Genomic DNA, 236,198 nt, shown 5'->3' with positions numbered 1-236,198 from the left:
AGCTTATTTTTCTCTTTTATTCATCTCTTACAAACTTCCTTCTTTTCTTGTCTTCTTTTCTTTCTCCTTTGTTCTTTCACTCGTTTTATAGAAATTTTAGTTTGTAAATATGGATATATTGTAATCTTATGAAGGTATATGTTGTTTGTTGATGGTAGGAGTAGTCTCTTCCTCCTGTAGGATCAGTTTACAAGAGGCTTTGTGAAATACTTGCCATGTCAAGTTCAACTACTCTAGTACATTGAACATTATGTTCGCTCAATGTCTATTATGTGTTTGTGAGTCCCTGTGAATAACCACAGGATTAACTACTGCACTACACTGAACAGTGTGTTCACCCAATGCCTATTATGTGATATTGAGTTTTTTCTCATTTTATGTCATTTAAAGTACATTTGAAGAAGTATTAATGTATGGACTTTGAAAGCTTCAAACTAGGTTTTGGTCCAGCAAATTGGTCTTATACTCTGGAGGCATAAGATGTACTCTTAGAGGCTTGAATGTAGGAACATTCGAGCCTTTCGATGGTTCTTTTATTGGTAAAATCATTGTCATTTAATATGAGCAGCATCAAAATCAAAATTATGTGGGTCAGATACTGTTTCTTGACTTCATAGCCACATCTACCCATCACCTGCTGGTCATTTTCATTTTTTGAGCACGCTTAATCTGAGTGAGATTGGTTTGAGGACCCAACAATAATGTAAACAAGGTCTCTAGGATTAGGACGTGCATGAGCTCCATTTCTTTCCCTTCTACCAAAATTGTAGTGCATGTTATATATCCGGATGCCCCCTCTTAAACTGTACATCATAAGTAGGGGGTAGATATTTAAACTTCGGATTTTGAAGTTTTGGAATGAAAATTAAAATGTTGTAAATTTAAAATCAAAGTTCTTGATATTTGCGAAGGTGAAAATTGTGGACGATTGAGAATACAGCTTAACCATACTCTGCATCTCAAGTTGTAATTACTTGGTGAATGCCAAGTTGTTTAAAGTATGAAAGCTCGTGGAGAGTAGTGGTTTGGTGAAGATCTCAAGAACTTGCTCTTGTCAAACAGCAATTTGATTTTTTTTTAATGAAGTATTGAAAGGGAGGAAGCATACCATGTTGTGTTGAGCCCATTCTTTGCTAGCCACATTTGGATGACTCTAGTGCCAGTCTCGATAGTCTCTAGTGAAGTAAGGCCCAAAATTTGTGGAGAAAAGTCACTATCTAAAAGATAGAATCAATTTGAAGTGTTGTCATCCCGAACTCTACATGTACTGCCTAGTGAGGGATTGATGGCTTACTCCGAATCATCCTAGACTCCATTATTGTTTGTACTTGCTCAAATCTCCTCCAGTCTATAGCTGAGAGATCACAATCACAAAATGGTATTGCATACATGGTAGTTGGTCTCACAAGGCTATTAAAAAGCTAGCCCTTGGTCAGTTGATCCTAAAAGTGTGCCTGAAATTACTGCCTCTCTAGTCAAGCAAACCTCCCTGTCCTCATGTGAGTCATGCCCTGACTAATGAAATACCTTGAAAATTGGCCTTGTGAAGATTGCCCCCAAGTATGTGTAGGAGTGCACTATCTCCACTGGCTCCCCTCGTTAAGTAGAGCTATGTTGGTACGACACAACGTGTGAGGTGTTGAATATTATAACCTTGGTCTTCCCAAGGTTAAATATCAACTCTCTCTCTCTCTCTCTCTCTCTCAATGTCCATGGGAGGCCAAATATGACCTAGGGAACCATGCAAGCTAGTACACTCAAAGGATAGAGTATGTAAGGCCAAAATAGTGTATTGGGTAGTGAGGGATCGTCTTCAGAACTCCATCCGCACAACCAGCATTTGTCGTTTACCCACATCTGCTCCAGTTAAGGTCGTTGGACAGACCCTTGTGAGCCATCATCAAGAAAAGTTGGAATTCTTGTGTGGCTCAACCAAAGACAAGGTCGGAAAGGGACTATGACCTTTCTCGGGACATCTTGCTCTAGCCAGTGGCATTTCCTCCAAGGGGGACCATGCTACTGCCTCACGCTGTGAACAGCGCTTGATACAAGTTGTGTAGGAATAAGAAGGAGATCTCCTCAATCCGGTCCGATTGCTTGGCCAAGATCCATAAGGGCCAGCTCTTCCAAATCTAGAGGCGCCAAACTAAACCCTCTGGAGTCAATAAGGCTATGGTAGGATCAATGTACCACATCCTACCCAAGTGACCTGCTACCTTGACTCTTGCCACTCTGCCTCATCCTCCACCTCTCGGGTATATCTAGCCTCTACTCAAGGAATGTGGAAGGGGTCCAGAGTCGAAGATCTCCTGGTAGGTTAATCTAAAGGGGGTGGATACATACTCTCAGAAGTAATGAACAAAGCTTAGAGGCAAGTCATCCTCCACAAGGGACTTCTAGGCTGGAAGAGCCTGCAAGACCTCTCAAGGCTCCTCATCAATGAAGGGCCCTGCAAAAGTCTGCTAAGGCTCTGTGTAACCACTGTTGGAACCTGCTCCCATACCATCTCCCTAGTCAGAAGAGTGGCGATCGAAGTCTCCCTAGACTGAAAGAGCTGACGGTAGAAACGAATGGTCATCTCAAGGATCTCCTACGGGCCCGTGTGCATGTGTCCCTCTAAGTCCTTGAATCACTAAAGCTGGATCCCTGCCAACCGTGGACCTGTGGTCTGGAAGAACTGTCTAGTCATCCTATCACCCCACCGATTTGGCCTTGAAAGAGTGGTAGGAGAACTCTACTCTACGGATCTCCCAAGTCCTGTAACTCTAGTCGTGCACACTCCAAGCTTTGAGCCACTAAGACCACGGGTTCTACTCTCTGATAGATGCCAGGTCATGACGGAGTGCTCTCTCACTCCTATGAGTAGCTCTGCATCTAAGAGCCTGACCTTGGAGCTCCTAACTACTCTGCTAGATCCTCTCAGCTACCCGAACTGCCCACCTCTCGTTAGGTCTGTCCTCAGGCGCTCTCTCCAAAGCTCTACTATCGCCTCCTGAACCTCTACCTCTTGAAGGAGATCATTTGAAATATGGATCCTCTTTTGGGGAAGTCCTCAATGGGGCTGTTCCAAATGTAGAATCGTCAAAGGGTGGTCCGCCATCATGGTTTCTACTAGGATGCCAGTGGAGCCACCTTGAAGTAAAGCCAAATCCCATATATAAGATCTGTCTAAGCACTCCACAAGCCCATCATGACGCCTCTGTCCAAAGGAGATCTGTAGATTGCCCGAAACCCTGGTAAACTCAGCTCTCAATAGGGATCCGTGCCGTCATCGATCGCAAAAATGAACTGCTCCCAAGTGCTCCTCTCCCCAGCTGGCATCGCTGCGAAAGAGGCTCCTCCTTGCTTATCCTTCTTGAACTCTAGGTTGTTGAAGTCAGCTCCAACAATCCATGAGTCCAATTCTGTCTAGCAAGGCGTTGCCAAAAGGCCAAACGATGGTGTCTGCAAGTGGGAGCATACACATTCAGAATACCAATCCGAGCCTCGCCTACCTGAAGGCCCATTCATATTGCGCGACCTTGTATGAGTTGGCTCTGTGCAAATATCTCTGGGGCCACCGCTTGAGACACCGAAATGCATACCCCTCCACTCCTACCAACTGCGACGGACCAAACCTTTGGCCCCTCCCAGGGAAGAGATGGTGTGTGTGTGTGTGATGTCTGCTACTGCGAACATGTGCTCCTGAATCAAGAGGAAGTCAACTTGTCTACCTACCAAGCCCATTGCAAATCTTGACGGATAATCAAATACTGCGGCTGACTACATGCACAATCGTTGAAGCCCATGCACATTACCAACTCACTACGAGGCTCGCCTATGCATGAGAGCCTGCAGGAGGAAACCAGACTTCAACGAAGACTTCAATGGGTGTTTGGAGGGAGAGTAATCTATATCAGTGCATTGATGAACCAAGGTCGCCCTTGGCTCAATCCCTACCTTCCATGCTGAATACTGCATGAAGGAAACATCCACGTCAAAGAGCTCAGTGTACTGCTGGAGTGTCTAGTAGTGTGGCTATGTGAGGACAGCCTGGGAGGCAAGCGGATCACTACGACGGCCAATTGGCTTTGCTAGAGAGAAGCCCAGCTAAAAATACATGGAGGCACCATGAGCGAGCCATAAGTCCATGCTCGGTGGTCCCATTGACTTGTCCATTATCTGGTAAACCTGATTCTCCATCATCACGTCAGAAAGATCTCAAGTACACTTCTCCACTCCTGTGGAGGCAAAATGGAGGATCTGAACCAAGTGAGTGCGGGACCCTACCACTCTAATACCCCCTTTTCAAGGTTGCAAGATCAGAATGGTCAACTCCAAGGGCATGGGGTACGAATCTCGGATCTCCAAGAAGTTCCAAGCCCCAACCACCAGAACTCTCTCGGTAGAGGCCTACCCGCACACATGTGGGGGCCTGAGGAGTGAGCATCTGCACACCCCCCTCTGGAGGTATTATTAGAAGAGGCTGAACCCTGCGTGCCCGCGGAGTTGACCTGCTGCGGAGCAGCTTTTGCCTTGCCCTTGCTCACAGACGCGAGGTCGGTAGCAAAACCAGGGGAGGTGAGCGAGGAAGAGGCTCTAGGTGAGGCTGCTGCTTGTTGAGGAGGAGCAGGGGGTGGAGGGATGGGTAGTGAGGGTAATCACTGAAGGAGGGGAAGAAAGGGGAGATGAGGGGAGGGAAGGCACAGAGGGGAGAAGCAGGTCATGGGGGTTGGGGGTGAAGAATCAAGAGGAGGCTGAGTGGTATTTGTCACTGCTGGAGTCGAAGGACGCTATGGTGGGGACCGCTGGGCCCTCTGAGCCTCGTCTTCCACGAGGGAGGATAAGATAGGGGGGTTGGGGGCCCTAAAGCTCTAAAATCTTTTGGTGGTTGTTCCTATTGGCGGTGGAGGATCCTATTGGCCTAAAGAATCATCTGCAGAGGGCCTGGAGAATGTCCTGAGGTCAAAGGACCTCTCTCTAGATCACGTGATACACCTTCCTAGGGGCCTCCAACTTGATCTCTCTATGATTGCGTTGCTTCTTGTGCTCTACTCTTACTGTTGGCCCATTGTCGTTGGTTCTTCCTGGCCTATTCACTCCGCTTCTTCTTCCCCACCTTGGTCTACCTTCCCTCAAAAGGCTCGACCCTTAGAGTGTGGGACTCTAGCAATTGTTGTTAAGACCACTGTTGAGTTTGTCTGGGAGGTCATCGAGTCTCAGTCTCATGTGTGTCACCATGTTGTCCCTGTATCCGAGAAGCGTAGTGTCATCGAGATTGGTGGGTCGAGTCCATGTCTTTTGCCGTGAATCCGTGGTACTAATGGATGAGATACACTAAATGAGGGGCTAGGAGAATAGGGCTTCTCTCCGCGAGAGCCAGAGTAGTATCCAATATGGGATATCTTTGCAACACATTGAAGAGGCACCAGGGCACTGAGTTTTTATTTATGAGTTTTAGCTTCTAGCTTTCAAGCTTCAGCTTCTCAGTTTTGAGTTTTGAGGTTAATCTTTTTAGCTTAGCATAGCACTAAGCAAGAGCCCTAGTGCGCCCTTTGCTTCAGCCCACAGAGGCTTGTATGAGTTTCTTCTATTGATGTACTTAGTCCCATAGGCCCGTGGGGCCTCACGAGGACGTTACTTTGTGTGTGTGTGTCCCCCCCCCCCCCAAAGCCCCCTCCATCTTCTAAAAAATTCAAAGTCGAATAAGTACATAATCTAACAAAAGGGAAAGTGGAGCATGTGAAAGTGCTACAGGTTGTATTTGCAAAATATCTAGAAAGTTCAACTTGTCAACTTGAAACGTCATTGAGAAACAAGAAAGAGCTTAAAAGATGGACATACAAAAGTAATGGAGTTCAATGATGAGTCCACCTCACTTACAAAGAGATCATGGATAAAGGGTCTCATGCCGACATGAAAAAACAAATATTTTTACTACCATAAGAGAAGAAACCTATTGGAAGTAAATATAAATTTGAAGAGTCAAGTTAATGGATTGGTTTGACAAATACAAGGTATATTTTTGCCAAAGAATATGTTCAAGAATATGCCATAGATTATGAAACAAAAATGGCACATGCTGCAAAAATTATAGCATCAAAATAATTATAGCATTGGTAGTAGAATTTGATTGGATCTTATATTAGGTGAATGTAAAAAATAGAATTTAAAATGGTTATCTGGATGAAGATATCTACATGACACAACCCAATAAAGGTTCCCACTCCAACTTTAGTGTGTATCTTAAGCTCTTAGATTATTGCACAGCAATAGACATGACCTCATTAGCATATATAGCTCCTCGGTAGCTTAATTTATTTAACAATCACAAGGTCAAACACAACATATGCAAATTGGTGTTCTCAATTGGTTCATTAAAACCAAGAATCCACATCATTATGCAATAAAAAAGTTTTACATACTCTTGAGGAACTTAGATTAGTATAAAGATATGATTGATCAATAAATCTACATTACTTTGGCTACATATAGTAGAATTACACAACAAAAGAATGAAAAATTATTTAGTATTAGATGATCAACCCTTTCACGCAAGAAATGACAAAAAACCTTATCAATAGGAGCAATCAAGAACCTATTGTGATGTACTCAGACACCTTGAGCAATATGCAACTAGCAAAGCATCCAAACTCACTAAACTAATGCATTTTACTTTGGCTACATATAGTAGAATTACACAACAAAAGAGTGAAAAATCATTTAGTATTAGACGATCAACCTTTCACGCAAGAAATGACAAAAACCTTATCAATAGGAGCAATCAAGAACCTATTGTGATGTACTCAGACACCTTGAGCAATATGCAACTAGCAAAGCATCCAAACTCACTAAACTAATGCATGTAAACGTGCATTACCACTTCATTAAAAAAAATTCAAATGGAGAAACAGACCTAGTTCATTGTTACAGGTTCTTGAGATCTTCACCAAACCACTTATTCCCCACAAGTTTTCATACTTTAAACATATACTTGGCATTCCCCAAGTAATTACAACTTGAAATGCAGGGTATGGTTAAGTTGTATGCTCGTTCGTCGACAATTTTCACCTTCGCAAATATTAAGAACTTTGATTTTAAATTTATAATATTTTTACTTTTCATTCCATAACTTCAAAATCAAATGTTATAATATCTACCCCCCCCCCCCCTCCTACTTATGATGTATAGTTTAAGAGGGGGCATCTGGATATATAACGTACACTACAGTTGTGGTTTGAAGGGAAAGAAATGGAGCTCATGCATGTCCAAATCCTAAAGACCTTGTTTACATTATTGTTGGGTCCTCAAGCCAATCTCACTCAGATTATGCATCCTCAAAACATGAAAATGACTAGAAGGTGATGGGTAGATGTGGCTAGGAAGTCAAGAAACAACATCTCACCCACATAACTTTAACTTCAATGCTGCTCATATTAAATGACAATGATTTTACTGATTAAAGAACCATTGAAAGCTCTAATGTTCCTACATTTGAGTCTCTAAGAGTACATTTTTTGCCTCCCCAACAAAGTATAATACCAATTTGCAGGACCAAAACCTAGTTTGAAGCTTTCAAAGTCCTTAAATTAATAATTCTTAAAATGTACTTATCATTACATAAAATGAGAAAAAACTCAATATCACATAAATAGCCATTGGGTGCACACATTGTTCAATGTAGTGCAGTAGTTAATGATATGGTTATTTAAAATGAGAAAAAGGGCCTCACAAACACATAATAGACATTGAGCAAACACAATGTTTGATGTACTAGAGTAGTTGAACTTTACATGGCAAGTATTTCACAAAGTCTCTTGTAAACTCATCCTATAGGAGAAAGAGACTAGTCCTACCATCAACAAACAACATATACCTTCATAAGATTACAATATATCCAGATTTACAAATTAAAATTTCAATTAAACGAGTGAAAGAACAAAGGAGAAAGAAAAAAAGACAAGAAAAGAAGGGAATTTGTAAGAGATGAATAACGGAGAAAAATAAACTTAGTAAGCAAAGGTATGCTTATGTTCTCATGAGTACCAAGCATAAGCTACCATCTGAGTTTCAGATTCCAGAATCCCTTGGGTAAACTCAATGCTTACTAAGCTATAAAATCCAACCCAAAAATAAAAACTTTGACAGTGAAAGGGAAGATAATAAAGAAGAAAAAAAGAAAAGAGAGAGCGAGAGAGAGAGAGAGAGAGAGAGAGAGAGAGAGAGAGAAAGAGAGAGAGAGAATTTTATGTTAGGTTATTTATTAGATACAAAAGTACTAAATGACATGGCTTTCCTGCAATTGAGCCAGACAAGTAGCACGACAATCAGATTTGCACCATGCACCACCCAAAACATTGTGGGGCGAATCTAGATGGTTTGAAGTTCACAAATTAGATGACCATGACAAGTTTACAAATTCCTTCAGTCCTGTCATGTTTTGGCCTTGTGATGTAACAATCAAGGAGGACAAGCAACCAGTAGGAAGGTCCAATTGATTTGTAACAACAAGCTCACAAAACGAGATATGCAGTGATGGAGCGCAACTCGGGGAGGGCGAGATGTGTTGGGAACCTGCACTTGGGGAATATTGGTGGTGGCCCAATTGCAGCCACAATGCAGAGAGTGTGCTTGTTATAATGCACGTACACCATGCTCGTGGGCAACATGGAGGAAGAATTGAAGGCTATAGATGATTATATTGTGACACAGCAAATCGGTGCAGGCGCCTTCGTAGTGGTTTGGAAGGCAATCCATAAACTGGATGGAAGTGAAGTGGCAATCAAAGAGATTTCTGCTCAAAACCTTAATAAGAAAGCACGTGAGAATGTGTTTCGGAGGTGGGGACTTGTGAACCCATTTCTAGGATTAACACATTAGCATTAGAAGTAAAAGATAGCTTGGACCTACGAGTTGCACCCGCTCCCATCTCCTCCTTTCTCAACCCCCTGCGCTTCTTCTTCACCTCTGTGCTGATGCCTTGAGCCCCAGTCGGGCCTATCTTGCTTTCACCCCCCTGAGGCTGTTTGCGGTAGCTCTGCCTTGTTCCAAGAGGGCGCTTCATTCGCAACCCCCCTACCTCTCCTTTAGTAACACCTCCAACTCGCTCCCATCGTTAGCTACCTTCTAGTCGAGCCTGCCTAGTATAAGAGTATTCGAAAGTTAAGGCCTTGCCCACCAAACAGGCTTGCGTTTTCTCCTTTCTAAGCTCTACATGAGAGCGCGATAGGCAACACCCTTCTCTCTTCATTGGTGCCCCACCTCAAGTTAGCAGCCCTCTTTGCCCTTCGGCTTCGACTAAGGAGGTGTTGAGGGCTTCTTGGATGACAAGTTGATCTTCACAGTGAGACCCTAGGCACCTCGAGGCTAGCATTGGGTGTTCAGCCAACCTCCATCTTACGTAGTGGTTGTGTTTGTTGCCTTCAAGGGCTGCTCATTTTTCTGGAAGTACTTGGGGTTGTCCTTTCACTCAGCTTTATCCTCTCCCCTCTGGATCACAACTCTATTGACTCACCTTACAAGGATTCAACAGTGCTTCTTATCAACTTTGGCAGGCGATAGGTGGTTCTCTTCTATCCGAGGGAGCTTTCCTCTTGCTCCTACTAGGCACCGACGCCAATGCTTGGGCCTTCTTTGTCCTCTTCCTCCCTGAGTTTCCTCTTTTTCTCAATGGGCAATGCATCTTTTTTGCTTTCCTTGGTGATAGGATTTGTGGTGGCAACCCTAGCTCTAGCCAGAGGGCTCCATGGCAGCGCCCTTGACTCCCCCAACTGCCATAAAAATTCTCATCTCACCTACTGATAAGCAACAGGTACAACAAGCAATGAACTTATTATAGGACATTGCAGTTATTGGCAGGATAGTTGGCCTTACTCCCGCGAGCTCCTCCTTGTCCCCATGGGCCGAGCTCACAGAATCCCTCCAATTCTATAGTGCACCCCAGTATCAAACCATGGAAAACTATAGCCCATGTCAGCCGAGCAACTCTCCCACACTCATCATATGGAGCTCCAACTGCTATGATTGGATGCGATGGCCCAGCTCCCATAGGTGGCACTAACCATTTTTGAAAGGAGGCAAGATCACACTTCCTAGCTATCCTCCACTCTCCTCTACGCACAACTCAATGCTTGCGATGGCCACACACTTATGGTTACCACGCAAGCTACAAGGCAAACCGCCCTCAACTGAGCAGAGGAGTATCAATGCCCAAGAGCTGGATGTCTCCATCACCAAGACGTTGAGGGATTTTGATGCAGCTATTGCATAGAGTGAGCAAAAGGTGGACGAGATGAAGGAGAACATCCGTAGCCTTAGGATGAGGGAGGAATCAAGAAGAAACTTTGTCATATACAGAGCAAGACTGTGGTATTGACGGCCACAATAGTTAAATCAGATGCCTATCCTACTATGCAATAGGGTCCAAAATGCATGGTCTGCCGTACCCCCATCATAGATTACTGTTGTATCAGATGGCCTGCATGCTACCACCCTGTGCACGTTTTTTGCTTTGGAGTGTGGGTGCACACAAAATTGCTATATAGAGAATGCCATTTGCCATTGCCTAGTGATCAAATGTACCTGCCTGCTATAGCTATCTACGACGAGAAAGTAGATGCTGCATCTCAATTTATTGAGTTGTCTCTCATTGTGGCGGAGGACATGGTAAACTTGACTTTTGTATCCTATGGGCTATGTCAATATTGATGCCTCATCTTTGGCGGTCTCCTCTAAGGAGAGCTAAGATAGAGTGAATATTGATCATGCGTGCTTTGGTCACTCTTCCCGTCATGTTTGGTCTCTGTGTCTCTAACTCGATACCATCGCATCATCTCTCCCTGCCCCTCTGAACCATACTACCCTCATGTCAACTAGCTCCACTATGCTGACTCAAGTGCATAGAAATCTGTAACATGTCATCATGATTGGTCTACCTCAGCCTCCTGTGGTGCACCCACCTTCCACTACCTCATGTTGTTTGATCCATCTCAATAGTGCCTCTCTATGTCATCACATTTCAATCAAGCCCAACAGAAACCTACTTGTGGAAGTAGATCAACCGTGAGAGTGGTGCCAAAGGCATGCCCTTCTTGAAAGAGGTAGTGATATCGTCCCCAGACTTCATAGTAGACTGGGCAGGTGCACAAGAAGTGCTCCTCTTTCTCAACCTCCCCCAGCGTGCATAGCATGTAGGTCTGCCACTCATTGGGTGTGCCTACCACTCTCCTTGCTGCAATCTACAGCCGATGAGATGAGACCCGCATCTACCCAATGGCTATCCTTAGTGCATCTGAGACTCCTTTGTCCTCTAAGTACCAGCGTGGGTCCTCTAATACTCTCAAGAACTAGTCACAATAGAACTGGATCTTGGTAGGAAACTCAAGTCCCCTCCCTAAATTCAAGGCATATAGAGCTGAAGGAGAGCCAATTGAGTGATATGGTTAAAATCATCTCATGGGAGGAACCGGGTCCATTTGAATATCCTGATCAACAAACCATGTGGACACGCATGCATACGATGTTGCGTTGAGCCCATTCTTTGCTAGCCATCTGGATGACTCTAGTGCCAGTCTCAGTAGCCTCTAGTGAGGTAAGACTTGAAATATATGGAGGAAAGTCACCGTCTGAAAGATAGCATTGATTTGAAGTCTTGTCATGGGTGAACTCTACCTGTACTGTTTAGTGGGGGACTAAGATCTTACTCCAAATCATCCTAGCATTGATTTGAAGTCTTGTCAATGTGAACTCTACCATCTTACTCCAAATCATCCTAGACTCCATGATCACCTGTAGTCACTCAAATCTCCTCCAGTCTATTGCTGAGAGATCACAGCCCCAAAAGGGTACTGTATACATAGTATTCGGCCTCTCTAGGGTGTCAAAAAGTCAGCCCTTGGTCGGTGGATCCTGAAAGTACTGCCTCTCTAGTTGGGCAAAGCTCCCTGTCCTCATGTAAGTCATGCCCTAGTTGCATGAAGCATCTTAAAAACTGGCCTTGCGAAGACTGCCCCCAAGTATGTATAGGAGTGCACTATCTCCACTGGCTCCCCTCGGTAAGTGGAGCTATGTCAGTGCAACTCAACTCTTGAGGTGTTGAACATCATAACCTTGGTCTTTCCAAGGTTAAATATCAAGTCTCTCTCTCTCTATAAAACACCTCTAGGGCCTCAAGATGTCTCTGTAGTCCCTGTGTTGAGGATGGTATGAGGACTATGTCATCCATATATAGCGGTATCTGTATCATCAAGTCAGCCACCAATAGTGATCCCTCACCTCCTAGGCAGTCATTTAAGGCTGTGATCTCATCAATGTATAGCCCAAAGAGAGTGAGAGAGATGTGATGAGATTAGATGAGAGGATGCTATTAATGTCCATGGGAGGCCAAATATGACCTATGGGACCATGCACGCTAGTACACTCACAAAGGACTAAGAGTATATAAGGCCAAAATAGTCTATTGGGTTACATCAGCTAGAGATTGTGGGTCTTTCGGTTTAAACAAAATTCTATATGAGAGCCTTGTTGTCTTGATAGATGACCCACTTGACTTCCCTTTTGGTTTTTTCCTCCATTGAGCTCTAGTGAGGTATTACACATTGATGTACCTTTTAGATTGTGATTTTGTTTTAGAAGGAACACTTTCAGTCCTTGTACGAGGGTGAGGATTGTGTGGGTACCAATTGGCATTATGTTCACGTCTAAGTTAGGATAGTCCAATACTTGGCAATGACTTTTAAATTTCATTTAAGTTTTCATTACTTGAATCCCTAAAGCAATCATCTGGGAAGCCCTCATACTCAAACCTTCATTGCATTTACTGCTCTTTCTGTGCCCTTTTTTATTTTGAGTTTAGTTGTTCCTCTAACTTAGTTTGACCTCCTAAAAGCTCCAATTATTGAGCTTAGAAATGGCATGTGAAGGAGGATCATTTATGAATTAGTGCACCACTTCTTGCATGAGCTCAAGGCTAAGTTTTTTTCCCACTCGAGTCTTTATTGAGCCTAGGTGCTTTGGTACCTATTCCCTCTGCTTTTTGAGACTCATGTTGGAGGACCTTGAGTTGATCTTGAGCTGTTGTTGTAGAGTGGATGTATATTCAATTGGTCTTGTTTGAGGCATGAAGGCCACTGCAATTGACTAGATCTTCCTTGTAGCCATGAGGTGATGCTATCATTTATTTTTGTTCAACAAAAAATAGAAAGGTTAAAATTAACAATGGCATTCACAACTTTGTTAAAGCACTAATTTGCACTATCCTAGTGCATGTCCTACATGGAGCAGGTGGTACAAGGAACCTAACCCTTATCTACTCCTTGTATACATATCTACCTCTAACTAGACCTTTCTTGTATGCAGTATGTTCTAGATTCTTGATTATATATGTCAATAAACATATTGCATTTTTAAAAATCATCCTTTTTCCCTTCAAGAAGAGAGTAGTAAACTTCTATTAAGTATGAATGAATTAATGGAAGTAAGATAAAATTAATTATGTAAAATCATAGATGAAATCGTGCATAAAAGAAATGAGCTTATAATTGATCCAATTAGTGGAAGTGCTATGAAGGTATATGTTAATTATAAAGCATGATCCCACCCTTCTTGAACCCTACCCTAAATAGTGTGTATAGTATCTTACTAGATCATTAAGAGTGAGTCTCCCCATCTAGAGCCTTCGTGCATCTTGATCTACAAATCTGCCATGCAATAATATTAGCATGAGCCAATTCTATGGAAGGAGAATGAGGTCTTGCAAAGAGTCAAGCACTACATCTAGAGTAATAAGTTGAGGGACTCTTTTGATGATGAGAATGGACCTACCTGAATCTAGTACCATATAGATAGATAGATAGATAGATAGATAGATATTAACGTCTCTAAAAGGCCAAACGGCCTATGAGACTAAAACAGTTGATACATCTGCTACTGTTGTCTCATCAAAGAGAACAACAAAACAAATAAGCTGAAGGCTGAGAGCTACTAAAGGTACTTATAGTCAGAGGGACTGCAAGTGACCCAAAACTAATGAAATACCAAGCAAGTATTTACTAAAAGTACCAATTGATCAGCATAGGCAAAAGCTAATCAATAAAAAGGTGTGAGGACCTCATAGTGTGACCTAGGCCATAGATCCATAGAATGATGTAACAAGCACATCTCTTATCCTATCAAGCAAGTGTACACTGCCTTATAGATGCTCTCGGCCTCTCCACAACCTCGAATGCAATTCTAAATGGACTCTAAAGCTATGAAGCATCGAGCGCACAATTGAATTCCATCATGTTGGAAGTGCCATCAATCTACCTCCTTCGGTGGGATCTCTATAGTCGTCTCCAAAACCAAGTTTGCATGAGTAGACTAATACCACATATTTGTTTAAATTGAGAAAAAACTTAATCCTCGCTAAAACTTTCACTTTGATATTAATGGTTTCATTGGCTTGTGGGCATTTTTTGGGACCCCTAAGTATTTGGAATTTCGAATATTGTTTTAATGTCAACAAGGGCCCCTAAGCAATTAAGGCATGGATGTCTTGATGGGAAAAGGGGGGAGGAGGTTGCAACACATTTGAATGTCTTATGCCAACGAATTGGCATAAGCCTTCAAATACCTCTAAGCCTCCACCCCTATCTTCCCCACATAAATGCCCCATATAAAGTTTTAGGAGCTCAAAAGGGCCTAGAAATGGAAGAAGGGACCAAGGCAAAACAAACCTATCAATGAAGTCATCAACAATGTGAGGTTTGAAAAAAAAACGAGGAGGGGGGGGGGGGATTATTTTTTCAAATCTTGATCCCTTTTCTAAAATTTGTCCCCTCCCCTCTTTTTTAAACTCTTTTCTAAATTTTAATGCCTCAAAAGGGGCATACATATTTATGAGGGGGAGGGGTCACTTATGAGGGGGATACATGGCTAGTATTTGAAGGTGTTGGTATAAGGTCTCAACATAAGGCCTTCAAATGGTCTTTGTTCATGTGTCCACATTCCGCCTTTGCCCCCACTTAAATGCCCCCCCTCCTAGAATTATTTATGGAGAGGAAAGAGGAAAGAGGGGAAAGGGGGCCCTAGAAGTATTTATGGAGAGGAAAGAGGGGAAGGGGGACCTAAAGCATTTAAAGTCCTTATGCTAAGGCCTTGCGTTGGGGTGAAAGGCATGGTGGGTGGGTGAATGGGGTCATTTATGAGGGTCATAGAGGTCAATGAGGCATTATGCAAAAGCCTTATTTAGCAAGGAAAAAGGGGGAATGGGGGGGGAGGGGGGGTGCCATAGTTTGGGTTCCATAGTATGGACCTTTGATCGCTAGTGGCCTGAACCTAGGTACAAGTTGATGAAGTCTTCAATAGGTTTCATTGTTAGTTGAAACTCTCATATCATAAGTTTAATATGATGTGAAAGTAATCAAGCACAAAAGATGGTGGTGTAAAAGACACATACGATGGGAGGCAAGTTGGAAAAGACATGCATGGTATTAAAGGCACTATAAACCAAGACCTATCATAAAATGAGAAGAGATACTGTGGGCGTATATTTTGGAAGTGATAAGAAGCAGAGGTTGAATGTCCTAGACAAGGCAGCAACACTAGTTCTGACCGTTGAGTTAGGTGTTCACGTTGTTTCCAACTTGGATGATGTGGCTACTGATGTAGACATGGTTGCGAAAGAGGAGGGGATGTACTCTTGAGCTTTCTCCTTGGGTTTGTACCTCTTTACTTCCTTCTTGACTTGTTCTTCTCCCCTTTTGTGAGTCTAACAACATTAACCAAGCTTCATGCCTCTTGTCTTCCTCCTTGACTTGTTGTTTTCTCTTCTACACCTCTTCCTCTAAGTCACAACTTTGGTTTGACCATTGTTGCTCTTTTTGGTCCAAGTCCATCAAGATGTCGATTAAATTGGTGACTTTTGCCACTCCTTGAATTGGTTAACTTTGTAATTTGCTACAGGACTTTTCAAAAGTTTTAATACCTCATTTGATCTCCAATCTCCTCGTTTTCTCTATAACTTCTATATCATTTGGTCTATAGGGAGTCTCTTTTGCAATCTCCTCAAGTACTTCATTTGGTTTGTAGGGAGTCTCTTCTCCAATCTCCTCAAGTACCTTCAAGCTCTCTCACTACCTCCCTCAAAATTGTGAGAATGGTTTGGCATAAGCTCTCTCACTTCCTCCCTCGAAATTGTAAGAATGGTTTGGCATAAGCTGCCTCCCTCAAACATGAGATCTAGATTCAGGAACACCTATGGTGGATTCTTTTCTCCAAAAGCATGCAAGCATAGCAACTCCTTTGCGTCCTATTGGCTCATCAAGTTCAGCATATAATTTTCTACATCATTAATGTTCGTAGGTTGGATGGAAGTAGCTAGGTGTACACATCCTTTTATCATAATTTATTCCCAGGCCTCATTATTCACCTTCAAATTATTGGAGTTTAACACATTGCTGCTATAGATGAAGTAGGCTACTTGGTCATGGTTTGTGCTAGTCGTTGATGCCTTACTATTGTTGCATTAAATATTCCATGCCTATCAATCATAGTCTTTTACAAGGAAAAGATATTCTCTTTTCTTGGGCTCTTCCCCAATACAACATAGCAATGGTCCTTCCCGATGAAGGAAATGCCCCCCTGGTAGATTTTGTTTATGAGACTATAGATGTCCTGATCTTGCCAATTGCTACCACTATCTTTTTCTTATATCTTTAGTTCCTTTCACTTGCTCTTCCACTCATTCCTATCATTTGTTCCTTATTTTAAATATTTTTGTAAATCATTGTGTGCTTGTCTAGAACAAACATGAGTATAAACAAACAAACTAAAGAGAATACAAAAAGGTGAAGATTGACAAATATGATCGATCACACACAACTTTAAAATTGGGAGAGAATGAGTGATGACATCTACAATACAAAAAGGTAAAGATTGACAAATATGATAGATCACATGCTTGCAACCTTGAAATTGGGAGAGAATGAGTGATTACATCTACATAAAAGCATTGTTTGCATTGGTTAATGTGGCTATGGAGCTGATTGGTGATATGTATAGGATAATGGGCAGGTAGGCGAAATTTCCAACCTTAAGAGATGTTGGAATAATGAACATGAAAAGTTTCATTTGAAAGCATTACCTATAGGATTTGGCGAAGGGATTATTGGCTAACTACATTCATTAGGTCAATTGTGAAGCCTACATTCATTGCACCATTTGAAGGCCATGCACAAGAAGGGAAACTTGTTTAAAAAGAAAAAGAGAACCTTTTTTGTGAATCTAGGTTTAACATCAATGTTTACTTTTCATGCCCAAATGGAAACCTATTTTGATATCATGGATGGGTTGGAAGTGCCTGTCGAGAGATTGCTCTAAAGAGGTAGGCTTTACATAGGGTTGCAGAGGTCACAAGTAAGGCAAATCTTTTAAGAGAGCATTAAAAATTTTTTAACAAACAGAATTGGACTTCTTTAGAGGCTATGAACATGAAAGAAGTCTTCTGTAGGTGTTTTAGAAGGCCAAAAGGTGTGCTAGCCCATCATCAAGCAACAAATTTTATATAAGTAAGTACAATGCAATAGGATTTCTCGCCATTGCTAGTAAACCTTTGGCACCCCAAGTAAGTCCTCACAAAAACATTTCTTGTTCTTTGGTCGTTGTGCTCATGATCGTCTTTGGCCTACCATCCAAACTTCACTTAAATCTACTTAGCCTAATCACACAATATTTATGAGGACAGAGGCCTTAATCCACATTTGTAGTTGGAAATCGCTAATGACATGATTGTGTAGGTTTAGTTTATAAAAAGAAACTTAAAATGTGTAGATTTATATTCTTATCATTCATTTTTTGGGACTTGTATCTACCATTAAAGCTACTTTAGAGTTCTTTAAGCATGTTAAACGAGGAGATACTACCATAGGTGCTCAAGGAGGTGATGTCTATCATATAATATAATTTATTTTATTTTTTAATTTAATTTATTTTAAAAAAATTATTTTATTAGCAAGGTCAAGGGCGCAATGAGATTCAAAGCCGACACGAGAGCTCGAGCTTTCAAAATAACTTACTTTGGTAGTAACATTACCCAAGGTCAACCTTCAATTTATCATTATGACACTTGAACAATGAGCTATGATACTTTCAAATGCAATACCTTTCTGAAGCAAAGTCTCAAACATTAGGGTGACCGTCTCATGTGTCATAATTTAGCTAATTGCTCATTTTTTTGGATGGAAATTTTGCCTCACTATCCATGTAATTCAATCAACAACTTCCAACAACATGATTTCTTACAATTTTAGTCTTGGCACACCCAATGTCTGGCTGGTTGTTTCATGGTTTATAGATACCAACCTTTGTATATATTCCACACATGACCTCTCTCTCTCTCTCTCTCTCACTGCCCGTCAGCTCATCTCGTCTCTCATCCTTTCAGCTCATCAACTCATCTTAGCCACTTGCTCGCTTATAGCCTTTGCTCGTAGTAGTGCATACTTTTTCATTATTTTTCTTGGATTAGACCTCCTTTGTATTAGTAAAGTAATCGAATTACTAATTGAGTGATAAAAGACTCCTTAATTGTACAAAGGCGAAAACATCTATGAAATTGGAAAGAAATAACTCCATATTTTACCAAATCAAAAATATTTCTGAGTCAATTTGAGGCATTTTTATAATGTGTAAACCACTTATCAACCTCTAATCCTACAGTAGATTGAGAAAGTCCGAGATCTAAGAAAACACAAGTTCACAACAATCACGAGAATAGATTCCTTCTCCAAAACCACAAGCATCTTTGTACATTAATTCTTTAAAATCAATAACACCTCGTACAAATAAATCATCTATAAAATGACTAACTTGGCTAAGCTTATGTAAAATGATAGGGCAAGTATTGATATAAGTAAGACGTCGCATAAACTCGGTGAAAATATAAAAGTTTGATAAAAAGATAGCACAATTAGTTAGTGCCCATAGGGGATTCCTATAATGTTGAAACAAAGAATCACCTATTGTGATGTGAAGATTATCTAAAAGAAAATATATCCAAGAGCAAACATCTTGAACACTTACTACCTTTGTGTATCTTTTCTTTGTCATGATCTTTATTATTTAGCCACCATAAGTCAAAACATAAAGCTATTTTCTCAAATTTTAGCACTTTGCATCTATCTTCTTTTTTTTTTGTGAGAACACTTTGCATCTATCTTTATCAAAAACTAGCTTAAAAACTTCAACCATTAGCTTTTTGATTCTAAACTCAGATCTTTCAACTCGATCTTTGCATAAAGCCTAGTAAAATCATAGGTTAGAAGGAGAATAGGAGACTCTTTTTTATGAATGCTTCGAGAGGTATTTAAAATTGTACAATAGAAATCACTCATCTAAAATCCAGCTTGAATGCAAGGGGACATCTGCCTCCTTCCATAAGTCCCTCCAAAGTTCATGGATACTAGGCAACATGACTTTGAAGCAATAGCTTAGCCATTTAGAGACATCTATCAAAGTAGTCTCACAAGCACCTGCAATAAATCTTGGTTTTTGGGGAGTTTTGTGACTGATAAGAGGCTATATTTTGCACCCGCACTCAAATGTCAAATATTGAAAAATAGGGAAGATAAGTTTATGGACACTGGGCAACATGACTTTGAAGCAGTAGCTTAGCCATTTGGAGGCATCTGTCAAAGTAGTCTCACAAGCAGCTGCAATAAATCTTGGTTTTTTTGGAGTTTTGTGACTGATAAGAGGCTATATTTTGCACCCGCATTCAATTGTCAAATATTGAAAAATAGGGAACAACAGACAGAGACAGCTGATTCTACACTTGAAAAAACATACGAATCCAATATATTAACAGACAATGAATCTCATGAGGGTTTGTCTCATAGATAGAAACCTCTGGTACCACGAAGCCCGCTGAGAGCTTGGGTATATTACTTCGAGAAGAGATAATTACACAGATAGAAAGATGATTACAGATAAAGAAGAACAACACACCAAACACAATATGGTAAACCTCAAAACTAGAGAGCAGACAAGAACCAGCAAAAGTACTAGTTAGATTTAATATGGTCACGACTTGAATTTCATAACAAGAAAGGAACCACAAAGAAGGTAAATACATGAGTACTGTCTCACTGCAGAAACTTCTAGTCTTGATTATAACACAGACATAACTAAACAGCTCATTCACAAGGTTGCTGCACGGAGTTATGAGAACATAGATATCTACACTGCCATAAATGTTGATGGTCCAGCTGCATATGTTAGCAGATAGTGAACCAATGGCCTACTGCACAACAACCATAGTAAGCTGACAAGAAAATATCATTTGCTTAAATTGCTGAGATTACACCAAAATTTCATCCAAATAAAATCCTGCAAAAGGAGTAGAGAACAATCAATACTTTCAAGAAAAGGATTGTCATTAGAATTTTGAAAAGTGTACACAACAAAGAGGCAGTCCTCTTACATCACAATAGAAAATTGGAGCTACAAATGCTGCACAAAAAAATGATATACCTCAAATACTGCCTTTTGGAGACAGTAGGTTTTTTCCAAAAGATACCATGGAGAAACCAATGATGCACATGACTCCAATGCTCTTCAGGACAAAACCTTCCGATCCACTAACTAGGCTGCCCGGCAAGTTTTTTCAGATGTTGAAATGCTCTCTGCTTGATCCACTGCCGATCATAAGGGAGATATGCCTGAATAGCAGGATCAAATCTGACACCCCACAAGGATCAGGCTCAATTCAAAGAACAGAAAATGCACAGCCTACGTCAATTTAATCCCAAAAAACCTGCTTTCATCCACCCCTAAAGAAAACAGCAAAAGAGTGTCTATTTCAAAAATTGAAGAGAGACGTACACCAGGGCACTCATGTCCACCTGCCCATCAATAAATTTGTACAAATCTGATATGTCATAACTGATGTTGCGAACATGCGGGTTCAGATCTTTCAACTTTCTCTCAAACAATGCACAAATGCCTGCACACAGAGCAGAAGGTTCTAAACTTTTTTTATATGTAAGATACGTTTACAGGAAAAATGGGGGACAATGTGATCAGATATTTTGCTTTTTGCATTCAGACTTGACAATATCTTCGCAAAAACACCAGTACCGAAGGATGGAAGTGCTATCCAGATCACAGGAAAACCAAGATATATCAGAAAGAAACCACAGGATGGAATTGTGAACATGAGTTTAGTTATTAGCACTGTTACATGTGCCAGAATCTAATATTAAGAGACTGACGAATTAAAACTTTATCCACTTAGTCAGACAAGCAATGGTGTGCAGGAACACCAATTGCACACATTGTGTGCATGTGTCTGAGATATTTTCTAAGAATAGAAGAAAAACATACAGCAAGCAAATCCCAATACTGTAAGTCAATTGTCTCAAATGCGAATATGCAACAAGTTATGGCCTAAGGGCCATGTGCCTTACAGGGTGATACATAGGGAAGAGAGCATCGCAACCCTCATCCAAATATAAAGCCATGCAAATTGCATCTGTAATCAGGCTTATTTCAAGGAGATATCCTATTATCCATTCTGCAAACAAACTTACCATCTATTGCCTGTGCAACAGTTTCGAAGTCCATGAATGTTCGAGTTGCTCTGCTTGGATTGGGCTGAATTAGAATGATAGTGTGCTTGTTCGCCTAGCATCCACCCAGACACAGAATTTGTATCAGCCTATGCTAGAATACATCTAAAACTGTAGTATTTGAAAAGGGGGCAATTTAGTCCCAAACTTCGCATCCAAAGAAAAAAAAGCAGTCTTCACTCCATGAGCTCATTCACCAAGATCCAAACCACAGATTTCACAATTTACCTGCTATGACTGTTGACATCCCATACTGCGTCACCAGTTCCCAAAAGTAGGTGCTGTTGGAATATAAGGGTCAATGCCCCACCTCTGCGCCCCCAAATGAGAATTGCAACCAGGTTGGACACTTTTCTGTTTAAGGATGTAGATGGTGTCACATAGTACACATAGTACATCAGCAACTGTACAGGGATTGAGAGGATGCCATGTAGGCAGCAGACAGGCAGCAACAGTACATCCTTCTTAACTTAGTTTTAGGGCAGCCACATGGGCCACCCAACCCACTTGAGGTGGTGGTCCTACAACCCTGGATTAAGGCTGACATACAGCCCACTGTCCGGGCAGTGTTTGGGGCTGCATATCGCCCAGCCAAGTGCTCATGGAGAGATAAATGGGCTGGACAGGACACCACAGAGGTACAGCAGGTACAGTACTGGTTGGCAGTACAGCAGCAACAGCAATAGGTACAGTCAACTACAAAAGCTGGAGCAGGGACTGCAGAGACAGCCTGTTGCTAGGCCAATAGGCTGGGCAAACAGCCAGCAAGGCACCTGCAAAGGAGGCCTTGAATAGGCCAGGAAACAGGAGCAGCAGCAGGCCAGCTGACCCAGGCTGACTGATAGAATGCCACATATGCCAGTCTGCAGGGAGGGCTTCAACCCTATAAAGGGGCTTGGGAGGCACAAATCAGTTCGCAGCCGTACCTCATCCACTTGGGGCAGCCCTTGGTGCTTATCTTCAGCAGGTAGAAGAGCACAAGTCTGCAGGAGGGAGCAGACTGAACAGCTCACCCTAGAGCAGCTACTGAAACCACCGTGATGTAGGAGTCATCTACAGCAGGAAGTTCAGCAAACAGAGCCTGAGTTTGCTTCCCTACCTCAGCTTATGTTTGCTGCAGGTGTTGATACAAGTGCAGGTTTGTTTTCCAACAGGTGCTGGTAAGTACGCACGAAAATATATCCAGTAATTTATCAAAACAGAGTTTCTAACAATTCTCGGATGTGACAAGCAGAACCATCCAGGTTGTCTACAAAAGATCCTGTGCTAAAACCGACCTAATAATTGAATTATATACCTCTAATAACGAAATCCAGCTTAATGAGGTCAAGCATAAGATCAGCTCCCAAAACTTACTTCCTGTAGCCATCAAATTCTTTGTATGGAAAAAGGTAATAACGGATTGTGGCTGGGAATGGTCAAGTCAGTTGTGGTGACCCAGAACGAAAAAGGGTGTGGAGGGGATGTTGATGCGGGGTTGGGGTCTCCGGTGAGTTAATATATGGTGAGACCTCTCCTTCCTCCAAGTCTTCAATCTTCATCATTTGTTTCAAATGTGGGTGCCTTGAGTTCCACAAAGCACTCAAGGACTTCAGTCAGAGCTATGGGTCTGATGACTTTCATGAACGGACAAGGCAAACTCTGAAATAACACGTTATATACCTTTGTAAGACTAGAATATATCCAATCATACAAATTCAGATGTTGTTGTTCTAAATCTTTACAATTTTTTTCTGTCGGGGCTTCTGCTTAAGATATTTCAATATAATTGAGCAGCTGATCATGACTTGGACCAAAAATTTGCATATCCTCTAATGTGATAGAACAATATACCTTTGTAAGACTACAATATATCCAGTCGTACAAACTCAGATATTGTTGTTCTAAATGTGGAGTTTAGTTGTTGGGGCTTTTGCACCCGTGTAAGATATTTCGATGTAGTTGAACAATTGATCACCACTCCGACAAAAATTCAAAGAATTTGCATGTCCGCTAATGTGATAGAACAAGCTGAACAAAGTTCAAGTGGCCTGCCTTGGAGATCCAAAATGAAAAAAAAGGCGTAGCAAAGAAAAGAGGCCGCGGGGGGGAGAGAGAGAGAGAGAGAGAAATAACTCACCAGAACGAAAAAGGAATGATACTAACTAAAAGTGACAACAAATTATCCAGGATTCAGAAAAATACAGGAAATCCCAATTTTCGTTTCTACTGCAAAGCCTTTACTAAGACCTGCACCTATGGCAGGCCAAAAATATACCTTTGTAACACTAGAATATATCCAATCGTACAAATTCAGGTTTTGTTGTTCTAAATCTTGAGAGTTTTTAGCTGTTGGGGCTTCTACAACGGTGTAAGACATTTCAATATAGTTGAACAGTTGATCACCACTTCAACGAAAATTCAAAGAATCTGCATGTCCACTAATGTGATAGAAAAATATACCTTTGTAAGACTAAATATTATCCAATCGTACAAATTCAGATTTTAATGTTCTAAATCTTGAGAATTTTAGCTATTGGGGCTTCTAAACCCACGTAAGATATTTCCATATAACATGTTGTCCACAAGGGGGAGAATATAGTGGGCCTCCGAAGAGGAATAGATACAAGTGAATGACAAATGCCCAAAGGGCTGAATACAACTGTATGGAGGGGCTGAAACCCTCACTGCAAAACTGTCCTAGACTAGATACTGAGGAGAGGAGGTGAATCCTCACTAGAGATCCCTGAAGAGGCTAATCCCACTTGCATTCAATGCATATCAGGCATGAATGCCTCAAGCAATTCCCATGCTGGGAATTGTCATATCATGATTCTAATAGGCATCCAAATCTGTTTCACAACGCTTGTTCTCAGCCTAGGACTGTTCCTAGCAACCAATACTTGGTCACACAATCCCTCAGAGCTGCCTCAAGTATCCATTTAGTCACCTACTCGCTTAGGGCAATGTTAGAAAGCATGAATATACAACCAGCATCAACAAGAGTGAAAAACTATCCTCTGTGATGCCCCCTGAGTGCCATATGCCCCAATAGAGCTAGCCATGCCTTCTCCAGGAAGTTCGCAAAGAGGAAAAGCTCTTTATGATCAAACAAGCTCCCAGAGTCCCATGGCAAACTCACAATCTGAATTTTAGACCCTGTGATCTAGCCAGGACCTCTCCTCCAAATCACTATGAGATAGTTGTTACAGTGCATATGGATTGCTATCCTATGCTCTGAACAATCCTATATGATATGTCAGTTTGTAATACATGCTTCTATGATGGTATATTCACATGTATTTCAGTTGCTGCATATCCTTGTAACATGCAGATGCAATCAAGGTTGCTTGCCATTTCTCAAGGGAGGGTACCGCAGATGGTGTGAGCTCTTGGGCTGGGCAGAAGCATTCTGTATGAGAGCTAAGGCACAAGCTATTGGTCATCACACGAGGGTGGAGGCAAGCTGGTTTGCTGGCTGTGTAAGGGCGACAAGTAAAGCTTGTGTACGGGATTGCACGTACGAACAGTATGCCCGTATAGGTCTGGGAAGGTGGGCTTAAGACTAAGAGTACGAACTGTGCTTGCAGTTGGTACGGCTATTGTACGTACAGATTCGTATGGGCTCATAACTGCTTGTACGGACTGCTCATAGGCTGAGTACAGTCTTTGCACGGACTGCTCACAAGCTGAGTATGGCCTGAGCACAGGCTATGGATGCACGAACTGCTTCGGCGGTTACTATTCCATGTTCAGCCGCTTTCTGGGAAGCCACGCTGGACACCTTGATCTCCACTATGCTTATGCGTTGGGGCAGCAAGTCGGTGGCAAGACAGGGTACGTCTCTGCTAGTAGTGGCGCAGTATCTACGAGCTGCTGTTGAAAATGTCCCTATGAAGACCTGACACGCAGGCTGGTTGCCTTGGATTCTTGGAGCACGGGCTGCTCTTCAATAGAAGCTTTGACAATGAACTTTGGACGAGAGATTCTAGCACATCACAGAGTCCTAAATTCAGATTGTGAGTTCGCCATGGAACCTTGATATAAAGAGATTTTCCTCTTTGCGAATTGCCTTGGAGAAGGAATGGCTAGCCATATTGGGGCCTATGGTACTAAAGGGGCTTCACAGAGGATAGTTTCGACTTTTGTTCAAGCTCTTGTAGATGCGGTTTTGTATATTCATGCTTTCTAACACTACCCTGGGCGAGTAGGTGACTAAAGGGATACTTCAGGCAGCTCTAGGGGATTGTGTGACCAAGTATTGGTTGCAGTCCTAGGCTGACAACAAGTGTTGTGAAACAAATTTGGATGCCTATTAGAATCATGATGTGAACAGAGCCCAGCATGGGAATTGCTTGAGGCATTGATGCCTACATGGAGTTTGATATGCATTGGATGCAAGTGATATTGAATCCACTCTGTACCTCTTTGGCAAGGATCACCAAATAATAAAGAAATACCGAAAGGGGACGCCAAGGGTTTGGGGCCAATCTGTGTCCTTGTTCTTGAGCAGTAGCGCTCTAGCTCCCAATTTGTCTTTGAGTTATTTGCTGAATATTTTAATGAGAAAGCTTGGCTGGTTAGCTCTCTAATATTGCCGACTCAATACCTTTTTTTTGTTGGAGATAAGTGCACACTAAGTGTACTATTTCCTAATCTACATTTGTCTAAGTCTAAGTCTAAGTCTAGTCTTTATGTCTTGAGTGTGTGCCATGTGGCACTTCTACAATTATCCCATAAGCACTCTTGCTTTATGTCTTGTACTTTGGCCCATATATTCAATGGGTCACATCATTGTAATCTATCAGTCTAGCTTGTGTCTTGTCTACACTCCTCTCAAGGTATTTCTAGTCTTTTCAGTCTTGTCATTTCATTTCTAGTTTCTAGTTCTAGTTCTCGCTTCCATATTCCAACATGGTATCAGAGCTAGATTGATCCCTCTTCTCCCTCTTCTCTCTTCTCAAATCTGCCCCCCCCCCGCTCAGATCTGCCTCCAAATCTCTGAGCCAGATCTGCGCTTCAGATCTGCGCAGCTCAGCCAGATCTGAGCGCCAGATCTGCCGTCACGTCAGATCTGCGCAGCACCTGCTGTCACCGACAGATCTGCGCAGTCTAGCATCCACCTCTGCTCTCCGTATGCCGCCGTACAACGTCCGTAGGCCGCTGCCCGTACTCTGCGCCACCGCCCGTCGTCCGTACTCTGCGCCGTCGTCCGTACGTCCGTACAATCCGTACATGCAAAGACTGACTTCTCCAGCTCCATCTTCACAGAGATCTGCATCCTTTTGCACCTCTACCTCTGCCCGGGTTTAAGGTACTACACTTTGCCTCTTTCAGTTTGCTGAACAGTCTCTCCTTTTTTGCTGCTTCCTCCTGCTTCGATGGGCTGTCATATGCTATGGCCCTGACAAAGTGGTGAGAGAACTGGCTTCTGGGATCTCTTCCTCTCATTTATTTCTGCAATATTGTAAGGGAATAGACACTGCCCTTGCATCCTAGCAAGAGGTAAGACCTTCCCACATGGCATCCTCCTCTCATTCTCTCATATCTATCGACAAATTCAATGGGTCCAACTTTCATACTTGGCAGATCAAAATCAAGTGCCATCTTATGAAAGAAGGCCTTTGGGACATTGTTCACCGTGATGTTCCCGAAGGTCCATCTGAGCAAGTTGTTGCTGCCAAGAACGACAAAGCCTATGCTATCATATTGCGGCCTTGGAGATGATTACATTCATCACATCTCCGACATACAATCTGCTCCTCAAGCATGGATCACTCTGGATACTCTTTTTGGAGCCCGATCTAAAAACTCTAAAATTGCACTTATGATCTCATTCTTTGATCTACATATGCAGGAAGGAGCTACTATAGCCTCTCATGTCAATTATCTTCGCAGTCTTATGGTTCAGCTTGCGTCAGTTAAGTCTCCCATCTCCAAAGATATTGCTATTGCTGTGCTTCTCAAAAGCTTACCTGACTCCTATGATACTCTTGTCACTACCTTCAAGTATCATAATAATCCTTCTCTTGAGGGTATCATCAATGCTCTCCAAGAGGAAGAAAGAACTCAACAACGAAAGGTAACTAACACTGCATTTTTAGCAAAGAAAGGAAGTTCTAAGGTAAGAAAGCCTTGCACCCATTGTGGCAAAACTAATCATGTGGAGAAGGACTGTTTCAAGGCTCATCCATGCACCATTTGTGGCCGTGATAATCACCGGAAGAGGGACTGCTACTCCAAAACCTCTACATCAGCTCCTGCATCTACCTCAGCCCATGTTGCTGCAACATCTCCATCAGTTGATCCTGCTGTTCCTTCCTCACATGATGAGAAGTGGGCTTTCTAATTACTTCTATGTCTTGTCTACCACCTTGACCACCAATGATGTAGGTCAAGGGGTTCTAGTGTTTTGGTCTTTCTATTTGTCTACAGTCAGTCTTCTATCTATCTAGTCTTGTCTGTCTGTCTATTTGTCTATCAATCTGACTGTGCTTTAGATCCATCTTGTCCCTACCCTTGTGGACCCATATGAGGATATCACTTGAGGAGGGGTGTCTCAGGATCTTATTGTTCTGTCATGTCTTCTATCTTGTCTCTCAGTCTATCAGTCTTTATGTCTGTCTTCTAGTCTTGTCTTTTTGTCTTACTCCTAGTGTCCACTTAAGGAGGGTGTTGGAGATAAGTGCACACTAAGTGTACTATTTCCTAATCTACATTTGTCTAAGTCTAAGTCTAAGTCTAAGTCTAAGTCTAGTCTTTATGTCTTGAATGTGTGCCATGTGGCACTTCTACAATTATCCCATAAGCACTCTTGCTTTATGTCTTGTACTTTGGCCCATATATTCAATGGGTCACATCATTGTAATCTATCAGTCTAGCTTGTGTCTTGTCTACACTCCTCTCAAGGTATTTCTAGTCTTTTCAGTCTTGTCATTTCATTTCTAGTTTCTAGTTCTGGTTCTCGCTTCCATATTCCAACATTTTCCCTTCCTCCTATCCACGCCTTGCCTTACGTGATTTTCCATCTCAAGTGCTTCCCCAGACAACCTTGGCAAATGCATCCAAATAATGGGGAAACGCCACGTGGCATCCCCTCTTGCCCCCTCTAGTGGGGCAATTTTAAAGAGCAAACCAATGCCCAACTTGCGAACCTTAGGACCTTTTCACCCCCTCTTTGGACCTATTCATTAATTCACCCCAAAGGCACCAATCCCTAGGGGAATTCTTGCACACACACATCTCAAGGCCTTGCCCCTTAGTTTTCCAGGGTCCTGCCCACATGTAACTGCAAAACTCGCCCCTAACTGCAAAACTCGCCCCCTCGTGACATGAAGAAATGATTTTCGAGCCTGCTCACTATCTTTAGTTTCATGATGTTCAAGAATGTTGCTGTTGCAAGTATTTTTTTTTTAGGTTCTTATAGTTGTCTCTTCGATGCTGTGATATTTTGCAACTTTCCCTTGAAAGAGTGATGCAACAATGGGTACTAGTGGAGGGCCTCGAAGCCCTGTGACATCGTTGTTGCCCTACTAGACAACAAGTGCATGTTCAAGAATGCTATTGGGTGATGCCTCAATTCTCACTTGCTCTACTATGAAAAACTGGTTACCAGCAAGATTGTTCATGCAAAACATTTTCAAATATCTGGGACACTACAATCTATCGTGAGTGACAAAGATCCACGCATGACGAGTCTCTTTTGGAGAGGTCTCTTTGAGAATATGGGCACTACATTGAAGTTTTTATCTTCTTTTCATCCTCAAACAAATGGGCAATCCGAAAAGGCTAATTCTACTATACTTGACTTGCTGAAATGTTATGTCTATGACCATAAGCCACAGTGGGAGTAGTACTTGCCCTTAGTGAAGTTTGCTTACAACAACATTGTGGATACTTCCATCAGGAAAGCTCCATGTGAAATAGTGGAAGGAGGGAGGAAAGTCTCGCCTATCTTGCAAACTAAGGATAAGATTTTTGAGGCTGATAAGTATGTTGAGAACATGGATGTGGCATATCTGAACGTGAATCAAGCTCTCCAGAAGACTCAAGCAAAGCAAAAGAAGGCAGCTGATCGTCACCGCCGTGAACTAGTATTTCAAGAAGGTGATTGGGTTCGTTTGCGTTTTGAAAAGGCAAGGCTGAAAAAGAAGAGGGGCAAAGACCGGTTGTTCCCCAAGCTCAGTATGAGATACTATGGGCCTTTTCAAATTTCAGAAAAGATCAGCGATGTAGCTTACAGGCTGAAGCTACCAGAGCATTGGAGGATTCACAATGCCTTCCATGTGAGTCTCCTTAAGCCTTTCAAGGGGGATGTGCCAGAGGATATGCCTTTGGAGATACAACCAGAGGTTGAGGAACTGGATGAGATCCTAGTGTTAGAAAAGTCACTGCCCCACCTGTGAGCCCCCGTTTTGAGGGGACAAGGGGGCAAGGGACTGTCAGGGGGTTAGGGGACAAAGGACCTACCAGGCTGGAAACCCGTGCAGCAAAGGAGACGGCACGGCCCTTCTACGCAGCTCATGGAGCAGGAAACGGCACGGCAGCAGCAACCCATGTGCTGGGCACACGGGCCCTTTTATAGGGCTGGGCCAAGCCAACCAACCAGGTCGGTGGAGGCCAGCCTACAGGTTGGTGCTGCAAGCAGGGGGCCGACCCCCCGCTGGACGGTTTTTACAGCCCCAAGCAGGGCCTATATAAAGCCCCCTCTCCCCCCCTCATTTCTCATCACCTGCACTTACAGCCTTGCACACAGGCAAGCGCATAGAGGGAGAGGAATAGGCCCAGCAGTTGACAGCATCACGGAGCTGTTTGTACACACTCATCCTTTGAGCTTTCGTCTGCACATGATTGTGGAAGAATATATCTGAGTTTTGGCTATCTCTTTCTCCGTCTCTCTGAGTGTTGTATGAGCTAGATCGGGAGTGAGGTGTGAGTGATTCTATCCTCTACTTCCAACATGGTACCAGAGCTAGGTTCACAGCTCCAGATCGGAGTACCTCAGCAAGTAGGCGACTCCAATCGACACTCAGGTTTGCTGCGTGGTCAAGTTCTCCGCTGTAAATACAGTTTACTGTTCTTTATTACAGCAAGGATGGAGGACAAAGATTCTACAGTTGCCTCTTCATCCCCTTCTCTTCCTTCCTCCTCCTCCAGATTCCTCTCATTCACCATCCCGAACTTCGGAGAGTCATGGAAGCTAGACAGGTCGAACTACCCGATTTGGAAGATGAAAATCTGGTGCCATCTAGTGGCCCGGAAGTTGTGGAAGCTAACAACGGGGGTGGAGGCAAAACCAGAAGACTTGAATCAGCGAGGGGAAGATTGTCATTCCAGTGGATGGTGAAGAGCTTGAGAATTGGGAAGAGAGAGATGCCCACTCCCTAGCATTAATCATTGGGACCACGGCGAACTATGTTCTTCTGCACATCCAGATAGCCGAGACCTCTGTAGAGGCATGGGCTATCCTGAAGGATTTGTATGAAACTGACAATACATCTCGAATTTTGATGCTCCAACATCAACTGTACAATCTGGACATGACTAAGGCGAACAATGTTCATAAACATCTAACAAAAGTCAAGGTATTAAGCGACCAGCCAGAGGACCAAGCCTCTCACCTTCGAAGAGCTTGGGCCTTTACTATTGCAAGAAGAGGCTCGGGAAAATTTGTTTACTCAATCCGACAAGAAGGCTCTCATGGCAAGGGACAAGCCCGGCAAGGATAAGTTCAAAGACTCCAAGAACAAAAGGAAGACCGAGGATGCAGAGAAAAAGAGGCAGATGAAGTGCTTCTACTGTGAGAAGCCTGGTCATTCTGCTAAAGAGTGCCGCAAGAAGAAGGCGGACCTCAAGAAGAAGGATATACCTAGATGAATCCAGAAACATTCCCAAACTCATCCTCTAAAAACACAACATAGTGTAGTTTCAATCTCACGAGAGTCACTCATAAGATTGAAAACCATAAACTCCATCACGCATAGCAGGGACTAGCTACTATGACATCCCCATTGATGTCATCAACGCCCAACAGTGGGTGTAGACCATAGTATAAAAGTAAGCTCTCACAAATACAAATCCACACACCCACACATACTTGAGCATCCATTTATACAAAGTCTTCGTACTGAGTTTCTATCGGCACTCCAGAGGTGAAGGGCAAACTCAGCCATGACGAAGGCTAGCACTAGAGGAGAAGGCTAATCAAAAAGTAGTCCAAATCTCTTCATTCAAGCTACAACTGCTTGTGAAGTCTAAACGATTTCATTTTAGTCTCTCCCAAACGAGCATCTAAATCTAAATCTAGCTGATAGGGCAACGAACCATTTAAGATAGAAAGAATTATCGCAATACCAACAGGCCGGAACTTAGACGAAAACTTCACAAGGTGAAATTTGCATGTCCGCTAATACGGCAGAAGCATATACCTAGATGAATCCACGAACATTCCCAAACTCATTCTCAAGGAGTCGTCCAAGTCCAAGGAGGAGCCAAAGACCTAATCGGCAAACGTCACGACTGACGCTCTCTTCATCATCATTGAGTATTGCTCCGCTTATGCAGTCAGTGAAGGAGAGGAAGGTTGGTATGTGGACAATGGAGTTTCAAAGCACATGTCCGACAAGGAGTGGTTCGAAACCATGGAAGGTACACATTTCGATTCCAAGGTCACTGTGGGGGATAACCGATCATGCCCTGTGAAGGGTGTCAGTAGTATTCCATTCATCATGACTGCAGGAAACGAGGAGTTGATTTCCGGTGTACTGTATGTACAGAATTTGTGCAAGAACCTATTGTCTGTCAGTTAAACGGACAAGCACAATATGTCGGTCTTATTCGACAACCGCAAGATCACTGTCACATCCAAGGCAAACAGACAAGTCACCGGTGGCTCAAGGTGTCAAGGAGCATGGGCTATATCGGCTCAACGCTCTGTTGGTGCACGGGAACCATGGCAAATCTAGATTATGGCATGAGCGGTTCGGTCACGTCAACTACGGCACTCTCCCCGAAATGCAGAGGACAAAGATGGTGGATGGACTTCCACCAATTGGGTCCTATGCTTCCTCTCAGCAACTCCATTCTGCTGAGATGTGCGAGCTGTCTCTTAATCCCATGCTTCCATGCTTCTTGCAGAATCCATTGAACTCGGTAGAAGTGAACTCTGCCCCTCTGTTGGTGCGGAAGGCTTTGATTATCTCCCCGCTCTCCTTCTCTAGTTGGGCCTTCTAGTCTTTGAATTTCTCAAAAACCTGAGATTTCTTTGCGAGGCAGAATACCCACGTCATGCGACTGAAATCATCCACTAATAAGAGAGAATACCGCGAATCTGTGAATGAATTTGTTGACATTGGGCCGTAGATGTCGGCGTGAACCAAATCGAGCGGCTTCTTGGCCTGCGATGAGGCCTCCTGTGGGAACTTTTCCTTGTGTTGCTTGCCTTCCATGCAACCTCTGCTGACACGATGACCATGTTGCGAGGGAGGACATCTCGAAAGCCTACTGGGGTGAAGCCGTGAACACTGCCGTTCACATCCTCAACAAAACCAAGACCAAGGCTATTGATGACAAGACTCCATATGAAGCTTATTATGGTAGGAAGCCCATCATATCTCATTTAAGGGTTTTCAGTTCTAAAGCATTTGTGCATGTACATAAAGATGGGCGGACAAAGCTCGATTCCCATAGCCGGAGCTGTATCTTTGTGGGATACAGCGAAGAGTCCGAGGCCTATCGCCTATTCGACCCGGACAAGAAGAAGATCCTTATCAGCAAGGATGTTATCTTTGAGGAGACCTAGCCACAGCCTGCAGAAGAGGTTCCATAACTTCCAGCATTACCCCCACCAAAGGTCACCATCCAAGAGGTGGACCTGACTGAAGACCCCAAGCAAGAGGAGGAGGAGGAGCATGCCATTCCAAAGCCAGCTCCCAAGTCAACTGCATCAAAAGCACCTCCATCAAAGAAGAAGCTACCTCAATGGTATTTAAAGACGTTAGCAAACTCACAGGTCACAGAGATTCTCGAGAGCACTTCCGGAGCGCGGCAATCTCAACGAAACATGAAGACTCCCTCCGTGAACTACGCTGTGGTAGCTTAGCTTGCAGAGCCCCGTTCCTTCCAAGAGGCGGAGGATATTCTAGGAATGGCAAGAAGCCATGCAGGCAGAGATGGATGCCATCTTGAAAAATGGCACCTAGGATTTAGTGCCCAAACCAACCAAGCGGAAGGTCATCAGGACTAAATGGTTGTACAAGCTTAAGTTCAAGTCAGATGGGAGCTTGGAGAAGTACAAAGCAAGATTGGTGGTAAAAGGCTATGCACAGTCAGAAGGACTTGACTTCGACGAGACCTTCGCCCCAACAACTAGGATGGTGACTATTCGGACAGTCATTGCCTTAAGGGGCAGGGGACTGTAAGGGGGGTAGGGGACAGAGGACCTACCAAGCTGGAAACCCCCGCAGCAAAGGAGAGGGACGCGGCCCTTCTACGCAACTCATGGAGCAAGAAACGGCACGGCAGCAGCAACCCATGTGCTAAGCACATGGGCCCTTTTATAGGGCTGGGCCAAGCCAACCAACCAAGTCGGTGGAGGCCAGCCTACAAGTCGGTGCTGCAAGCAGGGGGCCGACCCCCAGCTGGTCGGTTTTTACAGCCCCAAGCAGGGCCTATATAAAGCCCCCTCTTCCCCCCTCATTTCTCATCACCTGCACTTACAGCCTTGCACACATGCAAGCGCACAAAGGGAGAGGAAGAGGCTCAGCAGTTGACAGCATCACGGAGCTGTTTGTACATGCTCATCCTTTGAGCTTTTGTCTGCCCACGATTGTGGAACAATATATCTGAGTTTTGGCTCTCTCTTTCTCCGTCTCTCTGAGTGTTGTATGAGCTAGATCAGGAGTGAGGTGTGAGTGATTCTATCCTCTATTTCCAACACCTAGTTCTAGAGCGTTGCAATTGCCATTTATCTAAATCATCTTGTAAATTTTTCTTTTAGTCCTTTTAGAAAACCTTTTGTTTTCTCTTTTGCATCCAAGAGACCTTGCTTTACCATTGAAAAATATCAGCATGTGTTAATGAAGATTTTGGCACATAAGGAAAGGAAGATCAACGGTAAAGTATCCTAATGCAACTTGGTGAAATTTAGGAACTATTCATCATTGCATGCAAAGTGGCTAGGAGAGGATGATCTGGCAGATGCACCTCATTTGTTACAGCTCTAACTGGAAGCTTTTAAGCTTGAGCCAACTTCCTTTGTGGCTCCTTCAGGCTCAACAGAGCATAGGTCTAGAGCATTGCATGATGCTCAAGAGAGGGGTAGTACCTCTATTGCTTTTCACTTGGTGACATTGTATGTTCACCTGAGATACTGCTTGTTGACAGTATATCTACCTTCGGAATTCTATGATAAGTGTACTAGTCACTATCAGATAGTTTGTTGCAATGTATATGGTTTGCTATCCTAGGCTCTTGCAGCATTGGTTTTGTATTATATGGATGCAATGGAGGTCGCTTGCCATGTCTCAATAGAGGGGCATGTCACGAGGGCATGAGTTTTTGACTTTGCATGCAGCTTGCATATAGGCAAGACCTTGGGAAAATAAGGGGCAAGACCTTCGGTGAATTGAACTCCTTAGACCACTTGAGAGAGTGACAATGCCTTTTGCCATGGCCAATATTCAAATTCGAATGTCAAGAAAGAGGCAGCAGCTCCAATCAAGGATTAGCTCAGTGCTACTCCCTCAGATCAAATGAATGAGCAACTAGAATAGGTCTAGGGAAACACACCCTATCAATCCTTACATATATCCAAGGTGAGACATGGTCCGGTGTGCCATATGTCGACAAAATCATGCAACAACCAAATGCCCTCAGCTTCAACCTAGACACAAAATCACACAACCACCAAAGGCCCTCAGCTTCGTCCTAGACCATCATTACATTGTGCACATTGCATAAGGCTAGAAACCATTAGACTTCCCAATGCAGATATCCCGAACCTCATTGCACCAAGGCAACAATTGGCCATGCTAGCACCCCCAAATACTTCTACCAACAAGAGGCATGTGTTGATACAAGATGCACCATTGCCTCCATTAGTCTTGCCACCACAACGCCCGCTTTCATGCCACTTGTAATAAAAAACAGCCAAGACAGCCGCGCGGAGGGGGGGGCGGGGGGGGGGCAAGAGAGAGAGGGGGGGTGGGGGGGTCCAAGTTAGGATTGAAGGATATCATCTCATACTAGCATGCCTGAAGTAACCCTGGTCTTAAATAATGCTAGAGCTAGGCATAAATGCACAAATAAAAGAATCCAAGACATGCCTGAACTCATCCTTTAAACACGAGCCAACCCTGCATTTTTAACCTCATAACAGTCACCCACAACCTTGAAAACCATGAGCTCCAGCCTCCATCACACACAGCAGGAACTAGCTATATGACATCTCCACAAATGTCATCAGCATAGCATAAACATATACTCTCACACATACATACCCACACACCTACACACATTTGAGCAGCCATTTGTCAAAGGCCCTCGTGCTGCGTTTCTGCCAAACCCTCAGGCAACATGTCCATGCTGTCTGTCTACTTATTGCATATTCGTGCATACCTTTTCTTTCATCTTCTCTTTCTGTAAAGTGTCCATTCTGTCAATTTGTTGCAATATAAGCATGGCCATATAGCTCCTTGTCTTGGAGTAATTTTTAGAGCCTTGTCGATCTATGAAGAGCTAGAGCAAAATATGCACAGCCATTGCAACCTTGTGAAAAATGCACCAAGCCAACAAACATTTGCCAACAAGACTACTCACAAGTAGTTGCACATGCTACGTAAACGTTATAAGCGATGGGGAGGGTGAGAATTGAATGCAAATGTTTGAACATCACATGATAGACGAAGTTTATAAAAGCGGTGTACGTCCTACGAGCACCTTGTTAAGGAATTTTACTTTTGGTTGAGTTCATGGATACTTTGGAGAAAGAAGAAGTGACAGGATGGATGAAGGAGCTGCAAAGAAATACAATCATGTCGCAGGATGTGCAACCTATATATCGTTACTAAGCTTACGTTCAACTGACCATGGAATATAACCCGTCGATTGTCCATGCATTAATAGCCCTTCCTTGTGCAAGCACTCACACAACAAGGCCTGCAATCCAGACTCTGTAACAAACTGTAAACAAGAGAATTCGAGAGAGGTTTAGCTAGTATGGTCCATGATTGTCTTTCCTCCCACGGTATAAAGGATCAGGCCTTGGTATCAGGTTCCTCATTCTTGTACATTATTGCACATAATAGAAAATCTAGAGCAGGCACCCACAGTCGCAGCCAAACGCCTTATAAGGAGGAAACCGCCCTCCAGCCTGAACTGAAGCAGCGTTGGAGCACGTCGACTCCATCACTTGGCAAGGAACGCAGTGAGGTTACTTCCCGCAAGAATAGAATCAACAAAGCGAAATTTGCATTCCAGGGTTCGCAACACCAAAAAAAAAAGAGCTTTTCATATATTCTGCATCTGAACGTGCGGCTAAGTCGTGAGAAAGTAAAATCGTAAAAGCCCTCGACATTACAGAGATCTCTTTTCCAATCATCTCGAAAGGTATTACCCGCTGTGACAACCCGGGGCAAAAATAATAAATGGACTAGTTGACAATCGAGGAGTTCTGCGATGGTAGATGTTTATTACAGCGAGAACAAGATATGCGCGTCAAAAAGTGCTAATGAGGCACCCTAACTATGGTGAAGGAGCACATCGATAATCTGAAAACGGCATCATTCCAGGGCTCAATGTTTTTCTTCCGGCCCTAAAGAGGTCGAGCAGAGAAGAGGACTCCAATTTCAGAGAAAAGAGCAGAATCAGAAGGAAAAAGAAGGGCAGGAGCGCACCATGTCCGTATATGCTGCTGCTGCTGATGATGATGATGATGATGATGCTGCTGCTGATACTGCTGATGCCGATGCCGATGCCCTGGAGCTTGGTCTTCTTCCTCAGAGCAATCGTGGTCTTCTTCGAAATGGGGCGAACTAAGCAGTTAAAGAAGACGAGGTGAAGTTTAAGGAGGATTGCCTTGGTTTAGCAAGAGTCTCCTCCAAGGCTCAGTTCACATGGCCCCCATCGAGGAGGGAATATCGCCCAAACACCACTTGACGACCATTAGGCTACTAATTTATGTCACCAACTTGTGAGGAGATGGAATGGCCCAATCATGTAGCGGTAGTTAGAGGAGTTCACCATGGAGTGCGGGCGGCCTTCATGGATCGGACACAAATCTTTCGTGTCAATTTCTTGGCCCATTCCCATCCCTCCTATTGAGCCAACTAGGATGGCAACCCTTCACACCACCTATGGAAAGCGAGTAGTGGTTTGGGCATTGGGCTTCCAATGCTCAGGTCACGGGTTTGAATCTTAGAGGCATGGGGGTCTACCATCCTAGCTCAATGATTGAGTGCGTGTGTGATGTGCATGAGTTTGACCCCAGCTGTGGACCCTGTGCCCACCAATCAAGGGTGATGTGCCCCTGGATAGGACCACGTGTAGGTGAGCGCTAGGTAGGTGCATTTAATAAATTAAATAAAAGGTTAAAAAAAGAGGTGGTGCCTCCAATCACACCTTAGAGGTACCAACCAGCCATCAAAGGCCTAGCTCTTCTCAATTTGAGTTCAAGGTCCATAGTCTTGATTCGCAAACATGTCCATTTACACATGTAATGTAATGATTATGTACGTAATTTGAGGTGGCATGACATTATCCATGCCTCTCCAAGCATTCGAGGGTGGGAAAATGACTATTGTCATGCTTTACATGCTCGAAAAAAGGCTCACAATTCACCCTTTTTCCTCACAATAAAGCTGTCTCACAACCATTTCTCCAATCCTTCAATGCTTCCATAGTAGTTCTAGTAAGAGCCTATGGTTGCCCTTGGGGTCTCGTATGTGGTTGGGGGGGCGTGTTTTCTATAATTTTGAAAGTGAAGGGGTTGCTTTCTTTAACATGCTATTAGAACTACCCTTAAGATAGGTGGTAACGGAAATGTTTGAGCTTCATATGCATCAGCATGTTAGAGGGAGTTTAACGTTTGGCAACAAGTATACCTTTTAAACGTTTTGAATTATTGACTGACCCTTTGCATCCAAATAAGTGGGGGACATTCTGCACCATGCATACAACATTTTATACATCACCACAAAAAAGAGTAAAAAGAAAAACTAGCTTTCTTTTTTTAATTGATAAAAACTACCAAATATTGTACATATAAATTTTCTAATAAAATGTGCACATAAATAAAAGCTACTCCTTACCTCTTAGGATGTGACATTTTGTCCTGGGTAGAAAATGACTTCAATTAATATTATGCAACTCTAATAATAAGATACTACATAATAAAATAGGAGTTGACGAACCATAATAGCTATATAAAAACTACTTATGATAATGATTTATTGGTATGAGAAGTGTATATACATATTGAAGAAAAGTATGAATATTAAATAAAAGTAGAAGTTGTCTTGAAACAAAAGCCACATATCACATTATCTTCTTTATAATTAAATAAATGATAACAAATATATCAAATTTTGCATCAAGAAAAAGGATTATGAGATTTCTAAATGAGTGTATGATCATCAATTCAACACCCCAATTGCACTGTATCATCTAAATTTTGCAAATTTACATGTTTTAAGGGGCTAGGCAAGAACATATGCAACTTTTATACGGTGCAACTCTTTGCTTTCTAATTTCCTCTATTAAATGGTAATTAAGATATACATGTTTGGTCCTTCCTACCGAATCTATCTATGTTTGTATAACGCTTATAAAAACAAAGTAATGTACATAAATACTAATATCAAATTCTTTATTGTCATGTTTGTTTTCAGTATCTAACCTTCTTTTGTTTTCTCACAAATGGCATTTACTCAAATAATTTATAAATTGACTCAATACTCTCATTGCATGTGATATGGCTTCTACTTTCTTTGGATTTTTTTGTCATTTTCTAAAATCATGAGGGTCTGCATTCAGCAAGTTTTCACAATCTAACAACTATACATTGCATTTGAGTGAAACAAACAATGGATTTTAGTTTTGCACATGATATTCCCTAGTGAGCCAAATTTCTCCAACATTTTGTGACAATGAAAATAGTGTACCGTTTCATGTCAATCTCTAAAGTCAACATGATTTGGCTTGGGCAATTAATTGATCACTTGGGCCCATAAAATAATTAATCAACAAATAGAACCACAATAGAAATATGTTTATTTCTTCGAGATGTAAAATAAGGGATTGCTTGATATGGTCCCTATCCAATGTTATGCAATGTTAACGTTCCAAGTTGTACACATCGTGGACACAAAATAGCAACTAGTCTTAGTGCATGTGTACATGATACAAAGGACTTTTGCTAATTGCATGCTTTACCTTGTCCACACAACCTTCACATTGTTCTTACAACATTTTTGTACATGGCTTTAAACGTTGGAAGTTTGTCTTAGATGTCAACATACATGGCTATGAAGGAGGAATCATGTTTTAGTATGAGACCCAATTTAGTATAAATCAATCTAGTGCCTTCAATTTTTTACCAAGGGGCCTACTAAATTCTTAATGCAAATGAGATAGCCTAGGTCTATGCATCAAATATTATAGCATCCTGTGGGAGAGGCTTAACATAAACCTTAAAGGCAAGCATGCAATTTTTGGTGAAGGGGATTGCACCTCCTCATTTTTCATTGTAGATACCCCATACAAAAAACTAAGGGAGCACATTTGAGTGATCGTTGATGATAAAGGTAATCAAATTGTTGGTGACTGTAATATCATTGAGATCTTTATTGATCACTTAGCAAGCATTGCAGGCTCCAAGCCAATACATCCCACAATCTATAAGGATCAACTGGAGTCCTTATTTTTTAATCTACAAAGGTGTGTAATGCCTCATGAGGCCCTTTAGCTCCAACATTCCTTTTCTGAGGAGGAAATCAAGTACATAGTCCTAACGATGGTAAAAGGTAAAAGCACAAGACGAGATGGCTTTCTTATAGAGTTTTACTAACATTTCTGGAGCACTTGTGGTGCTAATATGATAGAACTTATTAATTATTATTGTTAAAAAGGTTCACTTCATCGCAAGTTCAACACAAGGATTATTAAATGGATCCCTAAGAATCACAATCACTTATTGCCAAATCATTGGAAACCTCTCTCTTTAATAAATTATGTTTACAAGGTGTTAGCTAAAGCAATGGTGAACAGAGTGAAGTTCATATTGGGAAGGATTATCCATGCTAGGCAATACAAATTTGTACAAGGAATATTTAGGATGCCATATTAAATATATTGTTGGTTATTGAGTATGCAGTTACTCAAAATCAAAGGTTGGTTATGCTTAATCTTGACTTGGAAAAAGCTTATGACAAGATCACTTGGGATTTTGTGTTGAAGACAATGCAAAGATTAGGATTGGGGAAGGTTTTTGCAGGATGACCAAAAGGTTGTTCCAGGGAGACTCCCATCCCTATCGGACATCCCAAATATCTCAAGGTCTAACCATTTAAAGTCAATGTTATTCTACCCAATCAGGAATACCATCCCAGCTGAGACTTAAAGCTATAGTCTTGGATTGATTTTATCTTAGAATCTAAAATAATAGCAAACTCTTCAAAAAACTATGAGGAGATTCCTATATTTTCCTTTGAACTCAACAATGGACTCATGTTGTTGTTAGTAAAAAATTGGGAGCAAGAGCAGCCACCAAGTAAGGGTATGAAACCAATGCTTTGCCAGCTGACAAAGCAGGGGCTTGGTAGCAATAGCAAATAACAAGGGAGCCATGGGACATCCGTAAGAAATAGGATGAAAAGTTGCGAAATAGATAGGCATTTAGCAAAAGTCTGGCAAACGCAAAGATAGATTTGATTGGCGTGTTCAAAAAATTGTGGTGAATTTTGAGAAGTGGAAAAGGAAAAAGCTTTATTTTGTAGGAAAAAGCACATTATGTCATCATTCGATGTCTATGTTTTGTCTATCTTCCCCTTTTTAGGTAATTCTATGAAAAAGTTGTATGGATGCATGAGAGAGTTTTTTTGGAAAAACTAGTGGCATGCATTTTCCTAGGACTTAGTGGTTACGTCGAAAGCTAACGAAGGTCTGGGGCTCAAAACCATGAAGGATAAATGTGATTCTCTATGCTCTAAATGGTCTCGTCTTGTTTTATCTATCTTTGAAAATACCTCAGTATGAACTTCTGTCAAGATTGCTGACAATTTGAAAAGAAATGCCAATAGGATTTATTGGACAAGTCTAAGACCCCTCTATGGACATGGGTCATTCGGGAGATCTCTGTGGCTTTCCACATGGGCTTTGAGAGGGGGAAATCCCTTTCTTCAGGCCCATCCAAGAATGGTTAAAAGGATTTTTAAGAAAGGTCTTAAAACTTTTCATGGTATCTGGGGATTAATAAGTGGAAGTCGATTAATGACATTGTAACATTATTTTAGCTCTTAGAAGGGGAGAAAAGAGTGGTGCACCTACTATTGGATAGAATCAAGGATGACTAGCCTACCAGCAGGAATCTAAGGGCAACACATTACTTAAAGGGATACACAATCATCCTTGGTAATCCCTTGCATTGGTGTTCTTTAAAAGACTTTAAGAATCCCTTTACACAGTGAGCGCAACAATCGATGAAAGCCCTTTGCCCCACATGATAGTATCGTGGGGTTTGGAGGCATAGACTAAAACGCGTGTGGAAAGTGGCATTTCCCTTCAAGCTTAATCTATTATTATGGAGATTAATTGTATGTAAACTACCTATCGTAGATAAACTTGGTAAATGGAATCCAAAGGTTTCTCCTATGTGTCCTTTATGTAAATGCATATTTTTTGGGATTGTGTAGCTACAGAAGGTGCTTGGTGGAAGATAAGTGGATGGTTGGAGAGGCACTTCATCTACATTTATCCTACCTATAAATGCTTTGCTAGAACAAAGCATTTGGATCAACCCACAATGGAAAACCAAAGGCCATGAAGAAGGCCCATTGAGCAAGATGCAACTAAAAGTCACCCCAATCGTTTCAGCAAGAATTCGTCTCTAAAGAAGCCTTTAATTGTAGTTGGGCTTCAACAAAGGCAAAATTCTTAACATGGAGTACATGCCTAGCATTACATGTTTTTTGGATTTTGTTGAGTAACTTGTTAGTCTATTAGTTCTGGTAATTCTATGAGTTCTAATGATTGGTACAATGATGATTGTTGAGTGAAATATTGAGGCACATGCATTATATTGAGCTGGTGATGTGGGAATAGTTGTGTGAGAGTGCAAGTACAAACAAGGATGTGGGTGTGTGAGTATGGCAATGCTAGTTGTAGTTGCCTTGTGTGGATGGTGAAGCAATAATTTGAATGCCTCTTTTGTCCAAACATTTCCACATACTTTAAACGATTTATGCTCTCATTATGGATGCATTCATTTGCTAGTGGTCTACATATGAAAGAGCATTCTACACAAGGGGGATGCATGCCAAACCCAACCTTCAAACAATGAGATATTCTACATGTTAGCACTATGCTTCATAGCTAATAATCTCAGTGATCCTATTGGAAATTGTATATGCTAGATGTGCCAATAAAGAAAGATGTTGGTATGGAGCCTAAAATACTGGTAAAGAACCCTAACATTAATGGAGGAGCACCATGGGAAGAAATAAGGCAGAGCTATCTATCTAAAATATATGCCAAGGTCCAAGGGGTGGTGAAAGTAAAGCTAGTGTGGAAGTTTCATTAGCAAAAACCCATTTATGTCTATGAAGTCACATGGCCCCAAGTGGCTTTTGAACCAAAAAAGTGACCATTATTATTCTCTCACTGCACCCTGCATCCTAAAAAGATTGAGTTCTTGGTTTGTGTCTGACTATGGAAGGGAAGCCACTTAAATTCCAATGAATTCATTGATTTGGCAATGATGCAAGTGCCAAGAGATTATATATTGGTCAAGTACATGAAGCATACACATTGGTAGCATGTATACTTAATGAAGAGTGCAGAAGGGTAGAAAGAAAGCAATGCAAATGAATGCAAAACGAATGCCATAGCATCAGATTAGGACCCAAAAGGAGGATCAAGGTGGATGATTACGTTCAAAAAGTTTATTCAATGTGTACAACAAGGAAACTTTGGATTGATGTAAAGAGGTAGCCAAGGTTATAAAGTAGGTTTACATCTTTTGAATTGTTATGTTAAGGCAACCTCGTTTAATGCATGATTCGAGACTCTAGATCACTAATTCCAAGTACCTACTCAAATGATTAGGTGATCGGGTGGTTTATTAAGGAGGATCTCACTCCCATTTTGCCCTTTGCATTTGTGTACTCTCCCACAATGACGACATGGTATCTTTCTCTATTGATATTCTTATCTCAGACATCAACCTTTGATGTGAAACCTCACTTTAGACCCTTCAGATTTTATTTTTTAGGTCTCATAGACCCTATGGTCTATGATGTTTTGAAGTCTCGTAGACCCTATGGTCTTTTGAAGATCTCTCTCTCTCTCTCTCTCTCTCTCTCTCTCTCTCTCTCTCTCTCTCTCTCTCTCTCTCTCTCTCTCTCTCTCTCTCTGTGCACGCGCGCACGCATGTGTGTCTATCTCTCTCTGAGCGCATGCACGTGTGTGTGTGTGTGCATGTGTGCATGCACATGCTTGTGTGTGTGTGTCCACATGTGCATGTGCATGTGTGAAGACTTGACAAACCCTGTTTCATAGTGAAATGAAAACAATTTTGGTAATGGACACAAAAGAGAAAATTGCAATGACATATTACAAAAAAAACAAGAGGTGCGCAAATTGCAAAAGGTTCATAGAAAGCATGAATGTGCAAATAAGTTTTTATTTGATAAGTTGTAGCAGGGATCATTGTTATTGAAGAGAAGAGTTTGCATACCTGTGCCACCACCCAATAAGAAAAATGTGGTGAGAACCTGCTTAAACCTTAGTTGGGAAGACATGTGCCATGAACACCCCTCCCTTGTTATCGGTGTCACAATAAAAATAAGAACTTAACCATAAACTTAACAAGCTTGATGTAGACTTTGGAATGAGAGATTGCTTGGGGTAATTGTGAGTTTTAGGGGGAGAGTTTAGGGAAAGAAGATGCATGCAAGGAAAAAGGGGGGTTAATGAAGTCAGTAAGAAAGTATGTGCAAAATTATGAAAAAGAAGGGGTATACAAAATTAAGAATTTAGCGTTACAAATAAAAGTAAAAAATAAAAGGACAAGAACAAAAAATGAGTGCAAGGTGGGATTTTTTAACACTATGGATGGAGTGTGGAAAAGAAATTGATTAGTCATTAGAGAAGTTGGGGTCAACAAATTAGAAGGGTTAGGAGAATGAAACATTAGTAAGGGGAGGGAGGATAGTCAAGAAAATGATATTAATAAATAGACGAATAAGAAGGACTAATTTAGAGTTTCTAAATAAAGGGTTAGGGAGGTTAGGAGTGTTTATAAAGAAATAGGAAGAAGTAATAAATGGTAATAATAGTGTGTGTAGTAGTGTAATGGAGTAGTAAGTTAGTGGACTTTTAGAGCAACGGATTGGGTTAAAATAGTGAGAGCCACATGTACTAGATTAATAGGTACAATTTTAATTATTAAAAAGAGATTAGAAAGTAAAGAAAATCAAAAAAAGGAGTTAAGGATGGTTAGAAGGGGGATAACAATAAAATTTGAGGGGGGGAGGAATAAAAGTCGAGAGGCGGAAAAGGATTAATCTTATAAAAAAACCATAGTCTTAAAAATAAAGGGGTAAAAAAGTTAGAGCAAAGAAAGGAAAAAGAAAAGAGGAGAGACGAAATTTAATGAATTTAAGTATCAGAGGGGGAGAGGGGGGGGGGGATGAAATGAAAGATGACTTGCATGATGATGTGGCAAGTGAAGGAAAAGAACATGTGTATGCGTGTATGTGTTTACAATACATGTGCAAACCAATTTTCCATACTGTTGAACTTTAATTCAACATATTGAGTCAATACAAATCAAATTCTAAGCATTACTTTGTAAAATAATATAATGCTTCAAATTGTCATGCGATAATTCAATCAATTGGTAAATTTCTTTTACTAGTATTGTCTTTACAAAAATTTCCAAAAATCTAAATATCAATCGAAATAATGTTGTTGATATAAATACCCCGATACAATCATTGAGCTTTGTGAAATTTGTCGTCATTTAGTGAAGGAGAGATACTAACCTGCCACCATCCAACCTAACATTTTGTTAGAACAAGATATGTTACATTGGGAAGGAAGGTTTCGAACATGTCTCCCTAGTTGTTATCCATGTCACAATTAAGTAAAACAAAAATCACAATTGGTGATGCTATGTCTAGTGTACATCTATTTTGTTTTTTGCCTTTGTCATGTGATTTGACATTGCAATGACATATCACTGGAAGTGCCCAATTCTATGATGCATTGAATGTACCTTGTCCAATGCCATTTTGTTGCTTAATTTGATGTAGAAGTTGTTGATGTCTATAATGTCCTCACTGGATAAGATGTATTTTCCAATGTGACCAAACATATTTTGTTTAATAGGTGTTTGCGTATCCAATAAGTTAAATAGTCATCTTTAATCATTTTTATGGTCATCAATCAAACGATTTTGGTTGATCCTAACACACTAATAGGTATTCAATTACGAAACCTAATATCTTACAAAAATTTATATAAATATATATCTATGTAAATCTACACGCACACACACACACACACCATCAAACATCTAATCTATGTATTAATTTAATTAAATAATTATATTACATAAGAACCATATCAACAAAAGAAGAAGTAAACATGTAAAGCAAAAGGACCTTTCAATCACATGTATATTTATGGTATCTTAGTCACAAATTCTTTTTACCATGCAACTTCCAAAAACATTACTACTCCTACTTTAATTCAAGACATGACTCTAGAACCAATGCCTATAGGACCACACAAATAAGCTATGAAATCAAGCACACAATAGCATAGCATGACTAACAAATCATACGCTTAAATTGATAGATTCGAATAAACAAAAGATACTTGAAGCCTAGCTATAAAACTTAACATATTCGAAGCCTACTCCGGTAAAATGTCTCTCTCTCTCTCTCTCTCTCTCTCTCTCTCTCTCTATATATATATATATATATATATATAGATATAGATATATATATAGCTTTATAAGAAAAAAATTATTTATTTACATAAATAAAGCCCACTTAAAAAACCAATAAAGACGCTTATATATATGCAGTATAAAAAGAAGCCAATCAAACAAAAATTTGAGATTCTTCTAATTGCAAAATTTCAAAATGACTAGTAAAGCAATGAAATACATAGGAGAAACCACAATTGGAACATATATCACCACATTATAACCAACAATATATATATATATATATATATAACTTTTATTTTAATATATAAATAGGTAAGGTAATGGCCAAATGAAGAAAGATAGAGGAGTTAACGACAGAGCAAATAAGGAGCACCTTATCAAATTAAATGTAGGAAGCACTCAATTCAATCAAGATGAAAAAGTGCACAGAGATAATCGACACCAGCAAAGGATCTATCATGCAACACCAACCCAAGAAAATGAAACTATAGAATAGTAACTAGAAAGGTATGCAAAGAGAATAGTGGAATGCATGGAAAGTAAACGTATAAATCAAGAGGAGAACTTATAGTAACAAAGCACACAAAACTCAAGATAAAATGTCGAGGTTGAACGACTTGCCTAAGAAGTAATAAGTGAATTACTTAGAAAAAGAGTACAAACTTACCACAGGCTCTGCAACATGGAGAAGCTAGTTTATAGATTAGTGAAGAAGAGACTAGACTGGACAAATATGCCCATGTTCCTCCTATCTGGGCAGCTAGATGAGACAAATGAACACGAACAAGCAATAGGAAACTTCACGAGTGATTTGAGGTTTCCAGTTGGGTATAGGTCATGAAGTAGAAGCCACGAGCCTTGGAATGCCAGTATGAGCGGGCAAGAGAACCATCAATGCACTTTGCGAGATAGTCATAGCAAGAGATATGCTACCCGAGCACCCAAGCTAGAAGTGAGAACCACCTTCCAAATGCATTAACTATTCCAACAATCTCTAGAACGCTCGGCACGTAAACCATGAGAGAGCCTCTAAATTGCAGTGGCACCAGCAACACGAACTAGGAGAAGTCGAAGTAGTGAAACTCAGAGCAGCTTCTATGGAACTAAGGCCATGGCAACAGGTCGAAGAGGACAAAATAGACAGGACGATGAGAATCATCTCAAGCTTATTGCATGCCTTATAGAAAACCTCTGGAAAACATGAACGGATACAAGCCATAAGAACCTGACCTTTCTTACCAACCACTTTCCAAGATGATTCTTTTGGATCTTCTGTGGATTTGGATTGAGACTGTTCGCTAACACCTTTTCGTGGCATGCTCTCCTCTTGCATGTCACATGCATGACCCTTACTCATACTCCTCATCAGCACTTGCCGAGCATCCTACGAACCTTGAGGCTTCTCATCTTTTGCATCATCATATCTTTGGAGCCTAAAATGGCAGTCCTTGCAAAATGAGTAGTTTGCTTACAAATATAACATGAGTCCTAAAAAGGACCAAGTCAAACTTTGATTAGAATTGCATGCCCACCTCGAAGACAAATTTTCAAAAGTCTAGCATATCCTAGCTTTGATCCCATAGAATCCATGCCTACTTGTACCCAGAATCCATGCACGCTTGTACCCAAACTTAGACTTAGCCGAAGTATGCAAAACACGACCCATAGATGCAACAATCCTTTCAAAACCAAGCTAGATAATTATGAAAATCCACCCAAGGGGCAATCTGTTAAGATAATTCATCAATAGGACTACTACACCCGCAAACGATAGCACTCTAACATCCAACTCGCCTCCGAAACACAACAGATGAGTCCTTAGGTGGAAATTTATATGCTTGTGTGATTCTCTAGCTTATGAATTTATATTAGCCTAAGAGTATGGTAGCTTGTATTATGTTAAAGTTTGCTTCCGTCCATTTACTTAAATTACAAATTTCTACTAGTTCATATGTTAAATGTTAGTTGGAATTTGCTAGATCAGTCTAAACAAAGAGGATGTGTTAGTAGCTTTATTATAGTACTAAATTAGTGGTATCATATTCTATAAAGTTAATATTTTAGTGGTACGTATTGTATAAAGGGCAAATGCTTAATTTTCAAGTCTAATTTAATTAAAGTAGTCAATGATCAAGTGCCTTAAAATAGTTTTTTTTAGTTTGTATTACTAGTTGACGCTCATGAGTTATGAGTATCGTCCTTGACTTTACATAACCAATTAAATATTGAAGGTCTCCTTACAATTTGTCAAGATTTGATTTGTTGGTTATGCTCTCTACATTTTGGCCATTCACAGTTATGTGAATTGTGAAGGTGGCTGTAATCAAGATGGAAAACTTGAGCTAGTTTATTCTTCACGTTTTGGATTTTCTCATGGACTGAGTATTGTTCATGTCTACTTCCTTTGCTTAGTAGTCTTCCTTTCTGTTGCTCCATCTTTTGCCATCAACTTTTACATGGCGTGCTACAATCGAGCTTAAATGAGTTTGAGAGCTGCTGCATGTCCTTGTCAAGGTGCCTATGGGTTCTTGTTTGATCACTCTGATTTGGACGAGATAAGTATTAAGGTCACCTTTGAGTTGCTCCCAAATGCTTCCGCTTCACTTACTTCTGAGCATGGTGCTAGCTCCTAAGTTGTCTTCAGCTTCTCATTTTATCAATGTCCTTGGATATGCTCAAGACTCTCTTGTTCCGTGCTACAAGCTAGTTCTAAAGCATGGCTTGGCTCTTTCACATGGCCTGGTTGCAGTTCCTGTGTTTGTAGAGGAGGAGCAAAAGTCATACCATCTCCTAGCTATTCATTTGCCTCTCTTGGTGCTATTAAGTCTAATAGTCCTTTGCTATCCTTCTCATCGGCAGGTGCTTCTAGTGTGGGGGTCATCTCCTCAGCATTCTGCTTGGTCTTAATTCTCTCAAGAGACTAGTTAGACTTATATTCTTCTTCCAAAAGCCTTGACTATCTCAAAGTGTCTTGAGCTCTCTCAAGCTCTTCTTGGCAGTGCTCGAATCAGTTTCTAGATGTCCCTAACAATGGCTGGAGACATTCGACTAGCAATCTTATTTTGGATCCTTCAAGTTCGCGCACATAGGTGTGCATTCATCGACTGAGTGGGGTGGTCTCAGCCCTGGTAGTCGTTGGAGCCTGCATTCGACTATATCTTTTCTTCACATGCTTCCCAGAGAGGATCGACTGACACATGTGGATGTTGGTTTCCTAGTAAGTATCTGTCACTTTCCTTTGGTTTAGTAGTTCCATTGTTTGAAGTGCTCGTCATCATGACCAAGAGGTGTTGTGATTAAAGTAGGTTTTTAGTTAAATCATTGTGTCATCGAGCCCAAGCAGCAAGTCTATGTCTTCTCGCATGGTGCATACATTCCCTCCATAGTCGCTCTAAAGTTTGCAGTTGATAAACTTAAGTGACAAATTCTACATTATGATATTTCTTTCTTCATTTAGTATGTCTCATAGTAATTGAGATAATAAGTGAGCATTTATGGGTATGTTAGATTAAGATGGGACATGATCGAGTCTTTATCCATGAAAAGGGTCAGCCTATGTGAGGACGAGGTGTGATCTCGATTGGTTGTTTATATCTTGGTCTCTCGCATCATGAATTCAAGCTCTTTGATCGGCATTTTCTTTCTAGATGTAGTTGCTAGCTAAGTTGGTGGTTATAGATCAGGCCTTGGTCATTTGAGCAGCTTGCTTTATCCTTAGTTTTCAATTCTTACATGGATGAATTTTCTTACTTGTCTCTATTATTCGTGTCGTTTAAGGTCAGTTTTAGGAGGTTGCTCAAAGTAGCCTTCTTGCTTCCATTTTCAATCTTGTGTTGATGCATCTCCACATGCACGCGCACACGCACACACCCCCCTTCCTGACAATTAATGTCAAATATGAATATACTCTATAGCCAATACGGATGAAATGATTCTTTACTTGGCACTCATGAGTCAAATAGCTTTGGACCTATATTATAAATTGAGAAAAAATAGGGTAAAAGCATATAATTATCCCCTTGTTTCTAGAAGGAAGAAGTGATTTTTGCATTTTCTCACATGATCTATGGGTAAAAAATAAGCAAAAAAAAATTTTGGGCGTATGATTAACAAATGTCCCAAAGGGCAACGAAAATACCAAAGGACCCTTCATTTTCCAAGCACTTAAAGAGAAAATTTGAAATTATCTTTTTCATGGTGAGAGCTTTTACACATAAATAAACATGGTGTATAATTTGGCTCTATAAACATGGTATATTATTCAACATGGTGTATAATTCGGCTCTATGAAGAATCCCAACTTACACATTAAAAAGTGAATGATATACATCAAGGAGTAGTGGGAAAAATAAATAGATCTCTTGGATATGGACAATTAAGTATATGTGTAATGACTTGCATAATCATAACTATCTCATTATCATTAGGAAGTTGGATAGAAGCTCTTTAGAATTCCAATTGTTACCATGACAAATAGTTATGGAAGGGGAAAAGCCGTGAAAACATAGAACCACACCAACCCACAATAACGTCAAGCCCTATAAAAGACAAAGGCCATAATCAATTAGTCTCATCATAAGGTGGAAAATCTTGTAGTGCCAGACAAAGTGTGGAGATTCAGAGAGAGTCAATCAATTAGCTGCAAATTCAAAGAGATCGATCAACACCGCTTTGTCGTGAAAGGTAGGAACATTTCATCACGAATGATGTTCTCCTTCATAACATGGCACACAAATTGTAGCCTCTTCTCATAGCATATCTTGTCTATTATTTTGTGCACTAAGGCCATGTAGCTACAAAGTCTACAGTATATGATCAGCACGTATGCGGTAACATAAAAAGCCATGCCATGAACATTAGGTATATACAATGTGTTGGCATTCTTGGTCAATCGCCATGCAAGGTAAAATGCACGAAAATGTATTAACACTAGACTAATGCTTCAGGCCGTCACATATCAGCCATACTTCTATGCCCAGGTTGACATAAAGTATGCATGTTCTCTTGATGCATTATCTGGTGATATTTGCCTAAGCAACAAAGCAATAAGTTTAGATAAGACTTATACAAGTCTCCTTAGACACGGACACCTTGCACTCACATAAAAGCTACATGAATTCTGAATGATACATTTTCATGCGTATGCCTTTTAGTCTATGGATAGGATATAAGTGGCTGAACCAAGAACATGAGTATCTACAATATATAATATACAGTTGCACCAACACTATATATAAAATCCCATACGAGTAACTCGCATAGGATCTATGGAGTAGACATGTATCAAATTGGTGTTGCCTTTACTATATGGATGAGTATGGGTGTCTAGGCATCCACCACGTGGCCATGCACTCACAAGAGTTCCTTGACTTGTCCTAAAAGCTCTCCATGCATGGGTGGAAAAGTATTTATTGCATATTAGGCATACACGGCCTCAAGAAAACATACACTTATATGCTCCTTAGAACTATGGTAAGCATATTACATGTGCTTGCATACTAAGGTGCCACACGAGTTCACCTAAGGGCCATTCTCTTTTGGGCATTCCCATATTCTCCTTTATACATGGCCATTCATATGATCTCCCAAGACACCACACTAGATGGCCATTCCTTTCTAGATAGCTATTTTCATATGCTCCATAAAATCTCGTATGGCACTCTTTAAGACCATTCTCTTATAGTCACTTTACATGGTCACTTTTTCTCTCACTTTATATACATTAATATTACACTCTACTATTCCTCTATTTACATGCTTTCAAAAAGGTGGATAATAATAGAGAATGGTATTCTTAACAAAATGTGTGGATGTGTGTAGGGATTAGGAAAATTTTCCAATTCATAAGTTTTTTCATGAATTAATTTTGTACTTTGCTTTGGACATTGATAGCAAGTCCATCAATGCTATGACACGTCTTCCCTTTGGGTTTAAGCTAGATTCCTAACTTAAGCATCTTGGATGGTGGCAGGTATCAGTGTTGCTGGTTGAAATTTTGTGCAAAGGTTCTTCCATGGAAAAATTCTTTTTCAATCCTAAAAATATTTTCTTTTTGGGATTCAACCACATCTAGTCTTTCTAAATACCTTTTCTTATATATCATTTGATGTTAAAGTGTTGTTCATAGATTCTTGGACCTTCTTGAGGGGTTCTAATCTAATCTTCACACACACACACACTCTTAACCATCCCTTTTTTCCTTTTGACCATACCAGTTACTTTTTCTTCCCTTTATAATCCTTCAAAAACCCTTCTAAACTACCTCTCCCCAGAATTGTTCCCTCACTCTCTCTCTACCCTTCTCTCCCCCCTTCTCTTTCTCCTAAAAGTCCCTGTTCACCATCATTTTCCTATTCTCTCTCTCTCTCTCTCTCTCTCTCTCTCTCTCTTTCTCTCTCTCTCTCTCTCCCCCCTACTTTTCCAAATTCTTCTAAATTTTCCTCTTTCCCTCAATTTTTACCTCCTTTTCTCCCCCTATTTTCCCTTTAAATTCCCCTTTAGTTCCCCTTAAAATTTCCCTTAAATTCCCCCTTTTTTCCTTAATTTCCCCCTGATTGCACTTGGTTTTTTCCCCATAATGTTTCCCTAAACACCATATATTCCATTTTCTCCTTATTTCCTGGGACCCTGCTCATACTGCTCTCCCCCTTTTTAAATTTTTTTTCGTTTACTTCTCTTTATTTTATTTTCCTCAAATTTTCTCTTTAGATGATCTCCTTAACTTCTAAAACTCCCTTGTTAATCTTCTCCATCCTTCTCCTTCATTGTTAATTTTTTCCTTTTTTAAAATTTTAATGATCTCATCTCTTCTATTATCCAAGTTTTTTTTGGGGGGGGGGGATTTTTTTGATTCCCTTTTTTAATTCCTTTCTAAATTCCTCTAATATTCTTTATTATGTTTCCTTCCTTACTTTTTCCCTTTTCTAATTAAAATTTTTAAATTCCCCTTCTCCTTGTTTTCCTCATTTTAAGTTTTAAAGTTCCCTTCGACTTAACTTTTTCCCAATGCCAAAACTACCTTCCTTCCTAGCCTTAATTTTCCTCTCTTTCACGTAATTTATCACCTTATTTTTCTATTTTCTTATTGATCACCTAATTTTTTATCTACCTTTTCTACCCCCCCCCCTCTCTCTCTCTCTCTCTCTCTCTCTCTCTCTCTCTCTCTCTCTCTCTCCCTCTCTCTTCTTTCCCCTCTCTCTTTGTTTCTCTCTCTAACTCTCCCTAAATTCTCTAACTCTTCCTTAATTGTTCCCTAATTTCAGTTTATGATAATTTACCCCCCTTTTAAATGTTCTCTAATCTTTCCTTATTTCATCTTTGTTTAAAATTTTAGCTAATCTCTAATCCAACTACCTCTAAAAACTATATTCAAGCTCTGAGCTACACTATTGACTTCCCCTCCCAAACTCGTAAACTAAACCCCCCAAACTACCCCAACCTTCCTTTTACCTAATGAGTCTACCCTTCCTCAACTATCTCTAACGTCAACTCCCTAATGCGTGTCAACCCCCCAACTATTCATCTCTCGACAAATAGTTTCTCGACTTCCCTGACTACTTTGTCCCCAACTTTTTTCAAACTACACAACTTCTCAATTGCTATTTAAACAGTCCTACTTCCTTCACCTATATGCTCAATTGCTAATATGGCTTCTTCTCACCACTTACGTATTGCCTAGCCCATTATGTTCGTCATCGTGCGGGGAAGCTGCTCACTGTGCCCGTCATTGCCTCACCTTCAAACATCATAGCCATGATCTTTTACTCTCAATATCTGAAATTGCTCTTTGTGGCGCTATCCCTGTATGTAGCCTGTTGTGGTGTTGTCCCTCTACCGTAGCTCCTACCCTCCCGGTCTAGCCTAACCTCTAGGTCTTTTTGCACCCTCAGTCCTAATCACTCTTGAGTACTCAGTGCACTTCTTTACTCGCCTCTACATTCCGTTTCAGGCTTTGAGCCTCGTCCCCTCTCGACCTTTTCATCGAAATAGACTCTTAGGCCTTTATTCTCCTTTAATTATTTTCTTCCCTCCCCCCCTCTCTATTTACTTATATTACCCCTTTTATAAGGTTTTTCTTCCTCTCCCTTTCGATATATTTTTATCTATTTTCACCACCCTTCCCCCCCCTACATATCCATATTCCCCCCCCTCTCTATATATATAACCCCCCTTTTTTCCTATTTATTTAATTTCATCTTTCCTAATCTTATTGTAATTAATCACTCACATATACTTGTTTTTCCTCATTACTCTACTTGTCGTAAAGATTATTTTTCTTTTCGTTATATTAGTCTCTCCTTTATTTGATAAGATTAATCCCTCATTATTTTTTCATTACTCTACATGTCCCAAAAAAAATTTTTCATTAATGATTAATCTCTCTTTTAGTTTGATTGATAAGATTACTTCTTCCATCCCTTATCCTTTTGAAGACTTCCCCCCCCTTTTTTTTCATTTCCTTCACCTAATTATTTTAAACCGCTCTTCTATTCCCAAGTTTATCCATCATTATTAACTTTTTTTCAGCCTTACACTCATAGGTTTACATCCAGCTTGATAAGTTTATGGGGTTAAGTTATTGTTTTTATTGTGACCCCAATAACAAGGGAGGGGTGTTTATGACACCTGTCTTCCCAACTAAGTTTGAAGCTGGTTCTTACCATGTTTTCTTGTTGGATGGTGGCAGGTAAGCAGACTCCCCTCTTCAATAAATGTGATGCTTGCCAAAACTTATCCAAGCTCAAATTCTATACAGTTTCCACAAAGTCATTGTTGGTTTCCTTTATAAACAGGGATTCATCGACTTGTACAAACTTTTCTGTTAATATAATTAGTCTTATTCCTTTGTCTTGCTTCACTCTTTTGTCTTTTCACTATGCAAAGGGGTGTTGTCAAATTTTCCACACACAGAGTTATATAGCTATATTTAGCTATATATATATATATAAAACTATATATAGTTATATATAAGTATATATAAGAAACACGGAATTAGAATGTTTTGCTGCGATATTTTGTCTCGATAAAAGGAGGACTAGTGTTTTTCTTTAAATTATTGTCATGGATTTTGCCTCTTTTAGGATCTTAGGACTAAGATAGATTGCTTAAGTATAGTAATTTGGCTGTGGCTACCTTATTTATACAAATTTATACTTATTTTTTACTTTTTTATATGCTTAACTTTTTTAGTGAAGTCTACCTCTTCATTTACAGTTTTTGTTCTCTCTATGTATATAAATTTTGAAATAAATAGATCTCCGTTCCTTGGTAAATTTGTACCTGCTAACTTGTTATGAGTATCCAAGTTTGATTGACTGATGGCCATAGCCATGATTAAACTTGACTATGTAACTTATTTGACACACAAGCAACTACTAAACAAAATATGTATGGTCACTTTGTAAAATACGTCGTATCACTGGTGACGAAATTACATACATCAACTTAAACAACAAAATGGCATTGGACAAGGTACATGCGATGACTCATAGAAGTGGGCAATTCTAGTAATATTTTATTACAATGTCAAATCACATGACAAAGGCAAAAGGCAAAGTAGATGTACACTAGACATAACGTCATAAATGGTGATCTTTGTTTTACTTAATTGTGACATGGATAACAACTGGGGAAATGCATTTTAAACCTTCCTTCTCAATGTAACATATATTGTTCTAACAAAATGTTATGTTGGATGGTGGCAAGTTAGTATCTCTCCTTTAATTAAATAGGACAAACTTCATAAAGTTCGACAATTATATTGGGGTATTTATATTAGCAAAATTATTTTGATTGATAATTAGATTTTTGGAAATTTCTTTAAAAGACACTTTGAGAAAAAGAAATTTACCATTAGATTGCAATAGCGCAAGAAAATTTGAAGCCTTGTATTATTATACAAAGTAATGCTTAGAATTTGATTTGTAATGAATCAATAAGTTGAATTAAAGTTCAACAGGGTATGGAATTGATTTGTATATGTTTTGTCTCACACACACACACACACACACACACACACACACAAATTAGAATACATACCAAGAAGAGGGCCCTTTTCCACTTGGATCAATCAATCAAAAAGGGGACCCTTCAAAGCTTGCATAATGGAGAAGACTTCCATTCACATTGAGGATCAACATCACATTCCTTTCCAGTTCACAAAGATCCATTAATTGCCATGAAGGAAATCTTAAATACTTTGATTTGCATCCTTGTTGAGCTATCTTGATCTTCAAGCGTATACTAATTCTCGAGTTAATAGATATATGTCTTTTCCCCATATTGGATGGTTTGCTTAAAATAGTTGTCGATTGTAGTTTTGCTACATTACTTGCTTGACTAGTCAACCAAGGCCTCAAGTTCCTCCAAATCTGTGCATCAAAGTCACCATATCAGAAAGCTAAACATCTGCAATTATATAATATGGTCGATTGAATCGGAGATGCTTTTGTCAAAGTGACCTTTGGGGGTATGTCAACGCCAACATCCTGAAACCTGCACCTATCAATCGAGTGAGGCTAGATAAATGGGTCCATCTTGATGCAAAATCCTATTCAGAGATAATTTTGAATTGCAGTGATCAACAACTTCAATTGTTTTGAAGCTTGAAAACCTCCAAATAGAGCCACACATGAGGATCCTGACGTAGCTTCCCAAGTTTTAGTCCCATTCAACAAGTAACGATGCTATTCGCTTCTCTTCCACCTTCATGGTGTTCTTTTGTAACCACTCAAAGCAGGATCCAAGGTATGGCCCCTTCAACATTGCCTTCAAAGATTCTAATAAAATACCATGAGAACCTCTCGTGACTCTCTCGAATTGGGTTCAATCGCCAATAATACCTCACTACCTTTGTGATTGTTAATTGATTTAAGACCTATTGATCAAGTCTCTTTTCAATCAGATAACCAAGGTCATCAAAATGGATAGATTTTTTAGTGATCCAATAAACAATGGGGGAGGCGACAACCTGCATCATGCAAACCATGGCTAAAAAAGAGTTAAGCAAATAGTCACATGACCTCCTAACAAAATGAGCAAGAAGTAGACATTCTTCTATAAGAGTCTCTCTCGAATTCTTCATAGGCGTCATGGCATCATAATGAAGATATACGGACGTTTCATACATTGATATTGACGAGCCTGAAATCAGGCTTGTCAGTGCCTAGACAAAACTATGAAAGTTTTTATGGGTGATGACAATGTGCTCCATGCCATTAGCACAGTCACTATGTAGATGCCATTATCTTTGTTAACATTCTTTTCCAATTGACACCTCAAGGGTACATTCTTTGAGCATCATAAAACAAATTCACAAAGCATCGATTTTCATCATTTGCCTTAGCAATTTATTGTTGAAGTAATGATTTACCAGTTTCAAATCAAGGCATAATTTGCAAACCCTCGTAGTAGCAATTGCAAATCTGTGTCCTTGTGAATCATCGATGGTTGCTCAACAATCCCAATTTCATGAGCAAAAAGTGCCATTGCAGGCTATTAGTGTTTGCACAATTATTCTCTCGAACATCACCATGACTTTACAACAATGTTGAAATTCCCACTGAGGGCAAACCTCAAATTGAAATGGTGGAAGGAGACAGTAGGGGTGATGGGATAAGTGACAAGAAGGCTGAACAAATTGCCACGAACATCGAATTGAAACAGAATTGCAATCTTTGAGCAACATCAAACAATGTTGCAAAGCATCGATTCTCCTCATTTGCCTTAGTAAATTGTTGTCGAAGCAACAATTCACATGACTAAACAACGATTTCTTTGTTTCAATTTCAGGCACAACTCTCAAATCATCATAGTAGCTGCAAATCCATGCCCCTTTCAATCACTCAAGGTTGCTCCACAATCCCATACTCTGCTTGTAGATCGCCTTCGTAGGCATTTACAAAACGAATAATATCCATACAGGAATTGCCTTCACGTTCCTTGTGTGCGAGTAGATGGAATTCATTTTGCTAACATCACCAACTTTACAACAAAGTTAAAATGTAGAGATCCTAGAGTTGGAATTCATCTCAGGGAGTGGAAGGCTGCAGCGAAGGTTTGTCGGATCTGCTATTGAGAATGGGAGGAGTGAATGATAGATGGGTGCGAGGTCAAAGAGATTGGGCATTAATACTAGAAACAACTAAGTAATCAAAGGGCACGGAATGAGTGTTTTGGATCCAATGTATAGTATTTCTCCAATCATCCTCCCAAAATCCCTTGTTGATAGATATAATATATATATATATATGTGTGTGTGTGTGTGTGTGTGTGTGTACAACACACACACAAAACACACACACACACACACACACACACACACGTATGCACATATGTATACACATATATGTGTATACACACACACACACACACACACACACATACATAAATATGGGTGCATGCATGCATGCATGTATGTATATATGTGTGTGTGTTTGTTTGTATGTATGTGCTACTGTTGCTTCTCTAGTGAGCAAACGAGCCTTGCAGTTACCGGATCTCACCCGAGTGCGAGGAAGAGCGTTGTTTTGTGCAAGCATGGTCCAAGGTGAAGTTAAGGGGAGAGGGTGTGTTGACTTAGGCCGAGTCGTGGAGAAAAATCAACAACAACAAAAAGCCGTGTGTTCCAAGTCCATAGAACTTTTTGATTATTTGTGTATGCAACAATTCGATGCTCCATCTATGGTGCCTCCGTCCTCAACTCTCTATCCCTTTTCCAATTTGACTTCCCTGCGAGATCGCCATAGCTCTCGCAGCTCGCCATCTTTCTCTCATGGCTTCCCCTTCCCTTCAGCCTCCTCCCGATATCGCCGAAGACTTCGGCCAAAGCGTCGACTTGACTCGCAGAATCAAAGAAATCCTAGCTAATTACCCCGAGGGTACTACTGTCCTCAAGGAACTCATCCAGAACGCCGACGATGCCGGCGCAACCAAGGTTTGCTTTTGCCTGGATCGTCGGAGGCATGGAGTGGATGCATTGCTCTACAAGGAGCTGGCAGCCTGGCAGGGGCCTGCGCTTTTGGCATACAATGACGCCCAATTTTCTGCCGATGATTTCGAGAGTATCTCGAAGCTGGGCGGTAGCAAGAAACAAGGGGAGCCCTGGAAGACAGGGCGCTTCGGGTAAGCCGCAATTTTCATTGGAGCGACATGACAAATTTGATGCTATAATGAATCGGCTTTTCCAGTTTCGGCGTCATTCGTTTCACACTTGAAAATGACGCTTGGAACGATCCACTGATTACGCGCCTGGCAGCTGCTATCACTGCCATTGGAGTTGTTCAGTGCCTTTTAATTTGCGTTTATATGATTGACAAAGTAATTACAGTACAACCACCGTCACAAAATTACCACCGTCACAAAATTAAGGTGTCTTGGAATAACACTTGCGATGCTCAATCAATAATATTAGACTCCGGTTAATGACATTTTGCAATACCAGGTTTCCAAATAAGCCACGTTGGCCTCTCTATTCTTCCATACTCCTTCAGTTAGTAGGTATCACTTTTTCCCCAACACCTCACCTGATGCAAGCGACTGTTTAAACCAATGCATGATTGGATTTCTAGCAAGAGTAAGAAAGAGTCTGTCCCTTTTATCCTCTCAACCGTTGAAAATAACAATGCAAAAGTAAGTCACTTTTATTACCTCACAAAATTGCTCCTAATGCAATACTACTGCATAACTAGTGGTGAGTAATGTTTGAGTTACTAGCCTAATTTAAATGTATAGTACATGAAGGTATCACAAAGGCCATACTCTCTTAATACAGTATCTTTCAACTTCGCTGCCTTCTTTCTGTCTCCCTGGGACGTTAGGTGTGGTTATGGTAAAATAAAAACAAACTGTTTTGTTGCTGAAATTTGCTTACAAGTTTGCATGTCACTTGCATGCTTAACTTGGGTGATTTGGCTGCTTTTTGTCATATTTCAATCCAATGCAATGACATCGTAATAGAAATTATATAAAACAAGGGGGGCTATAACTTACAAAGACGGCATCCAGAATTAAAAGCATTAACTTGCTGGTAGCATGAAATTTTCTAACGTCCAAAATTTTCAAGTCCATCTGAAATTTGCATGAATCCGTGCAATAGAAGACAGGAGCTGGTCAGACGTTTCGCCTTGCAAAGAGGATATGGGTAAGGAAGCACCATAGTCTAATGTGGAGCCAGACCCATACTAATAGAGGGCAGTAAAAGGATTTGAGGTCAAAACCGGAGCTGCAGCCCTGCAACAATCAAAATCAAAGGAGCTGTCATCTTGCTTGCTAGCATGAAAACCACCAGATTTCTTTGTTAATGTGGTACCCTCCAAGGCTATGGGCAAACATAGGGCTGGTTATGCCACTGCAGAACCTTGTTCGAACCATTTCTAAAGAGCAGTAAAGGGCCAAGGTAATGCAACAACCATGAGCCTCCCAAGTATCCATTTCATAACAAGATCTGCCCCGTAGAAGCTCTATAAAGTATTGATTGAAAGACCATAGCCAAGCAAAGATTACTTTTACACATTGCCCTGCAACTTGCCATAACTGATGTCCCACCCTGCCATCTGCCCAGTTGTCGCCTTACAACAAAAATTATAAAGAGGTGATTAAGACAAATGATCGACTACCTCCTGTAGGAACGATTGCAACTCCAAACCTTGCATCTACACCCCAGAAAAGGGAACCCCCAAGATAATGCTGCATGCAGACTGGGAAGCAACCTTTGAACTGGTCCCACACAAAAAAAGGCCAAGCCAGATGCGCCCACTTGTCAGCAAGAAAAGCCCAAAAATTCTGTAACAATAGTGGATTTTAGTTTAATTTATTTGATAGTGGACCCCATCTAGCTTGTAAAAGGGGCCACAATAACGAGGAAAGTAATTGTAGTCTCTTAAGTACCTTTGTATTTGAGTATTTTTAGTGGACTTTTATGAGGGCGTGCCATGTGGCACCCTTGTTCATTAATCCCATATACAATTAGTACTGGCACCCTTCCCTAGCCAATACAAACGGGCTTCAGCTGTACTTTCAAGCAGTCCGCCACATTCCTTCATTAATATCATTCACTGCTGTTTGGTACTATCAAGCACATGCCCATTTTGTTGCTGTGTATGCAAGGATGACTATTTAGCTACCATGTGTGCTGTTCTGCAACACATGCAAGCCACATGAGAGCTACTTGGATCACATGTCCTCTTACCCTTCCCTTATCTTTACATTCAGTATTGCTTTTTCTACTGCTATTTTGGTGCTGGTTATCTGCTAGTAGAGGCAGTTTTATCTAAAATACGTGCCTGCCAAAAAATATTGTTGGATGTAGATGGTGGCCAACTCATTAGCTGAAATCTCGCAGCATATAGAATGGATCCTCAATCATCGGACAGGATAATTAGTTACCTTCTTGTGGTGATGCCATCTTTTCATGGTGATGGTACATCATCTTATGAAGGTGTAGATAGTGGGCTGGCGTATGTCAGGGATTCCATATCATGAATCCTTGGGACATGAATTTTTAGTACAGGATCACCCTCATATGACATATAGGTTGCTCCACCTATTAGGGGACATACGCATTGATATGACGTGTGCTGATTTGGACCAACACACCACTAATGCACCTTAAAATAAATGATTTAGATCCAGGGCCATTTAGGTACTGGGTAAGCATAGGGGATATGTCCCTCAAAACTGATTAAGCGTGACAATTACTTAGACTAGAAATGGACTCTAGGTGCACATACGTAGGTTATGTGCACAATGTTTTGGTTTAATCCGAGATACTTGTCTTTGTTCCAGGTCAATTACCTTTTTCATCAATGTGTATGGGTTGAGGGCACATGGGGCGACTTTTAAAGGTAGATTTAAAACTAATTCGAGAGTTAGTTCTATGATTAGTCATTAGATTTTTCAAGATCAAGCAAATTTAATCATGGGCGCTCAAGATCTAGATTAATCTGTGGATTAGCTCTATCTCTAATTTAATGGGATTTCAAGAATCAGCAAGGTTTAGATTAGTTCACATTGTGCTTTATCTCTAATTTTACAGGATTTCAAGAATCAGCAAGATTTAGATTAGTCCTTCCTGGATCTGACCATAAAGTACCGTTGCAGTTCCAGAGACTGCAACTGAGGGTCTCAGTGTTCTGAATCCCACAGACCCCGCCCCTTATGTAAGAGGGCCACCTGATAATTTGAGAGAGAGAGAGAGAGAGAGAGATTAACGTCCGCAGGAGGCCTCACGGGCCTATGGGACAAAGTACGGAATCAAGTAACTCATACAGACCACTGTGGGCCGGGGCAAAGGGCTCACTAAGGCCCTTGCTGAGTACTAAAATGCTATACTAGTACAAAATAGCAAAAAAAGTAGCAAAATATCATGAGGGTGGCATGAAAATATCACGTGCTCAGAGCTAGAGTCCCAAGTGCATGAACCGGCTCCACGTATCCAGGCTCCATGGTGGCTCTCTGATGAGATGCAAAGAGCTCACGTATCTGCATCTGTCGGGATGTCTCCCGTGGTGGTGGAGGGCATGGTCTCCTCGATCTCTGGATCCGATGGGCTATGTCAAGGGTGACGCCTTGCCTTGGTCAATCTCCCCTAAGGAGAGCTGAAATAGGTCGAACCTCGATCGTGTGTGCTCTAGTCGCCTGTCGTGCCGTGTACGGTCTTTGTGTCCCTCGCCTAGTAGTGCTGTGTCGGCTCTCTCCACCGATCCATATATCTCTCATGTCGGCTAGCTCCTCCTCCTCTATCCCAGAATGCCCTGGAGCTGAGTCAAATGCATAGAAATCCATGACCTGTCTCTGCGCTCGGTCTACCTCAATACCCTATGGTGCGGTGGTCCCATCTAGCTGCTCTCTGATATGTCGTAGTAGTGTCTCCTTGTGTTGTCGCATCTCCATCAGATAGAGCCCAATACAGACCTGGTCTTGGAAGTGGATTAGTCGTGCGAGTGGCAAAGCCGTGCCCCTCCTGAAAAAGGCAATGGTAGCGCCCTCGGATCTCATAGTAGGCTGGGTAGACACATAGAAAGTGCTCCTCTGTCTCGACCGCCCCCATTGTGCACAAAACTTGCAAGTCCACTGCTCTCTGGGTATGCGTGCAGCTCTCTCTGCCTCGATCCTCAGGTGATGGGACAAGACCCGCATCTGTCCGATGGCAATCCTCAATGCGTGTGAGACTCCTCTGTCCTCGAGATACTGAGGTCTGATGATGAGCCCATCTTCGGATACTCTTAGAAAGTGGTCATAGTAGAGCTGGGTCTGGGTGGGGAACTCCTGGTCCTCCCCAAGTGCGAGATGTGTGGAGCTGGAGGAGATCTAACCATATGATGGGGTTAATCTCATTGCGTGGGATCAACTCGGGCGGTGCATCCATGCTATACTGAAACGGGGGAAGCCGATCCATCTGGATGCTGTGACTGGCAAACCATGCTGTACCTACCCCACTCTTTGTGATCTTCTCAGAGGACCCCCTTCCCAGGGAAGGGGTGACCCGATCAAGGAGGATTTTGCATAGGGTTTGGCACTATTTGTCTAGGGGACTCATTTGAGCCAGCCCTCATTGTCAAGAGGAATTTGAGTACCAGTCCTTTTTCTCGCATTTGAAGGTCTATGATCAGGATGGATAAATGTAGGGGCAAGGAAAGCACATTGGATAGAAACAGTGAGTGGGATAGTAAACTAGCTAGTTCCTTTGGCGCATGGAATCGGCTTCGCCGAGTGACCGAGGCACATGTGAGAGCACTCTCTCCCAAAGAGAGGAGGCTACGGGGATGTTGGAGATAGAGGCCGTCATCGTATGGAGGACTCTAGTGCCAGCCTCGAAAGTCTCTCGCGAGGTAGGTCCCAAACTCTGTGGAGGAAAGTCACTGTCTGAAAAATGGCATCAACCTGGAGAGGGGTCATGGCAAACTTTGCGTGTATTATCTGATGGGGGACCGAGGGCTTACTCCGAATCATTTGAGAGCCCATAATCACCTGTAGCACTCAAATCTCCTCCATTCTGCTGCTGAAATATCACACCCCCAAAAAGGTGCCGCATACATGGCATTTGGCCTCACTAGAGTGTCGAAAAGCCAATACTTCGCCGGTGGATCTTGAAAGTGCTCCTGAAAGCACTGTCGCTCTAGTCGGGCCAAAGCACCGTGCCCTCGTGTGAGTCGTGCTCTGATTGCATGGGTCATTGTGAGAATTGGCTCTGTGAAAACTGCACCCAAGTTTGTGTAGGATTGCACGATCTCCACTAGCTGACTCTGGTATGTAAAGCTATGTCGGTGAAGCACTGTGTAAGAGGTGTTGAAGATCATGACCTTGGTCTTCCCAAGGTTAACCATCAGGTCTCTCTCTTTGCAGAACACCTCTAGGGCATCTAGATAGTAGAATCTGTATCATTAAGTCTGCTAGTGGTGCTCCCTCGCCTCCTAGACGTCTATGAAAGATGTAATCTCATCCATGTAGAGCCCGAAGAGAGTCGGTGAGAGAGGGCATCCCTGCTTTACTCCGATCGTGCTCTGAACCCAGTTTGATAGGCCTCCTGGGACACGAACTCTCCCTCTGACGGACTTGTATAGGCTCACAACTCCCCAGATCAGAACCTTTGGAATCTGCATATCCTGTAGTCTCCTAATCATGCGGGATCGCGGGACAGTGTCGAAGGCCTTCCGAAAGTCTACAAAACAAGCGTAGACTTTTGGGCGTCTCGACCTCGCCTCCTTAATGATAGTCCTCAAGGTGAAGATGTGGTAGAGAGTGGAGTGGTGTGTCCGAAAACCTGCCTTCCCGAGAGCACGCTGCCCATGTGCCTCTGTATGGCTGCTGATCTCCCTCTCCAATATCGATCCATAGATCTTGGCCAGCATGTGGCCAATCATGAGGGTGCGATAGTTCCTAGTATCCATGGGGTCACCTGCCTTGTGTATTGGTACTATGGTGGTACTCCATGAGGGTGGGAAGCCGTGATATGGCGTGGTTGAACATTTGTGCTAGTACCAGAGCCAAAACCTCATGTCCATGATCGAAATGCTCAGTCTGTAGCCCCTCATGGTCGTGTGCTCTCCGGTTATGAAGCCGGCTGAGTGCAGCCCGCACATTCTGTGTAGTGAACTAGTGGCAAGTGGTGGGCCTAGGCATAGTGGACATATGAGAGAGAGAGAGAGATGTATTAACATCTTCTGGAGGCCTCACGAGCCTATGAGACAGAGTACAAACACATAAGTAACCCATACAAGCCATTGTGGGCTGAAGCAAAGGTTCGCTAAGGCCCTTTGCGGAGTACTAAGCTAAAAACAGATACAACAAAACTAGTACTCAAAACTCAAGGTTGAAATACATAGCCTGGTGCCAGGGTGGCTCTCCTATGAGCTGCGAAAATATCTCATATCTGTGTCTGCAGGGTTGTCTCTCTCGGCGGTTGGGGGGCGTGGGCTCTGTGTAGCATGCCATGTCAAGAGTGCCCCCTTTTGTGATTTTTGCAAGCTGCTATGTGAGTGCGTCAATGGGATGAGATGATGACGTGGAGAGACATAGCCGGAGGTGACGGACCAGGGCATGCACGATGGAGGTCCTGCCCATCTCAACCATATTCAAAGGTGATCGCGCGACTACATATATAGGTCGGGACATAGCCTTTTACACATAGACACACTAGAGTCCAGAGCACCCTTTGCCAATATACATGGGAGACAGCATGACACTGTATGTTTCATCCGAGAATGTCACGGGGGCGTGAAATTCTAAGTACTTTAATGTACTACAAGACCGTGACAACTTTGGTTTTAAAAGTCCAAGCGTGCGCTTAATAATGTGTAATTAAACGCGGCATGGTGCCTAGCACATAAGCGTAATTAATCCCTAGGCCCAAAGGCATTCCAAGGAATTAAAAGAGTGGTTGTTGGGAAATGATGATGTGGCATTTTTAATGGGCCCCCTAGAGGGCCATGTACCTTCAGTGGCCCCCCTAGAGTTCCAGGTGGCTCTAGTGCCTTCTACATGCTCCTTTGCCATTCCTGGACCTTCCTGGGCCTTCTAAACTTCACATGTGTGGTTTTCTCTCTCATCTTCTTCCTTTGTTGAGATTTTGGACTGGTTTTTCAGCCTCCTCCAGCTGAATTCCGTTTTTCTTCATAACTCCTCACCCGTTTGGATTCCTCGACTTCCGTTTGGCCCGATGGCTTCCCCTCTGCCTCCCCTTCGTAGTGATATGCTTTTCCCTCCGTGCGTTTGGTAGAACGGGCAGAGCTGAGCACTTCTTTTGCTGGTCGAATTTGCAAAAGTGGCTTTTTCTGGACCTTTTTTCTTCTACCGCCTCCTGGGCCTCTCCTCTTGCAAAGCTACAGCTTTCTGTTGAATTTCGAGTGGTCCGACGCGCTGGTTGACTGGTTTTTCTCAGTTTTGGAGGACTTTCCGGCGATGAAACTTCTCCAAAACCTTCTCAATGCATTCCTCTCTAAAGCACGCTTCTTTTGAGCCCAAGAACTCCCACTTCTTCACGACAGAAGTGCTTCTTTTCGCATTTTTCAGTGGAATTCTTGCTGGTCGGCTCTTGTAAATGCTCTTTCTTCATGCCTTTGCACTCCTCTTTGGCTGAGAATGCAATTGGGCATTGGCTACTATGTCCTCTTGGCGATTGAGGACTTGGTTCGAGTCTTCAGGGCTTGGTGAGTTGTGATTTTGCTACTGCAATTTCTTTTTGCCATAAGCTATTGGTTGGCCTCGTGTGCCGCCTCTTTCTTGGCTCACAGGTGCCCAGGCAGTGCTACATGAGTCATTCCTTGGTTGGGTACTTTGCTGATTTTATTTTGGAGCTTTGAAAAGCTTTGTGAATGCCATCTGGAAACCACTCAAAGAGAGTGCAGCTGGGGTGCAGTGTGTGATTGCATCTGGACAGCCAATGGAATTGCACTCGGAAAAGAGAATGCCTTTGAAAAGCTTTGTGAATGCCATCTGGAAACCACTCAAAGAGAGTGCAGCTGGGGTGCAGTGTGTGATTGCATCTGGACAGCCAATGGAATTGCACTCGGAAAAGAGAATGCCTTTGGGTTGAGCCTATGGGTTAAGTGCACTTATGTGATGGTGTTCTATGCTTGAAAGCCTTGCGAAGGCTTAGTGAATTGGGGCTGTGTGCTCAGTTGCAGGGAAGGTCTCCCAGATGCAACTTGTAATCATTTCACTGTGAAATATAAAGAAATACCGAAAGGGGCGCCACGGTGTTTGGGGCCAATCGGGTGCACTTGTCTATGTCTGTTGAGCAGGGGCATTCTAGCCTCCATCCCTTTTTCAGTGGTTTTGTTTGTGAACAAATGGGTAAATGCCAAATGGTGATCATGCAATGGTTAATGGTTGTGATATATGCTTTGTGAGCTGTAAATAAGTGCTGAAGTGATTAAAGGTTTAGTTCCACTGCCCTCTGAGTGATTAGAGGCTGGTTTCACAGCATATCCCGAGAGACAGGAGGAGTCCAAGGGCCGGTGGGAGTGGGAGTCTTCTATCGATCATGTGTACCAGTGTGCTACCAAGCCTAGCGTGTCTTTCACTTTGGCTCAGGTCCCCACGGCCGGTGTCTCCATGAGTCCTGCTGGTCAGTACTGTGTGGCTGGAAAAACTCAATGATCATGCTCTGAGAAGAGTCTAGATGTGTTCTCCCCTAGATTCCCTGAGCAACCAGTCCCTGTGTCGTATGGCCTCATGAATGAAGGCTGCCAAGTATCTCTAGTCTAGGTAGGATAGCAAACTAGAAAAGGAGCCAAAGCCATCTCTGAAAAGGCAGTGGTACCGACCTCTGATCTCGTAGCACCCCGGGCACTTGATCTCTCTGTGCCCGCCCCCCCTCTTGGTGCTGACCATACATACTTGGCCTTCAGCATCTCGGTCACCATGCTAGTTGTTGAGAGAGCTCCTCCTGCACCTACCTATGTCCAGATCCACTTTGACCACACGCTCGACCCCGTCTATGTGAGCCACCTGGCCTCTGAGCTCCCAACCCTACTTAGAGGTGACATGGACCTCACCCATGCCTCAGATACCTTGGTTACTATGGTATAGGCTGCAACGATTATATCTTTCCCCACGACTTGGTCCTCGAAGGTCCCAGATGGGAAGATGCCCCAGAATTGCTGGTTTGATGAGGAGTGCAGAGAGACGAGAGCTCACCTCATACGTGAGCGAGTTTTGGGACACATGACACCACTCGAGGCACAGCGGGTCTCACGTCGTATGACGCGACGGAAGAAGCGGACTTTTCTCACATGCAAGATGGATGAGGTGATCAGATCCTTTCGAGGAGGTGATCCCACTATCGGCTGGGGGCTCCTCACAGAAGGAAAGGCGCCTAATCCTATCACAGATCCGGGTGTCTGGCACACATATGCATGCTCTCTTTATGATGCCCCAGGCCAGGCACTCCCAGATATGTCAGACATACCCAGACCCACCACATGTTATCTGTTCACTACACAGAACATACGCGAGGCGCTCTTGCGACTCCATAACCGGAGAGCACCGGATCATGAGGGACTACGCACTGAGCACTTTGCACATGGGCAGGAGGTCCTAGCCGCAGTCCTAGCACAGATGTTCAACCATGCCGTATGCCATGGATTCCCATCTACTTGGCGCACCACCACCATTGTACCGATACATAAGGCAGGGGACCCCATGGATACTGGGAATTACCGCACTCTTATGATTGGCCACACTTTGGCTAAGATTTATGGATCGGTATTGGAGAAGGCGATCAGTAGCCATACAGAGGATCATGGATAGCGGGCCCTTGGGCAGGCAGGCTTCGGAGACAACACTCCACACTGGATCATATTTTTACCTGAGAGCCATCATCGAGGAAGCGAAGTGAAGGCGCCAGGAGGTCTACACTTGCTTCGTGGACTTTCGGAAGGCTTTTGACATAGTCCCTCACTCTCGCCTGATTAGGCAACTACAAGAGTTGCATCTCCCAGAGGTCATGATCTGGGGAGTGATGAGTCTATATGAGTCCGTCAGAGGGCTAGTCCGCGCTTCTGGGGGGCTATTAGATTGGGTTGAGAGCACCATAAGGGTGAAGCACGGTTGCCCCCTCTCATTGGCTCTCTTCGGGCTATACATTGATGAGATCACATTCTTTCTTGATCGCCTAGGAGGAGAGGGCTCCCTATTGGCTGATCTGATGGTACATATACTACTATACGCAGATGACAAAGTCCTCATTTTGACCTCAGTCGAGGGATTGCAAAAACACTTGGAGGCCTTGGAGATGTTCTGCAGAGAGAGGGACTTGACAGTCAATCTTGGGAAAACCAAGGTTATGATCTTCAACACATCCCAAGCAATGCTTCATCAACATTGACGTCGACATAGTTTCACTTACTGAGGGGAGCCAGTGGAGATAGTGCAGTACTACACATACCTAGGGGTAGTATTCACGGGACCAAGCTTCACGATGACCTATGCCGCCAGAGCACGACTCATGTGCGAAGGGTGCCCTGGCCCGATTAGAGAGATAGTGTTTCCAGGCGCATTTCCAGGATCCACCGACGAAGGGCTGGCTCTTTGACACTCTCGTGAGACTGACTGCCATGTATGCAGTACCTTTTTGGGGGAGTGACCTTTCAGCTACTGACTGGAAGGGATTTGAGAAGCTACAGGTGATCATGGGATCTAGGATGATTCGGAGTAAGCCTTCAGTTCCCCATCAAATCATACAGGCAGAGTTCGCCATGACACCTCTCCAGGTGGACGCCCTCTTCCAGACCGTGACCTTTCTCCACAGAGTTTGGGCCCTACCTTAGTGGAGATTACCGAGATTGGCACTAGAGTCATCCCAACGACTGGCAGAGAGAGGCTTTGATACAGCATGGTATGCACGGGTGTCCACATGGTTTGATAGCCACGGTATCCAGATGGATAGGCTCCCTCCCTTTCAATACAGCATGGATGCACCACCGGAACTCCTTCCACATGATGAGATTAATCGTATCATACGGTTAGACCTTCTCCAACTCCACACATCTCGGGTTGGGGGGGGGATCAGGAGTTCCCCACCAAGACCCAGTTCTACCATGACCACTTTCTATGGATAGCGGAGTAGGGCTTCATCACCAGGCCCCAGTACCTCGAGGATAGGAGAGTCTCACATGCCTCGCGGATTGCTATCGGATAGATACGAGTCTCGTCTCACCAGTTGCGGATTGAGGCCGGGAGAGCGGCTGGCATACGTAGAGAGCAGCGGGTCTGTAGACTATGCACAATGGGGGAGGTCGAGATAGAGGAGCATTTTCTATGTGTCTGTTCGGCCTATTATGAGATTCAAGGACGATACCATTGTCTCTTTCAGGAGGGGCTCGGCTTTGGACCACTCACATGACTGATACATTTCCATTGGTGATTGAGATGCAGAGACATAGGGATTCCCTTGTGTGGCAGGCCAGAGATCAGCTACAGTTGATGCCTCAGGACACCGAGCTAGACCGAGCACAGACACACGTCATTGATTTTTACACATCCAAGCCAATGCCAGATGAGATCGAGAGGGAGGAGCTCGAGGAGACGAGAGCACTATGGATCAGCAGTGAGATTCGTCACCAGGATACGGCTGGACGAGAGACGCGGAGACCACACATGACACGTGGGGTGACTAGAGCATGCACCATTGAGGTCTGACCTATCTGAGCCCTCCTCAGAGGGGACCGCTAGAGACGAGGCATTACTCTCGATGTAGTCCACCAGATACAGAGATTTAGGAGAGCGCGCCCCCCGGCCACCGCGGGAGTTAGCCCGAAAGACACAGATACGTGAGCTCTTTGCATCACATCAGAGAGCCATCAGGGAGCCGGGTTATTGTTTTGGGCACAGTGGTCTCATGTTTTTCTTAAGAGATAAGAGAATGGAGGGTGAAAGTATTCTTGGCAGACATAGGGGGAAGGAGGCCATCGAAGCGTGCTTTATGACTTCTATGAGAGTTAGTGATGACTGCTTCGAGGAGCTGGAGTTGCTGACATGTACAGGTGTTATGGAGGCTTCTTCAAGGCTCAGTTGCATGATGCTGAAGAAATTTGGTGAGTTTGCTGTTACTAGTGTGTTACTCAGGAAGGAGCTTATTTGGAGCTCGTGATTGGAGATTGCTAGAGAGTGATCTGGGATTTTTGGAAGGACACTCGGTGATGGGGATCTGTGTGGAGTAGGCACAGGGATCTCATTACTCAATTGTGTTTCTCTCTTGCGGAAGGTGCTAGGGTTGTGACAGGTTGGTACAGCCTAGATCCTGTGCTTGGCAGGATCTAGGCTGTCATTGGTCCATGAGGGGACAGCTGGATCAAAGGAGGGTAGTACAAGTCCATTTCCAAAGACCATGCTTGGCAGGATCTAGGCTGTCCTTGGTCCATGAGGGGACAGCTGGATCAAAGGAGGGTAGTACAAGTCCATTTCCAAAGTCACCGTCCCGTGCACTGCATAGATGATTGCGCCATCCTAGAAGTGCCAGATGACAATCCAACAGTGCCCCTCATAACTAGGAGCCACCTAGGTCCTGACAACACTAAGTGTTTGTTTCAACCCATTGATTATCTGGCTCCATATACAACATCTGTCGTATACACTGTGTAGATAGATTTCTATTGCTGCTCCACGTGGATCTCCTCCATCAGGAATCCTGCCAGCTGATCTTTGCCTTTCAAATCAGGTAATTGGTCCTGTCTAGTTTGCTGAATTCATCAGATCTGAAGAAATTGAAAGGACAATGCCCTCACTTGACATGAACATGGATATATATATGAAATGATTTTGTAATTTTGCAATGTGTTGGCAAACAGAACAGCTCGATCAAGTATGATGAGTCAAGCAAAGATCCTTTCTAATGGATTACTTGGCCTAGTTTCATTTTGTTTTGTTGAAATCCTTATTATGTGTGATTTTTCAGGGTGGGCTTCAACTCAGTATACCATCTTTCAGATCTGCCATCATTTGTTAGTGGCAGGCATATTGTAATTTTTGATCCTCATTGCAAATTTCTTCCAAACATATCAACAGTCAATCCTGGCAAGCGCATTGATTTTGTTCACTCAGCTGCTCTAAGGCATTACAGAGATCAATTTCTCCCTTACTGTGCCTTTGGTTGTGATATGGAGACAGTATATCCAGGTACTATTTTTCGTCTTCCTCTGAGGACAGCCAGTCAGGCAGCTGTAAGCCAACTTTCAAAGCAATATTACTCTGAAGAGGAAATGTTGCGGCTGTTGCATGAACTTCATCTTGAAGCGAGTATGGCCATGCTTTTTTTAAAGAATGTTGAGATGATTGATATCTATGATTGGCAGCCTGGTACAGACAACCCTTGCCTTCTATATTCTTGCTTTTTAAAGTCCCCAACAACTCAAATTCGCTGGTATCGGCATGCGTTGCTAAGGCTTTCTAAGGCCTGGGCTTCAGCGTGGGGAAATGATTCTTCTATCCCAAGGCAAATCGATGCCTTTTCATTAAACTTTGTGACCAAAAGATACGCCGGAACTCAAGATGTTGAGACAAAAATGGAGTCTTTTCTAGTCGTGCAGTGTTTGGAGGAATCTACAAGCAGGATTGGAGAGATGTCTTCAATTGTTGCCAAAAAACATGGAGTCTGCCTGCTACCATGGGCAGCTGTTGCTGCGAACATCTCAGAATGTGCGGAAAAGGTACAAAGAGTATCTACTCACATAGTTGCCTTCTTTGCGCACAAAAAGGATCATTGAACTGGCATACAGAGCTAAGAATTTGCACTTGATTTGTTCACATGTGAAACGCTTTCCATATCTGTGGTTCTTGGACTTTTTTGTTGCTGTTTAACTTTTTCAATAAGGTCACTGGCTTAATTTTGAGTCATTGTCATCTCGAACATTTTCTTGGGTGATCTCTCTGTTTCTTTTATTGTTTCATGTGTGGTAGTTTCCTTATCTTATGAGTGTATAATACATTTTTAGAACTGATCATGTGTTATAGGAAAAAGATCATAAGGTCTCCTTTTTGCTTAATTGCCGTGATTGTTATGGAAGGTTACTGATCTGATGACTTCATCTTACGGCATATTGATCAGCAGCTTCTATGCATGAAATCTGAAGCTTAATTGCTTCTGTATACTGTACAGAACGAATGTCTTATTTTATTCATGTTAGATATGCAATAGTTTCTGTTCCATTTTTTGGAGTTTGATTGCAAAGTGAGTAGTTTTTTTAAATTTGTAAGTGAGACAGGTTGAACAAGCAACACCAATAAAAAGAAAGCAAGCTAGACGACCACGTGGTCATCTAACCTGGAAATCCCCACAAATTGGTCATATGGTCACCATCGCTCCCTCCTTACTCCATAACTGACACGTACATCGTAGCGCATCTCTGCAATCCCTTCCTGCTCTCTACTTGGGTGCTACTTGAAGGATTTCCTGAGCCCCAGATGTGTGACCAAGCCAAGTTTTTTAAAAGTAGTAGGAAGACTCGTCATCCATCCAGCAAATCTGACTAGATTAGTTGGTGATGCTCCAAAGCATCCCTCCTGCACTCCTTGCACCATTGTCCTTCTGCCTTCATTTGTTGGAAAGGTCGCCTCCCCATCTGTACGCCCCCATATGGGGAGAGCGTGGGGGAGGGAGACCTAGGGCATGTGCCCATGAGAAAAGGAGAGGGGGCTGCCCATGAGAAAAGGAGAGGGGGCTGCCACATGGGCAGCACCTCACAAGGTCAGGACAGCCAAAGGGGCTGCCATATGGGCAGCAAAAAGGCTGCCATGTGGGCAGCACACAGCAGACTGACAGAGGAGCATCATGGCAGGCCAAAAGGCGCCGGCAAAGGGCAGGTCATGGGCTTGCAAAGGAGGCGCACACGTGGCGGCATGAACAGGCTGGAGGCGCCTGCGTGACAGGCTATCTGGCAGAGAAGATGGCGCAGAAGGGCAGGGCAGATCAGCAATGGGGTCGGCCACATGGAGGCCAGGTGGAGCAGCAAAGGGGGCTGCTAGTGGGCAGTGGCATGCCTTATATAGGGCTGGTCCCTTGCCTTGATTGGAGGGCCAAGGCCCTAGAAGTGTGGGCCAAAAGGCCCCGGTTTGAGAGCCCTTAAAGGGCTGGACCAGCAGCAGACTGGTCGGCCAGAATGAAGCTGACTGAGTCGGTCTTTGCAGCAGGCCCTGGGCCTATAAAAGGAGGGTCTCCAGGCCCTCATGACCCAAGGGTCTATGAGACTGAAAAAACCCTGATACAATGAGCTGAAAGGATGGAGCCTCTAGGCTCTAATCGGGCATTATCACCTACAATGAGTCCAGCATAATCAAATCATATCAGATCTAATATGTGAGAGAAATCTGGATCTGTGGAAAGGGTGGTAGCTCAAGGCTGACCCGGCGATGAACGAGGCCATGATGACAAGAATTCTGTGATAGAGAATTGATAGTGGTCTGTGTGTGTGACCCATTGTGGTCTCCTAGCGGCAGCCCTACCTCTGAAAAGAGCCATTGCCTCGTCGGTCGTGTCCTCGATCTAGTGAACATTGAGGGAAGATCCCCAAGCATGATCCGTGTGTCGTCCTACCATCGAGCTTGTTGTGTCTTTGGCTTTGGATCTCGGCCTCGTTGACTACCTGTGCTCTGCTTGTCCGTTTGACTAGCTAGTGATTATGCTCTGGGTAGAGTCTAGCTGTGTACCCTAACCCGCTTGTGTATCCCGTGCAAGTGCTCTCTGTGTTTGACGATCTCATGGATGAAGGTGGCAAGGCATCTTTGATCTGGGAGTCCAAAACACATCTCTAAATAGACCTCGAATTTCATAGTACACAAGACACGTGAAAGAGAGAAGCTGCGCCAAGAATGGTATTTGTGAGACACTGCTTGTGCTTGCTCTATGGTGTAGTTTTTATTGAGGATTTTTCGAGAAGTCTCTTGGTCACTCTACATCTGAAATAGGAATACACAAGCGGTTCTGATCTGATGCTCGTCCTCAATTGTTGTCCTCAATGAGTTTAGGTGGCCCGTTTTTCTTGACCTTATGCATGATCCAGTCGTTGTCGCAATTGGACATACTTACAATGGCTCATCCATTGCGAAATGGCAATAGGACCACATTATCTGCGTATAGCAGGATTTGGAGTAGGGATCCGGCGAGAGAGCAGCCAGCTCCCCCTAGAGTCCCAATAAAAGTCTCGAGCTTGTCCATATAGAGGCCAAACAAGGTTGGTAATAATGGACAACCTTGTTTGACCCCAAGAGTGCTCATAATTTCCTCTCTCCACCCTGCACCTGTTTCGAACCCTGCTTGAGAGACTCTCATAAAGTGCCATGACTGCCTAGATGATCTCTTTTATCATACTCTAGCTCCTTTAAACATTTGATGAGGCGAGCTCTTGGCACTGTGTCAAAAGCTTTGCGGAAATCCACAAAGCAATAATAAACCCTCTATCTTTGTGCTCTGGCCTTGTCAATGACACCTTTGAGTGTGAGTATGTGATATGGAGTCCCATGATCAGTCCGGAATCCCGCCTGCCCCACGGCTCAGAGTCCTTGAAGCTCTGTGAAATGGCTAATGTCTGTGTTGAGCACTAATGTGTAGACCTTGGACATGACATGTGTAATCATAGTAGTCCTGTAGTTTTTGGGGCTCATTGGATCCACTGCCTTGTGAAATGGGAGTGATGGTGTTAAGGGTAAAGGTGTGAGGAAAACTGATGCAAACCTCTTCTTTGAAAACTTTGTTAATGTCGGGGCCAAAGTATTTATTCCATATGCAATGAACTTGGTACGTAGGCCCTCATGATCTTTTGCTCGGCCGTTGTGAAGCTTCAGGGCTGCAAGTTGGATACCATTGGTTGTGAAAAGTGTCCAGGACGTCAGGACATGGCGAGTGCGAGAGATTGGGGTGCTGGCTGGTTAGGGAATCATATAGCGTGCGTTCGTAGGAGTGCCAAAGTTTGGTGTTTGTTAGAAGAGATGGGGCTCGGCTCAAGAAACTTTCTCCATAAGTCCTTTAGAGTTTTTTTTGGGGTATTGCGGTGCCTTTAGGGGCCTATCTAGTGGTCGAACTGACGCACACTCACCACCCACCCGCCTCAACCACCAGGCTAGAACCCCATTGGCAAAGTCGTGAGAGTTGTTACTAAGCAAAATGTTTATTAACTCCTCCTCGTTTTGACAAGGAAAGCCTGCTTCTTCCAGCATACTAGATGACGATACTCGCGTAGCGTTTTTGACCCACTAAAAAGATGATGCTTAGTCTTGAATCTGAGCTGTCGGTGTAAAGCCTTACACTCATCATCGTACTAGTTGTTATAGGCACTAAGGCAAGAGGCCGTGGGTGAATGGAACGGGTGGTGTGTGTGAAAGTGTGTAAGGCAGCTTCATGAAGAGAGTAGGTGATCATGGCGACTCAATGCTCTAGGAGCAGTATGTAATTGCTGTGAGTGCGTAAAGTGGAAAGGCGTGCATAGTATTTAGGTGAAAGGCTTTGATCAAAGTGTATGTCATGATATGTAGAGTGTGTGAGTGGTCTCGTGGTGTGCGTCAGGGGACGTGGGTTGGATATATTAAAAAATAGATAGGTGTGGTGAGAAATCCATGGATATGCGAGGTGGAGGCAAGGGATCCCATGAGATGGTCAACCACACTGGAAGCGCCCCCCCGCCCCCCTACCCCCCATGTGGCAAACTACTGAAACAACTTGAGGAGGGCCAGTGATCCAGGCCATTATAAAGATAAGATCGTGTATCCTGACCATGTCTAATAGTGCATGCATACAATGTGATTAGGGCTTGTCTGTCTGCGGAGACTCGGGACATCCTTGTTAGAAATCACAACAGAGGCTATACAAACAGCAGAAGACTGATAGCTCAAGAGCTCACACAGTGGGGTTGGGGGGGAATCACAAACTTCTTTACTTTGTGTGCTCATCAAACATGTGCAAGCCAGTAAATAGACACTGCTTGAACAGAGATATAGAACCAACGAAATAATTACTGTTCGAAAGGATATAATACAAAAGGAGTCCAGCATCCCACCAAATTGTGGACCTATGTCGTTATCAAAAGGAATCCGTCCTAGTACGTCTGTCGCACTTCTAGATTCCTAAGCCGTGTGCTCCTCGCCGAGCTTCAGTAGACTTTGTTCCCATGCCTTGATCTTTACTCTTTGCTGCCCTGGAAGACAAGCCAAGGGTGAAGCCCCTTCCTGAGCTATGTCTGCAGCTCTTCAGCCCCACTATCCCCTGGATGGTGGTCCAGATATATGCTGCTCTGCTGCTGGATTGCTGCCTCAGTGGATGAGTGATGACTTCCCTTTTATAGGCCCTGACGGGCTCCAAAATAGGCCGATCCAGCAGGCCCTACCAGCCGACTGACGCTGGTCTGTAAACTGATCCACCAGCCCATATATGGGACTGTGGGGACCTTATGTGGGTCTGTGTGCTGGCTGACGTGGTTGGTCAGCCAACTAGCCAGTTTGGGCCCTATGTAAGGGAAAGGGGTCTGCCCATTGCAGCCTCTGCTGTACCTGGCCCACAGACTTCCCCGTGTCTTTCCCCTGCTGGCCGACCTGATCTATAGGGCCTTTGCAGCACCCTGATCTTCTCCAAACAGTCCGCCACCTGTTCACCTTTTGTCCCGGGACCTGCTCCTGCCTTTGGATACTTTTCCTAGGCCCGTACCACAGACTTCTCTGCTCCGTACTGTTGCTGCAGGCCTCCAAACAGCCGCGTGTCTTGGGCCTTCAAAAAGACCCCGCCTTGCCAAGTAGGACCTGAGGTGTGCTGCCCACATGGCAGCCTATGCGCTGCCTTGTGGCAGCCCCCTCTTCTTGGTTTTCCCTGTGAGTTTGCCACCCACATGGCAGCCCATATGCTGCCCATGTGGTAGCCCTAACCTTAAGTCTACCTGCCCTCATATGGGGCCTTATAGATGGGGAGGTGACTTTTCCAACCACCCCTCTCACCGACACATGCAGGCCCGATGCAAACTCGTCGATGAAGATGCTCTAGTAGCTCCCGTGTTGTAGCCCTCTGGAACAGTGCTATGTCGATGTAGATTCCTGGCTTTTCAACCAGTGGCTCCTGCTCCACTAGGCCTCGTCCCGCAATCCTGGTACATGGTGATAGGACAAAACTTGTATCAAGTGTTTGAGCACTGTATATAGCTGTGGGTAGGCACATAGCTGTACACATCTAGGGTAGGTGTGGGCTTTTGGCATTTGTGGATTTTTCTTTCACAAGCATGATGGACTGATGTATAGTTTTTTGAGACAATAAAGTATGTTTTGGAGGGACTTCATGGGAAATGATGAAATGCAATGTGGTTGTACCAGACTTCCAGAGCAAGGGTGTCCAGTGTGTGATCAAGCGAAATGTTTTTGGGGTCATGTAAAGTCAAGTCATGAAGGGTTTTTTTATATTTTCCTGTGTCAATGTGCACTTGCATGTTGCAGGAATTTGATATGTTATGGTGTCCATGTCAAAGGGCTTTTCATGTGTGTGTACGGGGTTGCATGCAAGCTTTAATGTGCATGCTAATGTGTGTGGGAATTGTGTGACTAAAGGTCCAAAATGTGCATTTAATGTGATTTGGGGGAAATGTCTTGAGAGTGGTAAAATGTCACTGATGAGGTGGCAAATTAGGCTGAGGTGGCTGGACTGATTGGGAAGGCATCCTGCTCATGCAAAGGTGGCTATGTGATGGATGAAGGGGAGCTTCTAGGCTGTGAGCTGGAGCTACGTGGCGATGGCGGCTGGAGCTGATTCAGTTTTACGCTGGAAGGATCTACGATGCAAGGGGGGCTCCGAGAAGAGGATGCTGAACGACGAAAAATGAAGGGGGCTCTCGTAGATGAAAGAGGGTGTGCGCGCTGAGAAGACCTTGGCGCTGGGGATCTCCAGAGATTATGAGCCGTTGTTTGTTGGCTGAGCATAGCTACTACGTAGGTAGGACAGTCGTTGTTTGCACGTGAGCTGATGCAAAGAATCGTGGTCTGGCTGATATCATATGGAAGGGCTCTGTATTTTTCTGATTGAGGAAGCTACGTGGCTGTGCGGGTGACGCTATAAATGTGAGCTAGTCTCTCCGTGAGAAATGAAGGCAGCAGGGCTATTGCTGGAAGTGTCTTCCGTTGGGTTTGTGCATAGTTGGTGATGATCTATGGATTAACACAGCTTAAGGCATAGCTGTGTATTGTTGTCTGCTAGCTGAAGGGGTTTGGGCGAGAGACTCCATGAACTCCGTATGCAAAGAGATAGAGGGACCAAGGAATTGCAGGCTAAGGCGCAATGGATTGTGACCTGCATCGATGATGGTTGTCCTCAAGGAGTTAGGCAATTGATGCTTGCTGCAGATGTTCGTCAATCACTGATCTTCTGCTTTGTGAGGGAAGAGAAGTTATCCTAAAGGAATCGAAAGCCTCTTTGGATCTTATGTTGATTTGATCACGGGAGATTTCTGAATACTGATAGAGAGGGAGAGGAGGAGGCGCTGTTGCAGCTTTGCAGGAATTATGAGCTGTTGTTCTTGATGGAAGCTTAGGAGTGTGGGCTGTGGGTTCATAGTATTCTGAGGCTGACTGTTTTCTGAGTTTTGGGGGGAAGTTCAGTTCTAAGTTTAGTCTGTTTCGGGCTGTGTAGTCTTTTGTCTCTCTTTGAGTTTGTGTGATCCAAGTTCAGTCAGTTTTTTTTTTGGTGGGGGTTTGTCTCGGTGCCTATTACAAAGACACATACTCTGGAATCTCGTTCATAAGCTCATCATCTACGAGCCCACATTGCAGCTGATCCCTATGAAGTCTCAGCTATCTGACGTGGTGAAGTACATAATTCCTGGTTGTCTTCCCTTTTTTTTTTCCTTATCATCTTTTTTGGCGATCCTGCTGGGGACAGGAGGAGTTTTGAATTGAGATTGGGTACTCAAGACAACACGGCCCATAAGATTGGCTGGGGGATGTTGCTTAAATTTCTGTGTGGTTAGGGATTGAAACTATGAAGACAAAGCCTCGCATGAGAGTGATTCATTGTGAGTTATGTGGGGAGTGTGGACACAGGAGAGATAGATACCTTGATGTTGAACTTCGGGTGATACGTCTCCATGCTAAGGTTCAAAAGGCTTTGAAAGTGATTGCTCCTAGGAAGAAGAATGCCAGTCAGATGCAAGGTAAGTTTTCTTCAATACAGTGATTATTTTTGTTTTCTTCCCAGAAGAGGTTGGGTGGTATTTCTGGTTGGAAGTGTGTTTGAGATAAGTTAGTCAAGAGGAGAGATGGCTCATGAATTTCCTCGATTTCACGGGTTGCCCAATGAAGACCCAGAGAGGTTTTTAGAGTGCTTGGAGTTCACAGCTCTTATTAAAGACATGAATGTTCCAGAAGTCCTTCTTCAGATTCTATCCTTTTGTCTGTTGGGAGAAGCGAGAACTTGGCTGCAGACTTTCTCTGCAAGGATGCGTGATGATCAGGGTGCTCACAGAAACCCGACTTATCCAGAGGTGAGGACAGCTTTCCTGGACAGGTTTATGTGTGTTAGAGATCCTGATGGCATTTGGAGAGCTATGTTTATTGCAGCAATAGCCAACTCAGTTAGTGGATGAGTATGTTGGTAAGTTCACTGTGTTGTGGAATAAATGGCAGGTGGCCTTATTACCTGAAGTTCCTCCCAGAGTCATAAAAAAGGATAGGTTTGTTGCTGGTCTGAAGCCGGAGATTAGGATAAAGATTGAATGTAAAGAGCTGGTCACTTACGAGGATGCTCTCAGTGTAGCAAAAGAGAAGGAGAGGAAGCAGATAAGATTGTCACAAATGATGCAAGAGATGCCAATGGTTCAACATGTGCCTGAAATTCTCTCTCATGTGAAGCCAGAAATACAAAAGCCTGAAGTCAAGAGGGAGGAGAATATAAAAGAAGAAATTCATGAAATGTTGGAGCTTATGAAGAGTTTGAGTTTAAATTTGATGAATGGTAGGGGAAGAGGTAGATCATTGGGTGGTTATGGCAGAGGCATCATGCCTTCTTCAAATAATTCAGGCCCGTGGCAAGCAGGACGAGATCAAGGGTCATTTGCACCTTGTGTCCAGTGCTTTAATTGTGGAGAGTGGGGACATTACAGCACACACTGTGATAAGCCTCCTCGTGCTGGAGGTGATGTTTATCCATTGCCAACAGGGTTAAATAATAGGGTGAATGATCATAGTGTAGAAGTAAAAGATGCAGGTCAGCCTAGTACCTCTGGAATCCATAAAGCCACTGCAGAAGAGAAAGGGAAAGGTAAGGCAGTTACATTTGGCTTGTTGGAGTTGGAGGAAGTTAAAGATGTCATGCCATTAGGGAAGAGAGATAGAGAAGCTTAGGTTGGTCCGAGTGCAAAGAAGGGGAAGCAGTCTGAGGAGATGATGACCTACCAAAAGAAGAAGAGCAGGAAGCCCAGAAGGAAGTATAGAACTGCAGATTATCCCATGGGGAAGGAGCAGGGAGATTATGATTTGGTGGAAGATCTTTCAGCGAGGAAACTGGACATTACATTTCCCAAATGATTGGTCTATGCCCAAAGCTTAAAAAAGAATGGAGGCGGGCTGTAAATCCAGCAAAGAAGAACTCTCATAAAGGTACAATTAAGCTGATGTCTGTCTCAGAGTTGCCGGATCTTTTACCTGCTATAGAAGCCTGGCATAAAGGAAAGGGTTTTGGAGAGGCCTATATAGATGGGGTGCACAGATTCGTGTGATTACTCAGGCTTGTGTGGAGAGATTAGGACTGAAGATATCCCGCTCCTCTAGTTATCGCATCAGAATGGGAAACCACTCCAAGGTGAAGATTTTAGGGATAGTACCTGCTCTGGAGGTTGAGGCATTCAGTGTTTCATGTCGAGTGGATTGTCATGTGATGCCTCTGGGGTTGGGAGCCTATCCTTTGATTCTTGGATGGCCGTGGTTGAGGAAGGTAGGTGCAATTCAGAATTGGTAGAGAGGAATCTTTTCTGTATATACGAATGGGAAGAAATTGAATTTCGATATGGTAAGCAGGGCTGAAGTTTCAGATTCAGCAAGTGAAGAGGAAGAGAGAAGTGAAACCAGCAGTGAGGATGAGAGTTCGGTGACTTCAGAAAGTGATGAAGGAACAATAGCATTGGTGGATTTGGTAGATGAGGATTCACAGGTAGATTTTGTGGGGGCAGCAGGGTTCGGTGAGGAAGAGGTGGATAGGTTTGAGGTTATCGAGGATTTAATGCAGCCCAAATGTTCTCAAGAATCAACCCAGGTGTTGATTGAGCAATCATTGAATCCTGATCTCAATGTTGAGGAGAAAGAAGAATATTTGAAGATGTTGCAGAAATACCCCAATTTGTTTATCACCTCTTATGAGGAGATCAGGGGATTTAAAGGGAAGCCTCTAAGGATTGAGCTGAAGGAAGGTGCCAAAGCTGTTTTTCAGAAAATAAGGAGATTAAGCCCGGAACAGAGAGATGTGCTGAAGGAAGAGGTAGATAAGCTTCTCAAGGCAGGAATAATTTATCATGTAGTTCACTCTGATTGGATAAGTCTTGTGGTCATAGTGCCAAAAGGTGTAGACAAATGGAGAGTCTGTGTTGATTACAAACCTCTCAATGCAGTGACAAAGAGAAACCACTATCCTCTGCCTTTTCTGGATGATATTCTTGATAAAGTGGCGGGTCATGAAATGTACAGCTTGTGTGACGGATATGTGACGGATATTAAGGGTACTTCCAGATAGCCATAGCCCAGGAAGATCAAATCAAGACTACTTTCATTACCCCCTGGCGCTGTTTTTGTTATAGGAAAATGCCTTTTGGAGTTACCAACGGCCCCTCGCACTATCAGGAGAATTCAGATCTGATTTTATCACCTTTCCTGGATAAATTTTGTAAAGTGTTTATTGATGACATCTGTGTGTACAGTGGAAGAAGGGAGCACTATGGAAAGCTGGATCAGGTATTCTATGAGATTGATAATAATGGTGGTCAATTAAATCCTAAGAAGGCTCAGTTAGCTCAGACCAGCATTATACGTGGGCAGCTACAACTTAGCTTCGTGGGGCACCAATTGGAGCAGAAAAAGATGGAGGTGGAGATCAAGATAGTGAGAGTGGGCTGGAAACTATCATCCCGTGAACTCAAGAACAAAATCCGCACGCAGAAAACTCGGATTGCAATGATGTAAAAACTAAAATTGTAGTACTCAAGGTCCTCTACAACTTTTCTGAAGACACAAAGTCGTGATTCTGCTTCCAGATCCAGATAGAAGCGTCACATTGTCCGCAGGTCACAGAGAGAGCAACATAAACAACACCACTCTAGGACATCTTTGTAGCTGAAGGAAGGAGAAGAGCTCACCAAGGAAAGGTAAGAGAGGTGGCAGAAGCTCAAGTTGGAGAAGACAACGTTGGAGGAGAATCCCAATGTTGATGAAGCCTTCAATGGAGAGGAGTAGGGAAGGGGAGCTCCTCCAAGAGAAGAGAGGGCAGCTTCTCTTTCCGGCCACCCTCTACCTCATGGAGAAGCAAGGAGGAAGGAAAGGGCTAGGAAGGAAGGCTCTAATACCATATGAAGAGACATGAAAGCTAGCTAGGAATATGGAAAGCATAATGAAAGGCAGAATGGAAAGGAAAGAAAGGACAAGTGCAAGGCAATAATCAAAATACTCACCTCGCCGCCAAGGCCAAGGCCACCGGCGACGCCAGCGCCAAGGCCATTGGCGATGCCAGCGCCAAGGCCACCGGCGCCAGCCAGGGCTTCGGCGCCAGCCAGGGCCAAGGCCACCAGCGACGCCATCGGCGCCACCAGCAGCAAGCTAGGCGGCGCTAGCCAGGGCCAAGGCCACCAGCACCGCCATTAGCGCCACAAGTGGCCACAGGTGCATGTCCTTGCCATCTCCATCGCCGGAGAGCTCGGAGACGTTCACGATCGTAGAGCAGCCCGCTTCACCCGTTTTTTTTTTTTTTTTTGGTTCCTTCAGTTGTCAGTGAGGTAGATCTGCAGATCTATGCCTCCTATGTGAGAGAAATTCTCATTTTTTGAATTGTGGAATCAAGGGGCTTTTGTAGCCACAGCCAAGCATTGGCTTATACACGCACTTATTTGCGTATATCCTCCTGATTGGAGTTGATTTGTGCAAGGATTTGATGCATTTTATGACTTACGGGACAGTGGCAGATGCGTATGAATTGGGGCTTTTGACATTGTTATGCATATCAGTGTTGGGGGAAACACCTAGATGCTTTATGTGATTAGTGGAGCTTTGGGAAAGCGGTGTATGCACTAAAATCTTCAAAATTGGCTTCTAGTTAAGGGGCTTTTGCCTCATTCAAGTTCTAAACTGTGTAACACAGTTATAGAGGCAAGAGAAAGTCTAATTCTGACAGTTTTGGACAGATATACAGTCAATTTCTGTTGTTGTACTAGAAAGTACAGTCGGGTACTGTCCGGAGTCAATTTTTTGGACTGTAAACAGTCATTTTACTGAAGTTTAAAGTGCATAAAACAGTGCTGTTTTCACTGTTACAGCAGGGACATACATTGTGTCAAATCAAGGTACTGCTGTACTGTACTACAGAGCATCAATTAATGCATTAAGTATTGCTTTTCTGGATCTGCAGCCGGCAGGAAACAGACAGTATTTACTGTTAAGTGGGAGAAAATTGCAGGAATTAACTTTTGAGCACAACTACAAGTGCATCTGTGCACTTAGTTTGCAGGGAGTCAGGCACCCAAGTGTGGGTTATATTTCTTGCTGATTGTAATGGCTTCATCCTCAGAATCTTCTCTTCTCAATATTAAAAAATTGCAGGGTGCTGCTAACTACCCAATGTGGAAAAAGATGGTCCTGAATGTGCTAATTCTCAGGCAGTTTCATGCTCCTATTATACACAAAGGTGTGAAGCCCACTGGCACATCTGATGATGCTTGGGCACTAGCTGATCTGTCAGCAAAGTCCATAATTGAATTGTCACTCCATGAGAGTGTTGTTTGGAATGTGGATGGTGAAAAAACAGCTTGGGGTGTGTGGAAAAAGCTACAGGACACATATGAGCAGCAGAGTGTAGCCACAAAGATATATTGGCTGCGCAAGTTCTTCAATCTGAAGATGAAGGAAGGGACCTCCATGGATGCACATCTCAATGAGTTTAATTCAATTGTCACTCAACTTGCAAATCAAAAATATGTGGTGGATGAGGAAACCAAGGGTATGGCACTCTTGATTTCTCTTCCTGAAAGTTGGGATACATTCACGATAGCTGTAACAAATGCAAACACTTTCATAAGTTTTTCAGATATCATAGGGCTGATTTTGCAAGAAGAGCAGAAGCTGAAGCTCAAGATGCAGTAAAGCCTAACAATGCCTTAAATGCAAGGGGGAGAAGTCAGCAAAGAGGCAAATCTCAGGAAAGGGGAAAAGGGAGGAGCAAGTCCCGCTCCAACAAAGATGTTGAGTGCTACTACTGTGGCAAAAAGGGACATACTAAAAAGCAGTGCTTTAAACTGAAAAATGATAAGAGAGACAAAGCCAAAAACACTGATGCGTCAGATGCAAAAGCAATTGTACCAGTAAGCAATGGCAAGAGCAGTGTGAAGATTGAAGAGCTTCATTCTACACACGGTTATGACAGTGAGGGAGAGGTTCTATTTCTCTCTACTTTGGATGCTCATTCTCTCCATGCAGGAGATTTTGCAGACATGCACTCTTGGATCATTGACTCAGGTGCCTCATTCCATGTTACACCTTACAAAGAATTGTTTGTAAGATATGCAGCAGGCAGTAATGGAGTCGTTTTTCTAGGGGATAATCATGCATGCAGTATTGTTGGTATTGGAGATGTCAGGCTTGTATTTGCTGATGGTACTCAGCTTATGCTTCACAATGTTAGGCATGTACCCGAAGTCAAGAAAAATCTGATTTCTACTGGCATGTTGGATGACGAAGGTTTTGTGACCAGCTTTGGTCATGGTTTCTGGAAGGTCACCAAAGGTGCCCTGGTTGTTGCCAGAGGCTCTAAGGTTGACACAATGTATACTCTTCATGCTAAAGTATGTAATCATGCTGATATTCATGCCACCGAGCTGCCGAATATTTCTATGTGGCATAGCCGGATGGGACATATGAGCATAAGTGGAATGGAGCAATTGGCTCGCCTTGGCTACTTACCGTCTCTTAAATTTTCTGATTTAAAGTTTTGTGAGCACTGCATATATGGTAGACAGTTACAGTGTCCTCATAAAAGGAGATTAGGACATAAAGATGCTCAACTTGAGCTTGTGCATACAGACGTGTGTGAGATGCCTAGTCCTTCACTTGGAGGTGCACGGTACTTTGTCACATTTATAGATGATTCCACAAGGAAGGTGTGGGTGTATCCTCTTCGATTGAAGAGTGATGTCTTTCCAGTGTTCCAGAAATGGCTTGCTATGGTTGAGAACCAAACAGGCAGAACACTGAAGGCTTTGCGGTCAGATAACGGTGGGGAGTATATGTCTAATGCATTCAATGCATTTTGTGATGCTAGAGGTATTAAAAGAGAACTCACTGCTCCTTACAGTCCAGCGCAAAATGGCACTGCAGAGCGTATGAATAGAACCATACAGGAAAAGTCTCGCTCTATGATGTCACATGCTGCTTTACCTCATGGATTTTGGGCTGAAGCTGTAAAAACAGCAGTACACCTCATCAATAGGTCACCAAATAAAAGACTAGATGGCAGAGTGCCAGAGGAGCTTTGGACAGGAAAACCTCCTTCCTATAAGCACTTGAGGGTCTTTGGCTGCACTGCGTATGTGCATATACGCAGAGAAAATCGCAGCAAGCTTGATCCTAAGTCTCTTAAATGCATTTTTCTTGGATATGGTGACAGTGGTGAGATGGGTTACCGCCTATGGGATCCTGTGAATAAGAAGCTAATACGCAGCAATGATGTCTTATTTGATGAGTCATGTATGTTTAAGGCAGCAGATAAGCCTTCTGATGCTTCAGAGGTTGACATTGATGACTCGGGACATCCTGTATAATTCAGGCAGGCTGCAAATCAGCCACAACAGCAGCGTAATCAGCCAATGCATGATGCTGCAGCAGGTCCAAATGGACAGCCCGCAGTGGCGGAAGATGTACTACGGGACATGCCACCTTTGGAAGACCTCCCAGGCATAATTCTGCAGCCTGATCTACTAGAATAGCAACCTGTTTTAGGTGAGCAGCAAGTTGGACAGCAAGACCAATGGGTCCGAAGGTCCACTAGACAAATGAAACCGCCAGACAGATTTGTTCCAGGAGCAGATTTTATTATGCTTACAGATTGTGGAGAACCTTCCTGTTACAAGGAAGCCGTGCAAATGCATGATAAAAGGCTATGGGAACTAGCCATGAAGTCTGAAATGGACAGTCTCCATAAAAATGGTACTTGGGAATTGGTGCAGTTGCCTAAGGGCATGAAAGTACTGCCATGCAAGTGGGTGTATAGATTGAAAGTCACACTTGGAGCTAAGCCAAGGTATAAAGCCAGGTTGGTTGCCAAGGGCTTTAAGCAGGAGTATGGTGTTGATTTTGATGAGATCTTTTCTCCAGTGGTTAAGATGACCACACTCAGGATTGTACTTGCTTTGGTTGCATGTGAGAATTTGGAATTATGCCAAATGGATGTGAAGACAGCCTTTCTTCACAGTGATCTTCATGAGGAGATCTACATGCAGCAGCCAGAAGGATTTGCAGTCAAGGGCAAGGAGTCACTTGTATGCAAGCTTAAAAAGAGCCTTTACGGGCCGAAACAACAGGCACCAAGGGAATGGTATAAGAAATTTGATACCTTCATGAAGTCCCAAGGTTTCAGGAGAAGTGATGACGATCACTGCTTACATACCAAAAGGGCTGCCAATGGCAGCTTAATCATTCTCATTTTATATGTGGATGACATGCTTATTGCTGGTAGAGCTCGTAAGGAGCTTGATGACCTTAAGAAAAGATTGCATGAGGCCTTTGATATGAAGGACCTTGGTGATGCAAATAGATTCCGTATGCTTCAGCTTGTGGCAGTCTCATGTATGCCATGGTTGCTACCAGACCTGATATTGCGTTTGCAGTGGGAGTGGTTAGCAGGTATATGGCAAATCCAGGCAAGAAGCATTGGAATGCAGTGAAAGGTATCATGAGATACCTGAAGGGCACACAGGAGTTGTGCATATGCTTTGGCAAGCGAGATGCAAAGGTGTATGGTTATGTGGATTCAGATTTTGCTGGTCATCCCGATAACCGGAAGTCTACTACCGGTTATGTTTATACATTCACTGGATGTGCAGTGTCATGGATGTCAAGGATGCAGCAGTGCATAGCCTTGTCTACTACGGAAGCTGAATATATTGCAGCCACAGAGGCATGCAAGGAGGCCTTATGGTTATCTCGGCTAGTGGGAGATTTGGGCATTACAGGTGATATTCCACTGTTGCATTGTGATAGTCAGAGTGCTATTCAGTTGGCACACAATCCTGTCTTTCATGCAAAGACAAAGCACATTGATGTGAAGTATCACTTCATCAGGGAGGTGATAGATGATAAGCTGATTCAGCTTGTCAAGATTCACACAGATCATAATCCAGCAGATCTGTTGACAAAAGGCTTGCCTGCAGAGCGGTTTGCACATTGCCGACAGTTGATGGGTATAGGTTGAGCCTCATTTACTTTTACTTGAGGGCATATTGCCTTTAAGTGGGAGGTTGTTGGGGTAAAGGCTCTATGGCCAGTTAGTACACTTAGTACTTTCTTTGTTAAGTACACTAAGTACACCGTACTTAGTGTTGTAACCTTATCCTTTCATATAAAAGCTTCACTGTGTGCTAGGGGAGGTACACACATACGTTTTATCCCCACACTTCTTGTGTCTTATCCTGCTTGTGTGTGTCGGTGTGATCACACTCTCCCCTTCCACATCAACTCTGGTGAGCAAACTGCCGTACACTGAGGGAGGGGTCCCTATATATATAGGGTCATCCCCTGCCAAAACCAACTAACTAAGGGAGGGCATAGTGGCTGACTAGGGGTGCCGATCCTAGTTCGGGTCGTAGGAAAGGATCTGGTGGCAGCATCTTGTATCACTATGACATGGGTGTCTGAAGCGTGGGCGAGGTCTAAATCACCCTCCAGTAGGGCCGGAAGCTCTCTGGCTAAACTGACAGGATACACTTGGGAGTCAGCTCATAGGAGAGAACTGAGTAGAGATAGTGGAGTGAGGCTTTGGAGGCGTAGCTGTCCTTTTCAAGACACACGTGAGACCACTTATATCTGTGGTACAAAGAGAGGAACATGCATGTCATATGTGGATACGAGTCCAGCTGCTAGATGTCCGACTGATCTTCATTGCAGTATGCTACTTCCCTCCAGACACATCATCATATGCTCATGAGGTCACTACAGAGGGACACATCCCTTATGAGATGATACATGATGGTATCATAGAGTTCTCCAGACAGGGAGACACCCTCCTTCTGGGGGATTTCAATGCAAGGACAAGGGATAAGCAAGTGGGCTTACTTGACTTCACATATGAGAGAGACCCCCACATCATGCCGGAGTTTGATGCAGCAGAGCTTGGGATTCGGAGACATTCTGCAGATACCTCACATGACGGCACACAGGTGACACCTGCTTGAGCTGGGAGCTGTCCACAATCTCATCATCTACAATGGCCTTCAAAAATGGCCATCATCTAGGGGATTCACATGGAGGCGGGACTAGCACAGTGGACTACCTACTAGGCCCATTGGCTTTTGTCTCACGGATACATGACCTTATTGAACCCCCCCCTCATTCGGAGCCAACCACTCATATCTGGCCTTCTGTGTTCTTGCTACTACGCCAATCATAGGGAGAGTTCCTACCGCAGCCCATACCTAGATCCACTTTGACCGTGCCCTTGATCCAGTGGGTTCTCATGTGTCTCAGTGTAGAAGATGATGTCTCTGTCTGTGTATGTCTCCGAGAAGCCACTTGGGTCGGACCAAAGGGTACCATTATAGCTCCATACAGTCATACTTAGCTTGTTTTGTGCACTCCCCTTTTGGATTTGACACCGTCATAGTTCCCTTCTTCCTTCTCCCCTTCTCCCTTCTCCCCTCTGTCAACTCTTTCCCGATAATCACTTTGCCATCCCTATAGGCAGCCCATTTCCCTGCTTCCCTTGCTGCCATTACATGTGTCATGCCTTCCCTTCTAGGTTTTGCTGTAGAAGGGTGAGGTCATCATCCAAGTAGATTTTCGTCCCCTTGAAGGATGCTCGCATGCTCATGAGGTTGGACCTATCTATTGCAGTCTGGAGTTTCAGCACTAAGGGTCTTGTTGGTATCTCCGTCTTCCCTGCTCTCCAAGCTGCCTCGCATGCAATGTTGACTCCCATCTTGGCAAATAAGGCTTGAGCATCTGCCATTGGGATGTCTCCCACTATGAAGCCTCTAACTAGGACATTCATTGCTTTACCGGCCAGTCTTTTCTCTTCCTCTAGTGTCTCAGAAATGAGCTGTTTTTTGGGAGCGGCTGATCCCTTTTTAACAACTTCTGTCGATTCAGGCATCACTTCTTTTCCCTTGTTGAGCTGTTGTGCGAACTCGGCATGTTTACCAGTCATGGTAGTCTGCATGGCCTCCATCTCTTTCTTAAAACTGCATTTTCTGCTTTGAGCTGATCCATAACTTTGTTGCCTCCATTTGATGTTATTTGCTTGCCCTTCATTTGTTGTAAACTCAGTCCCCAATGTGTGTACTTTGTCTTGTAGCTTGGTCTTCTTATTTTCCCATTCTGCTCTCTGCTTCTCCCATTCTTCTTTCTTGGCCTTCTCCTTCCTCCATTCTTCTTGTATCTTCCCACCTTGTTTCCTAATCTCAGCTAGTATTTTGTCCACATGCGCTGTCTCAGTCAATAGGGCCACATTGGTGGCCTCCAAGCTGTCTATTTTTTCCATCAGCACGAGGCAGATTTTGTTGAGGCATGTGACTACCTTTGTAGTGCCTTTGTGAGTGGTTCCTGTAGAGGGGGCTGCCAAGGCTGTCTCCAAAGCTAGTTTGCCCCATGTTTCTTCTACTCCCGCTCTTGTAAACATGGTGTTTCAGCCAATGGAATGATAGTGCAGTAAATTTGTTGGCTTACATGGATGGCTGATCTCCAAGCATGTTGGTAGTCCTTCTCTACCCTTCCTTCACGTTTCCTCTTTCATAGGTGCATTGTAATGTTGCTGAAGCTTTCTTTTTTGAACCTTTTCCTGTTTCTTCCAGCTCGAGGCACTTTCTTGGAGCAGCCAAGGACAGCCAGGTACTCTTGGAGCAGCCAAGGACAGCCAGCCCGGCCGGAGAGAGAGAGAGAGAGAGAGAGAGAGATTAACGTCCGCAGGAGGCCTCGCGGGCCTATGGGACAAAGTACGGAATCAAGTAACTCATACAGATCACTGTGGCTGGGGCAAAGGGCTCACTAAGGCCCTTGCTGAGTACTAAAATACTAAAATGCTATACTAGTACAAAATAGCAAAAAAGTACCAAAAATAGCATGAGGGTGGTATGAAAATATCAAGTGCTGAGAGCTAGAGTCCCAAGTGCATGAACCAGCTCCACGTATCCAGGCTCCATGGTGGCTCTCTGATGAGATGCAAAGAGCTTACCTATCTGCATCTATCGCGATGTCTCCCGTGGTGGTGGAGGGCGTGGTCTCCTCGATCTTTGGATCCGATGGGCTATGTCAAGGGTGATGCCTCGCCTCGGTTGATCTCCCCTAAGGAGAGCTGAAATAGGTCGAATCTCGATAGTGTGGGCTTTGGTCGACTGTCGCGCCTTGTACAGGCTCTGTGTCCCTCGCCTGGCAGTGCTGTGTCGGCTCTCTCCACTGATCCATATATCTCTCATGTCAGCTAGCTTATCCTCCTCTATCCCAAAGTGCCCTGGTGCTAAGTCAAATGCATAGAAATCTGTGACTTGTCTCTGCGCTGGTCTACCTCAGTACCCTGTGGGGCGGTGGTCCCATCCTCCTGCTCTATGATATGTCGTAGTAGTGTCTTCCTGTGTCGTCGCATCTCCATCAGGTAGATCCCAATACAGACCTGGTCCTGGAAGTGGATCAGTCGTGAGAGTGGGCCAAAGTCGTACCACTCCTGAAAAAGGCAGTGGTAGCGCCCTCGGATCTCACAGTAGGCTGGGCAGACACATAGAAAGTGCTCCTCTGTCTCGACCACCCCCATCGTGCACAACCTGCAAGTCTGCTGCTCTTTGGGTATATGCGTGTAGCTCTCCCTGTCTCGATCCTTAGCGGATGGGATGAGACCCGCATCTGTCCGATGGCAATCCTCAGTGCGTGTGAGACTCCTCTGTCCTAGAGATACTGAGGTCTGATGATGAGCCCATCTTCCGATACTCTCAGAAAGTGGTCATAGTAGAGCTAGGTCTTGGTGGGGAACCCCTGGTCTCCCCCCCAAGTGCAAGATGTGTGGAGCTGGAGGAGATCTAACCGTATGATGCGGTTAATCTCATCCCGCGGGATCAACTCGGGCGGTGCATCCATGCTGTACTGAAACGGGGGAAGCTGATCCATCTGAATCCCGTGACTAGCAAACCATGCGATGATGCGTGCAAACCATGTTGTACCTAGTACCTACCCCACTCTTTGCTAGTCGTATGGAGGACTCTAGTGCTAGCCTCATAAGTCTCTTGCGAGGTAGGTCCCAAACTCTGTGGAGGAAGAAGTCGTCGTTTGAAAAATGGCATCAACGTGGAGAGGGGTCATGGCAAACTCTGCCTGTACTATCTGATGGGGGACAGAGGGCTTACTCCGAATCATCCTAGAGCCCATAATCACTTGTAGCTGCTCAAATCTTTTCCATTCTGCTGCTGAAATATCACACCCCCAAAAAGGTGCCGCATACATGGGAGTCGGCCGCACTAGAGTGTCGAAAAGCGAACACTTTGTTGGTGGATCTTGGAAGTGTGCATGGAAGCATTGTCGCTTTAGTCGGGCCAAGGTGCCATGCCCTCGTGTGAGTCGTGCTCTAGCTGCATCGTGAAAACTGGCCCTGTGAAAATTGCAACCAAGTATGTGTAGGACTGCACAATCTCCACTGGCTGACTCTGGTATGTAAAGCTATGTCGGTGAATCACTGTGTAAGAGGTGTTGAAGATCATGTCTTCCCAAGGTTGACCATCAGGTCTCTCTCTCTGCACAACAGCACTAGGGCATCTAGATGTCTCTGTAGTCCCACTGCCGAAGATGACAGGAGGACTATGTCATCCGCGTAGAGTAGAATCTGTATCATCAAGTCTGCTAGTGGTGCTTCCTTGCCTCCTAGGCGGTCTATGAAAGATGTAATCTCATCAATGTAGAGCCCGAAGAGAGTCGGTGAGAGAGGGCATTCATGCTTTACTCTGATCGTGCTCTGAACCCAGTCGGATAGGCCTCCTGGGACACGAACTCTCCCTTTCCTGTGACGGACTCGTATAGGCTCACCATTCCCAGATCAGAACCTCTGGAATCTGCATATCCTGTAGTCTCCTGATCATGCGGGATCGTAGGATAGTGTCGAAGGCCTTTCGAAAGTCTACAAAACAAGCGTAGACTTTTCGGCGTCTCGACCTCGCCTCCTCAATGATAGTCCTCAGGGTGAAGATGTGGTCTAGAGTGGAGTGCTGTCTCCAGAAACCTGCCTGCCCTAGAGCATGCTGCCTATGTTCCTCTGTATGGCTGCTGATCTCCCTCTTCAGTATCGATCCATAGATCTTGGCCAGCGTGTGGCCAATCATGAGGGTGCGATATTTCCCTGTGTATCGGTACTATGGTGGTGGTACTCCATGAGGGTTGGAAGCCGTGACATATGGCGTGGTTGAACATCTGTGCTAGTACCGGAGCCAAAACCTCCTGTCCATGATCGAAATGCTTAGTCCATAGCCCCTCATGGTCCTGTGCTCTCCGGTTATGAAGCTGTGGCTAAGTGCAGCCGGAACATTCTGTGCGGTGAATAAGTTGCAAGTGGTGGGCCTGGGCATAGTGGACATATCAGGTGGTGCCTGCATCGGGACATCATAAAGAGAGCATGCATAAGTGTGCCAAATACTTGGGTCTGTGATGGGTATAGGTGGCTTCCCCTCCGATAGAAACCACCAACCAATGGTGGGATCCCCCGCTATGAACTGATCACCTTGTCCATTCTGTGGGTGAGGAAGGCCCGCCACTTACGACGTGTCAGTCGCCGTGAGATCAAGTGGCCAAGTGCTCGCTCGCGTGTGAGGTAAGCTCTCATCTCTCTGCACTCATCATCATACCAAGGATTTTGTGGTATCTTCCCTAGTGAGGCACATGCAGATCGAGTCGTAGGGAAAGACATGATGGCTGCGTCCATGACTACTGTGGCAAGGGTGTCTGAGGCATTGGCGAGGTCTACAACATCTCCAAGTAGTAGGGCTGGAAGTTCCTTTGCCATGTTGCTCACATAGATGGGGTGCAGGGCACGATCAAAGTGAACCTGTACACGAGTGGGCGTGGGGGGGACCCTCCTTGTGACTGGCATAGTGGTAGAGATACAAAAGGCTAAGTATGAGTGATCAGCACCAAGTGGGGGAGGGGGCACAATAAAGTCGTATATCCGTGAGGTAAAGGCCAAGGGACCCAATAGGTAGTCCACTGTGCTAGTCCCTCCGCCATGTGGGAAACAAGTGAGGCCACCGGATGATGGCCATCTCTGTAGACCATTGTAAATGATCAAATCATGAACAGCCCCTAGCTCAAGTAGATGTCATCCATACTCTTTCACCTGTGGTGCATCTGCAGAGTCTCTCACTATCCTAAGCTCAGCTACATCTAGTTCTGGTACTATGAGGGAATCCGATGCAAAGTCCATTAGGCCCACCTGCCTATTCCCTGTGCGTGCATTGACGTCACCAAGGAGAATGTCCCCCTGCTTGGAGAATTTAGTGATATCATCTTGAATTGACTCATATGGGCTGTGCCCTTCTGTGGCGACCTCACGTGCATAGGATGAAGTATCTGGAGGGAAATAACACACTGCTATGAGAATTGGTCGTGCGTCTGGTAGCTGGACTCATATCCACATGTATCATGCATGCTTCTCTCTCCGTGCCACTGATATGAGAGGTCTCATGTGTGATCTAAAGAGGATAGCCACTCCCCCCGAACCCCGCACACCAGTGTCTCTCCTCGTCTCCTTCCTATGAGATGACTCCCATGTATATCCTGTCATGGTGGGCAGTCCTCTCTCAGGGCTCTCATGTGTCTCAGTGTAGAAGACCATGCCTTTGTCAGTGTGTCTCCGAGAAACCACCTAGATCAGACCAAAGTGTGCCATTGCAATTCCACACTACAATTCTCAGTCCACTTTGTGTCCCCTTGGCCTGACACCGTCATAATTCACCCTCTTCTTTCTCTTCCTTTTCTTCCTTCTCCCCCTGGTCCTGATCTCCTCTCTCTTGGATGATCACCCTACCATCTCTGTATGCAGCCCATTACCCTGCTTCTCTCGTTGTTATGACGTGTACCATACCTTCCCTCCGGTGTTCTTGCTGTAGGAGGGTGAGGTCATTGTCCAGGGAGGCAGTCAATAGAGCGAGCGAGAAAAAGCGAGCAAGCCCAAAAAAGCGAGCGACAATTAGTTGAAGTGATTGGAAAATCAAGCAAGCAAAGAAAGAATCTAAGTTTTTTATAAAATAATTGCTTGAAGTATAAAGTATTCAAAAGAGTGGTTATGTGTCATATTTCTTGAAATTGAGTAGTCTAAAGTTAAGGACTATTGTAACATGACCCCATTTGGGTTTGGCAATTATCGTGGGGGGTCACTCATAAACATGTAACATACCACTTTTGTGCATTGAGAGGTTTTTTTCCGTGGGGGGACTTACATGTTGTTTGTGTGCATGAGGGGATTTATAAAATAGCAACTTAATGTAATTTATATATGTAGATATTTTAAAATGTAAACACATACATGGGTTCAACCATTTACATGACAAAATGTAAATTGCAAGAATAGGGGTAATTTTTAATACATGCTTGCTTGCACATGCTTTATGGGTTTATGAAGAGTGATCCCCAGAGTGCAATTAAAAGGTAGAGGATGTTAAGTTTGGGGTTTTTTTTTTGCCAAAATAGACAGTGTCTTCTCGCTCCCCATTATGGGAAACCTTGCTTTAAACTTGATGCAAAAAATTGGACAGAATCTCACAAAATTCATATTCTGACGCACACAATTTTTTTAGATGGTGCAAAAAGGCATGATATTGATCTAAATCATGCCTTGTCATTTGATTTGATATGTAACATTATGCCATTTATATTTGACAATAAAAAGATGTAGGGATGTTAAAAACTCATCTTTTGGGCTAGAAAAATGATATGTTGACTTCTTGCAAATTTACAGGATGTGAAAATGCCCTCTTTTGGGCCAAAACAGGGAGCGGGTTAGTTTTGGCCCAAAAGAAGTTAACGCGCTCCCTGTTTTGGCCCAAAAGAGGGCATTTTCACATCCTTGTATCTTTTGATTTACAAGTCCAAACAGGGTCATGTTACATATCAAATCAAATGGCAAGGCGTACTTTAGATGATTATTATGTCTTTGTGCACCATCTAGTAAAATTTAATGCACCAAAATATGAATTTGTGGTTAATTTGTTGCATTGGTTAGATTAGTGGGAGCTAAGAATAAATCATTAGGGAAGGATATTTTTCCAGTAACAAAGAAACATGGGTTTCATTCCAAGAGTGAACAGAGTTAAAAAAGCTAAGCATTTACATATGCATGGAATCTAGACTAATCCATGCAAGGAGTCCTTGGAAACACCCCACTTGTGTGGAAGGTTGCATTGATGATCTCAATTACTCTAGTGGAAAGAGAGAACTTGATTGTAGTTACTATAGGATTTGTCTTTAATACAAACAATGAATTGGAAATTGAACATATAAACTATCTCATGGATGATGTGAAATTAGTGTTAGTGGCTCAGAAAGTTATATGCATATTTAACATTCTAGCATTGAGAAAACATATGGACTTTTGAATAAGTTATTATTTTTTGCTACTGAAATGGGGGATTTATAAATTTTTTATTGCTCGCTTTTTTTGGCTCGCTCGCTTTTTGTCACTCGCCTTTTGGTAATCCTCTCGTCCAGGTAGATCCGGGTTCCTTTCAAGGTCACCCTTGTGCTCATGAGGGTCTTCCTATCCATGGCTGTTCGGAGCTTCATCACAAGTGGCCTTGTGGGTGCATCGGGCTTGCCGACTCTCCAAGCTGTCTCACATGTCAGCTTCACACCCATTTTGGTGAACAAAGCATTTGCATCTACCATAGGAGTATCTCCTACTGTGAGGCCTCGGACTAAGACATTTAGGGCTTTACTGTTTATTCTCCTCTAGAGCATTTGAAATGAACTCTTTCTTGGGGACAGCAGTACCTTTCTTGACCACATCGCTCCATTCCAAGATTGCAGCCTCTCCTTTCTTGATTTTCTAGGTGAATTCAGCATGTTTGCCCTTCATAGTGTCTTGCAAGAATGCCAAGTCTTTTCTGAGTTTTTCATTCTCAGATTTCAGTTCATCTATGATCTTGCATCCTTCTTCTGAAGTCCCCTTTGCCCCTTTGAGCTGCTTCATTTGTTCCCTAATGATGTCCAGCTCCTCGTGTAGGGATGGCTGAAGCTCCCCTTCATCTCCGTGTGTATTTGCCAATTTCGTCTTGAAGACTAATCACTTGAGCTTCCAAGCTCTCTATCTTGGATGTTAGAAGACTGTTTTTCACGTCCATATCTCGCATCATATCCATCTGCATTTTCCCAATTTGTTTTGCCCATTTTGCATGCATTTCTTCTTGCCATCCCTTCATGTCTTCATTCATTTGAGCACGTATGTTTGAAAGCTCATCCTTCTTGTATTCTTCCAGTTTCTTTTGTAAGCATTCAATTTCAGCATCTTGTAGCTTACATACCTCCTTGATAGTGGATAGGCATGCTTTGGCATTCCCATCCTCTACTTTCTGCCCTTTGGTCCAAATTATGCTGTATTTTCTGTCTTTGTCCCCTTTGGTTTTCTGATTGGGTGAGCTTTCCATGGCCTCTCTTTTTTCTCTGATTTTTACTGATTTTCTTGCTCTTTGGACTGCCCACCACCTAAGGGCTGCCCATAGTAAGTCTTTCTTGATTTTTGCAGGTCAGGAGCTGGTTGGAGCAGAGGTATAGGTATAGAGGTATAGGGCTGGAGTCGAGGCATGAGGGCTGTAAGGGCTGTGAACCTTGTCCTGGTCAGAGGCCTTGTCTGGTGGCAGCCCCTTGATGTTGGCGGGCCTAGAGCAGCCTTGAGCTAGAACACTAGGTATGGGGGGGGCCTAGTAGCCCGTGCGGCCTGCGCAGGTCCTTGTGGCCTACATTGCTGCAGCTAACAGATGGCGGGGGTGGCACGGTAGAGCGGTGTAGCAAATGGCGGGGGTGGCGCAACAGGTGGCGGGTGGTGGCATAGCAGATGGCGCAGCAGCTTCAGGTGGCCCGATGGCCTGCTACCAGCTGCACAACAGTAGGGAGCCCACGCGGGGGCAAGGAGGCAGCCCATGGGGGCCGAGATTGATCACGCGGGGGCTAGGAGGCAGCCCATGGGGGCCTAGAGGGGCTGGGAGGGAGGGGGCTGGGAGGGAGGGGCTGAGAGAGAGAGAGAGAGAGAGAGAGAGAGAGAGAGAGAGAGAGAGAGGGCAAGGAGGCAGCCCACGGGGGCCGAGATTGATCACGTGGGGGCAAGGAGGCAGCCCACGGGGGCCGAGATTGATCACGTGGGGGCTAGGAGGCAGCCCATGGGGGCCTAGAGGGGCTGGGAGGGAGAGGCTGAGAGAGAGAGAGAGAGAGAGAGAGAGAGAGAGAGAGTCTATTAACGTCCACTGGAGACCAAAAGGTCTATGGGATAGCAAGAGTTCCTCTAGTACATCTGCTTTAGGGAGGGCGCATGGCAGCTCCCAAGGAGTGCAAAAGCAACCCCAATTTATTTAGAGTACCTACACAATAGTCTGAAAGAGTAATCAGCCATACATCAGTTTAAGACTGAGAGTCTTTTGGTTTTGATTTAAACTCTTTGATTAGGGCTACGCCTTCACGGTAAACTGCCCATTTTCCATCCTTTCTAGCAGCCTTGACTTTAGCTAATTCAGTTGCCTTATTCTTGAGTTGAGCTTGTGTAAGCTACTCAGCTATCCATACTTTGGTACCCTTCAGCTTGTAAGATTGAAGAAGCTTGATTCGTCTATCTTTTGACCTCAGTGTAAGGATTGCATGACCTTTGTAGTGCATAATAGAAGCGGGCCTGGAGTCGTCATCATCCTGCTCATCATCATCCGTCCATTCAATGTTGGGCAAGCCTGCTTTGATCTTGGTCAATATTTCACTATAAGTGTCCTCTTTGTACCAATCTTCTGGGAGTCCCCCTATTCTAATCTTTAGTGCATTTTAACATCTAGCTTCTGTTCTTTAATCTCTACTTGAATATAAGACTTACTTGCTTTGGCGTCCACTTCCACAATCACTTCCTTCTTAGCAGTTTGTACTTCAATGTGAACAAGATCTTTGACTGTAGAGACTAGCTGTGGGGTAGGGGGGGAATCCTTACAAGATTCTACAGCCTCATCAATTACTGCCTGCTTACTAGGGCCTTCTAGAATGTGAAGTCGAGCCTTTACTTCTGCCAGTTCCAATCCTGGCTCTCTCACTGCTTGCTGTAGGTAAAAAATTTGATCCTGTTGCCCAAGGATGGGTCGTTTTGAGACTTCTTGTTGATAATTGCGTGCATATGGAGAGGGTGTCATGGCTGCAATTGTAGAGTATCCAGTCCTGATGGAGGTTGAAGGAGTTGAAGGGGAGGGGCTTGGAGGAAAGGGTAGGCGAGCGGCTCATAGGTTGGGTAGTGACTTTCTAACACCCCCTCTCAATGACACAATTGTGGGCCGATCCCCATGTGTCAAATGTGTTATTCCATCTGCTCCCTTGGAAGCGCCTTCGTGAAGACATCCAAGATGTCGTCGTCGGTCGGGCAGTACATCAACTCTATGATTGCTTCGTCGATGAGTTCACGAACAAAGTGGTAGTGGACCTCGATGTGCTTCGTTTGTGCGTGAAGGGTTTTTGGCGATTGCTATGCAACTCTGGTTGTCGCACATAACCACCGTCGCGTCTTCTTGGGCCACACTTATGTCCTCCAAGATCCACCTGAGCCACAAAGCTTCGCATGCTGCTGTACAAGCAGCCCTGTTCTCCGTCTCTCTAGATGAAAGGGTGACAATAGGTTGTTTCTTACTAAAACCATGACACAGCTCCTGATGAGAGTAAGAAATAGTATCCAGAAGTTGATCTCCGGGTATCAATATCACCTGCCCAATCACTATCGCAGAAACCTCCCAACTCAATGCCTCTCATATAAGTGATGCCGTAGGTGCAGGTACCTTTCAAGTACCTTAGCACCCTCATACCTGCGTCCCAATGGGTCTTCTTGGGTGTGGTGGAGAATTGACAGAGCAATCCAACTGCATAGGAAATATCCGGTTTGGTATTGGTGAGGTAAAGCAAACTCCCCACCATGCGTCGATATAGTGATGAATCAACCGGCTGAGATGGATCACACACACTTAGCTTCAGACCAGTTTCCATGGGAGTTTGGTATTGGTGAGGTAAAGCAAACTCCCCACCATGCGTCGATATAGTGATGAATCAACCGGCTGAGATGGATCACACACACTTAGCTTCAGACCAGTTTCCATGGGAGTCACTGCTGCTTTGCAATTTTCCATCTGAAAGTGTTTGAGCAACTCCCTGTAATATTTCTCCTGTGAAATAAAGATATAGCTCTTTCCCTACTTCGCCTCAATCCCAAGAAAGTAGTGAAGTATGCCTAAGTCAGTCATCTTGAACTCCTCCATGAGAAGTCTCTTGACTTGAGCAATCTTCTTCGTATGATCCGCTGTAATGATGAGGTCATCCACATATAGAATCAATACCAGCCGCAAATCCCCCTCTGTGTCAAGATAAAGATTTGCTTCTGATGGACTCCATTGAAGCCCGATCTTCTAAAAGAAAACATCTCTCTGCTAGTACCAAGCTCTGAGGCCTTGTTTCAGCCCGTATAAGGCCTTCTTCAATTTGCAGACTTTTGATGGGGATCCTAGAATTTGAAATCGTGGTGGCTGTGCCACATATACCTCCTCCTCCAGGATTCCTTAAAAAAATGCAGACTTGACGTCCAGCTGAAAAATAGGCCAACTGTGATGAGTAGCTAAGGCAATGACTGTTCGAATGGTCACCATCTTGGCTGTGGGGGCGAAGGTCTCGTTGAAGTCAAGTCCTTCTGACTGTGCATAGCCTTTCACCACCAATCTCGCTTTGTACTTGTCCAAGCTCCCATCTGACTTGAACTTAAGCTTGTACACCTATTTAGTCTCAATGACCTTCTGCTTGGTTGGTTTGGGCACTAAATCCTAGGTGTCATTTTTCGAAATGGCTTCCATCTCTGCCTACATGGCTGCCTTATCCTTTGCTTCTTGGAAGGAACGGGGATCCTCAAGTTGAGCCACCATAGCGTAGTTCATGGAGGGAGTCTTCATGTTGCATTGAGACCGCTGCACTTCGGAACTGCTCTCGGGACTGCTGTCCATGACCCGTGGGTCTACTAAAGTCTTCAAATACCACTGAGGTAGCTTCTTCTTTGATGGAGGTGCCTTTGCTGGAGTCGCCTTGGGAGCCCGTTCTGGAATAGCCTGCTGCTGCTGCTCCTTCTCCTCCTCCTCGGGATCTTCAGTTGTCTCCACCTCTTGGATGGTGACCTTGGGTGGGGGTAATGATGGAAGTTCAGGAACCTCTTCTACAGGTTGTGGCTCTGACTCCTCAAAAATCACGTCCCTGCTGATAAGGATCTTCTTCTTTTCTGGGTCGAAAAGACGATAGGCTTTGGATTCTTCACTGTATCCCACAAAGATACATCTTCGGCTATGGGAATCAAGCTTCGTCTGCTCATCTTTATGCACATGAACAAATGCATTAGAACCCAAAATCCGTTAATGAAATCTCGTGGGCTTCTTACCATAGTAAGCTTCATATGGAGTCTTGTCATCAACAGCCTTGGTCTTGGTTTTGTTGAGGATGTGAACGGCAGTGTTCACGGCTTCACCGCAGTAAGCTTTCGAGAGATTCCTCCCTCACAACATGGTCAAACCTGTCGCTGTGACGGTCTTGTGCTTCCTCTCAGCAACTCCATTCTGCTGAGATGTGCGAGCTGTCTCTTGATCCCGTGCTTCTTGCAAAATCGATTGAACTCGGTAGAAGTGAACTCTTCCCCTCTGTCTGTGTGGAAGGCTTTGATTACCTCCCCGCTCTCCTTCTCTACCTGGGCCTTCCAGTCTTTGAATTTCTCATAAGCCTGGGACTACTTGGCCTGGCAGAATACCCACGTCATGCGACTGAAATCATCCACAAATAAAAGAGAATACCGTGAACTTGCAAATGAATTTGTTGACATTGGGCCACAGATGTCGGAATGAACCAACTCAAGTGACTTCTTGGCCCGTGATGAGGCCTCATGTGGGAACTTGTCCCTGTGTTGCTTGCCCTCCAAGCAAGCCCTGCAAACACGACCATTGCCTGCAATCGGTGGAAGTCCATCCACCATCTTTGGCTTTTGCATCTCGGCAAGAGTGCCCTAATTGACGTGACCGAACTGCTCATGCCACAATTTGGATCTACCATGGTCCCTGTGCACCAACAGAGCGTTGGGCCAATATAGCCCATGCTCCTCGACTCCTTGCATTTGCTTGGATGTGACAGTGACTTTGCCGTTGTCAAATAAGATCGACATGTTGTGCTTGTCCATCTGACTAACTGACAACAAGTTCTTGCACAAATTCGGTACATACAATACACCGGAAATCAGCTCCTCGTTTCCTATAGTTGTGATAAATAGAATACTACCAACACCCTTCATAGGGCATGACCGTTTACCCCCCATAGTGACCTTGGAATCGAAATGCGTACCTTCCATGGATTTGAACCACTCCTTGTTGGACATGTGTTTTGAAGTACTGGGTCATCCAGTGCCTCTCCCTCGAGGGGGTCCAGCTTGACGAGTCCATCTGAAGTCTCTGCCAATCTGTGTGGTGTAGGAAAAGAAGGGCACCTCATCCACCTGCTCGGCTAGGCTACCCTTGGAAGGCCAGAACCACTCTCTCGGATCCCAGTGGACCTCCTTCAAGGGTCTACCCTCCCACAGCCAAAGGCGCCATCTAGGGGCGTCCTGCTCTGAGATATTGGGAGGGTCAATGTGCCACTCCTTTCCCAGACGTCCCACCACTCTGATCATCTGCCAGTGAATCCCATCAAGACTCCCATCCATCTTTGGGTCTCTCTCAGTGAGTGGTTGAAGTAGGCCTCCAGGTCTTACACGGAAGAAGCTGGGGTGCATGCTACCTCGCTGCATCAACATCCTCAAGGGGACACCAATCCGAGAAAACTGTCCCAACCATCTGCTGTCCCTCCATACGTGAAGTCCCTCCCACTAGGATTGAGGAATGGCTAGGTCAATCTCTCTCATCCGTTGCCCTGCCCCTCGTAAATGCGCCATGGTGCCAAGCCTCGCCTCTGCGTCCATGGGTAATCTGCTCCATCGGCCAAAAGACCCGACCGGACCACTGTCCCACTACGCCCAACCAATGTGAGTCCGCTCTCCAAGCATACATCCCTCCTGATCTCTGATTTCTGGGTGCCACATAAGGGGCTGACGCTCAAACTCCTCTCTGCATCTTGGCGGAGCACGAATGAGACCCCCTGCCAGTCTCTGCCAGACCCTGTGGAGGCTCCTCATTAAGGGGGAACCCTTCCCTGTAAGGGGGGCCTCTGAGAAGATCCATCTGTGTGAAGGCTGCCACTGTCCCCCAGTGTGTGGGGTGTTCCTTAGAAGCCCTCGCTGTAAGAGGAGCTTCCAAGGCTCTGCAGCTGGGGTGAGGCTACGAACAACCAACTTGCCAAGGAGGGCTCTGCTTTGCATCTCCGGATCAATGATACCCAAGCCTCCGAGTGCCTGCGGCATGATCAACCGTCCGAACCTGCCCAAAGGAAGTTCCGAACCAACCGTCGGAGCTGCCCAATGCATCCTTTGTGAAAGGCGGACTGAGCGAGAGAGAGGAAAGGCCTCGCCCGTGTGTCCGATCTTGTATGCAGTATTAAAAAAATCCACCCCCTGCTCAAGGACTGAGGGAGGGAGCCTGTGTCAAATATCTCCTGGCAAGCTAACTGGAAAGGGGTGGAGATAATCTCCATGAAGTTCTGGAAGAAGGCCGGAGTCAAGCCATCCTCGCCCGGACACTTCTGGGTTGGAGTGCCTTGAGGGCTTCCCAAAGCTCCTCATCTGTGAAAGGCTCCTCCAGTTTGCTGCATAAATCCCGCGAGACTATTGTCGGAACGTCATCTCAAACTACCTCTCGGGCCACAAGACCAGCTGGAGTCATCCTCTTCGTCTGAAAGAGCTAGCTGTAAAAACCTGTGGTCAGGTCTAAAATCTCCTGCAGGTCAGTGTGCATGATGCCCTGCGAATCTCGGAGACGTTGCTGCTGTGTGCCTACCGATTGGGCCGCTCCGTCCTACTGCGGGGGACCACTCCTCTGGACACCTCCTTGGGAGAAGGTGGTGTTGTCGTCTGATGTGTGATGTTGAAAACATGTGCTCCTGAATCAAAAGGATGTCCACTGTCCGCCCTACCACTGCCCTCTGTAACTCTTGCCGGAGTATCAGGTATTGCGTCTGGCTATGCGCACGGTCGTGGAGCCCGTGCATGTTCCAACTCACTATGGTCCAGCTCATGAGGACGGGGGTGCTGGGAACAAGGCTCTCTTGTGGGTGGGTGCCTGTTCCAGAAAGAATGCCTTATGTGACTTTGCTGGGGGTTTGGAGGGCGAATAGTCCGTGTTTGTGCGACGACATACTAGGGTGGATACTGGCTCAATGCCGATCTTCCGTGCCCACTTCATCATGAAGGAGACTTCTGCCCTGAACAGCTCTGCACACTTTTAAAGGGGCCAGTAGCATGCCTGCTCCACCTTTGCCTCCAGCGGCAATTTGATAACTCCTAATGCCAAACCACACATCGGCTCCTCTCGCGTGAAGCTCAGCTGAAAATTCACCTCCATACCATGGGCGTGCCAAAAGTCCAGTCCCTGTGGCCCCATCCACTCGTCCATCATGCGTGAAATCTGATCTTCCATAATAGCATCAAACACCTCTGGGAACCACTTCTCCAACCCTGTGGAGGCAAACTGGAATCTCCAAACGGGGTGTGTTTGAGAGCCCACTGCGCTGATCAAACCTCCCTTCTGGGGTTGTAGTACCACGAGCGTTACCTCCAGTGGTAGAGGATAAGAGCCGAGAATCTCCAGATAGTTCCAGGGTCCTAACCTCCAGAAGTCCCGTGGTAAGGGATGCCCAGGCTAGAGGTTGGTAGTTGCTGACCGGGAAGATGAGCCCCGTCTTGTGGATCCCTCCCCGGATGGGCCGGCTGCTGCGATGAGGAATCAAAAGGGGGCATCGTCTTACCCTTGCCTGCTGGCAGGGGTGTCGAGGCAGGGGAGGGAAGGGAGGATGAAGAACCCACTTCAGCGGGGAAGAGGGGGGCAGCGGGGGAGGTAGGAGGGCAGGGGGCGGGTGGTGAGAGTGATCAAAGTAGGAGGGGCGAGGGAGGGGCCGGGGGAACCCAGGGGGGGGGAGTGGAAAGGAAGAGGTAGAGGGATCTCGAGGGGGAGGGGGAGGGGGAGGGAAGAGGGGCGACCGCAGGCCCCCCTGTTGATCAGGCTCGTCGGGGCTCCTCCGCAGTCGCTGTCGGGCTAGCGTTCGTGGCCTCCGCCATCATCGCATTTGGAGCTCCTGGGTCTCGCGCTGATGCAAGGGTGAATGTGGAGGTTGAACCTCCAAAACGGGAGGATCATTTAGCTGGGCGGTGGCCCCTTCCGCTGGGGGAGGTGGATCTTCTTTTTAACATGGGTTCAGTCCCCTTCGGAGGGGGTAACCCAGGGGTCCTGCTGCTCCTGCCTGGAAGGGTGTTGGACTCGGGCCTGCTAACTGTGCTTGCTTTGCGGGGGTGGGGGGGGAGGCTTTGGGCCATGGCCACAGGGGAAATCTCTGGCTAAGTGACCCATCAGTCTGCAATGAAGACACTGGCCTGGTAACCCATAAATCTCCACTCACTGGCGAAGTGTACCCCCTTCAAGGGTCTCTAGAAGAATCAACTCTGGGAGGGACTCTGGGCTCTCAACCACCAGTTTGATCCTGGGGACCCCGTCATCTACTACCACTGCTGCGACCGAATCTGGAAGAGACTCGAGCACGGTGCCAAATGCCTGACCAATGGAGGGGAGGATGGCTCTGTACTCCTTTGGGAGTCCTGGGAAGCGGGGAACATGGTGTGTCGTGTCCATGTCCTCCACTGTAAAGCCATGATACCAAGGAAAGAGGTACACCAAATGTGGGCCAAGGAGCATGGGGCTCTGCTCCACAAGTGTCAAGGCTGTATCAGGGGAGCTCAGCTGGATGAAGAACATGCCTCTTCCATAAAAGGTGACCTCTTGAATGTGGTCACCCTCTAGTGCCAAGCTCGCCTGGATCCAATCTCACACCTGTCGCCTTGTGGGTGTGAGGCCCACAATTCTGCCCACAATTGCCTTATCCTGGAGGGACTGAACTGCTTGTTGAACCTATTGTTTGTCGGTTGGAGAAAGAAGGACCTTAACGGCTGTGGGATTCGAGGGTGTTGCCATAGAGCCCCTCTGGCTAGACCAAAGGTCACCACCAAGATCTTCTTCCTTTTGACAAACACAAATGCTCTTGCGGTGGGTGAAGAGTGGAAGAAAAAAGGGGGAAGGTGGGGCGAGGGGGGATGGACAAGGCGGGAGGGCGGAGGCGAAGAAAAGAGACGAACAAAGAAGCGGAGCAGGTGAGATGGAAAAGCAACGGGGGAGGTCAGGAAGGGGACGTAAGAAGGGGCGGAAGGGAGGCGGAAGGGGAAGGAAGCACGGGGGGGACGGAGAGGAGCGAGAGGGGGCGAAAAAGGAGGCGGGGTTGAAGGTCAGATGGTCATGAACATCGTCCGCCTCATTCATATCCAGATTGTACAATTGATGTTGAAGAAGCAAGATACGAGATGTGTTGTCTGTTTCATACAAATTCTTAAGAATAGCCCACACCTCTACAGATGTCTCGGCCATCTGGATGTGCGGAAGAACAGAGTCCGCCGTGGTCCCTATGATTAATGGTAGGGAGTGGGCGTCTCTATCTTCCCAATTCTCAAGATCCTCTCCATCTACTGGAATGAGAATCTTCCCCTTGCTGTCCAGCATATCTTCTGGCTTTGCCTCCACCCCCGTTGTCAGCTTCCACAACTTCCGAGCCACTAAATGACTCCGCCTTCCAGATTGGATAGTTCGACCCATCTAGTTTCTCTGACTCTCTAAAGTTCGGGATGGTGAATGAGAGAAATCTGGAGGAGGAGGAAGGAAGAGAAGGGGCTGAAGAGGCAACAATTGAATCCTTGTCCTCCATCCTTTCTGTAATAACGAACAGCAAACTGAAAAATGAATTTGCAGTAGAGAACTTGACCACGCAGCAAACCTGAGTGTTGATTGGAGTCGCCTTCTTGCTGAGGAACTCCGTTCTAGAGCTGATCTAGGCACCGACCTGCAGGGCCCCCAACCGACCAGGCTGGGTCGGCCATTCTTGGCTGATCTGGCCGGCTTGGGCCAGGCCTATATAATGGCCCATGTGCCCAGCACATGGGTCGGCCATTCTTGGCTGATCTGGCCAGCTTGGGCCAGGCCTATATAATGGCCCATGTGCCCAGCACATGGGCTGCTGCTGCAGTCCCCAATGCCACCCGCATGCTGCTCCAGGAGGTGCCTAGGATGCCGTGCCATCATCTTCCTGCTGCGCGGGTTCCAGGCCAGGTAGGTGCGCTGCCTTTTTCTTCCCCTACTCCCTATAGTCTCCTGCCCCTTTGTCCCCTCAAATCGGGGGTTCACAAGTGAGGCAGTGACTTTCTAACAACCACTGCAACTAAATAGTGTGCATAGTGGGAACCAACAGCCTGGGCTGCAATTCGAGGAGCTGAATTGGTACAAGAAAGTGGGACCAGGAGGGAAATAAAACTGGAGTGATGAGACAGAGAGTAGTGAGGGATAATATATGGCAGAAGGACATAGGATCGTTACATACTTTCTGAAGCTAGTTTTTATTTTGTTGTGAGGTCATTTTCTATGTGGTCCATTGTTGTTGAGCGACTGCTGAAGAGTTTCATTTTTGTGCACCTTCTAACCATTACTTTTCATCGATTATTTATAATACATGTAAGAGTAAAACATGCATGTTCTCAACCTGTCCCCTTTGTGTCTCTCTTTGTTTTCCTTTTCCATCTTTGTTTGTACTTGAAATGGTGGCTGCCTCAGGTTACTAGTATGTGATTTATTTGTACTTGTGATGGTGGCCTACCTTTGTCCTCAGGCTACCAGTATGTGATTTGATTTTAGTTTGTTGTCTCAGGCTAATGGTCAAAGCAGTAATGATGGCAACGCCTTCTGCTTCCTTCCTCTTCCAGTGAAAACCAATCTTCCTGTACATGTCAATGGTTATTTTGAGCTCTCTTCAAATCGCAGGGATCTATGGTATGGTGCTGATATGGAAGGCATGGGAAGGACCAGGTCTGACTGGAATACCCTTCTTTTGAATGATGTGGTGGCCTCAGCCTACTGTTATTTGCTTTCAGTCGCTCCTGAGGTGAATCGTCTACACTATTCTTTCTGGCCTTGCGAATCTTATGTGGATCCCTGGAAAAGTATGGTGGCTGAATTTTACAAAAATGTGGCAGAGTGCCCTCTTTTACACTCAGATGTTGATGGAGGAACATGGGTTACACCGTCTCAAGCTGTGTTCCATGATGAAGATTTTCAGAATGCTGATGAGCTGGCTTCCGCCCTTGTTGCTCTTAGATTGCCAGTAGTACGCTTGCCAAAGGCTTTGTGGGAAACGCTTTCCAGTCATTGTGCTTGTAAAATTGTTTGTCCAACTCTTTTGAGAGAGCACCTTAGAAATTCTAGCATTCATAAAACTGGTATTAACAGGGCATTGGGAATGATTATGTTAGATTACTGTCTTGGTGATGTTGTTGATGAAGAAGCAGCCGCCAATCTTTCTGGGCTGCCACTGGTTCCATTAGCCAATGGAAAATTTGGAGTTTTTGGGAGCAGGAATGAAAGGACGCCCTATTTTGTTTGCACCGACATGCAATATTTTCTACTGGAGAAAGTGAAACACATGATTCTTGATAGAGCGGTTCCAAAAGTGCTTCTGGATCGTCTATCTCAAATTGCTAAGGTTTCTAATTCTAACGTTTGCTCATTAAGTAATACTGACTTTGCAAAACTTCTTGCCCAAATTTTGCCAGCAGAATGGATTAATGAGGACGAGGTAGAGTGGAGACCGAATACAATGCACAATCACCCCACAGAGATGTGGATGACTGTCCTTTGGGATTTTTTGAAAGATTCTTTCACTGATCTTTCTATGGTTGAGAGTTGGCCGATCCTTCCCACAACCAGTGGATACCTATGTAAGGCCAATAAAGGTCTAGGAATTGTAAGGGGTGGAGTGCTTCCAAAAAGTATAGAGATAATTTTGATTAATCTTGGGTGCCGTGTGCTGAGAACTGACATTAAGATCAGTCATACTTCTCTGTCAACATTTGTACATCCTCCCAGTGGGCCAGGCATCTTAGATGCAATTTTATCAATAGCCTTGACTACAAGATGCAGCTTTGAGAAATTGTGTTTAGCTATTAACAATGATCAGAAGAGTGAGTTATGTGCTTTTCTTCTTGATCCAAGATGGTATAGGGAAAATGACATGACTGACAACCATCTGCAGGCTCTTAGAAGCTTACCCATCTTCGAAACATATAAGAATTCAGGTTACGAAGAAAAGAACTTTGTAGACCTTAGGAGTTCAAAACGTTATCTGCCCCCATCTGATGTGGATGAAGTTCTTTTAGGACCAGATTTCATTTATGCACGATCTGAGAGAGAAGCTGAAACAATGCAAAGGGCATTGAGTATACGGCAGATGGAAAAAGCTACGTTTTTCAGATCCAGGGTCATTAATCGGATTGATGAACTCTCATCGAATGTCCGAAATCAGGCAATGGTCACCATCTTGAAGGAGCTTCCTCTCTTGTCTCGCCAGGATTCATCCATGAAGGATACTCTGATGCATTTGTCTTTTGTCCCAACAGCGACTGAGGATCTTCGATCTCCAAGATCATTGTATGATCCACGTATTGAGGAACTTCAAGTACTTCTGAATGAGAAGGAATCATTCCCATCAAAAGAGTTTAAAAATGAGGAGATTCTCGATGCTTTACGAGTTTTAGGTTTACAAACAGTGATCTCACCTGACACAATACTTCAGAGTGCTCGTCAAGTTGAGACCCTTATGAAACATGAGCCTGAAGAGGCAATTACTCGTGGATGCCTTCTGTTATCTTACTTAGAGCTCAATGCAACAAAATTGTTCACGCTGCCAGTTAATGATGGAATCAACAGAGTGCTTTTCAAAGTGACCAATGTATTTCAGAATTCTAGGACTGATCTGAGCAGTTCAAATAAATTCTGGTATGAGCTGGCCTCTGTTTGTTGGTGTCCAGTACTAGTGCAGCCTCCTCACCCAGGCTTGCCTTGGCCTTCAGTGACGACCCCTTTAGCCCCTCCTAGACTTGTTCGTCCTCAATCAGACTTGTGGTTGGCTTCAGCTAGTATGCGCATTTTGAATGGGGATTGCCGTTCTGCATTTTTGTCTCAAAAGTTAGGGTGGGCCGATTCTTTGGCAGGAAATGTGGTTGCAGCTCAGCTTTTGGAACTTGGGAAAAATTGTGGCGATGTTTGTAGTCAAGGCTTGAGGCAAGCTTTAGCAACTGTCATTCCAAAAATGTATATGCTTCTTACAGAGAAAATTGGTACTGATGAATTGGACATTGCTAAGGTTGTATTGGAAGGGAGCCGCTGGGTTTGGGTTGGAGACAGATTTGTAACTGTAAATGAAGTCGTATTGATTGGACCTCTGCATTTAGCTCCCTACTTATGGGTGATACCTGCTGACCTTGCTGTTTTTAAAGAGCTTCTTATGGAGCTAGGTGTAAAAGAATCTCTGACAATTGTAGACTTTTCTCTTGTTTTGTCTAAAATCGCTACAGTCAGAAGTGGCTTCCCTTTGGATTCTCATGAACTCAAAACAGTCATTTGGATTCTGCAACATTTAACAGACTCACACTTTGATGGAACAGATAAGGGATTATTTGTCCCTGATGCACACGGCATTCTTGCGCCTTCCTCTGAGCTTGTTTATGATGATGCTCCATGGCTTCTGGAAGAAAAAGAGTCAATAAAACATGGCAGTCTACCTTCCAGTGCAATAGCCACTAACAAAAGTGCATCAAGGTTTGTACACGCAAACATATCTAATGATGTTGCAGAGAGGCTTGGTGTTAATTCCTTACGCAGGTTGCTTCTTGCAGCAAGTTCAGATTTCATGAATGTCACATTGCATGGTGTGGCGGAAGCATTTGGTCAACATGAGGCTTTGACAACACGATTAAAGCACATTGTTGAGATGTATGCAGATGGTCCTGGCATTTTATGTGAGCTTTTGCAAAATTCAGATGATGCTGGAGCTTCAGAAGTCAGCTTTCTGCTCGACAAAAGTCAATTTGGGTCATCGTCTGTTCTTTCGCCTAGGATGTCAGACTGGCAAGGCCCAGCCTTGTACTGTTTCAACAACTCTGTCTTCACACCCAAGGACTTGCATGCTATTTCACGGATTGGGCAGGACAGCAAGCTCGAGAAGCCTCACACCGTTGGCAGGTTTGGTCTTGGCTTCAATTCTGTTTATCATTTCACTGATGTACCGGGATTTGTGTCGGGGGATAATCTTGTTATATTTGATCCACATGCCAGTCACCTTCCAGGAATCTCACCTTCTCATCCTGGTTTGAAAATTAACTTTGTTGGAAGAGGAATAGTTAATCAATTTCCTGATCAATGCCGCCCTTACTTGCTTTTTGGTTGTGACTTGCAAAAGAATTATCAGGGAACCCTTTTCCGGTTTCCCCTTCGGAATGCTATCACTGCTGATCGCAGCCTTATAAAACAGGATGCTTATAGCCCAGATATGGTAATAGGCTTGTTTACCAAGTTTCGGGCTATCGCCTCTGAAGTCATCCTGTTTTTGCACAATGTGTCTCGTGTAACGGTATACACTCGAGAGGGACTAGACCAAGAAATGGTTATGCTTTACAGAGTTGAAAGGCATGCAGCAGAGGTTACATCAGTATATAATTTTGTCAGTGGACATCACACTCAAGCAGTAGACAAAGACCATCTTTATAGCAGATTGCAGAAGACACCACACGATCACTTGCCATTTGATTGTCGGAAAGTTAGGATCACATTAGATGAAGTTCAAAACCATGATACTGAGCTTTGGATATTGAGTGATTGTCTTGGGGGCAAACGGGCTACAGAGATGGCCATAAACAGGGAGAATAGGGTCCATGGTTTTGTTCCTTGGGCGGGTGTTGCTGCAAAATTAAGAGTCACAGCTGGAACTAGCAGAGATGGAGGCGTGGAGGAAGGATCACAAGACTTTCCAGCTGCACACCATAGGTCCTTGGAGGGACGTGCTTTCTGTTTTCTGCCTTTACCTGTGAAAACTGGTCTTCCAGTCCATGTAAATGGTTACTTTGAACTCTCATCAAATCGCAGAGACATCTGGTATGGTAATGATATGGCAGGAGGGGGGAAGCTGCGCTCTGATTGGAACTGTTGTCTGTTAGAGGATGTTGCATCTGCTGCCTATGTACGGTTGCTTGCCAATGCTACCTCTGATCTGGGTCCGTCTGAGGAGTATTTTTCCTTATGGCCAACTGGGTGTCTTTCTGAGCCCTGGGATTCTCTATTGCATGGTGTGTATCTGTCAGCAGTGGAACTGGACTTGCCAGTCCTCTACACAACAGCAAAAGGTGGTCTCTGGATCTCACCAAAGAAAGCAGTCTTTCCGGACACTTCTTATCCTGATGCAATTGAGCTTCAAAATGCACTGGCTGAAGCAGGACTAACCTTAGTTGATGCACCCAAGTCTTTGGTGTCCAAGTTCCAAGAGTTCTGTCCTTCTTTGAGATATTTAACACCACAAATGCTAAGAAATTCTCTTATACGACGTAAACGCCCCTTGAAAAATCGTGTTGCAACGCTCGCGGCTTTGAGATATTGCTTGTGTGATGTAGACGGAGCTGAAGTTGTGGAGAAATTGCAAGGACTGCCTCTCCTTCCCCTTGCATCAGGGCTGTTTGGAACTTTTACCGATTCTAATGCAGAGGACAATATTTTTATGGCAAATGAAATAGGCTACAGTTTGTTGAAGGACAAATTTCTGGATAGACTTGTGGATCAGTCTATTGATTCTAACCTTCTCAAAAGGCTTCAAAGTATTGCACAGAGTGGAAGCACCAATGTCGTTGTTTTGTCTCCCAGTCTATTCAAGGATGTCCTTCCCAGAATTTTGCCTTCAGATTGGCATGGGAAGAAATTGGTATATTGGACACCTTGTCATGGTGGGCATCCCAGTCAATCATGGATTGAACTTTTTTGGAATTTTTTGAGTGCAAGTTTTGCAGACCTCTCTTTGTTCTCAGATTGGCCACTTTTACCTACTTCTGATGGGCATTTGTTGCAACTAAGGAAAGAGTCAAGTGTACTGAGGGATGATAGATGGAGTGAGAACATGATTAATGTGCTTCAAAAGGCAAACTGCTTCATGCTCAGCTCCCAAATTACAATAGAGCATCCACAACTTGGGGAGTTCGTGTATGATACGACTGCCTCTGGACTTTTGGAGGCCTTACTTGTGGCTGCTGGTGGGCACCAAAACTTGTCAGAATCACTGAAAAAAGCATCAGAATATGAGATTCAGGAGATACGAGCATTTCTTCTTCAGAAAAAATGGTTCTTCAGTGGCCAAATGGATGCACATCATCTTAAAGTTTTGAAATTTCTTCCAATTTTCAAGTCCTATGGGGATCCTACTTATGTCAATTTGGGGGATCGCATGAGATATTTCCCACCTGATGATGTGGATGCTGAACTTCTCGGGGAGGACTTCATTCATGCAGAGTCAGAAAAAGAGATGATCATTATTTCAGATTTTCTAGGGATTGGGAAACTAGGAAAGGAGGAGTTTTATGAACAGCATGTCTTGAAGAACATCGTAAAATTGTCTTTGGATGTCCAGGCAAGAGTGATACCAAATTTACTACGAGGTTTTCCTTCCCTGGTAGAAGAAATTCCTTCTATTAAAAATGTTTTATCCAAGATGCCGATCATACCAACTGAACGGGGGAACCGGAAGGCACCTGGAAGGTATGTTTTATTGTGTTTTTATTTAGGAAGCCTCTCCCTCTAACTTTCTCACCTTCTCAGCTAGGGCTTGCTATATGTGAGCTTCATTGTGTGTTTGTCACTAGCTGCTGCAGATATATCTGTATGCTTTCATTCCAGTCAATGTTGGCATTTTCCATTGTAGCAATTCTTGTGTTTTTATGCATCTATTCCTACTGTGCATCTGTGTGTGTGGAAGGCAAGGCCAGATCAGAGGTTGCCCTTTTGTCACTGGTTTGCTTCTTGATTGGAAGCATATTTTATCCCACTTGCAATGGAATGGTAGGGATTCTTTGTCGGGAAATTCCTTGAAGGCTGAGAATATTTATTGGTCCAAAGTATTCCACCCTCCTTTGGCTATACAAGAACCTAGGCGTTCTTATTTTCTATCTTTCAAAGGCATTTTGTGGCGGATGTACTTCAGGATGATGGCACTCTTTTATCTTTTTCTATGGCTGCTAGCAAATATGGTTTAGGAGCTCATTATCGTCCTTTATGGCATCAAATTTCAGAAATGCTTCAACCATTCTTGCCGGTAGCTCGTTTGGAACTTCAGAATAGACTTGAGGATTGGACTCTACATTCTTCTTCCCCATCAGCCCGTCCTTTGAAGCTCTCACATATCACAGTGTCTTCTCTGTATAAAGTGTTATTACTTCCGCCTTGGATTTCTGACAGAGCAAATTCTGTTTGGCATATGGATCACCCACTAAAGTGGTGGCGAAAGCGGTTGTGTCTCCTTTGGCATTATAAAGTCCCTCTTCGACAACAGCTTTTCCTTTGGCGAGTCCTACTTGGCATTTTTCCATCTGGCCAGTTACTCGCGCATAGACATATTGCTCCGACTGGTTGCCACAGATGTCTACACTCCGTTGAATCTGTGCTTCACATCTTCTGGCACTGTCGACACACTACTGATTTCCTCACTCTCATCTAACAGGGGCTTCGAGCGCGATTGTCTACTTTCACATTTGGCAGGTTCTTCTGGTTGTTTGGTTTTCATCTAGCTAGACAGGGTTTTGATTTATTTTTTGTTTGGGTGTGCTACTGGGCACTGTGGACTCTATGGATGGACCACAATCATAGAGTTTTTGGTGATCCTACTTTTCCATCTTTTGTTTTTTTCAAACGATCTCTGCAGCAATCGTTTTATGATTGCTTTCAGACTCATTTAATTGATCATGATGTATATACAGCTTACATTGAGATTTTCAATTGAATAGTAGTTACTCCACTTTTGAAGTAACTATGAATGTAATTATTTTACAGAAATAAAATATTTCTTCTCACAAAAGAAGTGTGTGGAAGGCACTTCAGTTTAGAAGGCCTCCATCAGTTTTCTTCAGTCCTCCAATGAATATCTTACTTTCAAAGAAAAACCTTGATCAGAGCCGGCCTGATGCGGGATGGAGTAAGGCTGGGAGTACACAAACTAGAGTTGCATGCCTGCTCCATTTGACAAGGGCCGGCCCGATGCCGGATGGAGTAAGGCTGGGAGTACACAAACTGAAGTTGTCCGCCTGCTCCATCATTCAGGGTCGGGACGACGGACAGCAGCGCCATTGCTCCTGTCTGCTATCTGCCTCAGCTTCACCATTGCTTCAGTGATTGTACTGCAATTCATGCTCGTCATGTTTCGTAAAATTGCTGAGCTCGTTCATCAAACAACAAGCGGTCAATCGTATCTACTCAGATCTGTACTGCAACTTCCTTCTATGGTCCAATCCTTTTTTCTAGGGGCACAACCTAGTTTGTAGAAGACCTGACTTGTTTTGTGGCCTGCTAGACCTAGTCTAGGCTTATAATGACCTCCTGTCCCCCATAGGATATGCTGCGAGTCCTACTTGCTTGAGTGGCCTCTTGGAAGGCTGAATTGTCCTGTTTGTTGCTATATACTTATGTAGCAGCCAATTGTAACATCCTCATAAACAAGGAGGGCTCTAAAAACTGATTCTCCACCCAGCCGCGAATTCTAGTGCCCCTGTCAGAGATGCCTCTAGTTCGTTGTCCTCTCTCGTCTGTTGTCTGGAGACCTCCTTCCACTTTGGAGCCCTCTCTAAAATTCTCCCACCTAGCACAATGCTTGCCATGTGGCACCTTGTTAAAATGCCATGTGCCATTGGATAGACCCTTCAATAACATTCCCTTAAGGGTCCTCCCCTTGCACCTTTCAATAAAATCCTTGGCCTAGGAATTCCCTTAGACCCTAGCTAAAATCACCAATATAAGTAAGCTCACAGAGATATACCTTGCATTCTTATTGGTGTAGAAGTCCTTTCATTCCATCGAACAAATAAGGGAAGAGTTGGGTACATCATGTTTCCCTTGAACTTGGAAGACTCTACCGTCTTTTTCAAATATAATGAAGTTTTTAAAATAACTCCATTGCAAGCTATGCCCAAGACTATACAACCATTCTCGACCAAGAAGAACATCTGTTCTGTCCAGACACATGATTTGGAAATCCAAGGCATCCTGATAGCCTTGAATATCCACCATTGGGGCACTATGAATCATGGTGTCCTAAATCTTTTTATCACTGTCCTTTGCTAGAGAGACCACATATTTAGGAGCACTTGGACAAGTTCTGAACTAATCAATAATTTGAGAAATTGTGTGTGGCACTATCGTCAACCATAATTCTAACCTTTTGCCCCTTAATTATTCCATGCATTCATGAGGACCAAAAGTGGGCTGCCACATCGTTGATTGTAGACAACACATGTGGGTGCTATCCACACGATAAACCTCTTCTTCAGTGTACTTTTCAGTACCTCTAAGTAGTAGCACCTGCACTATGTGTATTTGTTTTTGGGAAGGTTTATTTCGGGCTTTAGCTCCCACGTGTTTATTTTTAAGGTAGTTCCAAGTAGCATGATCTTTGCCTAAACATTTAAAGATTTTCCTACTTGTCCTTTTCATAATCCTCTTTCTTCAGGAGACGATATCTTTGTGTTTGCGGTTTTCTTGGCGGTGCTTGAGAAACCTCCTTCTTGAAGTGCCCCTTCCTTTTAAGATAGGGAAATTTATTGAACTTAGGAACAAAACTAGTTTGTTCCGAAGTTCTAGCTTTCGATTTCCCCGTAGTGTCACCATATATTTGGGCGTATTTAATAGCTTCCTCAAAGGTCATAGGAGAATTTCTTCTAACCTCAGCCTTGTAACCTCAACCCTATAGGTGTCTTTTAGACCTCTCACGAAACCTCTTATCTTTTGAACTTCATCGATTCCCTTCAACTTAGCTCCCTATAGTTTGCTATGTACTGGACTAAAGTATTCTTGCCCATACTACAATTGTCCCAAGCTTCTCAAGCCCTTTCTAGCTCATTCTCAGGTAAGAATTCTTTTTAAGAAAGCTCGTTCAAACTCAGCCCAATACCTAGGAATCCTATCATTTTCTCTGAGGCTCATCCACCATATAGAGAATGTGACTGCCTACATGTTGACATCTGTGCACAGCTGTCTGGTGATATGGATTGGTTATTAGTCAAGTTTTCAATCCCCATGATGTGGTAGTAGGTCGGCCACGTGGCAGGTCGGGTTGCTCCTAGATCAAGTTGGCCTACTTAGGGCCTCCTCATGTTCTATATACAGCATGAGTACTCACATTTGGTAGAGGAGAGTGTGGCTACTTGTCGTATTGGTGGAGCTTCGACCTCAGCCTGTTTGGGAAGCGTCTGTGTAGATCCACATGTTCATCTTCATACTCTTCATGTGTCTGAACTATTCTTGAAGTTAGATTTCCTCCGTTGTTTTGCTTAAGTGCATGTTGTAAATCATGGTACTAGAGCCACGTAAGTTCACTTGGGAAGTGATTGAGGAGGATGTTGACAAGAAGGTTCTTGGAGTCAGCTAGACTCTTTAGATCACAAAGTATGCCATGGCAAGTTTGTGCTTGAGTGGCTAATATACTTCTGCGAGCATAAGGAGGGGCTTCCTCCTAACATAGACACAGCCCCATCTACGTGAGAACCGTTTCTACCACCCCAATTTTATGGGGATATGTGTGTAGTTGTCAAGTGCCTCTTGATCCTTGTTCCTTACAGGCATTGAAAGCCCGTGGAATGAAATTTGGGGAGGGGGAGAGAGATGGGTGGGTGACCCCATGTGTAAGATGAGGAGCCAATGGGAGCTTCCCTCATGAATGCGTGTGTGCCACCTCAACATAGCATTTGCATCAAAGTGGATGTTATGATATGTAGTGTGAGTGGACAATGTTCGTAGTGTGCATCGCGTGGTAGGGGATAAACATACTAAAGAAAAGATGAGTGTGGTCAGTCTCTGCCAATGGTGGGGAGACAACGAAGTCAATGTGATGTCCAAGGTGAAGGCAAGGGATTCCATGAGGTAGTCAACTATGATGCCGTGTGGAAAGCAAGTGAATCCATCTAAAGAGGGCCATCAATCTAAACCATTGTAAATGATAACGTCATGTATCCTATCCATGTCCTAGACCTGTGCAGCGGCAAGGACAATGCAATGAAAGAAGCAAGTCGTGTGCTCATTTGTTGGGAGTGAAGAAAAGCATTTCCCATTTTGCGCATTCGATCTTGAGCGGTTGAGCTTTCTTGCATGCATGTCTTCATAGTTTTTTTCAGTGTTTGTGTTATGTTGTTGTCCATTTTGGTAATATAGGATGTACAATATGATGCTATTGAATGGGATTGAGCCAGATTCAGGTAAAGTAAGCTTTAGTTATGCTGTCCTCTCCTAAGAATACCAAGTAGTCGCATACTTTTCTCCAGAAGGTGAAGTATCTGTCGAGATTTATTCATATGTTATCTCAGATTTTGTATCCTCTTCAGCAGGTGGTAAAATCTGAGCCTCTGAAATGGATGACAGAGAGTGAAGAGGTGTTTGAGGCAGTTAAGGAATCCTTGAATCATATTTCAAGTGTAAAGCCACCAGATTATTCCAGGACTTTTTATGTGAATCCGTCTGTAGGACCAGATGCTATTGGTGCTATTCTTTTGCAGTAGGGAGAGGGTTCCAAATATATGAGGGCAGTCTATTATGCCAGGAGGGTGAAGAGTGAAGTAGAGAGGAAGTATTCAGCGGCTGAATTGGTCGTGGCTAGCCTCTTATATGCCTGTAGGAGATTTCGGTCTTATCTATTGTCCGGGCCTTTGGTGGTTCTCAGCTCATGTTCACTACTGCCTCATATGTTGAATAGTACAAACATCTCTAGGAGCATGATTAAATGGATAGTAGAGTTACAGGAGTACTCTTTTACCTTCTTGGTGAGAACTCTACGAGAGCTTCCTTGGCTGATCTCGTCACCTATAAGGAAGGACCTATTTTAGTTGAAGATGTGGAGAAAAACACTGACATGAATGAAGAAAAAGTACTAGAGGATGCATTTGTTTTTCACTTTGATAAATCTTACAAAAAAAGTTTAAATAAAAGTACAGGAGGAATTGTCATTTATGATCTTGGAGGAAAGGAGATTCGGAAAATGGGAATTCAGCTTGAAGCCAGCAGTAATAATGAAGCTGAATATGCAGCCCTCTTCGAAGGTTTGAAAGTATGCATTAGTCTGGGTATAAAGAGACTCATGATTAAGGGAGATGCTCTGTTGGTTGTGAAGCAAATTTTAGGTGTCTGGAAGGTTAAGCATGTTCATTTGAAGAGGTGGATAAGCGCGGTGAAGAAACTGTTAAATCAATTGGATGCCTGGACACTCCAGCATATTGAAAGAGGTAAGAATGTAAATGCACATGATGCTGCGCAGGAAATTACAGCAGCTTATGTTGATGCAGTAGGGGTGCAGGAGCCCTTATACAAAAGGAAGGGAGACATTAGCTTGTGAGGAAAGCTTCCTCTTAACTGGTAAAATGCCTGAAGAAGTTCCGAAACAAAGAAAATACAGATTTATTAAAAACTGTACTTATTGTCTGATAGATGATGTTCTTTACATGAAAGGGGCTGATCTGGTGCTTAGAAGAATTCCCTGGCATGAGGAAGTTTTTCATATTCTACAAGCTAATCATGACGGAGTATGTGGAGGACATTTTGCTTTCAAAATCATGCTGAGGAAAATTACTTACAGAAGGGTATGCGTGGCCATCCCTCCAGAGAGACACAAGACATTGGTGCAGGTCATGCCTATAGTGTCAGCAGATGAGTAAGAGAATCTTACATCCAGAACTCAAAAATATCATGCTTGCTTATAATATTTTTGAGAAATGGGGAATAGATGCCATCGGTCCTCTACCCATGATAGCCAGGGGAAATTGTTGTGGTGACAGCTGTGGAATATTTGACGAGATGGGCTGAAGCACAAGCAGTACGGGCTGTCAATGCAAAATTTGTATGTAAATTTGTGTATGAGGATATTTGCTGTAGATTTGGTGTGCCACTGGAGTTGCTTTTTGATAGAGGTCCGAGTTTCAGGAGTGAACTGATGGATTTATTATGTGGAAAGCTGAAGATTAAACACAGATATGCAAGTCCCTATTGTCCCCAATGTAATGGGATGAATGAAAAATTTAATGGTGTGTGTACTAATATCATGGGAAAGATCATGAGAACACATGAGAAGGAGTGGGACCTTGCTTTGCACTGGGCTTTATGGGCTTACAGAGTTGCAATAAAGGAAGGCACCCAGTTTTCACCATTTCATCTTGTTTATGGGAAAGAAGCTCTATTACCCTTGGAATTAGAAATTCCTGCATTACAGATGTTAATGAAGATAAACGAGGATCAAATTCTACTTTCTAGAACCGGTTATTGGATTGCAGGAAGCACAACTAGACAGACAAAATGCGGTGGAACATTATGATTTAATTCAAGAGGAGAATCAGAAGAGAGCAAATAGGAAATTCAGGGATAAGAAAATCGAGGAGGGTGATCTAGTTTTGAGATACAACAGTAGTCTGAATTCTACCTTCAAGAAGAAATTCGTGACCAAATGGGATGGACCTTTTCGTGTGACGAAGAAATTCAAAAATGGCTCATATCAACTCGAGGATTTGGATGGTCAGCAGCATAAGAATAGAGTCAATGGCTTCAGACTAAAGAAATACTTTCATAGGATCATGAAAATGGGCAGCTGTGGACCTACTGTGATAAAACCAGACAAGCCGGAAGACCTCATGGATGAGGATATCTCTGAAGAAATGCAAATCTTATATACCCCTATCTGCAAGACATGAATGTCTGCAGACTTGGGGATGGGCAAAATGATAGGACAAAACCTGTATCAAGTTTTTGAGCATTGTATATAGCTGTGGGTAGGCGCATAGTTGTACACATCTAGGGTAGGTGTGGGCTTTTGGCATTTGTGGATTTTGCTTTCACAAGCATGATGGACTAATGTATAGTTTTTTGAAACAATAAAGTATGTTTTGCAAGGACTTCATGGGAAATGATGAAATGCAATGTGGTTGTACCAGACTTCCAGAGCAAGGGTGTCCAGTGTGTGGTCAAGTGAAATGTTTTTGGGGTCATGAAAATCAAGTCATGAAGGGTTTTTTTATTTTATTTTCCTGAGTCAATGTGCACTTGCATGTTACAGGAATTTGATATGTTTTGGTGTCCATGTCAAGGGGCTTTTCATGTGTGTGTACGGGGGTGCATGCAAGTCTTAATGTGCATGCTAATGTGTGTGGGAATTGTGTGACCAAAGGTCCCAAATGTGCATTTAATGTGCTTGGGGGATATTTGCATTTTTTAAATGGAAGAGTGGTAAATTCTACGTGATGACATGGCTGGAAAATCTGGAAGGGAATGTATGCATGCAAGGTGGCTACGTGATCAAGGAAGGGGGATGCTCTGGCTGACGAGTGGGTTGATACGTGGGATGGTGGCTACTGGAGAGTGCTGGAAAACATTGATGAGCGAGAGAGATTGCGTGGGGGGGGAGAGAACAAAAAAAGGAAGAGAGAGGAAAGGATCTGCTGGTCGATGAACGGATGGTTCACGGGCTTCAAAGTGTTGTACAAAAGCAGTGCGTCAAGGTGTAGAGGGTTGTGACCATCTGAGAGGGCGATTGGGCTGTGTACGGGCTGTCAACGGGGTGTGATGATCTGAAAAAAAAAGCACAGGGCTGATGGACGATTAGCTGAGCGAAGAGCTAACGGGCTGATCGACATGAAGTACGAGTCGCTTATTTTTTTTGGGCTGTGGGTTTGTTACCTTTAATCACGCACAAGTGTGCAGGCTGCGTGGGGGAGCTTAGCTGGAACAGAAGATAGATTGGGAGTTGTCGCTGCTGGAAGCACTCATGATGTGGCTGCTTACAATTCTGAGTATGACGTACAGCTTGTGTGCAGATGCAATACTGACTGAACGGAAATCATGATAGGGACTTTGATCGTTGAGGTCTCATGAATCTATAGGTGGAGGGGATAACTCGATGGATTAGCATTCTTGGGGGTTCTTTGTGCATGAGGATTCCGTACGAGAAGCATAAGCACGAGCTGTTTTACTTATACAAGCTGCTGGAAGGAGGTGTTGTAGATACATCATGTGTGGTTGATCTGTCTTACAAGGAACGACTGTGTGTTCCTGCGTGTGTGTTCTAGTCAGATTGTGTGGGAGATTGACTTGTTATCTGTGTGCTGTGGATGTCTGCTCTAGAACTTGGTTCATAAGCTCATAATCTACGAGCCCACATTGCAGCTGATCCCTATGAAGTCTCAGCTATATGACATGGTGAAGTACATAATTCCTGGTTGTCTTTCCTTTTTTTTCCTTATCAACGTGTGCGCCTCTATCTCGTACTGCTCCGTACTTTTGTTGACGCCATACGTGAGCTCATAGCCTCTTCTCTTGGGTCCCTGCTGCTATCCTTTGCTCCGCCTTATGCTCTTGTAGCATATGCTGCCCTAGGTCTCCCTCCCCCATGCTCTCCTCATTCGGGGGCTTATAGATGGGGAGGTGACCTTTCCAACAGCCCCTCTCACTGACACATCTTGGCCCAATTGCCAACATGTCGATGACGTTGCCCTAGCAGCTCCCATGATGGAACCCTTTGGAACAATTCGGTGTCAATTTCGGTTCCTGGCTTTTCAACCAGTGGCTCCTGCTCCTCCAGGTTTAGTCCTGCACAAGCAAATCATCCTGGTACACAGGTCCATCCAAGGTAGCACCTGATGGCACCATCAGCTTCAGTCACATTCCCACCTTCGAACTCGAGCACTCCAGACGCCATGATCTTCCAGTGGTCCCCCTCATAATGAGTGAACAACTTGGAGTCTTCCAGGCACCATGCTCTTGGGGTCTGTTTCAACCCGTCCTTCCTTTGGCAAGGTCCGCAATAAAAGAACCATCTCGAGAAATGAAATCCCAAGAATATTTCCAGATAACCTGGACCATGAACTCTCACTAAGCTCTCAAGCAAGTAGTCTTCTAGCTTCGGTACACCTTGTCCATCACCTCCAGCATCTGTGTCTAAGATTTGAAGAAGCACCCACACTTCCCCTTCTGCCTTCGAAGAAGGCCCATTCCTTCCAATCTCGCATTACCTGAGACATATGAAGAGCAGATTCTCTTGACGGCATGCTATAAAGGCTTAAATTAAGAACATCAAGTACATACCAGACCATCGTACGGCCTGTGTGCTTGCTCTGAAAGCAAACCATGCACCTCATGGAGGCACATACCAATAACTTGTGTAATCCTGTACTGCCCCCTTCTAAATTACAGCAACCATCTGAATATGAAACCCTAGGGCACTCCATGAAATCCACCCTCGTGTCAGTATCAACAGCCACACACTTGGAAGATTCCAAGCACTCCATGCTGTCCTTTACCTTCACAAAGGTCTCAGACTCCCCGTCGGCCCGCATCTCAATGTCAGACATCTTCACTGTGGCTTCTAGGTCGGCATATCGTACCTTAGTAACACATGGAGATGTCACCAAGAACAGTTCTCCAATTGTCACATTAACTTTGGCTTTTGTTGAATCTGAGTCGGATTCTTCCTGTTCTTCTGATCTGCCTTCTTCTTTCTACAATCCTTTGCAAAATGGCACGGCGTGTCACATTAGAAACACTTCAAGGGCCCACACTGCTAGGGCACTGGCCCTCACATCTAGGCAGGGGTCCAGCCCCTATGTCTACCCTATACCAGCCTCTCTCTTTGACAGACCCATGTGCTGATCTGTGCTGCCTCTGCTGCGCCCGTTTCTGGCTGCCTCATCTGTCCGCATGTGTGCTCCTCTATCCCATACTGCTCCGTACTTTTGCTGATGACACCCGTGAGCTCATAGCCTCTTCTCTTGGGTCCCTGCTGCTGTCCTGTGCTCCGCGTTATGCTCTTGCAGATCAACCAGGTACCCTTGTCCTCTCTTCTCTCTTTTCTGGGCATATCCTGCCCTAGGTCTGCCTCCCCACGCTCTCCTCATTTGGGGGCTTACAGATGCGGAGGTGACTGTTAGATCCATCGTGAATGCCAGGCTTATCTTTGTTTAAATTAAAAAAAACAGGTTATAAATGGCTTTTCACTGCCTCTTTTAAAATCCTTGCATAAATACGAAAAGTAAAAAATACAATGAAAAGAACTAAAACAATGAAGAGTCTTAGAGCAATACCTCCTGGACCAATAGTTGCATGCAAAGTTTTGATGGCAATATTTCTTTTATTTGTCTATTAGGATGGAAGAAACCCATGCCCATAATGGGCTATACATAACTGTGCATGTGGGACTGGTTTTTGAAGTAGCTGGAATGGACTGGTACTTGTGAGGCTTTAAGTTACTTTTTTTTTCAGAAAAAACGAACTATCTATTAAATGTGAAAAAACGCAATACAAAGAGTCAGCTGTCCATAAGGTGCTGAAAAATCAAGTTGTCCTGTAGTCTGGCTCACAGGGTCCCAGTTCACTGCCTAGGATACCCTAGAAACAGGTGCAAACAAGCAGTGTGGGGGAACTATGCAACTAACGAATTCCTTGATACGTGAATATGTAGAAAATGCCTGCAGGCCAAGCCTTGCAAAAATGCTCACACCTCTAGGTGGGCATCCTAGGCTGTCTGAATCTTGGTTGCAGATATTGCACAAGGTATGGTTGATATCCTGCCGAATGTTGACGTGGCTGCATGGTGAACCTGCTGCCCTCGCATCACGAAGCTGCATCCGTTCACCCAAATGTTTTAAGAGGTGATGCTGGCCATTGTCTCCTAGTCGTTGTCCTGTGGTAAGAATTATGGATGCTGTTGGGAGGGTGGGGTTGATTCTTGGATGTCCTGGCTCATGACTTTTCCCCCATCCACTAGTATGCCGGGGAGATCATGTCGATGGAGAAGAATATGCCTCAAAATTTACTCCTTTGTGTACCCTCTAGGCTTTCTACATAATGAAGGGTTCCTAAAAGGCAATTATATGCTAACTTTGGCTTTTATGTTGTGATTCTCTGTATTTTGCTTGGGGTCTTTATTCAGGAATCCTTCTGTTTCTTTGTGCAGGTTATATGATCCACGTGTATCTGAACTGCACTCATTATTAGACGCGGATGTATTCTTTCCTGCAGGGGAATTCTCAGAAGCTAGCATTTTGGATGTGCTGGTACAGTTAGGTCTCAAGTGTTCAGTTGGCCCAAATGATTTACTGGATAGTGCAATCTCTGTTGAAATGGTGAGTGTAGTGGATGAACGGAGAGCCCTTGAAATGGGAAAATGTTTACTTGCTCACATCAATAGCCTGGGCCTAACACTTGAGCTTGGCTCTACTGACAATGTGATAGAATCCCATTCTTTGCATGATTTAGAAACTGCTGATGTACCCTGCATAAAGGAAACTAAAGATGTAGGAATGAACATTATGACAGATGGGGTGATCTCTGGGCCGTTGTATGGAACCTTGCATAAGAATGATGTGGAGAGTGATAGAAAATTATGGCTTAAGATGATTAGTGTCAGTTGGTGTCCAGCTTTGATTGATGCTCCGGTTCCAGAACTGCCATGGCCGAAGGGTTTGAAAAGTTTGTTAGTTCCTCCTAAGATTGTCCGGCCCAAGTCCCAGATGTGGAATGTCTCAGCAAGTATGCGTATACTGGATGGTGATTTCACCTCAAGAATGATGATGTCTAAACTAGGTTGGTTAGAGAAGCCAAATCTGAGTGTTTTGGTCATGCAACTGATTGAACTTTCAAAACAGCATGTTGAAGTACAGGTGGAGTGCTCATCAGGGCCACAGCTATCGAGGACAACAGAAACAGGTGGAGGAGTCAATGCCATTCTTGACCAAGTAATTCCATTTCTTTACAATCTTATGGAAGAGTCTGTGAATACTGACAATATCCTTAGCCTGCAATCGATGCTTAAGGGGATTCGCTGGTTGTGGGTTGGAGATGGCTTTGTGTTTCCTAGAGAGGCTGCTTTTGATTCTCCATCTCATTTTCGGCCCTATTTGCACATAATTCCATCAAACCTAGTATGCCATAAGAATTTGCTTACAGCTTTGGGTGTCAGGCAGACATTTGAGGCCAGGGACTTTGTTTCTGTACTCCAACGCGTAGCAGCAGATAAGAATGGAGAAGCTTTGAGCAATGAGCTTCTTGACTTTGTGGTGAGAGTATTGGAAGCCATTGCTGATCTTTTACTTGAGGATATTGGTGTAGCTGGAAAGAATCTTTTGGATGCAATATTGATACCTGATGCAAATGGGATCCTTGCTTCTGCAAAAGACCTTGTTTACAATGATGCACCTTGGCTTGCAAAAAGCGTCCCTGGGCTAGCAGAAGTGCAGCGCTTTGTTCATTCAAGCATAGAAAACGAACTGGCAAATCAACTTGGTGCTAAATCATTGCGGTATTTGTCTTTTGTAGACAAGGAATTGACCAAAGACTTGCCCTGCTTGCCACTAACTGACATATCCAATATTCTTGCTAACTATGGGAACAAGGAGCTTTTGTTGTTTGATCTTCTTGAAGTGGCTGATAGATGCAAAGCACGTAAGGTACATTTTCTATATGATAAGAGGATGCACTCTCAAACTTCTGTCCTCCAACCAAATTTAGGTGAGAAAATCTGTTAACAAGGCAATGCAAAATTTGCTCGTTCTAATTCCTGTCTGTTAAGAACTTATTGTGTGAATCGCATTTTGGTATTGTATCTCTTCATGGTATTTGTTTGTGCATTTCTGCCAGACCAATTTGCTAGTTGCAGCCTAATGCACATAATATATAGAGTAAGCATGGCAGTCTATATATTCTTTGCTTTTTTTTTTTTTTTGGGCAAAAAGAGACTTTTATTAAGTATTAAAGAAACACCGTTAGAGCAAGCTCCATACGGGATACATCATGCAATGCACGAAAAGCTCAAGAGCCAAAAAGAAAGGATTGAGGCTGATAGTGCCATCTCAATCCGGTAGAAACCTCCGAGAAAAAGGGAGAACCCCTCCAAACTTGAAGAAATATAGTCCTTCTAGAAGAGGCTGCCCGTGAAGGGCCCTATATACTTTGCATTTGGCTGCAATCTCTCTTGATATCAGAATTGTTATGTGCACGCATCTGCTGAGCGAGTGAAGTTGAATCAAAGAAAGTCAGAAATCCAATAAAAAACATCAGCACAAGGATGTGTAAATTGCGTAAACTCAGATTAAAGTGAAGAAAATAATATTTGGAGACATTAAGCTTTATCGTATGCTTGTTAATATGTAGGACAATTTCAAGGATCTGCCTTGACAGTTGTGTTTGAGGGTGCTGAGCTGAGCATGGAGGAAGTTTGTAACTTACAGATGTCCCCATCATGGAGGATCTGGGGACAAAATAGTAATTATGGTGGGGGTCTTCTGAGCTGCTACAACATATCTGATCTTTTGCTGCTGGTGTCGAAGGGATGTCTGTATCTCTTTGATCCATCAGGTTCAATCTTGGCAACCTCTTTCACCAAGGGAAATGCATCGTCAGCAAGATCTCCACAAGGCAAAGTGTATACTTTTGAAGGTATGTGACTCTATGTTCTGTATACTTACATGCAAAATGTAAAGATATAAAGGAAATATTATTTTTGAATTTATTTGACTACCTTCAGCTATCAACCTTGGCAATGCCTTGAACACAATTGAGGTAGAAAAGAAATGGAAAGTCTCTATCAGTTCGTGGACAAAATCCTATAGGTAACAGGCACTAAACTGCTGTGCTGTCAATGAGCCTGTGTAGCTATTTTGTGCATGACCTAACCCTCTTTCGTGTAGTGCAAAGATCTTAAGTTTATCGAAATGGTCTTAATCTGACTAATAAAAACATGAAATGTGGGAAACATTTGTAACTACAGTAATCCGCATCCAGGAGCGGAGGCCAGTTTGGGACTAGTGTCTGTCTTTTTGATATGATGAGACCTTCTAGGTTGGAAAAAACTGTACGTTTGCTTCTCATTTATTTTGAGATTAATCTCAATGACTTTTATTGTCCCCTAGCAAAGATTTACCACTTCACTTTAGTGTTCATTTCTTTAGTTTCAAGAAATGGAAGTTTGAGACTGGATTTTGAGACTATCTCTGAGTCTTGTTTTCATTTGTAAAAGGTTCAACCTGTGCTGGAATTTTTTTTTCAAAAACACCTCAAATTCATAAGGATCTTGAGGCCAGAGAATCTCAGAAAGTCTTTTACTTCTCTACTGTACCAATACAGATGCCCTTCTATATCCATGTGCTTTTGGGATGCACTAGCTTTTTCAATGATTAGGACAGTGCTTCTAACTTAGATGGTTTGTCATGCTGATAAAGGGTGTGATTGTTCTCTTGCATCTTTTTCGTCCATCTCTCATGTCATGGTTCTTGATATATTTATGACCTGATTGCATGCATCAGGGTGTATCTTAGCAGCGAGCATTAAGAAATACCTCTCTGCATATGTTTTTCGAGTCCTTATTGCAAAGGATGATGTGAGCACAGACATGGTGCTATGGGTGAGACTTTGTTACAGTAGCTCAGAGATTAAGTTTGGAGCTGATTTCCAAATGGACTATTGAATGGATTTCTATCCCATTGGTCAGCTTCTCTGATTCCATTGGTATTATCTCTCTTCAAATATAAATAAATATCTCTTGATCTGTTACTTCAATCTGCACATGAGGTTTAGCCTTGAAACACATGGAGGATTCTACTGCCCAACCTGTTGGGCGCGGGAAGCAATGGAATGGGATTGGAGTGAAGGGAGCAAACAACAAGCTGTATCAAATGCAAATGGATAATGAGAAAGTACAAAGGGGTGGCCTATATGGCCCCCAATTCAACCATATGATTGACTAGTGAAGTCAACTCTATGAGTTGACCTGGCCGACAAGGCACATACCAGGGCTAAGTGCTAACAACCCCTGTCCATGGTATGGGCCGTATGGCTGAAGTATCCTGGAAACGTCTCAGGAATACCTGGAATATATATCATGGTTGCACATGTTCGTCCAAGGTGGATATAGCAACCAATGATAGTACACAGGGAGATCATCATCACATAATAAATGGAGCCAAGTGTAAGGCAAGCCAAAAAAACCCACAAACTTGGGTCACGGTAGAGCCTTCGTGAAGAGATCTGCTAAGTTGTCCTTTGTGGGAACATACGACAATTGTATGTCTCCAGTTGACAGTCGCTCTTGTAAATAATGAACCTCAATGTGCTTTGTACGCGCAACTGCCAAAGCACTTTGGCTGTCAATGTAGATGATAGTAGAAGCTGGTTGGCTGATGTTAAGATCTGCAAGCAACTTGCATAGTCAAACGCACTCTACTGTAGCTGTGAAAGCTGCCTTGTACTCAGCTTCACAACTGGAAGTAGCAACTGTAGGCTGCTTCTTGTTGAACCATGAGATGCATGAAGACCCAAGCATGAAACAGTTGCCCTTGTGAGACACTCTCGTGTCATAACAACCTGCCTAGTCACTGTCCATGAAAGCATGCAAGACTAGTGGAGACTCATCACCATAGAGCAGTCCCAAATTTTGTGTGGCCTTCAAGTAACAGAAGACCCGCTTCACTGGTCGCCAATGCTGTGTGCTGGGCTTGTGCATGTATCTGCTCAACTGGAGTGCTCTACTCATGTCTTTGTGATCTAAGTAGGTGCTATTGGTTGTATGACTGCCTTGTGGATGATGGCGGCCAAGCATCTCTGGTCTAGAAAAGAGGAAGTGGGATAACAACTTGAAGCTATCTCTGAAGAGATAATAGAAGCGCCATTGGATCTCATAGTACACTGGCCATCTGAATATGAAGTGCTCCTCTGAATCAACCTCCTATAGGCCACACAAGGTGCATATGTGTCTCTCCCTGGGTATTCCCTCTGCCCTACCACTCTTAATGCAGAGTCTATGTGAAGACACCCATAACTGCCCAACCGAGATCCTCAGTGAATGGGGTAGGTGAATCCACGTATATCCAGGGGGGACTATAAATCCCTTCTCTGAAATGCGTAGACTATAAACTCTGTAGAAGCTAAGCTTCATTGGGAGTGCACTTGGTTCCAACCAAGACTGGAATGTGTGTAACTGTAGAAGATCCTCATGTATGACCTAGTTAACCTTGTGATATATGAGTGGGAGAAATGGCGCGTCAATGTTGTATTGGAAGGAGGAAGTCTAAACATGTTGAGACCTAGTCACTCGAACCACCTGCCCGTGTGTGCATAGCAGCATCTCTGGTCACCTGCAACTGCTAGGGCCATAGAAGAGCACAATGCTAACCACGGTAGTCTATGACATCCAGAAGTGTGCTCCCCATACCTTCTGACTCGATATAGATAAGTGATGAGCTGGAATGCTTTATCGAGCTGTAGTAGAGATGACCCAAACCTAGCCTGGATGATTTGGTGACGAACTGCTGATGGCTTACTGCGAATCATCCGCGATAGCATGACAACCTGTAGGCGCTCCACCTAAGCCCACTCTGCATCTGATAAGTACGGCCCCCCCAACAAGGCTGCCATACATCCTTGCTTGTCAGACCAAGGAGTCAAACAGTGTAGGATCGGATAGGAGAGTTTTGGACAATTCTTTTGAAAAGGAAATCAATGCATCTTACCCAAAAGACAACCCTCACACACATGTTTGGAAACTGTGTGAGTTTGAGGTCCATCATTTGCCATCTGCTGTGAATGTAGCTTTGCAAGAGCTCTATAATTGAGATGGCCCATTCTCTCATGCCAAAGATGAGTTTCAGCAAGCTGTGAATCTGAAATAGCCAATGCTTCAAGCTGAATGACGATCGAGGTGATAAAGCCCTTTTTGTAAAGTGCCAGTGAGAACTATGGCATTGTCATCACGAAGATCATAACTAGGCATCTGTAGCCATCAAAAATCACTCTGAAACCTGAAGTAGCAATTGCTGAAATTGAAATCAAGTTGACTTCAATTCCAGGCACAAAAAGAACATTTGTTAGAGTGACAGGATGGCTTGAAATGGATGTGAGCTGCACATCTCCAACTCCTTTTACAGCATATGAAGCATTATTAGCACATGTAACAGTCCCCCCTCGAGGTGCATCAGCTAAAGAATGAAACAACTATCGGCAAGATGTGACATGCTTGGAAGCACCACTATCAAAGTACCAGGACTGAGCATCATTAGCAGTAAAGAATGCATCAGCTTTGGAGGGATCAAATGAGCAATGGACAGCCCATGCCCAATCATCCTGAAGAGCATGTGCATGTGAAGCATCTTCTGGCTCATGGGATTCAATAGCATGTGAGGCATTCATTGTCAATCCTGCTTTCTTTTTCTCCGAAGCAATGCGCTTCTTGCATTCTGAAATGTCATGTCCAGGCTTGCGACAATAGTTGCATCTTTTCTTCTTTGACTTATCTGCTGTATTTTTAGATGCATGGGAGGCCCATAGGCTTGGAAGCCTTGCCTCTTCTTGTCTGCTGTGAAGCAAATGCATGATCAAGAATAATGGCTTGTCTATTAGCAAATGCACATTCATGCATTGCTTTATCATGCAAGAGAATCATTATTCCACACATCCGGTCTTGCAAGACAGCAAAGGATGCTTGGGATAAATTGGCTTCTCTCTATCAAATTTGCAATGAAGCTCGTGTTGCATATTCGAGAAGGCAATTATAGGAAGTCAGTATGAATGAAGGTGACTCTATGGATGCATACCTGACAGAGGTCAAGGACCTCATGGAACAGCTTGCCAACATTGATGAGGTGGTGCCAAATTCACAGCTTGTCAGTACCACATTGAATGGACTGCTAGATACATATCAAGGGTTTGCTACAACCCTTCGATTAGTGGCCATGGGTAATCCAGACCACTATTCTTTTGATCAGCTAGTTACTTTGCTTTTGCAGGAAGAGCAAAGTAGAGCATCTCTTGCATCCCATCTTGACTGTTCTTGAGTTGGAAGAGCAGCAGTAGGAGTGCTAGGGGGAGTATCCCCTGCAGAAGGACCAGCAGTAGAGGCAACCACTGTAGCATTGGTTGGCCTCAGATCAGCCCCAGAAACAATATTCCATAAATGCTTTGCAACAAGAATATGTTTCATGAGATAAGACCACATCGGATAGTTGGTGCCATCCAACTTATCATCTTCACGAAGAACTCCAAATAAATCTTGATTGTTCCCAGCCATAGCAAATGTGATACCCTAAAAAGACCTGAAAACCCAAAAGCCTCAAGGCTATCACTGCAAAAAGCTGGCTGTCCAAAAAATGACAGCAAATATCTGCAAATTTCCGACCCAAATCAAAGGGCAAATGCAGATTTGTCCCAAATGTTACTCTGGCAAGCAATGTTCACTGCAAAAATAGCAACTCTGGCAAAAGCCCCAAATTTATTGAGGGCAAATAGGCCAAAAAGAGGGCAAATACAAAAAAGCCCCAAATTTTGCTGAAATTTTCGCAAATGTGACCCAATGTATGCAAATCTGACTCAATGTCCTGCAAAAGTGACTCAATGTCCTGCAATCTGACCCAATGTACTGCAAACAAACAAGAGATTACAGACCAAACTCGAAAGCCCCAATGTTCTTGCAAGAAATTGCAACCAAAGAAGGTGGAAAGAACTGGAAGTCCCCAATGTCTGTATTCACAGCCAATGCTAGCTAGTACAGATTTTGACACACTGTACGGAGCACTGTATAGTGAATGTACGAAAGTACAGTACCCAAAAAAAGGTACGATGCTTGTACGGATGCAGGTACTGTGCTTGTACGGAGTGCAGGTATAGTTGTACGGAATGTAGGACGAAGGTACGAAAAGCAATACAGAACACTATACGGTGACGTACGGAACATGTACGTTGTACGGACAGCTGCTGTGTACGGTTGTACGAAGTAGATCCAATGTACGGTATACAGTGTAGTTACGATGTACAGACGTTTGGTGTATGGAATTCCTGCCCAAATGCATGCTTAAGGCCAAGTCTTTGCCCAATAAATTTTGGCTTGATGCAGTAATGTGTGCCAACTATGTGCTGAATAGATCACCTACACAGGCATTGAAGGCTGTTACACCTTATGAAGCATGGAAAGGCAGGAAGCCTTCACTCAATGTATCAAGAAGCCATCTGGGAACTTACCTTTGCTGTCTATTGACAACTCTTTCTTCAATCACTACATCATGAATAGTGGGATCATTTTGTGCCGGAAGAGAAACCTGCAAATCAGCATGAGATTGTGGCTGATTATTGCTTAGTGGAGGGCCTGCAAGAGGTTCATGTTGCTGGTCAAAACCCTCTTCTGATGATGGCAGAGGTAACCAAGATTCAAAGGCATCAAACATGTCAACATCTAGCTTTGCTTTGCAATCCACAAGAGGAGAAGCTGAATGTTCAGCAAAGATTACATCTCTAGTGACAATAATCTTCCCAGTATTTGGTTGATATAACCGATACCCTCTGCTCTCCTGGCTGTAACCAATAAATATGCATTTGATAGCCTTGTCATCAAGCTTATGTCTCAGCTGAGATGGTACATGAACATATGCAAGAGACCCAAAAACTCTCATGTGTGAAGCAATGAAGAGCCTCTGTGCCATAAAGATGCTTTTGACAACAAAGAGTGGATGGATGCAATGAGAGCTGAGTTACAATCTATTGCCAAAAATGACACGTGGGAATTAGTAGATCTTCCTCCCGGCAAGCATGCCATTGGAATGTGGTGGGTCTACAAATTAAAAAGGAAATCTGATGGCAACATAGATCGATACAAAGCCTGTCTTGTTGCAAAAGGGTATGCCCAACAACAAGGCATTGACTTTGAGGAGACATTTGCTCCCACATCCAAGATTTGACGTGACAACTAACTCATCGCTTCTTTACCTACCTGCACTCTCTCTCTCTCCTATCCGATCCTGCAAACAGAAGGCCTTGCTCCGAGGGTCTGGGAAGTGTGAGTGGAAGCACTGCCTCTCTAGCCTGGCCAAAGAGGCATATCATTTGCTCAAACGGGCTTGCATCGTCGATCTCATCGTAAAAAATAGGGCCAGAAAAGCGAACCCCTAAGTATATGTAAGACGAAACCAGTGATCCATCAGCTCTATTTGCATAGCTGTCCGATATCTATTGAAGATCATGACCTTGGTGTTACCAAGGTTGACCTTCAAATCATGTGACTCGCAAAAGGACTGTAATGCATCTAATTGTCTCTGGAGACCATCTGCAAAGGAAGATAAGAATACCATGTCATTGGCGTACACCAAAATTTGAATCAAGGCGCCAGTGAGAGAGCATCAAGCCCCCCCTAGTGTCAACATAAAATTCTCCAGCTCGTCGATGTAGAGGCCAAACAAGTAGGTGAAATAGGACACCCTTGTTTGACCCCAATAGTACTCATAATCTCCTCTGTCCATCCCACTCGTGTCCGAACTCTGCCAGAGACTCTCTCGTAAATGCCATGCAACCCAAGTGATCTCCTGGTCATAACCCAACTCTTGCATATGTCTGATGAGGTGAGCTCTTAAAACCGTATCAAAGGCTTTGCGAAAATCCACAAAGCAATAGTAAACCCTCTGCTTCTGTGCCCTCACCTCCTCAATGATACACGTGAGCGTGAGAATGTGATCCATGGTCCCATGATCATGTCGGAACCCGGCCTGCCCCTTTGCTCTAAGCCCTTGCATCTCTGCAAATTGGCTAACCTCAGAATCAAGCACTGATGCATAAATCTTGGACATGACATGTGCGATCATAATGGCCTTGTGGTTCTCCAGGATCATGGAATCTTCTGCCTTGTGAATGGGTGAAATGGTATTGAGAGTCTAGGTGCGTGGGAAGCCAAGACTAAACAGCTTCATTAAAGACCTTTGCTAGGATCGGGGCTAGGATGTTAAACCCATATGCAATGAATTCAGTGCATAGTCCCTCATGATCTTTCGCTCGGCCATTATGAAGCTTCATCACTGCATCCTTAAAACCCCCCCTTTGTGAAGAGTGTGCAGGAGGTGGGCAAGGATGGTGTGAGAGGTCAGGAGCACGCTGATGTCCGTATAGTCTACAAAAAGGCCAAGGTCAGAGAGAAGGCAAGTAGAGGAAGGAGGGAGAGTAGATAGGATTAGAAGTCACATCAAAAGTTCTATACAATGGCTAGGCAGGTGGATTTACATAGTTCCCCTCTCCCATATATCTCCTTTTTGCCCCTCTAGGCCTAACCATCCTCTCTAGCCCTAACCCTCACTAACTTGACCCGAACTTGGCCTTCATTGCATCTGCGACCCTATTGGTACATGGATCTCGAAGTCAAATTCTTGCATAAGCTCCAATCTTTCTACTCTTAGGTTAGAAGTATCGCAGAAATACTTCAAAGATGAGTTATGAACAAAGACTGCAAAAGTTAAACCATACAAATGATATCTCCGCTTTTCAACACATGAATGATAGCATATATTTCTTTCTCGTGCATTGGTCACTTACACTATGGCTGAGCCAGCTTTTTAACTCCCAACAGCTATTGTTTTGCCATCGTGGAACAGGATTGCTCTAGCAGCATAGTCGTTGGCATCCATTTCAAATACAAATGGTTGCTAATCTCCACAATTTGCACCGTAGAGGCTGATGTGACCTTTTTGTTTTAATTGCTTGGAACAAGCATCAAGCTCACACTGTGGGATGGTACTTGTTGTACTTTAATTCTATCTTGATGGATAACACGGTTCATAGAAGGCATTTATGTTCCAAAAGAGTCTTATTGTAAACCAAGACGTTGTTCCAAAAAGACCACACAAAACTTTCTTCATATGGATGAAAAAGATGGTTCATCATCTGATACCAAACGAAACCCGCTCAAGCCTCTAATCTGGAGGATCTGGGATTGACTTCATCACCGAGTGTATGCGCAAAACATCCATAAGTCAGATATCAAACACTGGGAAACTATTTGATTAGGATAGTGTGACACTACCCAACTGTAGATCCCTGAGGATCACGTCCGCGCTAGAGGCCAGGCAAACCGAGCCATCGTTCTCCTAGATAAGACTGCATGTCTCATACTACACAGCCACGTTTGCGCACAAATGCATTAGGGAAACATAGGCCTGGACTGGTTCTGACCAAGCTGGGCATTCTTGAGAGGCGGCACTCCCAAGAATGACCTAAATGACACCAGCCTTACTCTTTTATATCGATAGCAATAGCCATGTTATGTCCAAAAGTGGACATAAGAGGTGCGCCTATGGATATAGCTTTGTGTATGTAGACAACAAAAGTGAAAATGATTGATTGAAGGAACCTTCTGGCTTTGTTGGCCGAAACTATAGGTAGGAGAGTCTCAAGGTCTGCGAGCGCACTTTTTCTATCTTGACAAATTCTTTAAGAGTTAACTTGGAAGATTGATTTAAACCTCACGGCCATAAGGTTGTCCCTGCTTAGGGAAGCAGCAAACATAGAACCATTGGAAAGTGGACTTCCAGCCATAATCTTGTGTATGTATGTTACGTAAGAGAATTGAATCAATGAAAGTGGGTGGCCATGTGGGTTTATTGTTCTGGTACATTGTTAAGTTATTCCTTTCAAAGTTCAACTTCTATTTACGATACTTAAGTTTCAGAGGCTTCGTTTCACCCCTTGAATAATTTTTGTAATGGCTTGACAGGTACCGACATCCCTCAAAGGTTTGCTGACCAGTTTCAGCCATTTATTATCAATCAAAACCTCTCATGGGCAAAGTCCAATCTTACTATTATACGTATGCCCTTGGGCACAAATCCATCCTCCACCGTAACAGGAACAAGCCAGAGAAATGCATGTGGTGATGAAGTGCTCGATGGCATTTTCAAAAACTTCATCAAACATGCTTCCAAGGCATTGCTCTTTCTAAATTCGGTGGAATCTGTAAGTAATCTACTCTAATGTCTTCTTTTCTTTATTACGATGAGAACATATGAAACATTTTGGTGCACTGCTATACATGTTTCTAATAAGAGTTGTTTTTGGGTTAAGCAATGCTGTATTGTAATATAGCTTTCTGACTCTCTTTTGTTAAGCAGACTTCTTTATATAGTAATATCCAGTCTATGATGCTATTAATGGTATGATAAGAGAATCAGGGTGTCTGTCTAGATATCATTTCTTGAGAGCATGCCAAAGTTCCATAATGTAGTTTATATACTTCCTTTTTCTTTCTCCTCTTTCCTGTTACAGATCCCTTTTTGCAATCTGTTAGGATGCTTCTACGTTTCTTAATACCCATCCATGTCAGCAGCACTCTTTAGTCTCCCTGTGTATAGGTGCAGAAAGACCCAGCTGCCAAGTTTCTCTTTATATGAAGTTAAAGGTCTAATAGGGTTGGGTTCCTTTCTTTAGGCAGATACAGCATCATAATTATTAGTATTGAGATTATGTCTTGTTTTCTAAGGGACAGGACTTCATCAGTGTGTGGGGTTGCCTTTGGCAGCACCTCTGCATATCACACAAAGGCTTTCTAGCTTTGTTGGCAAAGGTGATTTCCCACGTGGGGAGGCATTATATGACTCTACATTTTGATGTTTATCCTCGTCTCCAAGGCTTAGATTGTGGCGAAGCTCAAATGGTGCCATATTTTGGTTACAAGATCATTGTTATTCACCAGTTTCCAGCAGGACCACAAAATGTCCCCTCTTCTGTTATACTCATATTTTAAAGTAGCAGTGAATTCATAAAATTGGAATTTAGAAAGCAATTGGAATTTTTGTGTTGGATGGGCTATTCATGAGTCGTGCAAAGCAAGATCTGTTATCTGCCTCTGAGAATGATGTTAGCCCTTGCTGGGGAAGCTGATGTTGATCTGAAAATTTCAACGTCTGTGCCTAGAATAATCTTGAAAGACACTTGTAGGCATTGCTCAAGATTGATTTCTGGAATCTGCTAGTGGCTAATTAAAAGCTTTTTTTTTTTTGCCCCATAGAAAAGAACTTCTATTAATGGTTGTAAAAAACGATCATACAAGTTGGCAAATACCATAAAGGTGCCAACTGTGAAAATCAACGAAAAATAAATGATGGCTGTCAGAAAGACACTCCTACTGCCAGAGATCCCAGCTCATTGCCTAGGGATTCTCAGTAATAGGGGCTAACAACTAGGGTGGTGGACTATACAACCATCTGATCCCTCTCGGGGTGATGTCGTAGAAAACACCTATAGGCCAAGCCTTGCGAAAATGTTCCCGCCGTGCGACGGTAGCTCGAGAACCTGGAGAGCCTCGCTCCCAAATGGCACGAAGCCTGAAGATGATGTCCTGCCAGATGGCTACCAAGGTGGCTGATGGTGGAACATGGTGCTGGCCCATAACCCAGCTGCAGCGAGCAACCCAGATGTTCCATGCCATGGTTCTGGCTACTATCTCCCACACGATGTCCTCCGCCGAAGGAAGAGGTCGATGACTAGTGGGAGGGGTCGCCTCATGAAACTCAATGCTATGAATGCACAGGCCTTGAATCCTGTATGCTAGAGAGACCACATCAATGGGAAAGGCATGGCCACCCTCTGACAACCAAGCAGCCATGCCCCACGTGAAGTCCCTCTGCGTGCCTTGAAGCCTCGCAACGATCTGAAGCGCTCCTTGCCATGTCCTCTGTGCTGCTGGGCAGCTCCAAAGGCAGTGGGGGATTGTCTCCAAAGCCCCAATCGTGCATCTATGGCAGCTACCATCCACCCGCATCTGCTCCAACCAAGGGCCAACAGAAAGACCTCCATGCGCTATCATCCAGAAAAAGTAGGAGATCTTCCGTGGTCAAAGACTGGACTAGAGGTGTGTCCAGAATCTAGATCTCACCTCTCTAGGTACGTGCTGCGCTGCCCAAAGCCTCTCTCTCGTCTAGGCTACCACCTCCAACTGCAAGCGGCGTCTTATGCGTGTAGTATAAGAGAAGAAGGGCACCTCCTCCACTCTCTCCTAGAGGCCTACTCTAGATGGCTAGAACCACTCGCTTGGGTCCCACTGTACCTCACTAAGGGGACGACCCTCCCATAACCATAAGCGCTAGCAAGCTGCATCAAGATCTGAGATGCGAGAGGGGTTGATTGACCACTCTTTGCCCAGACGGCCCACTACTCTGACCCTCTGCCACCCTAACTGATCCAAGGCTCCATCCATCTCTGGATCTCCATTTGTCAAAGACTGCAAGAGTCCACGTGGACCCACACTGTAGAATTGGGCTTGGCTAAGAATTGGAGGGATGGAGCATAGCGGAATCCGAAGAGTTACCCTGTCCTTGAGAACTGGCCCAGCCACTGTGCTGGTGTGAAACTCTGAAGGCCCGCCCACCAAGACTCTGGGATAGCTTCCTCAATCTCTGTTATCCTCGGGCCTGCGTCTCGAAGATGTGAGAGGGTCTCTAATTGTACCTCTGCATGAGCCGGGAGTCTCGCCCACGTCCTGAAAGATCGAGCTCGACCACTGTCCCAATGTGCCCAACCAATGTGTAACCTCTGTCGCAGCATACGACCATCCTGATCCCGGGCCTCCGGGTGCCAAATCAAAGGTTGTTGTGCAAACTGCTCCAACAACTGAGGACTAGCTCGGATAAGACCCCCTACCAATCACTGCCAAACTCTAAAGAGACTCCGCATCAAGGGAGAGCCCTTCCCTGTAAGGGGGGCGTCCGAGAAGAGCCATATGTGTGACTGTTGCCACTGACCACCCGTGCGAGGGGTGTTCCCGAAGGAGACCGCGTTGCAGAAGAAGCTTCTAGGGTTGTGTACCTGGAGTGAGGCCCCTTACTGCCAACTTGCCCAACAGGGCTCTGCTCTGCATCTCTGAATCAATGATGCCCAATCCTCCCTGGGCCTGGGGCAGGATCACTGTCTGCCAGGCTACCCTGGCTCGGGTGTTATGTGTGCCATCCAATCCTGCCCACAGGAAATTGCGCACCAAGCGCCTCAACTGTCCCATGCATCCCCTGTGAAAACACCAGCACGAGGCTTTGTACTAGGCGGTAGCAAGGAGTAGGACCTGGTTAGCCACCAAGGCCCTTCCTGCAAGAGAGAGTGTGGCCGAGCTCCAATACAAAAGCTTGCGCCGAACACTCTCTAGGATCGGGGAGATCTGCTGCTCTGCTGAAATATCAATGCCAACCTGGCAGCCAAGGTATCTCGTTGTGTGTCCCCTCGGAATCCACTGGAAGCCTAGTGTTGAGCCCCCAAAAGAGGAGCATAATGCAAAAGAAAAAGAGTGGAGTTAGATAGTAGAGGAACAGGAGCCAAGAAGGATAACAAGAGGAAGGGAAAACTCAAACTGAGGGGATGAAGCGTGAATCATGCATACATAAACATGATAGGTTGTAGGAGGGGATGTGCGATACAGGGAAGAGGTAGCATCTGCGGCAAAGAAGAGCTCGTAAGTGATAGTGAAGAAGAAGTATCTAACGGGCATGGGAGAAGAGATACAGGAAGAGGAGATAGAGGGGCTAAGTGAAGGAGGCGAGAAACGTAAAAGGGCGAAGAGAGCGGAAGATAGAAATTCGGCAGAGAACAAAGCTGCAAGGAAGCTGGAAGTGGATTGATAATCAGCACTGAAGATTCATACAAGCTCTGCCTTCAATTGAGCCAAGGGGGCTCTTATATAGAAGGGAGAGTCTAGCTGCCAGTTGTATTCCACTTAGTTGATAGTGGCCAGCTGTATTCCACTTAGTCGATAGTGGGAATAAGGTGAAGGTCTTACTTGGACATTAGGCAGCGTCTAATCACCTTGACAAAACACTACCCTTCCGGTCTTGCCAATAGGACGCACCTTCACGTGAAAGCATGTCAGGAAGGACATTAGAGGTGCATTTTTTCCATTTCACTTTGATGTCATACATAGTAAAAAATTCTTGCCAACGAGCTAGGCGGCCATGACCAATTTGCTTGTTGATCTTGCGGGTACAGAAGGTTTTAAAATTTTGGTTATCAGTGCGGATGATGAAGGTTTTATTTACAATAAAGAGCTCAAGTTTTTGAATTGCTCTTTTAACTGCCAGAATTTCCTTTTCGATTGAGTGATAGTTCTGCTCTGCACCTTGAAAAGTGCCGGATCTGAAGGCACACATTTTTTCTTCAATAGAGGTCCATTTTAAGAGGACAGCATCCCAAAAATTATCAGAAGCATCTGTTTCAATTATGAGAAGACCATGCTTAGAAGGGATGCTTAAAGTTGGAAGATGCTGAACACGTTTCTTGATGTGCTAAACAGCTTGAGTTTGTTGAGTACCCCAAGGTTGGCCATTCCTGTGGAGACAAAGTTGGAGTGCATATCTGTCTCGTGCCAATTGCTCATAGAAGGAAGACAAATGATTGAGGCAACCAAGGAAACGTTGGAGCTGTGTTCGGTTGTGGATTTCATCGGGGAAGGCCATGAGGGCTTTGAGTACATGGTCTTACATTTGAAGCTTGCCTTTGTGGATATGTACTCCAAGAAACTCGATGTTTTCTTTGCCAATGGTGACCTTCTTGGCAGAAAGAGCCAACCCCTTAGCCTTGATCAGATTATAGACAGTGGCTAGGTGTTTCAAGTGTGAAGGAACATCTTTACTATACACCAAGATATCATCAATATAGACCAGACAGAATTCATGATAGGCTCCAAAAATAGAATCCATGAATTTCTGGAATTCTACCGGAGCAGTCTTCAGGATGAAGGGGAGAACATTCGACTGATAGAACTCCTGGGGGACAACAAAACTAGTCTTCTTTTGCTCAGAAGAGGATACGATCTTCTTGGGGTGCAGCTATTGAAGCTCATCTAGCACAGTGTGATTATTCTGATCCAATTTGCCAATAGCAAGTTGGAGGTCGTACAATGCAGAATATTAGGCATCGAGACATACTTGTGTAGCCAAATTATGGGAGATACACCAGTTCAGTTGTTGTTGCTCGATTGGCATATTATCATCATCCTTCGGAGTCAGTGCATAGGGAGCATGCACAGATTTGAGTGTACCATCCTCAGAAGTAGCTTGAAAACCAGTAGAGCGAGACCATTGTACTGGGCTAACCATATGCATTGGATAAAGGCGCTCAGACAGAGTGATATTTACACTGGTCGGATTGACAAGCAAATTGGTCGTGGCCGCCTCACACGATGGCAAGAATTCTTCACGATGTATGACTTTACGGTTGAGTGGAAGAAGGGCGTCACCAACGTCCTTCCTGATATACTATCACGCGAAGGTGCGGCAAGCACGGAATGGTGGGCTCCTTCTACCCACCAGTAATGGGCGCGGATAAGCTCACCTGTCTCATCACGGTGATTAGACACTACCCGCTGTCTAGGGTAAGACCTTCACCACGTGACATGATCTTTCGGTGATTAGACACTGCCCGCTGGCCTGGTGATTGGTATCATAACCTTGTTCATTCTTTGCTTGTTCCGAAAGTCACTAAAGAGCTCCCCGTTAAAGCCCAGAGAGAGGCGTGTTGAGGTTGAGCCAATTTGCGTGAGGAATTTAGTAAAGTCTCCAACGCTTCATATTTCCAATGGTTGTTGCGATTGGATCATTCTCTTCTCGCTTCACTGCTACCTGTGCTGCTTCGACTTCTTCCGAAATTACTGACCTGAAGGCTGCTTGGAACATGCCAATCATCGACCCTGAAGATATCTATAAGTTTTTTGCTTTTCATTTTCGAGTTGTCAAGCATGTAAAGGTCTCTGAAGTTGTTATAAATATTGCCGATGAAGGATCTACAGGTGTATATCTCGCTTTCTTCACTCCCCATGAGATTGACTTTGAGTTCTCCCTTCCTCTTGGTATCCTCGTAGGTTCCCCCTCGTATTCCATCTAGCTTTGTTCCTGTGTTTCCTTTGTTTTCCCCTGCCTGTTCATTCAGAGCGTGCAAAGCGTGTTTCCTGGTCGTATCCAGATCCTATTGAAAGCGTGTTCTGGTCGTATCCAGATCCTATTGATATCAGAGCCTTGTTCATTCTTTGCTTGTTCCAAAAGTCGCTAAAGAGCTCCCCGTTAAAGCCCAGAGAGAGGCGTGTTGAGGTTGAGCCAATCTGCGTGAGGAATTCAGTAAACTCTGCAACGCTTCATATTTCCAATGGCTGTTGCGATCCGCTCATTCTCTTCTCGCTTCACCGCTACCCGTTCTGCTTCAACTTCTTCCAAAATTACTGACCCGAAGGCTGCATGGAACATGCCGATCATCGACCCTGAAGATATCTATAAGTTTTCTGCTTTTCATTTTCGAGCTCTCAAGCATGTAAAGGTCTCTGAAGTTGTTATAAATATTGTTGACAAAGGATCTACCGGTGTATATCTCCCTCTGTTTACTCCCCATGAGATTGATGCTTTCCAGACTTCTGGATATCAGTATATACATTAGGGCTGCTTTGTTCTCACTATAGAACCACTGTTTCGTATGGGTGTAAATGCCACTTGTATGGCCAATCTTGTAGATACTCGCCATCTCCGTCTGAAGGATGCTCGTATAGGATTGATTCATGGTAACCTGAACTGTGAACCTGTGCACACCATTGTATATCCCAACTTCAAGATGTCCTTAGCCAACCCGGATCTGTCTACTGCTCTCCGTCTGTATGTCCAAGTAAAAGGTCTGTCTATGAAGCCTAAGTCTAAATTTTGTGCTATTCATGTTAGGTCTGTCAATTATCTTGTTTCCACAATAAACCCTTTTCCCCGCCATGTCAATACAAAGGACGAGTGTATTCTCTATGGCAAGACAAATGCTGATGTCACTCGTTCTAGGTTCGATGCACTTCCCATGCCTGTCGAATGGGAAATGGATTATCACAATGTACTTGAAGAAGCTTCTTCGCAACTCCCTTCATTTCAGATTGAAGACGCTCCTTCCAAGTCCGTCATCAAGCTTCACTCCCCTCGTGAGCATGGCAAATGCGTGATGCGCCTGTCTTTTCCCTCTTCTTCCATGTTTCTATTTCAAGTGCTCCTGACAACGTCCCAGATGCCACCTCTGACGCAATTGTGTCAGCGCATAGCTTGCCACCTGAGAAAGCTGATATCATTCATGACTAGGTCGCCTCCACCAGTGCTGGTCGTTCTCCCTCTGATGCCAGTCTCCAATACAGCTGCACTATTGCAGTTAATTATCTGGCGCAATCTCATACCAACTATGCAAATATCACTGCGCCTGAGCGCCTTCATCCAATGCATATGGTTCGCCCAGTACAATGGCCTCGCTCTACTGGTTTTCAAGCTACTTCTGAGGATGGTACACTCAAAATCTGTGCATGCTCCCTATGTACTCTATTACAATTAGAACTATACTTTTATGACTTAAAGATAGAGCACAAGTACATGCAGAAAGACAAAAAAAAGTCATTGCAAAGTGGGGTATACTTAAGAGCGCTTAATGACCACTTAATAGTGACTCAGCAACCGCAACAACCGTCGCACTACATTCCATGATGCCCCTGGCTCACAGTTCATGTGCGCTTAATTCCAAACCCATTTTATGGACGGTGATTTAGATGAACAGCCCAACTTGCAGTGGCGTTTACAGCGTAAGTCCTTCCCAGGTTGCAAAGTGCGCGGTCTTCTTGTGTAAACCCATAAGGGCTTTCTTTGAATGGCTTTGAGTTTTCCCTCAGGGGAAGTGATACCTGATGCTGGAAGATGTGCTTGAAAGCCAAAGGAGAGTCCGTACTGCAATCGTGAATGAACTTTTCTTGTATGTCTTGCAGCAAGGACATAAGCAGGAGAGTATGCTGAGATGCGCACAAGCTTTTTTGTTCATCGGCCTGAAGAAGACTTTGGATATAATCATCTAATTCAAATCCTTCCAATGGTCTTTGTGCATCATCAGGCTGAGGACTGAATGGGTCAAAGGGAGTAGGAGATGGCAACGGAGGAGTAGCACCATATTCAGGAGGAGGGCTGACATAATGTAGAGAGAAAGGGGAAGAGCATTGATGCACAATCTCTAGATCTTCCACTAGTGGTTTTAGTACCTTCTTGAGGTGTTCGCGAGCGGGTAGGCGACGAAGTGCTCCTTGGACTGTCAGTATCATCTCTTTTGCTGAAAACCCGAAATGCCAATGGAGGAGTAGCACCATATTCAAGAGGAGGACTGACATAATCTAGAGAGAAAGGGGAAGAGCATTGATGCACAATCACTAGATCTTCCGCGAGTGGTTTTAGTACCTTCTTGAGGTGTTCGCGAGCGGGTAGGCGACGAAGTGCTCCTTGGACTGTCAGTATCATCTCTTTTGCTGAAAACCCGAAATGCCAATGGAGGAGTAGCACCATATTCAAGAGGAGGACTGACATAATCTAGAGAGAAAGGGGAAGAGCATTGATGCACAATCTCTAGATCTTCCGCGAGTGGTTTTAGTACCTTCTTGAGGTGTTCGCGAGTGGGTAGGCGAACAAGTGCTCCTTGGACTGTCAGTATCATCTCTGTTGCTGAAAACCCGAAAGGGAGATGTCGATTCAGGAAATCATTCCCAATGACTAAGTCGACGCCCTGGGATTCGAGGTAGTAAAAATCGATTAGGGTAGATTGCCCGTCAAGAGAGATTGAAATGTTAGAAGCAAAGCGTTTACAAGCTATGCCTCCACCACCCATAGTGGAACCACGCATTTGATCATGGGCTTCTAATTCTTGCCAGCATACTTGAGGAAGGGCTTGATATTTACAAAGGTTAAACCCGGAGCCAGTATCAACAAGGGCTACTAGGGAATATGGAGGAATGCCAGGAGGTTAAAGCTGGACATTAATAAGCCATGTCTTCATAGGATTACGAACAGGAGAGGCTGGCTGGGTAAAGAAATCTTGTAAAGAAAAAACACTAATGGAAGGGCCAGCGTCAGTGGAAAGAGAGTATAATTTGTGAAGTCTGCTACCATTTTGTGGATTTCCTGGGGGACATTGTCAATATTTACAATTTTAGTCTGTGCTTCCAGAAGAGCTATGACAGCTTCACTAAGGCGATGAGGAAGACTGTAGAGATAATGGCGCTTGGCTGAATTGTCAGAGAAGAGACCAGCACGATAGACTAATTGCTGTAAATGTGCATTATATAACTCAAGCTGGAATAAATCAGAAAGCTTCCAGGTGGAATACTCCTCTAAGCCTTGCTAGTGATGATTCTATGGAGACTCTTGAATGTCCATCAACTTATTGAGCAAGAGAAATTGCAAGAACTCTATCATGATGAAGTGGTAGAGTGAAGAAAGTAATTTGCATATATGTCCTATCCTAAAACCACCAATGAGCTCCCAATTATGAGGAGAAATTCATTCACAGTGATGGTCACCATCTTCATGGTGCAAAATTGTGGTTTATGTCTAGACTTGCTTTTGATTATGATGTTGACTCAAGTTAGAACCTATCAAGAAACTATGTCACTTTTGCATTGTGCTTAGAATATTGATTATGTGCGTGTATGTTTTATATTCCATTAGGAAGGATTTGGACTAAAAATGACCTCGTAAAGGTAGGATAAGGAAATGGATTATTACCTTGATTATAGGTCACAAGGTCATGGTAACATGGCTTTTACCCACTTATAAAGAGGGAATCAGTGCATCATTATGTGCCTACAAAATGTGAATTTTCAGGATTATTTTATGGCCTTTTTGGAGGGCCTAGATACATGCTCAATCCATCCAATGGCTCTGTAGCCCCAGCCATGATGGCCATTAGATCCCTAAGGAGATTCAAGTGTGCATTTGCAATGGCTATCTATGGTCGTTAGATGCAATTTAGATTGGAAGGCATGTGAGTCGCATCTATTTGTGATTATTGGATGAGGAAAATGATTTAGTAGACATAATAGCTCCGAAATTGGAGCATTAATAGATTTGGATCAAGGATGTGAAATTGTGTGTGATGCATGACATTTGAGCGGCTTGATACAAGGTGAATGCACCTCACATGGTTGCCGTAATTCAGAGAAATAGGATCTTTTAGAGATCCAATAGTCCATATTCTTGATCTCTTAGGGGTTGCCATGTGGCACCCATTATAAAGACATGTCAAGTCAGTCTAATGGCCACTAGCTATCCCATAACCTCCACCGATGATCTCTAGGAACTTTATTTCAAGATTTGATGTATAGGGGGGGGATCATTTTGTTCCATCAATGTGGAGGAGTTTAGTTTCCTCCCTTCTTTTCATGCCCAAGTATTGTTCTGAAGCATGAGAAGCTCTGAAGGGAGTAAGTGGTACATCCTGAAGAGAGCAGGGCTCAATCACCCGGCGGCGGACCGAGAGTGCCCAAGAAGAAGGCTCACCCTCATAAAACACCTGGGGCCCAGTAAGGGATAACCATGCGACCGAGCCCCAAGTCATGAAGAGAGGGGAAGTATGAAAGATGCTGAGTATCCGAGGAACCCCTTTCCAAATAGTCCTCGCCTGACTGCAGTCCCAAAGGCAATGTCGCACTGACTCCTCTGCAGAATGACAGCGAGGACAAGTGGGATCAGCCCCAAATCGTGATCTCCACAGGTTCACTGCAATCCCTCCATGAATAGAAAGCCAAAAGAAAAGAGTGATCTTTCTATTTCTGAGGGATTTCCAGAGCCTCCTCCAAAAATTTCTACGCAAATCTGCGGTGATGAAAAAGCTTTTCCAATGGGGGGCTCTGGAGGGAATCCAACCCCTGCTGTTTAGCTGAAATCTCCTGGCATTACCAACCGTGAAACAAAAGAAGGGAATCCCCCTCTCTCGGTGCCCATGATCTATCCACTCCCACTCTCCTGGGTCCCACTGCAAGCACCTGATAGGTGCACCTCCATATAAGCACAACCTCCAGGATCCCAAGGCCAAGAGCAGAGGGTCGGGGTCTAAATACCACTGCAAGCCCACTCCATGGTCCACAAAACCAGCAATCCTGACAGGCTGAAAGGCAACCTCTAGAAGAATATCATCCTTGGATGTAGAGAGTATACCTCCATCCCCAACATCAAAGACCAGTGCATCTTCCCCGAGACCTTGAAGAGCGATCACGTGTAAAGGAACTGCTGTCCTCGAAAAAGCTCCCATCCAAGTGGTGGGAGTAATAGGCAACTCAACTGTCCATTCCATCGGGATGGTTGCATCTATCTGCTGAATCCTGCGTGCTACCCCTTTGAGGTGACTCACGGACTGCAGTCTCTGATCCTCAGGTAGCCTGATAAAAGCCTTCCAAGTGCCTACTGTGTAGGCGGGGCCTCTCTCCCATTTAGACCACTGCATGTAATGGGAAGTGCCCAGTGGTCTGGCATGCCCGTCAAGTATACTATCATTCCAAATGATTGGCTGCGTATCAATCTCTTTGATGGTAGAAAGTGGAATCCTTCGAAGAGTGTTCTTGAAGCTCGCCCAAGCTTTCAGGATGGCAGTCATTAGAGGAGAGGCAGGAGATCTGAGAGGGGTGGAAGTAAAAATCCAGCGAGGGCTGTCCACCCAGTCATCTCCCAAGGTTGGTGTGCAAGCCTGAATGCGTCCAAAAAGAAATCCTTCCAAGGTTCCTGCCCAGGCATGAGTCCCCTCACTGACACCTGACAAAGCAATGCCCTGCACTGCAAGCTTGTATGAGTTTTCAAGTCTTCAGTTCTGCAATATAGTTCCAGCTTCCTTGCAACCTTGCCTCCTAGCCTTCTGCCTCTTGTTCTCTTCGCCCTTCAGCTTTCGCTCGTCTCCTCTTCCTGTATGCCTGCTCACTATCGTTTCTTTACCATCTCCTACGAACTCTTCTTCGCTTCTGCCCCCTCTTCTCCTCTACTGCGCACTTCTCCTCCTACTGCTTACCCCGTTTATGTTTGTATCGTTCACTCTTCATCTCCTGACTTTGTGTTCTCCCTTCCTCTTGGTATCCTTGTAGGTTGCCACTCGTATTCCATCTAGCTTTGTTCCTGTGTTTCCTTTGTTTTCCCCTGCCTGTTCGTTCAGAGCGTGCAAAGCGTGTTCTGGTCGTATCCAGCTCTTCTTGCTTTCCCCGACGCCGTGATCGCACCCAACTCCAATGTTTTCAGTGATGTCTCAACCACATCTGTTCCTTTTATGAGCAGCTAGCACGTGATCGCTATACCCTCCAGTTGTGCCTCAGAAAAGATGGCCCCAGGCCATCCAGAGCAGTAAAGAAAAGATCCAACATCTCCCTGCTCTCAGTATTCCTTCTGCAAGTGGTTTGTTAATAATTGACACTGATGCATCTGATAACTTTTGGGGTGTTGTCCTGCTAGAATGCACTCCCACACAAGAGGTGATCTGTGCATATCGATCTAGCACCTTCCAAGGAGCTGAACTCAAGTATCACTCTATTGAGAAGGAGATTTTGGCCGTCAAATGCGCTATCCAAAAGATGGAACTTTTCATCATCAACAAAACCTTTGTGGTCCGCACCAACAATCAAAACTTCAAGACCTTCTGCACTCACCGGATTGACAAGCAAATTGGTCATGGCCGCCTCACACGATGGCAAGAGTTCTTCACAATGTACGATTTCACTGTCGAATGGAAGAAGGGTGTTACTAATGTCCTTTCCGACATGTTGTCACGCGAAGGTGCTCCATACTGGCAAGCACGTAATGGTGGGCTCCTTCTTTCCACTAGTAATGGGCCTGGCTAGCTAGCCTGCCTTGTCATGGTGAGTAGACACTGCCCGCCTCTCCCGGGTAAGACCTTCACCATGTCACAAGATGTACATAAATTCTTTCGGTGATTAGACACTGCCTGCGTGTCCCAGGTAAGACCTTCACCTTTATGTCTAGTCTGTACAAACAATTCCCGCACTCAGGAAGTGGGATACAGCCAGCCACCTTTAAGCTGGCAACTTGCCTCCGTTCTATGTAAGAGCACCCATGGCTCAGTAGAAGGTAGAGCTTGTATGAGTTTTCAAGTCTTCAGTTTTGCAATATACTTCGCGGCTCCTTGCAACCTTGCCTCCTAGCCTTCTGCCTCTTGTTCTCTTCGCCCTTCAGCTTTCGCTCTTGTCTCCTCTTCCTATATGCCTGCTCATTATCGTTTCTTTACCATCTCCTACGAACTCTTCTTCGCTTCCGCCCCCTCTTCTCCTCTACTGCACACTTCTCCTCCTACTACTTACCCCGTTTATGTTTGTATCGTTCACTCTTCATCTCTTGACTTTGTGTTCTCCCTTCCTCTTGGTATCCTCGTAGGTTCCCGCTCGTATTCCATCTAGCTTTGTTCCTGTGTTTCCTTTGTTTTCCCCTGCCTGTTCGTTCAGAACGTGCAAAGCGTGTTCTGGTCGTTATCAGAGCCTTGTTTATTCTTTGCTTGTTCCGAAAGTCGCTACACAGCTCCCCGTTAAAGCCTAGAGAGAGGCGTGTTGAGGTTGAGCCAATTTGCGTGAGGAATTCAGTAAAGTCTCCCACACTTCATATTTCCAATGGCTGTTGCGATCCGATCATTCTCTTCTCGCTTCACCGCTACCCGTGCTGCTTCGACTTCTATCGAAATTAGTGACCCGAAGGCTGCTTGGAACATGCCGATCATCGACCTTGAAGATATCTATAGGTTTTTTGCTTTTCATTTTCGAGCTCTCAAGCATGCAAAGGTCTCTGAAGTTGTTATAAATATTGCTGATGAAGGATCTACTGGTGTATATCTCCCTCTGTTCACTCCCCACGAAATTGATGCTTTTCAGACTTCTGGATATCAGTATATACATTACGGCTTATTTGTTCTCGCTATAGAACCACTCTATGCTTTCTAGACTTCTGGATATCAGTATATACATTACGGCTGCTTTGTTCTTGCTATACAACCACTCTTCCGTATGGGTGTAAATGCCTTTTGTATGGCCAGTTTTGTAGATACTCGCCATCTCCGTCTGAAGGATGTTCGTATAGGATTCATTCATGGTAACCTGAACCGTGAACCTGTGCACACCATTGTATATCCCAACTTCTAGATGTCCTTAGCCGACCCTCATCTATCTACTGCTCTCCGTCTGTATGTCCAAGTAAAAGGTCTGTCTATGTAGCCTAAGTCTGAATATTGTGCTATTCATGTCAGGTTTGTTAATTATCTTGTTTCTACTATAAACCCCATTCCCCGCCATGTCAATACAAAGGACGAGTGTATTCTCTATGGCAAGACGAATGTGGATGTCACTCGTTTTAAGTTCGATGCACTTCCCATGCCTGTCGAATGGGAAATGGATGATCAAAACGTACTTGAAGAAGCTTCTTTGCAACTCCCTTAATTTCAGATCGAAGACGCTCCTTCCAAGTCCGTCATCAAGCTTCGCTCCCCTTGTGATCATGGCAAACGCGTGATGCGCCTGTCTTTTCCCTCTTCTTCCCATGTTTCTATCGCAGGTGGTCCTGACGACGTCCCAGATGCGACCTCTGACGCAACAGTCTCAGCGCACAGCCTGCCGCCTGAGAAAGATGATATCATTCATGACTGGGTCGCCTCCACCAGTGCTGCTCGTTCTCCTTCTGATGCCAATCTCCAGTACCGCCGCACTATTGTAGTTAATCATCGGGCGCAATCTCATAGCAACTATGCAAATACCATTGGAAGGATGTGAATTAGATGATTATATCCAAAGTCTTCTTCAGGCCGATGAACAGAAAAGCTTGTGCGCATCTCAGTATAGTCTCCTGCTTATGTCCTTGCTGCAAGACATACAACAAAAGTTCATTCACGATTGCAGCAGCGAGTCTCCTTTGGATTTGAAGCACATCTTCCAGCATCAGGTATCACTTCCCCTGAGGGAAAACTCAAAGCCATTCAAAGAAAGCCCTTATGGGTTTACACAAGAAGATCGCGCACTTTGCAACCAAGAGATCCAGGAGCTTCTGGATATGGGGCTCATCTCCCACCGTCGCTCTGAATGGGCTGCAGCTGCCTTTTATGTCAACAAGCATTCAGAGCAGCTCCTCCTATTGCTTACCCCGTTTATGTTTGTATCTTTCACTCTTCATCTCCTCACTTTGTATTCTCCCTTCCTCTTGGGATCCTCGTAGGTTCCCGCTCATATTCCATCTAGCTTTGTTCCTATGTTTCATTTGTTTTCCCCTTCCTGTTTGTTCAGAGCGTGCAAAGCGTGTTTTGGTCGTTTCCAGATCCTATTGGTATGAGAGCCTTGTTCATCGTTTGCTTGTTCCAAAAGTCACTAAAGAGCTCCCCCTTAAAGCCCAGAGAGATGCGTGTTGAGGTTGAGCCAATCTACGTGAGGAATTCAGTAAAGTCTCCGACGCTTCATATTTCCAATGGCTGTTGCGATCCAATCATTCTCTTCTCGCTTCACCGCTATTCGTGCTGCTTAGGCTTCTTCCAAAGTTACTGACCCGAAAGCTGCTTGGAACATGCCGATCATCGACCCTGAAGATATCTATAAGTTTTATGCTTTTCATTTTCGAGCTCTCAAGCATGTAAAGGTCTCTGAAGTTGTTATAAATATTACTGATGAAGGATCTACTAGTGTATATCTCCCTCTGTTCACTCCCCATGAAATTGATGCTTTCCAGACTTTTGGATATTAGTATATACATTACGGCTGCTTTGTTCTCGCTATAGAACCACTGTTCCGTATGGGTGTAAATGCCACTTGTAGATTCTCGCCATCTCCGTCCAAAGGATGCTCGTATAGGATTGATTCATGGTAACCTAAACTGTGAACCTGTGCACACCATTGTATATCCCAATTTCAAGATGTCCTTTGTCGACCCACATCTGTCTACTGCTCTCCGTCTGTATGTCCAAGTAAAAGGTCTGTCTATGAAGCCTAAGTTTGAATATTGTGCTATTCATGTCAGGTTTGTTAATTATCTTGTTTCCACCATAAACCCTATTTTTCGCCATGTCAATACAAAGGACGAGTGTATTCTCTATGGCAAGACGAATGCGGATGTCACTCGTTTTAAGTTCGATGCACTTCCCATGCCTGTCGAATGGGAAATGGATTATCAGAACGTACTTAAAGAAGCTTCTTCGCAACTCCCTTAATTTCAGATCGAATACGCTCCTTCCAAGTCCGTCATCAAGCTTCGCTCCCCTTGTGATCATGGCAAACGTGTGATGCGCCTGTCTTTTCCCTCTTCTTCCCATGTTTCTATCGCAGGTGGTCCTGACGACGTCCCAGATGCCACCTCTGACGCAACAGTCTCAGCGCACAGCCTGTCGCCTGAGAAAGCTGATATCATTCATGATTGGGTCGCCTCCACCAGTGCTGCTCGTTCTCCTTCTGATGCCAGTCTCCAGTACCGCCGCACTATTGTAGTTAATCATCAGGCGCAATCTCATAGCAACTATGCAAATATCACTGCGTCTGAGCGCCTTCATCCGATGCATATGCTTCGCCCAGTACAATGGCCTCGCTCTATTGGTTTTCATGCTACTTCTGAGGATGGTACACTTAAATCCGTGCATGCTCCCTATGCACTGACTTCGGAGGATGATGATAATATGCCAGTCGAGCAACAACAACTGAACTGGTGTAACTCCCATAATCTGGCTACACAGGTATGTCTAGATGCCTGTTATTCTGCACTGTACGACCTCTGTTGTTGGCAAATTGGATGAGAATATTCACATTGTGCTAGATGGAAACTGTGCACACCATTGTATATCCCAACTTCAAGATGTCCTTAGCTGACCCTCATCTGTCTACTACTCTCTGTGTGTATGTCCAAGTAAAAGGTCTGTCTATGAAGCCTAAGTCTGAATATTGTGCTATTCATGTCAGGTCTGTTAATTATCTTGTTTCTACTATAAACCCCATTCCCCGCCATGTCAATACAAAGGACGAGTGTATTCTCTATGGCAAGACGAATGCTGATGTCACTCGTTTTAAGTTCGATGCACTTCCCATGCGTGTCGAATGGGAAATGGATTATTAGAACGTACTTGAAGAAGCTTCTTCGCAACTCCCTTCATTTCAGATCGAAGATGCTCCTTTCAAGTCCATCATCAAGCTTCACTGCCCTCGTGAGCATGGCAAACGCGTGATGCGCCTGTCTTTTCCCTCTTCTTCCCATGTTTCTATCGCAGGTGCTCCTGACGATGTCCCAGATGCCACCTCTGACGCAACTGTCTCAGTGCACAGCCTGCCGCCTGAGAAAGCTGATATCATTCATGACTGGGTCGCCTCTACCAGTGCTGCTCGTTCTCCTTTTGATGCCAGTCTCTAGTACCGCCGCACTACTGCAGTTAATCATCCGGCGCAATCTCATACGAACTATGCAAATATTACTGCGTCTGAGCGCCTTCATCCGATGCATATGGTTCGCCCAATACAATGGCCTCGCTCTACTAGTTTTCAAGCTACTTCTGAGGATGATACACTCAAACCTGTGCATGCTCCCTATGCACTGACTTCGAAGGATGATGATAATATGCGAGTCGAGCAACAACAACTGAACTGGTGTAACTCCCATAATCTGGCTACACAGGTATGTTTAGATGCCTATTATTCTGCACTGTACGACCTCCAGCTTGGTGTTGGCGAATTGGATCAGAATATTGGCACTGTGCTAGATGAGCTTCAATAGCTGCACCAAGGTCTTGTCTCTACTGTACATGCTTCTGTATATAAGTCTTGTCCTCCTTCTTTACCGCCTGCATCTGCTAGTCCGATCTACGACTCCTTCACTCCACCCAGAGCACCTAGTCTCATGCATTGGCCAATTCCTCCTCAGAGTGTCTGTATGCTTCCAACTACTCTACTTCTGGCCAGTCCTGCCGCTCCTGTTGCTTCACAGTCTGTCCAGCCTGTTGCGGAGTCTTCACATTTGTCTGATAACACGTGGCATTGGGGCCACAGACGTGAGTGGACCGGTCCTACTCATTTTGTCAACACTATTCCATGTGACCCTCTTGAGGCTCTTCTTGCTCCGCCGCCTCAAGCTGATCCCATGCCTTAACTGCCTCCTCATCTTCCGCCATCACCTCCGCCATCGCCTCGCTCCGAGGTCTCTTCCTCTGTTGATCTGCCCACGCTCTACATGAATCAAGGGGCAAAAGTCGCACCAATGGACGAAGATCCGGCACCGGCTCCCCAGCAACAACAGCAGCAACAATAACCGCAGCAACCGTGGCAGTTGAAACCACTAAAGGCTTCACTGGTGTTATTGGTAATTGGTGGGAATTCCTCTCTTTTTGAGTCCAAAGAGCAGATCTTCTCTAGTGTGGATGGTAACCCCCCCCATGGCGGGAGGCACTCCTTGGGCTGGGCCTTGGGCCTACGCGGGGAGGGGGGCGTTCAATGAAGAGGCATAGGGGGGGGGGCGGGGGGGGGGGTCGATGTAGAGGTCGGGGGGGCGAGGGGCTGCTGCACAAAAAGCAGCAGCAGCAGCAGCACGCTGCTGTGCGGGGGGGGGGTAGGCTATCTACGCGGGGAGTAGGCTTAGAGGCACGGGGTGCGGGGGGCAGGCTAGAGGCACGGGGAATGATGCTCAAATGAAGACATCATGAGAAGAAGAAGAATCATAATAATATATTATCGTCCTCTGAAGACCAAAAATCGGCCTATGGGACTTGAAACAATACAAAACCTTACATACATAAAGACTCCTCCCTCAAAGGGGAGGGTAATAAGAGAAACTACCTTTATGTCTAGGTGAGTTTCTGTGCTTGAAAAGCTTAGATACAAATGTTCCTAAAGCTGAGGGTGACGCCTTATGTAGCAAATCAGCCAGTCTGTTATGTCCCTCAAGAAGAGAGCTGAACTTTTTCCTAATGTGTGCAGAGAGAGAGAGAGGAGAGAGAGAGGCTATAGGCTGAGTGGAAATGATGCTCAAATGAAGACATCATGAAAGGCTTTCATTCATTCATCACATATGAAGTGACAAGTGAAGTACAAGCCTTTATAGGCTAGACACACACACACTCTAGTACCAAGTGCAAATGGGATAACTCCCAAGGTGACACGCGGCAATCACACATGAACCACTACTAGATCTCCTAGTACAACACATCACACACTTTTTTTTTTGTGAAACCAAGATACTTATATTATGAAACATTCATTTACATCTGGGCAGTGCTCAAAAGAGAGCCAAAGCCCTATCCATCAGAAGCAGTAAAAGAAAAGCTGAATACAAGAAACATCCAAATCTTCCTCATGTAAGGCATCATATAAAGACTGCCGCAATGAGGCTCGGAAGAACTCATATGGATGCTGAAGGGAAGAATTCAGATATGCTTGATTGCACTGCAGTCAGAGGGTCCATAAGGCCCAGTATCTGATCCAGTGGAAGAAAAGAGAATACTGTGACAAAGAAGCTGATAGTTTGCCATACATCCAGAAAAACCTATAGAACCTGTGTGCTAGAAATCTGAGAGATAAGAAATAGGAGATTCTGTCTAGAAGGTCTCTGGAATATGAATAAAACCACAGTAAATGCGGAATACTCTCAGATGTAAGATGACATCTTGGACAAAGAGGTGAAGCTATCCGTCTTTGAGCCAATTTCACCCCTACTGGAAGAATACCAACAATACATCTCCATAGAAAGAGTCGTTGCTTCAATGGCATTTTCAACTTCCATATCAATTGCAATTTTCCTTTCCACCAGGCTAATGACTTGTTCAAATGCCATAGAGAATTAGCATGATGGGCAATCCAGGGAGGAGGTAATATCAATCGATAAGCCTGTATAGAAGTCAATAAATTCAAAGGCCTGGAGGATATGCTTGTATTTGAAGACTAAAGGTGCCAATCTTGAAGCCTGTCTCTGCAACACGTCACACACACTCTTTGGCTATGATTACACATACATACAGTGCATTGAGGTGTCCATGCAATAATACACATATGTGCATGCATGCAGGAATCCCTCTTGTAGAGTGTTGTTTATGATAATTCCAAGGGGTATCCTTGTCATGCAGTTCTATTCTTGTTCTTAAATTAGGCCCTAGACGTGCAATGCATGCTCTTGTGCAATGTGTGATATAGTACAATTGGTAATGATTTGAACTTCAGATACGAAGGGTTTTTGTTTTGAATTCTTTTCTTGTTTATGTTTTGAGGGTGGGGTTAACTTGTCTTGGGAAAATTCCCCATCTTATGTAGTTGTAGGCTTGAATTGTTCATGCTGATGGATACTGTTACTACTTTTGGAAGAAAGTATGTTATTTAATTTCCTTTTGTAAAAAAATTGTAGGTGCACTTGTCAAATTGGGAAGCAGATGAACCCTCCTTACGTGAGCATTTTTCAGTAAAAATTGATCCAGCATGTGCTGGTATGAGAAATCCCTTTGTGGGAAAGAATTGGAGGAAGTTTCAGCTTTCTACAATCTTTGGCAGCGTAAACAATGTGACAAAGATGAATACTATTGATGTTTTCATTAATGAAGATGGTAATTGCATTTTGGACAAATGGCTTGTTGTCCTCAGCTTTGGATGTGGCCAAACACAAAGCATTGCTTTGGATAGGTATTCTCCATTCTTTCTCCTTTGCATATCAAACTGTACTGTATATACATTGTCACTTTGTTTTTTACAATTGCATAATTGTGTAAACTTGTTGTTGATGCTTAGCTAGCTGAAATTATGCATAGATTTTAAGTATGGGAGAGCAAAATATTTGTTCCCTTCTGCAACTGCTTTTCACCATTTACATTTCTTTCACTGTTTCTTTTATGGTCTAGTATCATTGACAAATACAACAACGACCTTTATTTGTTGCATATGTTCTAAATATATTTTTTGAGAAGTTTCATTCGTACATGTTGCATCTAGATCTATATTTATTGTTGTGTTACGTTTGTCAGTTGGAATGGTATTGTAGTCTTATGTCAGTAATGCCCCTGAAGAACTTTGGATAGATAACTTGCACATTCATGGTCTTTGGGCAATTAATAAGATAGTAGTGATTAGAAACATATGAAGATGCCAACATATATGGGTGACAACATGTTTCTAAAATTTTTCAAGTCTCATAATATTCAACACATTTTATCATAATTTGGCCTACCTAAGGATTGGGAGAGTTATGTGGAGCTACCTTTTTTCTCAGAACAGAACTCTCTTGAATTTTCGGATGTCCCTTCACTCCCGTGCGTAGACTATCATGACACATTTTAAAGTTGGTGCCTAGTGTTGTTACTCTCTGAAATATACCCTTAAAGAGAGGATAAACATATATTATGATATATTCTTTCCACTTCTGTACTGGCTCTGTACCAACTATAGGTAGAGTTACCTCATGTTGAAAAGTATTAACTACTTTTTGTGAGCAAAATGGAAGCAGGAGGGCAGGGGGAGAAGGAGAATGGAAGCTGTATTGAGCTTGAAATAACAACAAATGAGAAACTACACTAGGGTAGTCATGGAGACAAAACCCGGATGGACCCTAACGAGGGTCAAAATGTATGGTGACTAACTAACCACTAATGTGGTTAGGGAAAAACCTTATAAAGGAAAAAGTGCCCCTTACCCTTATTACATTGGCCATTGGATTAGAGATAAATATGTCTAACACCCCCCCTACAATGACAATGTCAAAATGTAAAAGGAATTAAATCAATCACCAAACGAATATAAGTTCAAAGCTTTGCGGAAAGCTTCAAACTTTTCACGAGGCAAAGCTTTGGTGAAGAGATCTGCCATATTCTTTTTTTTTTGGGTCAAAGAAAAGTTTTATTTATTTGTATTCTGATCATCTGTACAATGCTGTCAAAGAAAAGACAGAAAGGTTCACCTCTAATGAGGGCTGCCAGCATACAAAAAAACCCCTTTCTATACATAAGAGGAGATAATACCAGAAAATTAAGTTTCCCAAGTTTAACAGTCTCACTCTAAAAAAACCAGTCCATGGAGGAGGTAGATAACTATGGTTCTCAGCAGAAAAAGGCAAAGAGTTGCACATGTGCCATCATTCAACCCTGGATCTTTCAGCAGTACCCTGTGTACATGATATGATCAAGTGGAGAGAAAGATCCAGATGCTGAAGTCTACTCAGCTGGTTCTTCTTTGACAGGGCATATTGGAGTGAGGAGCTGTGACTGCATGTCAAACTTAGCACTTGAACATTTGCCTGCCCCTTGAGTGTGGTCAACCAATTCAGCTTGCAATTGTGTGATCTGATCATTGTAATTATGGAACTCCTGGTCCAAAAGAAACTTTGCCTGAGGCACAACAGAGGATGTTCAGTTAGTGAGCAGAAAACAGTTATACCAAATGCTAAAGAGGTGGTTAGCATGCATGAGCTCATCATTGAATTGACAAGCATTCCTGGAGATCCAAATAAACCATAGGGCATGGGCTCTGATAAGTGACCATTTGGCATAAGAAGTTTTGAGGGCATCTCCCAACAGTATGGCTTTCCAGTTTATGGGCTCCCCAATTCTGATTTGCACATGTTTTCAAACCTTTCTTGCTCTTGGGCAAGCAATGAAGAGGTGAAATATATCTTCTCTGTTTACCACACAGCATTTGCAAGTGCCATCCCCCTTTCCAATGCTAAGACTTCTACTATTGGTCTAGACTACCTTATGCAAGGTTAGCCATAGTAGGGTAGATATTTTCTATGGAATCTCTCTATTCCATATCAACTCAAATCTGAGGGCCCACTTTTTGGCATTATCAGAATAGTTCCACCTTTTGTTTAGCTTAGAGACAACCTCCTCTATGCCTTCTGAGGGTGTGGGTATTGGTAAAAGAGATGAGCTGCCAACCCACCCAAACTCCTTGGAGAAGTCAACCCACCCAAACTCCTTGGAGAAGTCAAGTACCCTACCTCCCTTCCAAGAAATATCCCCCTCCCACAGGTGCAATCTTCTCATGACCAGCTCTTGATCTGCATTTTGTAGTCTGAACTCTCTTCTTATCTCAAGCCAAGTTTTCCATTTGAAGTTGTTCCTGTCCCACAGATCACCCTAGCTAGAAACCCCCTTCTTTACCGAGTGCCAAGCTCTTAAAAAATCATTATCACTTAGCTGCTGCCTTGGAAAAAAAGTCAAAACCCATATGGAATCCAGTGTCATGTAACTTCCTTTCCCCGTGAGTGTGATGAAACATTTAATCTGTTCAAAGACTCCCCAGAGAGACTTCCATGGTTGGCTTCCTTTGGTAAAGCAAGGCTTTGGGTTCCCAATAGCTGCCAAAACAGAGTAGTCTTTCCATCTTGGGACTCTAAGAGATCTGACATGTTTAAAGTTCCTGAGTAGAAGGTTAGCCCAGTCTCTATCAAAATTGGTGATTGCTTTTATTACCCACGTGGCAGCTAGTTTGTAGGCAGCCAGTTGGATATTTATTACCCCCAACCCTCCTCCTTTTCTTGGCCTGGTACAAAAAACCCATTTAACTTTAGCAATCCTTCTTTTGTTGTCACTCCCACCCCATAGGAAGAATCTGCATACTCTTATGAATTTTTGTAGTCCTGCTTTGGATGGGCACCAGCAGGAGAGATAGAAAATAGCCATTGGATAGATACAGTGATTTAGGACAACTCTCCTCCGTGCTAGGTTGGCCTGTAGCCCCTTGATACTGTTTAGCTTCTTTTTTAATTTCTCTAGGAACCAATCCCATCTGTCCTTCATCTTGATATTGAAACCCATGGGGATACCAAGCAGTCTGAATATCTAACCATGAGGTATCTTTTTGCATCCTAGCTGGTCTAATATATTTAGATTGTCTCAAGTTAATAAAGTGTATCCTGTTTTAGTGTGATTAATCCTTGACCTAGATGCTATGCAAAAGATGTCCATGCACTCCATTGCCCTTTGGATGTCCACATCTGTGTTTCTGATTGTAAGGTTGGTGTCATCTGCAAATTGTTGATTGACCAGCTGGTTTCCTGAGGGAAGTTCTATGCCTTTGATTTCTCCTAATACTACTTGATCTTTAATAAGCCACCCCAAGGCGTTAGCAGCAATTGCAAATAAGAGAGGGGCAAGAGGGCACCCTTGTCTAATGGATCTTTTCAGCATAAAACTCTAAGACATCTTCCCATTAACACAAACCTTTGCAGAGGCATTGGAAAGTAGCAATGCTAACTTTGACGTAGAAGAAAGTCCCAGTTAAGTCTATCACACGCCTTATCAAAATCAATTTTAATGAGACAAATCTCATGTTTTGTTTCCTCAGCATGTGCACAACCTTCCCAGAGATTGATAATTGCCTCCAACAAGTGTCTGTTCTTTATGAATCCTGTTTTTTCTTCCAGAATCCACTTGTCCATCTTGTGTCTGAGTCTCAAGGCCATTGCTTTAGCAAATATCTTGTAAGAACAGTTAAGCATGGTTAGGGGTCTCCAGTTTTTTAACACTGTTTTGTCCCCTTCCTTTGGAATAAGTTTGATGACACCCCCATTTAAATGCTCTGGGAGCAGTCCCAATTGAATGCTCTCATTCCAGACTTCCAGTAGAGAAGGACCAACAGTATCCCAAAAAAAATTGTAAGATTCAGCAAGAAGTCCATCCTCTCCAGGGGTTTTTCCATCAGACATTGCAAAAACAGCCTCTTTGAGCTCTTTAAGGGAAAAAACTGCTTCTAATTGATTTCTGTCTAAGTTAGAAACAAAGGGTTGCCTGGCTGTATGACACTTAAGCCTTGCCTCTAAAACATTGTGGTCTGTTAGATCCACTGTGCTAAGCGAGTTTCTGAAATGGCTAACAATTATCTCCATATTTTCTGTTTCTGAAGAGGGCCAGCTCTCCATCTTCCTTTTGCAGCAAAGGTATTTCCTCCTGTTTTCTTTTTTTTCTGATCCTCCTGAAGTTTTCTTTGGTTGGCCTGTCAATCTTGCCTGCCCATCACTCTCTGAATTATATGTTGGCATTGTGCAGTTTAATCTGCTCTTGGATTCTGATTTCTTTCCTTTTGAGCAATAACTGTTGTTGGGCATTGGTGTCATTGCACCTAGCCCTTTCTTCTAGCTCCTCAATGTCTTTCTTTAGTTTATCCATCCTTTTGGCTCTAATAGTTGCTCTGTTCTTTCTGGCATCCTTGAGAATTGCCTGTACCTTTTCAATAGCATCTTTCCATCCTTGTGCCTTAGAGTCAGCTGCTGTAAAAGCGGAGGTCCAACTCTCTTTTTATCTGTTTTTGAACAATCTGCGTTTGAAGAGGGAAGGGTCAGCCTTGAACCAGGAGTTACCTTTCTTTCCATTACCCATGTCTAGAGAAGCCAACACTAGTTTGTGGTCAGAGAGAGTGAGGGAGGAAAAAGTGACTTGCTTAATATCTAGAGCTTGATCAATCAGTGATTGAGCCAAGTAAACTCTGTCTAACCTGGTTCTCTTCTTAAGTCCCCTATCTGTCTATTGCTCCAAGTAAAAATACTAGTAGTCCCAATGTCTACTACTTGAAGAGATTCCTTGACCTCTTCCCATAGCTGAAATTCGGATCCCCTGAGAGTTGAACCCTTCTGCATCCATCTATCTTTAGTAGACTCAACCATATTGAAGTACCCCAGGATGATGCAATCACTCCCTAAGTTCATAATTGAGTCCCATGTAATCCTCCTTTCCAGAGAGCCTGTGGGAGCATACATTGAGACCACTGTAAAGCAGAGGCTTTTTATCCTGCAGTCCAAGGCAATCCACCTATGATTGGGGTCATGTCTGCATCTGATAACACAATCCTGATAGTGAGAGAGAACACCAATTGCATTGCCACCTTTGCCTTCATCATGATTTGAAAGTCCACACAGAAAGCAGAAGTTGGGGAGATTCTTGTAGACAAGGGGCTGTTCCATGAAAACACTTCATTCCTGTTTACTATCACCAGGGTTTCAGGAAGTTCCTTAGTAACATCCAATCTAACACAGACCTGAGGGTGGCCTCTGGGATTGATAAACTGCTCCTTTTCATCAACATCTATAACTTGGCCTAAGCTTCTACATAAGTTGGGAGCTTGGTTGACTAGGGAGAAAGGCAGATCAGGGAGTTCTACCCATACAGGAACAAAGGTGGATCTTGGTTTGTCAGGAGTAAAATCTTGAGACCAAAACTCAAGATACAAAGGTTGATGCCTAATAGTCCATAAAGCATGGTGGAGGGCCTTCCAAGCCATGTCTTCTATTTCAAAAAGAAAGAAAAAGAATCCTTTTCTTAAAAATCTAACACTGGTAACTACCAGCCCTTTTCTAATCCAGTTATTTCTGAGCCAACCTTTTAGGAAAGCAGCGGGGGGCCTAGGGCCAGGTAAGTAACCAATCAGGGCATGAGATTCTAGCCATTCAATTGACTGTTCCAGCCAGTCTTCATCTAAGAAAGCAGCAACCTTACCTTTAAAAGGTGGGCCCTTCTTAGTTTTAGGCTGTTTATCCTGATGTTGAGATTGTCGTGGGTGCGTTGGTGGTAAGACTTAAGCATCTCCTCCGCTGACTTTCTGACTGGTCCCTCCCTCTGAGGTTGGGATTTGGTGGCTGGTGCTGGAGCATTTGCGGGTTGAGAACTGCTGTGTGTCCTGCTGTGAATGCATCAACCTGGAAGCGGGAAGCGGAACTCTTGCTGGACGATGGAAGACTCTTTTCTTCCTGGCTTTGAAGGCACTCATCAGATGTGCTGTCGGTATGAGGATAGCTTGCCCTTCGTTCTGTATCTCCTCGTTCGGGTTCTCCCCCGTCTGAAAATGTTGTGTCCCCTCCTGGCTTGATGTCGGCGAATCGTGGTCTGAGGGGGCTGGCAGCTCCTCCGAGTCCTTCATGACTGCCTTTGCTGGTAAGGCATGCAGTACTACGCGTGAAAGGGGGAGTGAAGAGTCCTCCTTTGAATTCTTGGACCACCCCCGCGTACGAGGACCGTGAAGTCTTTTGGGGGACTCTACAGCTAGCGGCTGAATTGATAACGTTTGTAGTGAGAGTTCTTCCGCATCCATTATCAGAGGGTGGTGCAGCAGGAAGGTCGTTTAGCAAAGGAAAATGAGCTGCGTTGAGTTTCGAAGTGTCATTGTCAAATCCATGCATAGGAAAGGTCACATCAGGAGAGGAGGCTAGATTTGGAGGAGCTCTGTCCCTTGTATCCGTCCCCATCTTTCAAACGAGCCCAGATGAATCAAATCTGCCATATTGATTTGACAATGACACTTCGTTGAGTTTCGAAGTGTCATTGTCAAATCCATGCATAGGAAAGGTCACATCAGGAGAGGTGGCTAGATTTGGAGGAGCTCTGTCCCCCGTATCCGTCCCCATCTTTCAAACGAGCCCAGATGAACTTTAATCTGCCATATTCTGATGTGTATGGCAAAAGACCAAGCTGATCTTTCCTTGCATGTAGCTGAAGACATTCTAAAACCAATTTTGGATAAATCATAAGAATGGATCCTAACATGATGTTACTCAGAAATAAGTCAATCTCATCAAAATACTTAGCTCCTTCTAACTGATTAAAGAGCTCATCATCAATGCTAGGCGTGGGATACTCTTTTTTTCAAAAAGTAGCCAGTAGGCAAAATAATCTATACACAATTGCATACTTCATCTTTCTTTTTTGATTAAAAGCACCCGGGCAGCCCATGGGGGACTATTGGCTCAATCTGTCCTTTTGTAAGGTACTCATACAATTGGTGCTCTACTTCTTGCTCTTCTATTTTACTTAAACGGTATACCCCTTTATTAGATAATAGCATGTCCTAGTATTAACTCTATCCTATGATTGACTGGTCTCCTTAAAGATAAACCTTCAAGATCAACAAATTCATATAACTACAATTGAACTTTTTCATGTTTTCTTTGCATATAAGTACAATTGGACTTTTTCTTTTTCTTTTCATTTAAATGCAAAGAACTTTCACTAACAAAAACAAAATAACAAAGAAATACCTGTGCATTTTCATAGTCGACTAAGAGTTGTAGCTACACACACTTATTGAGAGAAGCATCAAGTATATCATGCTCATCCTTGAAGATGGATCAACTAACCATCTTTTTGTAAGTTAATGAAGTTATGCAAATAACCCCTATATAGGGTACGCCACAACCCATAGAGCCATACACCGAACCGCATCAATCCTATTAAGGTGCGTTATTTGAAAGCTAAGAGTATTTTCATATTCTTGAATTTTCAAACTTACATTCTGGACCAGTATGTCTCAGCTTTCATGTCTTGGCCTTTGGTCAACAAGACTAAATATGTGCACTAGGACTCCATGCATCCTAACTAGATCATGGGAGCCAAAAGTGGATTGTCACATAGCCGAAGTAATGAATCAAGTATGTGCTTCATCCTCATGTAAGGTTTCCAATTCCTTATACCTGCAGACTTGAGGAATCGGAAAAACTTGTGAACTATGGAGTCATGTGGCCTTAAAAAATTGAAATACCTCAAAAACATTTAGAAGAGGCCATTAGATTTGCTCAGATCTACGAAGATTCTGTAGCAAATCTAAAGATTCTATTCAAAGTCATACCTTCCAATCTGGTCAACCAAAAAAGTCTTCTTTCGAGAGAGGCAAATTATAAAACCCTCAGCTCCTCAAAAAGTGCAGAAAGGCATGTAAGGTATTTTTATTACCTCTTGATCAATATAGGATGGTCATGAAAGTGCTATGTTTTCAATATTTTAATAAAGATTATATAGCCACCAATTGCCGCAGCCAGTCTCAGGGTAATTAAAACCCGCAATATACTGATTTGATAAGATGTCCCATACTTGAAGACTTGCATGATCCCCATAACTTGTATTGTTTATTCATCCTTTGAGAAATACCTCAAATTCCAATTAGGTACTAGGAACTTGCTTACTATCATGCAAGCTCATCCACCACTTACATGCTTTTTTGTTCAAAGACAAACTAGCTTCAATAACTTGCAGCTTAGCAGGGGTAGGTTTATGCATGTAAAAATTTGTAGACAATCTTCAAAACTATATAAATGTCTAAACAAAGCTTTTATAAATGTCTCCTTCATTTGCCGACTTTAACTTTTTTAAGAATGACAAAACTCCACCAATGTTGGCCCCAAAAATGGGGCTTTTTGAGAGAAACAATTCGTACAATATCCAGACTCTATGTGCAACAATACCATATAAAATCTGGTACAAATGCATTATCCTTACGTCGAAATACCACAAATTTCCTTATGAATTCAACCACAACACAGTGAAAAGTTAAATCATAAGCTAGGGCTTTTGGTTAAACTGGAATGATCACAAAGGAATTTTATAAACCAAAAGCATGCATATTACCAGCAAATCTGCAAAATCACAAGCAGATAACAGAAGATATGAGTATCTATCACAAGATGTATCTATACTAACTTTTACAATGACAGATGCCTTTATAGCATGTAGTATGATACAAATCCTTGCAAGTAGGATCTGACAACTCCTTCACCTCTTGTAGGTTGCAGTTGCTTAATGATTACAAGCAACAGCTGAGAATGGTAATCCCTTGATTACAGCCAGAGATTTAGTCCTCCTTGGAGGGGAGGTTGGCATGATGAGGTTGCTCTATTGAGTGAGCACCCGTCTGCAAAAGAGGGGCTTAGTATAGATATTCACCTCTGTTGCACTGTTCCTCGATGAGGCTATCCCGAAGTTCCTACGTATCTGGGGATTGGTAGGTATGAGCAGCCTCATTCATGAGCTATTGTGCCTAAGGCTTTGTCACGATGACTTGCTGCATGGGCACCACCTAAGACCCAATGCCACAGAGTGGTAGGGTAGTCTGAAGGAAGCCATCCCACAGGTGGATTCTTTGGATGCCCCCCTCACAGGGAAGGGCTCCCCCTTGATATCTCAACAGGGGAGAACCTAAAGACCCAGCCTTATTCTTTTGATCTAAGCCTTGGCAACTGGCTTGGGGCAAGCGAGGGCAGTAAGCCCTGTGTGGGGGGTTGTTCTTGAGAAGCCCTCGCTTCAGCAAGAGCTTCCAAGGCTCTGAACCAGGTGTGAGACCTCGCACCACCAGCTTGCCCAAAAGGGCTCTACTCTGCATCTCTGGGTCCATGACTTCCACCCTGAGCCTGCGGTGGCTCAAGTATTCTGTGTACCTTCCGAACCAGCCCATAAGAAGGTCCTCACAATTCACCCAAGCTGTCCCATGCAGTCCCTGTGAAAACACCAGCAGGAGACAATATGCCAAGCCGTCAAGTCGTTTATTATTGTTACATTCACAAAAATCAGAGATTTAGAAGTGCGTTTCCCACAGCCAAAATGTCTCAGGTAGCACATAATTGTGTTTGCCTACTACAGGCTTCTGCTTGCAGCTTGCCAGCACATGTATTGTAGACCGCTTGTTGTCGTGTGTCAAGACATGTAGCATAGGGATCCTCTAGTATTAGACTTTAGTCGTCAAGCAATGAATTGAAGCAGACAATCTCTGGCTAGGAGATGTTCTCCAGCACAGGACTAACAGATATCAGTGAACAGGTATATACGATTCCATTCTCAACCTCAATCTCTGCACACAATTACACTCAGCCAGCCCACTTCACAAGCCTGAGTTGATTGCTCTAAAACCAATGTTATTCATCCAACACATGTGTGTAGTCAGACAAGACAAAAACTCAATAGGGAGACGACCTGCATCAACATAGCACTTGTAGCACACTAGTAGAAGCTAGATGCGACCTACTAATTTTGTCCAAGGACCAGATTTCCTCGAGGATCTCTAGGATTACTAGTTGTATAACTGTTCCATTTAGGCGTTAGTAGCCCCTAGGGCGTCTTTGCCCCAACTGGCTATGCCATTGTCTTTACTTCCTAATTTACTAACCCAGGCACAACCCGCTAGGGTAATATTACATCATTCTGTTATTGATGAAACATGCACATTGTGTCAGTGCCACCTAGGAGGCTTGACCTTTAGTGGGGTGAAGGGATAGCTTCACCCTCACATCCTTAAATTTGGGATTTTTTATGAGTATTGTGGATTCATTGTGTGGGCAGCTTAGTAGTCACGTTTCTGAGTTTTGGCTTTTGTTATTTCTCATTGAGGATTGTAGCTAGTGATTGGCAGTCCAATGCAGAAATTTTGTGTGTGTGTATATTATTCTACTTACTTGTACATTTGTGGGAGGGGATCACAGCAGCAACCTTCAAACCTCAACGTGCTTTCTTCTATGCTTACGACCTTTGTTGACTATGATGAGGTCAAAATCCCACAATTTGTTCTGTTCTTAGTGGATGATTTTGGGACATGTTTCAAATTAATCTAGATGTATATTTCTGCCATATTAGTAGAGATTGGAATTTCTGTTTGTGAAGTTTTTGCCCCAGTTGTGGTAGTATTTGTTTATTTTAGAGGATGATTTTGGGCTTGTCCCTAAATTCATCTAGATATACATTTCCTATGCTGGCCTGCCGCCATTCCCTGAACACCTTCCTCCCTTGTAATGAATTAACTGCTTTGGTTTGGTCACCTATATTTTTGTATTTAACTTGCATGTACTTTTTGGCTGTGATGACATAAAAAGAATGGTAAAGGATGTAATGGGGACATCGTGGTGGCAGATTATCCATGCAATATGAAGTCGAGATGGAGTTGTTTAGTTGAATGAACTCTTGTAACATGAAGATTGTGTGCGCATTATGTGAATCTAAAGTTGGGGAAGGTGCTCAGGGCTTCCCATCGAGATATCTTTTTATACAATGTATATCACGTTCATTCAATCACGTTTTCAAAAAGCCTCCTTGAAAATCAATTCTTTTCTTACAGGAAATATCTATCGTACAATTTGAGCCCTGTTGCTGGAGTTGCTGCGCATATATCCCGAAATGGTTCAGTGCCTTCATCTCCTCTGAAGAGTAGAATCTTGGTTCCATTGCCATTATCCTTCAGCCCTAAGCTTCCAGTAGTAGTTTTAGGTTGCTTCATTGTTTGTCATGAGGGATTTAGACATCTGTTTCCAAGCTCTTCAGTGCAATTTCCTGTTGCCAAGGGCGCAGTTTCATCAGGCTCACAAGATGCAAGTTTGCCTGTGCATCAAATGTGGAATCGAGAGCTGATGGCATGTGTTCGTGAGTCCTATGCACAGCTTTTAATTGAGTCTCTGCGGCCAAGGCAAGATTCATCTGCTGCTAAAAATCCTAGTTTTGTAAACTCACAAATTCCCAGAGGTACATGGAAGATGCTAGCTGATCAATCTTATTCATTGTGGCCAATCTCTCAAAAACTGGTATCAGCTCCATTTGAAGTAACACATGAATCAAGCTTGAAAGGATTGGAAAGGCACTGGATAGTGGAGCTTCTCGTTAGACCAATGTATGTGCGGCTAGCAGATCTTCCTCTCTGGCAACTGCATGGAGGAGGGCTTGTGAAGGCTTCTGAGGGCATGTTTCTTTCTACTTCAAGTATACAAAGGCAGTGTTATCTACCACCAGGTGCTGTTTGTGAGTTCTTGAAAGAGCACTACAGAGTTTTTACTGTGCCTTGTGAACTGACAAAAGAACTGGAAGAAGCTGGAGTTCATATCAGGTTTATAACACCAAAAATGGTTAGATCTCTCTTGCGTGCATCGTCAGGTTTGCCTAAAGTTTTATCTGTTGACAGATATGTTGAACTCCTGGAGTATTGTTGTGCTGATTTTGAAAGTATATGCCCAGAAAGGCTAGACATAAGTTCTGCATCTAACGAGAGCCTTGATTCTGTCTCTGGGACGTATGATGCAAACAGACCTAGTAGCTCTTCTGTTCAGATGGTTTCTCCTGGAGATGAGCGAGCGTATTTGAGGAACAAAAGATCTGCAGGGTTGCAAGATACAGGGGGAGATGCTTTGGATATGATGGCCAACCTTGGACGAGCTCTAATACACTTTGGAAAGGGGGTTGTAGAAGACTTAAGCACAGATTCTAGCCTGAAAGGTACATTAAAGAGGCAATCTGTTGATGTCTTGGAAAGTGATTCCTCCGCAACTACAGTCAAACAGTGGGTGATTGAACTGAAGGGATTGCCATGCCCAACAGCAACAGCCGACATTGCCAGGTTGGGCATGACAGAACTCTGGGTTGGAAGTAATGAGCAGCAATCATTGTTGTTGCCCCTAGCTGCTAAATTTGTGCACAGTTGTTGTCTAGAAAGACCTCTTCTTCAGAAAATATTCTCTGACCAAACTTTTCAACAAACTCTACAGATAAAACCCTTCACAGCTCAACTATTATCCACCAATTTGACATTTGTACTTCCTAGACAGTGGATTAGGAGGATAAGCTCTACACCCTGGGTAACATGGGACTATGCTAGTGAATTAAAGTCCCACTCTCCTTCCTCTGAATGGCTACATATGTTTTGGAAGAACATTGGCACCTCAACCAATGAGCTTCCCTTTTTTTTGCAGTGGCCTCTGGTTCCTGCTGTCCTTGACACAACAGTTTTAATAAAAGTGCAAAATCTGGATCTGATTTTTGTTCCACCCCCAGTAGCTTCTATTACAAGTGTGGAGCTTAGTCAGCCAAGTGATGGCTCTGGTTCTGATGAAAACCTCAATGATGTTGCTGAGGATTGCCGCAGGGCTTTCACAGACATGCGGGAGAAATATCCTTGGATGCTTCCATTCTTGCAACTCTGCAATATCCCCGTATTCGATGAGCATTTCTTAGACAGCAGAATTGTGAAGTCTTGTCTTCCAGCAAAAGGACAAAGTTTCGGTCAGGTTATTAGGGCAAAGCTGTTGGCCGCTCAGCATGTCGGGCATCTTCAATTGTCTGGCTTATCTATAGTGCCTTCTGATTGTGATGCTTTGTTCTCATTTTTTGCAATGGAATTTAAGTCACTACCCTCTACAATTTCTTCTTGCAGTAGTGAAGACCTTGACCTACTTCGGTCTCTACCTATATACAAGACCACCGCTGGAGGTTACACTGCTATAGATCCATCCTCTCATGGCATTGTAACACCAGCTGCCTTTTTCCAACCTCAAAGTGATCTATGTTTACAGTATTTTCCTGCTGATGAGGACGGCCTTTACTATAGTGTTCTTGGGATTCGTGAACTATCAAACAATGAAATACTTTCCAAATTTTGTTTCCCAGGCTTCAATACTAAGACTGAACATGATCAAGAATGCATTTTGTCATATCTGTACACGAACTGGGATAGTTTGCAGCATGATAGTGTTGTGGTAGCTGCATTGGCAGATGCAAAGTTTGTATCAAATGGAGATAGTGGAACTACAAGGCTGTTTCAACCTAAGGAACTCTTGGACCCAACAGTCTCACTGTTCAGGAAGGTATATAAAGATAAAGTGTTCAAGTTTCCAGGTGGAAGATTTACAGGCAATAGATGGCCTGAACTTCTTCGCAGAGCAGGTTTGCGCTATGCCTTGGATGCAGACATTCTATTGGAATGTGCAAAGGAGGTGGAAGATCTTGGAAGGAAGAAATCCAAGTCTATAGATGGCGATGACTCACAGTTTGGTAATGGAGAGGTTCCTGAAGAGGTATTATCAATTGCAAGTGCAATTGTTGAGGCTATTTTGGAAAATTTTGCTTCAGTTTATGGAAGTAGCTTTTGTGAACCTTTGAGCAAAGCTGCTTTTGTCCCAGCTGAAAGAGGAATTCCAATCATTAATGGAAATGGTGGCAGAAAAGTACTTGCCTCTTACAGAGATGTGGTTTTGTTCAAGGATTGGCCCCTAGCTTGGACATGCTCTCCCATACTTACAAGGGCGAGTCTTGTGCCTCCTGAATTCTCATGGCATGCACTGCATTTGCAAAGCCCTCCTAGCTTTCAGACAGTCTTAAGGCACCTTCAGGTGATCATGTTTTTCATTTCAACATATAAAAAGTTTAGAGTATACTGGTTGTGTTTCTCTCTTACAATGCTGATGAGTTCATATTGCAATTTTGGATGCAGATAGTCGGGGAACACGATGGGGAGGACATCATGGTGAGGTGGCCTTCTTTGCAGGGTGTGATGGCTGTGGAGGACGCTTTCTCAGAAGTTCTGAAGTATCTAGACAAAATTTGGCAAAATCTGTCTGTGTCGGGTATGTAGTTGTTTGCAGATAGAATGATTGTGAAGGCTATAATTCGTGCTTTCAAGGTTGTCTATAAATTCAGGCTTTCCCCAAAATTTTGCAATAACATTTGCAGATATGCAGCTATCAATTTCAATGCAGAAAGCTGCAAAGATGATTATTTACCCCCATCAAAATATTAAATAAAAAATCCATTAGTATTAGCCCCCCCCCCCCCCCCCCCCCCCCAAAAAAAAAAAAAAGGGAAAAAGGACAGAAATTTGAAAAAAGTTAAGCGCCCCTGCCCCCCCTTGGCACAGATTTAGGACTTGGTTGACACCGAGTGAGCTCCCAGTGAAGCTCAGCTTCTACAAGGGGATCATTTCTTGTGCATCTTTGAGGAGGGATTCATTGATCCACTAGGGTATACCCAGATCCACCTCCAACATTCACTGAGGATCTCTATCGGACAGTTTCATATTTCATCACACTAACTCAGTGATGAGAGTGGACGAGCTGAAGGAGTACCTGGGGAGAGTCGCATGTGCAGCTTATGTGATCGATAGGAGATCAAGTTAGAGGAGTAGTTTGCCATTAGTTTCCCTGTATACTATGAGATTCGAAGTCGTTATCAGTATCTCTTTAGGGATGGCTTCGGATCCCTTTCCAGATTCCTCTCCTAGCCAAATCAGGGATGCCTTGCGGCCTTCATCCATGAGGCACTTAGACACAGTGAGCACTCAGGTTGCAGAGACAGGGTGAAGGCGCACAGTCAGACTCATCTCCGAGTATGATTACGGAGTTCTCCTAACCAAATCACTCAAACCATTAGACCATGCGTGGTCGACGAGGTAGAGATCCAGAGCAAACGACACGACACGCTTGATAGAGGATGGACGCACAGATCATGCTTAGTGAATCCCATCCATGTTCAAGACCAGGGCACGTCCGACAGAGGCTACCGTGGCCCTTGTCAGACGCAGAGCCATTGCTAGGAGGCCATGACAAACCACATCCATAGATAACTGCCTGCACTCTATCACTAGCTTCATGCTAGTATAGCCCCGCCCACCACTAGGCCCACCATGATATCGCACATGTTTTTGGGACCCCCTGACTAGACTTGATAGTGTATCTAATATGATGATGATGCTATGACTATGTAGTACTTAGCGTGGGTGATGATGCTCGTTTAGTAGCTCCACCCTTTCAGCTTATTGTATCAGGTTTCTCTTAGTCTCATAGACCCATCGGTCTTCTAAAGACTTTAATCAACTTTCTCGTTCTTTCTTTCTCCCTCTCACCATCTTCTCTCCTGTGCAGCCTTCCCCTCCCTCCATCTTGCCATCTTCTATCCCTTGCCCTCCCCTCCCCCTCGCAATCCCCCCCCCCCCCCCTTTCCTCCTGCGCAGCCCTCTTTGTGTCCTCCCCAGCCCCTCGGCTTGCCCATCCCCTCCCCTGCCCTCTCCCTAGCGAGCTCTCCCCAACCCTCCGCTTAGCGATCTGGCTTCCCCTTCCCAACCCTCCCCATCCTCCGTCTCCCAGCCCCTCCCAGCTGCCCTCGTTCCACTCAAGCCTCCGGCCTCTGTCTCCCAACCCTCCCTGTCCATCTCGCCCGCACTTGTCCCTCCCTAGCCCTCCTGCCCCTTCCCATCCTTTCCCTACGCAGTTTGCCCCTCTATCCCCCCCTCTCCTCCCCTCTCTCTTCTCTCTCCCCCCCCGTCCTCTCCTCTCTCTGCCCCTAGGCTAAAAGCTAGGCTAAACTACCTGGTTAGGTTAGGTTAAGCTAGGCTAGGTTACGTTAGATCTCTTTAATCAAGTATTGCCCTTACCTTAACAAAGGTGTACTTAATTAATCAACGTGAATTAGTTTTTTGCCATGGGAGTATCATGCTCATCTAAGTTCTAAATTCAAAAGTTACAGATTTTACAAAGGTGAGCCATTATGTATTATCAATATTGAATTAATGACTATACCATATGCTGAATCATCCCATGAAAATTTCATTATCATTATCCTTTAAACTATGTTTTTTTGTCTGAACAAAAATTTGTCCATTACATGGAAGAAACATGGTGGCAAAAGCTATCACCCCGAGACGGAGGGGGTGGATTACAACCTATGGCCAAAACTGAAAAGCTGAACTGTTACGCTCAAGTTGAGGTAACATGACCTCGGAAGGGTTAGTGGACATTTTCCTTTAAAGGATCAAAGTTTGTATTATATTTATTTGGGCTTCATATAAATAGTCAAAAGTATTAATGTCAAGGTCCTTGATGAGGGTGACAAGGCACTGACTAGATGGGTCTAAGGCTAGGGGTCTTAAATGCATTAAGTGTGGAAATGTGCCTAGGGGCAAGTGAATAAATTGATATCCCAAGAGAGGGGTAGTAAAGATGCATTTAAGAGATACCCTAGAATGAAGACATTTGGCATACTAGATCCATCTAGGGAATTGGGGTTTGGTGGAATTTTGCAAGCAAGAGTTTTCATGTAAGATTGTATTCTATGAGTTTGCTACCACCAAGAATTGGCTGGGAGGATATCTGAGTGCCTGCCCCGTGATTGATCTTAGAGATTGGGAATATGGAACAGGTTATACATTAGGGACTGTGTCATTTGATATCAGAGCGTAAAAATCAGGTAACAATTTGGGGAGTCCACAATTAAGTTTGTGAAAGGGGCGAATCTAGATCACGAAAGGATTGCGCTGAGACAGGCAACACGTTTCCTGACTGAGCGATGAGAAAGGGAGGGTGCGATGGGTGAAGCGTATTAGGTGGTCGGAATTTTTACCTCGAATAGGCATGACGTCTGCGTAGTGTGCGTATGAAAAAGAAGCTCTCTATCATTATCCGCCTTACGCCTAAGCAAACGTTGAAAGGTGCAGACCTTTGCGATCTTGCGCTAAAGGATGGAGTTAGCCCTTCATTGACGAGCCCGTTGATTTTGCTGATGTCACGATTGACGGCTGAGTAACTAGGGGATTGCGTAAAAAAATTACGTGTGCCTTAGAGCTACCTGTTTCAGGTCAAGAGCATTGTGGGGAGCCTGTCAGACCATAGAGATTGCGTGGGTGTAGGAGTTCACGTCGTGAAGACTGTTATAGTGTTAGATTGCGGGTGGTTGGTGAACTCGTTCGTGATCGTCGTGATTGGCGGATGCTATGCCCACATGGTTGTTCATCGCTTCATTGCACAACTCATTTGTTTAGCAACGCACCAACCTTAGTCTATTGGGAGCCTCGTGTGCAGTAATAAAAAGAGAGGCTGGAGCCTGGGTATTTGTTTATAATGGCGGATCTTCTCTTGAATCCAGCGTAAAGGTAGGTGGTCGCAAGACAGATCATAAATACAGATTGGGAGTGGCTTATAGAGACTAGTTGATCTCTTCATGTAGCAGAAATATGACCAGGGAGCTTTCTATGCCTTTTAAATTTTATTGGGGTATATGCTAGTTTATTTGCCCTCGGTATTTGAGTTATTTGAGATTGCAGATACTTCCCTAGTATAGGGAAAAGATATTCATCTTGGTCTCAGCTATTTTCAGTTGATGGTTATGGCTGTTTAGACACCTTTTGTGGTTGTGAGATTGAAAAGCAGTTTGTGAGTACAGTTTTAGGCGGTGTTTTATTTATTTATTTATTTAAAATTAAAAAAAAACCATCGACCTAAATGGATGTTAAAGAAGAAGCTTCTAGGGTGGATCCCGTAGAGTCAGGAGTCCAACTGACCCCGCAGGTGTCACGCTCAGTAGGCCATACACTATCTGGTAGAATTGCATTATTGGAGAATGCCTTGCAACAGATTTTAGCTCAACAATTGCAAGCAAATGTAGGGCAATCCGAGCCCAAAAAAACGGTTCATAGTATGTCTGCTAGACCATCTTGTGAAGAGAAGGATAAAGCTCCAATGGAGCCTAAATCCAGTGTTCATACGGTCGAGCCTAGGAGGGCTAAGGTCCCTAATATTGCCAATTATAGGCCAGAAAAGTATTCTGGTCGAATGTCTGACCGTAGTTCCGATATCATAGAAATCTGGTTACACAAATGGGACAAGGCCTTCACCATTTGTGAAATCAGGAATGATATAAAGAAAATCTGTGAGGCCACCCACATGTTTAATGAGGCAGCGGATAGATGGTGGATAAAACAATAGAAAGATGGAGTGGCATCCACTACTTGGGAGGGGTTTAAAAAAGAATTTAGAAAACACTTCTTACCTCCTGATGAAGCATCCCGATCTTAGGATCAGTATCGAAATCTTCGTCAGAGAAATTTATCAGTGGCTAAAGACACTGATAAGTTTAGAGAAAGTGTAATGAAAGTTTATGAACCTCTACCTGAGTTAGTGCAAAGATTTTATCTTTGGACTGAATGATCGGATCAAGATGGAAGTTTGGGCTAAGTATGCGAACACGCTAGATGAAGCAATTGCCATAGCCTTGAACTATGAGGATGCCAAAGGGAACAAACCAAGTGGGTTTGTGTAGGTTGGGACTCGGTATGAGTACCCAAAGAAAACTGGGTTTAAGAAGAAGTGGATTAGCAAAGGGAGTGCCTCACAGCCTAGTGGCCAAGCCAAGCAGGTGAAGCCAGTTGAGACTCCTAAACCAAGTACCACCATTGGGCTTGGTCGAAGTCTTCTTTGAACCTAGAACAAAGAGAAACAGTGAGGAGAGAAGGCTTGTGTTTTGGATGCCTTCAGCCTCATCAGTGGAAAGATTGTCCAAGCAAGGAACATCGGATTGTTGAGATGGTGATCTTAGAATGCGACGTGAAAATGGAGGAAAGTCCCAGAGCAGAACAGATGCAGATTCAGCTACTAGCGGGATCTTCTCAAAGGTCAGTACATGTTTTGTTATGTGTGTCTGTTGCTAAGCTAGTAAACAGTGCACCTGATAATGTCCTATCTTAGCCTACAGCAACGGGGTATACAGCCTTTACTGATACGGAGTTAATTAAGATGAAAGGGCAAGTAGCCAATCATGACGTCATTGTGTTGTTTGACTGAGCGTCAACGCACGATGTAATTAACTCCAAGCTTGTAAAGAGGCTGAAATTAAAGACTAGCCCGTCTGACTATGCATACACAGTCAGAATGGCAGACGGAAGCTCAACTGAAGTATGGGACCAAAGGATTACCCAGTTGGAACTTCGAATTCATGACTATACAGAGAAGCTTGATTTTGAAATAACCAAGCTTGCTCACGCAGATATAGCCCTAGGTAAGGCTTGGCATTCTAGGAAGAATCCAGCCATAGATTGGAAAAAGCACATTTATCAATACAAGATGAATGATGTGCTGTATGTCTTACGAGGTGAAAAAGATATACCTCAAGGACCGTTGGTTTCTGTAATGGAAGTTCGAAAAGCTCAAGAAGAGTTTTTGTTTCTTTGTACAGCATCGGTAGAGCCGATTGATGGTCCTTCGGCTAGCACTAATGTTACCCAAAATGGAGAGATGGCCAAGTTGGCTGATCAAATAGCAGAGGAGTTCTCTGATTGTTTTAGGGATGAGTTACCTTATGGGTTGACAAAGTGAGGGATCAAGGAGGATCAAAGCACCACAAGAGAGACATAGGGTAGCAAATACTTAATTTATTGCAATGTGTGTGTACTCAACAATACATGATAGGCTTCTTATATAGGGAGAGCCTCTAGAATAGTCGAACCATGTGGGATCCTCTCATCCACATCTCTCCTTGTGGATAACCTCAATCCACATCTCCACATCATGTAGTCCACATCCTAGGATGGCTACTTTGATTCTTTCCTATACCATATCTTAGCCTCTAATTATGTGCTCATGGCACCACAACTCTCAACACCTCCCCTTGGTGCCATGATCGTTTGGCTACTGTAAGGTGGTCAGATGTGAGTTACAAGATCAAATCCTCCCCTGGGTGCTTACATGGCTATTCTCAGGTGGTCAGGTTTGATTTACAAACATATGGGCTGAAGGTAGCAAGATTTTCGCCTCTCAATACATGTTGTCGATGTCGTTGTCTTCTTTGCTTGATGTAGCTTGAAGCATGATGCTTTGTTCTACCATGTGCCTTGATGCTTTATGTGTGGATGCCATGTTTCGGGCTATGGTCATCTCATACACTTGTGCTTTTAGCATGCTTTATGCATGCATGCTTTGATTTGTCATTTGTTGCAAAGGTCTTACCAATTGATTTCTTTCAATATTGGCAGTGTCTAATTGCTAACAATGATTCTGATCTGACAGGCATGTAGAGCTCGAAAAGGTGATCATTTTTTCTGTTTGGAGCGTGTGCAAATTTCTCCTAGATTGCAAGTTACACCTTGTCGAAGTTTCTGTGAAGAAGAGAAGGCCTTTGCTAATGTGGCACAGGGATTCACATGCAAAATTTCATATTGTGCTTAGCAAGGGTTACTGTGTGCTTAGGTGGCATGATGATGTGGCATTAACCTAACCTTAAGCCTTTAACCATGGTTTAACTTAACCACAGTTAGTTTTATCTTAACCATGGTGAACCTTTATCATAGTTATTTTGACAAAAAACTAACCATGGTGCATCTTAACCACAGACTTGACCAGCCTTATTTGCGACGTGGCATTTCCACGTGGCCTAAGGTAGGCCTTGGAGAATAAAGAATCTCTGCGACGACGATTTGTGGATGATGGCAGCTCGGTGAAGCTTGGCGTAGGCGGGTCTGGTGGCTTAGCTTGAGTGTTGATGTCAGGGCTGGATAGCCAAGCTGGTCGGCATTGAGCACCGCTTGCTTGAGTTTGTTGTTGATGGCCGTGTTTGATTGAGACTATAGGTCGTGGCTAAAGCAAGGGTCGACTACTTGCTGTACTCCTTTTGCTTGTAGGTGTTTGAGCCCCAATGGACAGTCGAGATGGTCATTTGGCGAGGACGTGCTGGCTGGCCTTAGAGGTCGCAGTAAAGGCGCATCCAGTTGAGTCTCTAGCATGGAGTCGAGCTTTGCTGGTTAAAGCCGTGGTCGAGCCAGTTGTTGAAGTCCGCCTACTGCTGCAGCAGGTCGCCTGGGCACTGAGTCGATGAAGCCTTGTGTGGCTGGTAGCTGACTGTAGATGGAGGGCTAGCCTTAGTCTTGGAGTTATAGGTTGCTTGCAAGTCTTGTCGAACTAGAAGTACCTTCAACCCTCAATATCTCTTAAGGAACCTTAGAGATCCTCCATAGATCAAAGCAATGTGAACTCTTTCACAGCGAGTCAATAAAATCACGTGAGGATTCTCTCTCACTCTCTCTCGGAAAGTAGAGGTGTCTCAGAAATCTCTTTCACACAATCTCTCAATGAAATAATGAATCTAAATTTCTCGCTCTCTCATGAATGGAAATGGATGGAAATTTCTGAAATAAACGAAAGTTTTTTTTTTTTCAACACAATAAACAGAAGTGAACTCTCACAAGAACACTCAAGAAGCTCTCAATCTCTCAATCACTATCACACTCTCACAAAGATGGTGCCTCAGCGGAAGGCAGAACCATGCTCTGATACCATGACAAAGTGAGGGATCAAGGAGGATCAAAGCACCACGAGAGACATAGGGTAGGAAACACTCAATTTATTGCAATGTGTGTGTACTCAACAATACATGATAGGCTTCTTATATAGAGAGAGCCTTTAGAATAGTCAAACCATGTGGGATCCTCTCATCCACATCTCTCCTTGTGGATATCCTCAATCCACATCTCCACATCATGTAGTTCACATCCTAGGGTGGCTACTTTGATTCTTTCCTATACCATACCTTAGCCTCTAATTATGTGCTCATGGCAACACAACTCTCAACATGGGTTACCTCCAGAGCGGAATGTTCAACATAAGATTGAACTAATCCCGAGGGCAGAACCTGTAAATAGACCTCCCTATAGGTTAAGTTTTACCGAAGAAGCGGAGGTGCGAAGACAACTTGAAGAATACCTCAAGCTGGGGTAGATTCAACCCAGTTTCTCACCTTTTGCTTCGCCAGTGATATTGAAGAAAAAGAAAGATGATACTTTTCGCCTCTGTATAGATTATAGAGCACTGAATAATATCACTGTTAAGCATAGGTATCTGATGGCTCGGATCGATGATTTGCTAGATGCATTACATGGATCTTAAGTGTGGCTACCATCAGATCCGTATTAGAGCCGAATATGTGCATAAAACCGCTTTTAGAAGCAGGTTTGGATATTATGAGTTTTTGGTAATGCCGTTTGGACTTACCAATGCTCCTGCTACCTTCGTCATGCTTATGAACAATTTACTACGCCCGTATATTGAGAAGTTTGTAGTACATTTTATTGACGATATTCTTGTTTTCAGCAAAAGTATTGCTGAGCATTACGAACACTTAAGAATAGTGTTCAAAACTTGGAGGAAAGCCAGTCTTTATGTAAATAAAAAGAAAACTGTACTGTGTATGGTAAGACTTGAATATTTAGGATTTGTTATTACTCCTGAGGGGGTAGAAATGGATCCAAAGAAAGTGGCTGCGATACTGACTTAGCTTATTCCTCAGAGTTTGAGCGCTTTGTGATCATTCTTGGGATTTGTCCAATTTATCGAAGGCATATCAAAGGATATTCTGAGATAGTGTCGCCATTGACTGATCTGACCTCAGATAAAGTACCTTTTATATGGGGACAGAATCAACAAGAAAGTTTTAACACCATAAAACAAGCTGTGATCTCTGGACCGGTGTTAAAAATAGTTGATTCCCAGAAACCATTTTTCCTTGAAACTGATGCAAGTGGCATTGCGGTAGGAGCAGTTCTCCTCCAACAGGGAAGGCCAGTAGCCATTGAAAGCAAGAAGCTTTCTCCCTCTCAACGAAATTGGCCAACTCATGAATTAGAGTTGTATGTTGTTATCCATGCTTTGAAAACATGGAGACATTTTTTATATGGATCAGAGTTTTATGTTGATGTTGATCATGATACTCTGAAACATTTTTGTAAACAACCTGACTTGAGGGGCTGTCAAGCTAGGTGGGTAGAACTCATGCAAGAGTTAAACTTGACGATTCGGTATCGAAAAGGGAAGGATAATAAAGTGGCTGATGCGTTGTCACACATTATGCATAATATGAGTTTCACGGTAGTAGAGAGTGCTCTAATGACCGAGATTAAAGAAACTCAAAAGGTGGACAAGTTCGTCCAGAGCCTTGGCCTAAGGCTCATGTATTTAAACCCGGGGAAAAAGATGACCTGGCATCCAGAAAAGATCAAACTTATGCAAGATATACCATAAGAGATGGTATGCTGAAAAGAAATGGCAAGGTAGTAGTACCTAATCAGAATGATCTCAGGCAGAGAATCATTCAACAATGCCATGATAACCCATGTGTGGGACATCCAGGAGTCGAGAAAACGTATCATCTCGTGAAGCGGGATTTCTTTTGGCAAAAAATGAAAAAACATATTCGTGAATATGTGACACGTTTTTCGTGTCAGGTAAGTAAGGCAGAGCAGGTGAAGCCACCCAGACTTTTACAGCCTTTGGAAATACCACTAGGTAGGTGGGAGAGCATTTCCATGGACTTTATTATAGGTCTGTCTACGACACAAAATGGATATGATTCTATCCTTGTGATAGTTGATCGTCTTACCAAGATGGTTCACTTCATTCCAACTAGAGAGTTTGTTAGTGCCCCACAAGTGGTGAATTTGTTTATTAAACATATATTTCATTTGCATGGATTACCCAAATCTATAGTGTCAGACAGGGATGTTAAATTTACGAGTCATTTTTGGACTGCAGTGTTTGAGACACTAAGGACTAAGCTGGGAATGAGTAGTGGGAATCATCCAGAAACACATGGTCAGATGGAGAGAATCAACCAAATTTTAGAGGATATGCTTAGAGCATATGTGTCATTGAGGCAACATACATGGGACAAGTGGTTTCCACTGTTAGAATTTGCCTACAATGATAGAAAACATTCCTCTAAAGGGTTCAGTCCGTTTGAGCTGAACTATGGTTATAGACCAGCAAATCCAACTACAGTTGGAGTACCTCAGAAAGTGCCTAGTGTCGCGAACTTTGTGGTTCAGATGTGGGAGATGCTAGCACTTGCGAGAGCTAACATCCGCCAAGCCATGGATAGAGCTAAGGCGTATGCGGATGAAAACAGATCCGTTAGAGAATTTAAGGAAGGAGAAAAAGTTTTTCTCGGAGTTCCTTCGCACTCCAAGTCTTTGACTGCAGAAGAGTAAGCTAAGTTATCACCCTGATATTGTGGGCCGTGGTTAATTCTAAAAAGAATAGGCAAGGTGGCCTATAAATTAGAATTACCACAGGGTTGTAAGGTGCACCCAGTGTTTCATGTTTCTCGTTTAAAGAAATTTTTGCACCCAGGTGACTCACTAATTTGTTTTAGGAGATAGAGGATAATGCAGGACGCAAACCAACAAGAATATTGGACTGAGGAACAATGCAAGTACGCTATTGGAAGATAACCCACGGTGTTGGTTGCATGGCAGGGTTTACCTCTATCAGAAGCTACCTAGGAATCCGTATACCAGTTACGGAGAGTGTTCCCAGACTTTATTATCGAGGACGCTGATGCCTGAAGAGGGAAGGAATGTTACGCTCAAGTTGAGGTAACATGACCTCGGAAGGGTCAATGGACATTTTCCTTTAAAGGATCAATGTTTGTATTTTATTTATTTGGGCTTCATGTAAATGGTCAAAAGTATTAATATCAAGGTCCTTGATGAGGGTGACAAGGCACTGACTAGATGGGTCTAAGGCTAGGGGTCTTAAATGCATTAAGTGTGGAAATGTGCCTAGGGGCAAGTGAATAAATTGATATCCCAAGAGAGGGGTAGTAAAGATGCATTTAAGAGATACCCTAGAATGAAGACATGTGGCATACTAGATCCATCTAGGGAATTGGGGCTTGGTGGAATTTCGCAAGCAAGAGTTTTCACGTAAGATTGTATTCTATGAGTTTGCTACCACCGAGAATTGGCTAGGAGGATATGTGAGTGCCTGCCCCGTGATTGATCTTAGAGATTGGGAATATGGAGCAGGTTATACATTAGGGACTGTGTCATAAACCAGAAAGTTGAGCATACTAGAAGATACAAGCTGCTCACAAAGGGCCTTGCAAAACATCAAGTGATTAGCAATGTTCAAGGACTTACACATAGCCAACCACTCGAAGGTTGAAAGCCTTAGTTGCTGCCCAAGATTTGTCACTCTATAAAAAGCCACGAAGATACCACTGCTGCTTGAAAATACTCTTGCTCTTGAAAAGTCTACACAAGTTCTTGATGGCCTTCTGCAGCAATTCTTTCAGAACGAGTGAAGAACATTGATGACCCCACCACAGGTCATTAGCTTGACTTTGTAATGAAGGTAGAAAATAATTGAATTAGTAGGGTCAGTACTAGGGGTCATCATAGCAAGACAAAAAAGGAGGATGTGGAGGGAGGACTGTATATGCCTCACTCCCACGCTTTTGTGGAGATAATTGGATTTGACATCTTCTCTCATAATGAATTGTCTCTATGTCTCGTGCGCCCCCCCCCCAATTCCCCCCTTCTCTTTGTCTCTCCTTCCTCTCCCCCTATTCCCCTCCGGCTAACCTTTTCTTCCCTTTCTAGCTCAGCCTCTTTTGTATATTGATATTAGAGCGCTTTCTTAGCCTCTTTTGCAAATGGTCTTAGTTTAAAGTCCATGCACACTAGACTTTTTGGATCAAGTATTCCTTAGTCTACTCAATCTACATGTGCGTGAGGTCCTCATTGATGTAGATATTGGTTCCCTTAAAGTTGGCTCTTTGTTTTTTCTTTTTCTAGAAAAAGGTAAATTCTATTAATGCTTGCAAACACCATACAAACATCTTCCAACAGGAGCTGTCGATGAAAATGCCAAAAAAGAAAACAGCTTACCAGCTATAGCCCACCTATTTATGGATCTAGCAGCTATTGCCTAGAGAGATTCCGAAACAAGAGCTAGCAACCAAGATGGTGGCCTATACGTCCAGCGAATACCCCTCGCGGAAAGGGTGTAAAAGATTCTTGAAGGCCAAGCCTGGCAGAAGCGCTCCCGCCTTTCGGTGGTCGCTCTCAAACCTGGAGTACCGCACTCCTAAACCATGCACAAGGTGAAAATGATATCTTGCCAGATGGCTACTAGGATAGCCGTTGGAGAAATCGACTGGCCTCCCATCACCTGGCTACACCTAGCGACCCAAATGTTCCAAGCAGTAATTCTAGATACTGTCTCCCACACGCTATCCTCCGATGAGTGTTGTGTGTGAGAAAGAATGGAAGCAAGAGCAAGAGTGAGTAAAATGGAGAGAGTGAGTTGAGCATTTTGACCTCTACCCCTGCCTCTAGCTGTAGGAGTGACAGGTGTAGCCACTGTATCTTGCCTTGCTTGATTTCCATTGACATAATCCCAAAGATGTCTACCAACCAAGATATTGCGAACCATGAAACTCCACAAGTAGTAGTTGGTGCCATCCAACGTATCCTCCTGTGTGAGAACTCCGAACACCTCATTGGGGTTGTTCTAAGCCATTTTTGCCAGATAAACTCAAAAAACACAGCAAACTGACCAAGTAAAATCCCTTTCTGGGATGCCAAATGCACAAGTAAAACCTGCAAAGAAAATCTGCCCACAGTGACAAATACTATCACAGCCTATCCAAGGCTCAGAATGCACCTCAATGCTCTGCTGAATGCCCAAAAATCTGCAAAAAGTGGCAAAAGTCTGCAAATTGACTCGTATTGAGTCCAGAATTGCTTGCAAACTTCCAAAATACTCTTTTACCTGCAAAATTGCAACCCAAATGCAAAAGCCTCAATTTCTTGTGGGAAATTGCATACAGAAGAGGGCAAATGATCTGAAAGTCCCAAATGTTGCACAAATTGCACTCTGCCTGCAAAAGCCCCAAATTTCTTTGCAAAATTGCAATGTAATTGCAAAATCCCCAAATTTCTTCAAAACCTATAGATCAATTGCAATGTCTGCTAAAGCTCCAAATGTGCTCCCAAAAGCTAAGCCAAACAATGGTTGAATGCACAAATAAACCTGCACATGGACCCTGCCAAAAAATGATGGACACCTTCACCTTGTACGGAACTGTCAGTACGGATTCCGTACAATGGTTGTACGGACTGAGTTGTACGAATGTACGGACTGAGTTGTACAGCAGGGCTATATAGAAACAGCGGGACAGTACGGAACTGTACTGTGTACGGCGCAGCCTGTACGGTGAAATCTGTACGACGCAGGACTGTACGGCGGAATGCAGGACTGTACTGCAAAATCTATACGAAAATCCGTACGCTTGTACGGACCATAGGTACGCGGGGTTGCCGGAATGTACGGCCAGGTGTGCAGGTACGGAATGGTACGGTTGGCACTGATCTAGTTCACACGTGCGGCGGTACGGAGCAGGTAGCTGGTACAGAATGCATATAGTCATACGGACTGTATGGAATGGAGGCTGCAGGTCGCGATGAGGCTGTACGGACGAATAGCGCAAGAGCTGAAGTGTGGGAGCTGGAAGCAGGGAGTAAGGAGGAGGTCCGGGAAGGAGAGCTGCTCTGATACCAAATGTGAGAAAGAATGGAAGCAAGAGCAAGAGTGAAAGAGATTAGGGTTTTGTCTAAGTGACAAAACCCTATCTAATCACTAACTGTAGTTAGAGATTAGACCGTGGTTAAGGGGAAAAACTCTAAGAGAAAAAAGTGCCCCTAACCCACTTATTACATTACATTGGCCATTGCCTAGAATATAATAATAATTGTAACATTGTGGTCGTGATCGAGAGGGCTAAGATGCATCATGGATCTCTATCCAAAAAACTTGCTGTCCATATATCCTATATGCTAGTGAGACAGGATCAATCGAGAAGGCGTGTCCTCCCTTCGTGAGCTAGGCCGCCATCCCCCAAGTGAAATCCCTCGTCATCCTCTTTGTGCTAGCCACAATCCTAAGGGAGGCCAACCATATCCGTTGTGTGACTGAGCATCCCTAGAGGCAATGGGGAATCGTCTCCAAATGTAACATGCAACGATTGTGTACTCACAGCAATACCTTCTTTAAACCTTTAGCGAGGAAATAGCGTTGATGCACAGAAAACGGTATGGACAAAAGAAGCTAAGATAACACACACGCTCCAACTTTTGATTCCAGTAAACACAAACAATCACTCAGATAGTTTCTTCTTCTTCACAAAATTCCATGTGATATACATACTCAGGAAGGTCCTCCTTATCAACTAGAGTTACCCCTGCCCATTCCTCTTCTTTCACACGCAAAAGCAATGACCATTCATACCCAAGAACCTCATTGAAAAACACTTCAATATGAAAACCCTCAAAATACACACCGAGAACTTCTGGGCTAAGCTCCAAAGATAAAATCATTATATACTTTCAGATTTTTATAAGAGAAAACAAACTGTAGCTGGAGCTCAAGGGATCAGCAGCAATGTGGGCTCAAGCTCAAGAGCACACAAAAACGAGACAAACCCCCTAACAAAATCGACTGATTTCAGATATACAAAAAACAGAAAATCCACAACTCAGGATGCACAGGTCATTGACGATCTTCAGATTTGCACCACGGCCAAAAAACACCCTCTTCACCGTTCAGTAACAAGTCAACCATGTATAGCCACAAATATACAGCTCGCAATAATCGCTATTTGCCCAAGATCCCAACCATGAACCAAATTCAGAGCTCCACAAAACAGGTTGCATGTTGTTTGCGCAGGCTTTTCTCCAAGACAGAACTGCCTCGTTCAGTGTGTGTGAATCAGCTTATCCATGCATATACGCAGCCATTAAGAGTCTCGTTCATGCTCATGAACCAATACCAACCTGTGTACTAAGAACAAGTACCCCTGGGCAATATAATCTGTCAAAAAAAAGAAACTGTGCTAGACTCCACGTGACAGCATACAAACTGACGCAACAACATCAGCAATCAATAGCATCCTCCCACAATTCATTTAGAAAAATAGCGTCGCATTGATCTGCAGCAAGCATCTTCTCTCTTAACGACGATCGAAGAGCAACGGCCTCTCATAGACAAGCTCCATTTGTCACCTCATCAAGCAAGGGAATGCTTCAGCCTCTCTTTGACGACCTCTACTATCACCTACGAGCCTCTCGTCCAGAGTCACGTAGCATCCTTCCAGCGTCAACACAATCAGCTCCCTGCCCATTCCACGTAGCTCCAGCTCACCATCTAGAAAACTCCCCTTTATCCATCATGTAGCCACCTTGCATGCTATCTAGAAACGCCAATATTCTAATCACGTAGCACCTCGGCATCCAGAAAGCTTGAGAAGAGATTCACGTAATCACGTTCACATGCACACCCTCCTTTCCAAATCAATTCGGCCACCTCAGCTTCATTCAACCACCTCAACAATGACATTTTACCACTCTCAAAGATTTTCCCCCAAATTCATACACCAAACATTAAATGCTCATTTTCCAAACCTTAGACGTTGATGCACACATGGTTCTAGTTATTCTTTCAATCACTTGCATGCCACTTCTAATCTCCTTAGATCAAACCAACTCGACTCATGGGAAGTTCACATGACTCAAGACAAAAGGAAAAACACTCATGACATAATAAACATGTGACATAGGACAACATTTCAGAGCACATGGTATGACGTCACCACATAGACAATGTTGGAAACCATGCTCTGGATTATCCTGGTGCTCCCACATTACATTTCATCATATCCCACGAGCCCCTGCAAAGACATTTACAATCTCAAAAGAATATTTACATCAGTACAAAGCCTTTTGATGAGAGTGCCCATTGACTCAAAACCATCACCCACTAGCTATGTGCATACCTATGTGCCTACCCTCAAACATGCAACAAGTGAAAAAACTATTGACATTTTTTGGCATATTAGTGTTATGCGCCATAGAAAGAGAAAAGAGATGGTAGAGAGAGAATGGAGTTGACAACCGATTGGTTTCCTGTACACACTGAGGGCCCCTTCCCCCAATCAAGGGAGAATTTGCTTTATACTTGGAGAATTGAAAGATACTAATAACACTCTTCGAAAGAGCACGAAAACACGCTTTTGAAGAGTACACTATGCACACGTATTGCAGACCCAAAGACCTAAGACCGGGATGCACTTCTGAAGAGTACACTTCTGCAAGGCAAGGAAGATGCTTGTGCTGTCCACCGGGATTTAGGGTTAAGCGTGGACCATATGAAGGATTCTTCCTGGCGGAGGAGTTATGTCAGTGCCACCGCTATGTCGGCATAGCACGGATGAATCTTTGATAATAACCCACATGTCCCCAAAAGGACTTGACTTCGCGGGGTGTGCGAGGAATGAGCAAGGCCAGTATCACCTCCACCTTCGCTGGGTCTGTGGTCATACCTTCACCCTAGACAATGTGACCTAGGAGAATCCCTCACAATGCTAGGAAAAAGCATTTGTTAGGATTTAAGCACAATTGGGCTTCTCTGCACTTGTCAAAAACCCATCTCAACTTATTGATGTGATTAATTTGTACAGCAGGGTCGAGGTGAGAGGCATTCTTACCATTGAAAGCTGAGAAACCAAGAATACCTCAAGAACCCTCCCACTATTCTCTTGGAAGAGTTTGGTGAACAGGCATTGAAATGTTGCCGGTGCATTACAAAGACCAAAAGGCATCATCCTGTAGGCATATGTTCCCCTTGGGTGACAAAGGTGGTCTTTAATTGATCTTGCTCTCGGACCTAACCCTAGTTGTACCCACTGTACCTGTCCATAAAGGAGTATAGAGCATGACCAACTACTGTCTCCAGCACCCTATCAGTGACGGGAAGGGAAAACCGATCTCATCTTGTGGCAATGCGGGGTGGCTTCAAGGGGAAAGTCCCCGCTCACTTCCCTCAACTAGGATGGAGGAAAGCATGCTGGTGTGATCTTCGGAACTGGCTGAGATGTAGAAGGGGCATTAGAGGAGGACTTCTTTTAAACCTTTTTGTGCTTGCTTGAGCGTGCACGGATCATGCGTGGTGACATGGGAGGTGCTACAGGGTGTTGTGAATCGGAGTAGAAAGAACAATCTCTGAAAGGAGATAAGAACGAAAATGCTGATGACAGGTAATGGAGAAAATAGTAGACAAAGAGCATAATGCGAGCAAGGTACATAACATAGAATGAAAGGGGATCCTCATACACTAATCTCTCTGAAGCAGAGATCACTCACGATAGCAATACACCATAACAACTCAACATGCGAGCTCGTAGCTCTAGCCTCTCTCCCTCTCTCTCTCAATCCCCATACAATGCTGAACGAATCCCCATCCCCCTCATCTCCCCTCTTCATCCTGGCCTTCCCGACCGGAAATCCCCTCCCTCTCTCCTGTTGGCTGTCCCCTCATCCTTCGCCATCCCGCCGTTGAGTCTCTTCACACCATATACAACGGACAGCTTGTGCCGAGTCAGTGCATCGTAACTACTCTATGTGTACCGCTGCAGCCGTGCTATATCTGACAAGGCACCGCTGGATGAAGCATCTATGCCACCTATCAGTCTGGCAGAGGTTGGTAGAGATCGACTGCATGACATGAAGAGCCTTGACGCATGGCCGTGTGCTTGGGTGATATGTCCTCCTGATGACCATGTCCCCATGTGACTATGCCATCCTTATGACCGTGTTCTCTCCATGACCTGTGTCATCCTTGTGACCATGTCATTGCCTAACAACCAAGTGATTGGGACAACCACCTTCAATCCACTTGGATAGTTGGTCCTGGATGATCTTTGTATAACAAATGGATGTCCTCACGGGCTTCTACGTCTTTTAGTGATGAAATTTCCTTTGAGAAGAGCATAAAGTGCAAATGGACTATCATGGCTTTCAACCTTGGGAATCTGAATTGATGAAGCATGACCTCTCACATAACTTTGATGACTCTGGTGAATGGGAGGAGAGGAGGTGTGTTATGAGGTGGAGGAGCAATTGTTGCAAGGTGGAGGAGAGGGGATTTCTTTGCAGGAGGAGAGGGGGTGGTTCTGGAGGAAGAGGAGAGCATTAGTGGAGGAATTCGTGTTGAGAGTTCACGCTCAACATCATGTGATCACATGTGCATAGCACCATCATGTGATCATATGTGCATAGCACTAACCTTATAGAGTACTATAAAGGAAAGGGTTAGATCCCCTAACCCTAACCCTAAATGGGTTTGTATATATTCTATTTTTTCAACTAAATCTAGTGTATAGTTAGTCATTTGTGGTGTGCTCTCTAGCTCTGCCCTCTCTCCTCATCTCCACTCTTCTCCTCTCCCCTCTTCATATTTTGTCATGGTATCAGAGCTCCCTTGCCTTCTAAGGCATTTTGATCCGCAAGTGTGAGAGAGTATGAGAGAGAGATTGAGAGATTCAGAGCTTCTCGAGTGTTCTTGTGAGAGTTCACTTCCGTAGAGAAAAGTTTCCGTCCATGAGAGTTCACTTCCGTCCATGAGAGTTCAAGATTTCCATCTTGTGAGAGTTCACTTCCGTAGAGAAAAGTTTCCGTCCATGAGAGTTCAAGATTTCCATCATTGCTTAAGAGAGAGACTTGTTAGTAGTGTTCATTCTGTGAGCAATAGAAGTCTATTGTATTCAAAGGATTAAGGAGAGTTTAGAGAGATAGGGAGAGTCTTATCTCTGATCTATGCAAACAAGTAAAGCTTCAGTGAGATCTCTCTTCAAAGAGGGAAGAGATAGAGTTATGGTTGGAGCTCAAGTCCTGCGAGACTCCAAGTCTCTCATGTAACTAGAGAGGCCCGATTGCTCCCTGCTCCAATGACCACACAGCAGCGGCCGCTGTGTAACTTCATCAACAACAACGAGCCCAAGCTTCAATGGGATACCAACGACCTCCACAAGCTCTCAAATTGAAGAGCCAACAGCATTAGCTTGTGCCTCGGCCACACTTCAACAAAGCCTTCAACGGCCAAAGCAGCACACCATAGCTCCTACGCCTTCTCCACCAAAGCAGTCTCCTGAGACACTAGCAACGCCTTCTCCATCGACTTAACAGAGCAAGCCTCTCGCGAAACGGCAGACAGCGCTCTTGGCGGCTCCTTGCACAATGTCTGAAACTTTAGCCCACTCACGACGAGACAAGTAGTTCACAGAGCGATCGAGCATCCAACGTGCCCATGACCTTCAACGCCAGCAATTCAACGCGACCTGCAATGAGCTACAGACTGCTTCATTTCAACAAAACGACCTGACGGGCTCCATAAGCTTCTACTAGCTCCAACACAAAGGCAAACTGCAGCCTTCCTCGACGGCGGCTCTCTCGACAGACACTCCAAGCCGTCCACTAGCGATGCATAGCCAGCAGCAACGAACTCACAACAGCTTTGCAACAAGCCAAAGCATCGGCTCCAACAACCCTTTAGTGACCAGCTCCAAGGCCCCTCCAATTGCGCACCGACTTGGATTCTTGGCTCATCCACAGCCACCATCACGAGCCCTTCAACTATTCCAAGACCGACGCTTCAACGACCACGCAACACCTGTGACACAAAGGTCATCGTCGGATCTTCACGACCCTCAATGACTCTGCAACACCTCTCCTACAAGAGCTCCAACGAAGGAGACGGAATCTTCTTAGATTCCATCGGAATCTACAAGATTCCGGCTGCCCACGAAGCGACACGTGGTAGCTTCCTCATCCTCACCACAACCTCACCTCAAAAGGGTTGGATAAGGTTGGTCAAGCCAACCCAGGTAAGGTTTAACCACGGTTCCCTTATCAAGGTGTGATTAAGAGACTGCCACGTGGCAGCTTATCCACTGCCACATCAACAAGTGCCACATCAACCTTATCTAACACGTCATCAACCACGTCATCAATGCCACGTCATCAATTGACATCATCATTTGTGCCACCTCAGTAGTGCCACCTCAGCTATCCAGTCAGCGTTGACCTCTGCAGGCACACACAGTGCTTCACAGTCACTTCATGTGATCACTCCTGCCACCTTAGCACAGGGCACCACTGGCACACCTCTTGCTAGGCACAGTGCCACATCACACTGCATGTGACCCACAATGACACATCATCATTGAGCACCATTTGCACTCCTTTTGTCCCTTCACCTAGATCAAGTCGTATCTCTTGATCCAGGAAGAATTTGAGGGCGCTCCAAAAAGAAAAGTCACTCGTTTTTTCGTGCTCTACGCGCTCGTCGCATCACGCGCACATTTCGGCGAAGTTACACTCACATTTAAGCCTCGCCGATAAAACCACTTCCTTCACGCACATTTGCCTCTACATCAACACATCTGACCCAGCACTTAAAAAGAACAAAAGAAAAGGAATTATTTCCTTTTCTTTCATCGATCGACGGTTGGTATAGATCTAGATCAAAGTAGACTAGATCGCCATAGAAGGGATGCTTTGAATTTCCCCAAGTTGCCAATCTAAGCCATGCCCGAAATTCCCGACTAGTATCTACTCGGAGTCAGTCCATACGCTTACATACGGTTTCACATCATTACATTACCTAAAACCTTACGTTCATCAGTTCAGTGAGCAGACTTCAGAGTACAGAGGCATTGCAGATTGTTTCAGTGGGCAGAGAGCATTTGATTTCACACACGCATGCCACCATTGTAAAGCCTATTCGGCTATCTCACGGCATCATGCACATCATTTCAGCCTTGTAAAGCCTCTTGGCTATTCCAGGCATCATTGCCACAAGCCTTGTAATACATATCAGATTTTATATATTGCATCTTCACCGACAGTTCAGAGATTTCACTTGGCATAGTCAGTGTATTTGCAGTTGATTCATACAGAGATTTTCACGACACTTTTGAGTACATTTCTTGCACCATGTCGACTAGCAACCTCAATCTGGAGGCATCTACTAAGTTAGACAACTCCAATTACGGTACATGGAAATACCGAATGGAGACCATTCTTATACTTGAGGACAAATGGAAGTATGTCGATGGGTCTACACCTAGACCATTGGCCAATCGAGCCACAAGTAGCTCTACTCCATCTGTTGTCACAGCACCAGCAATGGGATCTACATCTACACAAACAATTTCCACACCAGTAGTAGATCCTGCCATTGCCCGAGCTCAAGCAGAATGGGATAAGAAAGACAAGTATGCCTATCACCTGATCAAGCAGAATGTGCAAGATGTCATGCTAGAACAACTCAACACAGTCAAGACATCAAAAGAAGCATGGGATATGTTTGCAGCTCTCTACGAGTCCAAGAACACATCCAGGATTCTCACCCTGAGAAACCAGATCAACCAGAGTTTTCGCAACAGCAGTGAAACCGGTCATGCTTATGTACTCCGCATAAAAGACTACAACAATCAACTTGCAGCAACAAGAGAGACTATAAACCCCGCAAAAATGGTTCAAGTCATTCTGAATGGACTAGGAGAGGGATACGAGAATCTAGTCCAGAGTATTGCCATCCAACGGCAAATTTCGACACTGGAAGAACTTCAGTCAGTTCTACTTGGTGAAGAACTCAGAACTCAAGCTATTCAAGCTCGAAAAGGTCATTCTAATGATCAGGCATTCACAGCTTCAGACAGAAGCAGAGGCAGAGACAAAGGCAGAGGTAGATCATATCAGAAAAGTGGTCATCATCAGCAACAAAATCAAAATCAGCATTAATATCAGAATCAGCATCATCCTCAGCAACATCAGAATCAGCAAAGAGGAAATCATTCCAATCGAGGAAGATTCCAAGGACGAGGGAATGTATCCACCAATGTGTCAAACATTCAGTGCAACTACTGTCACAAGTTTGGACACTATGAAAGATTGCCGCACGAAGCAGTACGACCAAGGCGGTCAATCCAGCAGTAATCGAGGGAATTTTTGAGGCAGAGGAAATCATCGTGGTGGACATTCTAGTCACATTCATTTTGCAAATGAACATGGTAATATGTTTCTTGCAAGCGAGAAAATGCATCAGACTGATACAGTGTACCTAGAAGTGTACCTAGACACTGATTTCAATCCCAAAGAGGATTACAGCTATCAAGTCGACCAAGTGAAACAGGATCCTTGGTACATCGACAGCGGTGCATCATCTCACATGACAAATCATCAGGAATGGTTCACAGAAATGAAGTCATTAGAAGAACAGAAAAATGTCATCTACACAACAGACAATACACCGAATCCAATTCAAGGGACAGGCGTTATTCCTATGAACAATTTCACTGGTACAAAAGGATTAGTGAAAGATGTGCTCTATGTTCCGAAGCTCAGCAAGAACCTCTTGCCAGTAGGTCAAATGACGGAACACAATTACAAAGTCATCTTCGACGGTGATGAATGCACTATCAGAGACAAATCCAAAAGATGTCAGCTAGTAGCAAAAGGTATCAAGGAAGGACGCTTATACAGAATGCTAGCTACAGTACCAGATAAGCATGCCATGTCAGCTCAACCGCAACAGATGCCACTATCTGCAAAATGGCACAAAAGATATGGTCATGTCAACTTCAAGTACTTGTTAGATCTCAGGAATCAGAATATGGCAATTGGGATTCCGAAGCTACAGTTTCTTGGAAAAGTTTGTGAAGCATGTTGCTCGACAAACAAAAGCGAACCAACTTTGTCAGAAGTACCTCTTGTGTACGAGGTATTCTTGATTTGATACATACAGATGTATGGGGTTATGCCCAGACCCGCAGTATCAATGCTTCACTTTACTACTTGACTTTCATCGACAACTACAGCAGATATTGCTGGGTCTACTTTCTGAAAGAGAAATCTGAAGTGTTTTTCAGATTTTAAGAATTCAAAGCCATGGTAGAAAACCCGACAGGCAGAAAGATCAAGGTCATGAGATCAGATAGAGAAGGTGAATACATGTCTTCAGCATTCATGAACTTTTGCAGAAATCACGGCATCCGAAGACAATTCACATGTACAGATACTCCTCAGCAAAATGCAAGAGCTGAAAGGAAGAATGGGACTTTAGCAGACAGTGCTAGAGCAATGCTTAGTGAAAAGCATCTTCCGAATCAGTATTAGGCAGAAGCAATAGCCATTGCAAACTATTTGCTTAATCGGCTTCCTACCGAACCGATACAAGGTATGACTCCTTATGAAGCATTCACTGGACAAAAGCCACACATTGGGCATTTCCGCATATTTGGTTGCATAGCATATGCCCACATACATGATGATCATCGCAGAAAATTGGATGCGAAGTCACGCAAATGCATCATGGTTGGCTACAGTGAAGTAAGCAAAGCATACAAATTGTATGATCCCATCAACCGCAAAGTCATTATCTCCAGGGATGTAATCTTTGATGAGGAATCAGAATGGAAAACCTCACCTACACAGGAGATAGAAGCATCGACTTCACAGTCATCTACAGAACAGGTTGATGAAGAAGAGCAAGAATTCCCTGCAACACCCTAAGCAGAGCCACAGCAGCTTAGACGGTCTACTAGGGAAAGCAGACCTCCAGCCAGATTGACATATGCTCAAAAAGGCAAAGCAATTCAGGTTGAAACCACCAATTATGCTCTTATGACTACCATCATGGCTATAGAAGAGTCAGTGTACTTCGAAGATGCAGTAGACAAGCCAGAATGGCAAACTGCTATGAATGAAGAAATGGATGCTTTGTATAAGAATAATACTTGGGAATTATGCGACCTTCCACCAGGAAAGAAGGCCATAGCAAACAGATGGGTATACAAAGTGAAGTATAATCCAGATGGTAGTATTCAGAGATACAAAGCCAGACTAGTTGCAAAAGGATTTGCACAACAATATGGTCAAGACTATGATGAGACTTATGCTCCAGTAGCAAAGATGGATTCCATACGGTTCTTGATATCACTAGCGACACTCAGCAGATGGAATGTGTATCAGCTCGATGTCAAGAATGCATTTCTTAATGGTTACTTAGACGAGGAAGTCTACATGCAACAACCAGCAGGTTATGTTGAACCAGGAAAGGAGAATAAGGTTTGCCATCTCAAGAAAAGTCTCTATGGCTTAAAACAAGTACCCAGAAGTTGGTACAGCAGAATCGACAAGTATTTTGCTGATTTGGGATACATGAAGTCCAATGGAGATCATACTCTCTACTACAAAGTTCAAGGGGAAGACATTACTATTGTACTTTTGTACGTAGATGATCTGATTGTTACAGGAAGCAAGGATAGCTTCATCAAAAAACTGAAACAAGACTTATCTGCAGAGTTCGACATGAAAGATCTTGGACTTATGCACTATTGTCTTGGAATTGAGTTCTGGAGAGATTCAGATAGCACATTCATGAGTCAGCTCAAGTATGTTGACAGTCTCCTGAAGAAGTTTCATATGGCAGATTGCAAGATTGCAGTCACTCCCATGGAACAAAGTTTGAAACTTACTAAAGATTCAGAAAAGCTTACAGTCAATGACAGATACTACAGGCAGCTCATCGGATCTCTTATATATCTGACAATCACACGGCCAGATATTTGTTATGCAGTAAGCTCACTAGCACAATTTATGGCAAAACCAAAACAGTCTCACTGGAATGCAGCCAAAAGAGTCTTGAGATACATAAGAGGTACAAGACAGTTTGGGATAGAATACAGAGGAAGTCATCCACGGTTGCATGGATACTGTGACAGTGACTATGCCGGAGATCATGAGTACAGGAGATCGACACAGGAATATGCATTTTTCCTTGGTCAAGGTGCTATATCATGGTTGTCAAACAAACAGCCAACTGTTTCTTTGTCTTCGACTGAAGCAGAATATAGAGCACTCACTACAGGTGCATGTGAGGCTATATGGCTCAAAAGACTATTGTCGGAAACAGATTACTTTGATGAGTCAAAGCCAACAACAATATACTGTGATAACCAATCGGCTCAAGCATTGGCCAAAAATCCAGTATATCACACTCTAGGACAAAGCACATTGATGTCAGAGAGCACTTCATCAGAGAAAGAGTGTTACTTGGTGACATCACATTGCAGCATTGTGATAGCAAAGAAAATGTTGCAGACATCTTTATTAAACCACTCGGTAAAGAGCTATTCGAGAAACATCGACTAGCTCTTGGTTTGACGCAGAGGAAGGACATTCCCATTAAAGGGGTGTGATGGAATGTAATGCTCAGTCCTTCTTCGATTCCCCAAAATCATCATCTTGAGGGAAGGCCTACTTCATGATGTTGATCTTGAGGGAAGGTATTGAGAGTTCACGCTCAACATCATGTGATCACGTGTGCATAGCACCATCATGTGATCATATGTGCATAGCACTAACCTTATAGAGTGCTATAAAGGAAAGGGTTAGATCCCCTAACCCTAACCCTAAATGGGTTTGTATATATTCTATTTTTTCAACTAAATCTAGTGTACAGTTAGTCATTTGTGGTGTGCTCTCTAGTTGTGCCCTCTCTCCTCATCTCCACTCTTCTCTCCCCTCTTCATATTTTGTCAATTCGCTGATGATGAGGGCCAGCATTTGAGGAATAACTATAGTCCAGAGGATGCTTTAGCTATTGCTGAGGAGGAAATTGCAAGGATGGTGATAGAAGATCCCAGAAACGGCACAAAAACTGCCTAGCAAGGTGGCCCAAGCATTTGCAAATAGAGCACTGATTGTGAGGACCCTCGTAGATAACTGACTGGACAATAAAGGTCTGTCATGCATCCTGAGCAAAATTATCTTTGGTGGGAAACCAGTACTATAACCTGACACTCACCCTGGTGAGGTGAGGATCTGGATTCTTCACCACATAGACATATAATAGAGGCCTCAAAGATGAGCCGTCAAAGAACTTGCCTGCAATGTGCTGGATATCATAGTCTAGCTTGCTCGGTAATGTTGGGAACATGGCCTAGAAGGCGGTGAGCTGAGGCCTCAATGTATCCAGAGGCAAAGAGGCTGACCAAGGGGTGTTAGCAAGGGACGCTAATGCCTGCTCTCCAGTATCCAATTGAAATGAAAAGAAACCACTAGAGAGATGTCATATGTCTTAAGCCACTTGTAAATCTGACTGGCAGGCAATGTGATTTGATCATAAATAACTGTCTGCCAGTAGTACCTCACACTCTTTGATGGACTGCTCTTTAAAAAGTTTGTGATTCCACCATGATGAAAGTGAAGCCTCCATAGCTGACATTGTGGGCGGAAATTCCAAAATTGTGCTCTTAAGAGAGTCAAGTGTCACCCTTTGACCAGGAAAAAATGGGAGATCCTACCACCCTAAGGACTGGGGGAGAGAGGAGGGGGAAGAACAAGAGATGTTGAGGACTAAGGGAGTAACAGAATGAGAAGAAATGGCTGAGAGCAAGAGGAAAAGGGGCAGGGCTGAAGGAGATGAGATGATTCGCAGGGGACGAGAGGGTCAAGTGTTATGCAGTCCTTTGTCCTTAGATAAACCTTGTTTTTTTTCTTCTGTTGCTCTTTGGCATGACTCTCACACTTCTGGTTCTTGTCTTCATAAAACCAAAGATGGAAGGTGGAATTCCATGGCAGCAAATATGCTATTCATTCATACATGGTGTCTCCAAAGACTTTATGAACTGATGCTAAAGTGTGAGTGCAACTTAACAGGTATTATCGAGATGAAGAAACACAAGTTAAAAAAATAGAAACACAGGACAGGATGAAGCAGGAGACTCAAGAGCACTCTTCATAACCTCCACAATTGGAGGGACTAAAGGAATATATGTTCAAGAAATGGAATATATTACATCTAAAAAATTAGTAATTGTGAGAATACATAGGCATCACTCTAATGTGAGCTCTCCGTACAAGGAATAACGGCTGCAGGTCTTGGTAGGAGGAGTCAACACTTGCCCATTCTTTGGCTGCACATCAGAGTCCTCTTAGGGATGTTATTGGCAGGCCATTCCAGGGCCATGCATCTTGAGAAGCGGGAGCAGTAGCTCTGTGGCAGTTTTCCAGCTACACTTGCTTAAGATTTTGCAGCATCTTGTGCTTTTGTTCTACATGTCAGAGCATATATGCTGAGGTTTGTTTGATGCAATCGTCGCTGTACATTGACAGATTTCAGTGAGTCAGTCGTGCACTTCTCTTATTAGATTTGAAGAGAGTCGAACCTTAGGTGCCTATACTGGAACCGTACATCTATCCAGTTCCTAGGTTTGATTGATTTCAATCTGAAGGTCATCCAGTAGGAGGATTTAAAGAAAACAAGAAAAGATCCAGAATTGCACATAGAAAGCAGGGAATGATGCATGGTACCTGAGATAAGGCAACTGAAAGATAAAATTGTTGTGAGAGAAATGGCCAAACGTATGTAGTAAGCGGAGCTCGTATAAAACACGTTTGTGACTTACAACAATAGTTTTTTATGGCTATAAAGCGGCAGCAAAAAGGATTTGATGACTGCAAAAACAGCCTTACACAGTAGTGAAAGTCTTTGATGGCTGAAGATGCAAATGCTTGCTGCATTATATAAAAACATCAGTTTTAACATCTCAACAAAATGTAGATTTTATTTATTTTACTCATAGGACAATATGGATAGCATTTAAGACCTGAAACTTGTGTTTATAAATGTAAAACTGGTTTTCAAAAGCCTTTTATAATCTCAATTTGCTAGGAGTTTCACCGACTCGTAAAACGGAAAGGAGATGCACATATTTGATAACTTTTCTGTCCTGAAATAAAAGTGTCCCAAACTCTTGCAGATTCAGCCATGCGACTATAAACCTTTAACTATAGAAAATCTTTTATTTTGTTCATAAGGCTACAGAATGAATACTTTGAAACTTGTTTTCCAAATAGTGAATCTTGTTTTCAAAAGCCTACGGCAATCTCAATCTGCTAGGAGTTTCACAGGTCACGAAGCTGCACCTATGTCATAAACATTCTAACTGTGCTCCAAACTCTTGAGAGGATTCAGCCATGCAAAAAGATGAAAGGAGAGAAGAAAGCATTCATTTTTTTTACTTACAATTCTTTTCATTTTACTCCAAAAATTTCTGAGAAGGGTGCACTGATTGTTTTCACACATTTTTTATTGCATCTCGATGAATGTAAGTCATAAAATTCCTGCAATACAATACCCATCTTGTTTGGGATTGAAAGTAAATCCTTTGCTGGGAAAAAATGCAGTTAATCCATATGCGCTCTCTTCCACCCTAGTCTTTGAGTAATTTGAGGTACTAAGGAAAATATGTGTCTTGAATTGCGTTAATCGATGTAGATAGCTTTTTACCTCTGTCCGGTCCTGCACAAGTATTGAGTGGGACAGAATAATTTTTGCAGACATGGTATTAACTGAGAAGAGAGATTAACAGTGCAAACATAATTTTTTCTCAACTCTGACTTTGAATGTTGGGCTGATGCAGATAAAAAATCACTAAAGAACGTGCACTTCATTCCGGTCTCCAATGGCACACGTCTGTGCCCTGCAAACAGGATTTTTGTGCGGCTTGAAATGAATCTGGCCCCATTTGCGTTTCAGCTTCCAAGTGCTTACTTGCCATTTGTGAAATTGCTCACTGACCTTGGCATGCAAGAATCCCCAACTTTTGATAGCATGAAGAATCTACTGTTAGAAATGCAAGATGCCCGTGGATATCAGCGCCTTAACCCAAATGAGCTGCGTGCTGCATTGCAACTTTTAAATTTTATATGTGAATATGCTGCAAATAACAACCAGCTTCACAAGCTGGCAAGTTGTGCAGTGGTGCCTGATGATGCTGGCAGATTAGTACAGGCACAGGCATGTGTATATGTCGATGCTCATGGAAGTACAATAGTAAGCAAGATTGATACATCAAGATTGAGATTTGTACATCCACATCTGCCAGAGAATCATTGCATCAACCTGGGAGTCCATAAGCTTTCTGAGGTTGTTGTGGAGGTAAGATTTGTTCAGAAAGGAAGTTTTGTCTTTTTTATGTAAGGATTTGATTCACTGCTTTTTGTGGCTTTTTAGAAGAAAGCCTCAAAAGCTTTCCCTTGTTAAAAGGTCGTACAAGGAAAAGATGCATGCATCAATCATGTGAACTCTAGACATAGAGTTTCTGCATGCCTAACAGTAACTACAATTCACAGCATCTCTAGATTCAATGCTGCCATTTTTTACATAAGTTGATCAGTACTCTGCCTGTCCCCAAAGCCTTTGATCAAATATTAAATAAATTTTTAGCTCAATCTGGAATTCTTTCCATTGTGTGGATCAGGAGGACCGGACAGTGCCATGCATTTTTCATTGTCCTGTACACATTGTGTTTTGTAGAATAGACGGTCATAGTGAGAAGTTTGTCTTGCAAACTATTTATTCTATCATTCACTGGTTTTAGATTTATCTTTCCCATGAAATATATGTTATTTGTTCGTGTGTATATGTCATTGGATTATGCTGTGATTGTTTACTTGAGGAGTGGATTCATCGCTCATGTAGTGAGAGACATGATTAAATCTTGTGAAGATATTATGAGTTAATTTGATCAAAAGTTGTACATCCCTGACTTGCTGTCGATAGTGGTAGAGGTTTCTCAGATTCTGACGAAAGTGTTATGACTCTCTTGATTTGGTTTTTATGATTAAATCGGCTGGGGCCTCTTGACATAACTTCTGACCATTAGATCCTGACTTCATATGTGCTTTGGCTCTTCTTCATGCATTACAAGGACTTCTGATCCCTGGGACTCTTTCTTATCGTGATGCTTTTGATCGTCAGGCTATACAATCTAATTGCTTCCCGTATTGTGCAGGTTCTTAACGACACTGTTCCATTGGATTACACAGATCACTTAGGTGCCATCTCAAAAGACACTCTGGTTGATAAACTGCGGAGCATATCTTTTCAATGTGCTGTGTGGAGTGTAGTCCAGGATTTTGCTCTTGCAGTGCCTTCTTTGAGAGCTTGGACTCAACTCGAAGTACAAAAAATCCTCCTTCTTGCAGCTGAAAACTTGCAATGTGTGAAAGTCCTGTACACTCGATTTGTGATGCTAGAAGGGAAGGCTGATGTTACAAAAAGGATTAAATATGATTCCAATACAGAAGGATCAAACCATCCAGCAGAAGATCTTGGGCACAGAGTTTATGAATATCTGGATAAACATAATGGTATGGTATTGCTGGCAGAGCCTCCTGAGTTCGTGTCTATTTCAGACATCTTTTCTATTGTAATCAGCAGGCTTTTAGACAGCCCTATATGTCTTCCACTTTCTAGTGTATTAAATGCACCAATGGGTTCAGAAGGTCAGGCAATGGACATAATGGGAATGAAATCACATCAACAGGAAAACATAAGGGAGAGGTGGGGTAAAGCTGATCACGGTGTAATACCAGGAAATGAACTGTCAACTTATGATGCAACACAGGTACAAGTTCACCCCTTAAGGCCTTATTATGCTGGAGAAATAGTAGCTTGGTGCTCTGATTTGGCACAGGACAGGAGACTAAGGTATGGAATAGTGGCAGAGGATGTGCGAGCTTCTGCAGGGCAAGCATTATATTATTTGCAAGTTGAGACTGGTCCAGGAGAGGCTCAAACTCTGTTGTCATCAAATGTTTTCCCTTTCAAAGGTGCCACTTCGGAGAAGAAAAGTAAATCTTCATTAGAACCCTTGATATCGGTATCCCAATCAGTCAGTGGCACCTCAGAGGTTCCTCAGAGAAGCATGATAAGCATAGCAAACAACATCCCAACACAGAATCCAGTAAGTTTTAGGCGTATATCCATGTGTGAATTTTTTATACATGAAAACAATTTGTGTTTTGATGTTTCTTTTCATGCAATGTGCAGTCCATGTGCCTGCAGGTCCTTCAGCTGCCCCCCTTAAAGAAGCTCCTCACATTGTACTTCTGATGTCCAATTATTCTTAATTGAATGACTATTTTTCCTCTTCTAGTAGAAAGTCACAAACTATGTTGTGCCTTTTCATTCTAAAGAAGCTCCTCATGTTCAACCTTAGGCACTCTAAAATTGAATTACTGCTATTCTCCTTGTAGGTAGAAAGTCGCAACAGCCTTTCAAGGAATGTACAAGCAACAGAAGTGGTGCATGCAATCAAAGATATGATGGCTGCAGTTGGATTTCCCCTTGATCTTGATCGTCAGTCTCTCCTAAACCAAGCACTTACACTTAAGGAGCATTTAACAGCTGCCCATTCAGCTCTTTCTGTTGAGCAGGTTGGTTGATATATCAATACATCTTATTAAAATGCCAGCAGTCTTTTCTATTTAGCAGAAGGTTATTACCTTTCAATTCAGTGCTCACCAAAATTCAAAACAAGAGGGCTGTGGTCTTGAAAGTGAAAGTAGGTAACACCTGGTCCCGAGAAACGGGTAATGTAATTATGTACCCCTTCAATATGGCTATGCACCTTAATTATAGTGCACATTAACACACACTTTTTTCATGCTAAAAGTATGCAGGTATGGTCCTTAGATGTCGTGCAACCATTATGCCAAGCAAAAGACTTTGTGTGTGGCTATGAATTCAGCCCATTAAGATACGATGCTTTCAACTATCTTTTCCGTTCCTTTTCTGGTGTCTTTGTTTTTTTTCCCTTTTCCCATGAAAAAGAGTGAAATTAAATATGAAAAAGCCCCAAAAGCAAAGTGCTCAAGGCAAGAGTACACCATGCGTAACATGAAAAAAACCCGAGAGGGTCAAGCTTTATCATCAAAAAATCCCACTAAAAGTGCCACCTCAAACCTGTAGTGACCTCTGAAAAGAAGGGACAGCCTCTCTACTCCTGAGGAAGAAATTCCTCTTGTCAAGCATCGGTGGAAGACCCCTGCATGTTCGACCAAATGACCTGTCCAAATACTTGCCATGGTGTGAGATGGGTGGACCTGGAAAGTGCCTTTGTGTATTTTGGATCTTCACATATGGCAAGCTGAAACTGTTGCTATGATCTCCCAACATGTGTCCACCAAGGCATGTGTAGATCTATAGGGAGAACAGGGAACAACATCATAGCTCAACGAAATGACATCGAACCAAAAAAGCCCAAGAGGAGCTATGCATCTCGTAGAACACATGAGGCCCAGATAGAGAGAGCCAAGCCACTAAGCCCCATGTGATGAAGAAACGGGAGGGAACAAGTCTACTCAAAAGTTCTGCAATCCCCTTCCGGACAACCCTGGCCTGTCTGCAATCCCATAGGCAATGTTGAATGGACTCTCAGCAAAGAGGCAACTCGCGCATGTGGAGTGAGTCCCAAATCTAGACCTCCAATGATTTGCTACAATCCCTCCATGAATAGAAATCCAAAATAAGAGAGTGATTTATCTGTTCCTGAGAGACTTAGAGCTTTCTCCAAAAACATTTCTACAAATCTGCAGATATCTGAAACAGATCCTCCAGAGAGAATCCTTAAAGCTGCCCCAAGCTTCCAGAATGGTAGCAATTAGGGGGGAAGAAGGCATCCTACGGTGTGCGACATAAAGATCCACCTAATGCTGTCCATCAAATCACCACCTGAGGAGGGGGGATCTCTTTGTTTCTAACTTTTGCCTCACTAACATTCGCCCTCTATAGTCCCTTTTCCTTTTGTTTCCTTGTCTTTGGGTGGGATGGGGATTTCTCATGTGATTCTTTCCTTCTTTTTGAATTGCCCATTAGTCCACTTTCTCCTTTGGACGCTTTTTTGCACTGTTTAATACCTTCTTTCTCTTCAACCTCAACTTTATTTGCAATGTGTTTCTCAATTTCTTATCTTCTCTTTGATTGTCAAAGATAGAATCCATGGAAGTAATCCCACACAACCTACTAAAATGCATCCACTACTGAAAAAGCCTTGACTTGCCAAGAAGCCATACGAAACCCTTGAAACTTAGAGCACCACGTGTTACAGTTTGCATCTTGAGTGTGCATGCTCTACTGCCAGATTTAACATTAGCTTTGTAAAGCACTCTTTCCTAATCTCTACTTCATATCACGGGAGCAGCACCATGAATCACCTCCCAGCCAGATCTTGCTGAGGCTAACAAGCAGACAGAGATTCTCCGTTCGAAATCTTACGTGAATAATAATCCTTCTCTTCTCTCTCTAGCCTCAACAAGCCCCAATTCCCTAGATAGATCTAGATGCCACATGTCATCCATATAGGGCCTTGCTAATGTAACATTTCACCCCTCTCTTGGGATGCATTAATTCCTTTGCCCCTAGGCACAATCTTTGCACTAGGCCCTTGGCCTTAGGTCTACCTAGTCTGGTGCTATCAGCCCTCACCTAGGACCTTGACATTAATTCCCTCCCGATCTTTTACATGAAGCGCAAACAAATATATTACAGAGATAGATCCTTTAAGGGAAATGTCGACTGATTCTTCCGAGGTCATGCTACCTCAGCTAGAGCGTAACATTCCTTCCCTCTTCAGACATCAGCGTCCTCGATAATAAAGTTTGGGAACACTCTCCGCAACTGATATATGGATTCCTAGGTAGCTTCAGATAGAGGCTGACCATGCCATGCAACCAACACGGTGGATATCTTTCGATTTCGTATTTGCATTGTTCCTCAGTCCAGGATTCTTGTTGGTTTGTGCCTTGCATTATCCTCTATCTCCTGAAACAAAACCACACCTTCGATTAGTGAGTCACCTATATGTAAAAATTTCTTTAAGCACGAAACATGAAAAACCGGGTGCACCTTACACCCCTGTGGCAATTCTAATTTATAGGCTACATTGCCTATTCTCTTTAGAATTAACCACGGTCCACAGTATCGAGGTGATAACTTAGCACACTCTCCTGAAGTCAACGACTTCAAGTGCGAAGGAACTTTGAGAAAAACTTTTTCTCCTTCCTTAAATACTCTTATAGACCGGTTTTCATCCGCATACACCTTGGCTCTATTCATAGCCTGGCGGATATTAGCTCTCGCAAGTGCTAGCATCTCCCGCATCTGAACTACAAAGTTCGCGGCACTAGGCACTTTCTGAGGTACTCCAACTATAGTTGGATTGGCTGGTCTATAACCATAGTTCAGCTCAAACGGATTGAACCCGGTAGAGGAATGTTTTCTATCATTGTAGGCAAACTCCAACAATGGCAACCACTTGTCCCACGTATGTTGCCTCAATGACACATATGCCCTCAGCATATCCTCTAAAGTCTGGTTGACTCTCTCCATTTGACCATCCGTCTCAGGATGATCCCCACTACTCATTCCCAACTCAGTCCTTAGTGTCTCATATACCACTGTCCAAAAATAACCGGTAAATCTGACATCTCTATCTGACACTATGGATCTAGGCAGTCCATGCAGACGAAATATATGTCTAATAAACAAATCCGCTACTTGCGGGGCACTAACAGACTCTCTAGTCGGAATGAAGTGAGCCATCTTGGTTAGACGATCAACCACCACAAGGATAGAATCATACCCTCCTTGTGTCGTAGGCAGCCCTACAATAAAGTCCATGGAAATGCTCTCCCACTTACTTAGTGGTATTTTCAAGGGCTGTAAAAGTCCGGGTGGCTTCACCCGCTCGGCCTTACTTACTTGACACGAGAAACACCGTGTCACATATTCATGAATATGCTTTTTCATCTTTGGCCAAAAGAAATCTCGCTTCACGAGATCATATGTCTTCTCGACTCCTGGATGTCCCGCACATGGGCTATCATGGCACTGTCGAATGACTCTCTGCCTGAGATCATTCTGACTAGGTACTACAACCTTGCCATTTCTAACTAGCATACCATCCCTTATGGTATATCTTGCATATGTTTGGCCTTTTCTGGATGCCAGGTCATCCTTTTCATTTTCCCCGGGTTTTAACACATGAGCCTTAGGCCATAAGCTCTGGACAAACTCGTCCACCTTTTGAGTTTCTCTAATCTCGGTCATTAGAGCACTCTCTAATACCGTGAAACTCAGGTTGTGCATAATGCGAGACAACGCATCAGCCACCTTATTATCTTTTCCTCTTCGGTACCGAATCGTTAGATTAAATTCCTGCATGAGCTCTGCCCACCTAGCTTGGCGGCCCCTCAAGTCAGGCTGTTTACAAAAATGTTTCAGAGTATCATGATCCACATCGACATAAAACTCTGACCCATACAAGTAATGCCTCCATGTTTTCAAAGCATGGATAACAGCATACAACTCCAATTCATGAGTTAGCCAATTCCTTTGAGCGGGAGAAAGCTTCTTGCTTTCAAAGGCTACTGGCCTTTCCTCTTGGAGGAGAACTGCTCCTACCGCAATGCCACTTGCATCGGTTTTTAGGAACAACGGTTTCTGGGAATCAACTATTTTTAACACCGGTCCTGTGACCACAGCTTGTTTTATGGTGTTAAAACTTTCTTGTTGATTCTGTCCCCATATAAAAGGTACTTTATCTGAGGTCAGATCAGTCAATGGCGATACTATTCCGCAATATCCTTTGATATGCCTTCTATAAAACTAGACAAATCCCAAGAATGATCGCAACGCGGTCAGACTCTGAGGGATTGACCAAGTTAGTATCGCAGCCACTTTCTTCGGATCCATTTCTACCCCCTGTGGAGTAATTATGAACCCTAAATATTCAAGCCTAACCATACACATTATAGTTTTCTTTTTATTTACATAAAGACTGGCTTTCCTCAAAGTACTGAACACTACTCTTAAGTGTTCACGATGCTCAGTAATACTTTTACTGAATATCAGGATATCGTCAATAAAATGTACTACGAACTTTCCGATATACGGACGTAGTTAATCGTTCATAAGCATGACGAAGGTCGCTGGAGCATTGGTAAGTCCAAAGGGCATTACCAAAAACTCATAATGACCAAACCTGCTTCTGAAAGCGGTTTTATGCACATCCTCGGCTCTATAATCCGGATCTGATGGTAGCCACACTTAAGATCTATCTTGCTGAAAACCACAGCTCCATGTAATGCATCTAGCAAATCATCAATCCGAGCCATCGGATACCTGTGCTTAACAGTGATATTATTCAATGCTCTGTAATCTATACAGAGGCGAACCGTATCATCCTTTTTCTTCTTTAATATCACTGGCGAAGCAAAAGGTGAGAAACTTGGTTGGAGGTATTCTTCCAGTTGTCTACGCACCTCCGCCTCTTCAGTAAAACTCATTCTATAGGGAGGTCTATTTACAGGTTCTGCCCCCGGGATCAGTTCAATCTTATGTTGAACTTTCCGCTCTGGAGGTAACCCATAAGGTAGTTCATCCCTAAAACATTCAGAGAACTCCTCTGTTATAAGATTAGCCAGCTTGGTCATCTCACCACTTTGCGTAACATCAGTGCTAGCTGAAGAATCATCAACCGGCTCTACCGATGCTGTGCAAAGGAATAAAAACTCTACTTGAGCTTTTCGGATTTCCATCACGGAAACCAACGGTCCCTGAGGTATATCTTTCTCACCTCGCAAGACATAAAGCACATCATTCATCTTGAATTGATATACGTGCTTTTTCCAATCAATGGCTGGATTCTTCCTAGAATGCCACGCCATACCCAAGGCTATATCTGCATGAGCAAGCTTGGTCATTTCAAAATCAAGCTTCTCAGCATAGTCCTGAATACGAAGCTCCAACTGGGTAACCCTTTGGTCCCATACTTCAGTTGAACTTCCATCTGCCATTCTGACTGTGTACGCATAGTCAGATGGACTTGTCTTTAATTTCAGCCTCTTCACGAGCTTGGAGTTAATCACATTGTGAGTTGACGCCGAGTCAAACAACACAATGACATCATGATTGGCCACTTGCCCTTTCATTTTAATTAACTCCGTATCATTAAAGGCTGTATACCCCGTTGCTGCGGGCTTAGATAGGATGTTATCAGGTGCACTCGTCACTAACTTAGCAACAGACACACATAACAAACAAGGTACTAATCTGTGAGAAGATCCCGCCAGCTGAATCTGCATCTCTTCCGCTCTGGGACTTCCCTGCATCTCCACGTCGCACTCTGAGATCACCATCTCAGCCATCCGACGATCTTTGTTACGTGGACAATCCTTCCACTGATGAGGCTGAAGGCAACCGAAACATAAGCCTTCTCTCCTCGCTTTTTCCCTTTGTTCTGGGTTCAGGGGCGACTTAGACCAAGCCCGGGCTGCCATTGGGGTTACTTTCCTCTTCACTCCAATGGTGGTACTTGGTTTGGGAGTTTCAGCCGGTCTCACTTGCTTGGCTTGACCACTCGGCTGCGAACCACTCCCTCTACTAGCCCACTTCTTCTTAAATCCAGATTTCTTCGGATATCCATACTGGGTTCCGACCTGTGCAAACCCACTTGGCTTGCTGCCTTTGGCATCCTCATAGTTCAGGGCTATAGCTATTGCATCATCTAGCGTGTTCGCGTACTTAGCCCTAACTTCCATTTTTATTCGATCATTCAATCCAAATATGAAATCTTTCACTTGGATTGATTGAGGCAGGGGCTCGTCAACCTTCATTACACTCTCTCGAAACATATCAGTGTAATACATGGAGCATTTCCTGGGGCAGCCCACTCTCGGGTTGTGGGGCCCGTTTTGAGCCCCAGATGATCCCGGATGGCTTTGGGCCAAACGGAGACCGTAGGGTAGTTGCTCTATTCTGTGCCATGGTTCTATCATGTGGTCGGTGGCCTACGACCTCCAATTGGCCATTTTGGGCGAACTGGGTCGGTCGCCCCATCAGGTCTAACCGACTACGACTGGTGGCTATATAAGAGCAAGCCCGTGAAGCCCATAATCATCACTGGCTACAGCAACCGTGATTCCTTAGCATCTAGCCTCCGTTCTCTGACGAAGGTTCCTATATTGATCCCAAGCTCGGGATGCTTCGTTAGGAGGTAAGAAGTGTTTCCTGAACTCTCTTTTAAACCCCTCCCAGGTAGTGGATGCTATACCATCTTTTTGTTGTTTAATCCACCACCGATCCGCTGCCTCACTAAACATGTGGGTGGCCTCGCGGATCTTCTTGATGTCATTTCTGATTTCACAAATGGCGAACGCCTCGTCCCATTTGTGTAACCAGGTCTCAATGACATCGGAGCTACGATCGTTCATTCGACCAGAATACTTTTCCGGTCTGTAATTGGCAATATTTGGCACTTTAGCCTTCCTAGGCTCGACCGTATGGACACTAGACTCCGGTTCCATTGGAGCCTTTCCCTTCTCCTCTCGAGAAGGTCTGGCAGACATACTATGTATCGCTCTCCTAAGTTCGGACTGCCCTACATTGGCCTGTAATTGCTACGCTGACAACTGTTGCAAGGCATCCTCCAGCAATGCAATCCTGCCAGATAAAGTATGAGCTACTGGGCACGACCCCTGCTGGGTCGGCCGGACTCCTGATTCACCAGGGTCCCTCCTGGAAGCCCCTTCTTCTGCTTCCATTCCGTTCAATGGGAGTTTTGTTTTGTTTTGATTTTGATTTTTTTTTTTCAAAACACCACTAGAAAACTTTATTTACAAGCTGACACAATTCAGTGTACTAACAGTCTGGCACAATTCCCTATACTAGGGAATTCCTGCAATCCCACATTCACACTGATCAGGCATTTAATACAGGCATATATCTCAGATGGCGCTTTTCCCTATACTAGGGAAATTCCTGCAAACTGACTTTGACCGAAGCACACATGCATACACACAGGCATAGTAACTGTAGACTCTGCTGTACAGAAATAATAGGCTGCACAACAAAAACTGAAATCTTATAATGAAGGAAAATTTGATGCTCCCTGGAAGCTCCACGCAATTCGAGTCCCCGAAGCCTGTAGCCTCCACGTACTGCCTGCTCGCAACTGATACGATCTTTGTTTTCTTTTACTTCTGTTTGGAATGTGTCACAGCCTAAGAGAGGTCTGCGTGGCCTTGGACGAAACCGATAGGTTGTTCGTCAACCTATCGTCTACCTTCACCAGCCCTGCGCTCCTACGCTCAATCTGCGTCCCCAAGGGTCACTGGATCGTCGCTCCAGTCACTGCTTACGAACAGACTGCATGGCGTTGGAGATCGCTGCGCATACGTGTGCCAAGGAAGCAGACCACGGGCTAGCCAGCCTGCTCTGCGCCCTCTCTGCATTCCAAACGGTGTTAAGATGAGACGGATGACGTTCGACTAGCGCACTGCGTCGATCAGGCACCGTCACGAACTCCCGCTGTCCGTCGTCACGGGCACACCCCTCTCTGATTTCGTTGTAGTTGCAGGAGCGCCAATAGCCCCCTTTCCTAGTTCGTGGACGTCGCAGATTACCAGCCGCTCCACCTAGGCTCCAAGCCTGCTGTCCGTCAGTGCCTTACGGGACCCCCAAGCTCCAACCACGATTCAGAAGCCTCCGTCAACAAGCCTCCGTCCGTCGTCACGTCGCAGCATCACATAAACAGCCCGTCGATTTGGCGCTCAGGTCCTTCGACCATCCCCTCTATCCATCACGTGAAGGTCACCGTTGGACGACTCGCCACCAACGCTCCACGCCTTTCCATCGTCAGCCAGTCCCCTCCACTTCATAGCCTTGGCTCTGATACCAATTGTAAAGCACTCTTTCCTAATCTCTACTTCATATCACGGGAGCAGCACCATGAATCACCTCCCAGCCAGATCTTGCTGAGGCTAACAAGCAGACAGAGATTCTCCGTTCGAAATCTTACGTGAATAATAATCCTTCTCTTCTCTCTCTAGCCTCAACAAGCCCCAATTCCCTAGATAGATCTAGATGCCACATGTCATTCATATAGGGCCTTGCTAATGTAACATTTCACCCCTCTCTTGGGATGCATTAATTCCTTTGCCCCTAGGCACAATCTTTGCACTAGGCCGGCCCTTGGCCTTAGGTCTACCTAGTCTGGTGCTATCAGCCCTCACCTAGGACCTTGACATTAATTCCCTCCCGATCTTTTACATGAAGCGCAAACAAATATATTATAGAGATAGATCCTTTAAGGGAAATGTCGACTGATTCTTCTGAGGTCATGCTACCTCAGCTAGAGCGTAACAAGCTTGCTGCCTTATTCTTTGTGGTATCAGAGGCTTAAGGGTCTATTCTCGTGAACTACAACTAGCAAAAGGAGGAGCCCCTTTGTGTGGAGGAGGGAGACTCGATTTTCAGCTAAGCCCACTTTTGGTCAAGTTGGGTGTAGCTTCAGTCTTAGTTTTTTTTTTTCTCTTGCTATGGCTTTCACATGCCTATCACCAACTTTGATGAAGAGGAAAAAACTTGGATGAGACTAAGTTATCCACTTTGAAAGGTGGAGATGTGTACCCACATGGTTACAAGAAAGACTTGAAAGATCATGGTTGTGCAATAAAATCATGGGAAGCCTACCAATCCAAATATATTGGGAAGTGGGAACACAGAGGTACCAAAGCTTTTTACTTGATCTTTGGAATACAATGGACGATTCCTCATATTTAACTTGGAATAAAATCATGGGAAGCCTACCAATCCAAATATATTGGGAAGTGGGAACACAAAGGTGCCAAAGCTTTTTACTTGATCATTGGAATACAATGGACGATTCCTCATATTTAACTTGGGGAGACGGCCTTTAAAGCCTAGATGATATTGTATCTGTTCTCTCGATTACTTGCACTATTGAGGTGGCTCGCTATTTGTTGCCTGAGATAGGCATTGATAGGCTAGAGCCAAGTTTTGTGAGGTTTTTCAATGGTTTTTGTTTTGAAGTTTCATCTATCTTTTAACAAACTTCATCTTGTCATCAATTAATCTTTTATTCACCATTTGTGAAATTTCTTTTGCATCAACATATATTTTAATCTCGATTTCAAAATCTACATGTTTTGTGTTAAGAATCGAACTTTCTGTTTTTTATTGGGTTAGCTATTGATGGAGGTTATGCATAATGTCTTTAAGTTTCTTCCATCCTTAATACATGAACCTTCGCAAATTGGGATTTAGCACCAATATTACGAATGTGTTTGCAATAGCCAAGTAATCCTGGAAGATCATACTTGTTCTCTTACCACCTGCACTACTTCTATTAAGGGAGCTAGTGCTTACTCTATTTGCAAGGATTCTACCGAGATTATGCTGAACATAGCACCAAAGGATGTCTACTGAGTCTCTTTTTGAGCTTAAAACTCACAAGGACTTAAAGATCTTTGGGTTATCATCAACCTTGTAGATGAGGGTTTCATGGATGTTTATCTTCCTCTTTTTTGTGAGAGTGAGGTAGAAATGTTTAGAATCCCTGGCCATCAATACATTCATTTTGAATGTTTTGTTATATAGTGATAGAACCGTTGTTCTACATGGGTGTCAATACAACTTGCATCACAAGTCTTACCTACACAAGGCACTTGAGACTGAGGACGCTAGAATTGGTCTTATGCAGGGAAGATTTGCTCACAAGTCTTAACTACACAAGGCACTTGAGACTGAGGATGCTAGAATCGGTCTTATGCAGGGAAGATTTGCTCATATGATTGTATATATTAAGCTCAAAATGTACCTTACTGAGTCTCATTTGTTAATGGCTTTTTGTCTACATGTCAAAAGTCCGTCCATGGATTGTCTATGAAGCTAAATATTAGCATTGCGCTATTCATGTAAGATCTATGAGCTATCTTGTGTGCACTATCAATCCTTTCCTTAGGCATATCTAAAACAAGGATGGATGTATCCTATATGGTCACACGAACACTGAGCTTATAAATTTGATATTTGATTCGATTGAGATGCGGCGTGAATGAGCAATGGACTATTAGTCCAACATAGGTGAGCCTTCTTCTACGGGAATTCCCTTTTTGTTAATTGAAGAAGTCTCTTCCAAGTCCCTTATTAATGTTTCTCAAAAGAATGCCATTCCAAAGAGAGTGATCAAGCTTAAGTTTCCTTCCTCTGCTTAGTTCCTTGGCTTATTTCACAGAGAGAAGATGAGTTTACTTCAGATATTGATTCCAAAATGATAAATAGGTGAAGCCATGGGAGATCGGTTGAAAGTTTTGTGAACAGGTTCTCCGACTTCTTGTTTTCTTCCTACCCAAAGCCTATTTGTGTAAAATTTAAGCCAAAAGCTGCTACATTAATGTTTGTACACAAAAGGGATTTTGTGTCTTCATCTGGCAAACGTGATTGGCCTGTCGAACTAGAATTCATGTTCCTTCTCATTATACTCTTGTTGCTCCTATAGAAATCAAGACGAGTTTGAGGAGGAGATGAATTCAGAGCCCTCAAGTTCTCAGCCTAGTATTTCTCATGACACATATTGGACAGGAAAGGTGATAGAGTATCCTGGCACTCCTAGCCTATGTTTCATGGAAGAAGAATTCCTGACCAGTTTCCAAAACGGTGATCTGGATGAACCATCTAACCTGCAGCCTAAGTCCTTCCCAAGGTATGCCCCCAACATTGATTGTGAACGCCCACAAAGAATGAAGGATTTGTTATAAGTGTTCTATAAGCATATCATGGATTTAATTCATGTTTTCTGATGGGATCTGCGGAGGCAACCAAAGGTTTTAGCGGTACTCTTGGAAACTAATGAGATTTAGTGCCAAATTTTGATTGGGATAGTACCTTTAGCAGTCACAATGAGAATGGTGGGGCAAATGAGTGGATGCATTATTTGGTTCCATAGTGAATCAGTGTATGCCAACTTTGTCAGATGATGCTAATCAGGCCACCAATGAATTTTTGTCAATGAGGCTATGTGACCTGACCACGCTGGAACAATATAATTGTTATGTTCAGCAGTTGATTTATCAAGCTGGTTACAATATTTGCAGTCCTTGCCTTATCAATAGGTAATACTGCTTTGAATCAGATAGAAGATAGTTTGGATTAATGGGTAGCCAATGGAAGTCTGCAAGTCTCTTGAGGATTCAGTTCACTAATATTTTCCACCAGATCCAGTAATTAATCAAGCATCAATATTCCAAGAAACTCTTGAAAAATAAAGTTAAGAAGCATAATTGCTTCTTCTCTTTGCATTTAGTTTGTGGGAACCAAGCAGTTCTATCCCCCTAAGCAGAAGAAGAACAAGCTCTTGCGTACTGTCTCCAAAAATTCCTAGAGCCTTTTCAATCACGCTTTCATTGATGGTAATTGGTCACAATGAGGCAGAACAATCTCTTGAAGATTTGGGAGATGAAGACGAGGAAATTGCTAAAGCTGGTAATGCATATACACTAGTGCAATATTGTGCTTATGAGCACGTCAGTGTACTGCCAATGCTTCTTGGACTGTACCGACCAGTGGTCCATCTGCTTTAGGAACCTACAAAACTCTCCTGCAGTGAAAGGTCAAGCCACCCTCTTTTGGAAATCTTCTCAACCACCATCAAGGTCTGGCATTCAAGCTTATTAGTTGCAACCAGATGTTCAGGTTAGAAAGCTCACTGTTTTGATCACTTTGAGTCAGTGCTTTATTGCTTCTAGAAACAGGTGCTTGGTTGGACCAGAAGGTTATAACTCACGTGCAGTGTGAGAAGGAAAAGAACAAAGCCAAATATTTTATACGCAAATATCTCCGAGTACAAGAAACAGATGTGGTGAGGTTGGATGTTGATGCTGGTGTTAGCAACAAAAGAATGGAATTCAAATTGTCATCAACATTATTTGAAAATGCAGTCATGAAAACCTCAGAAAATAAAACTTATTTAGGCATAAGTTTCAGTTGTGTTGGGATTTAAGGGGGCCTTGCATCACTTTATTTTCTTGGGGTAATTTTTAATTCCATTCAGATTCTGGGTGCTTTCCATTTCTTCTGTTATGTACAAGGCTCAGGCTCAAGTTCTGTGCGGTTTGATTTGATATTTTTGATGCGAGGATCTGTCTCTTGCAAGTACGTAATTACTGCTCTGCAAAAATATCTTTTTACTTATTTGACCTCTGAATTTGTATGTACAGGCAAGAGCAGATGTGGCCACAAAAGAAGCAGAAGCTGCTCGAGCAGCATGGTTGTGTCGAGTATGTCTGAACATAGATGTGAACAGGCTGCTGGTGCCTTGTGGTCATGTGATGTGTCAAAATTGTTGTGCTGCTGTTACACGGTGCCCTTTTTGCCGACAGGCGGTTTCCAAAGCTGTCCATTTGTATCGCCCATAAAAAATCCTGATGAGACCCTGAGCTGCTTTGGAGTAACCAGCATCCTAGCAACAACCCTGGATACCTCTACAGAAGTTGTTCTGGGGCTGTGGATGCCATGAATAATGCTCACTAGGCAGGGGCCTCCAAGAGCCTTGTATCCAGTGTAGAGTATGAGAAGGAATAATCTTTTGTGGTTCGATTCTTCTTTGCATAGAATCGACATCTCATGTACTACATGCAATAATTGTCTTCTGTAGCTGCTAGGCCAACTGACCTCTGGTCAGAAATCTCTATCTCTCTCTCTCTCTCTCTCTCGCTCGCTCGCTCGCTCGCTCGCTCCCAACTTCATAAAAACCATGAGCTAGGAATATACAGGTCCTATAGACCCCTAAAATCTCACCTTTAGCTACAGGAGGATTCTGATTATTGAGGGTGACACCTCCTTTTTTTCCATTCTTTCATTTTTGTACTCGATGGATTATGGCTCCTCTTCTGGGGCACTGATATTCTTTTCTTCAAACTCTCTTGGAGACCTCCATCCCTTGAATGGCCTCAGGAGTTCCTGTGCATTTCAGGTATGTCTTGGGCTATCAGGCTCCACTAAGTCGCTAAACAGTATTTTGTAAAATTACAGGGTCAGTGCTCAGTCTCTGAATTCATCATTGTCTAGAGCAATATGAGGCAAGTTCATGTATACTAAACAAAGAATGCATGGCAGGTCAATGCGAATAATTATTGTTGACATTTTCAAAGAAAGTTTATGTACTCGTATTATAGCTTCCAACAAAAGGCCTTCCATCGGAAACATGGAATCATTTGTGCGAAGAGGATGGAAGTAAATGTACTCCAGCAATTTCATGTTAGTATTTTAAGCGACCAAATATTGTGGTAGAAATGAAACTCGATTTCTGGTTCCTCCTCAAAATGACATGCTTTTCTTATGGCAGTGTTTGCAAAGTTGGTGCTTTACCAGTGGGTTCTTTCTTGGTGACTAGGCGCATTGCTTCTTGACATTGTCCATCTTGTTTGCATCCAAGGGAGACAGCCCTCCATCTACTCTGGACTTGCCCGGTTGCTTGTGATTTTCTTCCCAGATTGGGGACTTATCTTCGTGCCCAATTTCCTAGCATTGCTTTTGGCAGGCAGTTTTGGTTGTTTGGGAGATCTACTACTACCACAGAGACTACATTCAGGTTTTCAGTTGGTGTCGTTATTGGCCTCTATGGTCTTTATATCATGCCCGTAGCTCTCGGCTCTATGGCCAATCCACCATGGATGTTTATCATTTCTTCCACTCCCTAGGATGCACATTTCATGGGAGATCTTCCTCCGGCCCAGCTAGAAGTGTTCTTTCACTATTTTTAGTTTTCTTGTACTTGCTGTTCTTTACTGGAGCAGCTACATTCTGCTTTCTGTTCAGCATATGAGTAGTAGTTGTCTCACTTTGAGACAGCGATGAATGTACATTTTTCTCAATGAAAGGTTCTTTCACAAACAAAAACAAAAGTGTGTGAGTGTGAGTGTGAGTGTGAGTGTGTTCAGGGTCTTTGCAATGTCAATAAGTGGCTTTTCTGGCATTATGTACATAGAATGCACCCCGATGTGATCTCTTTACAGGAACACAACCAACACTTCTTGGCTGGCCAGCAAGGCCACTATGCTGGTTATGATATCTTTTATGCTGGTACAATGCACTTTTCGGGGGTCTGCATGCTGGTAAAACATGATATGCAGCCCACGGTTGCTTACAATGACCCTCAGGGTCGATGGATGGTGATCAGGTGCATCTGGCAAGCTGATCTCTATGAAATAGCATCTGTTTATGCCTCACAAACTTCTGCGACTAGAGCTCAAATGTGGGCCTCCCTCAAACAATATCCATGGCTGTCCAATGCCTTTTTGTGTGGAGACTTTAACAACTCGCCTGCCACTCAAGACAATACCACTCATCGTTCTCACATGATCCCCACTGAGCTTCGACATTGGGAAGATATGCTCTCATCCCTGCATGCAGAAGATCTATGGCTCTCAACAAGGGACAGAGATATGGGTTATACATATCATCACAATGCCTTTACTCATTACTGGGCTCGACTTGACAGATGGTATTTGCTGCATGCTCAGCAGTATGCTGATTTTACATGTACACTATGGGTCGATCATTCCCTCTTGCTATCTGATCACTTTCCAGTATGCTTGACATTATCTATAGCACGTCTGACAGATGATATGCCTTTTTTGGGTCGTCGCCTGCTCCATGTTAATAGTGCTTATCTGCTTCATCAACAATTTCAGAACATGGTGAGAGTGGCTGTCCGTCCCCTCCTCTTACATGCTCAGGAGGACATGGATTTTGCTTGGATCAGTCTTGCTCATCGCTTGCAGGCTGTTATTCAAGATTATGGACGGAGTTACATGGAAAACCTCAGGCTCAAGCTGAAATGGGCTCAATCTCACAAGCAACAAATGGATGCAATCAGTTCTCATAGGCAGCTTACCTCTTCTGAACAGGATTCTTGTGCTTATGCGGTTCATATCATCCACCAAAATGATCTTCGCAAATTAAAGAAGTGGCAAATCCGAGCTCGCATGAAACCCCTTTTGGATAAGGGCTGCTCCTCCAAAGCCTTTTTTAAAAGTCTCCATGCGGATAGGCGAAAGGAGAATATTTACAGGATCAAGAAAGATGATGGCACCTGGACCACTTCCAAATCAGAATTGGAATCGCAATGTTCTAGTCATTTCTAGCATCTCCTTTCTCTTCAGCCTGATCATTTGATGCAAGTGAATGCAGCCAGGTCTCAATTTCTTATGCATGTTCAGCCCATATTGTCTCGGGAACAGGCTTACGCATTGGAGCAGCCTTTTATGCTTAGTGAACTGGATGATGCTTTGAGTCATCTACGCAAAAGCAGCTCTCGTGGTTGGGATGGATTGACTGTCGAATTTTTCCGTGCATTTTGGGGTGATCTCAAGAACACTCTTCTTCTAATGATCAATCATGCTTGGGCAGAACAATCTCTTCCTCCATCCTGGAAACATGGCCTAGTCAAATTGATTCCCAAAAAAAGGTTGTGTGAGACGATGGCTGATTAGCGGTCTATATCTCTTATGCCTGTTATTTACAAACTCATTGCTAAAATGATTGTCCTCAGGGTTCGCTTCTTTTTGCAAGCAGGACTTCATCCTAGGCAGTATGGGTTTGTCCCCAGAAGGCACATCACTGACAATATCTCTAATGCTTTGCTTGCGATTGAGTATGCCAAATATTCCAAACAAGATGTTCTCATTCTGCAAGTAGACATTGCGAAAGCATTTGATACTGTCCATTGGGATTTTATTTCTCAGACTATGCATAAATTGGGATTTGGCCCTCGGCTGGTCCATATCATCTACTGGCTCTATTCTCATGCCACGGCGTAGTGCTTGCTTGGTGGTGGGTTGTCAAGAACCTGGACTATGACCCGCTCAGTGAGACACGGTTGCCCTCTTAGTTCCTTACTATATGCCATTGCTACCCATCCGTTACTGTTGCATATGGACCATCTTGCAGATATAGGACAGCTTCATGGCTTGCAAATTCCAGGGGCACAGTCATTTCTTGCACAGGCATATGCTGATGATTCATACTTTATGCCCAGGAATTCTCAAAGTGACCTCTCTCATTTGATGCATACACTGAATGACTTTGGCATAGCTGTTGGACTGCATATCAATTTTCCGAAATCCAAACTTCTAGCTTTGAAAGAAGCTGACTGGCATGCACTTCTCTGGCCAGGCCACATTATCTCTTCCCATACTATTGTGAGGCATCTAGGCTACCCCATTGGCTGGAATATTACCCCGCAACAACAGCTCAAATGGGTGCTTCAAAAGATCAACAAGAAGCTGGAATACTGGCATTTGTCCACTTGGCCTCTACATGTTCGACTTCGGATAGTACAGTCCATCATTATGGCATATGTGCAATTTTATTTGCCTCTTCTTCCCTGGTCTTTTAAGCATTTGGCTTCCTATATGTCCCAGGCTATGGAGATATTTTGGAAAAGCACATCTCATAAAAAGGCTTTGCGACTTCTACCTATGCAGTCTATTTGTTCACCCAAGACTCATGGGGGGCTGAATATTCTCAATCTCTAGGTTCATATGTTGGCAAGAAAGAGCACTATGATTGTTGATTTTTTTCAGCAAAAACAGCCATGGGCTATTATGTTAGCAGCTATGTGTGGAAACATGACGTCCCATGCATATGGGCATTGGATTATAGATCACTGGGAAGCAGTCATGACCACATTTCAGGGAAAATTCCTGGTTGCCCTGTTTCTACTGCTTTTATTCATGATTGGAAGAGAATTCTCTCTTATGCTAAATGGACAGGTGCTTCCTCTTCTCATCATGGTAATTCTTTTCGCTTGGAAAGCATCCATTGGAGCAAGGTGTTTGAATCGCCTCTCGCTTTACAGGCACCTATTAAAGCATACAATCTTATGAAATTGGGCATAAGATTTGTTGGCGATGTTGTGGATCAACAAGGTTGTATGCTTTCATTTCCACAAGCTTGCAGGACATTCTCCTTGGGTCTGCATCATAGGTCCATTTGGAGAATACTTTCAACTATGTTGCAGCCATTTGTTCCGGTTCCTCCACTGTTTGTACAGGACAGATTACTGGACTGGAATTTGACTTCCTTACCCCCTGCTACCCATACGCTTTCAATACATAATCTGGCCTCCTCGAAGGTCTACAGATTTCTTCTTCCACTGCCATGGATTGACTAGCATGCCAACACTCTTTGGAATTTGGATAGGCCTTTATCTTGGTGGCAATCACGACTCATGAAAATCTGGAAAGCCAAATTTCCATTGAAACAGAGGCTTTTCTTTTGGAGATGTATAGTGGGAGCTTTTTCCATTGGGGTGAAATTGGCAGCACGTCGCATTGCTTTCCCTTCCTGCCCCCGTTGCTCTCATCACCGCGAGACAGTTCCTCATCTATTATGGTCTTGCCCGCACTCTCGCATATTGATCACTCATGTTTCTCATTTGCTGCGGCTTAGGTTTTCCTCTATCAGATTTGGGAAACTCTTCTGGATGTTTGGATGCCTCTCATCTCAGATGTCTCCATTCCTCCTCTTCTTTCATTGGACTCGCTTTTGGGTACTATGGACCATTTGGACACAGAGATTGCATTCTAGGATGGGTCAACAGTTTCCTCAAGCATATATTTTCTTCAGAATGTCCCTCAAGCAATCCTTATATGATAGTTTTGCTGCAAGGGACTTGGATGCTACTAGCCTTGAAGTGTTTTCTAACTGTTTTTGAGTTCTTCCATTGGGCTCTCCTTTGGAGTCTAATGTCATGTACATTGATTTCATGTTAATATAGTAATGTGCTTTCACCAAAAAAAAGAGTGTGAGTGTGAGTGTGAGTGTGAGTGTGAGTGTGAGTGTGAGTGTGAGTGTGAGTGTGAGTGTGAGTGTGAGTGTGAGTGTGAGTGTGAGTGTGAGTGTGTGTGTGTGTGTGTGTGTGAGAGAGAGAGAGAGAGAGAGAGATGTGGGTGTGAGGAGAGAGCTCAGCTATAGCGACCTTCCCGTACCAGGCCTTCTAGGTTTTTTCCAGACCTGCACTTCCTCTCACGGGTCTCTTGAGCCCCGTTTGGCTGTCTGTTGTTGCCTGCGTACACGGGACCCAACTGCTCTGCTGCAACCTCTGCTAGCTCTCTCTGTCCTGGCTGCGCCTTCTACTTAATGGGCCTCTGCGTCGTCAATTCGGCCTCCCTGGAGCTCCTTTCTCCTACGTGCATCCCTGAAGGAGGGTCTCCTACAGTTGCATCCCTCTACACAGCGTTTCCTTTGCCCTGCAATGTCGCCTTCCAAGATCGCCGCCCTCCTCCTGTGATTTCTTGCAGAACCCCCCAACATGTGCTTTTGTGTGTGTTTGGTGGGCTGCCTCGGGTTTTCTTTGGGCTTACACTTGATGTCTGTGTTACCCCTTAGTCCTTCCGCCTTTCCCTTCCACATACAGTTTTTGGGCTGGCCTTTTCTGTCTTTTTGTGTTCATAATTACTGTCAATACACTCTTCTCTCCCTTTCTTTAGCAGTTTTTACTGCGTCACTTTCTTTGGATTGTAGTTCTCTAAATTTCAGTGTCTATAATCTGTGGTTGCCTTGCTATTCAACGCTTTGGAAAGCAAAGCTTTGGATTGGGATGGTCTAACTGTTAATTTTTTTCTGCAATATTGGGAGAGAATTTCACCTGTGTTATTATTATGGTAAATCATGCATGTGGTAAACCCAACAAATGCTAGTCAGTTGGAAGAAAGGAGATTTAGATGACAAAGATGTGGATAAATATATATTAGAGTCCGGCATCTATAAGCTTGTTTCTAAGATGATAGTGTCTCGTATCAATGGCTATTTGCATGGGGGTTTACACCCTACTCAGTATCGCTTCATTCCTCACAAAAATATTACTAATAATGAATTGATTCTTTTGTCGGGATTGAATATGCAAAGGACATGGAGCAAGCTAAAGTCTTTGATACAATACAATGGGATTTCATCTCATAGACTATGAAATCTTTGGGATTTGAGAAAAAAGTGCAGCATGTTATTTATTGGTTATATCAAGACAATAAAGTTCGCGTTCTGGAAGGTGAGATCACGGATCAATAGACTCTTTTTTTATTAGTACGGCAAGGCTGTCCTCTCAATGCTTTGTTTTATGCCATAGCTACTCATCCTATGCTTCAAAACATGGATCATTTAGTAGCTATAGGTGCTTTGCGTGGTTTGGAGATACATGGCAATAGGGCGTTGATTGCACGGGTGTATGCCTAGTAGTTGGTCTAAACTTCTTCCACTCCATGAGCAAGCTTGGCATCATATCTTATGGTTGGGGGACAATTTTTTATCCACACAGCTCGTACATCATCTTGGTTAGACAATCACTCATTTTCAGCAAATGAACTGGGTACTAGTGCACAGAGAGCACCGATGCTATCATCTCGACCCCATGTCACATTGCAAAATCATCAACTTCAATAACATATGTAATAAGTGGATGAGTAAGGTTTTTTTTTAATCATTAAATTAAAAACATTAAATCATCAATATTGACAAAATATCATTAACTTACAATGATGAGGATGCCACACTTAGAAACAAATATTCTCTATTTTCAATCAAACATACAAAAGGGTTTGCAATGAAACCTCTTCCGTCATACTCTCCTCAACTTCTTCCTCTCCTTCCTCTTGTTTCCCTAGGAAAGAATCACAACCAGTAGGTCGTTGGTGATCTCTGACTGGCTAAGTATCAGTTCTTTTGGGCATCTCTACGGCATTTTTTCATTATTTTCTACATGTGCGGGTTCTTGATTATCTTGCCTTATTGTCGTATAATGATATCTTCTTATGTTTGTAGCTGGTTGTCCCTTTCTTGGCGACTATTTATGTTAGGCAGCTAGGGGGAAGTTTGGGTTTCTTGAACTCTCCTTCAACGTCGTGTCGCAATGTAGACTGTTGATGTGAATTGATCCGAACCGTGAAAATATTAAAGCTTGTAAAAGATATCAAACGTTTGACTTTTTATGTCAGCTTTTTCCCATTGATGAAACTCTATGGAAAGTTATGTACACAAAGTTGAACAACCTATGGAGATATGGAGTCGTGGAGTCCATTATGAAGCCGATTCAAGCATTGAATTGGTGATGCAAGCTTTCTGAGGCATTTTCGACTTTGCCACTCGATCTTCTTGCTTATATGTTTGTGTTGTGTGATTCGCAATCTTCTTCTTCCCCTCGCTTCATGTATCTCCTCAAGCAGCAAGCAGTAGAGCTGGTTGTTTTCCAATTGAGCATTTTTGTTGGAGATATTGCAGTCGGTCAAAAGGCGAAGTTTAGATGCAAGAAAGGTAACATTGGCCAAAACAGGACGGGCGCATCGACAACCTCCAGAAGCTCTAGGATTGTGGGAGGGGCATATATTAGTGCAATTTGAGAGGGCGGGAGAAATTAAGGAGGTAGTATTCCTCTGACGTAGCCTCAAATGGCCATAGCGCGGACCATGGAAGCTCGTCCTGGATGGAAAGCCATGACAGAAATAAGACGCAAAGGAAAAAACCGAAAAGCATTATTCGGCTTAACCTGTTCAGGAAAAAGAGCTTACATCATAGCCACTCTCGGACTGGTAGTAAGGACGTGCAACCTTTATGTTGTTGTCATACCTCCCTCTGTAAGTGTCCAAGAACTCCCTTGCTTTGATGCCGAACGAACTCCACAGTAGCTGGGAGACCACAAGCTCTAACCCCTTCAAACGACTCTTGAATCGAAATATAAACTATTAGTCAGCTCTTGATCATGAGGCACTGTGCAGAACAAAGAGCCAAAACTCTTATCTATACAATATAAAAGAGCCAAAACTCTTATCTATACAATATATGAGCTTTCATACTAAAAAAGTGTGATATGTTGTAGCTTTCAGACTAAAGGCAGAGATGATATTAGTGCATCATACCTGAGAAAGCCAGACGAAAACGTGTGTGCAAATAACAAAATCTAGGCTGCTTTGGAAGCAGGCGGCCGTTAAGGGACACAGGAACGCCAGCGGTGTAGAACTTTGAATAAATCTCTACCTATGGCTATGTGTCAACGCGATCCAGTGTCTTGAAAAGACTATTGAAATTGTTGGATGGGAGATATGAGAAAGAGGATTGAATCTGAGGAGCGATCCAGCCAGAGGAAGCGTAATTGTGGAGGATACATTGAACGATGAAGGAAGTGTAATCAAGGGTATTGCAACCAAAAGAGCTACCAAAGTCTACGATGCGAATGGTGGAGGTAAGAGAAGAGGTTGTAGCAAGTTGGTGAGATTGCTTCCAGTTTCAGAAACAGTACTCGATCTGTATCGTAGTGCAAGCAAAGATCACTGCATCCATTTGAGACACCTCCGTAAATTCATAGTGGACCTTGGGTGATGCTACTGAGAGCTCGTCAGCAAGCTAAGCGTAGTTTCACACTTGTTCGCGGACGGGTGAAGCCCCCACAAAGTTCGTCCTCCTTCATTTGTGTCATACGTCCCCTTGGCTATTGGGCGGATGGATGACTTTTCTAGAAAAGTTGGAATGTTTTGGTGGTAAAGTTCTCATGGCCTAGACTTGGTGGTCCTAGGTTCTACTCTTGCGGGGGCGTGGATTGGTCTAGATCCCTCGGATATTGTCTTGGGTGTCGGGTTGAGGCTGCCCAAGAAAATGGTTTTGCGCGTTCGTGAGTCAGACACGTCATTTTTCACCCAAGGGTTGGCGGATGTGTGAATTGACCTTACATGGGGCGCACATTTTAATTGGTCACCACTTTGTCCTCCCTTTTGTGGGCGGATGAGTGCGAAATGGACCTAAGGCTTGAGGCTCCATATCCATAGCTTCCACATATATAAGCCAAGGCTTGCGCAATCATTGGCCAAAAGTATCCATTAATCATGAATTTGGTAGTTTCCATTAGCCCTGAAATTTGAAGCCTTCAACGCGCTTGAAAGCCCTTTACACATTCTAGGGAAGGCCAATGAAAAAATTCATGTAAATGAGTGTCAACAATTGAACAAGGTTTCAAATTTTTGCATATAAATATATGTATTTACCCCTATTTCCTTACTTTTGAAAGCCAGTGTCAGATTTTGTCCTTTAATATGAAGGTTAGGGCAGGCCTTCAAAGTCCCATGATGAGCCCTAAATTGTTTGGCGACACCCATGACAATGGTGGGGCGGGCGGCTAAAGGAGGAGGAGAAGACAGAGAGTGAAAAAAGGAAAGATTCAGAGATAGCAGAGTTGACCAAGTTCTCATTTTGCCTCATTCAGAGCTTATGAAATTTTGAGTGAGCTAGCGACTTTGCTTAGAGTTAGTGTAAAAAGGACTCCAAGAATATAATTATAAGTACTTTTAGAACTAACGTTAGGTGTTTTAAAAAAAATAGAACTAACGTATGGATGAACTTACATAAGGATGATCTGGGACATGCATGCAGTCATTGTTAACCGCAATGGTTAACAATTCATGTAAGCGGAGAAGTAGGAGAGGGTGTGAGGATTATAGTATGCTATCTGCCTTGGAGTTGTATGGGCGCAAGTGCTTGTAAGAAGAGAGTGAGATAAGTTCAAGAGAGTACAAGGGTTAGCCCTCCCTCAAAGGTAGAATGTACAAAATGCCAAAAGCTTGATTTTGGTCTTCATTGTGTACTTGTAACTTTTGGAATAGAAGCTCTCTCATTCTCTTCATTCTCTTGTGCATTGAGCCTTCTTGCTTCCATTGTGCATTGCCTTGTGATTGCCACTCCCCTACCTTAACCCTTTCCTTCCCCTTCTCATCCCCAATCTCTTCTCTTCTCCTCTTCCCTACTCCCCCCTTTCTTTCTTCACTTTCGTGGAATCACTTGAACATAATCCAGTAGGACACTTGGGTGACACAAGTGCGGGGCTCGTGCATACAAACATCCCACAAGGAGTTGCTCTAGAGTGGAGATTTCGATGGCATTCTTCCAAGATCCCCACGACACGTGAGTCACCGCCAGAGACCACATTTTTTGCGATGTTGCCAGAGTGTTCGAGGTATGTTTTTGAATTGCATAAGCTTTCTACTGTCAACCACCAATTGTACAATGCTTTCTAGAGTAACTAGGAGTGTTGTTAGTGGACTATAGGATTGGATTGAAGGGAGAAAGTGTGTGTTTGTAGTAGAAAAGTGAAAACTTTCATTTCTATCCCCATGGTGTTTTTGATGCATTTGAGTTTGTTTTTTAGTATTTTTTGTTGTCAAATCATAGGAATAGCTAGCTTGGGTGATTGCTAAAGTATGTATGGCGTCAAATCTCACCCAAAAACACTAAAAAATGAAGTTGAATCAGATTTGGTTGAGGTGTGAGTGAGTTCCCAGCCACCCCCTTAAAAAATCTCCCATTTGTCGCTTTTAAGTTATTTTTTGTGATCTTTTAATTTGGGTAGGTAGAAAGGTAGCATAGCACCCCCTAGTGCTCACAAACCTCGCATAAAAGCTCAAAAACTCACAAGGAGCATCAAAAACCAGTCGATGATATAGTCAGACTGTGAGTTGTTGCTTTATAGTTAACACAAGGATTGACTGAATCGTTATGTTATAACGCAGTGATGACTGCTTGACACTAGACTTCCAGTTGGCCAGTCACCCCCACCTACCTCACTTAACTACACGTGACATTAAATGAATTCGCAACCGTCACATCAAACGTCAACCCATTGCTTTGAAGTTAACGCAACGATTCTGAGGTCGTTGCGTTAGGAGTCGCTGCTATAATTTACCCATTGCATTATCAATCGGTCGGTGCTTTACTAGTTGTTGCTTTAACTCACCCGTTGCATTAAGTCGTTGCTTTGAGAACCCGTCACGTTAAGAAGTCGCTACCATAAGGCTAACGCAGTGACTTGACAATGCAGCAAGACTCATGAAGTCGATGCTTTAGGGCTAACGCAACGATTGCTGCTTTAAGGAGGCCATAAAGACGCAGTGATTGCCTGACTGGGCAGCCAGGCTGAGTGGGTAGCACATGCACCTGAGGTCTAGTAGGGTGATAGGTATTGACCCAGAGTCAGTGTGTGAATAAAATTGTAAATATTTTTTCACACTTTTGATTTACATGAGGGTAGGCACTTTGCACAAATTTGTATAGGGTTCCAGGGAGATGATGAGTACAACATGGGTGCAGTAGGCACTCTAGAGCACTTGGTATCCAATGTGACAGTGTTTTTGTTACGGGATGACATATGTCTTTCATTGTTGTTCTGTGTCATGTGTTTAACTTGCCATGAGTGGTTTTCGATTTGTTGTGAGTCATGTGAGCATCCATGTCATGGGTTGTGGGCTTCATGAATGTGTGGTCATATGTGGCAATCAAGCATTAAATGCGTCTCGAAGATTGTGTGCAAGAGTGTGCTTAAAGTCTAAGGTTGGGGATTAATTGATTTGGCTGACAAAATTGGAAGCATGCAAACGTGGTTAGGTGAATCTCTTCTGAGGCTTTCTGGATTGACGAGTTGGCATGATACGTGGGGTGACAGCTGTTAGAGAGTCCTAGAAAGGATGCTTGGTATCATCACACAAAGGCACAGATGGGAGGGGGGACGGGGATAGTGGGAAAGATAGCAGTTGTGGAGCTGAGCGGAGGGAGGATGCGTCGAAGAGAAAGAGAGAGCCGTTTTTGGAGGTGTGGAAGAGTTACGAGAAGCCAGAGGAGAGTCGTTGGAACAAGTACGCAAAGAGCAGTAGAGCAGCATTAGCATCACCTTTTGCTTCCTGCCTGGCTTCATATGCTTCGTTAATTGATTTATACCAGGGCTCACAGACCCAATCGTAACTCGGTATTGAAGGCAACACTTTCATGTTTGATTGCGCATGTAGATAGTTCGAAGCACATCCACAGGGTGGCGGCTTCTGAGCATACGAGGCAGATGGTTCACTCGATGACAAAAGAGGTCTGGGGCTATTCTCGACTGATCTCGACGTGGGAGATATTACAGCAAGTTGTAAAGACAGGGTCCAATAAGCTAGATAACGTTGGAGCACATGAAATATTAGGATAGCATATCAACGAGTCCAAGAGGCAAGGAAGAGGTAGTGTGGAGCAGGAATATGTCGAAGCTTACATATTCGCTTTTGACAAGATTGTGTTGAGCAGCCATTGTACAAAAGCAGTGATATATTTTCTCCATCCGCCATGACAAGTTTGTGGGCTGGTAAGTTTGGAGTTAGTGCTCCAGGTTACATGTGTGATCACAGAGTTGGCTCTTAGCTTGTGAGGAAACATAGATGGTCGACTGTGAAATCGAAGGGTGTAATTTTAGGAGGCGGTTTAAGTGATGTGTTGGTGGCATCTGGTCAAAGTCACGACTCGCAAAGAAACACTACAACCTGGATATAAAAGATTCAAGGTGGGTTTTGCCCTGGAGAAGTAGGCGACCTGATTTTGGGGATGATTTGATGCCAGGCCTGTGTAATCTTCCTGATACATTAAAGTTTGGATGTTTCAGAGAGAGATAACTGCAAAATTTGATGCCTTTTGTGAGCTGGTTGCTGTCAACCACTGGAATCTCATGTTTTGTGCCTCTTTTTGAGAGCCAGACAGAGGAAATTTGCTAAGAATGTACGCTGAATTCTGAGTGTTGCAAATTAGACCCGATGTCTTTAGTGTATGGTTGTGGTACATAAAGATTTTGCAAAAATGTATATTGCACTTGGATATAGAAGAAGTTCACTTTGGCAGAGGATCTCATGTTCATGTAATCTTCTCTGGAAACCACGGAGACTATTGCTCTGTGATAGTACATGTGAATGATGAGGAGTGGGCTGAAGTAGAATGGCTTCCTGAAGATATGTGCCTTGAAGATGTTCTTAGTGTTGATGTGTGTAGAGATGAAGACTTTGTATGAGTGTTTCTTTGATCTGTGTTTTGTTTTCCTGTAGCATATTTAGTGGATGTGGGTAGCTATAAAGGCAGGATTGGCTCTATCACTTTTGTGCATCCATCGGAAGACAACGCTTCAAATAACATCTTCACTGGCCCATCAAATGTCGCACTATCAGTTTAAGTTCCTGTTTGGTACACGGTCCTGCACACACGGAGTCCTCAAGTTCAGAGGACGCCATGAGTTTTAATGCCGAGATGGGGGAAAACCCGAATTCTAGGGCTACCATGGCTCCTAATTCCAACTCTATTAGGCCTCAATCCCCCACACCATCAACCACAGCCTCGCAACTGAGGTAGTCATTTTTCAATTTCATGGGATGGTTCGGCTTGTCCGATCCCGACTTAGTTAACCCTTTAACCAGCAAACCAGAGTATCTGAAGAGCAGCAAGATCCTCCACCAACTTTTGCATGAGATAATGCTCAAAGTAATCCCATGCCTGCCTCGATTGTGGGACCTACAAGGTCTCATGTTCAATTCTACGAGGGTTTGAATCATCCTTTGCTAGAACCTTTGAGCCCTGGGTACCCAGGTTTTGGCCACCAAGTCTTGAAGGGCAAGGAAATGATTAGATGGACTTTGGGAAAAATACTGTCACATCCAATGGTCCTCATCCCAATTTGTATCCAACTTGGGTAGGAGCTCCAGAAGATTCCTTTTCCCACAGCTGCACCCTATAGGCCGGTGCCTAATGTAAACATGCCCATGCCAAGGCCCATACTGGTGAGGCCAGTACACCCGGGCCTGCCATGCATGTCGGCTCCAAGTCCTATTAGGCCGGGACTAGCTAACACAATACCTACACGGTTGATAACCTCCTACAATACACCCTAAGGGCCACCCAATTACGGTATTGTGCCAGCCCCTCAAGCACTTCTGCCTACATCACAGATGGTACTAACAGATGAGGCTATGAGGATCCTAGTGCAGGCACTAGAAAGGGTGCCGCATCGTAAGTTGTTATGCGGAGAGATACTAATGCTTCGCAAAGGCGTCCGGTCACCATCTCCAAGCTAAGTTCTTAGGAGAAGGAGATCATGTATCCCATGTTGAAAGGTTCGAGTAGATTTCCAAGACCTTTGGGGACATTTGTAACCTAAACAAGGTGAATGCATTGAGATGGTGACATAGGCCAATGGTACAGAGTCCTAGGAGTGGAAGAGAAAATCAACTGGGAGACACCAAGGAAAGCCTTTGTAGTGGGGTTTGCTGCCACTACCAAATGGAGCCCAATTGACCAATTGTATGAGGTCAAGCAAAAGTAACATGAAACCTTACGTGAATATATTACAGGGATTAAACACTTGAATTCATGTTGTGAGCCTCATGAGAGGAGCGGCTATTACCTCGCTTCCTCATTGGGTGAAGGGATGCCAAGTTGCATGAATCATTTGTTCACCCTGAACCCTACATCTTTTGAGTTGTGCATCAAGGTGGTTGTACTCTTGGATGATAATATGAAGGATAAGGCGCAATCAAGAAAGTAGCATGCAACTCTATTTGAGGTATCTCATACATGCAAGACAATTAGCACAGGGGAGGCCCAAGAGACAACTCCACCGGCTAAAGGTGCGAACATAGAGAAGTAGCCATGAATCTACTGAATCAAGTGGCTCAAGAGCTCAGGGGTGGCTCAGGAAAAGAAGGCTCCAATAATTCGCACCTATTTCCAAGACAAGACAATGTATGGTATGGGATATGCACGGGCAACCACCCTACAAATGAGTGCCCCTGCCTTTGGTCGAGGCGAACACTTTACTGTGCTCACTGTGTAAGGTGGGGAAATCACAAGACTTCTCAATGTCAGTACCCCAAGGCTATGTCTCTACCCATGTATCAATAAAGGCAACCATTGTCCTTTCCTGCACCACCAAATCAGTACAACTAGGGCCAACTAGCTATACATGGATCCCCCTTGGCCAACCAAGAACCACCCAGGGTTCAAAACCTACCATTGCCACCACCAGTCCTGGAACCGCAACCCCTGCCACCACGGATTACTCCTATATATCAGGTTATTATTGAAGAGCCGCCGAGTGAGTGGGACGTTTTTTATTATACAATTCTGACATCCGATCCCTTGCCATACGAAAGTCCTATATATCAGACTAGCGAAGTAAGCCATTACATTATGCAGGACAAACAATATATTATAGTGTATCAAACAACGAGCTAGGGATATGAACAACATGAATCACAGGCCGGCTATCTAATGCTATACTTGTCAAGGCCCACACTGAACAAGTGAGTGCCCTTACAAGGCAACGGCCAATCAACCCATAGCTTGTTTTAAGTGCCAGGGACTAATCCTTGCATGAAACATCTGCTACTAACCCGAACGCTCCATTATGTTCTGGTTATGGGGTGGACCACCTATACAAGGATTTTCCCCATGAGGAGAGCACCCAAAACGGCCCTTGATCCTAAAACCATCATCAATTTGCTAAGTATTGAGAGGCGCCAAGTGTCCTCAGTGTCACTAAACGTGATTACAAGGGCCCAAGCTAGAGCCATGAGTAAGGAACTCTGAAAATAGGCCAAGAAAGAGAAAGCGGCTACATCTCATCCCAAAGGTAAGGGCCGCTTGAGTGTGATCAAAGTAGGCAAGGGTTCGTATCGAGTCATCATTCAAAGTGGCTCAGATGAAGAGACTGATATGGTCTCCACCACATCATCTTCAAGACTCGCCCAGTCGACCCTAGATCCTACCACACTATGCCCTTAAGAAAAGGGTAGGATAAGTGAGGTACAGCCACGTAGATGGGACTTAAGCCCATCGGCCATAATGAATACCCCAACCCTACTATTGAGAAGCAACGCCTAGCAGAGGCACAACAATTAGTCCGTGAGTGCCAGGGGAGGTTTGAGCAAAGGCTCAGGACTAACAAGGGCACAGACACCATCCATCCAAACCATCAGGTAAAAAGAGCTCCCATACCTTGGCCTACCTTGGAAAAGTTGGAGGATATAGTCTCAAATAGCATGTCGGTAGGACGATCGCTCTTACGACATAAGATGTTTGCAGAGGATCTTGCTTGGTACCAGGCTATAAACAAGGACCCCGTGTTCTTTTATGGGTTTGAAGAAGCGTAGTTTGAGGGCTGAGAGCTGATTGTCCACATAGGTAAAAATGCCTATAGTAGTCCTATTAAGAGGAAACCCCATCCTTTGGAGAGATCTCTTCGAATGAATGAATGGAAAAATGGTCACCCGTGAGGAGGTGGCCACCAAGGTAGTTGAAGCCCATGCAGAAGAGCCAAATCTGCTAAAGGTACTGGTCAACAACGCCAGTACCTCGAGAGTGATAATATGAATGTTGTGCTCCCAATTTCTTGCCAAAATAAGAAGGCTACAGTAATATTGGATGGAGGAGTGGGTGTCAATATTGTCACTAAATAGTGCTAGTCTAAATGGAGAATGCTTGAAATGGAAAGCACCAACCTAATAGTGTGACAACCCAACCGTTGGGAGTTTTGAAGGACATAAAGATTAAGACTTTCGATCTTACTTATCATGTTTGGTTTGTTGTAATGGATTTCCACGGGCAACTGGATGGCTATGATGTTATCTTAGGGATACCATTTGTGCGCACTAGAGGTCTATGAGGGTTGATCTACAGATGTGAAAAGCCCACCCAATGATTTCAGCAACTTATTTGCAATCGAGTCAGACACTACTCAACAGACCGCTTCCATTAATTTGTTCCAAGCTTGTAACGAGAAGGACATGGGAGACGATCGGGATGAACACTGGTATGCTTCGCTGCCAGAACCCGAGTTTTCACAGAACTGGATGCATGTCCTAGCGACCATAGACGCGCCCGAGAAAACATGAACAAAAATGGTGGCCCATGATCCCAAGGTGCCATGGACTATAGTCCCTTTAAACACAATAAAAATCTTGAGGGCACCGGAGGATATGGAAGGTGAAGATGAATCTTCACTCGTTGAGATATGTGGGTGCGGTTATAGCACACCATGAGTTCTTGTCCAATTGGGGAGCTAGACTGGACAGACTGAAGGCCCCCCTAGGATCCCTTAAAGCAGAGGAGTCCTCTCTAGTTGAGGTTAAGGCCCCTTAAAAAACCAAGACACCTCAGGAAAGCAAGGCCTCAAAGGCCAAAGACAGTAAGACTTCTTCGACGAAGGAGAAGCAATTCACCTTAAAAGCCATGGAGGATGACGAGGAAGAGGAACCCTATTTATGACAAGCCCACAAGCACTTCAAAGCTTACACGGTCCAAGACCACAAGATACTTCTTGAAGAGAATAAATGGTTAGTAGAGCAAGGGAACCAATATGGTTATGATGGTCCGGCTAAGGTCAAGGAGGTAGGCCTTGCCGATGAAGGCGAGGACCCTAAACCGATTGTATGGGAAGATTGTATGGGAAGAGATACAGAAACAAATCAACACAGGGTTCATCTATGAGATTGAGCATATGTACTGGGTATACCCCATCGTTATAGTCCTTAAGAAGAATGACAAGATGAGAGTATGGGTAGATATCAAAAAAATCAATGCCGCAACTCGTAAGGACCATTACCCACTGCCCTTCATAGAGCAGGCTCTAGAGAGAGTTGCTGGGCAAGGAATCTTATAGCTTCTTGGATGGGTTTTTTAGATATAACCAAGTGTCTACATCACCACAGGATCAGCACAAAACTGCATTTGCTACGGAATGGGGAGTCTATGCTTCCAGGGTGATGTTTTTCGAGCTCACTAATGCTCCTGCAACATTCCAAAGGCCAATGATCATGGCCTTCAAGGAATATTTGATGGATTTCATAGAGGTTTTCCTAGATGACTTGTGTGTTCATTACAATTGGTATGATCACCTCAAAGTATCCAGAGACTTGTGTTCGAAAGATGCCATCTCTATAGGATCTCCCTCAATCCCTTGAAATGCCAATCTTGGGTGAAATATGGGGTTATGCTTGGACATTTAGTGTCCAAAAATGGAATCTCCATGGATTATAATAATATCTAACTTATCCTGAAATTACCCCACCCACCAACGCAAAGGGCATATAGAGGTTCATTGGGCACATGGGCTACTATCGCAGATTCATCTACAATTATGTTGACATTGCCTGCCCTTATAAAGCTACTGATCATCTACCACCACTGGATATAAGAATGCCAAATTTCCTATGAGACTCTTGGTTGATCTAGTTCCTGAACAAGCGCAGGAGATCAAACACTTCTTAGCCAATGATTTCCTTTAGGACAAGGCCCTTAATAAGGATAGGGCTAGGAAACTTATCAAGAACATGGCCCCATATCAATTAATACTTGAAAAATTGTACTGATTGGGAAAGGACAGCATAATTTGCCATTGTGTTTGGGGGGATGAATTTGTGGTGGTCTTAGACAAAGCGCATTCGGGCATCGCTAGTGGTCACTTTGTTGGAGAGCTTATGGCCTACAAGGTATTGCAAGCCGAGCTATGGTGGCCCATGCTCTTTGCAGATGCCATTGAGTTTGGAAAGCACTATGATCCCTGCCAGCAAGTCTCCATACCCCACAGTCAAGATTACATGCATATGAC

The 236,198-nt window shown here is 43.8% G+C and overlaps 2 protein-coding genes across 6 annotated transcripts; one reads left to right on the top strand and one right to left on the bottom strand.

The window, feature by feature from the left end:
* Positions 1 to 19,948: 19,948 nt before the first annotated feature.
* On the bottom strand, positions 19,949 to 37,697 carry LOC147901161 (enhancer of rudimentary homolog). Of its 4 annotated transcripts, none has more exons than XM_087376040.1 (5): positions 37,457 to 37,697; positions 21,546 to 21,639; positions 20,839 to 20,980; positions 20,488 to 20,694; positions 19,949 to 20,254 (listed from the first exon to the last, which is right to left on the bottom strand). In XM_087376040.1, exons 1-4 carry the CDS (start codon positions 37,457 to 37,459, stop codon positions 20,595 to 20,597), a joined length of 339 nt encoding a protein of 112 aa, XP_087232166.1. In that variant the 5' UTR covers positions 37,460 to 37,697; the 3' UTR covers positions 19,949 to 20,254; positions 20,488 to 20,594. The 4 variants fall into 4 exon arrangements, with proteins under 4 accessions (XP_087232166.1, XP_087232165.1, XP_087232164.1 ...); XM_087376039.1 differs by having other exon boundaries at positions 19,953 to 20,257; XM_087376038.1 differs by having other exon boundaries at positions 19,961 to 20,343.
* Positions 37,698 to 59,400: 21,703 nt separating this feature from the next.
* Positions 59,401 to 218,504, top strand: LOC147901160 (Zinc finger, C3HC4 type (RING finger) family protein). Of its 2 annotated transcripts, XM_087375571.1 has the most exons (14): positions 59,401 to 59,856; positions 72,629 to 73,379; positions 109,237 to 115,157; positions 126,583 to 128,135; positions 128,778 to 129,062; positions 138,139 to 138,377; positions 158,543 to 158,814; positions 169,984 to 173,017; positions 173,119 to 173,251; positions 201,543 to 202,060; positions 202,917 to 203,870; positions 204,163 to 204,342; positions 216,985 to 218,023; positions 218,112 to 218,504. In XM_087375571.1, the coding sequence occupies exons 1-13, from the start codon at positions 59,507 to 59,509 to the stop codon at positions 217,180 to 217,182; spliced, it is 14,388 nt and encodes a 4,795-aa protein (XP_087231697.1). In that variant the 5' UTR covers positions 59,401 to 59,506; the 3' UTR covers positions 217,183 to 218,023; positions 218,112 to 218,504. The 2 variants fall into 2 exon arrangements, with proteins under 2 accessions (XP_087231697.1, XP_087231696.1); XM_087375570.1 differs by lacking the exons at positions 59,401 to 59,856; positions 72,629 to 73,379 and having other exon boundaries at positions 109,326 to 115,157; positions 216,985 to 217,739; positions 217,883 to 218,023.
* The last annotated feature ends 17,694 nt before the right edge of the window (positions 218,505 to 236,198 follow it).

This window comes from Dipteris shenzhenensis, chromosome 6 (genome assembly GCF_047967505.1).
Source record: "Dipteris shenzhenensis isolate YYH24624 ecotype China chromosome 6, Dip_SZ_1.0, whole genome shotgun sequence".
Lineage (NCBI taxonomy): Eukaryota > Viridiplantae > Streptophyta > Polypodiopsida > Gleicheniales > Dipteridaceae > Dipteris > Dipteris shenzhenensis.
This window is presented reverse-complemented; position numbering and strand designations above follow the sequence as displayed.

Coding starts and splice junctions, on each gene's coding strand:
- LOC147901161 (XM_087376040.1), bottom strand. Junction 20,981..21,545: donor TGTTGCACAGGCAATAGATG/GTAAGTTTGTTT, acceptor AAAAAAGTTTAG/AACCTTCTGCTCTGTGTGCA. Junction 20,695..20,838: donor GTGGACATGAGTGCCCTGGT/GTACGTCTCTCT, acceptor GTGGGGTGTCAG/ATTTGATCCTGCTATTCAGG.
- LOC147901160 (XM_087375571.1), top strand. CDS start 59,507: ATGGCTTCCCCTTCCCTTCAGCCTCCTCCCGATATCGCCGAAGACTTC. Junction 73,380..109,236: donor TCTCAGAATGTGCGGAAAAG/GTACAAAGAGTA, acceptor TTGTTGTCTCAG/GCTAATGGTCAAAGCAGTAA. Junction 128,136..128,777: donor TGTCCTCCAACCAAATTTAG/GTGAGAAAATCT, acceptor GTTAATATGTAG/GACAATTTCAAGGATCTGCC.